General features: G+C 45.8%; 2 protein-coding genes across 3 annotated transcripts; both read right to left on the bottom strand.

Moving 5' to 3' along the window:
• Positions 1 to 9,040: 9,040 nt before the first annotated feature.
• LOC115458729 (CD209 antigen-like protein C) lies at positions 9,041 to 89,115 on the bottom strand. Its single transcript, XM_030188553.1, has 8 exons — positions 89,034 to 89,115; positions 71,408 to 71,533; positions 62,909 to 62,971; positions 55,103 to 55,165; positions 52,551 to 52,631; positions 43,008 to 43,159; positions 37,511 to 37,617; positions 9,041 to 9,371 (listed from the first exon to the last, which is right to left on the bottom strand). The coding sequence occupies exons 1-8, from the start codon at positions 89,074 to 89,076 to the stop codon at positions 9,224 to 9,226; spliced, it is 783 nt and encodes a 260-aa protein (XP_030044413.1). The 5' UTR covers positions 89,077 to 89,115; the 3' UTR covers positions 9,041 to 9,223.
• A 24,447-nt stretch (positions 89,116 to 113,562) lies between these two features.
• LOC115458730 (tyrosine-protein kinase Fyn) lies at positions 113,563 to 237,090 on the bottom strand. 2 transcript variants are annotated; one of them, XM_030188554.1, is made up of 12 exons: positions 237,023 to 237,090; positions 184,718 to 184,975; positions 182,304 to 182,400; positions 173,190 to 173,288; positions 171,226 to 171,329; positions 157,431 to 157,580; positions 146,377 to 146,541; positions 141,555 to 141,734; positions 132,287 to 132,363; positions 132,054 to 132,207; positions 120,492 to 120,623; positions 113,563 to 113,771 (listed from the first exon to the last, which is right to left on the bottom strand). In XM_030188554.1, exons 2-12 carry the CDS (start codon positions 184,962 to 184,964, stop codon positions 113,563 to 113,565), a joined length of 1,614 nt encoding a protein of 537 aa, XP_030044414.1. In that variant the 5' UTR covers positions 184,965 to 184,975; positions 237,023 to 237,090. The 2 variants fall into 2 exon arrangements, with proteins under 2 accessions (XP_030044414.1, XP_030044415.1); XM_030188555.1 differs by lacking the exon at positions 146,377 to 146,541 and adding an exon at positions 145,788 to 145,943.
• Positions 237,091 to 288,358: the final 51,268 nt, after the last annotated feature.

The raw sequence follows: 288,358 nt of genomic DNA, 5'->3' as shown, positions 1-288,358 counted from the left end.
GAACGGAAGAGTTGTGTTACGTCCATTATGTGCTTTAGTTTGGTTGTGTTGCAGAGATTAGGCATTTAAATTGGATCGGTAGGGTATGCCTTTTTAAACAGGTTGGTTTTTAGTGATTTCTAGAAGTTGTTTAGGTGGTCGTATATCGTTTTCAAGGCTTTTGGTAATGCGTTCCACAGTTGTGTGCTTATGTAGGGAAAACTAGATGCGTAAGTTGTTTTGTATTTAAGTCCTTTGCAGCTTGGGTAGTGCAGATTTAGATAAGATCGTGTTGATTCTGATGTATTTCTAATTGGTAAGTCGATCAAGTCTGTCATGTAACTCGGGGCTTCTCCGTAGATGATTTTGTGAACCAGGGTGCAGATTTTGAAGGTGCATTGGGCGTACGTAGGTGCCTACATGGCTTAGCAAAAAGGGTCCCTATGTTTACCAGTTCTTGTCATCCTGCTGTTCGCTGGTTGTGTGCACTGCATTGATGCCTAGCGAATGATGGTGTATCAAATGTGAACAGTAAATAAATATATCATTTCTGAAGCATCAGAACAAGCAAAATACCATTTGTGAAGCCATGTTTGCGCTTAAAACTTTGTAAAGTTAGACCTCGGACACTTTCTCCGGGATTCCTATATGTGGCGACTAAAGTTACGTGTGCAAATCAGCGTGCATAGCCAATTTGTACACGCAACTGAATTGACTAATGAGGCAATCGGCACTAATAATTAGCTGCTATCAACCAATTTTGGGAGTTAATTGGTCGCTCGTCCGATTCTATAACGATCTGTGTGTAACTCCTATAGCACGTCATTTCAAGGGGGCAAGGATAGAAACATTTCAGGGGGACATTGCCAGAATTTACATGCATCGTTACAGAATACACTTGATCTACGCCTTGCTCAGGTGCTGGCATTTATACCTGTGTAACGCCCCTTTCCCTGGGTGCTTCTGGGTTCGGGGTCCGAGCCCCCGTGAAGGGCAGAATCTGTCGGTCCCTCACTCACTCAATTGGCGCATGGTGCTTCCACCTGGGGAAAAAAAGTGTTAGGGGGTGGGATTACCCTCTTCTACCCCAGGAACACAAAGGTCAAGGTCCAAAACACCTGTGGGGTTAAAATAGGCTGTCTTGAGGGGACAGCAATACACTGACTAGTCCAAAATGAGCACTCTGCAGGCAGCGGCTTAAAACTCAAACAATTTATTCTTCAACTTGAAACCGCAGAAACATTCCAACTGCATAACTCTCCATCATTGCCCTTCCAGTATTCCCCGGGAAAACTCCTGAATTCTCCTCCCTCGGGGTGTATTTACTGTGACACGTTATACAGTTCCAGTCCCTGCCTATCCCAAAAAATGGTTTTCCAATGGCTGTACTCCTCTCTGTATCTCAGGTCCAGTCCCTCGTGGTCTGACCACCACCCAGGGTGACTTTTGCGTTGGTTCACCCTGGCTACAGTAAGGGCACCTCCTGGCCCTGATCCTGCGCTCCTGGGCTGAGGGTCTCCACTGCCCACCCAGAGCTTTTCTACACATAAGTACATAAGCATCACCATGCTGGGACAGACCAAGGGTCCATTGACCCCAGCACCCTGTCACCGACAGCGGCCAAAAGAACAACCAATTTGTCCCGCCTATCCTAGAAATACTGTATTTCCTCGCCCATTCAATAACATTATATGGCTTTTTCTTTCAGGAAGCCGTCCAACCCTTTTTTGAAGTCCGCCTTAACCACCTTTTCCGGCAGCGAATTCCAGAGTTTAACTACGCGTTGAGAGAATAAAACTTTCCTCTTGATTTGTTTTAAATTTACCACACTGCAGCTTCATCACTTGCCCTCTTGTCCTTGGAAAGCGTAAACAGACGTTCCACATCGACCCATTCCATTCCACTCATTATCTTATAGACCTCTATCATATCTCCCCTCAGCCGCCTTTTCTCCAAGCTGAAGAGCCCCAGCCTCTTCAGCCTATCCTGATAGGGAAGCCGTCCCATCCCCTCTATCATCTTTGTCGCCCTTCTCAGTTACTGTTTTTCTTATCAGCAACTCTCCTTGTTCTTAGCCAATAGATTCTTTTTTTTTTTACATGGGATCCCCCTTCTCCTTCTTCAGGTCACTTAGCAGGTGCTTGAAGGCAACCAATTTCCCAACAAAATCAAATCCAACATAACAACAACAACAACAACCATTTCTAAAGCGCTACTAGGGTTACGCAGCACTGTACAATTCAAACATAGAAGGACAGTCCCTGCTCAAAGAGCTTACAATCTAATAGACAAGAGAACAATCTAAAGACAAGTGAACAATCTAAAGACAAGAGAACAATCTAAAGACAAGTGAACAACCTAGAGGACGAGTGAACAGTTAATCTGATAGGGTGGATAGACTGGGGCATTTTATATTTCTCGAGCGGTTAGGCGCCGAAGGCAGCATTGAAGAGGTGAGTTTTAAGCAGAGATTTGAAGATGGGTAGGGAGGGGGCATGGCGTATGGGTAAAGGAAGATTGTTCCAGGCATAGGGTGAGGCAAGGCAGAATGAGCGGAGCCTGGAGTTGGCAGTAGTGGAGAAGGGTACTGAGAGAAGGGCTTTGTCCTGTGAGCGGAGGTTGCGGGCGGGAACATAGGGGGAGATGAGGGCAGAGAGGTAGTGAGGAGCCGCAGACTGAGTGCATTTGTAGGTAAGGAGGAGGAGCTTGAATTGTATGCGATATCTGATCTGAAGACAATGAAGTGATTTAAGGAGAGGGGTGATATGAGTATATCGGTTTTGGCGGAATATAAGACGTGCAGCAGCGTTCTGAACGGATTGAAGGGGGGATAGATCAACATCTCTTTGCCTCCCCCTCCTACAGGGCACAAACTCTGTTTATCTTGGCCGGTTAAATAACACTAAATATCGGGAAGGGGTGTTAGTGTTTTGATGTAATTATTGTGATTTTGATATCATGTTTGTCTCTTTCAGTGCTTCTGGATGTTCGCTGTAACTTGCCTTGAACCTTCAGCAGCTAGGTGAGTAATAAATTCTTGAAATAAATAAATGTCTCCGTTTCCTTTTTACGGTTTGGGGAATTCAGTCATTTGGAGTTTTTCAAGCACTGTTGTCAACCATATGCTCAAGTCAGCAGGGTTGGCTTTGTTTATCTTCAATGTCTTTAATACGTTGCAGATCTACTCGAGCGAGGGCGTTTGCAGTGATTCAGCCAAGCTACGAAATGAGCAGAACTTTCTTTCCTTTCAGTGGAAACGGAAGACATATTTATTTATTTACTTCTGTGTTTCCTCCTGTTGATTAAATCCATTCCTGTTCTTTGGACATTTCTTATACATGGTTTTACGTGTTAGGTAGGCGGTGTGCAAATCTCAACAATGTAAAGTTGCCAAGAAATCCAGGAAGTCAGCAGAGGGGTTTAATCAAGCAGCTGAGAGGCTGAACAGACAAACTCAGATCTCTCAAATGTGCTTTTCTGTCATTTCCTGTGCATCCACAGAGTGAATTTTGTGTTAAGAATCACCCATGGGTCGATGATCAGAAGCAAACGCAGCTGCTAGAGGCTGTTAGCGCTATACTAGTGCCTGCGTTTGCTACTGCCCCGTGATCAGAGCCCCCGAGCGCGTGAAACAACGCTCTTGTGGGCTCTGAACGCAATTAGCATGCAATTGCATGCAAAACAGGACTTTTAGCGCAAGTAGCATGCAAATGTATGCTAAACCTATTCTTCCCCAATGATCAGCAACCAGTGTGCCAAAGGTTGGCCTGCTAGCCGCAGGAAACCCTATAGCCAGCTCAGAGCTGGCGTTAGGGTTTGCAGACCATTGGGGAGGAATGCTGAGCCCTATCCAACATGCATTTGCATGCTAGCAGGCCCCCCCATTCCCCTGAATGCAGCAGCTCATGCCCCCCCACAGGAGCAGGAACCCCAACTTGACACCCCCCCCCCAGCGACATGGGGGCTGGAGGTCTGGCGGACATCCAGTGCCCCCGACCCCCCTGACACAGGTTCAAGGGGGGATCTGAGGGAAGTGAAGGAGGGAGGGGACCAAGAGGTTGCCTTAAGGGAGAAGGGGGACCCGAGGAGAGAAAAGGAGGGAGGGGGCCAAGAGGAGACAAGAGGCTGCCTTAAGGGGGAGGGGGACATGATGAAGAGAAGGAGGGAGGGAGGGGACCAATAGGAGACAAAAGGCTCCCTTAAGGCGGGAAGAGGACCTGAGGGAGATGAGAAAGGGGGACCAATGGACTGTGCTGAGGGGAGAGAGATCTGAGGGAGAGAAGGGACATGATGGGGCAGGAAGGATGGTTGATGTGGGGAAAGAGTGGCCTAGGGGAGGGGACTAAGAAGGGAGAGGAGCCTGATGGAGAGAGGCACTAAAGGAGAGAGAGAATCTATAGGGGAAAGGCAAGGACACCCTGGAGGTAATTCTATAAGGCTATGCCAACATTTGGGTGTCAAGAATGCACATAAATTAGCACAATACCAGCATATGTGTATAAACGCCAATATTCAAGCTATGTCTATATTATGAAATGCCATGTAAATGTGATGCTGTGTTGTTTGAAGGTGGGCGTGCCAAATGGGTGGAGCCTAGGTACAGCATGGGCGGGATACACACTTATGTGCATAAATTTGCATGTATGTTAGTAGTCTAGGAGTGAGTTCTATGGCTGGTTTAAGTGGTGGCCTGCTATGGTTGTATTCTATAAAGGAAAGTAGACCTTCCGTGTGGCTAGATGGCAATGATGGGGTGACGGTATCAAGGGCCAGAGGCAGAGGAATGGAGGACGTTAGGAGCAGTGAATGGGGTTGGGAACTGGCATCAGGGCCTGACCAATATTTTTGCCCAATACCAAATCAGAAACTAGAGAGGTTGGGGGATTGGTCTGCTTTCTGCTGCCTTTGAGGTCCGGAGGAGGGGGAGGGGGAGAAAGAGGGTGTGCAAATTTTATCATCATGTCATGTGGACTCCCCCCCCTTTGTTGAAGTTAGAACACTGGTTGTCTGTGAGGTTCCACATTTCTTTTAAGATCTCAATGCTGGTATTTAAAATTCCTTCATTTCTGGCCTGTCAGTTGGTTTCTTATGCCCCTTCATCACTCATTCGTCCCAGCTGCTGGTGCATTCCTTCCTTCAGGTCTCCTTGGTCTCAAGATGGATTTCAGTGTTCATTGTGGTGGGTCTCCAGCTTTGGAAGCAGCTGCCGACCTCTCAAGAGGCTGCTCAAATAGCACTTTTTTTCAGGAGGTCTTTCCCTAATATTCTGAGTGGAGTTTTTTCCCTCCATTTTCAGCCGGTGGAGGGTGTGGTGTGGTATCCCGGGGTCTGGGGCACTGATGACATAGCAGGCCTTTCTTTGTGTTCTGCTTGGGTGTTCAATGCTGCTATGCTTATTCATTTTTGATCTTGATCCTTTTCTTTCTATTTGGTTGGTGTTCTTTTTCTTGATTGCCTTAATTATGTTATTTTTTTTTTAATTTTGTAATCCACTTTAATGGTTGTCCTTAAGTGGCCTATCAAATATAACAACTTTGAGGGAGATAAAGGACAGCTCAGAAGTGGTACCTGGTAATATTCAGCTTCTCACGCATGCAGCAGCAACACACACACTGTGTGCCTCTCACTCCTGAAGCAACACACCAACACACACAGACTTTGAGGCCTTCATTCCTGAAACAACACACAAACACCGAGTGGCCTGGAGCAATACACCACAACACACACACACACACACACACACACACACACACACACACACACACTGTGTGCCTCTCACTCCTGAAGCAACACACCAACACACACAGACTTTGAGGCCTTCATTCCTGAAACAACACACAAACACCGAGTGGCCTGGAGCAATACACCACAACACACACACACACACACACACACACACACACACACACACACTGTGTGCCTCTCACTCCTGAAGCAACACACCAACACACACAGACTTTGAGGCCTTCACTCCTGAAACAACACACAAACACCGAGTGGCCTGGAGCAATACACCACAACACACACACTGTGTGCCTCTCACTCCTGAAGCAACACACCAACACACACAGACTTTGAGGCCTTCATTCCTGAAACAACACACAAACACCGAGTGGCCTGGAGCAATACACCACAACACACACACACACACACACACACACACACACTGTGTGCCTCTCACTCCTGAAGCAACACACCAACACACACAGACTTTGAGGCCTTCATTCCTGAAACAACACACAAACACCGAGTGGCCTGGAGCAATACACCACAACACACACACACACACACACACACACACACACACACACACACACTGTGTGCCTCTCACTCCTGAAGCAACACACCAACACACATAGACTTTGAGGCCTTCACTCCTGAAACAACACACAAACACCGAGTGGCCTGGAGCAATACACCACAACACACACACACACACACACACACACTGTGTGCCTCTCACTCCTGAAGCAACACACCAACACACACAGACTTTTAGGCCTTCACTCCTGAAACAACACACAAACACCGAGTGGCCTGGAGCAATACACCACAACACACACACACACACACACACACACACACACACACACACACACACACACACACACACACACACACACACACACTGTGTGCCTCTCACTCCTGAAGCAACACACCAAAAAAGACACAGTGGAATTGGAAAAGGTGCAGAGAAGGGTGACAAAGATGATACAAGGGATGGGACGGCTTCCCTATCAGGATAGGCTGAAGAGGCTGGGGCTCTTCAGCTTGGAGAAAAGGCGGCTGAGGGGAGATATGATAGAGGTCTATAAGATAATGAGTGGAATGGGTCGATGTGAAGCGTCTGTCTATGCTTTCCAAAAATACTAGGACAAGAGGGCATGTGATGAAGCTGAAGTGTGGTAAATTTAAAACGAATCGGAGGAAATTTTTCTTCACTCAACGCATAGTTAAACTCTGGAATTTGCTGCCGGAAAAGGTGGTTAAGGCGGTTAACTTAGCGGACTTCAAAAAAGGGTTGGACGGCTTCCTGGAGGAAAAAGCCATATAATGTTGTTGAATGGACGAGGGAATACAATATTTCTAGGATGGGTGGGACAAATTGCTTGTTCTTTTGGCTGCCGTCGGTGACAGGGTGCTGGGCTCGATGGACCCTTGGTCTGTCCCAGCATGGCGATGCTTATGTACTTATGAACACACCAACACACACACTGTGAAGCAACACACCAACACACACACACTGTGAGGCCCTCACCCCTAAAGCAACACACCAACACACACACATTGTGAGGCTCTCACTCCTGAAACAACACATCAACACACACACACACACATTGTGAGGCTCTCACTCCTGAAACAACACATCAACACACACACACACACACACATTGTGAGGCTCTCACTCCTGAAGCAATACAGACATACACTATTCTATTAATCTATTTGATATATTGTGTAAAATATTGTAGCAATGCGTTTGAATAATTTCATCATTTTTCATTTCAGCCCATAATTCCACAGGGTGTACAAATGATAACAAAATGGAAACAGAAAAGAAGCTGCTTGAAGCCCCCAGTCTCCCCAAATACCTAATACATGGAGAGCCTGGCTGTAGGTATAAGCTCAGTTTTCTAATGCCGGTACTAATACATCAGAGCTCAGCCTTCGCCTAACCTGCTTCTCTTCTCTAATCTCTTAAACACTGCTACTTCCTGTTTGCATATTAGAAGCTTAAGGTCTGTTTTATCAGGTCTTAAAGGTAATCAATAGAAATAAAACAAAATAAAACCTGGAAAAGAAAATAAGATGATACCTTTTTTATTGGACATAATACATTTCTTGATTAACTTTCGGAGGTTGCCCTTCTTCGTCAGATCGGAAATAAGCAAATGTTGGTAGGTGACAGTATATATAAGTGAAACATCAAAGCATTTCAGTGACAGTCTAACAGGATGGGGGTGGATAGGTGAGAGACAGGAAGAGTTGAGTGGATGAGGGACAGGGAGATATGCATGGAGACAGGGGGTGACAAAGCAGTACAATTTTATGGTTTATAATGGGCTAGAAAACCCAGATCTTTGTTAAGTCCTGTCTGGTGGGTGACAAATTATTTAATCATTCTGACTTCAAAGGTCTTACGTTCCTGTATTGTTTTAAAGTTCCCTTTTAAGTTCTTACCATGAAATCATTGGTACAGTGTTCTGGTTTTGTAAAGTGCTATCCCACAGGTGTGATATCTAATACCAATAAAGATGTCACACCTGTCGGCAGCACTTTACAAAACCAGGACACTGTACCAGTGATTTTATGGTAAGGATCCTGAAAGGTAACTTTAAAACAATACAGGAACGTAAGACCTTTGAAGTCAGAATGATTAAATATTTCGACACCCACCAGACAGGACTTAACAAAGATCTGGGTTTTCTAGCCCATTATAAACCATAAAATTGTACTGCTTTGTCACCCCCTGTCTCCATGCATATCTCCCTTTCCCTAATCCACCCGACTCTTCCTGTCTCTCATCTATCCACCCCAATCCTGTTAGACTGTCACTGAAATGCTTTGATGTTTCACTTATATATACTGTCATCTACCAACATTTGTCTATTTCCGATCTGACGAAGAAGGGCAACCTCCGAAAGTTAATCAAGAAATGTATTATGTCCAATAAAAAAGGTATCATCTTATTTTCTTTTCCAGGTTTTATTTTGTTTTATTTCTATTGATTACCTGTAAAAGTGGATTAACACGGCTACCACACTTCTCTAATCAGGTCTTAAGGAATGCCTGGGTTAGCTGTACTACATCTCCCAGAATGCAGCTCTTCCCACTGCTTCTATTATCTGTCAGCCCTTCACAGCTAAACCAACCACACCACAACGTAGAGAATCAAATCAAATCAATTCTTGTATACCGCTAATATCCCCTTTCCAGGGTTCAGTGCGGTTTACATTCTAGGTGAGACAAAAGCCAATAATGTTAGTGTGAGATATGAGAACAATTAGAGACCATTGATGTAATTGCATGAGACCAAAAACATTAAGGAAAGGATAATGGACTGTTATGGAGAGTCTTTGGCAAGAGAGAGGTTTTTAGCCTCTTCCTGAAGCTAAGGCAGCTGTTTTCTGTTCTGAGAACAAGTTGGGATGTCCATGTACTGTTTAAGTCCACTGAGTCCTGAGTTCAAATCAAGGCAGGGTTGGTTAAATGGTGCACAGGTGAGAGGGGTGGCTTGCAGAAGCTAGAAAAGTGTCAGCAGAGGCTTCTCACAGATGAAATTCTGCATAGCAGTGCAGGGCCCGTCGTTCCAGGTCCCGTAGCCGATCACCTCCACACAGTCTTCCCCTCGCAGGGTACCGGCATTATTTGGCTCACCTGCGCCCCAAGCTCTGAAGGAACAAAAACACCCCAAAAAATAATAAGAAAAACTGTTTCCAGCTACAGAATGCACACTCTGAATGACTCTACGGATGACAGAAAACCCGATTCTTCATTCTGGACTAGACGTGATAGAGTTTACCAGTCAATAGAAGAATTATCCCAAAGATAATGATATTCATGGGCTCCCTAAACACTCTCTAGCACCCTCCCCTGCCCCACCAGACCCCTTCTACAGACACCCCCAGTTGTAACAATTGTTTTACCTGCTCCCCATCAGCAGAAGTATCAACCCTGGACAACCCCCTTCCTCCTAATCTGTGAAACCACTGGGCAGTGAGATCCTCGGTAATCATACGGAAGCTGAAGCTGGTTGTAATTATGAGAGCAATAATAGGCTTAAGAGCCTTGAAAACACAGCCACACAAAGGTTGGAAGGTCAAACAAACAAAAAAAATCTATTTATTTATGTGTAGGGGAATAGGTGACCTGTCGCCTTCACAGGTTGGGACAAACAAACAGGAAAAACTAGTCTGTATACATATATAAAGTTCTCGTTTTCTCTCTCTCTCCTTCTCCCCCCCCCCCCCCCCCAGCAAGGCTACGATGTGCACTAGTCCCAGGGCAAGCAGCGGCTTCCCTATATTTTCCTCCAGGAACTTGTCCAAACCTTTTTAAAATCCAGATACCCTAACCCAATGGCGTTCCGAGGGGAGCTGACACCCGGGGCGGATCGCCGATGCGCCCCGTCCCCCCGGGTGCAGCGCCTCCCCGTGCAGCATGACCCCCCCCTCGGCGAAGGGACACCCCCCCACCCCGGCGAAAGACCCCCCCTGGGTGCATGCCACTGGGGGGGGGGGGGGGGTGCCGCGCGCCGTCAGCGTCGTTGGTTTCCATGCTCCCTCTGCCACGGAACAGGTTACTTCCTGTTCCAGGGCAGAGGGAGCATGGAAACCAACTACGCTGACCCGCGTGCGGCACCTCCCCCCCCAAGCGGCGTGCACCCGGGGCGGACCGCCCCCACTGCCCCCCCCCCTTGGTACGCCACTGCCCTAACCGCTGTTACCACATCCTCCTGCAAAGAGTTCCAGAGCTTAACTATTCGTTGAGTGACAAAATATTTCCTCTTATTTGTTTTAACCTTTAACATTTTCAAATGACTCCTGATGCAGGCGCTGTGCAGAGAAACACGGCCCGTGTCAGGTCCATGAAATAAAGTCCCTAAATCTTGGTGCTGTTTTTTGTTGATTGTGACATTTGTACTTTGACTGTCTCCATGTTGCTGTATATCAGTATTCAGCACATTTAGGCATAGACAGTCTTTAGTTCCAAGAATACATTCAGCAGGGTCCAGGATAAACTGAACCTACCTGAGTAGAGCCTCTGCAGCAGACACGGCATGGGGTGAAGGCTTCTCCTCTCTCCTCTGGGCCTCCCTGACTTATCTGTGTTGAGGGTTTTTATCCTGCCTTGACCACGCCCTCCCTGTCCTGTTCTTGCTGAGTCACCCTTTGCTTGCCCTAGGTCCCGCCTCTTAAGATGGCTCTGTATTTGTGAGGGAGTGGGTAGCACTAATTCCTATAGACTCCCTCACACTGGTATTTTTTTGGGGAGGGGGTGCTATCTTTTTAAGCTGGCGCTGGAGACAGCTATGGGTAAGATAGGCAGAATTGGGTGTTTTCTGTGTGGGAATAATAAGTGATGATTCTCATACAGTGACTTATACATTTCAGGGGATAGTCCTTGAGAAAGCCCATGGTGATGAAACATGCGTGTCTGACATAATGCCCCCTGTCCGACAACTCTTAAGAGATGAGTATTAAATAATTATCTTAAAATCTGCAGATTAACTTTGGACTAAACAAAAAATTGTCAGTTGGGTGTACCGAATATACTGCTAGTAAATTACATTAGTACGTGATACCGCTGAGGTCACCGAGAATTTCAATGTTTATGCTCAAGATTTACCATCAATATTACTGAATCATTTCAACTGAGTTAGTTTGTATACTAATCTAGACAGAGTGGGAATTAGAACATAAGAACATAAGCACCATCATACTGGGAAAAGACCAAGGGTCCATCTAGCCCAGCATCCTGTCTCCGACAGTGGCCAATCCAGGCCTCAAGAACCCGGCAAAACCCAAAAACAAAACAAAAATTTTAATTAATAATGTTCAATGGACTTTTCCTTCAGGAATCTGTCCAAACCCCCTTTAAACTCAGCAAGGCCAACTGCTGTCACTGCATTCTCTGGCAACGAGTTCCAGAGTCTACCTACACGCTGAGTAAAGAAAATTTTTTTCCTATCTGTTTTAAATCTACCACGTTCTAGCTTCATCTTGTGTCCCCTGGTTCTATTATTGTTAGAAAGTGTAAACAAACACTTCAAGTCTGTCCGCTCTACTCCACTCATTATCTTGTAGACTTCTATCATATCACCCCTCAGTTGCCTCTTCTCCAAGCTGAAGAGCCCTAACCGTCTTAGCCTTTCCTTATAGGGAAGTCCTCCCATCCCTTTTACCATTTTCGTCACCCTTCTCTGCACCTTCTCCAATTCCTTTATATCTTTTTTGAGGTGCGGCGACCAGAACTGAACACAATACTCGAGGTGCGGTCTCACCATGGAGCGATACAACGGCATTATAACATCCTCGTGTTTGTTTTCCATCCCTTTCATAATAATACTCAACATTCTGTGTGCTTTCTTAGCCGCCGCAGCACACTGAGCAGAAGTTTTCAATGTCTTATCCACGATGACACCTAGATCCCTTTCTTGGTCCGCGACTCCTAACACGGAACCTTGCATGGCATAGCTGTAATTCAGGTTCCTCTTTCCCACTTGCATCACTTTGCATTTGGTAATAAATAACGTCCAGAAAAAGGAGGGACAGATTGAGCTAGTCCGGGTTCTACTTCCATTGCTGTCAATGGAAGTAAAATCCGGAATGGGTCTTGGCTACCGTCATGAATAAGACCACATCCTTGTATCCCCATTGCCTTCTCACTACAGGATTATCCCCAGGAGAGCTGCAGGACAGGTCTGGAACTCCAGGGTCAGATGAGAAACCTGGACTGGCTGCAGGAAGGGGGAGGTTTATAACACTCAATAGGTTCAGATGACAGCAGTGAGTAAGAGGAAGAATAAAGGAGGAGGAATCATGGAAATCAGGACTAGATAATAGAGAAATAAACCCTTTTACCTGATCAAAGCGGCATCTGCCTGAGAATCCCCTGCAGCAGCCAGGACTGGGCGAGGGGCAGTTGCAGTGCAACTTCAGGTAGGAGATAGCTTGAACCTGGGAAGGAACAGAGTGCCCAAGAATCCTGGGAGTTGGAGTGCACAGCCTGTCCTCCAATCGAGGCGCAGAAAGGCTAAGCCAATCAGAATCAGGCTAGGGTGGAGCTCTTGAAGCCTAGGAGCCATGCCTAACTTATAAAAACCCTTCTTTCGAGAAGGAAGACAGCTGCGGAAGGATTGGTCAGCTAACATCCAGGGCTAGAAAAACCTGTTCTCTGCATGCCAGAAGCAGGTCTAGGGCTGAGATTCCCAGGGGAAGGTCCACAAAGGAAAAGGAAGCCAGTAAGAAGCTAAAAAGTGACACTAAGGGGGTGAGCCCCATGAAACCTTGCTGTGTTTTTTTTTGTTGTTACATTTGTACCCTGCACTTTCCCACTCATGGCAGGCTCAATGCGGCTTACATGGGGCAATGGAGGGTTAAGTGACTTGCCCAGAGCTGCCTGTGCCTGAAGTGGGAATTGAACTCAGTTCCTCAGGAGTCAGGACCAGAGTCCACCACCCTAACCACTAGGCCACTCCTCCACTGTTGCTACTATTTGAGATTCATGGAATGTTACTATTCCACTAGCAACATACATTCCATGTAGAAGTCGGCCCTTGCAGATCACCAATGTGGCCGCGCAGGCTTCTGCTTCTGTGAGTCTGACGTCCTGCACGTACATGCAGGATGTCAGACTCACAGAAACAGAAGCCTGCGCAGCCTTCTACATGGAATGTTGCTAGTGGAATAGCAACATTCCATGTAGAATCTCAAATAGTAGCAACATTCCATGTAGAATCTCCAATAGTATCTATTTTATTTTTCTTACATTTGTACCCTGCGCTTTCCCACTCATGGCAGGCTCAATGCGGCTTACATGGGGCAATGGAGGGTTAAGTGACTTGCCCAGAGTCACAAGGAGCTGCCTGTGCCTGAAGTGGGAATCGAACTCAGTTCCTCAGTTCCCCAGGACCAAAGTCCACCACCCTAACCACTAGGCCACTCCTCGGGACTGCTGGTCAAATGACGCAAAAGGGTAATGCCTTTGGCGTTAAGCTTGAACCCCAGTTGGAGAAAAGAAAGGACGGCTCTTCTTGACTAGAACTGTATTTAATTTTGCTGCTAAGAAGCTCAGGATTCGCTTGGCTTTGAGACTGGCTGTGTTATTTTTGCCTCCACACTGTGAGATTCTGACATTGAAGATGTTTGTGTGGAAATACAATAAAAAAAAAAAGTGCAGTTGTTTAGTTAATTGCAAAATCTGGAGTGGCTCATTTTACTTCCATGGACTGAACTCTGTAAAAGATTCCAGTGGTGATTAACAGGAACAGGAGCTTCAGTGCAGTATTCCTCACTATCACTATAATGTACGAATAACATTAGCATCATTTGACGTCTAGTGATCTCCGAATGCTGTGGTTCAATACTAAGACAGAGGAGAGGGCTTATTCGAGATTGAAGGCCCTCCTGGATTTCAAAAGAACTAACTTTGCAGAGATGGGGGAATTTCTCAAGGAAGAGTTTGCAGGGTGGGAACAGCCTGAAGGAAGCAGAACAGCAGTGGACAAGACTGAATGGAACTAATAAATTACATAAAGGAAAGAGGAAAAGAAGGCCACTCTGGTTCTCGAATGTAGTAGCTGAAAAGGTAAGGGAAAGGAGGTCAGCCTTCATACGTTATAAAACGACTCAGAAAGAAGAAGACGGGCCCCCCCTTCAATCCGTTCAGAACTCTGCTGCACATCTTATATTCCGCCTGGACCGATATACTCATATCACCCCTCTCCTCAGGTCACTTCACTGGCTTCCGATCAGATACCGCATTCAATTCAAGCTTCTCCTTCTTACCTACAAATGCACTCAGTCTGCAGCCCCTCATTACCTCTCTACCCTCATCTCCCCTAACGTTCCCGCCCGTAACCTCCGTTCACAGGACAGATCCCTCCTCTCAGTACCCTTCTCCACCCCTGCCAACTCCAGGCTCCGCTCATTCTGCCTCACCTCACCCTATGCTTGGAATAAACTTCCTGAGCCCTTACGCCAAGCCCCCTCCCTACCCATCTTCAAATCCTTGCTCAAAGCCCACCTCTTCAATGTTGCTTTCGGCACCTAACCTTTATACCTTTCAGGAAATCTAGACTGCCCCAATTTGACTGACTGTACATTTGTCCATTAGATTGTAAGCTCTTTGAGCAGGGACTGTCCTTCTATGTTTAAATTGTACAGCGCTGCATAACCCTAGTAGCGCTTTAGAAATGTCAAATAGTAGTAGTAGAAGAAGACGGGCCAGAATACCTAGATCAGCTAAGAGAAGCTGGAAAAGCGAAGAAGCAAATGGAAGAAAAGATAGCTAATATGGTACAATTGAGGGATAAGACGTTTTTCAGATATGTAAGTGACAGGAGCAAATGCCAAAATAGCATTGTGAGGCTCAAAGCAGAAGGGGAGGAATAAGTGGAAGATGATAAGGATAAAGCTGAACCACTTAACAATTATTTCTGTTCTGTGTTCATGGATGAAAGGCTGGGGGTAGGACCATAGGAGCCAACTTTTCATTATTATTGGGGGTGCTAAGCCTAATGGAAATAACCCCTTCCTGGACATATAGAAGGAATTTTTTCAATATTGGGGGTGCTCAAGCACCCACAGCACCCACAGAGTCAGCTCCTATGGGTAGGACCACAGAAAACAAATATAAAAGGAGATGGATGTATGATAGATTTTTGGAGGACAGTGTTCGTGAGGAGCTAGCTAAACTAAAAGTAGACAAAGCAATGGGGCCTGATGGGATACACCCGAGGGTGCTCAAGGAACTCGGAGAAGTTCTGGCAGCTCCACTGACTGACTTCTTCAATGCTTCCTTAGAGGCTGGAATGGTCCCAGAGGACTGGAAAGGGTGAATGTAGTTCCATTGCACAAGAGTGGAAGTAAGGAGGAGGTTGGGAATTACAGACCCGTCAGTCTAACCTCGGTGGCGAGTAAACTAATGGAAACGCTTCTAAAGCGGAGAATTGTGAGATTTCTCGAATTGAATGGGATGCAGGACACGAGGCACCATGGCTTCACTAGAGGCAGGTTGTGTCAGACGAATCTGATTGATTTTTTTGACTGGGTGACAGAAGCGTAGCCAGGTTCTAGCATTGGTGGGGGAGTGGAGAGGCGTCGGAGGAGCAAAGAGCGGACTGCCAATGGCGCCGGCACATATTTTTCATGTGACAGATCATTTGAAAAATTGCAGCTAATGCCGTCGGAAGTCTGTTTGGGGGAGCAGTCACTCCCCCGGCGACCCACCTAGCTACGCCTTTGCTGGGTGACCAAACAGTTGGACGTGGGAGGGCTCTGGATGTGGTGTATTTGAATTTCAACAAGACCTTTGACACGGTTCCGCACAGGCGACGCATAAATAAACTGAGTTCTCTCGGTATGGCACCTAGAGTAACTGACTGGGTTAAAAATTGGTTGAATGGAAGGAGACAAAGGGCAGTAGAGAAAGGAGCTTGCTCTGAAGAAAGGGATGTTGTTGGTGGACTACCGCAGGGACCGGTCCTTGGGCTGGCTCTTTTTAACGTCTTTGTGAGCAATATTGTGGAAGGGCTGTCTGATAAGGTTTGCCTCTTTGTGGATGATACCAAACTCTGCAACAGGGTGGACACCCTGGAGGGTGTGGATGACATAAGGAAGGACACAGCAAAGCTTGAGGAATGGTCCGATACTTGGCAACTAAGATTTAATGCTAAAAAATGCAGGGTCATGCCCTTGGGTCACTAGGATCTGAAGGAACGGTACAATATAGGGGGTGAAGTGCTTCAGTGTACAAAGGAAGTGTGGGACTTGGGAGATGAATGTGTCTGATGACTTTAAAGTTTCCAAACAGGTAGAAAAAGCAATGGTCAAAGCCAGAAAGATGTATGGGTGCATAAGAAGAGGGATGACCAGCAGGAAGAAAGAGGTGATGGTGCACTTGAGTAAGTCTCTGGTGAGGCACCGTTTAGACAACTGTGTGCAATTCTGGAGACCACACCTACGGAAAGATATAAACAGGATGGAGTTGGTCCGGAGGGTGGCTACAAAATTGGTAAGCGGTCTTGGACACAAGACATATAAGGACAGGCTTATGAACCTCAACATGTATATACTGGAAGAGAGGAGGGAAAGAGGAGGTATGATAGAGACGTTTAAATATCTCAGGGGCATTAATGTACAGGAAGTGAGTCTTTTTCAAATGAAGAAAAACTCTGGAATGAGGGGGCATAAGATGAAGTTAAGAGGCTTAGGAGGAATCTAAGAAAGTATTCATTTATGGAAAGGGTGGTGGAAGCATGGACTGGCCTCCCGATGGAGATTGTGGAGACTAGGACTGTATCAGAGTTTAAGAAAGCATGAGACAAGAAGTAGGATCCCTAAGGAAAAGGTTGTGGAGGATGGGCCATTTGGCCTTTATCTGCCGTTATATTTCTATGTTTCTATATCTGTTATTTGAATGTTCTAATGTTGCTTATTAGATGTTTTATTGGTATCATGCTGATATAGTATCATAGGTAAATAAATCCTTATAGATAAAGAAATATCTAAGTTAGGCGTGTGGCCTAGTGGTTAGGGTGGTGGACTTTGGTCCTGAGGAACTGAGTTTGATTCCCACTTCAGGCACAGGCAGCTCCTTGTGACTCTGGGCAAGTCACTTAACCCTCCATTGCCCCATGTAAGCTGCATTGAGCCTGCCATGAGTGGGAAAGCGCGGGGTACAAATGTAACAAAAATAAAATAGATACTATGGGAGATTCTATATGGAATGTTGCTACTATTGGAGATTCTACATGGAATGTTGCTGTTCAAAAATACCATCCTGAAAGCCCAGGCCAAATATATTCTGTGTATTAAAAAAGAAGGGAGGAAGACCAAACAATAGTCAGCATGGTTAAAAAGTGAGGTGAAGGAAGCTATTAGAGCTAAAATAAAATCCTTCAGAAAATGGAAGAAGGAACAGACTGAAATTAACAAGAAACAGCATAAGGAATGTCAAGTCAAATGCAAAGCGCTGATAAGGAAGGCGAAGAGGGACTTTGAAAAAAAGTTTGCGTTGGAGGCAAAAACACATAGTAAAAAATTGTTTTTAGGTATATTAAAAGCAAAAAGCCGGCAAAAGAATCGATTGGACCGCTAGATGACCGAGGGGTAAAAGGGACGATCATGGAAGACAAAACCATAGCAGAGAGATTAAATGAATTCTTTGCTTCGGTCTTCACCGAGGAAGATTTGGGAGAGATACCGATGTCAGAAATGGTATTCAATGCTGGTGAGTCGGAGAAACTGAATGAATTCTCTATAAACCTAGAGTAGTACTGATAGAACTGAAAAATGAGCTTGCAGAGCTATTGTTAGAAACATGTAATGTATCCTTAAAATCGAGCGTGGTACCGGAAGATTGGAGGGTTCCAGAGGAGATCTGGGAAATTATAGACCTGTCAGCCTGATGTCGGAGCCAGGCAAAATGGTAGAGACTATTATAAAGAACAAAATTACAGAGCATATTCAAAAGCATGGATTAATGAGACAAAGTCAATATGGATTTAGTAAAGGGAAATCTTGCCTCACCAATCTACTACATTTGTTTGAAGGGATGAACAAACATGTGGATAAAGGTGAGCCGGTTGATATTGTGTATCTGGATTTTCAAAAAGCGTTTGACAAAGTACCTCATGAAAGACTCCAGAAGAAATTGGAGAGTCATGGGATAGGAGGTAGTGATTAAAAACTGGTTAAAGGACAGAATACAGAGAGTAGGGTTAAATGGTCAGTATTCTCAATGGAGAAGGGTAGATAGTGGGGTTCCACAGGGGTCTGTGCTGGGACCGCTGCTTTTTAATATATTTATAAATGATCTAGAGATGGGAGTAACTAGTGAGGTAATTAAATTGGCTGACGACACAAAGTTCTTCAAAGTTGTTAAATCGCAAGAGGATTGTGAAAAATGACAAGAGGACCTCACGAGACTGGGAGACTGGGCGTCTAAATGGCAGATGACGTTTAATGTGAGCAAGTGCAAAGTGATGCATTTGGGAAAGAGGAACCTGAGCTATAGCTATGTAATGCAAGGTTCCACATTAGAAGTCACCGACCAAGAAAGGGATGTCGGCGTCATTGTTGATGATACGTTGAAAGCCTCTGCTCACTGTCTGGCGGTGCCTAAGAAAGCAAATAGAATGTTAGGTATTATTAGGAAAGGAATGGAAAACAAAAATGAGGATGTTATAATGCCTTTGTATTGCTCCATGGTGCGACCGCACCTTGAATATTGTGTTCAATTCTGGTCACCACATCTCAAAAAAGATATAGTGGTATTAGAAAAGGTGCAGAGAAGGGCGACAAAAATGATAAAGGTGATGGAATGATTTCCCTATGAGGAAAGGCTGAAGCAGCTGGGAGTCTTCAGCTTGGAGAAAAGACAGCTGAGGAGAGATATGATAGAGGTCTATAAAATAATGAGTGGAGTAGAACGGGTAGACGTGAATCGCTTGTTTACTGCTTCCAAAAATAGTAGAACTAGGGGGCACGCAATGAAGCTACAAAGTAGTAAATTTAAAATGAATTGGAAAAATTTTTTCTTCACTCAACATGTAATTAAACTTTGGAATTCATTGCCAGAGAATGTAGTAAAAGCAGTTAGTTTAACGGGGTTTAAAAAGGTTTGGATGGCTCCCTAAAGGAAAAGCCCATAGACCATTATTAAATTGGACTTGTGGAAAATCCACTATTTCTGGGATAAGCAGCATAAAATGTTTTGTACTTTTTGGGGGGATCTTGCCAGCTATTTGTACCTGGATTGGCCACTGTTGGAAACAGGCTGCTGGGCTTGATGGACCTTTGATCTGTCCCAGTATGGCAATACTTATGTATTTATGTACATATGTTTTACAGTGGTTGGCAAGATACTCTTAGTGCATATGGAATACTCATTGGGTTTCTTGAGAAGGTATGTCTTAGTTCTTTTCTTCAATTCAAAGATGCATTACAGTTAGAGGTTGTGTTATGTATTGTTGTTCGAGAATGATCTGTGTATATTTTACTCATACAATTTCCTGAAGATGTAGGTCTTTAGATCTTTTCTGAACTGGAGGTAGTTTGTGATGCTTCTTATGACTATGGGAATTGAGTTGCACCATTTTGAGGCTAGGCAACTAAATCTCGTCATGCAGGTGGACTTGTATGTTTTTGAAGTTGGGCAGGTGAAGTAGTAGGTAACCTCTGGTTCCTGGGTTTGCATTTCTTTGTGGTACTTTGATTATGTCTAGCATGTAGTCTGGTGACATGCCAAATAGCATTTTGAAGATGATTGTGCTGGTTTTGAAAATAGTCTGGCCTTGATTGGGAGCCAGTGTAGCATTATGAATATGGGATTGCTCTATCATATTTTGACTTTTTGAATATCAGTCTCGCTGCTGTGTTTTGGACAGTCTGCAACGATCGTAGTAGGTTTTCGTTGCAACCTACCTATGCTGCATTACAGTAGTTTAATTGAGACAATATCAGGGTCTGTACTATAAGACAGAATGATTGTCTGTGGAAATAGTCTCTGATTCTTCTCAGTTTCCATAGTGCTTTGAAGCTTTTGACGTGATTGCAGCAACTTGGTCTTCAAGGGTCAGATGTTTGTCGAGAATGATTTCTAGTACATAAGTAGAAAAGCATCACCATGCTGGGACAGACCAAGGGTCCATCAAGCCCAGCACCCTGTCACCGACAGCGGCCAAAAGAACAAGCAATTTGTCCCACCCATCCTAGAAATACTGTATTCCCTCATCCATTCTTTAGCTTTTTCCTCCAGGAAGCCGTACAACCCTTTTTTGAAGCCCGCTAAGTTAACCACCTTAACCACCTTTTCCGGCAGCGAATTCCAGAGTTTAACTACGTGTTGAGTGAAGAAAAATTTCCTCCGATTCGTTTTAAATTTACCACACTGGAGCTTCATTGCATGCCCCCTTGTCCTAGTATTTTTGGAAAGCGTAAACAGACGCTCCACATTGACCCGTTCCATTCCACTCATTATCTTATAGACCTCTATCATATCTCCCCTCAGCCGCCTTTTCTCCAATCTGAAGAGCCCCAGCCTCTTCAGCCTATCCTGATAGGGAAGCTGTCCCATCCCCTGTATCATCTTTGTCACCCTTCTCTGCACCTTTTCCAATTCCACTATATCTGTTTTTTGAGGTGCGGCGACCAGACTTGAACACAATACTCGAGGTGCAGTCGCACCATGGAGTGATATGATGGCAGAATAATATCCTTATTTTTGTTTTCCATCCCTTTCCTAATGATACCCAACATTCTATTTGCTTTCCTAGCCACAGCAGCACATTGAGCAGAAGTTTTCAACGTATCATCAACGACGACACCTAGATCCCTTTCTCGGTCCGTGACTCCCAACGCTGAACCTTGCATGACGTAGTTATAGTTTGGGTTCCTCTTTCCCACATGCAGCACTTTGCACTTGTGTGTCGATTGTGTAAGATTGTTGATCTGTTATGAGGTTTTTGGTAAGTAGTGGGATTGTTCTGGCTGGATAAAACCAGGAGTTTGGTTTTGTCCCAGTTCAGTTTAAGTTTGACAGATGTGGTCCAGTTTTCCATGAAACTGAGTCCTTTTTTGGTCTTATCCAGTATCTCTGTGATGCTGTTGTTGAAAGGTATGTAGATGGTGACATCGTCTGTGTATATGAATGGGTTTAAACCCATTTTTCCCAGTTGTTTTCCAAGTGGAAACATCAGGACATTGAATAATATTGGCGATATCGGGGAACTCTGAGGGACCCCGCATTCAGGGATCCAGGAGGCTGAAAACTCATTGGATATCTTGACAAGATAGGATTTAGTTCTTAGAAAACCATTGAACCAGGCTGCTACTGCTCCAGTTATTCCTATGTTGTCCAGTAGGGTCGTTCGTATTGTGTGATTTACAAGGTCGAAGGCGCTTGACGTATGGAATTGTAGTAGTAGGTATTGACTGGCCTTGGCTTATTCTTCTTCTTAATTTTGTGATCATGGTGGTTATGATTGCTTCAGTGATATAGCATGGTCTGAAGCCTGATTGAGAGCTGTGAAGGACTAAGTAGTGCGTTAGGTATTCCATTAATTGTTGTGCTACTAGTCCCTCCGTTATTTTGGTCATCAGTGGTATTGATGCAACTGGTCTGTAATTAATGAGTTCACTGATTTTTCTGGTGGTGTCTTTAGGGATTGGAGTGAGTACGATGTTGCACTTGTCAGAAGGGAAATGGCCTTTCAAGAACATGTGTATTCTATGTGTTCAGTTAAGCGTTTGATGAACCAATCTGGAGGGTTTTCCATCATGTCGTTTGGGCAGCTGTCTAGTAGGCAATCGGCCTGTGCATATTTTGTCAGTAGTGCAATTCTAGTGGGAAGCAGGGGACGGGGGAAGGAGTTCAATCAGAGTATTTCTAGAAATGTATATACTGCCTTGCTGACAAAAATCAGTCACAGCTGTTTGCAGTATCAAACCATATACAAGAGTTCAGTATCTGGGTCCTGTCTACATTTCTTGACGTTTTGATGCTGTTCCAAGCTGGTAGCGGATGGATGAGAAACTGGTTGATGAAGAGGACTGGGACAGGAGTGGTCAGTGCGGTCCATGCTGGTGCTTTAGAAGTGACACTGGGAGCAGGCTCTGAGGGAAGGGTTCCTGTTTAGTATAAAAATATGCAAGAAATGGAGGGGGGGGGGGGGTGCACTAGCATGCAGAATAGAGGAGTGGTCCAGTCATCAGTTCAGAAGGGGAGCCCAGTTCAAATCCCACTGCTGCCCTCAGAAACTCACTTAACCCTCCACTGTCTCAAATATAAATGGTCAGGTCTCCAGGGACAGGGAAATACACCTACCTTATCTGAATGTAACTGACCTTGAGCTACTCCTGGAAAAGGTAGGAGCTAAATTCAAGTAATGAATAACTAAGCCTGGGTTGTATAGATTATCACTGTTCCCCTCCTGAAATCAGTTAAAGCTTGTTCTGCTCTTCAAAGGTGCTGAAAAATAAAACTCCCCGGCTAGGGGGATGAGGGATGGACTTACTGGGATACGGTGGGATTTGTTTTTATAGAAGTGCATGCTAGAAAAGCTTCTACATAAATAAAAGCAATAAATGTGAATGTGAGTAGAGGCTAAAAGCCCTTTTTGTGAGCTGCTGTGAGAGAGATAGCAAGAGGAGGATTTTCTCTGAGCTGGCAGACAGCCCAGAGACTGCAGAGTAACAGCCAAGGACCGGCAGATGGGATCCAGTCAATGAATTGCTAGACTATATAATGAACCGGAAAGGGGAAAGAAAAGGTGATGTCATTTGATTCCTGGAAGAGAGAGAGACAAACAAACCAAATGCACTGTACAAGCTCACAGTGGTGCTCACAGAGAGAAATTCACTTTGTATGCAAGGGAACAACCTGCCTTTCTAACACCCTTCTACTCCGAAAGACAAATCTCAGAGCCTTACCCTGCTTTGTCCTGCTGGCACCTCACGAGGACCTCAGCAGTGATTCCGTACAGGAACTAAGAATGGAGCTGGGGGGTGTCAGTGGGGGGGGGGGGGGGGGGGGGGGGGGCAGGGACTTCACTTACCTCTTTTAACTGTATGCTAGCCTTATCTGGACTGTGGTTTCAATATCGCCACTGGAACTTGCTGCCGGAGGATGTGATAACAGAGGTTAGCATATCTGGGTTTAAAAAAAATGTTTGGCCAAGTTCCTGGAGGAAATATCCAGAGTCTGCTACTGAGATGGACATGGGGGAAGCCACTGCTTGCCCTTGGATTGGTAGCATGGAATGTTCCAACAATGCGGGTTTCTGCCAGGTACTGGTAACTTGGCTTGGCTACTGTTGGAAACAGGATACTGGGCTAGACGAACCACTGATCTGACCCAGTACGGCTATTCTTATGAATAATGCCGGGGGTTGTCTTCTCTGTCCAGATATTCAGTGCCACTCACTCTGCTAGGTACTTGTGACCTGGACTGGCCACTGTTGGAAACAGGATACTGAACTAGATGGACCTTTGATCTGATCCAGTAGGCCAACTCTTTGGTTCTTATTTGCAGAGTTTAAATATTGAGTTATAAAATTCTGGGCCTGTCACTTCAGGGAAAGCTTGCTCTAAAGCCACCCCTTAACCTTCTTCCTGAGCAAAAGCCAGGCACCTTCCTGTCCTAATTCCCCCATAACTGGGCACCAAATTCTGAAGGCCATGCATCTTGCTAATGTGGGTCTGATTTCTTGTAGCCCAGGGACTGGTAAAAGGAGTTCTCTGTCTGGGACATCTAGGGACAGTCCGTCTGTTAAATAACTGGGGGTTGGCTTGGTGGACAGAGCAGGCAAAAGTAGAGGTTGTCAAAGGACGAATCACCACCGGAGATATTAATCTAACAGTCTATATTATAATATTAAAAAAGAGGACTCAACACGGGCCCTGTTTCGACGCACGCAAGCGTCTACATCAAGGGGTCAAACAGAAAACTCTATAGATAGAGGATGACAATAGAAAAATCATAATTATGAAATATAAACAAACATAATTGTGTTGAGACATAAAAATATGATCATAAACTGAGACATATAAATCAATCAGATATCTTATATAATAAAATTCACCCTCAACGTTCTGAAGACACTGACATCACTTCTGTTACTTCCTTCAAGACGGGTTTGAAGGGTTCGTGGTGGTGAAGCCACCAAAATCGCCAAGTCTCGGGGCCCCGCCCTCGCGTCACACGTGATGACGTCGAGGGCAGAGCAATGGCGTCACACACCGAGGGCGGAGCAATGGCGTACGGTGCGTTCAGGAGGTGCGGAGCAATGGCGTCAGAACGACGAAGGGGTCGGTAGGTAGATAGGGAGGGAGGGGGGGGGCGTTGGAGAGGAAAACCTTGTTAGCGCCCGTTTCATTTGCTCCAGAAATGGGCCTCTTTTACTAGTTATTAATAAAGTGAAAAGTGTATTAAATTGAAACACAAATATAATCAATATTAAAAATACCAACAGCAATATTGCTATAATAAGAATGGATATATAAATGAAATGCAAAACAAAAATGACAATAAATTAAAGTAGTGACTGTAAAAAAGCATAAAAAACTACCTGAATGGCATTATTTTAATGTGGGACAAATGCACTTAATGATAAAACAAAAATATTGTATGAAAAAAAGTATTTGTAGATGAAAATCAAAATAAAAAATACAAATACAAATGAAAAATGAAATGAATAATGAATAATATGTTAAATTGGAAAATACAAAATACTAAATTAATTTTATATTGTAATAATGAGTTTGAGATATAAAATTTGAAACTGAATATCTAACTGTTGTTCATGAAAATGCGCCAACATTTTTTTTATATATATGTGTATATATAAATGCGAAGTCAAATTAAAAATTGGCTTGGTGGACGCATTTCTACATTAACAAAGAGTTTTGAACGTAATTCTGTAATCTGCCTGTAGAGTAGCCAGTGCAGTTTCCACTAGGCCTCATCTCAAATGTTATTCCTCATCGCTGTAAACAGTAACAGACAGATAAGCAGCAGTTTGAAATCTGATTTTCAGTCGACTTATGATAAGGATCTACATAAAGTTAACGGGATAGAACTAAATGTGTGTGAGGGAGTCTGTAAGACGCTACCACTTCCCCTTAATGATACTCACTTAATGGTACAGTATCAGAGCCACCTTAAAACTCACAGTCCCGCACATGGGGGAGGGACACAGGAGAGGCGGAGCCAAGAAGGAATGGTCCAGGAAGTATAAAAGCTCAGGGCCCAGCTAGGCTAAGTTGGCTCAGAGGAAAGCAGCAATGCCCGACCACATGTGCCGACAAGCACAGAAGAAGAACACAGAACCCTCGCACAGGTCAAAACAGGCAGGCAAACCATTTACAGTTGGTTGCCCATTTTCGAAGGACTTTACAATCTCCAGTGTCATGCTCATTCCATTATGTTACTTTTATGTTTTTTTGTTTGCATTTAAAATACATTTTATATGAATGTTTATGTATATATAGACTTTTACATATGGTTTTATTTGATTATGCATGATCCATTTTTTCATGTGCTGCTTGTGTTATTTTATGGTTTATATATGATCTTATGTATATATTTTTATATAAGTACATAAGTATTGCCATACTGGGAAAGACCAAAGGTCCATCGAGCCCAGCATCCTGTTTCCAACAATGGCCAATCCAGGTCACAAATACCCGGCAAAATCCCCAAAATGTACAAAACATTTTATACTGCTTATCCCAGGATTTTCCACAAGTCCATTTAATACCGGTCTATGGACTTTTCCTTTAGGAAGCCGTTCAAACCTTTTTAAAACTCTGCTAAGCTAACTGCCTTTACCACATTCTCTGGCAACGAATTCCAGAGTTTAATTACACGTTGAGTGAAGAAAACTTTTCTCCGATTCGTTTTAAATTTACTACTTTGTAGCTTCATCGCATGCCCCCTAGTCCTAGTATTTTTGGAAAGCGTAAACAGACGCTTCACATCTACTCATTCAACTTCACTCATTATTTTATAGACCTCTTATCATATCTCCCCTCAGCCGCCTTTTCACCAAGCTGAAGAGCCCTAGCCGCTTTAGCCTTTCCTCATAGGGAAGTCGTCCTATCCCCTTTATCATTTTCGTCACCCTTCTCTGCACCTTTTCTAATTCCAATATATCTTTTTTGAGATGCGGCGACCAGAATTGAACACAATATTCAAGGTGCGGTCGGACCATGGAGCGTATTTTATAACTGTGTCATCGTTCCTCTGGTCACCCATTATTTACTTTTTACTTTGTTCAGGTTGTTATGGCAGTAATTTATATATTTTGTATTGTTTAGGGACTCCTGAAACACACGATTTGTCTGGAGTCCAGTACTTTTTGTGAAGTGAACTCTGAGTCCGTTGGATGTTTTTTCATCACCTTCGCTTTGTTTGTGATCTGTGACCATCAGGAAGGCCAAGTTCACTTGGAACCTTGCAGACTTGTGCCCTTGGCCTGGCTGGACACAGCCCGGCCTATGTCAAGTGCTATAGATTGTACTGGTAACTCTGAGGAATCAGATCAGCGCCAATCAGAGTGACAGTTGTGCGCAGCGTGACCCTGCAGGAGCAGGCTACGAGAGGACATTCTTACAGCTAAGGACTAACTTTATGTTTACTTTCTCCCCTACCTGTGAACTGAAGAAGACTCCCTACATGACACCTTTAATAGACATTATTTTTGTTCACCTGAACCCGCTCCATTTTATCCGGGCTCCAGGCCCACCTTCATTCGTGTTATTTGTTTACTTTAACAAGGAGGAGTGGCCTAGTGGTTCGGGTGGTGGACTTTGGTCCTGGGGAACTGAGGAACTGAGTTGGATTCCCACTTCAGGCACAGGCAGCTCCTTGTGACTCTGGGCAAGTCACTTAACCCTCCATTGCCCCATGTAAGCCGCATTGAGCCTGCCATGAGTGGGAAAGCGCAGGGTACAAATGTAACAAAAATAAAAAAAAAATAAAAATGAATCCATACAGGATACCTCCAACTCCTCCTACGTTTATCCAGATTACCTCTGAGCAGACACTGAGTTATCTGCCCAGAAGTTAGATGGTGACCAGTCCCAAACTTCAAACTGAATGACTTATACAGTTAACTCCAAGCTAACTAGTATATAACACTTTGAATATTAACCCCTCAATTCCTTCCATTAAGCCTATTTGCTAATTCATCCACAGTAGCCCCTGCCCCCTTCTCTTACCTTCCCCCCTTTTCAGCCCCCTTACTTCCAGTCTTAGCCTCCTTCTCAGCTGGTGCTGCTGCTAGTTTCAGTTCCAGCTTCAGCTGCAGGCCCCAGTCCCAGCCAGTGGCGTAGCCAGACCTGACATTTTGGGTGGGCCCAGAGCTAATATGGGTGGGCACTATGTATATAAGTGAGAGTGCACTTGATGAAGGATTTCTAATAAACAGTCTGCCCAACAGCTGTCCAGCATCAATATAAACCACATACATACTCAAAGCCTATGTAGCAAACTTTAACACCACCAATTCTGAACACACAAATACTAAGGCAGAAGGAATATACACAACAGCAATACGCGTTTCATTGGAAAATTCAGACTACTCAGACTGATATAGATCCCAACACAAACCACATGCCAGAAGAATCACTTTGGTCACATGCAGAACACAGACCAACCTTCATCAATTGCCCAGCATCAGCTCTGTCCTTCCCTACCCCTCCATTCCTCCCTGTAGCCCGACATCAGTCCTACCCTTCCCTTCCCTACTCACCTCATCCATCCCTATAACCTGGCATTAGTCCTACCCTTCCTTTCCTACCCCCCATCCATCCATCCCCGTAGCCTGGCATCAGCCCTTCCTTTCTCTACACTACCCCCCATCTATCCCTATAACCTGGCATCAACCCTCCCCTTCCCCACATCCATCCTGTACCTAGGCATGTTTATATGGGACATTCGGGTTATGAACCATAAAATAACTTTGTGACAGTAACTGAGAATTATGAGCACAGCTATGCCTCTGTGAACAGGGTATGAACAGGTTAAGAATCACTGAGAAGCTAAATCATAAGAAATTATACAGAATGTGAGTCTCATGTCAGCTTGCTCCTTCTGTTGGAGACACAGGCAGATATGGAGTCATTACAAAGATACGTGAGGCAAGAGAATACTATAATGTAAAAAGGAAAATTTGCTGTTGACCATGAAAAGCAGATAATGGAAAAGACACAACTTTAGTTGCTGGGAAGATGGTTTTTGCAAAGTAGGATAACCTTACTGACCTCACTTATGATAAACAAATATGTTATGAAGAACTTTGCTTCTGGAAAGATTTTGCTAGAATGGGCTGGAATATGAAAGAAATTTTGTACTTCTAATACTAGTCTATGGGAGAAAACGGTATAAGAGGAGAATTATGGATGGAGGCATTCAGAGAGCTAATGTCAGAGGTCACGTTTGTGTCCTGGCTGCTGTCTCATACAGGGGCGTAGCTACGGGTGGGCCTGGATGGGCCCAGGCCCACCCAGTTTTGTCTCAGGCCCATCCTCACCGTCTCCCACCCCCGCCGTAGCACTGCCTCCTCTCCTGCACTTCACGGTCTCTGTCTCCCACCCTCACGGCAGCGCTTTCAATTTGCTATTAGCGCTGCCTGCCTGACAACTGACAGACGCGGTGTGACGTCCTCCTGCTCCGGGGCCTTCCCTCTGCCGCGTTGATTCAACTTCCTGTTTACGCAGGGCGGATTGCACGCGGCAGAGGGAAGGTCCCGGAGCAGGACGTTGTCGCGCCGCGTCTGTCAGCTGTCAGGCAGGCAGCGCTGATAGAGCGCTGCCGTGGGGGTGGGAGATGCAGACCATGAAGTGCAGGAGAGGAGGCAGCGCCACAGTGGGAGAAGGTGAGTGGAGGCAGCGCCGATAACTTTAAATGTGCTGGACCGTGTGTGTGTGTGTGGGGGGGGGGGGGGGGGGGGGGTTGTAGTGCCCACCCATCTAACCCGCTGGCCCACCCAAAAATTGTCTTCTGGCTACGCCACTGGTCTCATATAACATTTAATTAATTATATTATGTAGTCTAATTGTATTTCTGATTGGTAAGTGTAATAAACAATTATTGATTATTCTCATATTATTACTATAGCTTTCTGTGTCTTTCTGTCTTTCCACCTGGTGGTGTTAGCAGTGGCGTTCCTGGACTCGATGGCACCCGGGGCGGAGCGCCAATGCACCCCCCCCGGGTGCAGCGCGCCCCCCCTGCTAGATGACACCACCCCCCTCCGGCAAAATGACCCCCCCCGGGTGCACGCCGCTGGGGGGGGGGGGTGCCGCGGCGCACGCCTGCTCCTCCGAGTTCGCTAAACTTCGTTTGTTCGCTGCAGCTCCCTCTGCCCCGGAACAGGAAGTAACCTATTCCAGGGCAGAGGGAGCTGCAGCGAACGAACGAAGTTTAGCGAACTCGGAGGAGCAGGCGTGCGCCGCGGCACCCCCCAGCGGCATGCACCCGGGGCGGACCGCCCCCCCCCCCCTTGGTACGCCACTGGGTGTTAGGACCATATTTTCTGGAGTGCTGGACATTCCAGCTTGCAAGTAAATAGTGCACCTAACAGAAAAGGTGTCACACTCACCCGAGAGCCACATCGCAACCAGGGAAAGGCTGTCGGAGATACAACACATTCTGCTGTCATGGAGGTGGGTACGGCATTTGAGGCTGGCATACAGGCTGGCAAAAAAGGTTATTTTAATTTTTTTAGTATGGGAGGGGGTTGGTGACCACTGAGGGAGTATGGGGAGGTCATCCCCCATTCCCTCCAGTGGTCATCTGGTGAGTTGGGGCACCTTTTTGAGGCTTGGTCATGAAAATAAAAGGACCAAGTAAACCCGGTGAAATACTGCTTAACACAGTTTTTTTTCCCATTATCGGCGAAAGCCGGCTATCTGGTAGCCACGCCCATACCCGCCCATGTCCTGCCTTTGCTTTGCCGCCGACACGCCCCTTTGAACTTAAGCTGGCGAGGCGACGGGAAAGCGGCGATGCTGTCAAAAAAAGCAGCTTTCGATTATACCGATTTGGCCGCTTTTCCGAGATCGCCGGCCATCTCCCGATTTGTGTCGGGAAATGGCCGGCGTTCACTTTCGATTATGAGCTGGATAGTAACATCGTAGATGACGGCATAAAAACGGTCCATCCAGTCTGCCCAACAAGATAACTCATATGTGCTACTTTTTGTGTATACCTTACCTTGATTAGCATCTGCCATTTTCAGGGCACAGACTGTAGAAGTCTGCCCAGCACTAGCCCCGCCTCCCAACCACCAGCCCCGCCTCCCACCACTGGCTCTGGAGAAAAAAAGGGGGGTTCAGTAACACCACCCAGCCAGCCCAAGATGATCGGACTATAAGGCGTAGGCCCGGCGCAACATCATCTAGCCCCCCCCAAAAAAACTCCACACTATTAAATGTCCAAAATATCAAAAATGGACTTGAAATGTCCTGAGGGTTAATAATGGACAAATTCCTGTATCCAAAAAGTTGAGATCACAGAGTATAAGTCATCACAAACAAAACATAGGAAAACCAAAAGCATTAGGGGCTTAGAGCCCATTTAGTTATGTTAGATCTGCATGAAACAAAATATTTATTTTTTTTATTTTGACTTAAAACCTTCAGAGTCAGCACCTACTTCTCCTGAAATCCAACGTGCGCTGCGTGCCACAATTTCTGGGTCTGGGAAGGAACTGGGAACAACTCCAAAAACATCCCTGGTGGTGCATGTAGGCCACCTGGACCTCCCACCCTCCAACAGCACAAATTACCATGATGGCAGACCCCACCCCTTTTCCCACACACCTTTAAGTTAGAAGGGAGGAGTAATGCCCACTTGATCTTTCCCTGGGACATCATCTTGAAAAACACGGTGACCCGCCCAGAATCAGTCTACCAAATAAAGCAGTTGATTCAACCTTCCTGAGCCCTTACGCCAAGCCCCCTCCCTGCCCGTCTTCAAGTCTTTGCTTAAAGCCCACCTCTTCAATGCTGCGTTCGGCACCTAACCCTTACCGTTCAGTGAATCCAGATTGCCCCAATTTGACTGCCCCTATCGGACCGACCGTTCACTTGTCTATTAGATTGTAAGCTCTTTGAGCAGGGACTGTCTCTCTTTGTTAAATTGTACTGCGCTGCGTAACCCTAGTAGCGCTTTAGAAATGTTAAGTAGTAGTAGTACTAGGAGATAAGAGGAAGTTTGTGACAAGCCAACCCCGCTTCTGAATCAAAAGTGGAAATAAACCTAGCCCCAGCATTAAAGGAGTAGGTTACACGAAGACGCCTGAGGCAGTCGCCATAAAAGAATAATAGAGAATGATGACTAGGGAGTCTTTCACCTCCAGTCTGATGAATTCATCAATGAAATGCTGTTCCAAGCAAGAAGCAAGCAGTTTAATCTAGGAGTAGAGCAGTGTGCAGCAAAACCAGGTCACTTGAATCTTCCCTACACTGACGGCCCCTTCCGCGCGTTTCTGCCTATGCAGAACAGGAAGTTGCATCATGGCGGGACGGGAGCTCTCGTAGGGAAGGCTGACTCTGACTGGCTGAGCCTGAGGCAAAGAAGCACGATCGGTGACGTTGCAAGCCCGAACCGAAGCCGGTTTAAGGCGGATCGGCGGTGTGGAGGCAAAAGGAGGAGGAGGAGGGATGTGGCACGCCGGTGAGAGACCGAGTAGCCCCGGGCGGGCGGAACTGGGCATGGGCAGGGCACTCAGCGGTGATGGCGAGCCGGAGGCACTGTCTGCAAAGAAGAGTCAGGACTGGTCTACTCTCGGAGAGAAACAGCTGATCCATCCTGCTGCGGCTGGGCCCAAGCCTCTTATACCGGGCGCCTATGCCTGGGAGAGGGCAGAAAGATAAACAGCATCAGCCCCACCCCTCCCTGTAGCCTAGTGTCAGCCCTGTCCTACCCCCTACTCATCCCACCTTAGTCTGGCATGTCTGAAGCACACCACTGCAGAGCCCATCCCCACCCAGAAACCCTACCTACATTAAATATAAAACTTTTTTTTTTAATTTTAAGCTGGGCACAGCAGAGACCTTCCCCACCCAAAAACTCGCCAACGTAAAAAGATATACAACTTTTTTTTTTAAATTATTTTAACCTGGGCATTGAGCCCACTCCCACCCAGAAACCCACCAACATTAAAATTAATTGTTGATGGGTTTATGGGTGGGGATGGATTCTACACTGCCTAGGGGAAAAACTGCGTATTTAATGATTCAATATACCTTTCTTCCCCTAGGCTGTGAAGATCCCACCCCCACCCAGAAGAAGCCCACCACCAGGGAACACTCACTGTACATGTTAAAAAGCGTTTATTTTACCTGGGCAGCTGGGCGTCAGACCAAATTTATATGCATGTGGTGGCAGGTGCAGACTCCGAGAGCTTTGCAGACTGTGCTCCATATTCTGACTCCTGTTCCTGTTTGGGGCCATGGGTGAGTGCTGAGGCCTGACTCTGGGATGTCTCGCTCTCAACTGAAGGCTGACCCAGGCAGCAAGGGCCCAATAACGTCTTTTCCAGCAGTCCAGATACTGCTGACTCAGTGAAGGAAACCTGGCGGCACTGGTACGCACAAATGTTTCTGTGTGGCAACCGGCCTGCGCACTGCGGGGGCACTGGGGAGTAATGCAAGGCAGGAACTGGCGCTCTGAGGCTAAAAGAACGACAACAATGAGAGCAATAGAGCAGAGCACTGCGGTAGCAGCGGCACGGTGCAGCACTAGAGCGGCTAGCTTCCTGACCTTCGACCCGCACTAAGAAAAAATGGCTACTGCAAGTAGGCGGAGTAGACTCTGGAGAGCTGCTGCTTTTGCTGCCGGCTGCGAAAATGCATGTGGCTGAGGCTGAGCCAGGGCAGAACTGAAAGGCTGTGCAGCACTCTCATTGCAGCCTAACCGGCACCTAGAAGACCAGCACCGGATTGGAGGAGCAGGACAAATTGAGTGGGCCTGTGACCCATCCAGGCCCACCCGTAGCTACACCCCTGGTCCCCACCTACCCACTCTCAACTCCTGTGAGAGCCCCTTTTTGTTCCTGTCGCCTTGCATTTAAATCTCTTTTACCTCAAAGCGGTAGAATCAGTGAAAGAAGTGGCTGCCTCGGGCTTTCCCTGTGTCCCGCCCTCGCAGAAACAGGAAATTACATCAGAGGAGTGAGGGCGGGGCACAGTGAGGGAAGGTCCGAGGCATCCTTCTTCTTTCACTGATGCTACCGCTTTGAGATAAAAGAGATTTTTAAATGCAGGACTGCAGGAATAAAAAGGGGCCTGTCGCAGGAGCTGAGGGCGGGCAGATGGGGACTGGGGGCTGCGGCTGGAACCGTGAGCTGCCAGTAAGCATGGCCTGTGGCACCCTCTAGAGGACGAAACAAATGACTGCTTCTTGGAACAACTTGTCGAAGAACCAACAAGAGGGGAGCTATTTTAGATCTTGTCCTTAGTGGAATGCAGGGCATGGTACGAGAGGTAACGGTGTTGGATTTGTTAGGAAACAGTGATCATAACGATCAAATTTGAGCTGATATCTGGAGTGAAGTCACTATGGAAATCTATAGCAGCATTTTATTTTCAAAAGGGTGACTATTAGAGAGAAGCTAACAGGATCAGCTGCAAAGGTTACTACTTTAAAATCAGACATGGATGTTGTTTAACAAATACCATCTTGGAAGCCCAGATCAGATGTATTCCAGTATTTACAAAGCTGGGAAGACAAGCAAACAACTGCCAGCATGGTTAAAAGGTGAAGTAAAAGAGGCTATTAGAGCCAAAAGAACATCCTTCAAAGAATGGAAAAAGGACCCAAATGAAGAAAATAAGAAGCAACATAAGTACTGGCAAGTCAGATGCAAAGCATTAATAAAGAAGTCTAAAAGAGAATATGAAGAGAAACTTGCTGCAGAGGCTAAAACTCATAGTAACAACTTTTTCAGGTACATCAGAAGCAGAAAACCTGTGAAGGAATCCATGGGACCATTAGATAATGAAGGAGCAAAAAGGGTGTTCATGGAGGACAAGGCCATTTCGCAGGAACTGAATGAATTTTTTGCTTCTGTCTTTACGGAAGAAGATGTCAGAGATCTGCCTGTACCGGAAATGGTTTTCAAGGGTGACGATGTGGAGGAACGGAAAGGAATCTTGGTGAACCTAGAAGACATACTGAGTCGAATCAACAAATCGGTGGGACTGGATGGCTGAAAGACCTCAAACATAAAATTGCTGATCTGCTGTTAGTGATCTGTAACCTGTCATTAAAACTGTCCGTAGTACCTGAAGATTGGAGGGTGGCTAATGTAACACTGATTTTTACAAAGGGTTCCAGGGGTGATCCAGAAAATTATAGATCGGTAAACCTGAATTCAGGGCCGGGCAAAATAGTGGAAACTATTATAAAGAATAAAATTATGGAACTCATAGATCAACATGGTTTAATGGGACAGAGTCAGCACTGGTTCAGCCGAGGAAGTCGTGCCTCACCAATTTGCTTCATTTCTTTTTTTTTTTTTTTTTTTTAAATTTTATTAATATTTTCAATGATACACAGTACAATGTGACCATGCAATTCACATTTCAATCCATAAACGGAAAAACATTTCAATTAACACAAAAGGAAACAATGAGAACATTTTTTCTGTCCACATAAAAGAAAGAAATTGGTTCCAAGATAGGAAATTTTTTAACAAAAAGTGTTAAATTAGTAACGCAATTGCTACCTCTCTGTTCATACTCCAGCCTGTTGTATGGGAGGGCATATAACATTCACTTCACCTCTAGCATCTAGGAAATCTTTAAGCTGTTTAGGGTCCACAAATTGAAACTGTTTACCTTCAAACATTACATTGCAGATACAAGGAAAACGTAATACAAAGTTTGCTTTAATGGTCTCAACTCTGGGTCGCAGTTCCAAAAAGGCCCTGCGTCTCATTTGTGTTGGCCTAGATAGATCTGGAAAAATCCTAACCTTGGAACCCATAAACAAGCTATCTAAGTGTCTCAGGGAAAGCCTTAGTACTGCATTCCGGTCTGGTTCCAACACAAAAGTGACCAGCATAGTCGTCCTGTGGGTGATTACTTCCAAAGAGCTTTCCAGGAAGGAAGTGAGATTCATTCCTGCCTCCGTCCCTCGTATAGGGAGTTCTCCCATGGTTCCCTTAGTATTCCAGATATAATAAGCCCGAGTTATAGGAGGCAATGAGTCTTTATCCATTCCCAGTAAATCCGTCATATATTTTTTCACCATGTCCATTGGGGAAATTAAAGGGGATTTGGGGAAGTTAAGGAACCGAAGGTTAAGTCTACGAGCTTGATTTTCTAGGTATTCTAACCGTTTATGTAGGAAATTACTATCTTTAACCATAACGGATTCCACAGTCCCCATTTCTTGAATTTTAGTGTCCAAACTTTCAATCTTACAGGACTGCTGCGCAGTCACTTGTGCCTGTATCAGAACGGCTTCAGAAAGAATTCTAATATCATTAGTATTTTCTTGTAACATTTTTTGCATGGAGGAGTGAGTGTCATAGACCATATCCCAAAGTGACTCAAGCGTCACATTTAAGGGTTTAATTATTCCACCTGCTGGTACCGAGGTGTGGGACGGGGGCTCAGTACGTGATAACTTATTCACAATATATTGTGGTAGTACCTTTAGGGCCAAATCGGCCGAAAACGCCTGGTCCTGTGTCCCAGTCCGATTGACAACAGTCCTCCCCTCTAGCAGTTGCGGATTCAACACTCCGGTGTCCGTTTCTGCTCGGGCTGCTGAAAATAACTCACTCCCCGGTTGTGGTGGAGCCCTGCGTTCCACGGGGCTCAGAGAAGCCCCATCTCCGCTTCTCATCGACGTCAATACGTCGGCGTTCACAGAGGGAGTCGATGTGCAGAGAGGACCCGGTAGCGCCGTGGGAAATTGCAGAGTAGACTGTCTCAAACCCGATGATGGTCCAGGAGTCGAGGGGACCTCCTTTACCTTCCCCCTTCGCTTCCCCATTGAAAACGAGGAATCGTGGGTCTCGGAAGAAACAGCAGTCTGCAACAAACACTCGGAGCCACTACAGGTGCGTGCGTTCAGAGCGCCATCTTGGATCCGAGAATCGGGCCCAATTTGCTTCATTTCTTTGAAGGCGTGAATAAACATGTGGATAAAGGTGAGCTGATTGATGTAGTGTATCTAGATTTTCAGAAAGATTTTGATATCGTTCCTCATGAGAAATTAGAGAGTCATGGGATAGAAGGCAATGTTCTTTTATAGATTAGGAATTGGTTACTGGATAGAAAACAGAGGGTAGGGTTAAATGGCCATTTTCCTAGTGGGGAAGGGTGAATAATGGAGTGCCGTAGGGATCTGTACTGGGACTGGTGCTAGTTAACATATTTATAAATGATCTGGAAATTGAAACTACGAGTGAGATGATTACATTTGCAAATGACAGAAAACTATTCAAAGTTGTAAAAAAGCACGTGGATTGTGAAAAATTGCTGGAAGACTTTAGGAAACTGGAAGACTGGGCATCCAAATGGCAGATGAAATTTAGTGTGGGCAAATGCAAAGTGATGCGGATTGGGAAGAATAATCTGAATCATAGTTACCTGATTTTAGGGTCCACCTTGGGGGTCATCACCCAAGAAACAGATCTAGGTGTTGTTGTAGACCATACACTGAAATCTTCTGCCCAGTGTGTGGCGGTGGCCAAAAAAGCAAACAGGATGCTAGGAATTACTAAGAAAGGGATGGTAGAAGGTTTCTGCACTTAGCAGTGCTTTTGGGATTGAAATCGATATTGCTCTGCTGAATACAGAACGTGGGGCCAACGATACAGTGCTGGCGAATGATGCTTATTACGCAAATGAGATTGGAATGCCAAGAGGTTCATAATTTCGAAGCTTCTGCTGGCAGCCACTTTCAGGAAACTTGGGAGAGATTTTGGCACCTTTTCAACCTCTGAGTGAGACTTTAATAGCATCCAGTACATTAATAGAGTAGCTTATCAAGTGTGTGGGGTGGGAATGGGGGATGACTGGGGATTGAACGATGTTAATTCTAGATTATCATAGCATTTGTCTGGCTGGTTTTCCTTTTATAAGAGTTTGAGTATTGCGTTCAGTTCTGGTCGCCGTATCTCAAAAAAGATATAGCGGAATTTGAAAAGGCAGCGGGTGGGGGAACCTCACACGGGCTCAACTGATAGGCCACAGGCAATCATGATTTGGACCTGAAAGGCAGCCAGGCAGGGCAGGTTGGTTACTTTCTCAGTTTTAGAGTCCTGCTCTGTTCTACTTACGTAAATGTTAAAGAAGAGTTGTCAACCCATATCCATTCTCCTTCCTTCAGCGTGTCATGAAGACCAATCCAGCTTCGTGTTTGTCCAATTGCACGGTTGATATAATCCTAACAGAAGAGGGAGAAAAAAACATACACTAGAATCAGAGATAGCATGTTACACCTAGATTATTTATTACATTTGTACCCCATGCGTTCCCACACATGGCAGGCTCAATGCGACTTACATAGTAACAATAAAAAAAGAGAATTACAAAGTCGTAAAAAGAATATACAATTTGTAGTAAACGTAATATTAATGTGGCTAACGGATAAGTAAATTGAACATAGGAGGAGTTGGATGCAGAAGGAAATGAGCGTTAGGAGGTAGGCGTAGGAAGATGGAGAGGAATAGATATGGGATAGCAATAAGAATAATGGGAAACATGGTCAATGTATAACAATCGTCGGTAAGAATCATGTGGGCAGGCTTTAGTTAAGTTGAGTCGTTTCCAAAATGCGCCTCCCTAATTCCTCAGAGAGGAAGCAGAGCAGAACTTCTTCCACTCTCTGATTCCCACAAGTGTTGCTTCACCCAGAGCCAGCACTAAAGGAATATGTCGTGTCCTGGGAAAAAGTCATCAATGGGTTCCCCGTAACCCCCAGTCCTTGGTTTGGATTAGTTAGGCGATGATGCACGCAAGGTTTCGTCACCCATCTGTCCTAGATTGCTACGGGGGAGAGGCAGACCCAGGGAATCCAGGGCTCAAATCCTACTGACAATCCTAGTGACATTTGGCAAGTCACTTCACCCTCCAAATTCACAGCTAGAGTTGGTAACGTGCGTTATCGGAGGATGTAGTAACAGCGGTTAGAGTATCTGGGTTTGGACAAGTTCCTAGAGGAAAAGTCCATAGTCTGTTGTTGAGACGGACATGGGGAAGTCACTGCTTGCCCTGGGATTTGTAGCAAGAAATGGAGCTACTATTTGGGTTTCTGCCAGGTACTTGTGATCTGGCTTGGCCACTGTTGGAAATAGGATACTGGGCTAGATGGACCATTGTTCTGACCCAGTATGGCTATTCCTATGTTCTTAATGTTAAGGCTTTCACAAAGTTGGAACCATTGTCTGTTGTTATTCTAACAATTTTTCATTTTATGGCAAACTCTGAATATCTTTGAGAATTGATGCAAGAGCATAAAATATTTTATTTATTTATTTATTTATGCTTTCTGTATCCCACTATTATTCAACAACAAGTTGCATAAAAGTGGAATACGATATTCCATGTATTAAGAAAGGAGGGAGGAAGACCAAACGTCAGCTGGTGTGGTTTAAAAAGTGAGGTAAAGGAAGCTATTAGAGCTAAAAGAAAATCTTTCAGAAAACGGAAGAAGGAACCGACTGAAAATAATAAGAAACAGCATAAGGAATGCCAGAATTCTTATAGACAGGCCACACAGACATCCCTGCAAAGCAGTGGGGCTTCACATAAAAGGTCACTGTTACCCCCTTATATTGTATGGTGAGCCCTCAAAAACCCACCAAAAACGGGTACAGAAGGTTTCTGGTGGGTTTTTGTACACCACTACTACAACTACTTATCATTTCTATAGCACTACTAGACGTACGCAGCGCTGTACACTTGAACATGAAGAGACAGTCCCTGCTCCACAGAGCTTACAATCTAATTAGGACAGACAAACAGGACAAATAAGGGATAAGGACAAAGGGTAGCAAGATTCCGGAATCCCAAAGACTACTACTACTACTTATCATTTCTATAGCGCTACTAGACGTACGCAGCGCTGTACACTTGAACATGAAGAGACAGTCCCTGATCAACAGAGCTTACAATCTAATTAGGACAAACAAACAGGACAAATAAGAGATAAGGACAAAGGGTAGCAAGATTCCGGAATCCCAAAGACTACTACTACTACTTATCATTTCTATAGCGCTACTAGACGTACGCAGCGCTGTACACTTGAACATGAAGAGACAGTCCCTGCTCAACAGAGCTTATAATCTAATCAGGACAAACAGGACGTATAAGGGATAAGAGAATTATTTAAAGTGGGAATGATGAAACATGGGTACTGAACCAGTGAATAGGGGTTAGGAGTTAAAAGCAGCCATTGCAATAACCCTTATGCTTGCAAGTGTCATCTATTTGTGAGTAAAGTGGGTTTTTGGTGAGTTTTGGAGGGCTCACACTTTCCACCAGTTAGAATGGGCTATGGGCCTGGGTCCCCTTCTCCACAATGCACTGCACTGACCACTAGGCTACTCCAGGGACTTGCTTGCTGCTCTAATAGGAATGACCATAACAGTGGCATAGCTATGTGGGGCCACAGGGGCCTGGGCCCCCGTAGATTTGGCCCTGGACCCCCCTGCCGACAACCCTCTCGACCTCCCCTCCCGCCGACAACCCTCCCCCGCCATCGCCGTGGGCTACCTTTGCTGGCGGGGGACCCCACTCCCCGCACAAGGCTTTGTTCTGTTTCTGTGAGTCTGATGTCCTGCACATGTCAGAAACAGAACGAAGCCTTGCGCAGGAAGGAGAGAACCTCGGCTGGTGGGGATTGGGGTCTCCCGCCAGCAAAGGTAGGCGGTGGCAGGGGAGGGTTGGCGGCAGGAGGGGGGTCGAGAGGGTCGTTGGCAGGGGTCGTCAAAGTTGGTAGTGGTGGTAGTGGCGTTGACGTCGGGGGGGGGGGGGCTAAAATGTGCCCCCTCACCTCGGGCTATGGATCCCCCTCCCGCCAAAGTCTGGCTACGCCCGTGGGCCATAACATCTGAAGCTGTGACAGAACCTGGTATGTACTGTTTCTTTCACATCTTTGGGGGGAAGGTGGGGAGTCAGTCAGTGACCACTGGGGGAGTAAGGGGGGTCATGCCTTATCCTCTCCAGTTCTCAGTTGGGGCACCGTTTTATGACTTATTAAAACAGGTCTAGCCCAAAACATCTAAGTTACAGCCTTGGACGTTTTTGCTTTGTTCCATTATGGCAGAAAAATGTCCAAGTGTTAGGAACGCCCAAATCCCGCCTCCAAACACGCCTTGACATGCCCTCCTGTGATTTGGACGCACTGCAGATGGACTGCATAGAAAAATGTCTAAAAAAATGTGTTTTGAAAATAGCAGTTTAGACATTTTTGCAAGGAAAACATCCATCTGCCCTTTGTGCCATTTTCTGGATGTTTTTCGGTTTCGAAAATGAGCCCCGTAGTAGAAATACAGCATCTCAAAAATCCAATAAACATACCTCCTACTACTAGTGCTTATCATTTTTGTAGCGCTATTAGACGTACACAACGATGTACACTGAACACGTATAAGACAGCCCCTACTCGACAGAACTTATGAGCTATTCGAGACAAACAGGATAAATAAGGGATTAGGGAATTACTTATTGTGGGAATGATTAAAACAGACATGGCTCATGAACAGCTTACTAGGAGGTAGGAATTAAATTGGGTTTAATAAGAAATGACATATATTTCATATAAAACAGGAAAAAACAATGGAAGGGTATGTCAAATGTAATTGGAATGGAGAGTTTGAGACTGAGCCATGTCCTCAATACGATGCGTTGAAGAGTAAAATACTGGTTTACTTTTTCTAACAGAGCAATTGTTATCCCCCACCCCGGGATAACATAAAGGAGGGCGATAAACTCCAATAAATAAATAAATGCACTGTTATTCCCTGGTTAAGGAGCCGAGGAATGAAAGTGTGAGCTTGGAAGGGCTGGAGAGATGAAGAAATGTCTGAGCTTTGAGTAACGAGTCAACTGGATTCTGTTGGGAAGGGAGAATCCTTGTTGCACCGTCGGATAATTCTTTTAAAGAAGCCTAAAGAGTCAGATGTGGAATGTTGATGTTCAAGATTGGGAATAGTGAAGAAATTGGAAGGTCCTGCTTGAAACCTTGCTGAGAATAGAGTTTTTTGCCATACATTTTCTATAAATATTTAGTTTTCGTTTACGGGCTGAAACCGTGGAGCATTTGTGCTGCCTGGTGATTGATTTGGGGTAAATAGCAGGCAGCCTGGGAGGCCCAACAAGACAGCTGTGTCCCCTCAGGAAAAGACCTCTGTATAAAACGTGGGCTACAATTATTGTATTCTTTAAAGAGGGTATCAGCTCTTTAAATACTAAATGAGTCTGTACAAGCTTAAAGAAAAACCCTCAAGCACTGCCCCCATTTCATTGCCTCTAGATTTTGGCTGCAGATGACAGATCAGAGGCGGCTTCAGGACAGACAGCGGCAGCAGCTACAACCCAAACAGTACGGTCTTCTCCAGTGGTGTTTTCTGGGGGCACTTGTTTCACTTCTCGAGCCATAGGAAGCAGACTGGGGAGGGCCACTGCTTGGAAGTAAGGCTGGAGATTATGGGTTTGGTCCTCCTACATCAGCTGGTGGGGCTCAACCTCCCTTCCGCTCCTCATTGACCTGGGGGTCCCAGGCTCCCTACTTGTTCTGCATTTTTCACCTCTATTCTGGACCAGCCCAGTGGGTGATGCCTGGGGAGACATCCAGATCATCCCTCCCAAAGGCCGGCACTTGTTCTCAACCACCTATGCTATGCTATTTTCCCCCAACCATAATCAGTATAACCTGTACTTTTTATTTTTTTGTTACATTTGTACCCTGCGCTTTCCCACTCATGGCAGGCTCAATGCGGCTTACATGGGGCAATGGAGGGTTAAGTGACTTGCCCAGAGTCACAAGGAGCTGCCTGTGCCTGAAGTGGGAATCGAACTCAGTTCCTCAGGACCAAAGTCCACCACCCTAACCACTAGGCCACTCCTCCACTGTTGCTACTATTTGAGATTCTACATGGAATGTTGCAACATTCCATGTAGAAGTCGGCCCTTGCAGATCACCAATGTGGCCGCGCAGCCTTCTGCTTCTGTGAGTCTGACATCCTGCACTCACAGAAACAGAACAGTAGCAACATTCCATGTAGAATCTCCAATAGTATCTATTTTATTTTTGTTACATTTGTACCCTGCGCTTTCCCACTCATGGCAGGCTCAATGCGGCTTACATGGGGCAATGGAGGGTTAAATGACTTGCCCAGAGTCACAAGGAGATGCCTGTGCCTGAAGTGGGAATTGAACTCAGTTTTCTAGTGTGTCTCTCGTCTAAAGATCTGTCTGTGTCTAAGGCTGCCCCACTGTTCCCTAGAGAGAATGTGTTCGTGGAACAGGTTGGGGAGGGGAGCCTGGTCAGGATATTTAAGTGAGATTTGAAATTGCCCCTTCCTTACCTACACCGACAAGCACATGGGACTACGTGACTTTAAGAACGTGAGACCAACAGAAATCCCTCCTCTAATCAGCAGTACTCACGGCCGGGCTACATCAACCCTCGGAGTGTTCCGTGGCATCTGTAGTTTCAGCTCTCCTTACAAATGCAGTACCACGACACCCCCTAGGCAGAGAGCCAGACCGGGGCTGGCTGTACCTGGCCCTGATCGGCAGGAGCTCTCTGATGCCCATCACTGACCATACCTGTTCCGTCTGGTTGTTGACAACAACCAGGTCTGCTTCGTTTTTCAGACAGTAACTTCTGGAATCCTGCCAAGTCTTCGTGCCGGAGGAGAAGTAATAGCAGCTGTTCTGGAACTTATTCCACTTCTCCGAGTCAGGACACTTGGGAGGCTCTGTGAAAGAGACGAAATGTCAGAGTCATGCAGGCAGCAAGAAGAGCAGAGGCAAAGCAGGAAGGCCATGGTTCTCCAAGAACCAGTCATAGCACCAAGAGCAGATCCTCGTCAGGACTTCACGCTAAGCTGATACTGTGTGCATGAAAAGCCCCAGTTACAGATTTCAAATCACTGGGGGGGGGACCCGGACAGGAGACCCCTCACTCCTCCCATACTGAGAACCAGCATTCTGTTAGATTTGGTTTTCAGAGCAGGAGCTAAGTTGCGGGAGAAAGGTAGGATGCAGTTTTTTTTATCATCGCTGTCCTGCCGGTTTGGATTGCAACAGGACAAATGATAGAGAAAGAGAAAAATGAAGGCAGATAAGGACCATACGGCCTATCATAGTAAACATAGTAAATGACGGCAGATAAAGACCTGTACGGTCCATCCAGTCAGCCCAACAAGATAAACTCATTTTACATGGTCTGCGATACTTTATATGTAATGTGGAGGGGCATAATCAACCTGGGCGCCCTTCTTTAAGGGCGCCCCGGCAAAGGGGCGGGGCATCCCGTATTATCGAAACAAGATGGGCGTCCATCTTTTGTTTCGATAATACGGTCGGGGATGCCCAAATCTCAATATTTAGGTCGACCATCTTGACATTTAGGTCGACATTAGAGATGGCTGACCTCGGTTTTCGCCGATAATGGAAACCGAGGACGGCCATCTCAAAAACGTACAAATTCAAGCCTTTTGGTCATGGGAGGAGCCAGCGTTCGTAGTGCACTGGTCCCCTCTCACATGCCAGGACACCAACTGGGCACCCTAGGGGGCACTGCAGTGGACTTCACAAATTGATCCCAGGTGCAAAGCTCCCTTACCGTGGGTGCTGAGCCCCTCAAAACCCACTACCTACAACTGTACAACACTACCATAGCACTTAAAGGGTAACAGGGGGCACCTAGATATGGGTACAGTGGGTTTCGGGTGGGTTTTGGAGGGCTCCCATTTACCACCACAAGTGTAATAGGTAGGGGGGATGGGACTGGGTCCGCCTGCCTGAAGGGCACTGCAGTACCCACTAAAACTGCTCCAGAGACCTGCATACTGCTGTCATGGAACTGGGTATGATATTTGATGCTGGCATAGAGGCTGGAAAAAATATTTTAATTTTTTTTTTAGGGTGGGAGGGGGTTAGTGACCACTGGGGGAGTAAGGGGAGGTCATCCCTGATTCCCTCCAGTAGTCATCTGGTCAGTTCGGGCACCTTTTCGAGGCTTGGTTGTGAACAAAAAGGGATCAAGTAAAGTTGGCCAAATGCTTGTCAGGGACGCCCTTCTTTTTTCCATTATCAGCCGAGGATGCCCATCTCTTAACCACGCCCCGTCCCGCCTTCAGTACACTGCCAACACACCCCCATGAACTTTGGTTGTCCCTGTGATGGAAAGCAGTTGAGGACGGCGAAAATCGGCTTTCGATTATGCAGATTTGGGCGCCCTTAGGAGAAGGATGCCCATCTCCCGGTTTGTGTCGGAAGATGGGTGCCCTTCTCCTTCGAAAATAAGCTGGATAGTAACATAGTAAATGACGACAGATAAAGACCTGAATGGTCCATCCAGTCTGCCCAACAAGATCAACTCATTTTACATGGTATGTGATACTTTATATGTATACAAGAGTTTGATTTGTCCCTCCCTTTCTCAGGGCACAGACCATAGAAGTCTGCCCAGTACTGTTCTTGTAACTAAGTTCTGAAGCTAACATCGAAGCCCCTTAAAATTTACACTCAAGCCTATCCCTCTCTACTCAGTCACCATCAGGGCGTAGACCATAGAAGTCTGCCCAGCACTGACTGTTCTTGTACTAAAAGTTCTGAATATTCTGGAATCCCAATTAGTAGCAATATTCCATGTAGAACCCCAAAGATTAAAGTGGAGGGGCATAATCGAACGTCGCCGGCCAAATAGATCGCCGGCTATCTATGTTGGCGGCAGCGCTACAGCTGGCAGGAACCGTATTATCGAAAAAGATGTCCGGCCATCTTTTTTTTCGATAATACGGTTTAGCCCGGCCAAATGCCGTGGAGTTCGCCAGGTTTGAGATGGCCGGTTTGTTTTTCAGCGATAATGGAAAGTTATGTTGGCCATCTCAAACCCCAGCCAAATTCAAGGCATTTGGCCGTGGGAGGAGCCAACATTTTTAGTGCACTGGCCCCCCTGACATTCCAGGACACCAACCAGCTACTGTTCTGTCCCCTGACAGCCTTGCACTAGTTCATAATGTGATCCTAAAATGTGTGTAATGCCTTTACTGTTTCGCTGGGCAGTCTCTCATTGTAAAGATATATGAGCAAGGCACTGTGGTTAATGTAGTTCACGGGCAGTGCAACCACACTTGCTTGGTTGTGCAAGAGTGAGGCTGCCCAGATCTCCTTTCCCTCTCTGCCGAGCTTGGTTCTTTTGTCTTTCTGCTACCACTTCCTGTTCAGCCTTACTATCTCTGTCCCGAGAGGTCAGCCAGGTATGACCCTCCCCTCCTATCCCTAGGACCACCCCGTGCTACCCGATGGCAGGCTCTGTTCCCATTAGCCTCCATCTGCTCCTCCCTGAGCCTGTGTAAAACTCCAACCCTCCTTTGTCCTCTGAGCCACAAGGCATTCCAATACCATCTAACCAGAGACATGCCAAGATAGCTCAGTCTTGCTGAGAACTCCTTGTAAAGAACCTGGATTTTTACCCTGAGAATCTCTCTCTCCAAATGAGATATCGCACATTCCAGTCACCCAGATTTGGACTATTTCTATCTGCTCAACTACCCTCTCTGCCCCCTGAAATACAACTACCTCTCCTCAGATTCCTACCTCCTACAACCTCCAGATTAAGAAGTCTCTGTATTCTGAAGCAACATTTCTGAACATCTATCTGTGAGTAAATTATCTGTGATTCATTCAATAAAAGAGACTTCAAAAAATAATAGAGACTTCAGGTGATTTGATGTGCCAGGGTTATACTTCACGGCACTGAGCTTCATGTAAGGAAACCTCAGTGGCCGAAACAGCCACCCTAGGGGTCACTGCAGTGGACTTCAGAAAAGCTCCCACATGCATAGCTCCCTTACTTTGGGAGCTGAGCCCCCCAACCCCCCCCAAACCCACTACCCACAAATGTACTGCACCCACTAAAATTGCTCCAGGGACCTACATACAGCTTCTAGGACTTATTGCTGCTGTATAACTTTGGCACACCAGTTGACACCTGAAGACTAATCTCTCTGAAAAAGTCCTTTCTTGAAATATGCACGTTTACTCACAGTTAACTGCAGATCAGAGGTTGTGCCCCACTGGCAAAGAGTCCCCTGGTACTAAGATTAGCAGTAGGTCAGAGCTGGTACAATGGTGTACAATGTCCTCTTTCAGCACCATTCAAGGGAAGAACTATGTTCTCTAACGTGGGTAACACAGGAAAGGGAACTAAAACTGGCTTACAAAAATGGCCACTACCGCATGGACTACAACAGGAAACAAAACAGGGCACACTCTGACCTGGTTGGCAGGGGGGGAAAAGCACCATGGGAGTAGAGCCCAGTACCCTATACCCACCACAGTGCATTGCTAATGTGACTCTGCAGGGCACCTAACAGAAAAGGTGTCACACTCACCCGAGAGCCACATCGCAACCAGGGAAAGGCTGTCGGAGATACAACACATTCTGCTGTCATGGAGGTGGGTACGGCATTTGAGGCTGGCATACAGGCTGGCAAAAAAGGTTTTTAGTTTTATTTTTTTAGTATGGAAGGGGGTTGGTGACCACTGGGGGAGTATGGGGAGGTCATCCCCCATTCCCTGCAGTGGTCATCTGGTCAGTTGGGGCACCTTTTTGAGGCTTGTTCGTGAAAATAAAAGGACCAAGTAAAGCCGGCGAAATACTGCTTAACGCCTCTTTTTTTCCCATTATCGGCGAAAGCCGGCCATCTGGTAGCCGCGCCCATGCCCGCCCATGTCCTGCCTTCGCTAATCTACCGACACGCCCCCTTGAACTTTCGCCGGCGATGCTGCAGGAAAGTGGCGATGCTGTAAAAAATGCTGCTTTTGATTATACCGATTTCGCCGCTTTTAAGAAATCGCTGGCCATCTCCCGATTTGTGTCGGAAGATGGCCGGCGATCACTTTCGACGGCAGATAAAGACCTGTACATTCTGCCCAACAAGATAAACTCATTTTATATCCAGACTGCCCATCTGTGCCATCCACCACCTCTTCCTCTCCCTTAGTAAATTATATCATATAATAAGGGAAAGAAATGTAAAACAAAATGAGAGAGAAGTTTGTGCATTAGGATTGTAGATAAATAAAATAAAGTTTAAAAAGTGCTGGTGGGTAGGCTGTCTTAATAACTTCTTTCAGGTTATTAGCTACAGTGTGAGGATCAATATAATGGGATCTGATATACTGCCTATCTGTGGTTTCCATATATTATATGCAGGTACTTTCTCTGTCCCTAATGAGCTCACAGTCTAAGTTTTGTACCTGAGGCAATGGAGGGTTAAGTGACTTCCCAAGGTCACAAGGAGCTGCAGTTAGAATTCAACTCAATTCTCCAGGTTTCTCAGCCCACTGCACTAGCCATTAGGCTACTCCTCCACTCCAAGGGATTACCTCCCTCTTCCAGCCTCCTGTCAAACTCAGAAAGCCTATAATAAAGCCCCTGGAATAAGAACAAAAAAAATCAAGGGCTGGAACAGAGCTAAGGGGAGGGGATACCAATATCCAAACGGAGGCAGTTCTAGCTTGAAATTTCCCAGGCAGAGGTGTGCTTTCCCTGGCTCGCTAAACCAGGGCCGCCGAGAGGGGGGGACAGGGGGGACAAAATTCCCTGGGCCTCGGCCTCCGGGGGCGGGGGGGGGGGGGGGGGCGGTGCCGCCACCGCAGTCCTGCCCGCCCGCCCTCCATCACTCCCTGGCATTGAACTTAAGCGCCTCACCTTCGAAAGCGCAGCAAGCAGCGGCAGACCACTCCTTCCTTCCGTGTCCCACCCTCGCCTGACGTAACTTCCGTGAGGACGGGACACAGAAGGAAGGAGTGGTCTGCCACTGCTTGCTGCGCCTTCGAAGGTGAAGGGCTTAAGGTCAGTGCAGAGGGCCCAGAGGTGCAGAGAGAGAGCCTGTTGGTGGTGGAGGGGGGCCTGGCGACCTTAGGTGGTGGGGCCCCAGGGGCGGCCTTGTCCCGGGCCTGGCCCAGTCTCTTGGCGGCCCTGCGCTAAACCAGTGCTTCTCAACCCAGTCTTTGGGGCACAGCCAGCCAGTTGGATTTTCAGGATATCCACATTGCATATGCATGAGATAGATTTGCACGCACGGTCGTCTTGGTATCTCATGCATATGCAATGTGGATATCCTGAAAATCCAACTGGCTGGCTGTGCCCCAAAGACTGGGTATGGCAGTGGTTCCCAAATCTGGTCCTGGAGGCGCCCCAGCCAGTCAGGTGTCCAGGATATCTATGAATATTCATAGAGAGATTTGCATGCAGTTCTCTCTCATAAATATTCATTGTGGATATCCTGAAAGCCTGACTGGCTGGGATGCCTCCAGGATCAGGTTTGGGAACCACTGGATTACAGTGAACAAGGGGCTGAGAGCCTAAACAAAGAATTGGGATATTTCAGAATCATTGTACAATGAATGAACTGAAGCTGGTAAATCTCAGTTGTGGAATAAGCAGTGTGGGGGTTCAGTAGAAAAACTAAAACTACTGGTGCTGAGGTTCAGAGTTACCCCCGTTCCAGGAGGGAGACTTTAGGCCACTCCGGAATTTCTGCCAACCTCATCCTGGTACATTATCCAGCTTATTTTCGAAAGAGAAAGACGCCCATATTTCGACCCAAATCGGGACATGGGCGCCTTTCTCTCATGGTCGCCCAAATTGGTATAATCGAAAGCCGATTTTCAGCGCCTCCAACTGCAGTCTGTGGCGGGAACGAACAAAGTTGACGGGGGCATGTCGGAGGCGTGGTGAAGGCGGGACTGGGGTGTGTTTATCGGCCGAGGAGAGATGGGCGCGCTCGGCCGATAAAGGAAAAATGAAGGGCGGCAGAAGCGAGAATTTGGCCTGCTTTTTTTGGACCCTTTTTTTTTTTTACGAACAAGTCCACAAAAAGTGCCCCAACTGCCCAGATGACCACCGGAGGGAGTCGGGGATGACCTCTCCTGACTCCCCCAGTGGTCACTAACCCCCTCCCACCAAAAAAAAAGAACTTTAAAAACTTTTTTTCCAGCCTGTATGCCAGCCTCAAATGTCATACCCAGCTCCATCACAGCAGTATGCAGGTCCCTGGAGCAGTTGTTAGTGGGTGCAGTGGACTTCAGGCAGGTTGACCCAGGCCCACCCCCCACCCCCGCCTGTTACATGTGCTGGTAAATGGGAGCCCTCCAAACCGCCCCCAAAACCCACTGTACCCACATCTAGGTGCCCCCCTTCACCCATAAGTGCTATGGTAATGGTGTAGAGTTGTGGGGAGTGGGTTTGGGGGGGATTTGGGGGGGCTCAGCACCCAAGGTGAGGGAGCTATGGACTTGGGAGGTATTTTACTTTTTTTTTTACTTGTTACAAGTGCCCCCTAGGGTGCCCAGCTGGTGTCCTGGCATGTGAGGGGGACCAGTGCACTACGAATCCTGGCCCCTCCCACGACCAAATGCCTTGGGAGTTGTTCATTTTTGAGCTGGGCGCCTTCGGTTTCCATTATCGCTGAAAAACGATACCGCCCAGCTCAAATCCGCACAAATCCGATGAATTTGCCTGGCACCAACCGTATTATAGAAACAAAAGATGGACGCCCATCTTTTTCGAAAATATGGTCTGTCCCGCCCCTTCGCGTACCCATCCTTGGAGATAGGCGCCCATGGAGATGGGCGTTCGCATTTGATTATGCCCCTCTGTGGGACCTGCAGCCTTGATGTGAATGGGTAGAATCATGGACTACAAACACTACATTGCCTTGGAATTGTAAGTTTACAACCAGGACGGGCCCAAAAGTCTCCCTCCTGGAATGGGTAACTTGGCAGCTGTGTGGCTGGTGCCGCCTAAAGCCCAATGAATAATTACTCAAGTGTCTATAATACTGTTTGGGCTCCGTTTTTTGTTTGGACTGAGAAGCATTGAAAGACTTATGTTTGTTTTGGTAAAACTGCCTGAAGGGCTGGACTGAGAAGCCTGAGGAGGGGCTTTTGGCTGTATAGACTGGAGGAGACCTAGTTAATGGGGGGGGGGGGGGGGGGGGGGGAGGGGGCTTGAAATGTGAGAAGTGAATACATGAGGGGAGAGGATTCCTAATGTGCCCAACTTGAAAACTTGAAGGGTTGAAAAGCAGAACTTCTGTAACTTGGTTCAAATACTGAAGAATTTACGAGACTCTTGATTTTAAAAAAGTTGTATAAAAGACTTTAAATACAACTACAAACCGGTCTTTGGTTTTCCTGGAGCTGAGGAAAAACTTGGACTGAACTCAGTAGAATACAGGGACAGGAGGAAACCTCACCACTTCTGACTATCGTTCCTGTTACAGTAGTGAAAGGCACCAGGCCCACCAACAACTGCCAGATAGACCTGGTAGGTTTTTGGGGTGCTATTGCTACTGGTCCTGACGGGCCGGTCAGCACTAGCCTGGCTGTTCTTTGGCCTGTAGTGACTCTAAAATGAAAAAGCTTTTTTATCTTCTTCAGCTCTCACCCCTGAGTCACACAAGGTTCATCGACCATGGAAAGGTCCTTGCAGCACTCCTTATGCTCTTCAAACCAACCTACGGTGGCTAACGGTAGGTGGCATCTGCCTTGATGGGATGCACAAATAAAACAACATCAACACCTAAGCCACAAGCATGCTGGAAACTGGGCGTTGACAGGGCTTCATTTGTTATCTATCAGTTGATCCGTCATGTGTTGTGAGGAGAGTACGCTACTGTGTTCATCTTCTACTCTTCCCATGGTCATTGGATTCCTCAGAAACCCAGAAGGAGCTTGCTATCTCTGGCAGTCATGCTTATCGGTGTAGTCTTTTTGCCTGACTTCTTGGGGTTGGAACAGGTCCATTTCTGTCCTCAGGGTTAGGGTAACCCTTGGAGATGAGGTCCTTCTCCCACCCCCCTGGCTGGTGCTATGCACACTAGGAACACCCCTCCTTGATATCTTTGCATGTTCTGACACATAAGTAGCACCATTTCAAAAATAGCTATGCATAAGTGCACTCTGATGCATATATGAAAAATCCCCTATTTGCATATGTAAATGGCAAATATCTCTTCCAAAATCACCTCCAAAAACATTAACCTGTCAATGTCAGTGAATATCTTACTATGGAGATATTAGGGCTGCAATAATTGTGATTAAAAGAATTAATCACATTGCAGAGTTTCCTGTCTCCTCAAGGTTATCAATAGAAATCAAACAGATGTCCTCAAGACATCTGTTCTCTCTTCCACTCCCAAACCCTGACCTTGGTGTGATCCAGCATCTTCCCCCCCCCCCACCCATGATTCAATATCACCCCCCCCCCCCTCCTGTGCCAGTCTACCTTAAAGGTGGTCTTCTGTTGGACCATGTGGGTGGAAGGAGGCTGGAAAATTGGGGAGAGATACAGTATACATGGGGGAGAGAGAGGGAATCTGGCTTTCTTTGGGGGGTCAAAGTGACAGGGGTGGGGCGGGATGCAACATGGGGCGGGGCATGTGTCCTCTTTTTCCTTATGGCAAATATGGTAACCCTACCCATGTAGAAGCTGGAAGTGATGTCAGAGGAGGCGGTACAGGTCAGAGGGCAATGTGTGAGCAATGCTGCTAGGGACTAACAGAAGCCCACCTTTAAGGTAAGACTAGTGGTAGTGGTGGGGGGAGATTAAGGGGGGGGGTCTATGTCAAACCCCAGGTAAAGGAAGGGGAGTGAGCTGAAGACCTACAAACAGAACTGGAGGGGCCACCACCAAGTTGTGTTGCTGTTTATGGGGGTGGGAGGGAGGAAGGGAAAGAGAGATAATGGACCCCAGAAAAGAAAAAGAGATAATAGATCTGGGGGAAGAGGAGAGGGAGGGAAGAGAAAGGCAAAGATGGTGGATTTGAGGGTGGGAGGGAGAGAGATTATCAGTCTGTTTAGGGACGAGGATGGGATTTGCTATACCACCTTTCCGTGGTTACAATCAAAGTGATTTAGATGTTATATACAGGTACTGATTTTGTACCTGGGGCAACGGAGGTTTAAGTGACTTATCCAGAGTCAGAAGGAGCAGCAGTGAGAAATAAGTAAATAAAATACCTAAAATACTTTTTGTGTGATTAATCACGATTAAAAGTTGTTGTTTTTTTTAAATGCAGCCCTAATATATGTATTTTACTGTGAAAACTTTATATTCCGGGTACCTACCATAAGTATTTGCTAAGACTTGCTTCATCACATCTCGAAGCTTCTCCTGTTTCATCTTCACTTCCTTCACTTCCTGCAAAGCTGCAAACACAAGGCAGATATTACTGTATTTCCTGGGATGGTTTCAAAGCATCACATGTTCTGTTCCCCCGACAGCCTTACACTAAGTTTATAGCGTGGCCCTAAAATGTGTTTATTGCCTTTACTCTTATTCTCACTTCTATGGATTTTTACTGCTGCAGACTAGTCTTCACTGCAAAGATATATGTGCAATGCATCTTCATGTGAAATGTAGTCTCACATGTACTGCAGCCACCCCTGTTTGTTTATACAAAGTCTGTTACTTGTGGGCTATTCTCCCGCAAAGACCTCCTCTCTTTCTCAGCCAAGCTTGACTCTTGTCTACCTGCTTTCATTCCTTGGTCATTCTTACTATCTCTGTCCTGAGAGGTCAGCCGGGTACGACCTTTCCTTCCAATCGAGGGCTGCCCTCTGGGACCACCACCTGCTACCTGACAGCAGGCTCTGTCTGTATTGGTCCCTTTACCTCCCCTTCCCTGGGCTTGTGAGAGCCCTTTCTTGACCTCCCCTTCTCCATCAGACATTCTCCATCTTGCTTCAGACAGCACATGTCCTGCCCCCCCCCCCCCCCGAACTTGTGTTTTATCTCATTCATTCTTTCTCTCAAGATGTTGCACAAATCCAGCAACTCCACCTCTGAACTTCTTTCATCTACCTGACCACTATCCCACCTCTGCAATAAACTTCCTTTCTTCAGATTTCTATCTCCAGCCACTGATACAGCTCTCAGAATTACGAAGTCTCTTGCCTCGGGCAATACTTCTGAAGATATGTCAACTGTGAGTAAATTGGTTTACATTTATTAAATAAAAGTAAATTTCAGAAAATAAACAGGCTTCAGGTGTGCCGAGGTTATACTTCTTGGATATTAAAGCTTTAAAGGTATTACTCTTTAAAAGGCCTTGATACCTCTGCTGTCTCCTCCTGGCCTCATTATACAAACACAAAGAGGAAGTCAAGTCAATTTAACAAAAGAGAAAAAAAAAACCTCAATAGTAAAAGAGCAAAAATCATTCAAAAATAGGAAGGAAAAAGCCTCAGAATGCAAAAGCTACTTCTTATAGAAAAAAAAAAGCAGTTCCATTCCAATCATCAGCAAACCACCTTCCTCTATCAATGAAAAGTCAGCCAGTATGAATGTGAAAGCAAAACCGCGTGTAGCAGAGTGAGCCACAATGTTGCTTAAATGATATGAGCATGCAAATTCCCCTGAAGAAGCCTTACAGTGAAACGGGATCCCCGTTGGGGAAAACAAACTTGTCCTTTTTCTGCTAAAAGTGCTGAAAATACTTGTATAGGGCTGCCCACTGCCGTTATCCAGGTATCAGCGATATTCACGGTTGGTACCCAAGACTGACTATCACCTGATACCTAGACATGATCTGGCTCAGCCCAGCCATTATATGAAATGCCAGGAAAGTCGTATGCCTGTAACGTGGGCCCCACCTGTTGGAGTTCAAGAGTGACTCAGTTGGAGCAGCAGGTCTGAGACTTACAAATCCTGCTTCTCCCGCTGCTGCTCCTTGTGATTTGCTCAAGGCGTTTCACTTAATAATGCGTGATATCGCTATTTAAAGCACAGTATTAGTACAGATCCAGCGACAGTAATATTCACTGCCAGGTTGGTAGACCCAGCTCTTGCATTGCATGCGGTCTGTGGCAAGGGCTTAACCTATTGTACCTGAATCGTAACGTGCCTGAAGCTGCCAATGTCAAGACCTTGAGCTAAACATGAATAGATGTCTATAGAAGGTGACTCTCCCCACCGAGTGCCTTGTCCACCCCTGGTTAAACAGCAGGGCTGTATCCTCAGCCACAGGATAGGTGGCAGGCAACACTGTACTTGGTCCCTGGTAAAGATGCACACACTGTTGATGATCTCTGCCTCTGTCTAAGCACAGCAGTGCCTTATATACAGTGGATTGAGCATCAATCCCCCTCCCATCCAGTGTACAACTTGCAATTTCAGCTAATTTCTGTGTGACATCAGCTAATTTCCGTCTTATTTTATTGTTTACATAAAATGGAAAACACTATCTGAATGTTTATGGAACACAGCATCTTATAATAAGTCCAAGGTTCTTTTACCAAAGATTTTAGTCACCATCTCGTTACAGGAATTTCCCTAGCACCTAGGTCTTATGAATTGGTCTGTCTAAAAAAACTCACACGTCTTCTCTCCCAAACTGTAAATACATTCTTAAGAGTCCTTGTAGTGTAGAATCAGCGGCACCAGCTCTGCCAGGGGAGGGGATGAGCAATCCTTGCTGGTTCAGCATGACCTTGTATTCACAGCATTTACAGCTCTCAGCAATATTTATTTATTTATTGCATTTGTATCCCACATTTTCCCACCTCTTTGCAGAAAGATGAAGTTTTGAGCCTGTAGCTATGTAGGTCATGGGTCCTGCCTGTCAGTAGTCAGAAAAGTGCAAATCAATTCATCCCATTGCAAAAGAGACAGGACATACCGTTTCCAAGTTGCGCTGTATAATTCACCTGCAATCCACTTATCACCAGCGACATCTGGGAGTCTGAAATAGAAAGAAGGAAGTCACTCAATGTGTTGCTCCTTTATAACCCAAGTTCTCAGTAGTGGAGCAACTGGACTGGTGCTGGGCATCCTAGGGAAATCTTAGGCGTGTGTTTATCCCCAAATTCTGACATTCAACTTCAGCTAACTATACTCTCTGCTCTGAACAGGGTGGTGTTTATCATGCTGGGAGGGACCCAGGGCAGCGTAAGAGTCTCCCCCCCCCGCACACTATATGCTCTTCAGCTTCAGGTAGATTTGGGGGCCCCCTGCAACATGGAGATCCAAGGCAATTGCTTTGTTTGCACCCCTCTAACACTGGCCCTGGCTCCGAAAGAGATATGTACAATATTTCAGACTTACTCCTATTGGACCTGATCTTTAAAATAATTTAAGCAGACAGGAGAGATTCCAGCCCACCTGAATCAAAACCAGCTGGCTGTCCATAGCACTTAAACCAGGCAGTGCTGCTGAATATTGGCAGTGCCCACCGTGGCACAGTGTGGACGTGGAATCAGGAAAAAATCGGAAGTTTAGTGAGCAGTGCTGGTATTATGTGGGCACAAAGAAAAAAGCACAACTGGGCCATCAAGACCAGTGGCTTAGCTACGTGGGGCCAGGGGGCCTGGGCCCCCATAGATTTGGCCCTGGACCCCCTCCTGCCGCCAACCCTCCCCCACCGGCGCCGAGGGCTAACTTTGCTGGTGGGGGATCCCAATCCCTGCCAGCCGAGGAGGTACTCTTCTTCCCGCGAAGGCTTCATTCTGTTTCTGACGTCCCAGGACGTCAGAAACAGAACGAAGCCTTCGTGGGAAAAAGAGGACCTCCTTGGCTGGCGGGGATTGGAGTTCCCCGCCAGCAAAGGTAGGCAATGGCGGGGGAGGGTTGGCAGCGGGAGAGGGGGGTTGAGAGGGTCGTCAAAGTTGGCGGCGGCGGGAGGGGTCGCCGGTGGCAGGGAGGGTCAATAATGGTGGCGGGGGGGGGGGGGTCAGTGGCGGCGGGGGGGGGCTAAAATGTGCCCCCTCACCTCGGGCTCTGGACCCCCCTCCCGCTGAAGTCTGGCTACGCCCCTGTCAAGACTGAGACAACAAGAGTCCTTTATTAAAAAGAGACCAGACAAGGGCCATGTTTCGGCGTCAACGACGCCTGCCTCAGGGGTCCAATTTTAATTGCAAAGTGTACAAAGTTGGAAATTTAATTCCCCAATCAGAGGAAGTATGGTATTGCTGCAAAAGCGTTGTCTCAGCTACAGCAATCAAATACTTCGTTAAGCTCCTGTGAAAACGCCGTCGGTCAGATAAAAAACCGCCAAAGTGGGCACCGAATAACTCTCTGGGCAAGTAGGAACACTGAAATATCCGTCCTAAGTCTGTCCATTTAGCTGCTGTACGACTTTATGGCACTGAATATTGGCTACATCTGCACAACTTCAGGGTGTTGCCGATAACTGGATTCTATATAGCACAACTGAAATTGTGTGCGTAAATCTGGTTGTATTCTGGATTTGCATGGGCAATTTAATTACTTAACAAGCCAAACACTAGAGAGCCAAGTGGCATCCACAACAAAGAAAATGTTCCACTCAATGTGGAAACTCAAATGAGTGAAGCAATTCTTCCTGAGGGAAACATTTTGCAACCTGATACAATCAATGGTACTAAGCCACTTAGATTACTGCAATGGAATTTATGCGGGATGTAAAGAACAAACCTTAAAGAAACTTCAGACCCCTCAAAACACGGCAGCTAGGCTTAATTTTGGGAAAAAGCAATTTGAAAGCGCAAAACCCCTCCGTGAGAAACTACACTGGCTCCCATTCAAAGAACGCATCGCCTTCAAAATCTGCACCCTGGTTCACAAAATCATCTATGGAGAAGCCCCGAGTTACATGACAGACTTGATCGACTTACCAATTAGAAATACATCCTAATCAACACGATCTTATCTAAATCTGCACTACCCAAGCTGCAAAGGACTCAAATACAAAACGCATCCAGCTTTTCCTGCATAAGCACACAACTGTGGAACGCATTACCAAAAGCCTTGAAAACGACGTACGACTACCTAAACTTCCGGAAATCACTAAAAACCAACCTGTTTAAAAAGGCATACCCTACTGATCCAACTTAAATGCCTAATCTCTGCAACACAACCAAACTAAAGCACGTAATGGACATAACACAACTCTTCCGTTCTCCGATTCCCTAATGTGGCTGTGCCACATGAACTTGATCTTACCACAACATCACCCTGTATTTGTTCACACCGGAGCCTGCAAAGGCCTCTCCAGTACTATGTAAGCCAGACTGAGCCTACAAGTAGGTGGGAAAATGTGGGATACAAATGTAACAAATAAATAAATAAATTAGCGCTAATTGCCACTTAATTATTGACACCAATTGGCATTAATTAAAATTTACGTGCACAACTTGCTAGGCATATTCAGTGACATGGTACACGTGAATTCTAATGCGTGCTTCCAAAAGGGGACGTGGCCAAGGGCATGGAATGGGCGGACCATGGGCATTCCGAAAATCTACTTGTGCAGTTATAGAATACACCTGCTCTGCACCTGAGGCACCAGTATTTACACCAAGTTTTACTTGGTATAAATGGAAGTGTCTAGAGTTAGGCGTAGGCAGAGCTGCTAGGTGTATTCTATAAACTGCACCTAGATCTAGGCGCGGCTACCTAGGCAGGAATATTTTCGGTGCAGATTTTTCAGGTGCCCGGATATAGCCCGACACAGAATCTCCAAGTCTAAACTAGCCGGCAACGGTTAGCTTTTAAAGAAACGTTGACTACTGCCAACTGAGTATTGATCCAGTTGACGTTAAATGCTGACAACATCTTGGGTCTCACTTCATTTGCTAAGTCCGATTCCGTTAAATATGTTGTTTTTAAACTGAGCAGTCATCACTGATTACTTGGGGTGCTTGTATCTCCGAAATTTAGGTACTCGACCAAACTTATTCAAAGGGTCCAATTTTGGATCCTAACTCCCAAAGTTAGGCTCGTAAACTGTATGAAAATGAGCCTCGATGCACAAAATGAGACTTCTGATTGGAGGGGAATATTCTGAAATTTAATACCGTACATTTCAGGAAGGTCAGGATCTGAAGATGGGGGGAGGAATGATGGTGAAATACTCTTTTGCTGAGAGATGGTAGAGGGGGGGAAGGCCGACAGTCGCTCAAAAGCGCATGGTTCGGGAAAAGGTATCTTGCAAAGATACCTCACAAACAGGGAAGATAGGGTTTCTGGATAGTGAGGTTGCACAACAGACCGTGGTAGGCCAGGTGCCCTTAAATACAACTAAAGATCAGACAAAAGATGTCAAATCAATAGTGTCAGGTACTAAGCATCATGCAAATAAGAACAACAAACATACTCTGAAATGTCTATATGCAAATGCTAGGAGTCTAAGAAATAAGATGGGAGAGTTGGAATATATTGCACTAAATGAAAAATTGGATATAATAGGCATTACTGAGACCTGGTGGAAGGAGGATAACCAGTGGGACACTGTCATACCGGGGTATAAAGTATATCGTAATGATAGGGTAGACCGGACTGGTGGAGGGGTAGCATTGTATATTAAAGAGAGCCTTGACTCAGATAGATTACAAATTCAGCAGGACACAAATCACACCTTTGAATCACTGTGGGTTGAAATTCCATGTATAAAAGGGAAAAAAATGGTGATAGGAGTGTACTACCGTCCGCCTCGCCAGGATGAGCAGGTAGACACAGAAATGATAAAAGAAATCAGAGACGCGAACAAAATGGGCAATGTGATAATAATGAGTGACTTCAATTATCCAAATATAGACTGGGTAAATGTAACATCGGGACACGCTACAGAGATACAATTCCTTGATGAAATCAAGGACAGCTTTATGGAGCAACTGGTGCAAGAGCCGACGAGAGAAGGAAAAATTCTAGACTTGGTCCTTAGTGGAGCGCATGATCTGGTGAGGGACGTTATGGTACTGTGGCCGCTTGATAACAGTGACCATAATATGATCAGTTTTGACATCAACCTTGAAGTAACTGTACACAGAAAGTCAAATACGTTAGCGTTTAACTTTAAAAAAGGAGACTATGATAAAATGAGGAGAACGGTAAAAAAAAAACTTAGGGGGGCAACTGAGAGAGTAAAAACTGTACAACAGGCGTGGACGCTGTTCAAAAATACCATCCTGGAGGCCCAGACCATACATATTCCGCGAATTAGAAAAGAAAGACGGATGTCCAAAAGACACCCGGCCTGGTTGAAAAGTGAGGTGAAGGAAGCTATTAGGGCTAAAAGAAATGCCTTCAGAAAATGGAAGAAGGAACCGTCTGAAAATAACAAGAAACAGCATAAGGAGTGTCAAAGCAAATGCAAGGCGCAAATTAAGAAGGCCAAGAGGGAGTATGAAAAAAAGATAGCATTGGAGGCAAAAAAACATAGTAAAAAATTTTTTCGGTATATTAAAAGCAGGAAGCCGGCAAAAGAATCGGTTGGGCCGCTGGATGATCGAGGGGTAAAAGGGGCGATCAAGGAAGACAAAGACGTAGCGGAGAGACTGAATGAATTCTTTGCTTTGGTCTTCACCGAGGAAGATTTGGGTGGGATACCGGTGTCGGAAATGGTATTTCAAGCGGACGAGTCGGAGAAACTTACTGACTTCACAGTAAACCTGGAGGACGTAATGGGGCAGTTCGGCAAACTAAAGAGTAGCAAATCTCCTGGACCGGATGGTATTCATCCTAGAGTACTGATAGAACTGAAAAATGAGCTTGCGGAGCTACTGCTAGTGATATGCAACTTATCCTTAAAATCGAGCGTGGTACCGGAAGATTGGAGGGTGGCCAATGTAACGCCCATTTTTAAAAAAGGCTCCAGGGGAGATGCGGGAAATTATAGACCGGTGAGTCTGACGTCGGTGCCGGGGAAAATGGTAGAGGCTATTATCAAAAACAAAATTACAGAGCACATCCGAGGACATGGATTACTGAGACCAAGTCAGCATGGCTTTTGTGTGGGGAAATCTTGCCTGACCAATTTACTTCAATTCTTTGAAGGAGTGAACAAACATGTGGACAAAGGGGAGTCGGTTGATATTGTGTATCTGGATTTTCAAAAGGCGTTTGACAAGGTACCTCATGAAAGGCTACAGAGGAAATTGGAGGGTCATGGGATAGGAGGAAATGTCCTATTGTGGATTAAAAACTGGTTGAAGGATAGGAAACAGAGAGTGGGGTTAAATGGGCAGTATTCACAATGGAGAAGGGTAGTTAGTGGGGTTCCTCAGGGGTCCGTGCTAGGACCGCTGCTTTTTAATATATTTATAAATGATTTAGAGATGGGAGTAACTAGCGAGGTAATTAAATTTGCTGATGACACAAAGTTATTCAAAGTCGTTAACTCGCGACAGGATTGTGAAAAATTACAAGAGGACCTTACGAGACTGGGAGACTGGGCGGCTAATGGCAGATGATGTTTAATGTGAGCAAGTGCAAGGTGATGCATGTGGGAAAAAAGAACCCGAATTATAGCTACGTCATGCAAGGTTCCACATTAGGAGTTACGGACCAAGAAAGGGATCTGGGTGTCGTCGTCGATAACACACTGAAACCTTCTGCTCAGTGTGCTGCTGTGGCTAAGAAAGCAAATAGAATGTTGGGTATTATCAGGAAAGGTATGGAAAACAGGTGTGAGGATGTTTAATGCCGTTGTATCGCTCCATGGTGCGACCGCACCTTGAGTATTGTGTTCAATTCTGGTCTCCGCATCTCAAGAAAGATATAGTAGAATTGGAAAAGGTGCAGCGAAGGGCAACTAAAATGATAGCGGGGATGGGACGACTTCCCTATGAAGAAAGACTAAGGAGGCTAGGGCTATACAGCTTGGAGAAGAGACGGCTGAGGGGAGACATGATAGAGGTATATAAAATAATGAGTGGAGTGGAACAGGTGGATGTGAAGCGTCTGTTCACGCTTTCCAAAAATACTAGGACTAGGGGGCATGCGATGAAACTACAGTGTAGTAAATTTAAAACAAATCGGAGAAAGTTTTTCTTCACCCAACGTGTAATTAAACTCTGGAATTCGTTGCCGGAGAAAGTGGTGAAGGCGGTTAGCTTAGCAGAGTTTAAAAAGGGATTGGACGGTTTCCTAAAGGACAAGTCCATAAACCGCTACTAAACGGACTTGGAAAACTCCAAAATTCCAGGAATAACATGTATAGAATGTTTGTACGTTTGGGAAGCTTGCCAGGTGCCCTTGGCCTGGATTGGCCGCTGTCGTGGACAGGATGCTGGGCTCGATGGACCCTTGGTCTTTTCCCAGTATGGCATTACTTATGTACTTATGTATAGCTCTGCTTGGGTTAGGTATGAGGTCATGGTACTACAAAGAACCCACTGCTATCGAAGATGGCAAATCACAGACATGCCAAGGATGGCCCTCCCCAAAGCTGAGGATTTTGCACCGCTATACTGGTGCTTGAAGGCCAATCAGTGAGATTTTTCTCATGAGCCCTAGCCATGTCTAAAACCAGTCTTGGCAGATGCACATTCCAAAAAAACTGACATCTTCCAATCAATAAATAGAAAATAACATTTTTTTTCTACCTTTGCTGTGTGGTCATTTTATTTTTCTTATTGTGTTGGTCCCAGTCTCTGGTTTCTGTGTTCCTCTGTCTTCTCTTCCCTATATTGCCAGGGTCTCCTTGTCCATTAGGCACTTTTCTCTCCATATTCACTATCCATCTTCTCTCTGCATCTCTATCTATCTGACCCAGCATCACCCATGTCTTCCCGCCATGTTGAGCATCTTCCATCTCCATGTCCCTATTCCCCCCTACTCCACATGCACACATCTCTTTCTCTCTCCCTTCCCTCCCCCCCTCTCTCTCTCTCCTGGCCAGCATCTCTCCCCTCCCCTGCCCCCCTCCCCAGGGGTCTAGCAAGTGTTCCTCTCTCTTCCCTCCCTCCTGTTCTGTTTCCTTTGCAAGACCAGAACCTCTCCCTCTTCTTTCTTTGCCTGTAGATCTTGGGACCTCTCTTCTTTCTTGTCCTCCCACCCCAAAGACCAGCATCTCTTTCCCTTTCCGCATGCCCTCTCTTCCTCACCCCTCTCCATTGGATCTCTCTCTTCCTTACCTGACCTCCCTGTCCAGCACCTTTCTTCCTCCTTGCCCCCCCCCCCCAATACAGCACCACTCTCCCTCCTTACTCCCAAAGCAGCACTTCTCTCCCTTATTCCCCTCCATGATGCAGCACCTCTCTCCCTCTTTGTCCTCCACAACCCCCCCCCCCCCCCACCAATCTGGTACCTCAGTTTCCTTCTTTCCTTGCCGTGATTAATCTTTTTGTGCACTGCTGGCACCCTCAGCAATAGCAGGCTGCTCAACCGATTTGGGGGTCTTCCTTCAGTCTCATCCTGCCTGAAGCAACTTCTTTGAGGTGTTTCCTCAAGGGTGGGACACAGCTGAATGGAGACCTCTGGATTGGTTGAAGCAGCCAATTGCTGAGGGTTTTAGTAGTGCACAGAGAGATTCATTGTGGCAAGGAAAGAAGGATTGTGGAGGAAGGGGGAGAGAGGTGCTGCACTGGAAGGAGGTGGTGGGGAGAGATGCCTTAGGACAGGACAGGACGCCAATGCATGAGATTGGGCCCCTTTAGCATGTGAGCTGGGGAAGGGGCCCGAATGCCTGTGACTTGGCATGTCTGAATGAAGGGAGGAGAACACTTACATTTGGATTTTAATGCTGTGAGTTCAGATTGTCTTTTTTCCATCTCTGATGACATCTTGGAATCTAGAACAACAGAGAGAGAGAGAGAGTTAGTGATAAGCAGTTATACTGAACCCTGGAACACCCATTCTCAGTTCTTTCTAAAATACTCCTTGTGGAAAATAATGAGCCTTTATGTTTGGTTGATGATGCCCTGTGTGTCCTTGAACGAGTCTTGTTGATGGAAGCATTGCTTTCAATTCTCCCTCTGTCCCACCCCTGTTTACATTTGTAGACAATGTCTACCGAATCTCCATTTTTCTATAGACCCTTTCTGCCTTAGCCGAATGCGTCACTTCAGATCTTTGCTTTGAAATGTGGGTCTTTAAAGTTATAGGCCTCTATGGCTCCAACAAAATCCTACGGAATACTGTGACCCTTGGGCAGGGTAGGGGAATGATGTAGGATCTTGGACGTCGCTCAGACTGTCCCTCTGCTCTCTCTACAGTGCAGTGCTGGTGCAGGAGCCCTCGGAGCAGAGGCCATATTTAACAGGACCTCTCTTGCAGCAGAGGAGGGAGAATCTCAGTGACTGGAGATCCCAAAATGAAGCGTGTAGGCCTGGGAGAATTTGGGCCTTCTGAGTTGCAGGATTTGCAGGGAGGGACAACTGTCTTGCTAAACACAGAATAAGAAGCACCTGACAAGTGGATTCAGGGCCCTCGAGCGCTCAAGCCTCAGTTATTATCATCATGTGCAAAGAGCTCCGTATGTAGTCAGCCAGCCAATGGCCAGCTTCATCGTCTCTGTGAAGCACTGGCAAACCACCATCCAGCAGGGTCAGCGCATAGACGTCAATAGCATGAGACACTGTCTCAATGAATTGCTTAGATAAAATAGATAAGGTCAGTGCGTTTTTTCTAGCAAAAAAGGTGCTGGTACTCAAATGCTAGGCCACCCTTTAGGGGTGGGATGATCTCTGAGGGACCCACCCCACAATAGCCAGGCCCCCTGCAACCAGTCACAGAATCTATGACAAGGCAGAATTGGTGTGTAGAGCCTGAGCTCTTTCATTAGTACTTGGGGTCCATGGGTCAATTTTAGCAGACAATGGAAAAGGTGCTGGTACTCAGTACCCCCAAGTACCCCCTCAAAAAAAAAGCCCTGGTCAGAACCCACGGGGACAAACTTTATCCCCGTGTCATTCTCTAGCCTGGAGCTAATCTTCTGTGGCCTTTATGTGAACTCTGGTATTTCCTAGGTCTGTCAGAAAATCACCTGCCTGGCACCAGAAGCTTCCAGAAAGGAATAGAATTAGATAGAACAGTTTAGGGGTCTCTGGAAGCTGATAGAAAGGAGGTTCTTGAGATATTTCAGGGGGTAGAGCCTGGTGGCAGCTGTAGCCTCTCTCTGGGTATAAAAACTCACCCCATGCCAGCTAAATTGTCTTAAGTCATATCTCTCACCTTTGACCCTATATACTGAGGGAGCCGGACTATATCCTCAGGGATTAGTCCCATCTAGGCCAACTGCTAGAAACGCAGGGTCACACAAAAGCAAGGGGCCAAGCATCAGATCCTACAGAAGGCTGTTGACTTGTACAGTGTGTGGGAACGGGGAAGCTCTGCACCCTCTAATACTTAGAGAAAGGAAAAAGAGAGAGACGCAGGGATGATCTGTCTCTGTCATCCAGGCGCCTGGCTTCTATCTGGAAGCAGCTTCTACTAAAAGCAGAAGGGAAATGTGCTGATAACATCTAGTTTGCATATTGCAGTATAATAAGCTGGTAACATCTTTGGACAGGAGCCACTATCTCTAGCTGGTCTGCCGGTATATATGTAAGTGTTTACCATCTTTGAACACAGCACTGATAGTTGTTAATGCTTAACAACATTTAAAGAACGTTCTGGTTCAGATAAAATAACTGTGTGTGGTGTGGACTGTGTTATTGTGTGCAGAGAAATGTCTGGTGCATGCTTGCACAGCTTGCCAACGTAGGGTTACTATACGTCCTCTTTTAAGAGGACACGTCTTCCTTTTGGACTTCTTCAGATAGGTCCTCCTGGTTTTTTAATTTTTAGGAAAATGTCCTCTTTTTCCTTTATATGCCTGTGACCAACACACCTATCCACATAATGAGAGAAACAGGGTTGCCAGGTGGAAAATTTTTTTCCCACCCAATCCAGCCTAAAAACAGCCCAAAACCCGCCCAAACTCAAACCCCGCCCCTGACACCCCCACCCCCGCGTCATCACCCCCGCCCCCGCCATCATCAACCCCGCCCCCGCCGTCATCGGCCCCGCCTCCCCCGTCACCGGCCCCGCCCAGAACGTCACTAACCCCGCCCAAAACGTCACTAACCCCGCCCCCGCGGCCGAAAAAACCGCCTGAAAGCTGCGGAAAAGAAAAAAAAGAAGCCCAAAAAACCGCGACCCGCCACGGGCAAAAATTTCCTGTGGCGGGTCGCGGAAAACCGCCCAATTGGGCGGTAAAACCGCCCACCTGGCAACACTGGAGAGAAACCATCTTTGGTCTAGTAGTCAGTCTGGACACATGGGGGCGCTAAAGAGAAAGCAAGACATTGCTGATCTCCTCTCTGTTCCCTGCTGGTTGAATCTGGCAAAGGAATTTTGTTTGTGCAGCACAACGTTAAGCATGTTATTAATATTATTTATTTGGATTTTGCTCACACCTTTTTCAGTAGTAGCTCAAGGGGAGTTACATTCAGGTTCTCTGGATATTTCTCTGTCCCAGGAGGGCTCACAATCTAAGTTTGTACCTGAGGCAATGGAGGGTTAAGTGACTTAGATCACAAGGAGCAGCAGTGGGATTTGAACCGGCCACCTCTTGATTGCAAGACCGGTGCTCTAACCAGCCTTGGCCACTCCTCCACATATGTCATGCAAAGACTTTCACATGTATCTCAGAACAACCAATCCGGAGGTTTTTGAAAAGTAGATTATGATCTACTGGTGTACTGTAAGTCAGTCATTGTTTGATGCGTGTTCATTAAATAAAAGCCATTTACGCATTTGCTACGATTAAATATTTCTTTGGCAAAGGTAGTAATTGTTTTTACTTTTTGTGTGTCCATAAATATGGTAACCCTATGCCAAGGAAATCCCAGTCCTGTAACCAATAAGCAAGAACTTGTGTCCCTTCTCCCAGCTTCCCAGGCATACACTAGACAGCTGCCTAGGGTGTACAGGGGGGGGGGGGGGGGGTTTACGTATTCTGGTGTCCAAACAGAGACTTGAAGCAAGCAGAGAAAATGTAAAAATCTGAATTGTTTGAATCAGAATATTAAGCTTGCCGACTTGTTAAAACTTTGGAGCAACCGTTGAAGTTGGAGCAGAGGAAAATGAAATTACCTGGACTGTAAATTCTGGCAGAGGGCAGGTGAATCAGCAGCCAGTGTGCCTCTAAAATTAATTCCAGCTGCTGAAATGCAGTCTGAGGAGTAATCACTGTGTTTTGGAGCGTTGCTGGCATGTCTGAGTGCGATACTCATGACCTAGTCGAGGATTTATGCCATTCCGCCATCAGGTGGAGCATCAGCCGGGCATGGAGATGGCATATGGCAGAGCACTGGAACACAAGGAGAGGAGGGAGTATTTAAACCACGTACTCGAGGACTGTCGCCATTGTAAGAAGGAACCCTGAGCAAGCCAGGAGAGGGAATCTGGGCATTTCACCGAGCAAGACAGGCCTCAAAGTGCACCAAAGTCTGTTGAGTAAAGCCAAATCAGTGTCTGCTACTGTGCTAAGGAGAATTTGTTCGAGAAGTTTAGCCCCCACTGAGAACAGTGGATTCTATAATGAGCCACAGGGCCTTCATAGCAGCAGGCAGACCCACCCAGAGGAGACGGAGGACCCTGGCACTTAACCAACTGAGAAGAAAAGTCCTCATAAAGGGTGACCAGCTAATGGGGCGCATAAGGTGTCCCATTTTTCGCCACTGCCATGAACAAGTTCCCATCGTATTGGGGTGCAAAAAGTGCTCCAACACACTTTTTGTATCAGGCATTGCTGAGAGAGCAGGTGAGCCCCTTCAAAACACCAGCTTCAGCCAAGTTCCTGTGAGGTCACAGCTTCAGGAAGAGACTAGGGAAATGGGACTTGATACTTGATATACTGCCTTTCTGAGGTTTTTGCAACTACATTCGAAGCAGTTTACATGTATTCAGGTACTTATTTTCTACCAGGGGCAATGGAGGGTTAAGTGACTTGCCCAGAGTCACAAGGAGCTGTAGTGGGAATTGAACTCAGTTCCCCAGGATCAAAGTCCACTGCACTAACCACTAGGCTACTCCTCCACTTATAGGCTGGGAGACCTTAAAACTGCACCCACAGATCTGGCAGGGGCCATTTTGAAGACGGAGTACTCTGTCACTATGTAATTAGATACCTCCTGAGGAAGCCGATCTGGCGAAACTTGGATCCATGTTGGGGCACGATAAATGGAAAAGACGCTGCTTCTATTTAACGGACTGGTGATAACAATTTATTTGGATGTTTCATTTTTGAGGTCTGCTTGAAAGGGTGGGACTGTATAGCCTCTTCAGTTCAAGATTTGCATCGAGTAAATAGATAAGTTTTGTTTGTACATCTCTATATATGTTTTGATGTTGAAAAATATGATCACCGGACTATAACAACTTGTACAATGATAGATAGCAGTGACCACCGAGATTGAATGAGATCAAACCATGCCTCACCAATCTACTACATTTCTTTGAAGGGGTGAACAAACATGTGGATAAAGCTGAGACGGTCGATAATGTGTATCTGGATTTTCAGAAGGCGTTTGACAAAGTACCTCATGAAAGACTCCAGAGGAAATTGGAGAGTCATGGGATAGGAGGTAGTGTTCTATTGTGGATTAAAAACTGGTTAAAAGATAGAAAACAGAGAGTAGGGTTAAATGGTCAGTATTCTCAATGGAGAAGGGTAGTTAGTGGGGTTCCCCAGGGGTCTGTACTGGGACCGCTGCTTTTTAACATATTTATAAATGACCTAGAGATGGGAGTAACTAGTGAGGTAATTACATTTGCTGATGACACAAAGTTATTCAAAGTTGTTAAATCACGGGAGGATTGTGAAAAATTACGAGAGGACCTTGGGAGACTGGGAGACTGGGCATCTAAATGGCAGATGACGTTTAATGTGAGCAAGTGCAAAGTGATGCATGTGGGAAAGAGGAAGCCGAACTACAGCTATGTGAATCAAAGTTCCACATTAGGAGTCATCACCCAGGAAAAGGATCTAGATGTCATTGTTGATGATATGTTGAAACCCTCTTCCCAATGTGTAGTGGCAGCTAAAAAAAATCAAATATAATGTTAGGAATTATTAGGAAAGGAATAGAAAACAAAAATGAGGACGTTATAATGCCTTTGTATCGCTCCATGATTCGACCGCACCCAGTGGCGTACCAAGGGGGGGGGGCGGTGGGGGCGGTGGGGGCGGTCCGCCCCGGGTGCCAGTGGGTGGGGGGTGCTCCGCTCCCGCCGCCTCCCGTGGCCGTTCCCGTGGCGCCGCACATTAAAAAAACCGGCGAAGCAGCGTCGCAGGCAGCGCCTCGTGCCCTGCTTGTAAAAAAAAAATCAAATCTCCTTCCTCCTTCTCCTCCTCGTCTTGACGTCGACTCGGGCCTTCCAATCAATTTGATTGGAAGGCCTGAGTCAACGTCAAGACGAGGAGAAGGAAGGAGATTTGATTTTTTTTTTACAAGCAGGGCACGAGGCGCTGCCTGCGACGCTGCTTCGCCGGTTTTAATGGGACTGAGGTGGGGAAGGAGAGGGGCGAAAGGGACTCGGGTGGGGGTGTTCAGAGGGGAGAAGGGGACTGGGGTGGGGGTCTCAGACAGGGGAGGGGAGAAGGGGACTGGGGTGGGGATCTCAGAGGGGAGAAGGGAAGGGGAGGGGAGAAGGGGACTGGGGTGGGGGTGTTCAGAGGGGAAAAGGGGAGGGGAGAAGGGGACTGGGGTGGGGAGAAGGGGACTGGGGTGGGGGTGTTCAGAGGGGAGAAGGGGACTGGGGTGGGGATCTCAGATGGGAGGGGGAGGGGAGAAGGGGACTGGGGTGGGGATCTCAGACAGGGGAGAAGGGAAGGGGAGGGGAGAAGGGGACTGGGGTGGGGGTGTTCAGAGAAGAGAAGGGGACTGGGGTGGGGGTCTCAGACAGGGGAGGGGAGAAGGGGACTGTGGTGGGGGTCTCAGACAGGAGAAGGGGAGGGGAAAAGGGGACTGGGGTGGGGGTATTCAGAGGGGAGAAGGGGGCTGGAACTGGGGGCTGAAAAAAGGGGCAGAGAGAGAGAGGGGACAGATCCTAGATGGAAGGGGGAGCGAGAGGGAGGGCAGACCCTGGATGGATGGGAGAGGGAGGGCAAATGGTGGATTGAAGGGGCAGAGAGAAAGGGCAGGCAGTGGATGGAAGGGACGGCAGAGAGGGCAGACACTGGATGGCAGAGAGAGAGAGAGAGAGAGAGAGAGAGTGAAAACAGATGCTGGATGGAAGGAAGACGGTGAAAAGAAGATGAGGAAAGCAGAAACCAGAGACAACAAACTGTAAATAAAATATATAATTTTTATTTTTTTTGCTTTAGGGTAAAGTATTGTAGATGTGTTAAATGTTTATAATAGAACATGTAAATAAGGTCATCTTTTTATTGGACTAATTTTAATACATTTTGATTAACTTTCGGAGAACAAAACCCCCTTCCTCAGGTCAGGATAGGACACTGTAACAGTACTATACTGAATTGACCTGAGGAAGGAGGTTTTGGCCTCTGAAAGCTAAATGTGTTAGTCCAATAAAATGGTATTATTTGTTTTATTTCTATTTGTTAATTTGTAAAGTGGTGATTGGTACTTGTTAGTTTTTTTTCAAATTTACATCTGCTGTCTTTATATTTTGCACAGTACTAGGGGACATTTTCTGTTTCTGTGGTGGTGCATTGTATGCAGAGTCTGGCATTGGGGGTTCAGTTTAATTTTTGTCTAAATAGAAAGTTTATTACTACTTTTTCTATAGTGGATTAGGGTGTATCTGTGTTTGTGAAAAAGACATGGCTTTCAGTTGGCATTGACTGTGCAGGATCCACGATCTGTACTATTCTGTCTGGTTTTATTTTACAATAGGTGAATTGATGTTCTAGTGCTCACTGTAGTGTTTAAGATGCTTTCCTTTTCCTTGTGTGACTCGTAGAAATGACTGCTTATGGTATGGTAGAATTGCTCTATAGGTCCTGAGTGTTTTGTATTCTTGGCATGCCTAGTACTGGATTTGGGGGGGGGGGTGTTAAAAAATGACCGGCCCCGGGTGTCAACTACCCTAGGTACGCCACTGACTGCACCTCAAATATTGTGTTCAATTCTGGTCACCGCATGTCAAAAGAGATATAGTGGAATTAGAAAAGGTGCAGAGAAGGGCGTCAAAAATACTAGGACTAGGGGGCATGTAATGAAGCTACAAAGTAGTACATTTAAAACAAATCAGAGAAAATATTTCTTCACTCAGTGTGTAATTAAACTCTGGAATTCGTTGCCAGAAAATGTGGTAAAAGCAGTTAGCTTAGTGGGGTTTAAAAAAGATTTGGCTATTTTCCTAAAAGTCCATAAGACATTATTAAGCTGGGCTTGGGTAAATCCAAATCCACTGCATATTCTAGGATAAGCATCAGTAAATCTCTTTTACTATTTTGGGATCTTGCCAGATACTTGTGACCTGGGTTTGCCACTGTTCGAATCAGGATACCGAGCTTTATGGACCTTCGGTCTGTCCCGGTATGGCAATGCTTATATTCTTATGTACCATATACATTTTAATAACATGCTAAATGAAAGTATCAGTGGAAAACAGTGGAGGGAAACTTGGGTCATGGTGAAGAGTGAGATGGATATGATGTGTGTGTGGGGGGGGGATGGCTTAGGATAGCGTGGAGGGATGAGAAGGGGAGAAATTGGGAGAAATGAAGAAAGAGGTGATAGGAGCGTCTGTTCACGCTTTCCAAAAATACTAGGACTAGGGGGCATGCGATGAAGCTACAATGTAGTAAATTTAAAATGAATTGGAGAAAACGTTTCTTCACTCAACGCATAATTAAACTCTGGAATTCGTTGCCAGAGAATGTGGTAAAGGCGGTTAGCTTAGCGGAGTTTAAAAAAGGTTTGGGCGGCTTCTTAAAGTAAAAGTCCATAGATCGTTATTAAATGGAGTTGGGGAAAATCCACTATTTCTGGGATAAGCAGTTTAAAATGTTTTGTACATTTTTGGGATCTTGCCGGGTATCTGTGACCTGGATTGGCCACTGTTGGAAACAGGATGCTGGGCTCAATGGACCTTCGGTCTGTCCCAGTGTGGCAATACTTATGTACTTATGAGAGATGAGGGGAGATATTGGGTGAGAGAAGGATGTGTTCGATGGAGGAGAGATTGAGGGGATGGAGGAGATGGGGAGGGGGTGTCGGAAGATTACAGCAGCTTCCTCCCTGCCCTGAACAGCTTCAGCAGGACTTACAGTGCGACTGCATCACAGAGAGAAAAATGATCCACAGGATGAAGGAGAAGAACAGCAGAATGTAGAGGATGGGGATGGACTTCCTTCCGCAGGCATTCCTCTGAAGAGACCCCAGCGAATAGTAACCTGTGGAAAACAAAGAAACAGCTGAAGAGAGTACGAGAGAGATCACCCTGTACAAATAGCAAGTTACAGCTAGGGGCCCCCCCAATCCCCCCCAAAACCCACTCCCCACAACTCTACACCACTACCATAGCCCTTGGGGATGAACGGGGGCACCTACATGTGGGTACAGTGGGGTTTGGGGGGTTTTGGATGTGCTTAACATTTACCACCACAAGTGTAACAGGTAGGGGGGGATGGGCCTGGGTCCACCTGCCTGAAGTGCACAGCACCCACTAAAACTGCTCCAGGGACCTGCATACTGCTGTCAGGGAGCTGGGTATGACATTTCAGGCTGGCATAGAGGCTGGCAAAAAAATGATTTTTTTTTTTGGGTGGGAGGGGGTTAGTGACCACTGGGGGAGTAAGGGGAGGTCATCCCTGATTCCCTCTGGTGGTCATTTGGTCAGTTGAGGCACCTTTTTGAAGCTTGGTCCTGAAAAAAAAGGGACCAAGTGAAGCTGGCGAAATGCTCGTCAGGGCCGGCTTTCTTTTTTCCATTATTGTGCGAAGCCGGCCATCTCGTGACCATGCCCCGTCCCGCCTTCGCTACCCTACTGACACGCCCCCTTGAAGTTTGGCCGGCTCCGCGATGTAAAGCAGTTGGCGCCGGCCAAAATCGGCTTTCGATTATACTCATTTGGCCGGGTTCAGGAGATCGCCGGCCATCTCCCGATTTGTGTCGGAAGATGGCCGGTGATCTCCTTCGAAAATAAGCTGGATAGTGAGTCTCCGCCACGGGCACATGCTTAGAATGAGTCACAGCTGTGCAACACATCACACATGTACTCTGTCACAATTACATGCTTAAAATGAGTCATGCTATGTGGCCCATCACTCATATAGAGTGGAGGAGTGGCCTAGTGGTTAGTGTGGTGGACTTTGGTCCTGGGGAACTGGGTTCAATTCCCACTGCAGCTCCTTGTGACTCTGGGCAAGTCACTTAACCCTCCATTGCCCCTGGTACAAAATAAGTACCTGAATATATGTAAACCGCTTTGAATGTAGTTGCAAAAACCTCAGAAAGGCGGTATATCAAGTCCCATTTCCCTTTCCCCCTTTCCCTTATGACATCACAATATCAGAAGTGAGCCAAGTGTCGGGCAATCAAGCCATTGTGACATCACTGATGAGGTTGGCTCTTATTGGTGGAATGAGTGGAGGAGTAGCCTAGTGGTTAGTGCAATGGACTTTAAGCCATTGTGACATCACTGATGTGGTTGGCTCTTATTGGTGGAATGAGTGGATGAGTAGCCTAGTGGTTAGTGCAGTAGACTTTGATCCTGGGGAACTGTATTGGGCAATCAAGCCATTGTGACATCACTGATGAGGTTGGCTCTTATTGGTGGAATGAGTGGAGGAGTAGCCTAGTGGTTAGTGCAGTGGACTTTGATCCTGGGGAACTGGGTTCGATTCCCACTGCAGCTCCTTCTGACTCTGGGAAAGTCACTTAACCCTCCATTGCCCCAGGTACAAATAAGTACCTATATATAATATGTAAGCCACATTGAACCTGCTATGAGTGGGAAAGCACAGGGTACAAATGTAACAAAAAAATATATAGGGGCAGATTCTATATAGGGTGCTGAAATCAGTGCCAACTAAGTGTGTTCTAGAATCGGTGCTTAGGGCGCTGATTGTAGAATACAGCTTAGTTGATTTTTCCGCACCTAAATCTATGCGCATCCATTTAGACCAATGAAAATATGGCGTAAATCCCAGACGCACTGGGCCGTATTCTATAACTAGGTGCAAAAGTTTCAGAATGTCCACAAAATGACCATTCCCCCCCACCTTTTTGTCTGCGCACATTAGAAGTTCGGTGCATATCATTACAGAATACGCCTAGTGAGTTGTGCGCCTAAATTCTAATTGGTGCCAGTTAGTGCTCATTATTGCTGTTATCAGAACTTATTAGCTTGTTAAATTATGCGCATAGTTATAGAATCCACGCCAATCGCAGCGCCAATCTCTAGGCGCATTATATAGAATCCAGGGATAGTGTTTAACAAGTACATGCTTAGAATGAGTCAGTGCTGTGCATCCCACCATAGGTGCCGACTCCGTGGGTGCTCGAGCACCCCCAATATTTCACCTACCAGAAGTTCGTTCCCTCCCTCCTCCCATCGAGTTCCAGGCCCCCTCCCTCCAAATTTTAAAAGTCATCTATTTTATCTCGTCGGGGTTAGGGTGGCAGCAGTGGTAAAAAGCATGCAGGCTCGGCTCGGTGCTAACTGTTTTCCCTTCTCTCTCTCTCTCTCAGCTCTGGTCCCACCCTTGCGGAAACAGGAAGGGACAAGGGAGAGGGGACCCTGGAACTTGGAGGGAGGGAGGGACCCTGGAACTGGGAGGAGGGAGGGAGGACCCTGGAACTGGGAGGGAGGGACCCTGGAACTGGGAGGGAGACCCTGGAACTGGGTGGAAGGACGAGGGAGGGGGGACCCTGGAGGAGTGGCCGAATGGCCTAGTGGTTAGGGTGGTGGACTTTGGTCCTGGGGAACTGAGGAACTGAGTTCAATTCCCACTTCAGGCACAGGCAGCTCCTTGTGACTCTGGGCAAGTCACTTAACCCTCCATTGCCCCATGTAAGCCGCATTGAGCCTGCCATGAGTGGGAAAGCGCGGGGTACAAATGTAACAAACAAACAAACTGAGAGGGAGACCCTGGAACTGGGAGGGAGGAAGGACCCTGGAACTCAGAGGGAGACCCTGGAACTGGGAGGGAGGAGGGAGGGGGACCCTGGAACTCGGAGGAAGGACCTGGAACTGGGAGGGAGGAAGGACCCTGGAACTGGGAGGGAGGAGGGAGGGGGACCCTGGAACTCGGAGGGAGACCCTGGAATTGGGAGGGAAGAAGGACCCAGGAACTGGGAGGGAGGGAGGGAGAGAGGAAGGACCCTGGAACTGGAAGGGAGGGGGGATCCTGGAACTTGGAGGGAAGACCCTGGAACTGGGAGGGAGGAGGGAGGGGGACCCTGTAACTTGGAGGGAGGGAGGGACCCTGGAACTGGGAGGGAGGAAGGACCCGGGAACTGGGATGGAGAGAGGAAGGACCCTGGAACTGGGTGGGAGGGACCCTGTAACTGGGAGGGAGGGAGGCCATTGGAACTGGGAGGGAGGGGGACCCTGGAACTCGGAGGGAGGGAGGGAGGGAGGGAGGAAGGACGAGGGAGGGGGGACCCTGGAACTCAGAGGGAGACCCTGGAAGTGGGAGGGAGGAAGGACCCTGGAACTCAGAGGAAGGGAGGGAGGGACCCTGGAACTGGGAGGGAGGGAGGGAGGGGGGGAAGAAGGACCTTGGAACTGGGAGGGAGGGAGGGGAAGAAGGACCCTGGAACTCGGAGGGAGGGAGGGAGGGAGGAAGGGACCGTGGAACTGGGAGGGAGACCCTGGAACTGGGAGGGAGGAAGGACCTGGGAACTGGGAGGGAGGGAGGGAGGGAGGAAGGACCCTGGAACTGGGAGGGAGGGAGGGGGGGGAAGAAGGACCCTGGAACTGGGAGGGAGGGAGGGACCCTGGAACTTGAAGGGAGGGAGGGAGAGAGTGGGGCCTGGAACTGGGAGGGACTAGAGCTGAGAGGGAGGGAGGGAGGGGGGACTGGAACTCGAAGGGAGAGAGGAAGGGGGGATAGGGGAGAGGGAGGGGGGACAGGAGGGAGGGATACTTGAACGCGCCGTTCACAGCCGCTGCCTTGACTTTCTCTCCTCTCATTCCATCCTCGATCCACTTCAATCTGGCTTTCGCCCCCTACACTCAACAGAAACGGCACTATGGCACTATCTAAAGTCTGCAATGACCTGTTCCTTGCCAAATCCAAAGGCCTCTACTCCATCCTCATCCTCCTCAACCTATCCGCCGCTTTTGACACTGTCAATCATAATTTACTTCTTGCCACACTGTCCTCATTTGGGTTCCAGGGCTCTCCTGGTTCTCCTCCTATCTCTCCCACCGTACCTTCAGAGTACATTCTAATGGATCTTCCTCCACCCTCATCTCGCTCTTTGTTGGAGTTCCTCAGGGATCTGTCCTTGGACCCCTTCTTTTTTCAATCTACACCTCTTCCCTGGGCTCCCTGATCTCATCTCATGGTTTCCAATATCATCTCTATGCTGATGGCACCCAGCTTTATCTCTCCACACCAGACATCACTGCAGAGACCCAGGCCAAAGTATCGGCTTGCTTATCTGACATTGCTGCCTGGATGTCTAACCACCACCTGAAACTGAACATGGCCAAGACCGAGCTTATTGTCTTTCCACCCAAACCTACTTCTCCTCTCCCTCCACTTTCTATCTTGTTGATAACACCCTCATCCTCCCTGTCTCATCTGCCCGCAACCTCGGTGTCATCTTCGACTCCTCCATCTCCTTCTCTGCACATATCCAGCAGATAGCCAAGACCTGTCGCTTCTTCCTCTATAACATTAGCAAAATTTGCCCTTTCCTCTCTGAGCACACCACCAGAACTCTCATCCACTCTCTCATTACCTCTCATCTTGACTACTGCAATCTACTCCTCACTGGCCTCCCACTTAGCCATCTATCCCCCCTTCAGTCCATTCAGAACTCTGCTGCACGTCTTATCTTCCGTCTGGACCGATATACTCATATCACCCCTCTCCTCAAGTCACTTCACTGGCTTCCGATCAGATACCGCATACAGTTCAAGCTTCTCCTACTAACCTACAAATGCACTCGATCTGCAGCCCCTCCTTACCTCTCTAACCTCATCTCCCCTTACGTCCCTACCCATAACCTCTGCTCTCAGGACAAATCCCTCCTTTCAGTACCCTTCTCCACCACCGCCAACTCCAGGCTCCGCCCTTTCTGCCTCGCCTCACCCCATGCGTGGAATAAACTCCTTGAGCCCATACACCAGGCCCCCTCCCTGCCCATCTTCAAATCCTTGCTCAAAGCCCACCTCTTCAATGTCGCCTTCGGCACCTAACCACTATACCTCTACTCATGAAATCTAGACTACCACAACTTGACATTTCGTCCTTTAGATTGTAAGCTCTTTGAGCAGGGACTGTCCTTCTTTGTTGCTCTGTACAGCGCTGCGTAACCCTAGTAGCGCTCTAGAAATGTTAGGTAGTAGTAGTAGAGATGGGGGGAGGGGGGAATGCACCACCTGTACAAAAAAAAAAATTCAGCACCCCCAATTATTTTGAAAAGTTGGCTCCTATGCATCTCACTACACGTATACTCTGTTACAATTACGTGCTTAGAAAGAGGCATGCTATGTGTCTCTTCACATGTATACTCTGTCACAATTACATTCTTTAAATGAAGGTGCAGCTGCACGTCAGGCCCCTTGGAGCAGTAAGGAGCACCAAGAGTGGTTGTATTGGTTTCCACCTTGAAGACTCTTCCAGACATGACTTGAGAATATTTCCTTTCGGTATGAGGAAGAGGAAAGCTGCTACAAAGAATCTGAAGGCCTCTCAGACCTCTAGCACTCCTCAACAAGGCTCTATGGATAGACATTTGGTTCCTCCAACTCAGGTTGGGCTGGTTAATATAAGCTCCTCAGTAGAACAAGCTTCTCTCAGCACCCCTGAAAGGACCCCTCTTCCAATGCCAGGTACTTCCATTTTAGAAGGCATCTCCTCCAGAGGGGCTAGGTCTGTGGGTGTTGAAGAGACTGTTTCAGCTTTATTTAACTCATCTGAGGAACAATCTATTCAATTACCTGAACCTGTTATGTTGTCTCAGTCTAATACTGTGATTTTGGATTCCTTGTCACGAGATATCCCTCGTAGAGATATATGAACTTCGGTTATTAGAATTGAATCCAGATTGGGAGATACAGTTGGGCAGCTGTGTTGATTCTCTCAACAGTCAGCAAGAAATTTCTTTATAATGATCAAAGGTTCCAGAAATTGGAACCTGAAATTGTGACTTTGAAACAACTGGTTCTACTACAGTTAAAGATCGCCCCTCGATCTATGATGGGTTGGAGAGGCTGGAGACTCTTTACAGGGCCACAAATCTCAGTCTTGAGTTTTCCTTTAAGTAGATTGCTTTCAGTGGACATTTTATTTTCTAAATATCTAAAGTCCTGCTTATAAAGGGAACAACTTGCCCTCCATTTCAGAGAGAAAATCACCAAAATCAGAGCAGAATTCAAGAATAATATCAACAAGGATCATGAAATAGCCAAACACTCCGACATGGCAACACCCACGGATATGACATGGGATAAATTCCATGCCATCAAATGGTCCAAATTAGATTGAATAATTTGTAAATTCTCCAAATTCCACTTCCAACTAGACATATGGCCAATAAACCTCATGAGCTGTGTCTCTTCAAAGTTCAAATCGATTATCTACAACTGGCTGACCAACTCCATGTCTAGAGGTTCCTTTCCACCATCATTGGAAATATTATCTTCACTCCCATACCAAAAAACAAACAAGAATCAAGGGCCAATGTTAACAACTACTGACCTGTAGCATTCATACCATTCCCGATAAAGCTAACGGAAGGAATAATCACCATACAACTAACTGAATACCTGGAGAGATTCAATATACTACACAGCTCACAATCAGGTTTTCGAGCAAATTTCAGCACCGAGACCACTCTATACGCTCTGATACATGACAAGGGGAAGAAAGTACTCATCATGTAGTTTGACCTCTCAAGCACCTTCGATGTGGTAGATTCCAAATTATTCCTAATGTCCTAAACAACATTGGCATAACAAGTCATGTACTAAACTTGTTTTGTGGCTTCCTAAGAAACAGATCATTCTATTCAACGTCCTTATGGCCTCCCTGGGATACGGCTATGAAGCAGTGAGCTTCAGAGCATTTATATATGCAAATGACATCACCATACTAATTCCAACAAATGATGACATTCAATAAAACAACACATAGAGGACTGGATCACCCTAATCACAAACCAGATGGCAATGAACCAATTAAAATTACGCTGTGATAAAACAAAATTCCTACTGACAGGCCATAACGCAACCATAGAACAAAATGGTTCCTTCATAGTGAATGGTTTACCCTAAAAAACTAGAACTCTCCCTCAAAATCCTAGGCATAACAATAGACCAAAACTTATCCTGGGAAACACAGGTGAATAGGACAGTCAAGTCTTCCTTCTTCCAACTGCATAACCTCAGACGAATACAGAAATATTTTACACAAGGACACTTCAGACTCGTGGTACAGGCTCCAATTCTAAGCTAGACTACTGCAACATAATCTACTTAAACTGCCCTAAAAACTTAATACGCATACTACAGACAACACAAAACACGGCCATAAGACTAATCTATGGTCTGAAAAAATTTGACAGGGTCTCTCACCTATATGCCCAGCTACACTGGCTATCGGTAGAGGCCAGAATTATCCTCATTACATGTTTTCTCTAATCACAACTCTGCACACAAACTACAGGACAAAAAAAACTCTCTAAAATTATCCTTCCCGTCCTTTAAGAAATTTTGACTCAAGAGACTTTTCTCAAGCCTATTCACTTACCAAGCCGCCAAATTCTGGAACACCCTACCCAACACCAATGCTCAACATCAACTGCTACACTCAATTTCGTAAAGCCTTAAAAATCCGTTCTATTCAGAAATACATCTTACCAAACTTTTCATAAATCTGGTTACCCAACATGAGTTTCTCAATACATCTAATGTCAAACTGAAGGCCTGTTCACTGCATCTATGTATTAGACTGACTTATCTACCTGCTAACCCACTCTATAACCTGCTATGATACTTGTCTTCCCAATGCAATCTTGTTGAATTTTCTTTACTCTGTAATCTGCTCCGAACCTCTCGAGTTGTGAGCGGAATATAAGCACCTAGTAAAGTAAAGTAAAATTATAAAGAACAAAATTACACAGCATATTCAAAAGCATGGATTTATGAGACAAAGCCAACATGGATTTAGTCAAGGGAAATCTTGCCTCATCAATCTATTACATTTCTTTGAAGGGGTGAACAAACATGTGGATAAAGGCGAGCCGGTTGATATTGTGTATCTGGATTTTCAAAAGGCGTTTGACAAAGTACCTCATGAAAGGCTCCAGAAGAAATTGGAGAGTCATGGGATAGGAGGTAGTGTCCTAAATGCATTTCAACTAAAACTCAATAAAGAAAAAACTCACTGTCTTATCCTGTCATCCCAATACACCACGCACAATCCCGCAACTATCAACACACCAGACCACACCTTCCCTGTCTCAGACAGCCTGAAAATCCTTGGCGTTACACTAGACTGCAACCATACACTAGAAAGCCAAGTAAAATCCTCAACAAAGAAAATGTTCTACTCAATGTGGAAACTCAAACGCGTTGTAACCAGGCACCTCTCTTGTGCAGCCAAGGATAGAACAATCTCCTCCAGCCACAGGCTCCCGGTACAATGAAGAAATAGATGTCCACCAGTAACTTCAATTTTAAGGACTTTTATTCCATGCAGGTTTCTAGTACACAGTTCCAACAACAGCATAGCACATACCAGGATTCAATACAGGCTTACAGGCTCCAGCTTACAGGCTCCAGTCTGGGCTCTTTATCCAGTGTACAGTAAACAGTAATTCAATTACCAAGACAAGCAGTTCTTTCAGTTCATCATCACAGTTCAGTCACTAAGCAGCTTTTTCTACCTTCTATCCTCTTTACCTTCAGGAGAGTTCAATATTTTAGGGACCCCTTCTATCCAAGGGTTTCCCCTGCATCAGCTTCCCAATGAATTCAATACTTTTGGGACTTCCTCTCACCCAAGGAATCTCAGCCTGCTTCAGTACTTTAGGGACCTCCCTGCCCAAGGATTTTCAGCCTGCAAATACTTCTCTCTCTCCTGAACTGAACTGAACTCCTGGGACTCCTTCCCACCTGCCTAATCAATCCCTGGCTTCAGCTACCACAACCAATCATTCTCCTTCCATTAGCTTCCCCACACCCATACCAGCTGAGTTGAGCATTAAACTAATGAGACCAATGATGAGCTCCTGCACACAGGGTTTCCTAACTCTCTTTCCGCCTAGTGGCAGCCACTCTACACAACCTGCCAGCTTACACCCATGTCCTCCCTTATTGCAGCTAGGAGTCCAGTCCGGGTTTTCCATCTCACCCCCTTCCAGCCCAGTTTTCTCTACTACAATAAAATTAGCCAGATAATGTTCACAAACTTAACTTCATAGTTTTAGTACGATTGAGGTATCCTGCCCCTTCAGTCCCCGCGCAGTTTGTCTCTTCCACCTTCATCTCTCCTGAACTTTCATCAGGTTTGAAAGGTGTCTGTTCACAGTCCAAGGGCTCAAGATCCCCCCCTTCATACTTCCACCCCTCTTTTGGGCTGGGGCCCTTCTCTTCCCTGTTGCTCAGCTCGGCACACTTTCAGCTGGCTGGGAATGGCCACACCCCACCCTCTTCAGTAAGGAGGCCTCCCACATGGTTTTCCCCCTAGGGGAACTAGCATAGGTCCCTAGGATGCCCCCTGGCTACCAAGATGGGTATCTTTTCCCCCATCTACCTTCTTCTTGGTGTGGTCTTAATCCTAATGGCCATTACACTGGATCACTGCCCTCTAGAGGAAGTCTTTGGAAGGGCAGGCTCCTCTTCCATTAAGTCAGAACCACTCCGGGTTTTTGAGCTGGTGCCTTCTGTGACATGTAGTAGGCTTTTCCCCCACTCTTGTGACAAGCCCTGGCCACTACCTTGTCACTATATGTATATATCTATACGTGTGGGAAAACATACTCATCTGTCATAGGCAAATCAGTTATCTCAGCAGCGTAGCCCGACCTTGGTGGGAGGGGGGCCAGAGCCTAAAGTGTGTGTGTGGGGGGGGGCACATTTTAGCCCATCTCCCTCAGCCACCGCCCTCTCCCCTGCCACTTCCAACCCCCCCACTGCCGCCACTTCTGACCCCCGCCACCGCTAGGTACCTTTGCTGAAGCGTTTATCTGTCCCGCGCTGGTCTCCCACTGGCTTCCTCTCCTGTTTTCAACGTGCTGTGAAGTTGTTGTTTTATTTTATTTTTTATTATTCATATAACTCACAAAGAGAAGATACAGAAAATCGTAATAAGTTCAACCATAAAGATAAGATACAGGATATCTCTTACGAGACTATTTCTATTAGCTAATTCAACCATAATTCTCGATCTTAAGTTTTTTTACAGAAATCGATTCAAGAAAAGGAAATCATATCAGAAAAGTTCATATAAACTGAAATTTATACCGTAGATGGAAGCTGCTTGACCTATTTCTTCCTCTAATCTATTTTACAGTGTATATCTGTTACTTGACAATCACTTCCACTTTTTCCTCTTCCCTGGCGGTCACAAACTCTTCTAATTGTTTAGGGTCAAAGAATTGAAACTCCTTATTTTGAAAAAGAACACGACATATACAAGGAAATTTTAACAAAAAAAAACAGCTCCTAAAGCCAAAGTTCTCTGGCGCAATGACAAAAAGGCTTTGCGCCTCTTCTGAGTATCTCTAGATAGGTCGGGGTAAAGTCTTATTTTTGATCCAAAAAAGAGAGTGTCCAAGTGTCTAAAGGTTATCAATAGAAATCAAACAAAATAAAACATGGAAAAGAAAATAAGATGATACCTTTTTTATTGGACATAACTTAATACATTTCTTGATTAGCTTTCGAAGGTTGCCCTTCTTCGTCAGATCGGAAATAAGCAAATGTGCTAGCTGACAGTGTATATAAGTGAAAACATTCAAGCATTACTATGACAGTCTGACAGGGTGGGAGGATGGGGACATCAAAGCATATCATTGATATTCTAACAGGATGGGTGTGGGTAGGTGAGGGGAGGGTGATCAACAGAGACATACAGCTTTATGGTTTATAATGGGCTAGGAACCCCAGATCCTTGTTAAGTCCTTTCTGTTGGGTGTTAAAATATTCTGTATGTATGTCTGTATGTCTCTGTTGATCACCCTCCCCTCACCTATCCACACCCATCCTGTTAGAATATCAATGATATGCTTTGATGTCCCCATCCTCCCACCCTGTCAGACTGTCATAGTAATGCTTGAATGTTTTCACTTATATACACTGTCAGCTAGCACATTTGCTTATTTCCGATCTGAGGAAGAAGGGCAACCTTCGAAAGCTAATCAAGAAATGTATTAAGTTATGTCCAATACAAAAAGGTATCATCTTATTTTCTTTTCCATGTTTTATTTTGTTTGATTTCTATAGATTCTACATGGAACGTTGCTATTCCACTAGCAACATTCCATGTAGAAGTTGGCCCTTGTAGATCAGCAATGTGGCCGCGCAGGCTTCTGCTTCTGTGAGTCTGACGTCCTGCAGGACGTCAGACTCACAGAAACAGAAGCCTGCGCAGCCTTCTACATGGAATGTTGCTAGTGGAATAGCAACATTCTATGTAGAATCTCCAATAGTAGCAACATTCCATGTAGAATCTTAAATAGCAGCAACAGAATCTCAATAGTAGCAACATTCCATGTAGAACCTCCAATAGTAGCAACAGAATCTCAATAGTAGTAACATTCCATGTAGAATCTCCAATAGCAGCAACATTCCATGTAGAATCTCCAATAGTAGCAACAATCCATGTAGAATCTCCAATAGTATCTATTTTACTGTCATAGTAATGCTTGAATGTTTTCACTTATATACACTGTCAGCTAGCACATTTGCTTATTTCCGATCTGAGGAAGAAGGGCAACCTTCGAAAGCTAATCAAGAAATGTATTAAGTTATGTCCAATACAAAAAGGTATCATCTTATTTTCTTTTCCATGTTTTATTTTGTTTGATTTCTATAGATTCTACATGGAACGTTGCTATTCCACTAGCAACATTCCATGTAGAAGTTGGCCCTTGTAGATCAGCAATGTGGCCGCGCAGGCTTCTGCTTCTGTGAGTCTGACGTCCTGCAGGACGTCAGACTCACAGAAACAGAAGCCTGCGCAGCCTTCTACATGGAATGTTGCTAGTGGAATAGCAACATTCTATGTAGAATCTCCAATAGTAGCAACATTCCATGTAGAATCTTAAATAGCAGCAACAGAATCTCAATAGTAGCAACATTCCATGTAGAACCTCCAATAGTAGCAACAGAATCTCAATAGTAGTAACATTCCATGTAGAATCTCCAATAGCAGCAACATTCCATGTAGAATCTCCAATAGTAGCAACAATCCATGTAGAATCTCCAATAGTATCTATTTACTGTCATAGTAATGCTTGAATGTTTTCACTTATATACACTGTCAGCTAGCACATTTGCTTATTTCCGATCTGAGGAAGAAGGGCAACCTTCGAAAGCTAATCAAGAAATGTATTAAGTTATGTCCAATACAAAAAGGTATCATCTTATTTTCTTTTCCATGTTTTATTTTGTTTGATTTCTATAGATTCTACATGGAACGTTGCTATTCCACTAGCAACATTCCATGTAGAAGTCGGCCCTTGTAGATCAGCAATGTGGCCGCGCAGGCTTCTGCTTCTGTGAGTCTGACGTCCTGCAGGACGTCAGACTCACAGAAACAGAAGCCTGCGCAGCCTTCTACATGGAATGTTGCTAGTGGAATAGCAACATTCTATGTAGAATCTCCAATAGTAGCAACATTCCATGTAGAATCTTAAATAGCAGCAACAGAATCTCAATAGTAGCAACATTCCATGTAGAACCTCCAATAGTAGCAACAGAATCTCAATAGTAGTAACATTCCATGTAGAATCTCCAATAGCAGCAACATTCCATGTAGAATCTCCAATAGTAGCAACAATCCATGTAGAATCTCCAATAGTATCTATTTTACTGTCATAGTAATGCTTGAATGTTTTCACTTATATACACTGTCAGCTAGCACATTTGCTTATTTCCGATCTGAGGAAGAAGGGCAACCTTCGAAAGCTAATCAAGAAATGTATTAAGTTATGTCCAATACAAAAAGGTATCATCTTATTTTCTTTTCCATGTTTTATTTTGTTTGATTTCTATTGATAACCTTAAGAGTGGACTAACACGGCTACCACACTCCTCTACTCAAGTGTCTAAAAGAAAGCCTTAATACTGCATCTCTGTCCATTTCGTTAATCTTTGGGTTATTACTTCCAATGAAGAATCCATAAAGGACGTCAAATTCAAATCCTCTCCCACATTCGGCTCTGCTCCAACCATACTTGTAGAATTGGTTTTAGCTTTAATTTGTAAATATTGCACTCGCACCGTAGGAAGAAGCGATTCTTTTGACAACCCCAGGATCTCAATTAAATATTTCTTTACCGTATCAAGCGGAGATATCAATGGGGATTCGGGAAAATTTGTAAATCTTTGCCATGCAGTTGTTTTAATGAAACTGAGCATGCACGGTGTGACTGAAAACAGGAGAGGAAGCAAGTGCGAGACCAGCGCGGGATAGAAAAATGCTTCAGCTGGCATGGGTTGGGGTCGGGGACCTCCACCAGCCGGGGCTCCAGAGCCAATTTGGGGGGGGGATCCCAGGCCCCTGTGGCCCCCCCCATAGCTACGCCACTGAGTTATCTGCATGCTCTTTACATGCACATTTCTCTCACTGCAAATATGTGTGTGTTTACGTAACCGCATGTCAGTTATGTGCTCTCCGTGTTTCTGCACGTCTGTTTCTCTGCAAACGTAGATAAATGTGTGTTTGTGTAGCCAAGCGAGGAGCAGCCACGGAAACTGGAGGAACCCTGAATTCCTACGTGGAAGTAGAGTTCAAAAACAAAAAAAGGGGTAAGATGATCTGGCCCTTCCAATAAACCAGAGATGTTTTAACACTACAAAGTCTTTATTTAAGAGCATCAAGTGACTCGACACAGCAGCCGTGTGTAGCCAGACACATCAGTTATACATCTGTCTTTTCTCACATCTATATAAATAATTCCCACCTCCAACGTTCTGAAGCTCACTCTGTGCCACTGAAGCCCTGAAGCCTGCCCCTGAAGCCCCCCCCCGTAGTGTTCGTAGGGTCTCAGCACCACTCATAGCCCCGCCCTCAGCCCCGCCCACCCCTGACATAATTCGCAACTCCAACATTCTAAAGCTCACTGTGGCTTCACTGAAAGGTTCACATGGCATCTTTAAAGAGTCGGAGAAAAACAAAAACCCTTTCCAAAACGACCTCCGTTTCAAACTTCGTTGAAGGAGAAAAGGGAGCATTTGTGAGGTGGCCTTTGTTGCTAAAGCACGCTGGCTCTCAGCGCCTGACAGAGGGAGGGAGGGATGCCTTAGAACTGGGAGGGAGAGGAGAAGGGGGAGGGGGACCCTGGAACTGGGAGGGGCAACCCTGGAACTGGGAGGGGGCGACCCCAGAACTGGGGGGGGCGGAACTGAGAGGGAGAGAGGGAGGGGGCAGGGCCACCCTGGAACTGGGAGGTAGGCAGGGAGGGGGGCCGACTCTGGAACTGGGAGACAGGGAAGGAGGGGGGGCGACCCTGGAACTGGAAGGGGGGACGACACTGAAACTGGGGGACAGGGAGGGGGGGACAGCCAACCTAGAGCTGACAGGGATGGGGGGGGGGACAAAAACCCTGGAACTGGGAGGGAGGGGGGAGAGAGGGGGGCCCCCTAGAACTGGAAGGGAGGGGACACCTGGCACACACTCTCATTCTTACACACGCACTCTCTCTCACACAGACACACTCACACCCAGTCTCGCTCTCACTGTCACACACACACACTCACACATTCCCTCTCTCTCTATCACATACTCACTCTCACACACACTCTGTAAAACATACACACTCCGAGGAAAACCTTGCTAGCGCCCGTTTCATTTGTGTCTGAAACGGGTCTTTTTTCCTAGTATATATATATTTGTATATGTGTGAAACACCTTCATCTGTCACAAGCGCATCAGTTATCTGTACTCTGTGTGTGGTGCAGTGGCCTCAAATTCTCCCTCCTGGTACTGGGTAACTTGAGAGCTCTCCAGATAACTGTCTTTATTACCCAGATAAACTCCTTTCTATCTCAAAGGCGGAGAACAGAGAGCTGCGAAGGGATCGGTAAGCACTTCCTTGCGCTCTTTTGATATCGGGTCTGTAAAGTTTTAAAGCATCTCCTTCTGACTAAGTGACGTTACCATTGTTTCACAATCAATTTTGTTCCTGTATCCTGCCTTCAATATATCATCTTCCTTTTCTATAAATACCCAGCAGATGAATTGATTTTTTTTGCCTGTCCCCAATATCTCATCTAGTCCCTCTGTAGATTTTTCTCTTTCATAAGAAGCCATCCTGGGTCAGTATCCTTGTTTCCAAACAGTGGCCAAGCCACCCTCGTATCGAGAATAAGTGGCACTAAATTTGTTGTTCCCTTGTAATAATAACTGGTCCCAAATCAACTCACACTTTTTTGTTTTGTTTTTTAAAATTCTTTTCCATGTATAAAAGATCATAGCCAGGGATTTCCATTCCCGTCCGTGCAGGTTTCCTATCAGCACAGTCCCTTTTCAATCGTTTCTAATGAATAAATGAAGCACTGGAGACATTCCTGTTACACGGAGAGGGGAATGGTGTCCCGGGGACAGAGAGGGACAAAACCCAGCATTACACATCTTGGAAGGACATGGCCTGTCAAATCGCCTACAGAATTATGTTATACAGCATAGACAACATACAGTGAAGATGGTCATATTCATTGGAAGATCATTCCACCCTTTCGAACTAAAGTGTGATTTCGGACCTTCAGTCTTCACACAGCCACTACGACTTCTCCACAGAACATACAGGAGTCTCTCCCTAAAATAATCAACCCATTTTGCTATTTTTAACAATCCTTACACGTATCCTGAGTAAGCGTTCAATAGATCTTTCTATCACCAGTATCAGATCCCAGATATTCCTCACCCATCCTGACGCTGAGAAGGATCCGATTGTACCAGATTTAGACATTTCTGGACGATGACTATTACCATGTAAAATAGTTTGTCTTGTTGGGCAGACTGGATGGACCGCTCAGGTCTTTATCTGCCATCATTTACTATGTTGAGGTCTGCACAGTGCACCCCTCTCCTTCCATTGCCCCAGTTAATGTAACCTTCCCACTGTCAAAAGCCTTGAAAACGACATACGACCACCTAAACTTCCGGAAATCACTAAAAACCAACCTGTTTAAAAAGGCATACCCTACCGATCCAACTTAAATGCCTAATCTCTGCAACACAACCAAACTAAAGCACGTAATGGACATAACACAACTCTTCCGTTCTCCGATTCCCTAATGTGGCTGTGCCACATGAACTTGATCTTATCACATCATCACCCTGTATTTGTTCACACCGGAGCCTGCAAAGGCCTCTCTGGTACTATGTAAGCCACATTGAGCCTACAAATAGGTGGGAAAATGTAGGATACAAATGTAACAAATAAATAAGACAAATAGGAGAAAATAATTTTTCACTCAACGAACAGTTAAGCTCTGGAACTCTTTGCTGGAGGATGTGGTAACAACGGTTAGTGTATCTGGGTTTAAAAAATGTTTGAACAAGTTCCTGGAGGAAAAGTCCATAGTCTGCTATTGAGACAGACATGGGTAGGCAACTGCTTGTCCTGGGATTTATAGCATGGAAAGTTGCCACAATTTGGGTTTCTTGGACTAACCCAGTGTGGCTACTCTTATGTTCTTATGTAAGAACTAAAACCATGTACATCAATAAAAAGCAATCATCATTGCACCCTTCGTGTAAACCCATAAAAGCAAAGTATAATTAACAACATAAACTTTATTCTACTCCCCAAAACCTCGAGCAAATCAACTGATGCAGATCACCAGGGAGCAAATTGCCCGTTCAAGACTTTGCTATTAGCTAAGTGGTTATTTGATTTTTGAAGTTTGTTACACACAGCATTATTCTATAAAAAATCTTTTTGAAAAAATATTTCCACATATAGGGAGGAGGTGGGGGATAAGAGCAATGATTAAAGAAAGTACGGTGACTCCTTTGGGAATAATTTCAGCAGTCTTGCTGCCCGTCACCTTTCTGAGGTTTTTCCCCTCTTCTGCCACATTTTGTTACCCTGTACATTGTGCATGATTAGATTCACCCTTACAGCATTGTTACATTTCACAAATTAAGCCAATCTCCCCCTTTTGTGTTTGTTACCTGGATACAAATGTAACAAATAAATAAATAAAATGTTACTATGTTAGGTCTCTTTTAGACAACCTGTGATTTCAGACTGCAAAGGAGACAGTCTCTTATCTTCTTATTTAGTTAAAATCTTCTATAACCTGCTCATCCAAAGTTCTTAGCGGGTTCCAATAAAACACAGATAATTAATTCCATAAAATGCAATCAAATGCATAAGTGCTAAGTAAACTAAAAACAAATCAAGAAACAACAGAACATTTCTTAGAATAAGCCAGAGCAGCTGATTTCCGATTGCACAGAAGTCAGGTCTCCTTTACACGAGGTCTGATTTCAGACTGCAGAAAAGGTTGGTGTCCCTGTTAAGTAAGTCACATACCCAATTTTGTTGAGGTCTGCACAGTGTACCCCTCTCCTTCCATCGCCCCAGTTAATGTAACGTTCCCACTGTCAAAGTCTTTCTCCATGTTATCTTGAATCAACAAGAAAAGAAGTTTGTTTCCTAAAGAGAAGGAAACCAGAACGGAAGCTACAATCCCTCCCCAAAAATAAGGTTTCATAGAATCAGCAAAAGATTATGAAATGAAGGAAGGCATCCAGAGTACCTAGGAATAAACAAGTCATGTGCATGACAAGGATCTGTTAATTACTTTGCAAACAATAAAAGTGGAACCCAGTGTCCCAATGTGAATTTCTCTTTTTTCACTATTTACTATTATGGTTTTTTTTCTTTTTATTAGATTTGAAAAATACACCAAAAACAGAAAAATAGTACAACAGAAGAAAGTACCCAAAGCTGAGTCCAAGACCTAATGGCAGGTCGTAGTTGAAAGAAAAAGGTCTAAAGATTTCCATTTTTTAAGACCAGTTTTATGTCCTAGAATAGAATTTACGGCCGACTGCTCGTATTTTTTGTACAGTAGAATCCAGTTCCACCAAACCACCACGTTCACTGGAGAACTGTCCTTCCAGTGCGAGATGATCAGTTTCAATGCAACTGAGACCAAGAAGTCAAACAATAACTTATCATTTTCTGAAAAGAGAAATCACATGCAAATAGATTAAGAGAACGCTGCCAGAGTAAGAAGTTACATAAGTACATAAGTAATGCCACACTGGGAAAAGACCAAGGGTCCATCGAGCCCAGCATCCTGTCCACAACAGCGGCCAATCCAGGCCAAGGGCACCTGGCGAGCTTCCCAAACGTACAAACATTCTATACATGTTATTCCTGGAATTGTGGATTTTTCCCATTTAAGTAGTGGTTTATGGACTTGTTCTTTAGGAAACCGTCTAACCCCTTTTTAAACTCTGCCAAGCTAACCACCTTCACCACGTTCTCCGGCAACGAATTCCAGAATTTAATTATGCGTTGGGTGAAGAAACATTTTCTATGATTTGTTTTAAATTTACTACACTGTAGTTTCATCGCATGCCCCCTAGTCCTAGTATTTTTGGAAAGCGTGAACAGACGCTTCACATCCACCTGTTTCATGCCACTCATTATTTTATATACCTCTATCATGTCTCCCCTCAGCCGTCTCTTCTCCAAGCTGAAAAGCCCTAGCCTCCTTAGTCTTTCTTCATAGGGAAGTTGTCCCATCCCCGCTTGGGTATACAGCTGCCAGTTGTGAGCCCCTTGTGCTGATCCTAGAGCAGAAGTTCCAGGCCCGAAGCAGTCAGAAAGCCCAGTGCTTCACCTGCGATAGCTGCTGTTCCCCAGAGGTTGAGCCCCTGGGTGCAGGCTGCCGGCAGGACTTCTGGACTCAGGATCTGGACAAGAAGGACTACCAGCAAGGGAACCAGACTAGGCAGCAAGGGAGCGAGGCGGACAGCCACCACAGATAGGGTCAGGTCTCAGCAGAGAACCAGGTGGTCAGCAAGCAGGAAGCATGGTCAGGTCCAAGCAGAGGTGTTGACTGGTGGCAATCAGGAAGCAAGGTCAGGTTCGAGCAGAGGTCTGGCTAGGCAGCAAAGCAACAGGAGAGAACACACCAGCACAATCAACAAGGTAGTAGCCGATGCAAAGAAGCAGTGCAGTGTTCCTGGTTTTAAGCTGAAGGCATCTGACGTCACTGTAGACACGCCCAGACGTAGATGTGACCAGACTGTGGAAGTGCTCAGACTGTAGGCGCCCTGGAGGAAAGGGATCAACAACATCGTAGGCGCATGCGTTTGGCTCCGCACATAACACTCCGGGTTTGTGACATTAAGAGAACGCTGTCAGAGCAAGAACTTAGGTCCACATTTCCCCTGATGAAGCCTGGAGAAGTCATGGGTGAAGCGGGACCCCGTTGGGTTCAAAGATAAGCGTGCCTTCAGTTGATATTTTTTGATGAACATTGAACAAAGTATTTCAAATGTTTAAAGCGATGGATGTTTTCTGACCAATGATGACTTTTTGATCTGCACAGTCAGCGCCTTAATGACGAAAAGACAGAGCACAGCAGACTATTGAGGTCTTTTTCCTCCATTTTATTTTAAAAGTAATAGTGAATAGTGAAAAAAGAGAAATGCACTACTGGTGATTGGCATTGGGACATTGGGTTCCACTTTTATTGTTTGCAAAGTGCTCATTTTAGTTAAGTGGATTGTTCCAGTAATTAGTGAGAGTATTTCTGTCAATAGCATAACATTAGATTTTATGTTCTGCTTTTACCTTTTCAGTTCTAAGTGGATCACTTGTTCACTTGTTCAGAACCCTTATTTTATCATCCTCACTTTAATATTCCCTTATCTCTTGTTTGTCCTGTTTGTCTGTTCTAATTAGATTGTAAGCTCTGTCGAGCAGGGACTGTCTCTTCATGTTCAAGTGTGCAGCGCTGCGTACGTCTAGTAGCGTTATAGAAATGATAAGTAGTAGTAGCAGTCTTTAGGATTCCGGAATCTTGCTATTCTTTGGGTTCCAGAATCTTGCTATTCTTTGTCCTTATCTCTTATTTGTCCTGTTTGTCTGTCCTAATTAGAGCAGGGACTGTCTCTTCATGTTCAAGTGTACAGCGCTGCGTACGTCTAGTAGCACTTTAGAAACGATAAGTAGTAGTAGTAGTAATCACAGTAAGAGAACCAGAACATTTACTGGGCTATACATGATAATACAATCATGACAAAACAGTAATCCTCTAACAACATGCAAAAATCCATACCCATAAGCTAGGCCGTTAGGACATTTCTGCAAAATATAGCTTTAATTCTCCTTCTGAAATCAAGGTAGTTATGAAAAGCTTGGAGAACTCTACCTATTTCTTTCCCCGTTCTTGCCACTTGGAAGGCAAATAGACATTCAAAACATTTTTTGAAATTTTCTTGCCCGCGATAGAAGGGAAGCTGAGTGGATTAAACATATTTTCTCTGCATAGCCAAGAAGAATTGGTAAGTAGAAAGTGTTCATTCATGTATAATGGAGCTAAACCGAAAAAAAGTTTATAAAGAATACAGAAAATTTCGAACTGTATTCTGGCTTCAACGAGGAGCCAATCCAGCACTACATAAAATATCTTTAATGGGTACATTAAACAAACTGCAGTATTTTGAATTGTTTGCATCTTTTCCTTGATTGCTTGGGACAACCTAGACAAACAGTGTTACAGTGATCTAACTGGGAGAGCACTGTAGTTTGTGTTAATAATCTAAATTCTTTGAATGTAAAAAAAAATTACAAATTCTCCGAAGCTTTCTCACCAAACAGAATGTTTTCTTGCTTGAATTACTGATCTGGGAGTCAAAAACCAAGGTTTGATCAATAAATATTCCCAGAATCTTAATTGTTGGTGACAGTTCAAAGTTACGCTGATCAATTGTAAATGATGTAAGATTAGGATCTCAGTGTATTTATCTTCACTCATTATCCCTTATATACCCACACATGCTCTTCGGTTGGACTTGTTATTCTACACCCCTCGCAGTTCAGTTGGGCTTCTACCCAAAGTTCTGCTTTGTGGAATTCTTTGCCTAAGCATCTGTGTTTGGAACTGAATTAAAGAGTTATTTCTTTGATGGAGCTTTTGCAGGTCCTTAAGTTCGTTCTGGAATAGGAAGCATTGTGGAGTGGTGAGACTACAGTTCTTAAGAACATAAACATAGGGAACATAAGACTAGCCATACTGGTTCAGACCAATGGTCCATCTAGCCCAGTATCCTGCTTCCAACAGTGGCCAATCCAGGTCACAAGTATCTGGCAGAAACCCAGTTAGCACCATTGCATGCTACCAATCCCAAGTCAAGCAGTGGCGTCACCTATGTCCATCTTGATAATATACTATGGACTTTTCCTCCAGGAACTTGTCCAAACTTTTTTTTTTTTTTAATTTATAGAAGTCTTTATTCAGTTTTGTCAATCGAACACAAGCTTGACCGTCTTTACATAACAGCAGCTAAATATGATGATGCACAATCAAGCCAGGTGACGCTACTCAATATCACTTGCAACACTACTAACAGACTAACATTGTCAAATATGCAGCTTATAATACTTCAACCATTTTATAATTTTACATTTAAATCTACCCCAACTTTAAACCCCTACCCCCCTCCTTCACCCCCTAAACCACCCTCCTCCCTCCCACCCGTCTTCCCGCTTTTTGTGTCCCCCATTCAAAACTTCAGTTATTCTACACACTTAGTCAAAAAGGGTTCCCAGATTCTCTTCCATTTGGGCAACATTCTTTGTTTTACAGCAGTCAACCTTTCCATTTCACAAATATGGCGAACCTTGGTTATCCATCTTACCATTGAGGGAACCAAGGGGGACTTCCAGCTTTGAGCTAAGTTTACCCGTGCCACATTAAGGGAGGCACGTACCAAAAGCCACTGATGGGACTCAAGACCTTCAGGTCGCGCCCCCAGCAAAAAGATCGAGGGATGCCACTGCACAGACCTACCAATCCATCCTTGAAGTCGTGCCTGAACTCCTCTCCAATAAGCTTGTGCTTTCGGGCACTTCCACCAAATGTGTCCTGCAGTTCCCTCCTCCCCGCAATTTCGCCAACAACTACGTGGTATTTGGGCATTCATGTGGTGTAACCTAGCGGGTGTCAAATACCATCTGTAAAACACCTTAACCGCATTTTCTTGTAAGGCCACAGCCCCTGATGTCTTCCTGATATTTTTCTCCAAAGTCAACCAATTGGCCTCTGAGAGTGTAAATTGCAATTCTCGCTCCCACCTCTGTCTATGTAATACATATGGTTTTGAAAGCCTCATTAAGTAATCATACATAAAAGATATCAGCCCCCTCGTACGCTTCGTGTCCACACATACCTCCTCCATCGGATGCGTGTCACGCCTTAAACATGTACCGTACACGGGCCCCTTAAGAAAATGATGGAGCTGCAAATAGGCATAGTGATCGCTGGAGCTAAGCCCGTAATCATTCTTCAAATTCTCAAAAGGGGTCACCCTGTCACCCACATGTAGTTGCCCTAATAACTCCAGGCCTGTTACAGCCCAATCACTAAAAGGTCTACTGTACATACCTGGTATAAAAAGGGGATTATCCGCAATTGGGGCTAAACCCGACATTATCGGATAACGTTCCGGGAACATAGAGTCCCAATAATGAAACGTGGCCTGGACTGTGGGAGGAAATCTGTCCACTCTTCCCCTGTGTTTACTAGGTAGCCACATTAAATGGCCCAGAGGGCGTGAGCCCACCAAAGCTTGCTCAATAGCCACCCATCTTTTATGGTCCTCACCCCTAAACCAGTCAATAGCCCCCCTCGCCTGCGCCGCCCAATAGTACCACGTCAGATTGGGAACTCCCAGACCACCTTCCCTCTTGCTCTTGTATAACAAGGTTCGGGGCAATCGTGGTTTTTTATGATTCCAAATGAATCGTATCAAAGCGTCCTGAAGCCCTGACAGGAAGGACCTAGACACTCTCAATGGCAAGACCTGAAACATGTATAGCAGTCTGGGCAAGATATTCATTTTAATTGCTGCTATGCGCCCGAACCAGGACAAACCCATACCCAACCACCGGTCCAGATCCCTCTGTATCTCCCTCTTAAGTGCTAGATAGTTATTGTCAAACAGCGCGGATATATTACTAGTTATCTTCACCCCCAGATAACTTAATGCATTCTCCTCCCACTTAAAAGGAAAGGATGTCCTCAACGCCTCCATTACACTCGATGACACCCCCATCGCCATTCCTATGGATTTACCAGCATTGAGTTTATATCCTGAGATTTCAGCATATTCCCTTATCACTTTCATAAGGTTAGGTAAGGAGATCTGGGGATTTGTCAATGACAGGAGGACGTCATCCGCAAACAACGCTATTTTATATTCCTGTCCTCCTACCTTCACTCCGACTATGTCTGGGTGCTCTCTAATCGCCTCCGCCAGGGGCTCCATTGCCAGGGCGAAGAGTAAGGGAGAGAGCGGGCACCCTTGCCTCGTACCCCTACCCAGGTGGAACATTGCCGAGTGCCCCCCATTCACCCTCACACAAGCTTGTGGTCCTGTATACAATGCCCCAATCCAGGTTCTATATTGGGTACCTATCCCCGCTCTAGCTAGGACCTTGTCAAGATACCCCCAATGAACCCGGTCAAAGGCTTTCTCGGCGTCCAGTCCCAATAGGACCACCGGACTAGCTCTCGTCCGGGTTGCATATACAAGGTCCACAGTTCTCCGAATATTATCCATGGCTTGTCTATTGGCCACAAAGCCTACCTGATCTGGGTGGATTAGGCAAGGCAACACTCTCCCCAACCTATTAGCCAAAACCTTAGCTAAAATTTTTACATCTGTATTGAGTATCGATATTGGGCGATACGAGGCGCATTCAGTTTTATCTTTACCTGGCTTTGGTATTACTGCCACCCATGCATCCAACATAGTTGATGGCAGAGCAGCTCCCTCCCTCACCGAGTTAATGATCAAAGTCAAATAAGGTGCTAGTTGGTTTGCAAAAGTCTTATAAAATTCACTTGTAAAACCGTCTAGCCCCGGCACTTTCCCCGTTGGCAGAGTTTTAATAACCTTAATCACTTCATCTACTCCCACCGGACTGTCAAGGTCCAGTCGTTGTGTCTCAGTAAGAGCCTTCAAACCCCTCGCCTCCAAATATTCATCTATTTTGTCAGTCTGTACAGCAGCGTCCTCTCGATATAGCTTTTCATAATATTGTGCGAAACAGTCTCTGAGCTGTGTGGATTTGTGCAGAACCTCACCTCCTGCACCCCTTATCCTTAATATATGCCTATCTGATCTCATCTTTCGCAATTTTGTGGCCAATAGTCTGCCCGGTTTATTAGCACCTGCGTAATACACTTGGTTAACCCTTGCATGCACAAATTTCAAACTATCCTCATGCAGATTCGTTATTTCCAATCTCATAGCCTGCAATCTGCGGTAATCTGTTGTCGCCCCTGTCTCTCTATATTTAAGCTCCAATTCTCCCAATTTGTGCATACATTTAGACAGGCGTTCCTTATGAACTCGAGATCTTTGACCAGCCTGCTTAAGGAAATACCCTCTGGCTACTGCTTTAAAAGCATCCCAAACTATACCCAGAGGTGGACCAGAGTCGATATTAATGTCAAAGTATTCTTTTAATACTGGGAGAAATTTCCCTACTAGCTCCGGGTCTTGTAATAAAGAGTTGTTAATCGTCCATCTGCGGTCCCGCTGTTCCTCCCTCAGTGATGGGATATTAAGCCAAACTGGGGCATGGTCAGAGATCGTTATATGCCCTATATTGGCCCCCCCCACTCCAACCGACAATGTCCTATCCAAGAAAATATAATCAATTCTTGAGTAAGAGAGGTGTACTGTTGAGTAAAAGGTATATTCCCGCCCCCTGGTGTTCCCAATTCTCCAAACATCATACAAACCCATCTCATTAACCAAACAGTTTAAAGCACAAGAGATTTTACGATCAGTCAGAGCAGGAGGAGCTGATCTATCCATAACTGGCTGCATGGTGGCATTAAAATCGCCAGCCACAATCAATTTACCCTTAGCAAAAGCCTGTAGTTCTCTCCTCAAGCGATGGAAAAATTTTTCTTGCTTCTCGTTCGGGGCATATACACTAGCCAGTGTGCATTCCTCCTGCTCCAACATCACGTGCAGTAACAAAAATCTGCCCTCCTTATCCTTTCTTGAGTGCAAAACTTGCACTTGAGTTGCCTTATGAAACATTATTGCTACCCCTCGTTTTTTCGAACCTGCCACATCCGAGGCACAGTACACTTGCGGATATTGCTTATAATTCAAAAGCCCCTCATGTCTTGGTTGAAAATGTGTTTCCTGCAAGAAGACAACCTGCGGTCTCATCAAATTTAATTCCCGCATCAAGGCATGCCTCTTATAGGGAGAATTCAGCCCCTTTATATTGTACGTAGAAACCCTAAAATCGACCATTTTTACATCGGTAGTGAGAACAATAAAATATAAGCCAGGGAAGACTTGACCTTAACTTTACCTCCCTCCCTTCCTTACTATTCCCTACTCTAACTGTCCCCTCCCCCCTCCCTAGCCCCCCCATCCCCTTTTCTCCTCCCATCTCCCTCCCTTCTCCCCCTTCTTAATAACCCACCAACCAGCGCCAGATGGCGCTACTTGGGACCCTGAAGAAGAAACTCCACTAGCCGATTTTTAACTTATGTTAGAACTCGTTTTTAACCCAAACTAAACTAAACCCCTCAATCCCCCCTTCCCCCGTTCCCGCCTCCACATCTCTTTTTAGTTACATATGTAAATACACTATTTTGTTTCTTATGATATTGTTTAAGTCACTCTCACTCTCAGTGAATTACAAAGTCATCTCTTCCCCCATTGGGGCTTTACACTCCCAGACTAACTTTTCACCATATTGCCCAGTTGTCTCTTCTCAGGTCTGGGTTCTCGGTTTCTTTGCTCCTTTTTCCACTCTTTTCCATCTCTGCAGACGTGCTTTTGTCGAGGGAGCCAAGTCTATCGGCGGACTTTCTGTAGATGTTAATCCCACCTCGTAAAGGCTCTTCCATGCTGCCGCCACAGTGCGACAGCGAAGTTTCTCCCCTTGAAGCTCAAAGCAAATTGCAAACGGAAATGCCCATCTGTAGAGAATTTTTTCCTTGGTTAAGATGTCTATGACCGGTTTCATATTCCTTCTCAAAGTCAGGGTGTACAAGGAAAGGTCTTGATAAACCGCCACTCGAGCCCCCTTGAACTCGAGGTTTGTAGATTGTCGTGCTTTTTGCCAAATCTGATCTTTACAAGCATAAGTTGTAAAACGCACCACAATATCTCGCGGTCTGTTATCCCTCGCAGGCCCCAGCGCTCTATGTGCTCTGTCCATCGCTATCTCACTGGCATCAAACTCTGGGCCCATCAATTGTGCACATATGGCTCGCACCACTGTCTGAACGTCTTCCTGGTCGCCATTTTCCTGAACTCCTCGAAAACGAAGATTTTGTCTGCGTCCCCTATTTTCAAGGTCGTCTAATTTCAAACGCAAATCTTCTGCCTGATCCGCCAGTTTATGCAGGCGTTTGTCTGTCTCATCATGCTTCTCCCCCAGCTCGTCTGCGCGTTCTTCCAATGCTTCAACCCTCCCCCCCAGCTCTCTCAGATCGGCACTCAGAGCGTCCACGTGCTCCAGAATTTCGTCTTTTGATGCCACAATTTCGGCCCTGAGCGCTTCCAAGCATTTAGTCAGTTCCTGTGAGGGAGCTGGAGCGGGAACAGATTCGCGGCTCTCTTTGCGGGACGCAAGCTGGCTCGATTCCGGAGGTCTGCATACCTTGGGGGAGACGGGATGCGCTAGGCCTCGATCCGGCTGTTTAGTCGACAAACGCTCGCTCTCTCGATGCGGCACGCCGCTTCTTTTACTCATCTTTCTGCAGTCGGTGAGTTCAACAACAATTAGCCGTTCGCGCTACTGTAGTGAGAGGGTGTTTTATAGCAAATAGTGTCTTTTTAGTGGAGGCTAGAACGGAGCCCCGGGATTAAGCAGCCATTCAGCCTCGTGACGTCACTTCCTCCCCCCCAAACTTTTTTTTTAAACCCAGATACGCTAACCACCGATACCACATCCTGCTGGAACGAGTTACAGAGTTTAACTATTCTTGAATGAATGAATGAATGAATACGTATTCTATCCATTTCTCCTCTGAGTGGCTCTTTTCTATCATACTATGGAATTCTGCATTTATTTCAGTTTTAACTGTATCATTTTATTGTGAAACACTCTGACTTGTACTTCAAAAAGGGCGTGATATTAAGTTTTAATAAATGATAAACGATTGGGACAGATAGAGAGTGCAATGTTCTACTGAGCTTCTACCCTGCCCTAGAAACCCAACAGTTTAACCAAAGTGGCTAAGAATAGAATGAAAAATACATTTTCATAAAACGTCAGGTGATGACGATTCTAATCCTGTTCCTTGGTTACTGGGATGGTCGAGTACATGGTGTTGGGGACCAGGCTCAGGATATTCGGGTTTCTCCAGCACATGGATTAAGGACCAAACCTGAAATCCTGCAAAATGTCTTTGCAACCTAAAGTTTTGGTATGACGAAATATGACAGTGTTACATCTGCTAATGATTAAATTACTTTGGCTCCTAGTTTAGGCCAAAATTCTTTTCAAACTGGGCTGTATTAAAGTTAAGATTTTTGAAGGTAGCTACTCTTGAATACCTGGTAGAGCTCTTTTCCTTTCCAAGTTTAATTAGACCTATTAGGACTAAAGAATTCTAGTGGTTGAATTTTGGAACTCATTACCATTTGAATTAAAATCTTTAACGTCCTATACCTTATTTGGATGCTCTCTTAAGGCTTTCTTATTCAAAAAAGATGTCGTCAAAGCCTCACTCCAGCCCATCCAGATCGGTTCAGCCACATTCAGGGCACAGACTGTAGAAGTCTGCCCAGCACTGGCTTTGCTTCCCAATTACTGGTGTTGCCATCTAATTAACTGCTAAGCTTGTTTGGTTCCATTCCTTCTAAACAGGATTCGTCTCTGTTTATCCCACACATTTTTGAATTCCATTACCGTTTTCATCTCCCCCACCTCCCATGGGAGGGCATTCCAGCTATCTACCACCCTCTCTGTGAAGAAATGCTTCATAAGAACATAAAAATAGTCATACCGGATCAGACCAACGGTCCATCTAGCCCAGTATCCTCCTTGCAATAAAGGCCAATCCAGGTTACAAGTACCTGGCAGAAACCCAAATAGTAGCAATATTCCATGCTACCAATCCCAGGGCAAGCAGTGGCTTCCCCATGTCTGTCTCAATAGCAGACTATGGATTTTTCTTCCAGGAACTTGTTTAAACTTTTTTTAAAACTGAGATACTCTAGCTGCCGTTGCCACATCCTCCAGCAATGAGTTCCAGAGCTTAAGTATTCATTGAGTGATAAATATTTCCTCCTATTTGTTTTTAAAGTATTTCCATGTAACTTCATTTAGTGTCGCCTAGTCTTTGTACTTTTTGAAAAGGTAAAGCATCGATTCATGTCCACTCATTCTACACCACTCAGGATTTTGTAGACCTCAATTATAATTCCCCTCAACCTTCTCTTTTACACAAGAATAGCCATATTGGGTCAGACCAATGGTCCATCTAGCCCATTACCCTGCTTCCAACAGTGGCCAATCCACTGGCAAAAACCCAGTTAGTAACATTCCATGCTACCAATCCCAGGGCAAGCAGTGGCTTCCCCATGTCTGTCTCAATAACAGACTATGGACTTTTCCTCCAGGAACTTGTCCAAATCTTTTTAAACTCAGATACGCTAACTGCTGTTACCACATCCTCTGGCAATGAGTTGCAGAACTTAACTATTCTTTCAGTGAAAAAATATTCCTCCTATTTTTTTTTAAGTATTCCCACGTAATTTCATTGAGTATCCCCCGGTCTTTGTACTTTTTGAAAGAGTGAAAGATCGATTCACTTCTACTCCAGTCAAGATTTTGTGGACCTCAATCATATCCCCCCTCAGCTGTCTCTTTTCCAAGCTGTAGATCCCCTCTTTAGTCTTCCCTCTTATGAAAGTAGTCCCATCCCCTTTATAATTTTGGTTGCTCTTTCAACCTTTTCTGATTCTGCTATATCTTTTTTTGAGAGGTTGTACCATGGAGCGAAACAGAGGCATTATAATATTCTTGGTCTTGTTTTGCATCCCTTTCCTAATAAGTCCTAGCATCCTGTTTGCTTTTTTGGCCGCCACCTCACAATGGGCAGATGATTTCAGCATATTACTGTATGTTCAATGACACCTAGATCTTTTTCTGAAGTGCTGACTTCTAAGGTGAACCCCAGAATCAGATAGCTATGATTTGAATTATTCTTCCAATGTGCATCACTTTGCATTTGTCTACATTAAATTTCACCTGCCATTTGGATGCCCAGTCTTCCAGTTTCCTAAGGTCTTCTTGCAATTATTCACAATCCGCATGTGTTTTGACAACTTTGAATAGTTTTTTGTCATCTGCAAATGTAATCACCTCACTTGCCGTTCCGATTTCCAGATCATTTATAAATATGTTAAATAGCACCAATCCCAGTACAGATCCCTGCTGCACTCCACTTTTCACCCTCCTCCATTAAGAAAAATTGCCATTTAACCTTACCCTCTGTTTTCTGTCCAATAATCAAATCCTAATCCAAGGTAGAACATTGCCTCCTAGCCCATGACTCTTTAGTTTTCTTAGGAGTCTCTCATGAAGAACTTTGTCAAAAGCTTTCTGAAAATCTAGATACACTACATCAACCGGCTCACCTTAATTCCACAAAGTAATGAAGCAAATTGGTGAGGCAAGACTTCCCTTGGCTGAACCCATGTTGACTCTGTCCTATTAAACCATGTTTATCTATGTGTTCTGTAATTTTATTCTTTATAATAGTTTCTGGGATAAGCAGTATAGAATGTTTTATACTTTTTTGGGACCTTGCCAGGTATTTGTGTCCTGGATTGGCCACTGTTGGAAACAGGATGCTGGGCTCAATGGACCTTTGGTCTTTCCCAGTATGGCAATACTTAAGTACCTTATGCACTATTTTGCCTGGCACTAACGTCAGGATTACTGGTCTGTAATTTCTTGAATCACCCCTGGATTGTAATAAAAGATCCCGATCATTGAATAGGGCATGTTTGAATGATCCATTCACAATGTTGTTAGGATAACTTCTATTCAATAGTTTAGTCTTTAACTTTGTAGCCTTTGCTTTATAACACAGTTTAATCACAGACTTGACGGTATCTCAAAAATTGGGAAAAGGGTAGCTATTCTTCATATGAAAAGGGTGGATGCTATTAAAGTCCAACAAAGTGTTTCGATCTGTAGACTTTGAGAACACTGTGATCTAAAATGGACCCTGGTTGCATACCACCTTCACATCCAAAAAAGGAATGGTTTTCAAATGACTCGTACAATCAAATTTGATGGTGGGTGTGATGGATAGTCCAGTCACCGTAAACCCATTAGTTCTTCTCAGGGAGGAAGTGAGATGGGAGAGGTGCAGGAAGGAAGAAGTATAAAAGGTAGGGCCAGGTTGGGGTTAAGGAGGCCCAGGGAAGGAAGAGTTGAAGTCCCACCGTACAACTTATGTCTAGCGACTGTGACTTGGCTGAGGTGAGCCACTTTTGATTGTGACTTGTAAACCTTGCCCTGAGGTCAGGCTAGAACCAGACCTTGAATTCAGAGAGAAAGAGGAGCGCTTACAGGCTGTGTTTGGGGCGTGGCAGTCAACAGACTCCTTATTCCGCATTTTTCTGTTAGGATTCAATGTGGATTACAATAAAAAAAAAAAAGACCTCCAACAAACAGACTGAATTCCAGCTTACACCATAAAATATACATTAAACTATTCCATATCGTTTACAGAAAATAAATAGGTTTAAATTTTTTTTACAAAACAGCAGGTAAGAGCTAGGTTGTTTCATTTGGATGGACAAACTATTCCAAATGTTTGTACTTCAGTATCTAAGGGCGTCTTTTACTAAGACGTGGTCACATTTTTAGCGCACGCTAAACGTTAGAGACGCCCATAGAAATGCATTGGTGTCTGTAACGTTTAGCTCGCGCCAAAAACGTGAGCGTGCCTTAGTAAAAGACCCTCTAAAAGAATGTTCTATATCATAAGAATACAACTGTTGCTATACTGGGACAGACAAAGGTCCATCAAGCCCAGAATCCTGTTTTCTACAGTGACCAATCAGTACCTGGCAAGATCCCAGAACAGTAAAATGGATTTTATGTTGCTTATCGTAGATATATGCTCAAGATTTTATTTCCTCAAGCGCCACTCTTTCGGTGACCCTTTCTCTGAGCAGAAGAACATTAATGTGCTAAATTCTTATTTCTGAAAAAAAGAGTCTACAGTTTTGTGGTCAGCCCATCCAGCTGTTTCCGAATGTGGTAAGATCAACAGAGCTGTGTCATAAAGACTTTCTAAAATTAAAAGCTGGAGCATTGTCATGGGGAACTACTACTACTACTACTTATCATTTCTATAGTGCTACTAGACGTACGCAGCGCTGTACACTTGAACATGAAGAGACAGTTCCTGCTCAACAGAGCTTACAATCTAATCAGAACAGACAAACAGGACAAATGAGGGATAAGATCAAAGAGAAGCAAGATTCTGTGCAGAATCCCAAAGAGTAGCAAGATTCCGGAATCCCAAGGACTACTACTACTACTACTACTTATCATTTCTATAGCGCTACTAGATGTACACAGCGCTGTACACTTGAACATGAAGAGACAGTCCCTGCTCGACAGAGCTTACCATCTAATTAGGACAGACAAATGGGACAAATAAGGAATAAGGACAAAGGGTATCAAGATTCTAGAATCCCAAAGAGTAGCAAGATTCCGGAATCCCAAAGACTACTTACTACTACTTATCATTTCTAAAGCGCTACTAGACGTACGCAGCACTGTACACTTGAACATGAAGAGACAGTCCCTGCTCGACAGAGCTTACAATCTAATTAGGACAGACAAACAGGACAAACAAGAGATAAGAACAAAGAGATTCAAGATTCTTTGCAGAATCCCAAAGAGTAGCAAGATTCCGGAATCCCAAAGACTACTACTACTACTTATCATTTCTATAGTGCTACTAGACGTACGCAGCGCTGTACACTGAACATGAAGAGACAGTCCCTGCTCAACAGAGCTTACAATCTAATTAGGACAGACAAACAGGACAAATAAGGGATAAGGACAAAGGGTAGCAAGATTCCGGAATCCCAAAGAGTAGCAAGATTCCGGAATCCCAAAGACTACTACTACTACTTATCATTTCTATAGTTCTACTAGACGTACGCAGCGCTGTACACTTGAACATGAAGAGACAGTCCCTGCTCTACAGAGCTTACAATCTAATTAGGACAGACAAACAGGACAAATAAGAGATAAGGGAATATTAAAGTGAGGATGATAAAATATGGGTTATGAACAAGTGAGTAAGGGTTAGGAGTTAAAAGTAGCATAAAAAAGGTGGGCTTTTAGCTTAGATTTGAAGATGGAGCTTGATGTACCGGCTCAGGAATTCTATTCCAGGCATATGGTGCAGCAAGATAAAAGGAACGGAGTCTGGAGTTAGCAGTGGAGGAGAAGGGTGCAGATAAGAGAGATTTACCCAGTGAATGGAGTTCCCGGGGAGGAATGTAGGGAGAGATGAGAGTGGAGAGGTACTGAGGAGCTGCAAAGTGAATGCACTTGTAAGTCAATAAGAGGAGTTTGAACTGTATGCGGAAACAGATAGGGAGCCAGTGAAGTGATGAGGAGAGGGCTAATATGAGCATAGCGACACTGGCAGAATATAAGTCATGCAGCAGAATTTTGAACAGATTGAAGAGGAGAGAGATGGCTAAGTGGGAGACCTGTGAGAAGCAAGTTGCAATAGTCTAAGCGAGAGGTTTATGATAAGAGTGTGGAAAAGGGTTCTGGTAGTGTGCTCAGAAAGGAAAGGGCGAATTTTGCTGATATTATAGAGAAAGAAATTACAGGTTTTAGCAGTCTGCTGAATATGTGCAGAGAAGGAGAGAGAGGAGTCAAAGATGACCCCAAGGTTATGAGCTGAGACAGGGAGGATGAGAGTGTTATCCACAAAAATAGAGAATGTGGGAAGAGGAGAGGTTGGTTTAGGGGGAAAGATAAGAAGTTCAGTCTTGGTCATGTTTAGTTTCAGATGGTTCACTACAATCCAGCTTTCACTCTCTACAATCAGCAGAAACATCTTGCCAAAGTCTCCAGCGACCTACTTCTGGCCAGATCCGAGAACCTCTACTCAATCCTCATCCTCCTTGACCTATCTGCTGCGTTTGACACTGTTGATTACCACCTACTACTTGATATGTTGTCCTCACTTGGATTTTGGGCTCTATTCTTTCTTGGTTTTCTTCTTCTGTCTCCCATCGCACTTTCAGTTTATGCTTTGATGGATCCTCCTCCACTTCTATCCCACTATCAGTTGGTGTACCTCAAGGATCTGTTTTAGGACCTCTTCTTTTCTCTCTCTATGCTTATTCCCTTGGTGCTCTGATCTCCTCTTATGGTTTTCAGTACCATCTTTACACTGATGACTCTTAGATCTACCTCTCCACACCAGAGAATTCATTGGGAGTCCAGGCCCTAATTTCAGCCTGCCTGTCTGACATTGCTGCCTAGATGTCTCACTGCCATCTGAAACTGAACATCACTAAGACTAAGTTTCTTATCTTTCCTCTTAAACCCACCTCTTCACTTCCTCCATTCTCTATTTCTGTGGGTAAAACTCTCATCCTCCCTACCTCATCAGCTCATATGCTTGGGGACTCATTGACTCCTCTCTCTCTTTCTCTGCATAATAGATTCAGCTTCAAGTTTTGACTGGCCCATCTCTGCCATGCTCCCACTCTGTCCTGTTCTCGGGGTCATCCTGTGTGTCCACTTGTTGCTTGGAACTAATGCTACTGCCCACTAGCTGCTCTGTTCACATGGGCAGGGCTGCACCCCTCTTATGACTCCAAACCCCATCATTCCAAGCCATCAACACATTCCTCACTCCCTGTAGCTGTGATCTTGCACTCCATGCAACTTCTTCGTCTTTGGACCAATCGTTCGTGTCCTGCTTACTGGTGCTCACTGCCTTCATTGTGGCCCCTCCACCATGCACCACAGGTCATGTCTTCAATATGCCTCTGCCATTTTGTTTTTTCAGGGAGCTGATCAAAAAAATTCAGAACTTGACCTAGGAGGACTTTCCAGGCTTGACTTGGGCCTCAACTTTCTATGCGCCTGTTCTATTTCAAAAGCTGGGGAAATGGCTCTGCAGTCAGTCTCTTATGGACCTTCTGATATCCAGGAATTCAGACCCTTCAAGTACCCCAAAAATTCTGATATTAGAGTGTCTGCTCCTGTTTTTGTGGTTCACAAGTTGCTCCTGTAACTAACCTGCTTTTGCAAATCCAGCAACTCCAATCACTCCCTCTCCTGTCTTCAATATATCAGATTCTGACTAACAGGGCCCTGAATTTCTCCTTGGATTACTCCAGGACAGTCTCAATAAACTCTATACATGAATTATGAATCTCATTAAGCAGCAGTGACAGGCTTGTATTAGGCAGTCTGCCACCCCCCACTGGATACTGGCAGGGCACCGACATTGCTGAAGCCTTACTGCATATATCTCTTTAATCAGTTCATTGCCTTTTACTTTGGAAAGCTTAAGTATTCTCATCTCCCATATGCTGAGGTTGGCAGTTCCTCATGGCTATTTCTTCAGCTCTTTCAAGTGGGTTCTGAGAGTTCTTCTCATCCACATCTGCCTTCATGTTCTGCTAGACAGGAAGCTGCTGGAGACTCATTCACCAGACATGACAAGTCATACGCATTCAGACCCCTTCTCCATCTCACATGCTTAAGGGCCCCGATATCTCACATTGGCTCCCTTCTCAGAGTTGCCAACCAGCTGGGTTTTTGCTGCTCTAGGCTCCCTGCTCCCATGGGAATTCTCCCTCCCTTCCTTCCCATGAGTCTGGCGGCTCTCCCTCTTCTTCCCCTCTCCTTCAACTCCAGGTGTCTTCTTCCTCCCCTCTCACCATGGTCCTCGAAAACCAGTGAGTCATGGGCAGACCTAAAGACATGCTGCTGCTTCCGGCTACCCCGGTCTTACTCTCTGCTTGGTCCCACCTTTTTTGAAGCAACTTCCTGTGTGCGGGACCAAGCAGAGAGAAGGACCGGGGCAGCCAGAAGCAGCAGTGCATCTTTAGCACTGCCTGCAACTTGCTGTTTTTTTTGAGGATGGGGGAAGAGAGAGAGCTGCCAGTCCTACAGCATGTGGGGGGGGGGGGGGGGGAGAGAGAGGCAGAGATGCTAGATCCAGTGGGGGGAGAGAGAGGAAGTGAGAGATACCAGACCAGATGGTGAGGGGGAAAGAAATGAGGAAAATGCTGGACTGGGGGGGGGGGGGGGATGGAGGGAACAAAGTGAGAGAGTGAGAGACCCCAGGCCCATTGTGAGGAATGGAGGAAAAACACAGAGAGAGATAGACCAAGTGAGAGATGCTGGACCAACAGAGAGAGAGAGAGAGAGAGAGAGAGAGAGAGAGAGAGAGAGAGAGGAGAGAGAGAGAGAGAGAGAGAGAGATGCTGAATTGCATGGGTGGGTAGAGAAGAGAGAGGGAGAGATGTTGGCCCCAGGGTGAGGGTGCCATAGGAGGGGAGGAAAGAGGGGATACAGTGGACAAGGGATGGGACAGGAACACAGAGACAAGATGATGGGCATGGCGGGGGGGGGGGGGGGGGGGGGACAAGGACACTGAGAAGGCAGATGAGGAGCATGGGAGGAGGATAGAGAGAGGGACATAGAGGAGAGTTACTGGATAGGAGGATAAGAGATGCAGAGGGAATATGGGTGGTGGACATGGAGCGAAAAGAAGTGCCTGGGCAGAAACCGGAAGTTGTGGCAGAGGCGAAGCTTCCAGGTTAGCGCTTAGTATCTGCAAGGAGATTGTTGAGCGGCAGGCAGAATGTGGGAATCGCTGCGAGCCGAGCCTGCGACCGGAATTGCTGCAAGCTACAGGAACACTGCTGCTGAGCGGGCCTGCAAGGAGTAGGTGGTGAGGTGTGTGGAAATCGCTTGCGCTGCCAGCGACCGGGAGAAGAGAAGGGAAGGGGACGAAAGATCCTACACAGGGGTGAGGGAAGATGGGGTGAAAGTTGCTGCATGGGGGAAGGGATGATGGGGAAAAGATGTTGCACAGGGGAGGGAAGACGGGGGAACAGCAGCTGCACAGGGGGGAGGGAAGATGGAAGGAAAGATGCTGCACAGGGGGGAGAGAAGATGGAAAGATGAGGCATGGTGGATGGGGGAGATGCTGCACGGGGAAGAAGGAAGAGATGCAGTAAAGGGGTGGAGGGGTGAGGAAGAGAGAAGTCTTGGCTGCATATGAGGTGGAGAGGAGGGAGACATGCTGCACAGAGAGGGGATAGGTGATGAGAGGGGGAGAAATGTTGAACATAGGGGTGGAGAGGAGGGAGAAATGGTGGGCATAGGGGTGTAGGGAAGAGAGAAATGTTAGACATGATGGTAGAGGGGAGGAAGGGAGAGATGCTGCATGGGAAGGGGAGAGAGATGTTGGACCAGAACACAAGGGAGAGAGAAATGTTGGACATGATGGTAGAGGGGAGGAAGGTAGAAATGCTGTATGGGAAGGGGAGAGAGATGTTGGACCCAGAACACAAAGGAGAGGGAGAGAGAGATGGTGGACAGTGGGAATGAGAGGGGGAGATAGACATGGGGGTGGATAAGAGGGAGGGACAGGTACACAGTAGGTGGTGAGGGGGGAGATCAGATGCTGGTTAGAAGGGTGGAGAGAGGAAGATGATGGGAATGGCGGAACTCTATGGGAGAGGCCAAGACGGGGAGGAGGGGGTGGCAAGGAAATGAATGAGAGATAGTGATTACAGAGGGTAGAAAGATAAAAGAGAAAGTAGGGATGGGGAGGAGTAAGGTGGGGAATGGGAGAGCTAGTGGGTGAAAGAAGAAGATGGAAATTTGATAGGTAGTTGAAAAGTAAAAAGGAGACAAAGAAGGGTGAGAGAGAGGCAGAAAAGAGCTACAAAGGAATGACCAACATGTCAGAGGCAGGAATAGAGGGAACAGACAGGAGAGAGGAGAAAAGACAAATGGACTACAGCCGCTTGAAGAAGAATTAGCAGACGGCAGAGAGGAAAGCAGAAAAGAGAAATTGGAACCAGCAAGATGGAAAAATAAAATGTCCAGACAACAAAGGTAGAAACAAAGCATTTTATTTCAAATGTTTTAAATGGAATATGTTAGCTTTCGGTAGTGTGCATAGCAAATGTCTTTGTATTGTGTTCTGTAGAAAAGGAGATGCATCTCTGTTTTATGTCTCCAGTGTTGCAGTAATGCTATGTTTAACTTCTTGGGGTTCCCTTTCAATTTTTGTCTAAATATTTTTATTTCTAATTTGTGATCCCTTGTTCTGTGTTTGGTGAGGTTCTCTTGGTGTGATAGTAATGGCAGGTGGAAATTGGAAGGGAGGCAAAGAGGAGAGGGAATCGGGGAGGGGAGCCCTCCTTTATTTTCTGACCTGGGCCAAGTAGGTCTTACAACAGTCCTAACCCTTGCTGTATAGCTGGTGAGGATTCCCAGACATCCCCAGCTAAGGACCTCCTCCAAAGGCGGCCAGAACTCCCTTCTACCAAGCTCTGGCAACAGCATCCTTGAGCCATCGACAGCTAAGCATGTGTGGGGTGCTGGCATCAGTGGCTTAGGGTCATTGCTGCTGCCTGCCAAGCTTGGTAAAAGAGAGTTCTGGCCACCTTCAGAGAAAGTCTTCAGCTGACTGAGCTTGAGGATCCTCATTAGCTAAAGTATTTATATTTTGAGGTGGAGGTAGGGCGGAGCAGAGAAAATTCTGTGCCCACCCACATTGGGCTCAGGCCCACCCAAAACTGGCTGTCTGGCTACGTCACTGGGGAGGGGGAGTGATGATAAACCACATCCTTGGACTACCCTTTGCAAATTCCTCTTTCTGTTCATTTTCTACATTGTATGGCCAGATAACAAGCATTCATTAATATGTCTTAAGCTTTGCTGAAGCAGGACATAGAAACATTTCTTACAAAGCAGAAGGATAATGTCAACCCCACTGGGAGCAGATTCACCTGATTAATGCAGGCCAAAAGATTCCCAAATTCCTATGCTTGCCAGTGGTTACACCCCCCCTCCCCCATGATACCTGTAATGTGGTTTTGAAATTCAAGCCGCAGAAATAGAAATCCCATAATGCACTGGGTCTTGCAGCAACCCTTGATCAGGTGTCAGGGCTATTTAAAACAATACCAAAATGCATGTGTAAAACCTTCCATTTTATTTATTAACTTCTGAACGTTATCCTATCTTCAAATGGACATTTGCAAAGAAACAATACTGTAATTGCAGTTAGAACTCTGTAAGTCTGCATATATTAAAAACAAAGAAAAACAGGACAGGCTCAGTTGTTCTGTCTTATTTTCCTGGATAAAAACCTAATTAAGTCAAAACTGGTACAAAAAAAAATCCCCTAAATAACTTGAAAAAGGTGATTCTGCAGTGCTTGTGTCCCTCGTGGAACATGAAGAACTGAAATGATCCTTTGTGGAATGTGAACTAGTACCTGCATTCCCATGTGGAATATGAGATGATTCTCTGTGGAACATCAAGCAGAAAGATAGTCCCCCATAGAACATGAACTATTGAGATGATTCCCCATGGACCGTGAAGCAGAAAGACATTCCCCCGTGGAACATGAACCAATGAGATGACTCCTCGTGGAATGTGAAGCAGTAAGACACTCCCCCATGGAACATGAACCAATGAGATGATTCCACATGGAATGTGAAGCAGTAAGACACTCCCCCGTGGAACATGAACCAATGAGATGATTCCCCGTGGAACGTGAAGCAGTAAGATACTCCCCTGTGGAACATGAACCAATGAGATGATTCCTTGTGGAACGTGAAGCAGTAAGACACTCCCCTGTGGAACATGAACCAATGAGATGATTCCTTGTGGAACGTGAAGCAGTAAGACACTCCCCTGTGGAACATAAACCAATGAGATAGTCTGTTGTGTCCCCTTGGAGGAACCTGATGATCCCCTGGGGAACGTGAAGCAGTGCCTGTGTCCTTTAGGGAATTTAATATGGCGAGATGATTCCCTGTGGAATGTGAAGCAGTGAGATGATCCCCCTGTGGAACATGGAGCAGTGTCTGTGTTCCCTGGGTAATGTGAAGCAGTGCTGTGCCCATTGGTGGAAAATGAAGTGGTGAGACAATCCCCATGGATGTGAAGCAGCCCCTATATCTACTGGGGAAGATGAAGCAGTAGGATGATCTCCTGGAGAATGTGAGGCAGTCCCTAAGTCTCCTGGGGAATGTGAAGGAGTCAGATGGTTCCCCGGTGGAGCACGAAGCAGCGTTTGTGTCCCCTGGGTTATGTGACGGGGAATGTGAAGTAGCACAGTTGCCCTCCCCACCCCCCACAGAATAGGGAGAGGTGTCCCCTGTGGAATACGAAGGAGCGTGGAAAGCCCTCTGGAACAGGGATACAAGAGTCTCTCTGTGAACTAGAAAACAGTGGGAGAGTGTTCCGTGGTGTGTAATACAATGCAGAAATCCCCATGGAAAAAAGATACACTGTGGGAGTCCCTGTGGAGTGCAAGACAGCAAAGTCATCTCCTGGAGACCTTTCTTGGAAGCCCCTATGGAGCCGTGTCACTAGCAGTGAAAGATGTTTAACAGACTTGTTATACACAGGTAGCTATTGTAGGTCAGGATTTGAAGCTCTTGGCCGCTCTGTAGTTATTTTATACTAAACTGGAGACATAGATATCTGTAGAACGTGTTGGGCAGGAGGTAGTGAAAACTGTGGATGAGATTACAGCTGGGAAGTGCTTCCATTTCCTTTAGGGACCCCAGTCGCACTCTGCATGAAGTGGCTCAATCTCCCTCCAGACCACTGCACGGTGACCTCAAACAGAGAGGAAACACTTACCGCTCAGAGGAGGTGCAGCAGGATTACTCTGCTCCTGGCCTTCAACATGACCTTGGACAAGTCACCTTGGGCTGATGTACTAACCTGTGAGAACATGTGTTCAATGAAGGATCTTAAATGGCCATAACACAGATTAGAACATCTAACCCATCTTCTAAATTCTAATCCCAGCTCTGTCACTGACTTGCTCTGTGCCTCAGTTCTAATCCCAGCTCTGTCACTGATCCTCTGTACTTGTCCCAAGCTTTCAATTACAGTTTTTGACTCCACCATCTCCACTGGGAGGCTGTTCCACAAATTCACCACCCTCTCCGTGAAGAAGTATTTCCTCTGGTTACTCCCAAATCCGTCCCCTTCCACCTTCATCCTATGCCCCCTCATTCCAGAGCTTCCTTTCAACTGAAAGAGACTCACCTCCTGTGCATTGATGCCACGTAGGTATTTTAATCTCTATCATATCTCCCCTCTCCTGCCTTTCTTCCAAAGTATACAAATTGTGATTTTTACATGTGTCCCTCCCATATGTTTTATGATGAAGACCACTGACCATTTTAGTAGCTGCCCTCTGGTCTGACTCCATCCTCTTTATATCTTTTTGAAGGTGCAAAATTGTACCCCATACTCCAAATCTCTCTGTGCCTCAGCTCTAATCCCAGCTCTGACCCTCTACGTGATTCTGGGTGAGTCACTTTCTCTTCCTACACATCAGTTCAAATCCCAGCTCTGTCACTGACTCTCTGTGTGATCCTGGGTGAGTCACTTTCTCTTCCTACACATCAGTTCAAATCCCAGCTCTGTCACTGACTCTCTGTGTGATCCTGGGTGAGTCACTTTCTCTTCCTACACATCAGTTCTAATCCCAGCTCTGTCACTGACTCTCTGTGTGATCATGGATGAGTCACTTTCTCTTCCTACACATTAGTTCTAATCCCAGCTCTGTCACTGACTCTCTACATGATCCTGGATGAGTCACTTTCTCTTCCTACACATCAGTTCAAATCCCAGCTCTGTCACTGACTCTCTGTGTGATCCTGGGTGAGTCACTTTGTCTTCCTGTGTCTCAGTTCTAATCCCAGTTCTTTCAGGGACTCTGTGTGTGATCCTGGGTGAATCCTTTATTTCCCTGGGTCTGAGTTTACTTTAATAATAACAAAATGATAAGTAGTACTAGTACTGAAGTTTTGCTTATAGTCCAGGCACTAGAAATGTGCTGCTAGGTCCTCCACCTTTGAGGTGGCTGCACTCTTCTGAACTAGTTACAACGGGTAACGTACATTGAAGCCCTGTTTGGATGAAAAGTGCTGAATGTATTCTTTTTAATCATTATTAGTAACTTTGCAGTCACAGAAAAGGGAATCCTGGAAAGTCCCTCTGGGTCAGCGTCTCCTTGGATCATAAGAGGACCTTTAAGAACCCCTCCATCTGTGAATAGGAAGAAACATGCGTCCACAATGCACAGAGGATCCAAATGGCTCCTGTTGTTCCTTTAAGAGAGGAGATTTTTCCTTTTGCTTCAAGCAGAGATACCCACAGGGAAATAACACTTGGAGGGAAATGCCGCAGAGGTTTTCCGCAGGAGTGCGAGGTCTCAGCTGCATTCAAGGTATGTAAAGGGGATGCATCAGGTCCTGCCCATTAAGAGTCATGGTGAGGAGACGGGGGAGACGGACTCCGGCACTAACGTTGATGATATATACAATACTGAAGGAATAGGCCGCTGTTGATGGGAGTTTTGGAGTATGTCTTCATTACAGAGCATTTCCTAACTCCTGGGATAAGCTTGGCATTGAACTGGAAGCTAATGGGCAGAATGCACCAATCCTAGTCCTGCAGAACACAGGTAGGACAAGGTGCTGTGTTCAGAGGTACCTCTGGCAGAAGAGGGTTTGAGCTCTCTCCACAGGCCACACATTTATAAGTTATCCCCAGGCTGGTACTGGGGTTCTGTGGCAGTGAAGTAGTCTTCCAAAAAGCCCTGGAGATACTCAAAAGTGGGTCTCTCTTCAGGATCTTTCTTCCAGCAGTGAATCATGAGCTCATGCATGGAGCTGGGACAGTCCTGGGGACAGGGCATCCGATATCCCCGCTCCACCTGCTCCAGCACTTCCCGGTTGTTCATCCCTGAAAAAGAGGAAGGATGAGAAGAACAGAATTGGGATTGTCTGTTTTAAGCCTATTCTATAAAGAGGTTCAGACACCTATTTGTCTTACTGAAGTATTGGAGTTGCGGTTAGATGGAAACCACAGACATTTACAGCAGCTCATGAGCAGGGTATTTTAGAAAGGACATTTGCAAAGACTTGTAACCTGGCTTGGCCACTGTTGTAAACAGGACACTAGGCTTGATGGACCTTCAGCCTGTCCCAGTATGGCTAATCTTATGTGTGGAAGCTGGGGTTTGTGGGTAGGTGTAGGAGCTGGGGTTCTTGGGTAGGAAGAAGGAGAGGTAGAGGTGGAAACTGGGGTTGGAGGGTAGGGAGTAGGTGAGGTAGGTGTGGGAGCTGGGGTTGGTGGGTAGGGAATAGGTGGGTAGATATGGAAACTGGGGTTGGAGGGTAGGGAGTAGGTGAGGTAGTTGTGAGAGCTGTTGTTGGTGGGCAGATGTGTGAACTTGGGTTGGTGGGCAGAGAGTAGGTGGGGTAGGTGTTGGAGCTGGGGTTAGTGGATAGGGAGTAGGTATGGGAGCTGAGATTTGTGGGTAGGGATTAGGTGGGGTAGGTGTGAGAGCTGGGGTTTGTGGGTAGGTTTGAGAGCTGGGGTTGGAGGGTAGGGAGCAGGTGGTGGGTCAGTGTGGGAGCTGGGGTTTGCTGGTAGGGAGTAGGTGGGGTAGGTGTTGGAGCTGGGGTTAGTGGATAGGGAGTAGGTATGGAAGCTGAGATTTGTGGGTAGGGATTGGGTGGGGTAGGTGTAAGAGCTGGGGTTTGTGGGTAGGTTTGAGAGCTGGGGTTGGAGGGTAGGGAGCAGGTAGGGTAGGTGTGAGAACTGGGGTTGTTGTTGGTGGGGTAGGTATGGGAGGGTTGGTGGGTAGGGAGTAAGTGGGGTAGGTGCGATACGTGTGGGAGCTGGGGTTGGTGGGTAGGGTTTAGTTGGGGTAGGTGTGGGGGCTGGGTTTGGTCAGTAGGGAGTAGTTGGGGTAGGTGTGGGAACTGGGATTCGCAGGTAGAGGATAGGTGAGGTAGGGGTGAGAGCTGGGGTTGGTAGGGAGGGAGTAGGTGAGGCTAGTTATTAGGGGATAGGAGGTAGTTAGTTGAGACAGTCATCAGTGCTGGGGTAGTTTGGGGATAAGGATAGATGGAGGGGCTGGGTAGTCATGGGAAGGAATGGAGGTAGCTTTAGGGGTGCAGGTAGCTGTGAGGGGGTATTTGGAGGGTAGGTTTGAGAACTGCAGGTAGGGGATGGATTTTGGACATGGAGGGGGGGGGGGGGAATAGTTTCCCAATACGAAAACTGCTCATTCCAAGAAGCAGAAGGTGAAGACCCCTACGATATGTGGCTAAATAATGATTAGTGATCTTGATTTCTATAAATAAACGTTTCTCACACTGGGGGACTCTACTGCCCCCTCTGCCTTGGAGATGAACTGACTGATACCAAGTGCTGATTGGGGTTATCCCTGGAGTTTCAGTGGTGGTATCTGGATAATGCAGCTGGAAAACACTGCAGACTGCTCCAGCGCTGTGTCCAGATAGAGTTGGGTGGTCTGTGGGCAGAGCAGGGACGGTCCTGTCAGCTGCATTATTCAGGTCTCTAACTGGATAAATATCTACATATCAGAATGAATATCGCTGGTATCACCCAGCATCGTGTTTCCAACAGTGGCCAATTCAGGTTACAAGTACTTTCCCAAAACAGTACTATCTAGATTCTAGCATTGATTATTTATTAAAAAAAAAAAAAAAAATCCAACATCCCTGCTGAATATTGGCCAGACACTTTCTATTCAACCGAACAGAAGTTCTAAGGAGTTACTCACAAGCATCAAGAATGTTTGTCTTGGGAAGCCACTTCACCCTCCATTACCTCAGGTACAACCCCCCACTCCCCCCAGAATTCAGCCTGTGCTGGTCAGTGGTTTTAAAGTTGCCAACTGCCGCAGACTGAATCAAATCTGGATATTCAGCGCCAGGGACACATCCGGAAACCAGCACTGAATATCCAGGTCAGCCGCTGACCCAGAAGTTACGAAGGCATTGGTCGATATTCAGACCTGCCTGTGGGCAGAGACAGGACTGGCTTTTGTGTAGTCCATGGCTGCTGAGGGGGCGGCAAGATTCCCCTGGGCCTGACCTCCAAGGGGGGCATTGCATCAGCAGCCCAGGTGAGATTAGGTATCTCCCCCCCCCCCCCTTCGTCATCTACTTGCCTGGAGTCATTGATTGGCAGCCAGCAGCAATCGAGAGAGACCGCTCTGCCAGCCATGGGTCCTTCTTCCTGCCATGCCCCGCCTCCTGTGAAGTAACTTCCTGCTTCCACATAGGCGTGACATGATGACAGGAAGGACACATGGCCAGCAGAGCAGTCTCTCCCGATCGCTGCTGCCTTGCTACCTGCCATTCATTGACTCCAGGCAAGTAGTGTACTGGGAAGGGGGGGGGGCTCCTTAACATTGCTTGCCCCAGGCCCGGCTCTGTCTCTTCTCTGCCCGCTTACCTGTGTGGCTCTGGTGCTGAATATGGTCTGTAACTGCACAATGCCACAATGATCACAGGTAGGGTTACTATATGTCCGGTTTTACCCAGACATGTTGTCTTTTTGAGGACATGGCCGGGCAACCGGGCGGGTTTTGCCCGTTTGTCCGGATTTCCTACCCTGTTATGAATCGGCGCTGGGACCGTCAGCACTCAGCATTGCAAGGAGAACAGGATGGAGGGCAGCGCTCCGGGCAGGAAAGAAGGGCCTCTTTCCTGCCCCGGAGAGGTCACTAGACCACCAGGGCAGTAGAGTAAGGGGAGGGGAGGACACCCTTAGGTGTGTGTGGGGCGAGGGTATCGTGTCTTCTTTTTGGGGTGAGCAAATATGGTAATCCTAATCACAGGGAATACTGAGCAGCACTGCATGGTTAAATGCCACTGAAAACCCAGCAATGGCCACCTTAGCAGGGTTTAAGTGTGCAGGAGCCTGTCCTGCTCACTTAAACCACGCTGAATATCTACCCCTGAGAATGTAAAATTACTTAGTACTTCATGTAAATCACCTCAAACTACAACTGAAAAATCTCTTCCCTTCCCTTTTCTGGGGGAAAAATAATTCTCTGAAAATGTAATGTAATGGGAGCAAATTTGGTAAGAGGTAAACTGCTGAAAAGACACAGTGGGCCCGATATGTAGCGCTATTTAACTGGCCAGGAACAGCTTCTGGCTAGTTAATTAACGCTTAGCCAGCTAACAGCTAATGTTCTGCACGAGGCAGTCGGTTATCTCAGCTGAATATTAGCGCTTAGCAGCTATGTCACATGAATATTCAGCACCAACCGGCTAAGTTTAGCAGATAAGAAAGGCCACATATAAATAGCAGGCCTATCTTTAACCCCTAAGCACTTAACTGATATTGGCTTAACTGGTTAAGTTGCTACAGACAAAACAGAAACCTGGCATTGAATATCCAGGGTCAGTGCCAGCAGGGGAAGCTAACCACACTGCCTGATACGCCACGGGTGGGCCTGGGTGGGCCCAATTTGGACTCAGGCCCACCCAAAATTCTGGCACTCTTGCTGTGGCTGCCAGGGATCCCTAAATCCCACCAGCTGAAAATGTCCTCATTCGTCCTCCTCGGACAGAGCCGGCAGCACTTGTCTTGAACTGACGCCAACACTGGCCCCTCTGCACATGCTCAGTTTTCATGCATGGCACAGGTACACTGCGACACAGTGGTGTAGCTACGTGGGGCCAGGGGGGGCCTGGGCCCCCGTAGATTTGTCCTTGGACCCCCCTGCCGATGACCCTCTCGACCTCCCCCTCCCGCCGCCAACCCGCCATCGCCTGCCTTTGCTGGTGGGGGACCCCAACCCCCGCCAGCCGAGGCCCTCTTCGTCTCGCCAAAGGCTTCCTTCTGTTTCTGACGTCCTGCACGTACAACGTCAGAAATAGAAGGAAGCCTTTTGTGAGAAGAAGAGGACCTCGGCTGACGGGGGTTGGGGTCCCCCACCAGCAAAGGTAGGCGATGGCGGGTTGGTGGTGGAAGGGGGGGTCGAGAGGGTCGTCGGCGGGAGGGGGGCAAAGTTGGTGGTGGTGGCGGCGGGGTCGGCAATGGCAGGGGGGGGCGGTGGTGCCGGGGGGGGGCTAGAAAGTGCCCCCTCACCTCGGGCTCTGGACCCCCCTCCCGCCGGTCTGGCTACGCCCCTGCTGCGACAGACTACCACTTGGAAGAATGCTAGCTGCCCGAGGAGGAGGAGGAGGTCTTCAGCTGGCAGGGCTTGGGGATCCCTGCCAACTCAGCTATTTAATATTTTGGGTTGGGAGGGGAACGGAGAGCAGTGAGTGGGGTTGGGGATGAATTCCATGCCCACCCACCTTGGGCTCAGTCCCACCCAAAAATCAGCCATCTAGCTATGCTCTTGCCTGATTCTGGCTGAATATCGGGGGGATTGAATTAAAAATGTTAGATTGGACTGGGGTTCCAGAATAATAAGCCCCTCCCATTTCTCTTGGAAAAGAAGTTTCAGCTTCTGTAGCATATTCCCACCTTTCATAAATCCCCCTGACAAATACCCTAAATTGTCAACTACCTCATCCCCCAAAACATCCCTTCTACAACTAGTCCTTACTCCCCAACTAAATCCACCACCCAGAACTACTCCACCTTCCAATTACTCTCATCCACCCAATCTGTTTTACTGTTCTGGGATCTCGCCAGGGACTTGTGACCTGGATGGGCCACTGCTGGAAACAGGATACTGGGCTTGATGGACCTTCGGTCTGTCCCCGTATGGCGACAATTATGCTTATGTTCTCAATCTACCCTCCGCCCCCCACAACTACTCCCACCCATCAAACCTATCCTCCCATAACTACACCCACTCCCAAACACTGCTTGAAGCTGAGTCCACAAAGTATAATCCAAACTCAATTGAGAATAAACCACCAATGTACTAAAATACTACTCAATGAAAACTGAGGGAATAAGTGTCCGATAGACAAGATATTATATCAATATAAAAAGTAATGAATGAAAGTAGACCATCAGGAAAAGCCTTAACATCAATGCAAGTTGCAAAGGGTGGCCCCCTGATTCCTCTCTTTAAACCATCACTGGTCTACTTCATTATAATTCCACTACAGCATAACATCAATGCCTAAAACATTCTCCAGACGACTAAAGTTGACCTTATTCACACAGATATTCCCAACTCAAAACTGCTCAGTTATCAGAGAAAATACTTACCTTAGGATTCAGGCACAACCAATTTAATGCTTAGAGGCGTCTCAAGATGAGAAGGTATTTCAATTGGTTGTGTGTGTGTCTACCTTTGACTTACAAGGGTAGGGGATGGCTTTGTTCAAGGAGGGTGAAGGTAGGTGTGGGAGCTGGGTTGGGAGAAGGTGGGGCGAGTTACTTGGGGATAGCTGGAAGGTTGAGGGTAGTTATGGGGTCTGGAGAAGTGGGGTAGTTGGGTTAGTTTTGATGGTGGAGGTCAGGGCAGTTGAAGGTAATTTTGGAAGGTAGGGATAGTAGAGGATAGCTTTCGGGACAGAATAGCTTGGGGTGGGGGTTGCAGTGGGGAAGAGCTTTGGGAGGCAGGGTAAGTTTGCTGCAGAAGTTGGAACTTCTATTAAAATACATTGAGCCAAGCTCTCTGTTTTTTTAGGGATTTGGGGGGGGGGGGTGTTATTTCTCTGAATCCCCTTTTCTAACTTGCTGTGTCTTTATACCAGTTCTTCCCATAGGCATCGCTTTGGGAGAGTTACATTACATAAGTATTGCCATACTGGGAAAGACCAAAGGTCCATCGAGCCCAGCATCCTGTTTCCAACAGTGGCCAATCCAGGTCACAAATACCTGGCAAGATCCCAAAGAGTAGCAACATTCCATGTAGAACCCCAAAGAGTAGGAAGATTCTAGAATTCTAAAGAATAAAAAGATTCCATTCAGAATTTCAAAGTGTAGCAACATTCCATTTAGAACCCCAAAGAGTAGCAAGATTCCATTCAGAATCCCAAGTACATAAGTATTGCCAAACTGGGACAGACCAATGGTCCATCAAGCCCAGCATCCTGTTTCCAACAGTGGCCAATCCAGGTCACAAATACCTGGCAAGATCCCCAAAAAGTACAAAACATTTTATACTGCTTATCCCAGAAATAGTGGATTTTCCCCAAGTCCATTTAATAATGGTCTATGGACTTTTCCTTTAGGAAGCCGTCCAAACCTTTTTTAAACTCCACTAAGCTAACCGCCTTTACCACATTCTCTGGCAACGAATTCCAGAGTTTAATTAAACGTTGAGTGAAGCAACCTTTTCTCCGATTCGTTTTAAATTTACTACATTGTAGCTTCATCGCATGCCCCCTAGTCCTAGTATTTTTGGAAAGCGTGAACAGATGCTACACATCTACCCGTTCAACTCCACTCATTATTTTATAGACCTCTATCATATCTATTTTGCATCCAGAGAGACACACATTTCTTTCCAACTTCTCCTGGGTCAATGCATTTTGAAAAAGTGCTCAGAATCAGCACAGCAAGTACTGCAGTGATTGTGGCAATAGAGGTGCATCAGAATTTGTGGAGTCTTGGAATAGGCACAGAAGATTCCCGAGGGGCAGGAAGGATGTGTAGGGCAGAGAAGGAAATCTGTATTTTTCTATCAGACTGAGTGTTGCTGAGACGCGTTCCTGTTCTCACCTGGGTAAGGCACTCTCCCCTTGGTTACCAGCTCTGTCAGTAAAATACCAAAGGACCACACATCTGATTTAATGGTAAACCTCCCGTACAGTGCTGCCTCTGGTGCTGTCCATTTGATGGGAAACTTGGCACCTAGAATAGGAAGCAGAGACCGGTCACATTAATGCAAAATCATGCACACTGGAAACTGTAGTATTGAGTGCACATTAGTACGCAACAATAAATAAGAACATAGGAAATTGCTCTACTGGATCAGAACAAAGGCCCATCTATCCCAGTATCATGCTTCCAACAGAGACCAGTTCACAAGTACCTGGCAGAAACCCAAATAGTAGCAACATTCCATGTTACCAATCCCAGGGCAAGCAGTGGCTTTTCCCATGTTTCTCTTAACAACAGACTATGGACTTTTCCTCCAGGATCTTGTCCAAATCTTTTTTTAAAACCCAGATATGCTAACCACTGTTACCACATCCTCCAGCAATGAGTTCCTGAAGGACTTGGCGAACGCCTTTACGGTACTATGTAAGCCACATTGAGCCTGCAAATAGGTGGGAAAATGTGGGATACAAATGTAACAAATAAATAAATAAATAAATACCTTGTCTCTTACTTCAGGGAGAGGAAGGGGATAGGAGGTAGTGTGAGCAAGTGCAAAGTGATGCATGTGAGAAAGAGGAACCCGAATTATAGCTACGTCATGCAAGGTTCCACGTTAGGAGTCACAGACCAAGAAAGGGATCTAGGTGTCGCCGTTGATGATACGTTGAAACCTTCTGCTCAGTGTGCTGCTGCGGATAAGAAAGCAAATAGAATGTTAGGTATTATTAGGAAAGGAATGGAAAACAAAAATGAGGACGTTATAATACCTTTGTATCGCTCCATGGTGCGACCGCACCTTGAATATTGTGTTCAATTCTGGTTACCGCATCTCAAAAATGATATAGTGGAATTAGAGAAGGTGCAGAGATGGGCAACAAAAATGATAAAGTAGATGGGATGACTTCCCTATGAGGAAAGGCTAAAGCGGCAAGGGCTCCTCAGCTTGGAGAAAAGGCGGCTGAGGGGAGATTATGATAGAGGTCTATAAAATAATGAGTGGAGTGGAATGGGTAGATGTGAAGCGTCTGTTTACGCTTTCCAAAAATACTAGGAGTAGGGGGCATGCGATGAAGCTACAATGTAGTAAATTTAAAACGAATCGGAGAAAATGTTTCTTCACTCAACGTGTATTTAAACTCTGGAATTTGTTGCCAGAGAATGTGGTAAGGGCGGCTGCTTAGCGGAGTTTAAAAAAGGTTTGGACGGCTTCCTAAAGGAAAAGTCCATAGACCATTATTAAATGGACTTGGGGAAAATCCACTATTTCTGGGATAAGCAGTATAAAATGTTTTGTACTTTTTTGGGATGTTGCCAGGTACTTGTGACCTGGATTGGCCACTGTTGGAAACAGGATGCTGGGCTTGATGGACCTTTGGCAATACTTATGTACGTACTTATGTAAGGGGAGAGGGTCTTTGTTATATTATGTTATTTTCACTGTAAAAGACTGGTAAGGCGCCAAATTCAAAAGTGGATAAGGGATGGAGTCATGTTAAGTGCCAATATTCAGCCCCTCACTGCATAAGTAAACCAGTGAAGTCAGGCTGCATAAATAACAGTTATATCTTTAAGCAGCTTGGCATATGCGGGAAAGCGCTGAATATTTTATTTATTTATGTAACACATTTATACCCCACATTTTCCCACTAGTTGGAGGCTCAATGTGACTTACAAAGTACCAAAGGACATATTACAGTTCATTAATATACAATTAAACAATGTAATAATAGGACAGAATCATATAGATAACATATTAAACAACCAGGTAATAAAGGATAGTAGAAGATCGATAATGTCCAAGAGTTTTGGTGTGACCAGGAGAAGTGGATTAGGTTACGTCTGTGGAGTAAGCTTTCTTGAACAGGGAGGTCTTCAGAAGTTTTCTAAAGTTTAGATAGTTCTGATTTGACTTTAAAATTTTGGGCAGTGCATTCCAAATCTATGTGGCTATGAAGGAGAAGCTGGATGCGTAGATAGATTTGTATTTGAGGCCGTTGCAATCTGGATAATGTAAGTTAAGACAGGAACGGGAAAGACTGGAGCTATTTCTGGGAGGTAGATCTATTAGATTTAACATGTATCCGTAGATAATTTTACGAATCAAGGCACAGATCTTAAAAGCAATACGTTCTTTAATGGGAAGCCAGTATAATTTTTCGCAAAGGGGTATGGCAGATTCAAATTTTGCTTTGCCAAGGATCAATCTCGCTGCTGTGTTCTGGGCGGTCTGAAGTTTCTTAATTAGTTGTACTTTACATCCTACATAGATTGCGTTGCAGTAATCCAAATGGCTTAATACCAATGATTGAACCAAACTGCGAAAAACATCTCGGGGAAGAAAAGATTCCACATTGAGTAAAACATTTTCTTTGTGCTGCAATTCACTTGGGTTTCCAGTGTCAGGTTCCGATCAATTGTGACACCAAGTAATTGTAGGCTATTCGAGATAGGTAGTGAGTAATTAGGGATATTTAAAGTTTTGGGTTTGTACTTATTGTGTTGAGAAGATAGGATGGGGCAGTGAGTCTTCTCAGTATTCAATTTCAATTGAAATGAGTTAGCTCATGCATCCATTGTATTCAAGCCTAGCCTGATTAAATTGGTGATTTCAGTTAAGTCCTGTGTGAAAGGTATATATATTGTAACATCATCAGCGTAAATAAATGGATTTAAGCCTAGATTATACAGGGAATTAGCCAATGGTATCATCATTATGTTGAAGAGTGTTGGCGATAGCGGTGATCCTTGAGGGACTCCGCAGACAGCTTTCCAAGAAGATGAAATAATTGACTTCGATTTCACCTGATATGATCTGTGAGATAAAAAAAACCTTTAATCCATCTAAGTACATTTCCGCCAATCCCAAAATATTCAAGAAGATGCAGTAAGATGTCATGGTTAACCATATCAAATACGCTGGACATGTCAAATTGGAGGAGAAGTATACTTTGCCACCAGCAATCAGTTGTTTAAATTTAGCCACAACTGACTTAACTGGCTCAAACCCCCCCAGATATTCATTGATAGAGATCTGTAATCTGTCATTAAAGATGTCCATAGTTCTTGAGGATCGGAGGGTGGCCAATGTTACGCCAGTTTTAAAAAGGGCTCCAGGGGTGATCCGGGAAATTAGTCAGCGCCGGATAAAATAGTGGAAACTATTATAAAGAATAAAATAACGAACCCATAAATAAACATGGTTTAATAGGACAGACTCAGCCAAGGGAAGTCTTGCCTCACCAATTTGCTTCATTTTGTTGAAGGTGTGAATAAACATGTGGATAATGGAGAGCCGGTTGATGTAGTGTATCTAGATTTTCAGAAAGCTTTTGAGAAAATTCCTGAGAAACTGCTGAGAAAATTAAAAAGTCATGAGATAGGAGGCAGTGTCCTTCTGTGGATTAAGAATTGATTATTGGACAGAAAACAGAGGGTAAGGTAAAATGGTCATTTCTCTCAATGGAGGAGGGTGAACAGTGGAGTGCCGCAGGGATCTGTACTGGGACCAGTGCTATTTAACCTATTTATAAATGATCTGGAAATTGGAACAAACAAGTGAAATGATTAAATTTGCAGATGACACAAAACTTTTCAAAGCTGTTAAAACAAATGGATTGTGAAAAGTTGCAGCAAGACCTTAGCAAACTGGAAGACTGGGCATCCAAATGGCAGATGAAATTTAATATGGACAAATACAAAAGTGATGCACTAGGGTCCACCTTAGCAGTCAACACTCAAGAAAAAGATCTGGGTGTCATTGCAGACAATATGTGGAAATCTTCTGCCCAGTGTGTGACTGCGGCCAAAAAAGCAAACAAGATACTAAGAATTATTAGGAAATGGATGCAAAATAAGACCATCAATATTATAATGCTTCTGAATCTCTCCATGGTGTGTCCGCACCTTGAGTATTGTGTTCAATTCTGGTCGCCGTAGTTCAAAAAAGAGCGACTAAAATGATAAAAGGGATGGAACTCCTCTTGTCCGAGGAAAGGCTAAAGAAGTTAGGGCTCTTCAGCCTGGAAAAGAGATGGATGAGGGGCTTTTTTTGTACCAGCACCTTTTCTTTCTTGCCCGTTCTTCCCCCCATCTCCTGTCTGCTTGCATCACTCTCCCTGGGTCTAGCACCTCTCTTTCCCCCTCCATCCTTGTTCCAGTGTCTGTCCATCTCCCTCCCTCTCTGCAAGCCTTCTGACTTTTTCCCTTTGCTGCTGGTAGCAGCACTCCATCAATTAAATCAGCCTGCTTCACACTTCCCTATGACGCGTCCAGCCCTCATTGATGCAACGTTCTGCTTCTGCAAGGGTAGGACACATCTCAGGGAAGGCCCAAAGCCCCAAGGCAGTCTGAATATACACTAAAGGCAGTACCTTTAGTGTATACTCTAGTGGATCCTCCTCTACTTCTATCCCACTGTCAGTTGGTGTTCCTCAGGGATCTGTCCTGGGACCTCTTCTTTTCTCCATCTGTACTTCTTCCCTTGGTACTCTGATCTCATCCCATGGTTTTCAGTATCATCTTTACGCTGATGACTCCCAGATCTACCTCTCCACACCAGAAATCTCAGCAGGAAGCCAGGCCAAAGTATCTGCCTGCCTGTCTGACGTTCCTGCCTGGATGTCTCAGCGCCATCTGAAACTAAACATGACCAAGACTGCACTTCTTATCTTTCCCCCTAAACCAATCTCTCCTCTTTCCCCATTCTCTATTTCTGTGGATTACACTCTCATCCTTCCTGTCTCATCAGCTCGTAACCTTAGGGTCATCTTCGACTCCTCCCTCTCCTTCTCTGCACATATTCAGCAGTCTGCTAAAACCTGTCGTTTCTTTCGCTATAATATCACCAGAATTTGCCCTTTTCTTTCTGAGCACACTACCAGAACCCTCATCCACGCTCTTATCACCTCTCGCTTAGACTATTGCAACTTCCTTCTCACAGGTCTCCCACTTAGCCATCTCACTCCTCTTCAATCTGTTCAAAATTCCGCCAGTGTTGTTATGCTCATATTAGCCCTCTCCTCAGGTCACTTCACTGGCTTCCTATCCGTTTCCGCATACAGTTCAAACTCCTCTTATTGACCTATAAGTGCATTCACTCTGCAGCTCCTCAGTACCTCTCTCAGGGCATGATCGGTTTTGAAACCAAGCATGAACGCCTGAGAGGAAAAACAGCCGCTTTGCAAGCAATGGGCAGAACAGCAATGCTGGAGGAAGACCTGCAGTCCTCCGGGTCCTCCCCAGCCTCCAAGGGGGGCCCGGCGCTGGAGCTTTTCTCTCTCCTGCTCCTGTGGGGACTTGATCACTCGGGTCCCGTCAGGAGTAGGAGAGCGAGACCCCGGTGCTGGGCCCCTTTGGAGGCCTGGGCCCGGGGAAGTTTGCCCTCCTTGCCTCCCCTCTTGGCAGCCCTGGAAACAGGGATAGAGAGATGGAGGTGCTGGTCTAATGGATCGGGGCGGGGGGGGGGGGGGGGGGGGGGGGACAGACAGGAAGTGTTGCTGGGCCTAGAACATTTATCATTCCCACCTTAGTAATTCCCTTATCTCATATTTGTCCTGTTTGTCTTCCAGGCGTCCACCGCTCTCTCTGTGAAAAAGCATTTCCTGACGTTACTCCTAAGTCTCCCTCCCTGCAACCTCCATTCATGTCCTCTAGTTCTACTGCCCCTACGTCACTGGAAGAGGTTTGTTTGAATTTTAATATCTTTCAACTACTTAAATGTCTGTATCATACCACCTCTCTCCTTTTCTCTAGCGTAAACATATTGAAGTCCTCCAGTTTCTTCTCATATATGTCATGGCACAAATCCTGTACCATTTTTGTCGCCTTCCTCTGAACTACCTCAAGTCTTTTAATATCCTTGAAGAGATTCAGCCTGCAAAACTGGACGCAGTACTGCAAATGGGGCCTCACCAATGACTTGTACAGGGGCATTAACGCCTCCTTTCTTCTGCTGGTTTTGCCTTTCTCTATGCAACAGTCACCACCTTGACACATTGATTCTCCACCTTGAGATCCCCAGACACTATCACCCCCACTGTGTTTGGGGTTTTTTAGCCTCTTTTTGTTGGGACCCATCAATGAAATGAAATCCAATCTCTCTGGAAAAACAATGGAAGCAAACTGAGGATGTCATTGAAAGAAGGGGCAAAGCCGTTTTCATGGCCTTGGCCCACCTCCATCACAATAAGTAAAGTGGAATCCAACGGAAATGGAAGGACTTTGTTTTGATCAATAAATTTTGTTTCATTTTGATAATTAGCTTTGCCTGCAGGGATATCAATATAGAAATTGATAGGCAATAGTAATCATGTAGTGACTGGGAGCTGCATTTCAAGAAACAGATGAATAATATTGCATTATTTAAATTGCTAAACGGCCCGATACTGTTCATATCTTTGTAGGCCAGGCTTGGGTTGGGATAAGAGCAGATAAAAAACTATCCAGACAGCAGTAATATTCAGACTTCAGAATAGTCTGAAAATCTGGGACGCTCAACAATGAATTTGAGCTTACTATGTAAGCAGTGGGTACAAAAAAAATCAGATGAATCACTACTTCGCATCTGTTAGTTATAAGCACACATTTTTTGAGGGGGTACTTGGGGGTACTGAGTACCGGCACCTTTTACATCATCTGCTAAAACTGACCCATGGACCTGAAGTTTTAATGAAAGAGCTCAGGCGTTAGGGCTTGCAGATCTTTGGGGAGGAATGGTGAGCCCTGTCCAGCATGCAGTTGCATGCTGGCAGGCCCCTGTTCCCCCCCCAAAGCAAACCTGCCAACAGGGGGCTGGAGGTCCGGCGGACCTCTGGTCCCCCCGATGACCCCCCCCCCCCAGGTTCAGGGAGGGCTGGAGAAAATGGTCATAGGGCCAAACCCTCTCCCTCCCTCCCTCCAAGCGAGCGACAGGGGGGGGGGCTGGAGGTCTGGCGGACCTCCGGTCCCCCCCGATGACCCCCCCACAGGTTCAGGGAGGGCTGGAGAAAATGGTCAAAGGGCCAAACCCTCTCCCTCCCTCCCTCCAAGCGAGTGACGGGGGGGGGGGGGGCTGGAGGTCCGGCGGACCTCTGGTCCCCCCCGACGATCCCATCCCCCCAGGTTCAGGGAGGGCTGGAGATCCGGTGCCTCCACACTAACTGCAACCTGAGTACTGCTTGCTAATGCAAATATTAATGCATGACCTGAACTGGGAAATGCCAGGCATGTATGTTCCAAGAAGTGCTACGTTAGATTTGCAGCTACCATGTGTTAATTTTCTGCAGCAGTGGCCCAAGGCAATCTGCCGCCTGAGGCAAGGATGAGATGCCACCCCCGCCCGCCCTGGGTCTGGCATTTCTCCCCTTTCCCTCCTCAACCCTCTTCCTCGCATTTACCTTATTTTTTGTCGTTTCCAAAAGGCAGTAGATGCAAAGATTCCCATAGGCTGCCCTGCCACAGTGCCACCTGCATCAGCATCTTCCCGCCTCTGAGGAAACAGGAAGTTACGTCAAGAGGCGGGCCACAGTAGGGAGAAGAGGCCAGTGCCGGAAGCAGGGCAGCCTATGGGAATCACTGCCACTGCCGCCTTTTGGAAAAGAAAAAAATAAGGTAAATGTGGGGAAGGCAAGGGGTGAGTGCTTCTCTCTGGAGAGTGTCGCTTGAGGCCCCTGCCTCAGGTGGCCTAATGGTAGGGCTACCACTGTTTTTCTCCGTTAAGCCACAATAATCTAACACACCTTAATAAAAAGGCCCCTTTTCGTTCACATAATCAAGTACTTCACCATTCAAAGTTCGATAAATCAAGAGACGGATCTTAACTGTTGATCTCTGAGTTGAAAAACGATTGGTTTTGATGCCACTCTGGCATTTACCTGAATCACCTTCCCTGGATGTCAAACATACCTCAGTAAATAAAACTCTTCTGGTGAATGAATTTAGAGCACCATAGACGACTGAACCCATATCAACTACTGTATCTTCAAATAACAATTTTATTTTATTTATTTGTTACATTTGAATCCCACATTTTCCCACCTTTTGCAGGCTCAATGTGGCTTACATATAACCGTTAATGGCATTAGCCGATTCCGGTCTGAACAAATACATGGTATGAATGAATACAAAGTGATATTATGGTAGAATGAGGTACATGTACAATTGGGGGGAACTTAGGGAGGGAACGGGGGAAGAAGAGTCAGGTAATGTCCGTTATGGTCTTTGGTTATGTTGTGTCGCAAGTGACCGGTATTTTTATGTTGGGTCGGTGGGGTATGCTCTTCTGAACAAGTCTGCCTTTAGTGCTTTCCGGAAATTTAGGTGGTCGAGCGTAGTTTTTACTGCTTTTGGCAATGAGTTCCATAGTTGTGCGCTTAGGTAGGAAAAGCTGGTTGCATAGGTGGATTTGTATTTGAGTCCTTTGCTGCTTGGGTAGTGGAGGTTTAGATATGATCGTGCAGATTTTGTGGTGTTTCTGGTTGGCAGGTCGATAAGGTCTGTCATATATTCCGGTGCCTCGCTGTAAATAATTTTGTGAACAGTTGTGCAGATTTTGAAGGTGATGCGTTCTTTGATTGGTAGCCAGTGCAGATTTTCTCTGAGTGATTTGGCGCTGTCAAAACGTGTTTTTCCAAATGTAAGCCTGGCTGCTGTGTTTTGGGCGGTCTGAAGTTTCTTTATGATTTGATCCTTGCATCCCGCATAGATTCCATTACAGTATCCTGCTTGGCTTAATACCACGGACTGTACCAGGTTACGAAATAGTTCCCTCGGGAAGAATGGTTTTACGCGTTTGAGTTTCCACATTGAGAAAAACATTTTCTTTATGGTGGATTTCACTTGGCTCTCTAGTGATAGGTTACGGTCGATTGTTACTCCAAGAATTTTCAGGTGTATCCTGGGGTGTTAATGTTTGTGGGTTTGCATGTATTGTATTGGGATGAGACAGTGTGTTTTTTCTGTATTGAGTTTTAGTTGGAATACATAAATGGCTGCTCAGTCTCTTTGGAGAAATTGTGGACTTGTGTCATTTGAGTTGTTTTCTATTTTTCATGGGGTTGACGGACACACAAAAGTGAATAGGACCTCCTGATGTTTACTTGAGCCTGTTTGAAACATCTTCATGGAATGTGGCTCTCTGAACCACTGGTTTGGCTGAATAATTCTGAGGGTCCACTGGCGTAGCCACAGGTGGGCTTGGGTGGGCCAGGGCCCACCCATTTATGGCTCAGGCCCACCCAACAATAGCACATGTTTAGTGGTAACTGGTGGGAATCCCAAGCTCCGCCAGCTGAAAAACGCTCCACGACACCGGCACCTGCGCATGCTCAGTTTTCAGTGCATGCCTGCTTCCAAGGTAGAAAGAAGGGTTTTCCCACAAGCTGAGATAATTTGTTTTTTTTTTGGGGGGGGGGGCGGGGTGGGGAGAGAGAATACTTGGTGCCACCCAATTCTTGCCTAGGCCCACCCAAAATCTGTTGTCTGGCTACGCCCCTGCACTCCACTCACATCACTTTTATTTTGTATTATTATTCCTGGGACAGACACACCAGGGAGGTGTTTTTCATATTTTTAATACCTATATCGAAGGCATTGCAATAATCAAATTGCGGTGTAATAATAAGCAGGGGCGTAGCCAGACTTCGATGGGAGGGGGGTCCAGAGCCCGATGTGAGGGGGTACATTTTAGTCCCCCCCCGCCATTGCCAAATCCCCCCCTCCTGCCGCCGCTGCCACAACTAACTTTGACCCCCACGCCGCCGACCCTCTCGACCCCCCTCCCGCCGCCAACCCTTCCCCGCCGTTGCCTACCTTTGCTGATGTCAGACTCAGAAACAGAACGAAGGAAGAAGAGGACCTTGGCTGGCGGGGGTTGGGGTTCTCCAGCCAGCAAAGGTAGCAGACGGCGATGGCGGGTTGGCAGCGGGAGGGGGGTCGAGAGGGTCGTCGGCAGGGGGTCCAGGGCCAAATCTACGGGGGCTCAGGCCCCTTTGGCCCCACGTAGCTACACCCCTGTAATAAGTCTGTACTGCTTTACTGAAATTGTCATTAGTTAAAAATTAGTGTAAATGAAATGAATACGTTTTGTGTTGTCATTGTAAGGGTTATTACTATGCCCTACTTTGTATTGTTATTTGAATGTTTCTACTGCTACATTTGTCTATTGCTTTTGGAAAAGAGATAAAATTGAGGTCAATAAAATCCTGAGAGATGTAGAACAGTTAAAAGTGAATTGATTTTTTACTCTTTCAAGAAGTACAAAGACTAGGGGACACTCAATTAAGTTATATGGAAATACTTTTAAAACAAATAGGAGGGAATATTTTTTCACTCAACGAATAGTTAAAATGCTGGAACTCGTTGCCAGAGGATATGGTAACAGTGGTTAGCGTATCTGGGTTTTAAAGAGCCTTGGACTAGTTCCTGGAGGGAAAGTCCATAGTCTGCTATTGAGACAGACATGGGGAAGCCACTGCTTGCCCTGGGATTGGTAGCATGGAATGTTGCTACTGATTGACCTGTACGGTTCATCCAGTCTGCCCAACAAGATAAACTCATTTACATGGTATGTGATACTTTATTTGTATACCCGAGTTTGATTTGTCCTTTCTATTCCCAGGGCACAGACCATAGAAGTCTGTCCAGCACTGTTCTTGTACTAAGTTCTGAAGCTAACGTCAAAACCCCCTAAAATTTACACTCCAGCCCATCCCTATCTATTCAGTCACGATCAGGGCGTAGACCGTTCTGCTTCCCAATTACCAGCGTCACCACCTAATCTCCACTAAGATTCCGTGGATCCATTCCTTCTAAACAGGATTCCTTTGTGTTTATGCAATGCATGTTTGAATTCCATTACCGTTTTCATCTCCACCACCTCCCACGGGGGAGGGGGGGGTGGCAATCCACGTATCTACCACCCTTTCTATGAAAAAATACTTCCTGACATTACTCCTGAGTCTGCCCCCCTTCAACCTCAATTCATGTCCTCTAGTTCTACCACCTTCCCGTCTCCGGAAAAGGTTCGCTTGCGGATTAGTATCTTTTTAGTGTGTCATCATTTATAATCATTGATCCTATTTCTGATCTGCCAATCAAGTTTCACATTTATTTGATTTATTGCTCATCAAATTAAATCATCTAAGAAGTTTACATAATCAAAATTAAATTATAAAAGAAAAGAAAAAATCCAATAAAATTTCATACAGTCAGCGGAATATACAATAATAAACAGCATAAAAATTACAAGTTATTGAGCACTATTTGTAATACAGTCTGGGTGGCTATATTTACAATAGAAAATGCAGTCTATTCAACTACATTTCCCAAGGTACATTGAGAATGTCAGGAGAACATTGCATTCTGTGTCAGAGTTCAAATTAAACCCCCTGTAGACAGACATATGAAGTTAATTATCCTGCCAAGTTTATCACCCTAGATGCACTGATGATTTTCAGACTTTCCAATACACTTTGCATTCATTACCTTGCCGTGCGGTGTACTCATTATCCTCAATCAATCTTGCCAGTCCAAAGTCTGCAATCTTGCAAATGAGGCCGTTCCCTACAAGGATGTTTGCGGAGCGCAGGTCCCGGTGGATATAGTTCATGCGCTCGATGTAGGCCATGCCCCCTGCCACCTGCAGAGGGAGACAAAGCATGCTTAGGGTGAAGGAAGACTCTCAGGCCCTGTGTGGAGAGAAGGATGTCTGCACCTACCTGAGCTGCCATGTCCACCAAATTGGGTAACTTGAGGGCTCGCCCTTCTCCATCTTTCAGAAAATCTAGCAAACTTCCTGAACAGAAAGCAAACACAGGCAGCAGTTTAGAAAGCAGGTTCCAGGAGCCCTAGATGGACTTTTTCTGTAAATCTGTTACAAGTTTTGATGATGTTGGAAAAAAAATGGGTAGCCCTTGGGCTTCACAACTTATCACTGGGTAATTATCTTTGGGAAATGGGGGGAGGGGGGGAGCGAGGTTTCAGAGATTTGGAAAAGAACAAGGAGCAAATCCGCCTGTCTTCAAAGAGAGGAAAAGGAGGACTCAGGGACTTCCAGACCAGTCAACTTAACTTCAATACCCAGAAAAAGACTGCAAGAAATCAAAAATCAATTGCAAAGCAGTAAGAGCAGCTTACTGAAAGCGGCAGCCCACAAGTTTTGAACATGAGTTTTGTGGTGCCGGCACAGGGAGGGAAGAGGAATCAGCAGTGGTTGTGGAGACAATAAAAATGTGGGCTCTGCTGCTCAACCTCTGCTTCCTCCCCATCTCTGATATAATATTGAGCTATGCTGGGCCTCCACTCCAAGGAACTCCTTCTGCAGCTTTCCCCTGAGCTGCCCCAGGCCTACACTTTTAAAGGAGCAGCACATGTATAAGCAAGGGAGGCAGGGGAGGATGGTGTGGAGGATGGCAGGGGAGGGAGAGGGTGGTAAGGCAGGAGGCAGATGTGGGAGCAGGGGGGTAGGGAGCAAGCAGAGGGCATAAATCCTGGAAACAATGGGGATAAGGTAACTCTATATTCACTGGTGCCCTGAGTCCTCACATATGCCCAGTGCATGTTCCTGTCCTTGGCCTCCTCCTGTGGTGACAACCCATGGTTCTACTCCCCTGGTTTGGCAACTCCTCTCCTCTTCATAAAGACAGTTAATAAATCCCATTAAATAAATACAATTTAATCTGCACAGTTCAATGAACATTTAGAAAATGGACGCCGACTAGATAGCTACATCACGGTCAGCTCCTACGACCCCGCTGAATAAACCCGCCTTCGTGGCATCCAACGAACAGGCCTCCAATCGATCCTGTTCAGAATCATAAGACCTGCTCCTCCGCCCTAATGTGAGGTTTGGATTGGGCGGCAATGCGGAACAACCGCTACCTCCAGCCCATCAGGCCTGCACATACTGCCACCTCACATCGGCACCAACACCCATGAGGCACTCACAGCAAGAGTCTGAGCCCTGTCTATCCAAGCCTCCTCCCAGGGCCGTCAGCAAGTCATGAGAGTGTCTGGATCAGGACGAGAGCCTTGAACCCAACCGGGAGAGAGGTTTTGGACCAGCCGAGGATCCAAGAAGCTGCAGCCACCCCTCATCAGACCACTGGGAGCTGCGCCAAATGATCCGGCCTCATCCTGGCTTGTACAGCCGTAGCGCTAGTGAGACAAGGCACTTTAGCCACATGCACGTGGCAGTAAGGGGCTACATAGTTGAAGAACGGAGAACTTGAACCATTACCCTCATGACCCTAGACACCGTGATTAGGCCAACTGCTGTCGAATCCCGGCATGGTCTATTCAACCTCTGGGATCCCCTGAAAAGTACACACCCCATTTTCAGAAGTTCTTGCACGTGTGACTGAGTGAACCCAACACCACCAACCGAGCCGACATCTGTGCAGGCAGCCCTACCAGTGGTGGTACCCACGTGAATAGCTGCAGCAGTACACGCTGATGGCTGACTAACCCAAGAACGCCAGAGGGAAAGTGAACACTGAAGAAACAAGGCAAATGCATGAACCATGCTCGCTCGAATCACTCCTACCCCCAGCCGGATAATAGAATAGAAAAAAAACTCAACTCCCAAGAAAAGTAGACTGAGCCTGCTACAGATCCTAGAATCACGACCCAGCCCAGCCTGTGGCAGCAGTGATAAGGCCAATACCTACACAACACCAGAATCTTCACTCTGCCAGTGGACCCCAAACAAGGGAGATTAGTTGGACACTGCAAAATTCTTTAATTTCAATCTTTCTAACACAAATCCCATTACCCCTCACCATCTACAGGCCGCAAACCTCTAGAGCTCTCAGTCGCAAGTCCCTTCACCTCTTAACCCACCAACCACTCTTCACCCATTATCTAACCACACCTGCGCACAAACCAGCACACTGCCCCATCCCCAACAGTACACCACAGATATGTTTTAACCTAAACCTACAGGCCCATCAGGGAAAATAGGTGATCACTGTGGATAACTCCACGAACATCACAAACTACATAAGGAAGCCAAGGTAAACTCAACCCCCACAACAGCATAGAAGAACCACTAGCTACCAGAATATTAATGGCATCCCTACAAAGATATCTCCTATACCTTTTACTGATCTCATGATTATCCAATGCCCAAACCTGGTCTCATAGCCCTCAAGCCCAAATCCCTATCCTACTTCACCAGGGTTATCACCTATCTGTTGGGGTCTGAACCAACAACCATGAATACAGAGCAAGGAGTAAGAGATCACCTATATATCCGTTACCCTCACTCTTTCTACCAAACCACCAGAGTGAGAATCCTAAAACAGCACCAAAGAAGCCCACATACTGTCAAACACCAATTGATAACTACCACCCGCACGGACTACTATCTGCATTTCTACTTACCTATTCCAATGGCCTACATATACACACGCTTAGTGGCTAACAAATGGGAAATCATAAGATCATGGATGGAAAACCTAGGACTAGCTCTGATTGCAGAGACATGGATCCGTGACAGTGAGAATCCCATAATAAATGATTTATGTCCCCAGGGCTACAAAATCATCCACCTGACAGGGCCCTCAAAAAAAGGTATAGGTCTAGCTGTCATATACAAATCATCCCTTAATGTAACCAAGATCTCTAACCTCATTACATCATCTTTAGAAATACTCGCATTCATCATAAATGACCCTGCTCTAGCGGACAACCTGTGTTGCACATTTTTCTATAGACCACCGGGCAGCTGGGCCTAAACAAGAGATGACTTCACCAACTTCATTGCGAACATAAGTGCATCATACTCTAATGTTTTACTACTAGACGATATCAATCTCCATCTGGAAGACCCAAAGGATCCCTATACTCAAGAAGTTGTCATCTTGGGACCTCACCTTATCCTATAATAACCCAACCCACTGCTAAGGCCATCTCCTCGACCTATTCACCTACAAATACACAAACCAGGATGACCTACAGATGTCCCACACTTCATGGATACCTGTCCCATGATTGGATCACAGCAAACTCAACTTTACACTCAACTAGAGAAAGGAAGACACACACAGGAAAATAACAGCATGACCACCCAAGCTCCCCTCTAGAGGAAAGATACTACCCACCAACTTCTGGACCAAAATTTCGACATGCCACCATCAGATTCAATGGAATTCCTCAATTCTGGAGACCAATTAAGCAAAGGCACTCTATATGACACTGCAACTGCAAATGAAATCCAAACGCACAACCAAAAATTCTCCACGGTTCAACAGTGAGACACTCGCCGTCAAAAAGCACTGTAGGCAACTGAGAGAAAATGCATCAAAGAACCTACTCTAGAAAACAAGACCATCTGGAAGCAAGCAATCAGAACTTACAAAAGATCATCAACCAAGCAAAACTGAAATTTTATGACACCTACATAGGCTCAGGCCAACCCAACATCAAAAAACTATATGGACTAGTTGATAACCTCCTGAACACACGAAACGTGACAACCTCAAATGCCAACTCACCTAATGCAAATAACCTAGCCACATATTTAAAAAAAAAAAAACTGGCCAACATCAGAGCCAGTCTCCCTCCATACCCCTAGAAAACTACCTAGACTCCCTGGAAATCCAATATGAAACCACACACACCAACAAATCCTGGAACTCATTCACCATACCTACAACAACAGAAGTCCTCAACTCCCTAAGGAAATATGCCAAATCTCATTGTAAACTAGACGAATGCTCCTCCTACCTATTGCGAGACACCCCAGCTTGGTTCACAGACTTACTAACCGTATACATCTCCTTCTCCTTATGAACAGTGAGCTTCCCTGTGACGAAAGGCAATATAATGCTGACCCTCATCCCAAAAAACACCCTAATCAAGCTAAATGACGTCACCAACTTCAGACCGGTTGCCTCCATCCCATTGCTAGTCAAAGTCATAGAAGGACTGGTTACCCAACAGTTGATGGAATACCTATCGGCATACTCGATCCTGCATTACTCCCAATCAGGCTTCAGACCACACCACAGCACAGAATCAATACTCATCTCCTTAGTAAATGACATAAAACTGGAGATTGACAAAGGTAATAAAGTCCTAGAACTTCAGTTCAACTTACCCAGCGCCTTTGACGTAGTGGACCACAACACTCTCATCTGCCTCCTGGATCGCATAGGACTTGGCAAGCCAGAGTTGTGATGGTTCTCCAGTTTTCTCAAATCAAGATCATACTAAGTCAAAACAGCCAAGCCATGTATCTCCACCTTGGTCCCCAGGCTGTGGTATACCACAAGGATCTCCTCTATCTTCAACACTATTCAACATCATGATGGCTCCTCTTGGAAGCAACCTTTAATACAACGGCCTAAAAGCACATATTTATGCCAACAACGTCACAATCTATATCCCCTTCTCAGGAGACCTAACAGACATCATATATATGGTCCAAAGTAGCCTAGACATCATGGAGACATGGGCCTCAACATTCAAACTAAAACTAAACAAAGAAAAGATTAAATTCCTAGTTATGTCAAGCCCTTTCCAGTCATCAACCTGCAGACACTTCACAATCGGCCAAGTCACTTTCCCCCTAGAATGAAACCTGAAAATACTAGGCGTGACATTCGACCAAAACCTGACATTTGATGATCAGATTGCAGCAGTCACCATAAAAGCTTTCAGGTTGCTTTGGAAACTAAGAAGAATCAGGAACTTCTTCCCTATATCCACATTCCGGCTCTTGGTCCAAACTCTAATACTATCCCAACGAGATTACTGCAACAGGTTATACACAGGATGCAAGTAACTGAGCCTAAAAAAACTATAAACCATAGAAAATACAGCGGCTTGACTGATTTTCAGATGTTCACACTACCATAGGCCCTCCCCCCTACTACAAGCACTTCACTTAAAAGCCAGGACTATCTTCAAGATTACAATGCTTGTCTTCACGATTCTTCAAGGACTATCCCCAGAATATCTCAAAACACTGATTGACCTTCCACCGAGGAACACCACAGCAGGTACTCGCACCAGGAATACGATATAAATCTATATATTCCACTTGTTTCTCGTATCACTCAACAAGACCTGGAATGCACTACCACCTAACATTAGAAATATCACTGACTACCTAAAATTTCAGAAAATGTTAAAAGCCTATCTGACCCAATAATTTGTCACTGTCACAGGATAATCAATATGGAACCTGCAATTTCCTTCCTCCACAACCTCTTCCTCATCCAGTAAAAATTTACCACAAATAAATCCCCACACCACTCCATTAGCCAGGCTTCTCCCCTCTTTTGCAGACCCTTCCATCAAGATCACTCAAGCAGAATGTCAACCTAGTTGCTGAATGCTCTTTGCCTCCTCGGGACTACTAAACATTGCATTGTGCTTGAACAATCACTACAAGGTTACACAATGTTATAAGTTTTATATTCTCATGTTTAACAGATGGCACATTGCCAATATATATATACAAACAGATATAGAACTCCAAACAGCCCAAAACACAGCAGTCAGACTCATATTTGGAAAAACGAAATACGAAAGTGCCAAACCCCTAAGAGAAAAACTACACTGGCTCCCACTTAAAGAACGTATTACGTTCAAAATCTGCACTCTGGTTCATAAAATCATTTACAGAGAGGCCCCGGTCTACATGTCAGACCTCATAGACTTACCACCCAGGAACACTAAAAGATCAGCATGCACATTCCTGAATCTCCACTACCCCAGCTGCAAAGGACTAAAATACGAATTAACATATGCATCCAGCTTCTCCTACATAAGCACACAGCTATGGAATGCATTACCACTCGCCGTGAAAAAAATGCGTGACCTAACTAACTTTCGGAGATCACTGAAGACCAGCCTGTTCAACAAGGCATACCACAATGATCCATCCTAATTACCAGACAACGAAACCCAAGCCTGAACTGGAGAAAACCTCACTCTCTATACTCGACTACCAAGATATTGTAGGGTATTTCCCTGTGATCTTACATAAGCTGGTCTTGGCCTATACAAGCCTATGACATCTTGGTACAATAAGATGGCTGCTGCAACCCTCTGACCTGCACACCTCTGTGTCAGCAAGATCCAGCTTCAGCTTGTGGAAAATCACTGACAGGCTTGCTGAAGCCAAGGACATTCTGTGTTCCAACCATCCCCCTTCTATCTCTGAGAAGCTGGGAAGGGAGTCATACTCATGGCACCAGAAGTTACCATCTCCAAGGTCACAAAACAAAGAACTCTTCTTGCCCATATACTGGACTGTACGTGATCATAACTGGTCCGGGCTATCACCTGACTGGGAGGTCTGGAAGAACGCGTGAAGAGTGGGAGAAGTTAGTTAGTCGGAGACCCTCGGAGGAGGAGTACCTGGTAAGGACCTGAGAAATCCAACAAGGCTTGGGGTGAGCAAGAGACTGTATGATACCAACCTTGTGACCTGCATAACTGGTGCAAATACCTGTGGCAGAGATATTGGCTCTGAAAACCAACGGCGAGACGGAAACCTGCTTGCTTGCTGAGAAAGACCTGCACTACATCTAAGACACAGACAGCTGAGATAGCGTCTTTGGGGAAATCAGCTCCGGTCTCGTCTGCAGCCGTCATCAGGACAGCGTGGTGAGATCACAGTGATATATTTCCTAGTCTGGGGTTAGGCAGTGGTTTTATCTAAGTACGACTGGTTTATGTCAGCTCTTGGTCAGGGAAAGCTGCTAATGTGTATTTTGCATAAGATGTAATAAGTTTTCATAAGGATCATTAGGATATCATTTGTACTGTTCTAATCATTACTGTTCGTAGTCTCAGGATAATCAGAGTGTAGTTAGACAATATATTTTGTTAGTGTGCATATCAGTAAGAGATATTATATTGCATATAAGCTATTGCAGAGTGTTTCTATTTTTCTCACCTACAATAAATAATAATATATTATCTGTGACGTGGCTTCTGTTCTTTGGCGGGGAACAAACAGTGGCAGGGTGCCAGCACCAAGGTTCCCGAATAATATACCCCTAGGCTGAGCTAGGAACCTTGGAATAAGTAATCAGTGGGTAATTATTATCCTAAGTAATATCTATTTACACCCTACAGTATACTCTACCACGAATGAACATTAACGCAATACCACCCTACCTCTTACTCCGAATATGAACTCCTTATACTTGACTGCTTAATCTACTATGTCAATCATGATCTTTAATGTAATACCACTTGTATCTCTCACTCCGGAAATGGCGATCGCCATGACGGAACAATATAAGCCACATTGTGGGATACAAATGCAACAAACAAATATGCACTCTCACATATACACACGCTTACATAGAGAAACATACACAAGATACAGGAATATATACAGATATGCACACTCTCATACACACATGCAAACATAGAAAGACACCTGAATTACAGACATATAGATACAGATATGCATTCTTCCACACACACATGCATATATAGAGACACATACAAGACATAGACATATATGCAATTTCATATACAAACATACATGGATAGAGAAACACACGAAATACAGATATGCCCTTGTCACTTACAACCACACATGCATAGTTACACACATGAGATACAGGTGTATATACAAACAGATATGTACTCTCACTTACACACATGCTTACATAGAGTCACACACAAGATACATGCATATATACATACAGATAAGCACATTCTCATACACACATGCAAACATAGAAAGACACCTGAATTACAGACATATAGATACAGATATGCATTCTTCCACACACACATGCATATATAGAGACACATACAAGACATAGACATATATGCAATTTCATATACAAACATACATGGATAGAGAAACACACGAAATACAGATATGCCCTTGTCACATACAACCACACATGCATAGTTACACACATGAGATACAGGTGTATATACAAACAGATATGTACTCTCACTTACACACATGCTTACATAGAGTCACACACAAGATACATGCATATATACATACAGATAAGCACATTCTCATACACACATGCAAACATAGAAAGACACCTGAATTACAGACATATAGATACAGATATGCATTCTTCCACACACACATGCATATATAGAGACTCATACAAGACATAGACATATATGCAATTTCATATACAAACATACATGGATAGAGAAACACACGAAATACAGATATGCCCTTGTCACATACAACCACACATGCATAGTTACACACATGAGATACAGGTGTATATACAAACAGATATGTACTCTCACTTACACACATGCTTACATAGAGTCACACACAAGATACATGCATATATACATACAGATAAGCACATTCTCATACACACATGCATACACAGAAAGACACCTGAATTTTTTGAGACTTGGTGCTAAAATAAATGGACCAAATGAAGCCGGTGAAATGCTTGTCAGAGCCAGCCATCTTTTTTCCATTATCGGGTGAAGCCGGCCATCTTGTAACCATGCCCCGTCCAGCCCCCGTCCCGCCTTCTGTACCCTGCCTTGAAATTTGGCCGGCTCTGCGATGGAACGCAGTTGGCGCCGACCAAAATCGGCTTTCCATTATACCGATTTGGCCAGCTTCAGGAGGTGGCCGGCCATCTCCCGATTTGTGTCGGAAGATGGCCGGCGATCTCCTTCGAAAATAAGCTGGATAGAGACACACACAAGATACAGGTATATATACAAATGAATATGTATGTTTTTTCATACACACACAGAGATAATATGAGGTACAAACATGTACAGATATGTATTTTCTGACGGACACTCATACATAGACATATATACATAGAGATATCATTCTTATACACACACACACATGAGATAGACACATATACATACAGATATGCACTCTCTCAGACATGCATGCATAGAGACACACACGTGGTACAGACAAACATATGCACTCTCTCATACACAGTCGCATATACTGTATATGCCCCACAGATGCATGACGGAGTCTGTCCCTGTTCCTCTGACCTTTGCTCATGTACTCGGTGACTATGTAGATAGGCTCCTCTGATACCACAGCGTACAACTGCACCAGCTTCTCGTGTTTCAGCTTCTTCATGATCTGGGCCTCTTCCAGGAACGACTCGGGAGACATTGTGCCTGGTTTAAGGGTCTTAATGGCCACTTTCGTGTTCCCATTCCAGGTACCTGTATGTGGTGCAGAGAGATGAGGTCAGGGGGGTACACAGCACATATGAGCGTCATGAAAGAGAAAGCAAGGGTTCCCTTGCATCAGCATGCAGTGACGTTTGGGTGAATTGGACCATGCCTGAACATGCCATTACTGCAAATACAGTCCAGAACCTATGAAAGACAAGAGATGTGTTTCATCAAGGGACTTTTCTGATCGAGAAGGGTGCGGCAGTAGTAACCTCTTGGAGATAAACAGTGAGGTCCAGTTCACAGTGCATCAGTTCTTTACAGGCGAAGGACAGCCTTGAACCACATCTTTCGTGCACTTTGCAATCAGAATGTGGGATGTGGATTTTTGGGTTTCTCACTACAAGCCCAAAGGGATTGAAAGGCAAGCAGTGTATTCATTAATACAGCAAAACACCAGGACCTGGGGCAGACACTAAACTCTGGAGCCTGGAGTTCAGAGGGAAAGTGCTAGACTCCTTCTGAAGAAACACCAAGAGGTACATTTTCAGTCTGACAGCTGCTGCCTAACTTTCAGTGCATAAATGATCCATTTCAAGTCATCTGGATTCTCGGTGATACTGTGTCCGAGTGGCGCTGCTGAAATTCATTATCCATTTAAAAGTTGTACCTGCTGGTTTTGTAGTGCAGTGTTTCCCAAGTCCAGTCCTGGAGTACCCCTTGCCGGTCAGGTTTTCAGGCTATCCACAATGAATATGCATGAACTTGATTTATGTACACTACCTCCATAATATGCAAATCTCTTTCTTGCATATTGTGACAAAGCTAGCACTCGGGCCCCACAGAGAAGCAGCTAATCCCTGAACTACGGGTCCCAGAAGCCCTTGCAAGCAGGAGAGAGGAGGGTAGCCCCAAAAGGGTGGAGCGGATTTCCAACCCCAGCAGGGGGAGCAGTGACTCAGTGCTAGGGGAGCCAGTTACTCCCTTCACCACTAGAGGGAGTAGGGAAGGTGAAGCTCAGTCCCTTAGCTGCATCGCCAGTATATAATTCCCTCCAGCTGTGAGAGGGGGAGAGAAGCTGCCATGGAGTAGGTGGAGGACGGGAAGGGCCTGCCACTGGAGCTTCCCTGGGGGGGGGGGGGGGGGGGGGGAAGAGTGAGCTGCCATGGAGTGTGAGAATGTAAATGCAGCCCTGTCCAGCACATGAAGACAGTGTGAGAGGCCACAGGGATTGTGGTGCTGTGAGATAGGAGGAAAGCTGCCAGCCCTGTTTGGTACAGGGTCCTCCTGGGTGCTGTGAAGAGGACAGGGGCATTAAATAGTGATTTCCTTTGAAGAGACTGTTTCTGAAAAGGGTTGAATTATTGGGATGTATAGAACAGCAGGCTGAACTTTGACTGAGCCCTTCTGAGGGAGAGGGGAAGGTAGTGCAAAGGAAGTGGGCCTGAACTGTTAAGGAACTGAATATTGGCTGGAGTTCTCAACCCGGCCTGAACCGTGTTTCTGAGCTGCATTTCAATTTTGAGAGTGGAACTGAATTGAGAATAAAGCACTTTAGTCCTAAGTCCGTATGGCAGTCTGGTTCTTTGCTGGAAACCTGTGAGCCTAACCGGGCTGCCGGCCCCAACCCAGAGCGGAGGAAGCAGACTCCTTTACAATATTCATTGTGGATATCCTGACTGGCAAGGGGTACTCCAGGAATGGACTTGGGAAACACTGGTGTGGTGCCACTTGGATAGATAAATGATCTGTTCTGTGGCTGAATAATGCTGCTTAAATGAATAAGTTATCTCCAGCTTTGGCGAGCTCTTAGCTACAGCCCTGTCAAAAACACATAACTCTGTCCATTTAATGACTGAAATGGCAAACGTTTTATGCATAACTGCAGCCTGGCATCTCCCGTAATGAACTATTGTATCAGTTTACTTATTACTAGCACTGGGCTATAAGTAGCCAAATATTATTTGCCTGGCCTGTGCCAGGGGCATGGGATGCTGGCTCTAGGAGCCTTTTCAATGTCTACTGGGGTGGACTGCGACTGATTGGACTCCATTAATTCAGTCTGTTAAAAGTCCAGTACTCAGGCAGAATCCAAAGAGGTTAACACACATACACGTGTAACAGTATACCCTTTCCCCCCCCTCTTCTTCCTTTCAGGCATGTAAGTGCATGTCTATTTTTTGGGCCCAAATTCTTTCATGGAATATTAAGGGGTTTTTGCACCTCATTAAGGTGATCATGATGGATTTGACCGCCTTGTGCCTTTGTATACCGTAAGTAAAGTATTAAACCAGTGTGGGGCAGTCTCGAATACCAAGTACGTGAATATACAAGCAAGCTTTTGATCTGTGACTCTCTCTTAGCCATTCACTCAAATATATGAACATGAAAATGATTAAGGTGGCAGAATCATAGAAATGTAATGTCCTCAGCTATAACAACCCCACATTATAGGAAAATTAAGGTGAGGCAGTGCAGTGAGAAGGTAAGAACCAGTCCCAGGGCACATTGCTCTGGATAAGGATATCTCCCAGCTGTCTGCCTGCGCTGATCTAGCTCTGCACTAAGGGTCACCTCCAGCTATCAACCCTACAAGCTTTACCCCCTGTAGGAAATTAGCTGGAAGTATAGTCAAGTCAGCTTGCAGCCCACAATATGAAGGTTGGCGTCACCTGCTGGTTATATGGGAGAATTAACTCCTCTTTCAGGCGAAATGATCTTACTGCCTCTTTCAGGAGCTTGCTGCAACTTTATCACCCTCCACCGTTCCAGGTTTCAATAGCCAAGCCCCCCCCTCTCCCCCCCAGTTCTTTTATCTACTGCTCTCCCACTTGGCCTTTGTAGCATCTGTGCAACTCAGGATTATATTCTTCCAAAGTATTAATTTCCACCACCTCCAATAGGGGGCCTATTCCAAGCTTCTACCCCTCCTTTCAGTAAAAATGTGCCCCCTTCCCTGAATCTCCCTCTTCCAGTTTTACATCCTTGAATTGCTTTTTCACATGGAAAAGGCCTCCTCTTTGTATCTTTGGAAACCAGTTAAATATTGAAGGGGGCGGAAGGGAATGGGATTTGATATACTGCCTGTCTGTTGATACAATCAAAGTGGTTAACATATTATATACAGGTGCTAATTTGTGCCTGGGGCAATGGAGGGTTAAGAGACTTACCCAGAGTCACAAGGAGCTGCAGTGGGAATCAAACCCAGTACCCCAGGATCAAAGTCCACTACACTAACCACTAGGCCACTCCTCCACTAGCAACATTCCAGGTAGAATCTCAAATAGGAAAGGGGAAATGGGACTTGATATACTGCCTTTCTGTGGGTTCACATAGTATACACAGGTACTATTTGTACCAAGGCCAATGGAGGGTTAAGTGACTTGCCCAGAGTCACAAGGAGCTGCAGTGGGAATCGAACTCAGTTCCCCAGGATCAAAGTCTACTGCACTAACCACTAGGCTACTCCTCCACTCATTCCACCAATAAGAGCCAACCTCATCAGTGATGTCACAATGGCTTAAAGTCCATTGCACTAACCACTAGGCTACTCCTCCACTCATTCCACCAATAAGAGCCAACCTCATCAGTGATGTCACAATGGCTTAAAGTCCATTGCACTAACCACTAGGCTACTCCTCCACTCATTCCACCAATAAGAGCCAACCTCATCAGTGATGTCACAATGGCTTGATTGCCCGATACTTGGCTCACTTCTGATATTGTGATGTCATAAGGGAAAGGGGGAAAGGGAAATGGGACTTGATATACTGCCTTTCTGAGGTTTTTGCAACTACATTGAAAGCGGTTTACATAGTATATACAGGTCCTTATTTGTACCTGGGGCAATGGAGGGTTAAGTGACTTGCCCAGAGTCATAAGGAGCTGCAGTGGGAACTGAACCCAGTTCCCCTGGTTCTCAGGCCACTGCAGTACTGAAAAGTTTAGATAGGTCTATCTGTTATAAAAAGAAGCCTTAAACTCCATTCCTTTTTAATACCAATGTAACATTTTCGGAGTGCCCCCCCGTGTCTAGCAGGGGTACTCTTACTGGAGACTCCAAGAACATGCCCGCAGCGAGCAATGAGTTGTCTGCCTTACCATACCACACTTCCGCAAAACAGCCCTGCCCCAGCTTCAGTTCCAGTGACAGCGACTGGCGCCCGACCTCCCATGCGTCCTTAGCCAATCCCACTGTTTGTGGTGTGTAACTCGAGGCAACCACAGTTAAGTTAAAACACAAGCCATCGGCTTTCTCTACAGGAAAGGAAATTAATAAAGAGAAATAAAATAGAGAATCCTTGTAATTGGGTGATGTGCATGCAGAGAGATAGATGGAAGGTGATGCAGGTTGGAGCATCCATTCATACAGCTCCTTGTCTGGCATTTCTACCTGGGAATTTGTTGGTTTTAGATAAAGGGACCCATGTGGTCTCCACTGCTCATCCTTGGGTTATTTTTATTTTGCTGCGATGAAAGGTCGTCCGGTCCTGCAAGGAGCCTGGATTCTGCAGCACCAATGCGAGTCCCAGATCTCTAGGTTATATTACTGGAAAATCGTGTGAAGGCAGCTCTCATGGTTTGCAACATGGAACACAGCTTCCCTCTCTTGTCTCCCTAGTTTCACCTTCCATCTTTCTCATTCTCCCCAGACGGAGAGGTTACTTTGGGAGGATGCTTTGCTCCATACCCATCCACACTTCCCCAAACTGCCCGTTCCCCAGCCTCCTGATCAGCTGCAAGGACTCGCGAGGGATCTCCCAGACATCTCGGGTTTTGACAGACAGGTCAGCGAGCCGCGGCATCCCTTTGTGGCAGGGAACCACCAAGCGACAGCAGAGGCCGGCGGCTCTTTCTGATGGGAGGAAGGCAGGCAGGCGGCAGAATGAGAAGGAAGGAAAAAAAGAGCAGCACATGTGAAACAAGAAGGCGGTAAAAGCGGCAAAGCACAGAAACCCTGGCCATCACTTAGTGAAAACAGCAGCAATGGCCGTTCTGGCAAATTTCAGTACAAGGAATCAAAACGGGAAGCACTCACTGACTTTTCTCTTGGTGGGTTTTTTTTTTTACCCACAAATTTTTGCTACCTAACGCAGCAAAAAAATGGGCACCACAGCTTCACATGGTAGTTTCTGAATGTGTGCGAGCTAACCACACACTAAATAACTGTTTGTATATTTTTTTAAGGGGGCGTTCCTGCGCTAGCCAGTTAGTACATCTACATTAGCGCAGGAGTCTTATGCCCTGTAAAATAGGTTATTGGTAAGGAATTTTTAAAAAATAGCCACGTGCTAATGGCAGCGTTAGCGCACGACTAATTAATGGAAAAAATAAATAATCAGGGCTTTTATGGACATGGTAAAAATGGCCTTAGCGCACAGGAAAGACCCACGTAAGGGCACACTAAGGCCTAGCTTTACCACAACTTAGCAAAAGGACCCTTTAGACAGGGGGAAAAAAGCTCATAATTATCTCTTTGTTTTAAGTTAAGAAAATATTTGCTCTAGTGTTTTCATTCACTTACAGAGCAACATGCAGACAAAATCCAGGACGACATGGAAGGACGTATGCGCTACAGAAACTAAAGCCCCTTTAATGTTGACCTGGTAATTAACGGTGCCACCCTCTTAATTAGGCCGACTGGACCTAAAGCATTTGTCAAGGGCAAAGTAGGCTTTATGCATAGAAATGGGGTCATATCAAATTGTGTGAACCAGACGGTGCGTGCTTCCACGTTGCTGTGGGTGTACTTTGGGTGGAACAGGGTTGGAGAGGTGATGTACATTTGTATTTTATAAAACATGTGTACATGCATAAGAATAAGCGCTCACACTGACACGACGATTCCGTATGTAAAGCAGTTACTTACCTGTAGCAGATGTTTTCTAAGGATAGCAGGAGAGGAATCCTCACACATGGAGACCGTGCAAGAACCTTCCTCCAGCACTTTCCTAGAACGTTTGAAAATGTCTCACCACGCAATGTGCCTATTCTGACTTGCCACTGTTGTACGGGACCCTATCAGTCCATTGCAAACTGGCCAGCTGAATTCTCACGTACGGGACCTCTCCCAGCTAGAGGCTGTCTCCAACAAAAAAAAGTGGAAAAAGGCGGCTGAGGGGAGATATGATAGAGGTCTATAAAATAATGAGTAGATGTGAAGCGTCTGTTCACGCTTTCCAAAAATACTAGGACTAGGGGGCATGCGATGAAGCTACAATGTAGTAAATTTAAAACGAATCGGAGAAAATGTTTCTTCACTCAACATGTAAATAAAATCTGGAATTCGTTGCCAGAGAATGTGGTAAAGGCGGTTAGCTTAGCGGAGTTTAAAAAAGGTTTGGACGGCTTCCTAAAGGAAAAGTCCATAGATCATTATTAAATGGACTTGGGGAAAATCCACTACTTCTGGAATAAGCAGTATAAAATGTTTTGTACTTTTTGGGGATCTTGCCAGGTATATTGTGACCTGGATTGGCCACTGTTGGAAACAGGATGCTGGGCTCGATGGACCTTTGGTCTGTCCCAGTATGGCAGTACTTATGTACTTATGTAAGAAATAGAGATGCAAGATCCTACAACAAACAAACCCCAAAACCTGGTTTTCGTGGCAGCAAGTCTTAAATTATGATTTGTGTACTTTTTTTTTTTTTTTGAGGCAGCCTTGATCTGAAAGTAAAAGGAATAAGGGGGATGGAGTTGGATTCTAAACCTCAAATGGATTCTGGAGGACTGAGTGGCCAAACCTACTGTCATGTCAGGAGACCTTTTTCAGACAGTAGTGCGAGGTCAATGTATGGACAGAAGTCTAAGCTGCAGCACTGCAAATATCTTCTATGAAGACCGACCTCAAGTGGGCTACTGACATCACCACAGCGCTAACATTCTGATCTGTGACATGACTCCAGTCAAGGCCAATGAGACTGATGCTTCCAAGTAGCAATGGACTGGCCTTTTCTAGGCTGGAAATCTTCTCTTGCTTTTTCTCTCTATCTCAGATCTTCCTGTTTGACACAAGACATTGAGATGGATCATAGTCAGCTCCCAAGCAGTGTGGGGCCCCAGTTACGGGTAGCCATAATGGATACGGGCCTTTGTCTTCTTGGACATAAGTACATATAAGTACATAAGTAATGCCATACTGGGAAAAGACCAAGAGTCCATCGAGCCCAGCATCCTGTCCCTGATAGCGGCCAATCCAGGTCAAGGGCACCTGGCAAGCTTCCCAAACGTACAAGCATTTTATACATGTTATTCCCAAAATTGTGGATTTTTCCCAAGTCCATTTACTAGCAATCTATGGACTTGTCTTTTAGGAAACCGTCCAACCCCTTTTTAAACTCTGCCAAGCTAACCGCCTTCACTATGTTCTCCAGCAACGAATTCCAGAGTTTAATTATGCGTTGGGTGAAGAAAACTTTTCTCCTATTTGTTTTAAAAACAGCTGCCGCAAAATCAAACGACTCGATGTTGAAATCATATCCAGATTGAAGCCTAATAGAGCCGAATCAATAAAAATAAAATAAAGAAAAAATAAAGAAAACACAGAAACAGCAGGAAAAACTGAGGGAAGTCACAGGGGAAAAAGACCAACAGCAACAGGACTTGCATGCAGGAAAAGAATGGAGGTGAGCATAATGCTCAAACAAGGTCCTTCAGCTCTGTAGAAAGGTCCTGCATGACAGTGGCAGGTGGGAATGGGTGTGAATGCGGACTGAGATATTCCCAAAAAGTGCTGGAGAAAAATTTCTGCATGGGCTCTTTTGGATGGCATCACCCATGTGTGAAGACCAGCTGCCTTGCTTGTCCTCGGAGAAACACACGGACAAACTCCAGGAGCTTAAATATATCATAAGTGCAGTATTCTAGAAATAACACCCATCAAGTACAAGGACGTGGTTATGTAAGAACACTGGTATACTACCAGAGAGTCTGATTTTATAAAGGCACATAGACCCGTCTGTATAAAATAAGCACCTTGTTATAAGATTAACCTATTTTGTGTGGAACAGAGTTACTGCTGATACAGTTTTAAGAGTGAAAACGGACCATTCTATAGTGGAGCACACAGCAGGTATAGAGACACTAAGGATAAGTCAAATATGAACACAGAGAAGGTGAGAAGAGGATGGAAAAACAAAGGAGAGGGAGAGGCACACAAAGCAAGGTAGAGGAGAGAGGGAGGGAAGCATAAAGGAACAGAGGAGAGAAGAGGAGGAGGGCGGCACAAAGGAGGACAGGAGAGAAGAGGAGGAGAAAGCAAAAAGGAGGAGAGGAGGGAGGCACAAAAGAGGAGAGGAGAGAAGAGGAGGGAAGAACAAAGGAGGACAGGAGAGAAGAGGAGGGGGAGGCTCAAAGGAGGACAGGAGAGAAGAGGAGGGGGAGGCATAAAGGAAGAGAGGAGAGAAGAGGAGGAGGGAAGAACAAAGGAGGACAGGAGAGAAGAGGAAGGGGAGGCATAAAGGAGGAGAGAAGAGAAGAGGAGAGGAGAGGAGGGGGAGGTACAAATGAGGACAGGAGAGAAGAGGAGGGGAGGCACAAAAGAGGACAGGAGAGAAGAGGAGGGGAGGCACAAAGGAGGGGAGGGGAGAAGAGAAGAGGAGAGGGAGGTACAAAGGAGAGAGGAGAGAAGAGGAGGGGGAGGACAAAGGAGGACAGGAGAGGAGGAGAGGAGGGGAGGCACAAAAGAGGAGAGAAGAGAAGAGGAGGAGGGAAGAACAAATGAGGACAGAAGAGAAGAGGAGGAGGGAAGAACAAAGGAGGACAGGAGAGAAGAGGAGAGGAGGGTACACAGGAGGACAGGAGAGAAGAGGAAGGGGAGGCACAAAGGAAGAGAGGAGGAGAGAGAAGAGGAGAGGAGGAGGTACAAAGGAGGACAGGAGAGAAGAGGAGAGGGAGGCACAAAGGATGAGAAAAGAGGAGGAGGGAAGAACAAAGGAGGACAGGAGAAAAGAGGAGAGGGAGGCACAAAGGAGGAGAGGAGAGAAGAGGAGGAGGGAAGAACAAAGGAGGACAGGAGAGAAGAGGAGAGGGAGGTACAAAGGAGGACAGGAGAGAAGAGAAAGGGAGGCACAAAGGAAGAGAGGAGAGAAGAGGAGGAGGTACAAAGGAGGACAGGAGAGAAGAGGAGAGGGAGGCACAAAGGAGGAGAGAAGAGAAGAGGGAGGCACAAAGGAGGAGAGGAGAGAAGAGGAGGAGGGAAGAACTAATGAGGACAGGAGAGAAGAGGAGGAGGGAAGAACAAAGGAGGACAGGAGAGAAGAGGAGAGGGAGGTACAAAGGAGGACAGGAGAGAAGAGGAAGGAGAGGCACAAAGGAAGAGAGGAGAGAAGAGGAGGAGGTAAAAGGAGGGGAGAAGAGAAGAGGAGAGGGAGGTACAAAGGAGGACAGGAGAGAAGAGGAGAGGGAGGCACAAAGGAAGAGAGGAGAGGAAAAGGAGGAGGTACAAAGGAGGACAGGAGAGAAGAGGAGAGGGAGGCACAAAGGAGGAGAGAAGAGGAGGAGGAAGAACAAAGGAGGACAGGAGAGAAGAGGAGAGGAGGGGGAGGCACAAAGGAAGAGAGGAGAGAAGAGGAGGAGGGAGGTACAAAGGAGGACAGGAGAGAAGAGGAGAGGGAGGCACAAAGGAGGAGAGAAGAGGAGGAGGGAAGAACAAAGGAGGACAGGAGAGAAGAGGAGGAGGGAAGAACAAAGGAGGACAGGAGAGAAGAGGAGAGGAGGTACAAAGGAGGACAGGAGAGAAGAGGAAGGAGAGGCACAAAGGAAGAGAGGAGAGAAGAGGAGGAGGGAAGAACGAAGGAGGACAGGAAAGAGGAGGAGGAGGGAAGAACAAAAGGAGGACAGGAGAGAAGAGGAGAGGGAGGTACAAAGGAGGACAGGAGAGAAGAGGAAGGAGAGGCACAAAGGAGGACAGGAGAGAAGAGGAGGAGGGAAGAACAAAGGAGGACAGGAAAGAGGAGGAGGAGGAGGCTCAAGGAGGAGAGGAGAGAAGAGGAGGAGGGAAGAACAAAGGAGGACAGGAGAGAAGAGGAGAGGGAGGTACAAAGGAGGACAGGAGAGAAGAGGAAGGAGAGGCACAAAGGAAGAGAGAAGAGGAGGAGGTACTAAGGAGGGGAGAAGAGAAGAGGAGAGGGAGGTACAAAGGAGGACAGGAGAGAAGAGGAGAGGGAGGCACAAAGGAAGAGAGGAGAGAAAAGGAGGAGGTACAAAGGAGGACAGGAGAGAAGAGGAGAGGGAGGCACAAAGGAGGAGAGAAGAGAAGGAGGGAAGAACAAAGGAGGACAGGAGAGAAGAGGAGAGGAGAGGGAGGTACAAAGGAGGACAGGAGAAAAGAGGAGGGGGAGGCACAAAGGAAGAGAGGAGAGAAGAGGAGGGAGGTACAAAGGAGGACAGGAGAGAAGAGGAGAGGGAGGCACAAAGGAGGAGAGAAGAACAAAGGAGGACAGGAGAGAAGAGGAGGAGGGAAGAACAAAGGAGGACAGGAGAGAAGAGGAGGGGGAGGCACAAAGGAAGAGAGGAGAGAAGAAGAGGAGGGAAGAACAAAGGAGGACAGGAGAGAAGAGGAGGGGGAGGCTCAAAGGAAGAGAGGTGAGAAGAGGAGGAGGGAAGAACAAAGGAGAACAGGAGAGAAGAGGAGGGGGAGGCTCAAAGGAAGAGAGGAGAGAAGAGGAGGAGGGAAGAACAAAGGAGGACAGGAAAGAGGAGGAGGAGGAGGCTCAAAGGAGGAGAGGAGAGAAGAGGAGGAGGGAAGAACAAAGGAGGACAGGAGAGAAGAAGAGGGGGAGGCTCAAAGGAGGACAGGAGAGAAGAGGAGGAGGGAAATACAAAGGAGAGGAGAGAAGAGGAGGAGGGAAGGAGGAGAGGACAGAAGAGGAGAGGGAGGCACAAAGGGTGGGAGGAGAAGAGAAGGACACTGCATCCTCTCGTATTCCTAGAGAGTTTTAACATCTGTAGCAGCTGTCTGAAGCCTGTGTCTATCAGTAACACTGCTTTCTTACACCCAGCTCTACTCTTATATGGGATAAGTGCAGGGCCGTGCCAACACAGTAAGCGGGGTAAGCACCGCAGGGGGGCGCCGACCTCTGGAGGGCGCCGCCGCGGTGCTTACCCTCGCGGCTTACCCCAGCTCCGCGCCGCCCTGGGGGCTTTAAATCTGTTATCTAAATTTACCTCCGACGTCGCAGCAGCTGAGCAGCATCAGTGAAAGCACTGCTGACGTCTTCAGCCTTCCCTTCGTGCTCGTTCGTTTCCTCAGTGTCCCCTCCCTCGCAAGGAAATGATGTCAGAAGAAGGCAGGACACTGAGGGAACGAATGAGCGCGAAGGGAAGGCTGGAGGTAAATTTAAATGAAAGATGGACATGGATGGGAGGCCCCAGGGAGAGGATAAATTGCTGGAAATGTAGGGGAGGGGAGAGAGGAGAATTGCTGGATATGGATGGAGGGGAGGGAAGAGAGAGAGGAAGGAGATGAGATGAGGGAAAAGGAAGAGAGGAGAAAAACTGCACATGGATGGAGAAAATAGGCAGAAGCTGGATCCACTAGACAGTCAAGTCTGCAGAGGACCCAGCTTTTACTTATGGATATAGAGCAAGAAATGAAGAAGAAAGGAGGAAAGTAAAGAAATAAATAGAAAGGAAGCCCTGGAAACGGAGTTAAGAGGACAGATAGCAGCAGACTCAGATACTGGGCCAGCATGATCGGAAAAAGAAAGTCACCAGACAACAAAGGTAGAAAAAAATCATTTTATTTTCATTTTAGCATTTGGAATATGTCCAATTTGAGAATTTACATCTGCTATCTTATTTTGCAATGTATAGTAATTTGTTTCTAAGAATATTGCTGACAATTCCTGTCAGTGTGGCAAGTGGTGAGCGATCATTTTCACGGTTAAAAATCATAAAAAATTATTTGCGATCAAGTATTTCACAAGAAAGGCTTGTAAGTCTTGCCATGATTGCTATTGAGAATGATATATGTGCCCAGTCAGATATCAAAGATTTAATTACTAATTTCGTGAACATGAAAGCACGAAAAGCTAAGTGGTTGTAAACCCTCTATTTATTCAGCAATCCCACAAAGATGCACTCATCTTTCAGCTCCTATTTCCTTTGCATCTTGTGCCACATGTGGGGGGGGGGGGGGGGGCGCCAGCTGATAGTCTGCAGGGGGGCACCAGAGACCCTAGGCACGGCCCTGGATAAGTGTTCACATTTTAAGTTGCCCTGAATAATCTGCATCCAGAGCTCTCTCACACTCTCTCTGCAGATTTGGGGGTTAGATTTATCACCATGTGATCGTATGTCTTACTACCGTGTTTCCCCGAAAATAAGACACTGTCTTATATTAATTTTTGCCCCCAAAAATGTGCTAGGTCTTATTTTCAGGGGCTGTCTTATTTTTCGGGGAAACATCGGGGTTGGATCAGGGTTGGCCCGCCCGCCCTCCGTCGCTCCCGGAACTAACCTTAAACGCCTCCTTTCACCTTCGCAGCAGGGCAGGCCACTCCTTCCTTCCGTGTCCCGCCCTCGCCTGATGTAAAGTCCATGAGGGCGGGGCACGGAAGGAAGGAGAGGTCTGCCCTGCTGCTGCTTGCTGCGAAGGTGAAAGGAGGCGTTTAAGGTTAGTTCCGGGAGCGACGGAGGGTGGGTGGAGGGGGGTACCGGCGACCTCGGGTGGGGGGGTGGCCTTGTCCGGCTCTCGGCGGCCCTGCTTTCAAACAAAAATTTGCTAGGTCTTACTTTCGGGGGAGGCCTTATATCTACCAATTCAGGAAAACCTCTACTAGGTCTTACTTTCGGGGAAACACAGTATTTACCGCAGATCCGAGTTAATTGCATTATCATGCACTAATGTAATAAATCTAGCCCTAGGTTTTCAAAGCATTTTATCTATCCCGCAAGGAGGAAGTAACTAACTGTTCTGGAGCCTGGGCTCAACAGAAGGAAGTTGGAGAGAGTCATGAGTCAGCACAGAGTACAATGACTCCGTAGTAACGGTGTGTTCTGGCAGAATTTGCTAAAGATGATGGAGTTGGTGAAAAGGATGAGACTCCAGAAGCAAATGCACAGTCTTTCTGTCCAGAGCATTAGTAGTAAAGTCAGCTGGTCCTGTTTTTACTCTCAAAGCTCAGAATGATAAGAGGGCAAAAGCAGGATCACCTCAGCCTGTTCCTGACAACCTGGAGACTTTGGCCAACCCTACCTCTACACAGAAAGACAGACAAAATCTGTGCTACAGAAGTGCATCAATGCTTCGGATTGAATTACTCACTTTTCAAACCTAAACTCAAGACAGATTAAGTCACATTAACAGGTGAACACACAATACTAAGGGAGAGGCTTAGTTTATACATCTAGGTCAGAGGTTTTCAACCCAGTGCTCGGGGCACACTAAGGAGGCTTAATTGACAGGAGATGGTGTCACACGACAAGGCTGATGCCATAGCCGCCATCTTGATACACTCAAAGGAAAGCAAACTATTGGTCCACGTCAAGCCACACATAGGCAGTCTTTATTTGTAATAAACATTTTCTACTGTTTTGGGTGACTCAATATGGCGGCAAGCCCCGCCTACTGGCTTCAGGCCAGATGATGGGCCAAGCAAGTTCTGGCACTCTCCTGTCATTTAAACCTCCTTGGGGGACAACATGCCAGTCTGGTTTTCAAGGTACCCGTAATGAATATGTATGAGTTAAATTTGCATGCATGGCTCCCAAGGTATGCAAACCTATGTCATGCATATTCATTATGGGCAGGGTTACCATATGTCCGGATTTACCCGGACATGTCCTCCGGGCAACCGGGCAGGTTTTGCCAATCCTATAGGACGGCCCACCCGCCAGCCTGCCTGTTTGTCCAGAAATCCAGACAAATGGGCAGATTGCTAGCCTCCCCTCCCCTTACTTACTAGTGCCCTGGTGGTCTAGTGACCTCTTCCGCTTTCAGGACAGGAAAGAGCCCCCTCTTTCCTGCCTGGAGCGCTGCCCTGCATGCAGCCTTCCTGTTGCTGATCCTCGGAGCAGATTCAAAATGGCTGCCGAGAGTTGAAGTGATCTCGTGAGACTTCAACTCTCGGTGGCCATTTTGAATCGGCGCTAAGATCACCAACAGGAAGGATGCATGCAGGGCAGTGCTCCGGGCAGGAAAGAGGGGGCTCTTTCCTGCCCCGAAGAGGTCACTAGACCACCAGGGCAGTAGTAAGGTAAGGGGAGGGGGGGTGACGGGGGGCGGAGTGAGGGCGTGAAACGGGTGGGGTGTGAAAGGGGCGTTGCGGGTTGTGGTGGGGGCGGGGCATGTGTCCTCCTTTTTGGGGGACAAAATTATGGGCATCCTGAAAACCTGACTGGCTGGGTTTTTCCTGAGAACTGGGTTGAGAACTCCTGCAAAGCTAACAAGAAGAGTAAGTGGGAGAAGTGGGCTCTGAACTCTGGTGTCCCTGACTTGGAGCAGGTGTCAGTATCCACAGCTTTCATTTTTACATGTGCAAACTCCATCCATGCTCTGCCCAAAATCTGCTCCGTACATGTCTACTGGCACAATCTACACCACCTCTCCATGACACATTCTTTTACACTGGTTGGTATTTTCTCGGAAGGCACTTACACATATCTGCAAAACTCACAAAATGACCTGCTAAGCGCTTTCAAAGCAGATACAGGAAATGTGCCACAGAGATAGGGTTACCATATTTTGTCCCCCCAAAAGGAGGACACATGCCCCGCCCCCTTTCACGCCCCGCCCCATCCCCTTTCACGCCCCACCCCCTTTCACATCCCGCCCACCCCCTTTCACACCACGCCCCCTTTCACGCCCTCACTCCACCCCCTGTCACACACCCCATCACTCCCCCTCCCCGTCACCCCCCTCCCCTTACCTTACTACTGTCCTGGTGGTCTAGTGACCTCTTTGGGGCAGGGAAAAGCCCCTTTTTTCTTGCCCGGAGTGCTGCCCCGCATGCATCCTTCCTGTTCGTGATCTCGCAAGGTCACTTCAACTCTTGGCAGCCATTTTGAATCGGCGCCGAGATCACGAACAGGAAGGATGCATGCGGGGCAGCACTACGGGCAGGAAAGAGGGGTCTCTTTCCTGTCCCGAAGGCGGAAGAGGTCACTAGACCACCAGGGCAGTAGTAAGTAAGGGGAGGGGAGGCTAGCAATCTGCCCGTTTGACCAGAAATCCGGACAAACGGGCAGATTGGCAAAACCCGCCTGGTTGCCCGGACATGTCCTCACAAAAAGGACATGTCCGGGTAAATCCGGACATATGGTAACCCTACACAGAGATGAAATGCAGTCAGGAGGCTGGGACCCCTTTCACTGGAGCCTTGGAGCTGACATGATCTGATATCATATGACACAGAGTGCCTGTGTTATCCCAGGAATTTGTGACTCTTAGAAAAGGTATCACAGATTTGAGTTCTCCCCAGGCCTATTATGGGTGCACTGCAAACCACCTTATCACAAAACAACTTTAGCACATGGCTGTCAGTCACAGAGGCCCCTATCTGATTGCAGACCTGTATTCTAATATGACAGGGTAGAAAGGGAAACATGCGTTTCTCTACTCCGACTCCTGCTGTAATATCGTCTACACTTTTTAAAGACAAAATGCAAAGAGGCTCCCCCCCCCTCACCTCTCTGAACGGCTACGTTCACAGAGACACGTCTCCTTGTGAAATGAGTCATGGAAGCGATTATGTACCCCAAAAATGTCAGCCACAGACAAACCATCTTCAGAAAAGGTACCTGAGTAATGCCGAACCAGTTGCTGGAGGGTTTCAAACTGGGCTCTGGTGGTGATGTAATAGCCCCCGTTGTCCAGTTTCCGAATTTTGTAATGCTTGACATGGTCTCCCTTCGTGTCATCCCAGTCCCGGATAGACAAGGAATAAGCACCTGCAGGACATACAACGGTACACAATGTAACCACGATAGGAGGGACGTCTGACTAATCTATGTACTTCCTGTTCTCCACGGACCTGGAATGTCACTATTTCTTGTATTTGGGAAACACGACTTTAACTGTCCTAATGCTCTCATTTTTATTGTGGAGCGAGCCAAGGCTAAGGAGTTAATTAGAACACAAATCATTTGAAATTGAAGCTCAGAAGGCACTTGGTTTGATGAGAACCATGGATGATATAGTTCTGAAGGACACACAACACTCCAGGCTTGGCTCCTTTTCTCTCGCAGCACCTTATGCCTGGAATAGATTTCCTGGACCTATACGTCTAGCTCCATCTCTACCTGTTTTCAAACTATGCTGAAAACCCACCTTTTCACTGCTGCTTTTTAGCTCCCATTACTTCCCTCACCCTTAACTGTCTTGTCTGTCTGTATTATTTAGATTGTAAGCTCTTTTGAGCAGGGACTGTCTCTTTGTATCAGGTGTTCAGCGCTGCGTGCGTCTGGTAGCGCTATACAAATGCTAATAATAATAATAATAACAAGAAATTACTTTTACGTCACCCATTTCTATTCTTCTATCACCTTCTCCCACTACTCCAACCAGAGTTACACCTAATCACACTGACCACCCTTCAACATCTTCAGTCCTTCTGTGACTGTTCTCTTGTGCTTGACTGCTTAAATACTTTAAATTTAAATGCTTTACTTTTTGTCTTAATAGATTGTAAGCTCTTTGAGCAGGGACTGTCTTTCTTCTGTGTTTGTACAGCGCTGCATACACTTTGTAGCGCTCTAGAAATGTTAAATAGTAGTAGTAGTAGAAATAAGGCATCAAGAATATATATGGGTGAATGCCTGGGCAGGGGGCAGCGGAATGCCTTTATGATAGGGGGAACCTAAGCTTCGCCACCAACCCTAGCATCTCCCCTTCCCTTTCCTACCATCCCATTGCCTCCCCCCACCACCATCTCCCTGGCTTCCAGCATCTCTCTCCTTCTCTACCTCTCACCCCCGCCCCCATGGTGGCCAACATTTCTCTCCTTCCCACTTACTGTTCGTAGATAACTTTAAACTCTACAGTTCCAGTGATGAACAGTTAGCAGAACAGTTCCGGCAACTTTCCTTAAGAGGAAAACTGAGCAAAACTGAAAACATCCTTCTGACTGATAACTGTGAGATGAAGGAACTTGAACAGGAAGGTGTAAGTATCTAAGAACAGCAGAAGACGTGATAATCAAGCATAAAACACTGACAGAAAAGATCAGTAATGAATAGCACAGGAAACTAAAACCAATACAGAAGACTGCATTAACATCTATATATATAAAACTCACCCTCAAGCCAAGGTTCGTAAGTTCGAAGCTCTGAAGCCACAAAAATCAAAGTCTCGGGGCCCCGCCCTCGCGTCAAACGTTATGACGTTGAGGGCGGAGCAATTCACTCACATCGACGGCGGCCAGGGCGGCGCAATGGCGTCACTGACGACGAAGGTGCGTTGGGTGGGGGGGGCAGAGTCACATATCGACGGTGGCCACGGCGGCGCAATGGCGTCACTAACAACGAAGGTGCGTTGGGTGGGGGGGCCAGAGGAAAGCCTTGCTAGCGCCCGTTTCATCGGCTCCAGAAACGGGCCTTTTTTTTACTAGTCTTGGAATAATAAGATACAAGCCTTTAATAAACTAGCAATTCCCGTACTGTCATAAAGTTTTGGAATTGTAAACTGGCCTCTTAAAATCTTGAAAAATTGGATGAACAAACGAGAGAACTCATCCACGCCCATGAGGTCAATGTACATTCCTCATCCTGAAGAAGAAATGGGCCTAATAAAGACAGATTATACCTATCAAGCCTACTATTGTAGGCCTCAAGGCTTAGTTAACGGTGTCATTAGATCCAAATATGCACAACGTGATGAAATATGAAAGTAAACATCCGGAATTAGTCTCCATCATTAAACGTGGACAAGTAGAAGGAATGACTGAGAATCTAACCGGTCAAATCACAGCACAGAAACAGTATTAATTACCCTAATAACCAAATTTAAACAAATGATTGCAACCGGCAACAATATACTCCTCCTACAATTCGACATGTCAAGTGCCTTTGATATGGTTGACCATGGAATCCTATTACACATACTTGAATATTTTGGCATCGGAGGCAATGTCCTAAACTGGTTCAAGGGGTTCTTAACCTTACGCTCATATCAGGTCACATCAAATTCAACTACGTCTGCAGCATGGACACCTGAATGTGGAGTACCACAGGGATCCCCCCTCTCGCCAACTATTTTCAACCTAATGATGATCCCCTTGGCAAAACTTCTATCGAACCATAACCTTAACCCATACATATATGCCGACGATGTAACGATATACATTCCTTTCAAACAAGACATTAATGAAATCTCCAACGAAATCAACCAAAGTCTACACATCATGAACACCTGGGCAGATGCATTCCGATTGAAACTGAACGCAGAAAAAACTCAATGCCTCATATTTACCTTCCAATACAACATGAAAAAATTTACCGAAATTAACACACCTAAAATTAATCTACCAATCTCAGAAACCTTAAACATAGTAACATAGTAACATAGTAGATGACGGCAGAAAAAGACCTGCACGGTCCATCTAGTCTGCCCACGATAAACTCATATGTGTATACCTTACCTTGATTTGTACCTGTCTTTTTCAGGGCACAGACCGTATAAGTCTGTCCAGCAGTATTTCCCGCCTCCCAACCACCAGTCCCGCCTCCCATCACTGGCTCCGGCACAGACCCCGTATAAGTCTGCCCTCCCCCATCCTAGCCTCTCAACCACCAACCCCTCTTCCCCCCACCACCCAATTTCAGCTAAGCTTCTGTGGATCCATTCCTTGGAATGGCATTAAAAATCCTTGGAGTCACTATTGACCGCCACTTAACACTTGAGACTCATGCGAACAGCACAACCAAAAAGATGTTCTACTCCATGTGGAAACTGAAAAGAATTAAACCATTCTTTCCTAGATCTGTCTTCCGCAGCCTAGTGCAATCACTCGTACTCAGCCATCTGGACTACTGCAACTCACTATACGCAGGCTGCAAAGAGCAAATATTGAGGAAACTTCAAACAGCCCAGATTACTGCAGCCAGACTCATCTTCGGAAAACCAAAATACGAAAGTGCAAAACCCTTACGTGAGAAACTACACTGGCTCCCACTCAAGGAACGTATCACCTTCAAAGTATGCACCTTAGTTCACAAAATAATTCACGGTGAAGCCCCTGCAAACATGTCTGACTTAATAGACCTGCCTCCCAGAAACGCTAAAAGATCATCCCGAACTTTCCTCAATCTCCACTTCCCTAAGTGCAAAGGCATAAAATACAAAGTACTGCACGCATCAACCTTCTCTTATATGAGCACGCAATTCTGGAACACACTACCATGCAACCTGAAAACGATGTACGAATTAGCCGACTTCCGCAAATTATTGAAGACTCATCTCTTTGAGAAAATCTACTGTAAAGATCAAAACACATGAAGTCCATACACACTAATAGAAACGCATCAATACACTTCCTCTGAATTCTCCTTCCCATACCTTCACCACACCTAAAACTCTACCACAGATAAAACTGGTACACCCTAACGTTCTCAGGCTATTGTTCTATCATCTTATCATCCCCCTTTGTTACACTACATTGATATATCCCCAAATGATATTCTGAATTGACTTTCCAGCTTATAATTGAAATAGAAAAACGCCTATATTGCGACCCAAATCGGGAGATAGACGTTTATCTCACAAAAACAAATAAATCGGTATAAGCCAAAGCCGATTTTGGACGTTTTCAACTGCACTCCATCGCGGATGCGGACAAAGTTGATGGGGGCGTGTCAGAGGTGTGGCGAAGGGGGAACTGGGGCGTGGTTATCTGCCGAACAAAGATGGGCGCATTTCACCGATAATGGGAAAAAAGTATGCGTTTTTAGCTAGAATTTAGGACACTTTTCCTGGACCCTGTTTTTTCACGAATAAGGCCCCAAAAAGTGCCCTAAATGACCAGATTACCCCCAGAGGGAATTGGGGATGACCTCCCCTGACTCCCCCCAGTGGTGACTAACCCCCTCCCACCACAAAAAATGATGTTTCACAACTTTTTATGTTCACCCTCAAATGTCATACCCACCTCCCTGGCAGCAGTATGCAGGTCCCTGGAGCAGTTGTTAGGGGGTGCAGTGGACTTCAAGCAGGTGGACCCAGGCCCATCCCCCCCTACCTGTTACAATTGTGCTGCTTAATGCTTAGTCGTCCAACCCCCCCAAACCCACTGTACCCACATGTAGGTGCCCCCCTTCACCCCTTAGGGCTATAGTAATAGTGTAGACTTGTGGGCAGTGGGTTTTGAGGGGGATTTGGGGGGCTCAACACACAAGGGAAGGGTGCTATGCACCTGGGAGCTCTTTTACCTTTTTTTTTGTTTTTGTAAAAGTTCCCCCTAGGGTGCCCGGTTGGTGTCCTGGCATGTGAGGGGGACCAGTGCACTACGACTCCTGGCCCCTCCCACGAACAAATGCCTTGGATTTATTCGTTTTTGAGCTGGGCGCTTTCATTTTCCATTATCACTGAAAAACAAAAACGCCCAGCTCACACATTGTCGAATAAAACATGGACGTCTATATTTTTGCGAAAATACGGTTCGGTCCGCCCCTTCACGGACCCGTTCTCGGAGATAAACGCCCATGGAGATAGACGTTTTTGTTCGATTATGCCCCTCTTTGTCTTCTCTAAACTCTTCACAATGTAACCCAAAATCGTATTGTAACAAATTGTATTTCCATCATTCTCAATGTATTGTAAGCCACACTGAGCCCGCAAATAGGTGGGAAAATGTGGGATACAAAAGCAATAAAATAAAATAAAATAAATAAATAAAACACATAGGGAAGGAAGCAACAGAACTTGTAAAAATTGAGCAGAACTGAAAACATCCCTCTCTGACTGATGACTGAGATGAAGGAACTTGAACCCAAAGGTATAAATATCTAAGAGCAGAGGAAGAAATCATAATCAAACATAAAACACTGACAGAAAAGAGAAGTAAAGAAAAACTGATATTAAAAAATGCCTTACCACGGAATAAGATACAGGCCATTAATTAGCTGTCAATTCCTGCACTCTCACACAACTTTGACACTGTAAACTGGTCTCTTAAAGATCTTGGAAAACTGGATGTACAAACACGAAAACTCCTCCATGCCCACGGGGTCATTTATAAGAATCAGTGCATGCCAAGACTGTACATTCCCCATGCTGAAGGAGGAATAGGTCTCATAGAGATAGGTATAATTTACCAAGGTACTGTTGTAGAGAAAAACCTCGTCAAAAGCGTTAGGTCAATAAATGAGGGAAAACAAGTGGGAAATGCTAAAATACAGCAGGAAATACAGAGTGTTAATCTAGGAGCCATTCGTTAATCGAAAACAGGACACAAGATTAGTTGAGATGAACTGAAACCTAAGGATGAGCGATTGATAGCTGCAGCCCAGTACAGTGGATTATGGTTGTAATGGGTCACAGCGAGCAGAGAAAAAACCGGTACAACAGACATCTGTAGATTCTGTAAGAAAGAGCTGGATGCAGTGGCGTACCAAGGGGGGGGGGGGGGGCGGTGGGGGCGGTCCGCTCTGGGTGCACGCCGCTGGGGGGTGCCGCAGCGCGCGCCTGCTCCTCCGAGTTTGCTAAACTTTGTTCGTTCGCTGCAGCTCCCTCTGCCCCGGAACAGGTTACTTCCTGGTCCAGGGCAGAGGGAGCTGCAGCGAACGAACGAAGTTTAGCGAACTCTGAGGAGCAGGCACGCGCCGCGGCACCCCCCCCAGCAGCGTGCACCCGGGGGGGTGTCATTTCACCGGAGGGGGGGGGGGCGCATCGGCGCTCCGCCCCAGGTGCCATCCAGGCCAGGAACGCCACTGGCTGGATGTGGTTATTCATCTTGCAGCTGGATGGCAGAAAATTTCTATACAGAAAGGCACAATAAAGCAGCACATCTCATTCTTTGGAAATTTTATAAAAGAACTGGGATCATGACCCTAAAAGCAGTACGAGGAAAGAAGTCATCATCACCCTTGAAAACCATTTCCGGTACAGGCAGATCTCTGACATCTTCTTCCGAAAAGACAGAAGCAAAGAATTCATTCAGTTTCTCCGCTATGGCTTTGTTCTCCCTGAGTGCCCCTTTTGCTCCTTCGTGATCTAAAGAACATAAGCGTTGCCATACTGGGACAGACCGAAGGTCCATCAAGCCCAGTATCTTGTTTCAAACACTGGCCAATCCAGGTCACAAGTGCCTGGCAAGACCCCAAAACAATACAATACATTTTATGCTGCTTATCCTAGAAATAAAACAGTGGATTTTCCCAAGTCCATTTTAATAATGGCTTATGGACTTTTCTTTTAGGAAGATATCCAACCCTTTTTAAACCCTGCTAAGCTAACTGCTTTTACCACATTCTTTGGAAGCCCCGACCTACATGTCAGACCTTGTAGACCTGCCTACTAGAAACGCAAAAAGATCAGCACGCACATTCTTCAATCTCCACTACCCCAGCTGCAAAGGGCTAAATTATAAATCCACATATGCGACCAGTTTCTCATACATCTGTACCCAGCTATGGAACGCACTACCGAAGGCCATAAAAACAACGCAAGACCTAACTATCTTCCGAAGACTACTGAAAACAGATCTGTTCAAGAAGGCATACCACAAACATCCATCTTAAATACTAAAAAATAAGAACGTACACCACCTAGACACAACCGAAATCTTATCACTTGACTGATTAACTTCTTTGCTACTAGTGAACAAGCACTATCACTTTTATCCCTATGTTGAATATGGTCTCTCCATAGTCGATGACCTAATATATGTTATAATCCAATTATCACTCAGGAACCTGCATGCAATACCATAATGTATTCTTCTTTACCATGTATGTACGCACATGTTATATATATAGACCATGAACTGTTCCATGTATGTTATGTTCCATCTATGTTACTATGTATGAACGTACCTTAATGCAACACCATTTGTAATTCTGTTACCCAGAAATGGCAACCGCCATTATGGCAAATGTAAGCCACATTGAGCCTGCAAATTGGTGGGAAAATGTGGGATAGAAATGCTACAAATAAATAAATAAATAAAAAGAAATGAATTCCAAAGTTTAATTATATGTTGAGTGAAGAAGTATTTTCTTCAATTTGTTTTAAATTTAAAACTTTGTACCTTCCACAGGGCTCCCAGATATTAAAAAATACAACCAAGCGTGTTTGTTGAGGCATCTGGGAGACTGGTTATTAGATAAACAAGACTTCACCCCGTGGAAATTGGAACAGGTTTTTTTCTTGCCATTTCACCCACATTATTTACTTCATGGGGCAAGGAATAAACTGCCAAATAAATTTAAGGGAAGCTTGTTATTGGAACCAGTGCGGGCGATCTGGCGAGATCTCAATAGCTATTGGGGGCTGGAAGGGGATATATCGGATATATTGCCGCTACAAGGTAACCCAAACTTTTCACCTGGGTCAGAAAACAGGGTGTTTCGAAGGTGGGCCTCACAGGGGATTACGAGGTTGGAACACGTATTGGGGACCAGAGGAGGTCTGTTAAATTTGGGCGCTCTGGGGGTTGGTTTCACTATTAGCCACACATTCGCTCATCAGCAATTAGCTCATTATATTAGATCCCTAAATATTGAAAAGCTTACTAGTGGACATGGGAAGAAAATCAGGGAATTTTTCAAGACAGTACCTGGGGAGCGGCTCACAATATCGGGACTGCACAAGGCTATATGGGCGATGGGTCCACAGAAAAAGACTGAAACAATTACCGCACGTTGGGCACGAGATATGCAGAAGCCCAGCTTAGCGCTGGATTATATAAAGTTGGCATCTCGTATACCTGAGATCTCAATCAATGCGACACTACGGGAATGTCAATATCGAATCTTACATCGAGCATACATGACCAAACTACAGGTATTTAAGATGGGGGGAGTGCCGGACCCACTATGTTCTAAGTGCCGGCAACGAGAAAGTACACTTTATCATTGCCTGTGGGAATGCCCGGGGTGCAAAGGTTCTGGCACAACATAATACAATATCTGGAGGGCTTAGTGGGATCTCGGATTAACTATTCCTTTATGGGGATTATCCTTGATAAACACGAGCTCTTTGTCCTCCAACGAGGAAGTCAGAAGACACTGGTCCGCAAAGCCTGCCTGCTGGGGAAAAAATTGATTATGACTGGGTGGTTGAGTGTGGACCCACCAGAGTTCTGGCATTGGAGAAACAGAGTTCACGAGCTATTATTACATGAACGTAGGGCGGTGGGAATTTCCCCGAAGAAGAGAACACAGTTTCTGGAGATTTGGAGACCTTACATCCAGTCCCTGGCGCCGCATGCGCGAAGCTTAATAATGAATAGCTTATAAAAAAGTTTTTTTTTTTTCAAGTTCTACTATAAGGGGATTTAGTTCATTATATGAAGTATGGGGGGCCTATCGGGAGCAGAGGGACTCACTCATAGGGTGATGCAAATGAGCGGGGGGTGAGCAGAGAAAGCCGCTCCCCGTTCGGTTACAGATCCTTGTTCCATGGTACCCTATCAACAGTCCTAATGGGAAAGGGACCGTAGTTAACATAGAATATGATATCATGGACAGCGGGGTTACCCTGGAAAGTTTGAACGAACGATGGTAGAGTGATCACTTATTATGATTAAAAGGGTAGAGGGAGGTGGGAGGGCGGGGTACGGAGTCTAGATGTTAAGACATGGTGCATAAAGGTCAGTGGGTTGTCAGAAGGTGGGGGGAGGAGGGGGATGGGAGGATGATGGGGGGAGGGTGGGAGAAATTGATAAACTATTGATGATGGTAATTCAGATGTCTGTATATAATTACAATGTGATGTTTTGATGAAACATGTTAAATTCTATGATTCTGTCAAGCATCGTATCATCAATAAAAACCGTTAAAACGTAAAACTTTGTACCTTCATTGCATGCCCCCTAGTCCTAGTATTTTTGGAAAGCGTGAACAGACGCTTCACATCTACCCGTTCAACTCCACTCATTATTTTATAGACTTCTATCATATCTCCCCTCAGCCGCCTTTTCTCCAAGCTGAAGAGCCCTAGCCGCTTTAGCCTTTCCTCATAGGGAAGTCATCCCATCCCCTTTATCATTTTCTTCGCCCTTCTCTGCACCTTTTCTAATTCCACTATATATTTTTTTGAGATGCGGCGACCAGAATTGAACACAATATTCGAGGTGTGGTCGCACCATAGAGCGATACAAAAGCATTATAGCATCCTCATTTTTGTTTTCCATTCTTTTCCTAATAATACCTAACATTCTATTTGCTTTCTTTGCCGCCACTACAGAGGGTTTCAATGTATTGTCAACGATGACACCTAGATCTTCTCCTGGTTGGAGACTCCTAATGTGGAACTTTGCATCACATAGTTGTAGTTTGGGTTCCTCTTTCCCACATGCATCACTTTGCACTTGCTCACATTAAACGTCATCTGCCATTTAGACGTCCAGTCTCCCAGTCTCGTAAGGTCCACTTGTAATTTTTCACAATCCTTTCGCGATTTAACGACTTTGAATAACTTTGTGTCGTCAACAAATTTAATTACCTCACTAGTTACTCCCATCTCTAGGTCATTTATAAATATGTTAAAAAGCAGCGGTCCCAAGACAGACCCCTGCAGAACCCCACTATCTACCCTTCTCCATTGAGAATACTGACCATTTAACCCTACTCTCTGTTTTCCTTCTTTTAACCAGTTTTTAATCCACAATAGAACACTACCTCCTATCCCACTCTCCAATTTCCTCTGGAGTTCACTGCTTCCTCATTCAAGGATGTTGGGGTTCAGATGCCAATATGTAGTGCTGTCTGTGCATCCTGAATTCAGCGAGCATCCTAAAATAGCATACCGTCGCAAAGCTAATTTGGGTGAGTTACTAAAAAAATCTACTTTTGACACGTATACCGGGCAACACTCCCCCTGCGGAAGATGTGTTTATTGTAAATATTCAATCAATACCAAGTGGGTCACTATCCCAGGCTCTACACAAAGGTTTTATTTGCGTGCCAACACCACTTGCACTAGTGAGAGAGTGGTCTTCTGCATCATGTGCCCGTGTTCACTATATTATATCGGAAACACTAAAAGACAATTAAAACAAAGGCTGGTGGAACACACCAACTATCTTAGAAATCAAACAAGAGAAGCACCCTTGGTGACGCACACACATTAGAAGATTTAAAATGTCTTATGTTAGTACAGGTTGCCCCCCCCCCCCCCCCCCCCCCAAACAGAGGTGGTGATGTTAGTGCCCAATTATTTGCTATTAAACAGCGTTACATTTTTGCATGGAATATGGTGGCTCCTAGGGGTCTCAATCTCGAAGTTGAATGAGTATAGGCTTTGGGAATGAGCCTGGGGGTGGTCCCATTTGAGTATTTAAATCCTGCAATAACGTAGGAGAAGCAACACGTCAGAGGGCGGTCCCTGGAACAGCTCGCTTAGACATGAGTCTCGAAGGTAAGCAGCCGTTACTCATATTGAAAATAAGATATAAGATTATATGATTAAACAAGTTTGACATTCTGATACTTGGGGTTTTTAATCATCATTACAGATTTTGAGATAAAGTTCCTCCTGAGGAAGGACAACACGAAATGCGGTCTCGCATAGAGGAACGGAAAGAGTTTAAGTTATGCAGAAGAGCTGTCTTTGGTTTCTTCAGAAGCTTTCCCTCAACCACGCAGAGCCGCCAAGCACGCTAACAGGCTGGATCTATAGCTGGTCGATTGATTCATATTAATGCCCAATACTTTTTAGGAGCTTGTGAACTTTGAAGTAGCATTTCCTGCCATCATTGAATGGAGAGTGCGACGTTTTTTTGCTTCAGTTTTGAACTTTGGCCAGTCATTATACCTTGATGATTTGTCATAAATAGACTGAATCTAACTGTGATTGGTTCTTTAGTTCTCATAGCGTAACGACAGTTATGGGTTTTTTTCTTTAGGTTTGGGTAGTGAGATTGAGATGTATGAATAGGGGTGCTTGAAGGCAAGTAAGGTTGGAAGAAGTGAGTTCTGGAAAAACTATGTAAATTTTGTTGACAATGTATGCGCATTTATTAGCAACAATTAAAGCATGATGTATTAACCATTGGAGTACACCAGTGTTATGTGATTAACAATAATTAGTCAGGACTTGGGAAAGCCATTCCTTGGTGTTGGAAATAAGTTTGGGATTTGGATCTGTACCAGGCTTTTTCAGCAGTAGATCCAGGAGAGTTACATTCGGGTACAGTAGATATTTTTCTGTCCCTGGAGGGCTTCCAATCTAAGTTTATATTCCAGGCAATGGAGGGTTAAGTGACTTGCCTAAGACTACAAGGAGTGACAGTGGGTTCTCAACCTGGCTCCAACTATTAGGCTACTCCTCCATGCAACTTACAGAACGAGATCTAGTATTTGGGATATGCCAGGCACTTGTCAACTAGACTAGCCATTGTTAGAGACATGCTGCTGGGCTTGATGGACCTTGGACTGCTCAGAATAGGTTATCTTATGTTCTGATTATTAGCCAGAAAGAGGGAGGGCACTGCAAGATTCCTTAGGATCTGGTAGGATCTTTCTAGTGATCTGGATTGACCATTGGCGGACACAGGAGTACATAAGTACATAAGTACATAAGTAGTGCCATACTGGGAAAGACCAAAGGTCCATCTAGCCCAGCATCCTGTCACCGACAGTGGCCAATCCAGGTCAAGGGCACCTGGCACGCTCCCCAAACGTAAAAACATTCCAGACAAGTTATACCTAAAAATGCGGAATTTTTCCAAGTCCATTTAATAGCGGTCTATGGACTTGTCCTTTAGGAATCTATCTAACCCCTTTTTAAACTCCGTCAAGCTAACCGCCCGTACCACGTTCTCCGGCAATGAATTCCAGAGTCTAATTACACGTTGGGTGAAGAAAAATTTTCTCCGATTCGTTTTAAATTTACTACACTGTAGCTTCAACTCATGCCCTCTAGTCCTAGTATTTTTGGATAGCGTGAACAGTCGCTTCACATCCACCCGATCCATTCCACTCATTATTTTATACACTTCTATCATATCTCCCCTCAGCCGTCTCTTCTCCAAGCTGAAAAGCCCTAGCCTTCTCAGCCTCTCTTCATAGGAAAGTCGTCCCATCCCCACTATCATTTTCGTCGCCCTTCGCTGTACCTTTTCCAATTCTACTATATCTTTTTTGAGATACGGAGACCAGTACTGAACACAATACTCCAGGTGCGGTCGCACCATGGAGCGATACAACGGCATTATAACATCCGCACACCTGGACTCCATACCCTTCCTAATAACACCCAACATTCTATTCGCTTTCCTAGCCGCAGCAGCACACTGAGCAGAAGGTTTCAGCGTATCATCGACGACGACACCCAGATCCCTTTCTTGATCCGTAACTCCTAACGCGGAACCTTGCAAGACGTAGCTATAATTCGGGTTCCTCTTACCCACATGCATCACTTTGCACTTGTCAACATTGAACTTCATCTGCCACTTGCACGCCCATTCTCCCAGTCTCGCAAGGTCCTCCTGTAATCGTTCACATTCCTCCTGCGACTTGACGACCCTGAATAATTTTGTGTCATCGGCGAATTTAATTACCTCACTAGTTATTCCCATCTCTAGGTCATTTATAAATACATTAAAAAGCAACGGACCCAGCACAGACCCCTGCGGGTTTACTGCATCTTTGGTCTGACCCAGCATGGCAGATACTATCAGTGGTAGAACAGTAAAATCGTCGGCATAAAACAAATATTTCACCCCCAAAAGCCTGAATATCAAACTTCCCCAGAGGACTTAAGTATATATTGAAATGGAATAGCAAAATAATGGATCCTTGTAGAACATCGTAGAAAACTCGAGCTTTAGAAACACAGTCATTCAACAGCGCTAGTTGGCTTACGTTACTCAAGAATCTTTGAAACCAATGAATAATCTTTCCTTTCAACCCTAAAGGTGACAAACAGGATTTCTAAACCCAGTAATCAAGCATTTCAAATGCTGACTACAGATAAAAGGCCGTCATTAGCCCTCATCAAATTGCACAGGCAGGCAACGGCTTACAGTTTGAGGTTTCAGTACCACAACTACTGTTCCCTGTAAGCTGAGCGGTAGGTCCTCCCCCTACAGTCCTGCTAGTGGGGGGAGCTGTTTCACTAGCACATTTTCAATAGTGGGACACAGGCAAGCTTAGCAGGACTCCGGGGAACCTGCCTGTCCCTAGCCACTGAAAACACAACATTGAAGCAGCGCCACCCACTGGCAGACATGCAACTGTGCAGGACTCCTGCTCAGCTTAGAGAGAACAGTGAAACCTCTTCCATATCCTACAAAGGTCCATCAAGCCTAGCATCCTGCTTGCAACAGTGGCCAATCCAGGCCTGACGACCCGGTTGTACTGAGGTGCTGCACCCCAGAGGACTTTCTGAAGCCATTTGAAAGGAAGTGTGTGTGTGTATTGACAGCATATGACCTACCTTTGGTGGTTTCACTTTCACGGATCAGGTATGTACCTCTTGGATTGCCAAAGGACAATAACTGCCTCTCGGCATCTTTACGGCCCAGTTTGCCAAAGTACCACCTGTGGAAGGAGAGGATGGCATTAGATCTCTACCAAATCTCAATGGCGATTTTCTAGGATTACACCAGAAAGGTAGGCGATGATTTAAATGATAGTGTGCGACATGCACACAGATTACATACAAAAGGAAACAAGGCAGCAGCCTAGAACATCAAACATACACTGCAGGAAGGGGGATGGTTACAAAGTTATTTGGAACAGATTTTGGTGTACAATTGGTTAAGAATTCTGAAATAATCTGTGAGGTCAACCTCATGTCAGGGATGAGTCCTGATTTGGGGGGGGGGAGGGGGGTTTAAAAAACTGATGTTAAACATTCTTTTCATGATCTCCGTTTTGTTGCTCTGTAACGTGTGGCACCACTTTGGACAGAGGATTTTAGTCCAACAACAGCAAAAGTGGATATTTAAGTTACAGTCCCTGGAACCTAAGGGGCTGACGTGAGCTTTGAAATAAGGGGAGGCCATTTTGGAATGATTTTGCGAGCCGAAGGCAGCCGGGTGTAACGGAAGTGCTGTCTTTATCTGTGAGTAGGTGATGTTTGTGTTCGCAGCATTTTGAGCTACATCTGGTTGATTTATTTTCTCTCTTTAGAACGGACCGCTATTTTGGACCCTGAAGCAGCTAAGCGAAACGCTAGCCTTCGTTGGTCCGTGGGTTTGAGGAAAGATGGAAGAACCTGGGGGGGGGGGGATCATCGGAGGGACCGGAGGTCCACCGGACCTCCAGCCCCCTTTTTCCTTTCTCGGGGCAGGGGTAGTCAGGGCCTGGTGGTCCCATGGACTTCCAGCCCCTGTGTTTGACAGGTTTGGGCTTTTGACAGCCCAGACCTGTCAAACAAGTGCGGGAGGATTGTGCTGAGCGCATGCTCGGCACGATTCGCCCGCACTTCTACCCCATGATCAGAGATAATTGCGCTGCTTACATTTGCATGCATTACCTCTGATCATCCGTGCAGTAAAGCCCCGCGCTGTTCCAGCACTATTTTTAGAGCGCTGTTAGGAACAGCGCGGGGCTTTTGATCATCTGCCTGCAAGTGAATAAGGGTTAGGAGTTAAAAGCAGCATCAAAAAGGTGGCCTTTTAGCTTAGATTTGAAGACGGCCAGAGATGGAGCTTGATGTACCGGCTCAGGAAGTCTATCCTCAGTATATTGCATCCCCTGGTGGGCTGGTCCTGGCTACAGGAGTACTTCCTACATCACCAGGGTGAAGCTCTCCATTTAGGAGGCCTCTCTCTTCCAAGACAGCACAAGGGCTGCCAACTGGAGGTCGAACTTCTCTACAACATCTTTTTAAGCCTGCTCTATGTACTTCTCTGTCTCCCTCAGCTCCAAGCGTGCTGCTCTAGCCTCAAGAGAACGGGTATATGTGTAGCTGGGTCTGCCTGGCTGGTTAAGGAAGGGATCTATGAGGCTATTTAGGATGTGACAAATTAGCCACTGGGTCTGTTTCAGAGTCAAAGTACATGAACACATGCTGCTGTGAATTGGAGAGGGACATCGTGTCCTTAATATACAAGTGTGTCTTGATTTGCCACTGTTTTACTTGGGGTATTTCCTCTTTGTAATGGTTGTTTATTTTATAATGCATCTTTTGTTGCTGATGTACTTATATTACTGCCAACCTCACTGCACAACCGTCCTCAGAGTTTGTGGTATAAAAGCTTTTTAAATATATAAATATGTACACAATAATACATACTCAAACATTTCTGACATGCTCAGCCCAGTCTTCTCTAACCATTAACAAGGTGGGGGGGAGGGGGGAGGGGGAGAAGCAGTTTAAGAATGCCCACAGCACTGATACCCTCGTCTCATAACAGCATAGTTTTACCAAGGTTCACCGTGAAAACAACTCACTCTTCTGCCTGGATGGAGTCCACTGGAGCCACGTAGTTGCTGGGGATGTAACCAGTTCCTCCGGTCATTAGGGAACGAGCTTCCCACCAGTCGCCTTCCCTGCACGGAAAGAACATGTTAAAGAGGGCACCAGTGGGTCAACTGAACCCCCAAAATGTCACAGCTATCAACACACACAGGTTAGGCAATGATTATTGGTACTCAGTCATCTGGACTATTGTAACTCGCTCTACGCTGGCTGTAAAGAGCAAATACTCAAAAAAACTCCAGACAGCCCAGAACACGGCAGCCAGACTAATATTCGGCACATCAAAATACGAAAGCGCAAAACCCCTACGAGAAAAACTACACTGGCTCCCACTCAAAGAACGAATCACGTTCAAACTTTGTACCCTAGTCCATAAAATCATCCATGGTGACGCCCCAGCCTACATGTCAGACCTAATAGAACTACCACCCAGGAACGCAAAAAAATCTTCTCGCACATTCCTTAATCTTCATCCTCCCAAGTGTAAAGGTCTGAAATACAAATCAATGCACGCATCTACCTTTTCCTATATGAGCACGTAGCTCTGGAACGCACTGCCACGTAACCTGAAAACGATCTATGAATTGACCAATTTCCGTAAACTATTGAAAACCTCTCTCTTCAACAAGATACATCACAAAGATCAACACGTGTAACTGTATAATCTTTAAAATATCCAGAAATGTCTTATAATGTCTTTGCTTTAACACCATCATATATTTCACCACCAGGTAACACAAAACCCTCTGTAAACCAATTGTATATTCTCTTCTACCTCCAGTATCCATGATGAACTGTAAGCCACATTGAGCCTGCAAAGAGGTGGGATAATGTGGGATACAAATGCAATAAATAAATAAAATAAATCCCAGAAATATCATCATATAGTCTCCTTAACCTACAGGCTGCAGTAGTGTTCTTCCAGTCCAAACGTTACAAACCAGCTGCTAAAAAATCATGTTAGAAAGGGATTTACTACTACTACTACTACTATTTAGCATTTCTATAGCGCTACAAGGCATACGCAGCGCTGCACAAACATAGAAGAAAGACAGTCCCTGCTCAAAGAGCTTACAATCTAGTAGACAAAAAATAAATAAAGTAAGCAAATCAAATCAATTAATGTGAACGGGAAGGAAGAGAGGAGGGTAGGTGGAGGCGAGTGGTTACAAGTGGTTACGAGTCAAAAGCAATGTTAAAGAGGTGGGCTTTCAGTCTAGATTTAAAGGTGGCCAAGGATGGGGCAAGACGTAGGGGCTCAGGAAGTTTATTCCAGGCGTAGGGTGCAGCGAGACAGAAGGCGCGAAGTCTGGAGTTGGCAGTATTGGAGAAGGGAACAGATAAGAAGGATTTATCCATGGAGCGGAGTGCACGGGAAGGGGTGTAGGGAAGGACGAGTGTGGAGAGATATTGGGGAGCAGCAGAGTGAATACATTTATAGGTTAGTAGAAGAAGTTTGAACAGGATGCGAAAACGGATAGGGAGCCAGTGAAGGGTCTTGAGGAGAGGGGTAGTATGAGTAAAGCGACCCTGGCGGAAGATGAGACGGGCAGCAGAGTTTTGAACTGACTGGAGAGGGGAGAGGTGACTAAGTGGGAGGCCAGCAAGAAGCAGATTGCAGTAGTCTAAACGAGAGGTGACAAGAGTGTGGATGAGGGTTTTGGTAGAGTGCTCGGAAAGAAAGGGGCGGATTTTACGGATGTTGTAAAGAAAGAAACGACAGGTCTTGGCGATCTGCTGGATGTGAGCAGAGAAGGAGAGAGAAGAGTCAAAGATGACCCCAAGGTTTCGAGCTGAGGAGACAGGGAGAATGAGAGAGCCATCAACAGAAATAGAAAACGGGGGGAGCGGGGAGGTGGGTTTGGGGGGGAAAATGAGAAGCTCGGTTTTGGTCATATTTAATTTCAGGTGGCGTTGAGACATCCAGACAGCAATGTCAGACAAGCAGGCTGAAACTTTCTCATGGATTTCTCATGGATATGTCTCTAAATGCATGTAAAAGGCATCTCATAACATTACCCTATGCCAGAGGCGTAGCCAGACAACAGATTTTGGGTGGGTCTAGGCAATAAGTGGGTGGGCAACAAGTGTTCTCCTTCCCATCACCACCACCAAAAAATTATATATTTTAGCTGACAGGAAAATGCTTCTTTCTACCTTGGCAGTCTGAAGCAGGCATGCACTGAAAACTGAGCATGCACAGGTGCCGGTATCGTGGAGAGTAGCGTTTTTATTACCATCAGGGAGAAGTCTTCGGCTGGCAGAGCTTGGGATCCCCACCAGCTACCACTACACGTGTTACTGTTGGGTAGGTCCTGGCCCACCCAGGCGCACCTGTGGCTACACCACTGCCCTATGCACACTACTACACAATCTGACAAGCAGATGTATGTGTCCTGGGTGTAAATTTGGTCAGGGGAGGAGTTTGGGTAGAGCCATAGGCGGTCAGTGACTCTGCTGTTTGGGGAAGCTAATGGGGGTGGGGCTGGGGCAGAGCCTGAGTCCATAATTGTCTGACAACGTTAGAAAGAACGGTCAGCATACCAGTTGCAGGTAATATAGATTCAATATAAGGTATCAAATGCCAAATTACGTGTTAAGAAAATTAAAGAGTGCAAACTTCAGTAGGGTACAAATAGAGGTTTGTTAGGGAATTGAATTAAAACAAATTGAAAAAAAGTGTTCATAGCCAACGCCTCCGCCTCCATAGAAACCTGCAGTCAAAATACCTCATTCTCTCCCTCTCACTTTTCATCTGCCCCTTTCTCTCTCTCACCTCCCACTTGCCCACGTAGTTCAAATCTCTGATTCACACAGGAGAGAGGCAGAACCCAGGGGCAGGAGGTTTGGCTGAAAGTTACCACTCTTGTGTCAGCCAGAGATGAATCACAGAGAGGAGAAAGAAAAGTTGGGCGAGGCAGTTCCCCCAGACATAGGAAGCTTTTTCTTCAGATCTGGTCGCCTTATCTGCGAATTCTTAGTCCTAGTGGGCGCAGTTTGTTAATTAACTCATAAGGAAAGCGTTCTTGGTGGGTAATTGGAGCTGGTCTGGAACACTAGGGATGGGGAGAGCTTAGGTGGTGGACTGGGTGGGGGGGGAGAGGGGGGATTTGCTCGGTGGGTGGGAGAGTTCAATGGGGGATGGGTGGTTTGGGGGGGGAGAGTTGTGTTTCGTCAAGGAGAGGTTTTGGTTCTGTCTTTGATATTGTTTGTTATTAGTAAGGGATGATGAGGCGTAATGTGGGAAGACCCAACCTTGGAGGTTTTGGAGGTGAGGGATTTCCCTACATGAAAGAAGAGAGTTCATTAACCCTGGCTCCCTTGCTGATTGTAAGCTCTTTGAGCAGGGACTGTCTCTCTTTGTTAAATTGTACAGCGCTGCGTAACCCTGGTAGCGCTCTAGAAATGTTAAGTAGTAGTAGTAGTAGTGATTGGGAGGCTGGGCGGTACGCTAGGTGTTGTGCCCATAATCAAAGTAGTATTAATGGGGGAGGGAGGAGGAATGGGAGGGGGTGGGGTGGCGGGGAAAAGGCAGAGGGGATGTAAATATTGATGATGGCATTCTTACAGTCCTTTTACGATACTTGTTATGGGATAACTGGTTGTATATTGTTCTGTATGTTGACTTTATTACATCATCAATAAAAAATTGTTGGAACTTAAAGAAATGAGGAATTTGGGGTAGAACCTACAGCTTGTTTTTTTAGGGTGAACATTTGTGCCATTAGTGAAGGGACAGTGGGGGACCTTTTGAACTCAGCAGAAACTCAGAAAACAGAACACTCTGCACTGAAATTAGTACATAAGTACATAAGTAATGCCACACTGGGAAAAGACCAAGGGTCCATCGAGCCCAGTATCCTGTCCACGACAGCGGCCAATCCAGGCCAAGGGCACCTGGCAAGCTTCCCAAACGTACAAACATTCTATACATGTTATTCCTGGGATTTTGGATTTTTCCAAGTCCGTTTAGTAGCGGTTTATGGACTTGTCCTTTAGCGTACATGCTGGCAAAATACTGCACCTCGGCAGCGGTGTACCTAGCTCAGATGCCAGCCGGGGCGGAACACCCCTCCCCCTTCTCCAAGCAAGGGGGTGCATGGAGCAGGTGCGCGGCTGTCGACTCTTGACAGTCCCCTGCTCCGGAACATGAAGTTGACGTCAGAGAGGGCAGGGAACCGGCAGAGCTGAAAGTTGCTCGCCTGCTCTGCACCTGGGGTGGACTGCCCCCATAACCCCCTGCCCTTGGTACACTACAGCACCTTGGTCACATGCACAAAAACACAGACAAGGGGCCACAGATGACTAATAGAGATGGAAATGTCAAGAAGTCAGACTCTGTATGTACAGCCAGGGCCACCGAGAGACTTGGCCGGGCCCGGGGCAAGGCCGCCCCGCCTCCGCCCTCCCCCCGTCGCTCCCCCTGCCGCTGCAGTCCACAGTCTCACCTGCCTGCCTCCATGGCTCCAGGCCCCCTGCATTCAAGGCGGCAGTCGCAGATTGCCTCTTTTCTGGCCTTCCCTCCCTGTGTCCCCGCCCTCGTTTGATGTAACTTCCAGTTTCCCCGAGGGCGGGACACAGGGAGGGAAGGCTGTAAGGGAGGCGATCTGTGACTGCCGCTTTGAATGCAGGGGGCCTGGAGCCGAGGAGGCAGGCAGGTGAGACCGGAAACTGCAGCGCCGGTGGCCTGACCCCGGTGCGGGGGAATTTTGTCCCCCCTGCCCCCCCTCTCGGCGGCCCTGTGTATGGCAATACTAGAGAAACAGAAACTGAAATACAAGATATCAGAAATGCACACCTCCCACGGCTCAGATATTCCAAATTAATACATTCTGAATAAAATACTTTTCTACCTTTGCAGTCTGAGCATTTTATCATTCACTTTAAGCTTAGTGTCTCCCTTCTGCTTTTCTCTGTTTTTTCCACTCTTTCCTGTCAATTTGACATTCCTTCTCTCTTCTTGTCCACCATTCATCTTCCCTCTGCTTCCCTATCCATCCTGGTCAGCCTCTCCTCTCTGTGTCCCTGTCCCTATCCCCCCCCCCCCCCCACACCAATGTCTAGCATCGCTCCTCTGTGTTCCTGTCCCTAGCCATCCCCTATATTCAGCATCTTCCATTGTGTCCCTATCTTGCCCTGTCCAGCATCTGCCCCTATCTCTCCCACTGAGATCAGCATTGCCCCTCTGAGCAGGAGGAGGGGGAGTTGCAATAATATACAAATCCACTTTCACCATTGAGTCTATCGCTAAACATTTATCCTCAGTGATTGAAATCTTGGCATGCAAAACCACTGACACAACACTCGCTAGTCAACTATCAGACTTATTTTCGAAAGAGAAGGGCGCCCATCTTCTGACACAAATCGGGAGATGGGCGTCCTTCTCTCAGGGTCGCCCAGATCGGCATAATCGAAGGCCGATTTTGGGCGCCCTCAACTGCTTTCCGTCGCAGGGACAACCAAAGTTCATGGGGGAGTGTCTGCAGCGTACTGAAGGCGGGACTGGGGTGTGCTTAAGAGATGGGCATCCTCTGTCAATAATAGAAAAAAGAAGGGCGCCCCTGACGAGCACTTGGCCGACTTTACTTGGTCCATTTTTTCTTGCGACCAAGCCTCAAAAATGTGCCCTAAATGACCAGATGACCACCGGAGGGAATCAGGGATGACCTCCCCTTACTCCCCCAGTGGTCACCAACCCCATCCCACCCTAAAAAAAAACTTACATTGTTTTTTGCCAGCCTCTATGCCAACCTCAAATATCATACCCAGCTCTATGACAGCTCTATGCAGGTCCCTGGAGCAGTTTTAGTGGGTGCAGTGCACGTCAGGCAGGCGGACCCAGGCCCATCCCTACCTGTTAAACTTGTGGTGGTAAATGTGAGCCCTTCAAAACCCACCAGAAACCCACTGTACCCATATCTAGGTGCCCCCCTTCACCTATAAGGGCTATGACAGTGGTGTACAGTTGTGGGGAGTGGCTTTTGGGGAGCTCAGCACACAAGGTAAGGGAGCTATGCACCTTGGACCTTTTTCTGAAGTCCACTGCAGTGCCCCCTAGGGTGCCCAGTTGGTGTCCTGGCATGTGAGGGGGACCAGTGAACTATGAATGCTGGCTCCTCCCAAGACCAAATGGCTTGGATTTGGTCGTTTCTGAGATGGGCGTCCTCGGCTTCCATTATTGCCGAAAACCGGGGACAACCATCTCTAAGGACGACCATCTCTAAGGTCAACCTAAATGTTGATATTTGGGCGTCCCCGACCGTATTATTGAAACGAAAGATGGACACTCATCTTGTTTCGATAATACGGGTTTCTCCGCCCCTTCACGGAGCCGTCCTGCGAGGACAGCCCTAGGAAAACTTGGGCGCCCCGTTCGATTATGCCCCTCTATGTATCATACTGTTCTACTGACCCCCAAGTAGCTGGACAAATGCCCTTGACAACGTCATTGACTTTGTATCAAATACCTGCACAAACCAACAAAATGTCCTACTAACTGGCGATATCAATCTGCACCTAGACAAACAAAATGACCCCCAAACCCCAATGAACTTCCTCAACCAATGGAACTTCATTACAGCACAAGGCACCTTATCCCACACAAAAGGCCACCTATTGGACATAGAAAATCACAAATGGGAAGTGGTACCGTGGTCAGACCACAGCAAGCTCACTTTTACATTGCAATGGAAAGTGAACGGAAAGAACAGAAAACCAGGACCACCACACACATTCATGACCAGAGGAAAGGTGGACAACCACACCTTCTGGATAACAGTGATGAACGAACACAGTAATTTAGAACCAAATGACATCCATTTCGCGAGGAACTGGGATGAAGCATGCGAAAACAACACTGGACAAAATAGCACCACTTAAAACAAAAAACAAGAAATAAAAAACAACCAAGACCCTGGTTCAACAATGAGATACTGCAGATAAAAAAACGATGCAGGAGACTAGAAAAAACATGGGCCTAAAACAAAACAGATATATGGAGAAAAGCCATAAGAACATAAAAACACAATGTAAAGAAAGCCAAAGAGGAAAAATACAACACTTACAGGAACCCAGCACAGAGTAATACGAAAAAAATATTTGAACTCATGAACAATCTACTGAAAACACAGGACATACTGGTATCAACTGAAACACCACCTACAGCAGACAAGTTAGCACAATATTTTGAACAAAAAAACCCCCAAAGACAAGATCTAACCTCGCATTACTGCAAACATCCATCACTGACTGCGAACCACTCAAAAAGAGCACAGTACAGGTACCACTGACAAAATACACACATGCAATATGTCTACTAGACAAATGCCCCAACTACATAATAAGAAAACCCACCAGAATGGTTCATCGAATGCATACCAAACACATCACATACACTCCCCCCAGTCCAACTGCTCTCCATCTCCCTCACCATTCCTGCCCAACCGTTCCTCCTCCCCCACTGGATCCAGAAGCACCTCTCCCTGTTTGTCCTTTCCTCCTTCTCACTCCTTGGATCTAGCAACAGTTCTTGTCCATCACTTCCTCCTCCTCCTCCCCCCACCCATTACAGAAGTATCTCTCCTTGTCTGTCCCTTCTTCTCCACCCCAGATTCAGCAGCACTTCACCCTTTCCATCCCTTCCACCTCCCCCCCCCCGGGTCCAGCAGCACCTCTCCCTTTCCATCTCTTTCACCTCCCTCCCTGGATCCATTAGCACATCTCTCTTTCTAAGCCTTCCACCTTTCCCAACCCCAGGACCAGCAGTACCTCTCTCTGTTTGTTCCATCCACCCCGGGGTCCAGCAGCAAATCTCCCTGTCTGTTCCTTCCTCCCCCAGATCCAGTGATTGTCTACTCTATCCCCTTTCATTCCCTCTCCCCGTGGTCTGTTTTCCTAACAAGCTCAATAGCAATACTGGCAGCGATTAAAACAGGGGGCTTCGGGGGCCTTCCTTCTGACGTGCTTTGCCTGTGCGGAAACTGGAAGTGGCATTAGAGGGCATGTCAGAGGGAAGGCCCCAAAACCGCCTATTTTAATTACTGATGGTATTGCTTAGCTGTGGGGTAAGTGAGGGGTAAACCCTGGGATAAGCAGAGAGGATCCTTAGGTGTATGTGTGTGTGTGTGTGTGTGTATGTGGGGGGGGGGGTGAGGGGTAAAGCCTGGGATAAACACAGAGCATCCTTACTGTGGGGGGAGTGAATGAGGGGTAAAGTCTGGGATAAGAACACTACTACTACTACTAATCATTTCTATAGCGCTACTAGATGTACGCAGCGCTGTACACTTGAACATGAAGAGACAGTCCCTGCTCAACAGAACTTACAATCTAATTAGGACACACAAACAGGACAAACAATTGATAAGGGAATATTAAAGTGAGGATGATAAAATAAGGGTTCTGAACAAGTGAACAAGGGTTAGGAGTTAAAAGCAGCATCAAAAAGGTGGGCTTTTAGCTTAGATTTGAAGACGGTCAGAGATGGAGCTTGATGTACTGGCTCAGGAAGTCTATTCCAGGCATATGGTGTAGCAAGATAAAAGGAACGGAGTCTGGAGTTAGCGGTGGAGGAGAAGGGTGCAGATAAGAGAGATTTACCCAGTGAACGGAGTTCCCGGGGAGGAATGTAGGGAGAGATGAGAGTGGAGAGGTACTGAGGAGCTGCAGAGTGAATGCACTTATAGGTCAACAAGAGGAGTTTGAACTGTATGCGGAAATGGATAGGAAGCCAGTGAAGTGACTTGAGGAGAGGGCTAATATGAGCATAACGACACTGGCGGAATATTAGTCGTGCAGCAGAATTTTGAACAGATTGAAGAGGAGAGATATGGCTAAATGGAAGACCTGTGAGAAGCAAGTTGCAGTAGTCTAAGCGAGAGGTGATGAGTGTGGATGAGGGTTCTGGTAGTGTGCTCAGAAGATCTTTAGTTGTGTAGAACTAACAAAAAAGTCACAGGTCATCTGAGGTCTCTAGTATTGTAACAGGAAACAATTTGGGCAGACTGAATGATTTATTAATGCAGGATTTGCTGTTATTAAGTTTCTGGTTATCATCTGAAGTGTAGAGTGTTTGCGCTGGAACTTACGAGCTGTTAAGTATCTGAAATTTCTCTCCTTTCTGGAAGGTGAGGTCATCCTCCGTTCTGGCTTCATAGTCGTAGAGTGCAACAAACAGGGTGACACCTGTGGAAAAAGAGAGACAGGTCAGTCCCAGCAGAGACAAGTCCGCAGACACTGCTAGTGATCATTGCAACGTGATAATGTTATGCTCTCCTCTCTCCCAACACTGACTGTCTCTTCCCCTGAATTCCTGTCCCTCTTCCTATCTTTTAATCTAACTTTGCCCCTCTGGCTGTCTCTTACACTGACTGTCTCTTCCTCCGACTCCCTATCCCTGTGTTTCTCCTTTACTCTGACTTTGCCCCTCTGGCTGTCTCTTACACTGACTGTCTCTTCCTCCGACTCCCTATCCCTGTGTTTCTTGTTTACTCTGACTTTGCCCCTCTGGCTGTCTCTTACACTGACTGTCTCTTCCCCTGACTCCCTGATCTTTACTCTGACTTTGCCTCTCTGGCTGTTTCCTACATTGACTGTCTCTTTCCCTGTCCTTTAGCCTGCTTTTACCCTCTGGCTGTCTCCTACACTGCCTCTGGTTTCTCTCAGCAGGTCTTTCTTAGACTTTTGCTTTGATTGACAGTTCCTTGGCAGTCTCTATTCGTGACTCTCTATCTGTTCACTTTATTGGGTCTTTCTTACAGGGGGATGCACTAAAGTCGTCGTTAGAGCCTTTCCCTACTGAATTCCATAGCCCGCGCAGCCCCAACGAGAGGTACATACCTCTTGTTAGCTTTCCCGGCGTTTTCCAGCGTTAGGGCAAGCGGAAAAGCTTAGTGCATCTCATTTCAATAGGGTTTCTACACAATTTGCTCATCTGCATTCCGTTTGCGTTAGTTGCTACCATCGTCGGAAAAAAGTATTTAGTGCATGCCAGGGTTTACTACTTGCTCGTTATTGGCTCGTAAAGTTTAGTGCATCTGGCCCTTGGTCGTTTATTTAGCCTTGATGGCTGCTTTAAGGATTTCCTGGTAACTTTCTTTAACTTTTTGTCTGTCATACATTAAGGGGTAGATTGAAGAAAGAACGGCAAGATGTAAGCGAGGGATGAGGCGTTAAGTGTGAATTCTCTAACGGCAGAATTGCTGCTGTACAATTATTAGCGTAAAGTCCGCAGTTTCGCCTCTAACTTTAGCGCAAGCCCTTACGCCTTGTCAAACACTGGTTTAAGTGCTTGCGCCGAACTGCTGGCGGTTAGACATTTAACTCTTCTTATTCTACAACCTGCGCACCTAACTCCTTGACATGCCCCGACCCACCCACGCCCTCCCCCTGCGATGGGATCGATGCGCCCAACTTCTAGACTACAGGCAGGTGTGTCTGCAAATGTTAATCAGTTGCAACTCATTGTCTCTTTTTTGGTTTTGACCAAAACTGAATCTGTCATAACGTGTACTTTTCTGTGGATATTTTACTGTTAGAATTGTTTATTGCTTATGTCCAGGTTTATTCTCGTTGTTCACCACCTTGCGCAAATTTGTTCAAAAGGCCATAAAATATAGAAATAAAGATATACATTACTGCAGGAGAGGAACTGGGGGTATGATTAGGGCCTGGAAGTTAACTGACAAAATGAGCAAAGCATCAAGTTTGCCCGGGATGCATGTTGAAGGGTCATAAGCACATAAGCACTGCCACGCTGGGAAAAGACCAAAGGTCCATCAAGCCCAGCACTCTGTCTCCGAGAGCGGCCAATCCAGGCCCCAAGAACCTGGCAAAAACCCAGAATTTAATAACGATCAATGGACTTTTCCTTCAGGAATCTGTCCAGACCCCCTTTAAACTCAGCAAGGCCAGCTGCCGTCACTACCTTCTCCGGCAATGAGTTCCAGAGTCTAACCATGCGCTGAGTAAAGAAAAACTTTCTCCAATTTGTTTTAAACCTACCACATTCTAATTTCATCTTGTGTCCCCTGGTTCTATTATTGTTAGAAAGCGTAAACAAACGCTTCACATCTGTCCGCTCTATCCCGCTCATTATTTTGTAAACCTCGGCTTTCTTTTCCCCATCAGGGCTATAAAACCATGAGCACAGGAGCCCACGCAGGGACACAATCGAGGGGCCCTGTGCAGACCCCCACCCGGGACATAAGATTTCAAACGAAGAGTAAGGGTGGCGGTGTGGTGGAAGGAGTACGATTACCAAGAGGAGTTGGCAGAGAGTTGGAGAAGGAGAGGAAAGAGGAGCTTTAACTTTTGCTCAGCCGCCAGTTGCAAAGCTCACTCAAGTTAAGTGCAGGGTCCTGTGCAGCTGCCCCTGTTGCCCCTGAGCCCAGACCAGGGATCCAAAACCTTGGCGCAGAGAGTGAGACCTGGAATACGTGTTTTCCAGAACTTCCTCTGCGGAATCAACCTGTCACTACATTAGAAAGGAAGGCTGTCTTACCGGTTCCTCCTCTGGTGCGTAGTGTCCCAGTGTGAGTGGACGAGTCCACCCCACCAAAGACAGTGAGTGCTTGGCCTGTGGATCCCTGGAAATTGTTGTAGTTCGGTATTGCCGTCGCACTGAAGCTGGGGTAGTGCTGGGGACTGGGGTCCGTCCCGTAGCGGAAAGCAGCGCTTTGGCTCAGGCTTCCGTCCCTCTCGTCTGTCAGTTTGGCTGCTTCTTTATCCTTGCATTGCACACAGCCCATTGTTCACAGTCCTAGGAGAAACCGAAGGAGAGATGCAAAGAATTAGACAGTGACCTGATGGATGACGGCAGGTAGAGACCAGCTGGCCCCATCCAGCCTGCTCAGTTCTTCCAGTCCAGGCCGCTAAGGATCTATTCCAGCTGCTCGCTACAGAGGCCGGGTCGCTTGCTCATTTTGTCTTCCCACCCCACGGAGGTCAGCATACAAGTTCCCATCCTTAATGCAACACCCAGAACCTCTCTCCCATGTCTTGCCAGAGACCTTTGCAACAGCTATAATAAGTACTGAGGCAGCTGCTCAAAACTCTGAACAGGGGATTTTGCACCAAGGAATGGAAACAATGTAACTGACTTCATATTAGGGGACAATTTAGGGTCCAAAGATCAGTGTAGTGTGGGATTCATTACTAAACTCAACCTGAATAGACTCACCATTACTATCCTTTCCCCTCCCCCCCCCCATCAGACAGAGGTATCCTGCAGCATCAGCCACATTTGTACTGGATCCAGGGCGGTGGCGTAGCTACGTGGGGCCACGGGGGCCTGGGACCCCATAGATTTGGCCTTAGACCCCCATGACAATGACCCTTTCGACCCCCCCTCCCGCCGCCAACCCTCCCCTGCCGTCACCGTCGGCTACCTTTGCTGGTGAGGGACCCCAACCCCCGCCAGCCGAGGTCCTCTTCTTCCGGAGCAAGGCTTCGTTCTGTTTCTGTGAGTCTGACGTCCTGCACGTTGTACGTGAAGGACGTCAGCCTCACAGAAACAGAACAAAGTCTTGCAGATCAGCCAGCGAGGTCCTCTTCTTCCGGCGCAAGGCTTCGTTCTGGTTCTGTGAGTCTGACGTCCAGACTCACAGAAACAGAACAAAGCCTTGCGCCGGAAGAAGAGGACCTCGGCTGGCGGGGGTTGGGGTCCCCCACCAGCAAAGGTAGCCAACAGCGGCGGCAGGGGAGGGTTGGTGGTGGAAGGGGGGTTGAGAGGGTCATCGGCAGGGGGGGTCAAAGTTTTTGTTGGTGGCAACGGCAGGAGTGGGTCAAAAATGGCAGGGGGGGTTGACAGCGCCAGGGGGGGCTAAAATGTGCCCCCTCACCTCGGGCTGTAGACCCCCCTCCCACCAAAGTCTGGCTATGCCCCTGATCCAGGGTTTAGAGAATATTGACCCATAAGAAAACTATTGCAGACATTAATGTTGTTAGGTCACAGGGTCTGCCTGTTTATTCCTTTTTGTGAGCCGCACTGAACCCTTAGGGTTGTTGCGGTCAATAAGAACCCTACGTAAGGTCATGTAATGTAAAGTTAATTCTAAAAAGGGGAAACTGATAAAATGGGGACATTAGAAAAAACTAAAAGATGAACACCTTGTGCGAGGTAAACCTAGTGGTCAGAGCTGTGGGCAGAGAAAGAGAGAGGCCGCAGTTCACATCCCACTGACGCTCCCTGAGATCCTGGGCAGGTCACTTCATTCCCTTAACCTTACGTAACTTACCTTGAAAAGCTATGCGCAAAATCCAAAACAAATAAATATTTAACACAAAAAAATATATGCAACAGCACCCTGGAACAGAGACTAGAAAAGGTCAGTCAAAGAGAATATTAAAGCCAAAAGGCCATCCTTCAAAAGATGGACAGTGAAGAACAGAAGATGTAAAGCAGGCCAACAGGGAATCTTGAAAAACGACTCAGAATAAATCCTTCCCTTACTAAACTAGAAACAGGAAGACTATGAGGGAATCAGATAAACCATTAGATGACAGATGAAAAAGGGGACCCAGGGAGAATAAGACCATGACATAAAAACAAAAAAAACCCCAAACACTACCGAGCTGATATTCAGCCACCGTGGTCAGCATATCTTTTAAGCACAGCGCCACATTAACCGGATATTCAATACAGAAGCCCGAATATTTATCTCCCAGATCTGGATTGTAGCCAGCGCTGAACATCTGGATAGACTAGCACCTCTGTCCACACAGATGATCAAAAGCCCCGCGCTGTTCCAAACAGCGCTCTAAAATAGCACTGGAACAGCGCGGGGCGATATTAGACCTATGATCAGAGATAATGCATGCAAATTTAAGCAGCGCAATTATCTCTGATTATGGGGTAGAAGTGCGGGAGAATTGTGCCTGAGCATGCGCTCAGCACAATCCTCCCGCACTTGTTTGACAGGTCTGGGCTGGAGAGAAGGACGCCCATCTTTAAATCAGAAGATGGACGTCCTCAACTGCCCTGTTGCAGGGACGGCCAAATTTCAAGGGGGTGTCACAGGTATTGCGACAGGGCAGTTGAGGACGTCCAAAATTTGGACGTTTCTACAATGGGCAGTTAAGGTCATCCAAAATTGGATGTTTCTATGAGAAAGATGTCTTAACTGTCCATTGCCGAACCGTCCAAAATTTGGACGTCCTCAACTGCCCTCACTGGCAGGTTTGCTGTAGGGGAGAATGGGGACCTGCCAGCATGCAAATGCATGCTGGACAGGGCTCACCATTCTTCCCCAATGATCTGCAAACCCTAACGCCAGCTTGGAGCTGGCGTAGGGTTTGTCGCGGCCAGCGACCCAATCTTTGGCGTGCTGGATGCTGATCATTGGGGATGAATGCGTTAAGCACTGATTAGCATGCATTTGCATGCTACTTGCGCTAAGAGCCCTCGAGTGCGTTGTTTCACGCGCTCGAGGGCTCTGATCACAAGGCGGTAGCAAATGCCGGCGCTAGTATGGCGCTAACAGCCTCTAGCGCAGGTGTTTGCTTTTGATCATCTGCCTGTGAGCCCACTACCTGGATTGAACATCACTGCTGCAACTTTGCTCGGCCCCAGGACGACCCAAATAGTTGCCAGGGCGGTGTGTAATGATTTTCAGAGGCATCTGGCCCATAGACATACGAATTTACTTAGTAACTGATGTGCTTTGAAAATGAGCCTGGTTGTGTTTACATGGCGTCAGTGCGTTAACCCAGTGATTGCCTGAAGGAATTCAGGAGGAGGTGTTGCTCTGAGAGTCAGTGGGTCTCCCTGGAGCTGGTCCTCAGAAATACAGGTACAGCCTAGGAAGTACAGCCCAGGTTTTTCATTTTGTGTTTTTCTCCTGTTGTTTACTGGAACTTCCATTTTTTTCACATCTTTTTCTTTGATTTTCATTATGGGAATGATATTATTGGTAGTGTGATGTGCCTTCTTTTGAAAGATTTAGGATACACAAAAACCTAAATTTTCAGGTAAACTGTTTTGGACAGAAAATGACATGACTTTTCCCCACGGTATTTCTACGAAATGCACATCCCTAGTGTTAGTCCGGTAGGCATTTGTGTAAACTTGTGTGACTGAAAGTCAATAAACTAGAACAGAAAGTGCGTCTGACAAAGTTTTGGGAGTTACACTTGCTTCATGAGGTCAGAGCCAATTGGCCCTTTTGATACACGCAAACCTTAGACTAGGGATCCTTAAAAGATTTAAAAAAAAAAAAAACTCTCTGAGAAAGGAATGCTACTAATCCCAAACTCTTACATCTAAGCATTTAACTATCAAATATAATCTTAACCCGACTACTGTGCTGCATTTCTTTGAAAGCAAATTTTGAATAAGACATCAACCCATGATTGTCATGGGTCCTGCTTTTTTTTTTTTTTTCTTTTAATTAGGTGGCTGACACCTTCACTTGGTTTGGGAATGCATGCCACATGGGGTTCCTTCAGTAGGAAGCCAGGAAGCAATGTCAGTAGATGGCACAGCTTCCTTCCTCTTTACCCTGATCACTGTCTCCCTTGCACATCTACTTGCTTGTCTGGTGAAGGGTCTGCGTTAACTGGTAAAAGAGTGGGAAAACATTTGGGTAAAGAATAAACCAATAAAATGTTTGGTCCTTCAGATGGAACTGGTGTGCGTTTTTTTTTTTTTTAATTCAAAGCTTATTTACGAAGTTCTCTTAACTCAAGCTTCATGTTGGTTCAGTTATTAAAGATGATACAGGATACTATCAAGTCCTAGGGGCTCAGAGAGAAGAAGGCTAGTGAGTTTCTAATGCTGTTTGATATTATTTGTGGGTGGGGAAGGTTCAGAACAAGCCAGTGGAGTGCTGGACCCAATCTAAAAGGGAAATAAGGGAGATTGTAAGCTCTTTGAGCAGGGACTGTCTTTCTTCTATGTTTGTGCAGCGCTGCGTACGCCTTGTAGCGCTATAGAAATGCTAAATAGTAGTAGTAGTAGATCTACTGAAAATCAATGGATGACCCCAATCGGCAACTGTGAGTCTGACGTACGTGCAGGACATCAGACTCACAGAAACAGAAGCCTGCGTGGCCGCGTTGCTGATCTGCAAAGGCAGGCTTCTACATGGAATGTTCTAGTGGAATAGCAACATTAACATTCCATGTAGAATCTCAAATAGTAGCAACATTCCATCTAGAATCTCAAATAGGGAAAGGGAAATGGGACTTGATATACTGCCTTTCTGAGGTTTTTGCAACTACATTCAAAGCGGTTTACATATATTCAGGTACTTATTTTGTACCAGGAGCAATGGAGGGTTAAGTGACTTGCCCAGAGTCACAAGGAGCTGCAGTGGGAATCGAACCCAGTTCCCCAGGATCAAAGTCCACTGCACTAACCACTAGGCTACTCCTCCACTAGCAACATTCCACGTAGAATCTCAAATAGGAAAGGGACTTGATATACTGCCTTTCTGAGGTTTTTGCAACTACATTCAAAGCGGTTTACATATATTCAGGTACTTATTTTGTACCAGGGGCAATGGAGGGTTAAGTGACTTGCCCAGAGTCACAAGGAGCTTCAGTGGGAATCAAACTCAGTTCCCCAGGATCAGAGTCCGCTGCACTAACCACTAGGCTACTCCTCCACTCGTTCCACCAATAAGAGCCAACCTCATCAGTGAGGTCACAATGGCTTGATTGCCTGATACTTGGCTCACTTCTGATATTGTGATGTCATAAGGGAAAGGGACATTGGACTTGATATACCGCCTTTCTGAGGTTTTTGCAACTACATTCAAAGCAGTTTACATATATTCAGGTACTTATTTTGTACCAGGGGCAATGGAGGGTTAAGTGACTTGCCCAGAGTCACAAGGAGCTGCAGGATATCCAGGTGTCCCTATTGAGCTTCTGTGGTTAGGGGCTTTGGGCTCTCTTCTCACATGTAGGCCTGGGCCGGGGAGGCAAAGAGTCAAAGTCAGGGATTTGAATTCTGCACTGGGTTTTATACTCCTGGGCAGTCCCCTCCAAAATCAACCCCCTCCCCTCATATAATATAGGGGTGCCCTATTACTTTCTAGAAGCTGGAAGTGCTGTAAAGGTCGAGGTGTACTGCTGTATCTCTTCCCCAGCGACTACTGATGTCACGGTGAAACGTAAACTGTTTGGTGGGGGATTTAAGTGACTCCACTCGCACCCCATAGCAGGACATTTGAGTCTTTATATATGCACATAACACACGTGTACACGTTGCCTGTAAGTAGCTACCTGAACTTTACATTCTACAGGGAGGGTCCAAGAAAACAACAAGGCAATTGATCTGCAAACTCCAAGATGGAAAGACAAAAAAAGCAGATCAGTAGAAAAATGTTATTAAATGACAACCAAATATTCAAATCAGCCCGACACTGGCCGTGTTTCGCCCAACAGGGCTGCGTCAGGGGCTACACAATGTTCCTTTAAAGTCGAGGTTAATATTTGTACTGATGTAAAAAAATGTACGGAAGTCTGAAATCATAAGTCTTCAAAAATGTGGTAAAAAAACAGCAAAACCAAATAATCGTAAAAGGTAGTGACGTGAATACCGTCTTACACCCTCGCAACTCTGAAATTCTTTTGTTTGTTTGTTACATTTGTACCCTGCACTTTCCCACTCATGGCAGGTTCAATGCGGCTTACATATTGTATACAGGTACTTATTTGTACCTGAGGCAACGGAGGGTTAAGTGACTTGTCCAGAGTCACAAGGAGCTGCCTGTGCCTGCAGTGGGAGTTGAACCCAGTTCCCCAGGACCAAAGTCCACCACCCTAACCACTAGGCCACTCCTCCACTGTTGCTGCTATTTGAGATTCTACATGGAATGTTGCTATTCCACTAGCAACATTCCATGTAGAAGTCGGCCCTTGCAGATCACCAATGTGGCCGCGCAGGCTTCTACATGGAATGTTGCTAGTGGAATAGCCCAAACAAAAAAAAACAGCACCACGGGCCTTTAAAAATGGAACACAGTTCTTTAATGAATGAGCCTTGACAAAAAGACCCGACACGGGCCGTGTTTCGGTGACTAGCACCTGCGTCAGGGGTCACAGTGATGACGTGGAAAACTTGGGGAATAACTCGAATATATTCCTCTACAATATATTATTCCTTACCCCACGTCTCATATAGTGAAAGCTACAAAGCACCTTCACTTTCTGTGACCCCTGACGCAGGTGCTAGTCACCGAAACACGGCCCGTGTCTGGTCTTTTTGTCAAGGCTCATTCATTAAAGAACTGTGTTCCATTTTTAAAGGCCCGTGGTGCTGTTTTTTTTGTTTGGACTTCGTTCCCTCTCTTTTGTTATATGCTAGTGGAATAGCAACATTCCATGTACAATCTCCAATAGTAGCGACATTCCATGTAGAATCTCCAATAGTATCTATTTTATTTTTGTCCCACTCATGGCAGGCTCAATGCGGCTTACATGGGGCAATGGAGGGTTAAGTGACTTGCCCAGAGTCACAAGGAGCTGCCTGTGCCTGAAGTGGGAATCAAACTCAGTTCCTCAGGACCAAAGTCCACCACCCTAACCACTAGGCCACTCCTCCACTCCCCCATTTTTTACATCAATACAAATATTAACCTCGACTTTAAAGGAACATTGTGTAGCCCCTGACGCAGCCCTGTTGGGCGAAACATGGCCAGTGTCGGGCTGATTTGAATATTTGGTTGTCATATAATAAACTTTTTCTACTGATCTGCTTTTTTGTCTTTCCACTTTACATTCTACAGGTCAGACATTGTTAGGAGAGGACTCCACTTAGTAATGAGAAATTGTAGGTCCGTCTCTTGTAAAGGCCCGTCTGTCTGGAATTTGCTTCCTTTGGAATTAAGATTGGTAGAGGCAGCTTATTTCCAAAAAACATTGTAAGGCATCGTTTAATTGAGCTCTAACTGATCTAGGATTTGTATTTCTTTGGACTATTTCTGTATAAAATCTGTTATGATCAGGTCCTGATTTCTGGGAACTGCTCAGCAGAGAGCTGTAGTGACTCTCACAATGTCTGGAGCAAGGGATTCTGTAACTGACAGCCTTTGGAGGGAAACTGTGTTGGTATAAATGCAAAACCCAGTGGGAGAGGCCTTGTCTTTGGCTCCTGCTCCTGGGCCACTGTACCACTGTTGCAAAGGGAGAGGCTTGGCTCTAACTCCCTAACAGAAATACACATTCTGCGAAGGAAGAGCATCTCTGGCCGTCACAGCCGTTGCCCCTGGAGAGAGTAGGAGACCAGTGCATCTAACAGAGCCCACACAGCTGCTACATATGCACCAGCTCCACATCGTGCCCGCTGGGAAGTAAGGGGAGAAAAAGTCAGAAGGTCAAGCGTGAATAATCCAGAGGAGAGTCCCAGGAGGAAAACCATTAGGACGGGATCTGTGTTCCCATCAGGACTTTGTATTTAAAGAGATTTACAGAGCAACTGTTCTCTAGAAGAGTCGTCCAGAGAGCAAAGCTGCGAAGGACATTCACCAAGAACCGCTACGAAAGCAGAAACCTACTGAAGACCAAACGTGATTGAACTACTCAGTGTATATAGGTAATGGTGACTTGTTGCTGGCTGACATGCAAGGTTTCGTTCTGTTTCTGTGAGTCTGATGTCCTGCACATCAGACTCACATAAACAGAATGAAGCCTTGCGCCGGAAGAAGAGGAGCTCGGCTGGCGGGGGTTGGGGTCCCCTACCAGCAAAGGTAGCCGACGGCGGTGGCGGGGGAGGGTTGACGGCGGGAGGGGGGTCAAGAGAGTCGGCGGCGGGGGGGGGGGGGCAAAGTTGTTGTTGTTGGTGGTGGTGGCAGCGGGGGGTGAGGGGGGGAAATGGCAGGAGGGGGGTCAGCGGTGCCGGGGTTAAAATGTGCCCCCTCACCTCAGGCTCTGGACCCCTCTCCTGCCGAAGTCTGGCTACGCCCCTGTATTAAACAAATCTTTAAGAGGACCCACCAGAACCTCTCTGAGCTCCCTCAATATCCTGGGGTGGATCCCATCCGGTCCCACTGCTTTGTCCACCTTTAGATTTTCAAGTTGTTCATACACACTCTCTTCCGTAAACGGTGCTATATCCATTCCATTCTCAGGTGTACTTTTGCCAGTCCCTTGTGGTCCTTCTCCAGGATTTTCTTCTGTGAAAACAGAACAAAAGTATCTAGCAAATTTGCTTTTTCTTCATCATTATCTACATAGCAGTTTGCAGCATCTTCCAGTCTCACAATTCCCTTTTTAATCGTTCTCCTTTCACTAATATACCTGAAGAAAGTTTTGTCACCCCTCCTTACATTTCTAGCCATTTGGTCTTCTGCTTGTGCTTTCGCCAGACGTATCTCTCTCTCTTGACTTCTTTCAGTTTCATCTGGTATTCCTCTCCGTGTTCCTCTTCTTGAGTTGTTCTGTATTTCAGGAACGCCAACTCTTTAGCCTTTATTTCTCAACCACTTGCTTGTGGATCACCTTGCATGTGTCCACATTAAATTTCACCTGCCATTTGAATGCCCAGTCTTCCAATTTCCTAAGGTCTTCCTGCAATTTTTCACAGTCCGCACATGTATTATTCCAGTACAGACTCTAGGTGTCACTGTGAATCTCCACAAAGCAGGACACAGGTCTCTCTATAAAACATTTCTTTTAAGCACCTAAATTAAAATGAATTTTCAGCTGACTTAGCCCAATTTAGGAGCTGAGGTTTCCTTGTTTTTAGCTTTCACAATGGAGAAGGGTAGTTAGTGGGGTTCCTCAGGGGTCTGTGCTAGGACCGCTGCTTTTTAATATATTTATAAATGATTTAGAGATGGGAGTAACTAGCGAGGTAATTAAATTTGCTGATGACACAAAGTTATTCAAAGTCGTTAAATCACGACAGAGGTACTTACGAGACTGGGAGACTGGGCGGCTAAATGGCAGATGACGTTTAATGTGAGCAAGTGCAAGGTGATGCATGTGGGAAAAAAGAACCCGAATTATAGCTACGTCATGTAAGGTTCCACGTTAGGAGTTACGGACCAAGAAAGGGATCTGGGTGTCGTCGTCGATAATACACTGAAACCTTCTGCTCAGTGTGCTGCTGCGGCTAGGAAAGCGAATAGAATGTTGGGTATTATTAGGAAAGGTATGGAAAACAGGTGTGAGGATGTCATAATGCCATTATATCGCTCCATGGTGCGACTGCACCTTGAGTATTGTGTTCAATTCTGGTCACCGCATCTCAAGAAAGAATTGGAAAAGGTGCAGCGAAGGGCGACTAAAATGATAGCGGGGATGGGACGACTTCCCTATAAAGAAAGACAAAGGAGGCTAGGGCTATTCAGCTTGAAGAAGAAACGGCTGAGGGGAGACATGATAGAGGTATATAAAATAATGAGTGGAGTGGAACAGGTGGATGTGAAGCGTCTGTTTTTCCAAAAATACTAGGACGAGGGGGCATGCGATGAAACTACAGTGTAGTAAATTTAAAACAAATCGGAGAAAAAGTTTCTTCACCCAACGCGTAATTAAACTCTGGAATTTGTTGCTGGAGAACGTGGTGAAGGCAGTTAGCTTGGCAGAGTTTAAAAAGGGGTTAGACGGTTTCCTAAAGAACAAGTCCATAAACCCCTACTAAATGGACCTGGGAAAAATCCACAATTCCAGGAATAACATGTATAGAATGTTCGTACGTTTGGGAAGCTGCCAGGTGCCCTTGGCCTGGATTGGCCGCTGTCGTGGACAGGATGCTGGTCTTTTCCCAGTGTGGCATTACTTATGTACTTTCCTTTGAGTTCTGATATGTAAGGGGATGTAATGTTTCTCTTTTAATTTATGGTCTAGGGGGTAGCTTTTTGCCATGTCCAAAGTGTATATTGTTGTGTTACATGTTTGTTCTCTAACCCACTTTGGTCATAATTTGGGGAAAGCAGAATAGAAGGTTTATGGCATAAATAAAGTAAATACATGATTGCTAACCCCCCCCCCACCCCAATCTGTGAATTTAGGGTTCTTTAATTGGGACTAGACTAAAGGCATGACTTGCGCTGTTTTAGTGCATAAGTACATAAGTATTGCCATACTGGGAAAGACCAAAGTTCCATCGAGCCCAGCATCCTGTTTCCAAAAGTGGCCAATCCAGGTCACAAATACCCGGCAAGATCCCAAAAATGTACAAAACATTTTATAAGGCTTATCCCAGAAATAGTGGATTTTCCCCAAGTCCATTTAATAACGGTCTATGGACTTTTCCTTTAGGAAGCCGTCCAAACCTTTTTTAAACTCTGCTAAGCTAAACGCCTTTACCACATTCTCTGGCAACGAATTCCAGAGTTTAATTACACATTGAGTGAAGAAAACGTTTCTCCAATTCGTTTTAAATTTACTACATTGTAGCTTCATCGCATGCCCCCTAGTCCTAGTATTTTTGGAAAGCGTGAACAGACGCTTCACATCTACCCGTTCAATTCCACTCATTATTTTATAGAACTCTATCATATCTCCCCTCAGCCGTCTTTTCTCCAAGCTGAAGAGCCCTAGCCGCAACCAGTGCAGACTCTGGCCAGTGAATGACAGACATCCCTCACCTAATGGATAGAGGAGCAAGCTGAGAACCATGAGAGCCAGGGCTCAAATCCGCTTCCAGTGATCATGGGCCAATCAGTTAATAGTCCTTTCATTGCCTGAGTCAGGGGGTCTTTTACAAAGGCACGGTAGCGGTTTTAGTACACACTAAACGCTAGAGACGCCTATAGAAATATATGGGCGTCTCTAACATTTAGCGTGTGCTTATTTTTAATGCACGCATCAACCTTTTCCTATATGAGCACGCAATTCTGGAACGCACTGCCACGGAACCTAAAAGCGACCTATGAACTGACCAACTTCCGCAAACAACTGAAGACCCATCTCTTCGACAAGATATACCACAAAGACCAAAACTTGTGAAATCCCCACACATACCTAGGAATGTTAAGAATGCCTTATGTCATGTTATTATCTTGTTTTCCATTACCATGCTACCCAAATTACTTCTGTAACACTAAATGTCAACTCTCCTCTCATTTCCAGTATCCACGATGTATTGTAAGCCACATTGACCCTGCAAAAAGGTGGGATAATGTGGGATACAAATGCAATAAATAAAATAAATAAGGTGCACTAAAAACCCCTTAATGTTGTAAACCATCCAGGGACAGAAGAATACCTAATTTATCCGAATGTTAATGGTCCTGGAACTACAATTGAAAATAAAAGGTGTGAGTTAAATCACAGAGAGGGTGGTGGGTATCAGTGGCGTAGCCAGACTGCCAATTTTGGATGGGCCTGAACCCAAAGTGGGTGGGCACAAAATTTTCTCTCTACCCCCCTCCCCCAGCAAAATTTAGTCATGCTAATCAGATGCATTTGTCACACAGGGTAAAGTGCTGCTTTTCAGTGCATCAGATTTCAGAAAATTTATTTAATAGCCTAACACCCTTTTCAATGATTTCAGAGGCCAAAACCTCCTGCCTCAGGTCAGTATAATGCTGTTACGGTATCCTCGCCTGACCTAAGGAAGGAAGTATTGGTCTCTGAAACTTCATTAACACAGGTACCATATTACTTTATCCTAAATTAAAAATAAAATTATTTTCTTTACCTTTCTTGTATGGCCATTTACTTTTTCTCATTGTGTTGCTCCCAGTCTCTAGATTCTGCTTTCCTTCGTTTTCGCTTAACTCTTCTGCCAGGGTTTCCTGGCCATTTGTCATTTTTCTCTCCTTTTTCTTTGCTTTCTTCAATATTTTTCTGCCTCTCTCTCTCTTGATTTAATTCATTCTTACTATCCATTCTTTAATTTCCTTCATCTTCTTATGGCTTTTCATCTTTTTCTCACCCTTGTTCTCCCCATGCCCCTTCCTCTTATTCTCCAGTCTTTCACTACTCCCCTTTTCCATCCAGCAGCTCTCCTCTTTCTCTCCCCATCCTTCCAGTCTCCCCTCTCTTGCCCCATCCTTCCAGTAGTCTCCCCTCTTTCTTTCTGCATCCTTCCGTCCAGTGTCACCTCTTTCTCCCTACCCTTCCATCCAGCGTCTTCCCTCTTCCTCTCCCCATCCTTCCATCCATCTACCCTCTCTCCTGATCCTTCCATCTAATGTCTCTCTCTCCCTCTTTCTAACCAGTGTCTCTGTATCACTCTACCCTTTTCTGTTCAGTGTCCCTTCTCTCTCCACATCCTTCCAGTCTCTCCCCTTTCTCTCTGCATCCTTCCAGTCTCTCCCCTTTCTCTCCCCATCCTTCCATCCAGAGTCTCTCTCCCCATCCATCCGTTTTCCCTCTTTCTCCCCATCCTTCCATATTTTCCCTCTTTTCTTCGACGAGGCCCGCCCTGCATGCCAGCCCCAGCTCCCATTGCCGGCCACTGCTGCTTTTCCTGTTGAGCAGCAGGGCCGGCGCTACAAAAAGAAGAAGCGCTAACGGCGCTAAGGACGAAAAATGTTTTAAAAAAAAAGCGCGGCACCGGCAGGCACTGTCTAGGCAGCCTTGAGGCATTGGCTGCTGGCTCCTCCCGTTTCCTACGTGACGTAGGAGACGGGAGGAGCGAGCCAGGCCCACCCGTAGCTACGCCCCTGGTGGGTATGTGGAATGCCCTCCCGCGGGAGGTGGTGGAGATGAAAACGGTAATGGAATTCAAACCTGCGTGGGATAAACACAAAGGAATCCTGTTTAGAAGGAATGGTTCCGCGGAATCTTAGCGGAGATTGGGTTGTGACGCCGGTAATTGGGAAGCAAAATGGGAGCTGGGTAGACTTCTACGGTCTATGCCCTGATCGTGACTGAATAGATAGGGATGGGCTGGAGTGTAAATTTTAAGGGGCTTTGATGTTTTTTCCCACTCATGGCAGGCTCAGTGCGGCGGGCAATGGAGGGTTAAGTGACTTGCCCAGAGTCACAAGGAGCTGCCTGTGCTGGGAATTGAACTCAGTTCCAAAGTCCACCACCCTAACCACTAGGCCACTCCTCCACTCTAGAGCTTAGTATAAGAACAGTGCTGGGTAGACTTCTACGGTCTGTGCTCTGAGAGCGGCAGGGACAAATCAAACTAAGCTATACATATAAAGTATCACATACCATGTGAATGAGTTTATCTCGTTGGGCAGACTGGATGGACCGTACAGGTCTTTATCTGCCGTCATTTACTATGCTACTATATTTTTACTCCACTGTCTGTAGCACTGGAGAAGACAATCTGCTCTATTTTCAGGATAGCAGACAATATTCCTTATCAGTAGTTCATAACATATTGAATGTGAAAAAAAATCTCTCTGTAGCACTAATTACTGTGGAACAACTGAGTCTCCCAGTAACACCCAGGAGCAGCTGCTCAGGATCGCCTTACTCAGAGCTGCACCGCTCTTCCATTACAAAGACAACTGCAGAGGAGAGAAAGCAGAGGATGTTCAGGCTGTGGTTTCACTGCACCTAATTACCTGATGATCTGCGCACAGGGGACGGTCTAAAAATGGGATTTATTTTAGTGCCAAACTGAGCATATGTGAGCTGCAAGACCCACGCAGACAGCCTGAACTTGTTTTTACAAAGCAGCTGTTATCGCTGAGGAGACAGTACAAGACATTCCAACTCACAGTCAGATGACAGTCTCTGGCACGTTCCCCGGGCTTTATTATTATCAGCTGTTCCAAAGAATAGCAGGGGGACAGCCCGTGCTCTGCTTCGTTTTAAGATTAGTTATTCTACACAGCACAGTAGGTTTACAATTGATTTAGACTTTCTATACGGGGTGGTGTGCAAACCAATATTAAGAAACAGAAGTACAATTGTATGAAGGGCAGGAATAGGGTTCAGGTGTCATCTAGGCCATTACATACAGATTAAAAGCTCAACCCAATAGCAGTAAAACTCAAGGCGGAGGGCTCGGAGCTGCTCATAACATGGCACCATGCACCCGAGCACTCACGCCCCGGCTGAGAGGGAGGGTGAGCTGCAATAGCCAGGGAGCCCTGGCAGCCGGAAGACAGCTTGCCCCCGGAAGGGCTACTGGGAAGGAGGGGCCAGAGACGTGGGCGTTAAAACCCACAGGGGTAACTGGGCACGTCCTCTTCTTTCCCGAGGGCACAGGTGAAAGCAGCCTACCGTACCACCCACCCCTCGCTTTATTTATTCTGTAGGCGGTAGAACTAGAGGACATGAAATGAGATTGAAGGGGGGCAGACTCAAGAAAAATGTCAGGAAGTATTTTTTCACGGAGAGAGTGGTGGATGCTTGGAATGCCCTCCCGCGGGAGGTGGTGGAAATGAAAACGGTAACGGAATTCAAGCACGCGTGGGATAAACATAAAGGAATCCTGTTCAGAAGGAATGGATCCTAAGGAGCTTAGCCGAGATTGGGTGGCAGAGCCGGTGGCGGGAGGCAGGGCTGGTGGTTGGGAGGCGGGGCTAGTGCTGGGCAGACTTATACGGTCTGTGCCCTGAAAATGGTAGATACAAATCCGGTTGAGATGGATCAGCTTTGATGGTGGGTCGAACTGACTGATTCCGAGCAATGAATAACGGCTCCTGAGGACGCCGATTGAGCGAAACACAAGATTGGTGCGCCAATTGAGCGAAACATATTATTTGTGTCGAGCTGAAAATGAGTTGAGCTGAATTGAAGAAAAGTTGAAGCCATATGATATGTAAAAGGACTTTCAGTTGTAATCATTGGATGTGAAGAGTCCCGAGGATTTGGCCATTGGACTTAAGACTGAAAAGTCAGTTCCGTGGCAGAATTCATTGCCCTGCAGATGGACAGCTTTGGTTGATTAAACGCTGCTGATAAAATAAGGGCTGTTATATTGCAACATCTTCCCAAGGATGACATGACTGACTGACGTTCTCTGGCTTTGTTCCTTTGGCCTTGGTGATTTATATATATTTTTATGGGTAACGAATGTATGAATGATGGATGAATGAATGTATTTTTATGTTTTTAAGAAAGTCTGATGTGTATTTATAGAATAAGAAGTTGAATTAGTAGTGTGTTTATATTGTTTGATTATTAATAAAGATGATATGTTGATTATATAAAATATTTACATTTTCCTGATCTTTAATTATTTAAAATTTGGGGGGAAATTTTGTTTTGAGATCCTTATTTATTTGGTTTGTTGAAATACAAATCAAGGTCAGGTATACATATAAATTAGCACATATGAGTTTATCTTGTTGGGCAGACTGGATGGACCGTAAGGTCTTTATCTGTCGTCATTTATTATGTTACTATGTTACTCTTTGGGGTTCTACATGGAATGTTGCTACTAATTGGGATTCCGGAATCTTGTAACTCTTTAGGATTCCAGAATCTTCAGAATTTTTAGTACAAGAACAATGCTGGACAGACTTCTATGGTCTGTGCCGTGAGAAAGGCAAGGACAAATCAAACTCAGGTATAAAGTATCACATACCATGTAAAATGAGTTTATCTTGTTGGGCAGACTGGATGGACCGTACAGGTCTTTATCTGCTGTGATTGACTATGTTACTATGTTACTCTTTGGGGTTCTACATGGAATGTTGCTACTAATTGGGATTCCGGAATCTTGTAATTCTTTAGGGTTCCAGAATCTTCAGAACTTTTAGTACAAGAACAGTGCTGGGCAGACTTCTACGGTCTGTGCCCTGAGAAAGGCAAAGACCAATCAAACTCAGGTATAAAGTATCACATACCATGTAAAATGAGTTTATCTTGTTGGGCAGACTGGATGGACCGTACAGGTCTTTCTCTGCCGTCATCTACTATGTTTACTACTAAGTATGTATGTTAATTTATGCATGTTGCAGCTTGGAGGGAGGGAATACCTGAACCTGAATGATCGGAAGAGCGCTAATTCATCAAGTTGCAGTTTGGAGCAGATGGGTTCACTGCGTGGTGGGAGCGACCTGGCTACAGCCTATAGCGCATTTGTCAGTCTTGCCTATGGTGGAGGACTGGGTGCTTTAATGGTAGCTTTTAAGAGCTTACAGTTTGTTTCGGGGATCCTGTTTTTGATTGTAGTGTAATAAAGCTGTGGCCAAGTTGCTCCACTTAATTACAAAGTGAATTGTACCGTCATTTATTAATTTGGGTTCAGAGTTCCAAGGTATAAGTATTGCCACACTGGGATAGACCGAAGGTCCATCGAGCCCAGCACCCTGTTTCCAATAGTGGCCAATGCAAGATCCCAAAACAGTACAATACATTTTACGCTGCTTATCCCAGAAATAAGCAGTGGATTTTCCCCGAGGTGCTGGGACAGGGTGTCAGGGTTGCCTATGTTAGAGTCAACCATAAAGCACAATTATCTGCACATGAACAATCTGGTCTGCAAACAAATCCATCTCCCCACCGCCACACCGTCTGCTGGGTTCTTATCCCCCCCTTTAACATCCACCCCACGGAGATACACTCATTCTCACCCCCCCTTCCCCCGGGTTTGGGGACAGTCACTGGATTATCAGTCACAGTGTGGCAGAGCAGCTGCTCAGTCAGACACTGGACTGGACTTAGCTGATGGTGGGGGGTATTTGGGACTTAGGGGAACAGAGGAAATTACCACTGAGGGCGGTTAAGCCTTTCTGCACTAGTCTGGCTGCTATTGAAGGTTCTCATTAAACACAGTAACAGAGTAAATGACGGCAGATAAAGACCTGCACGGTCCATCCAGTCTGCCCGAGTCACATTTATTATCAAATCATTATTGAACTAACAATTCAACAGAATTATTACAATATTTTATGACGTCTTCCCCTCCCCCGCTGAGATATGCAGGACCTGTACTCATAGCACACAATATTAATAGGCTATATAAAATACGCATAAATTATTCTGATCCATCCTTGCCATTTTCACGGCTCAGACCATATAAAAAAAATCTGCCACCTTTAAATCTAGACTGAAAGCCCACCTCTTTAACATTGCTTTTGACTCGTAACCACTTGTAACCACTCGCCTCCACCTACCCTCCTCTCTTCCTTCCCGTTCACATTAATTGACTTGATTTGCTTACTTTAATTTTGTCTATTAGATTGTAAGCTCTTTGAGCAGGGACTGTCTTTCTTCTATGTTTGTGCAGCGCTGCGTACGCCTTGTAGCGCTATAGAAATGCTAAATAGTAGTAGTAGTAGCACTGGCCCTACTTCCCAACTTCTGGACTTGTCGTCAAAACCCTCCCCAGTCCATCCTACTGTGTCTTGCCATATACATTGTAAGTAGTATACCATGCCATACTTTGTATTGTTACTTGAATATTTTTACTGCTGTAATTTGCCTATTGCACGTTTAATTTATTCTTACTGTACACCGCCTCACGGATTGGTTGTTGTGTACTTGACACCTATGAGGACTTTTTCTCCTTTTCTGTTGGCTTGAGAGGAGGTGTATACCATTCTGCTACAGTCAGTGCATTTTTTCTAGCAAAAAAAGGTGCGGGAACTCAAATGCTAGGCCAGCCTTCAGGACCCCACCCCACAACAGCCAGGCCCCCTGCAACCAGTCACAGAATCTATGACGAGACAGAATCGGTGTGTAGAGCCTGAGCTCTGTCATTAAAACCTGGGGACCATAGGCCAATTTTAGCAGACAATGGAAAAGGTGCCAGTACTCAGTACCCCCGAGTACCCCCCTCAAAAAAAAAGCCCTGGCTACGGTATTCCCCTTCTTGAAGGATCCAGTGGTTCTGCCTGTTCTTACGTACCTAAAGCGGTGGGATTTTGTTGGTGGACTGTATGCTGGATTTGAGTTGAATTTTGTTGCCTCTTGAGCAAGAGACAGTGTGTATTTGAAGTTGCTGGGGTCTCCTTTAGGCCTATTTAATTTATTCCAATGTGAAGCCTCCCTTGAGTTTGGAGTGTGAAAAAGACTATGAAAAGACAGGTGATACGGTCACCCCGGGCCTGCTATCAAATTATGGAGCAGAGCAGCGTCTTGATGCTCGAATCCGAAGGGAAAAGGAGAGAGAAGCCCCACTCAGGAGCTGGACTACTGGACAAGATATTGTGGGGACAGATTCCCTTGTTATGAGAGTAACTGTGAACTCTGGTCTCATGGCCGCAGATAAAGACCTGCATGGTCCATCCAGTCTCACCGACAAGGTGGCCAGATTCACGCTCGCCACGCTGTGCAGGTTATATTCATTCATGCTTAAATGAATATGCGTGAGACAAAGTTACATACACTGGGTCTGTAGTGTATGCAAACATAGTAACATAGTAGATGACGGCAGAAAAAGACCTGCACTGTCCATCCAGTCTGCCCAACAAGATAAACTCATATGTGCTACTTTTTGTGTATACCCTACTTTGATTTGTACCTATGCTCTTCAGGGCACAGACCGTATAAGTCTGCCCAGCACTATCCCCGCCTCCCAACCACCAGCCCCGTCTCCCACCACCGGCTCTGGCACAGACCGTATAAGTCTGCCCCTCACTATCCCCGGCGCCCAACCTCCAGCCCCACCTCCCACTACCGGCTCTGCTATCCAATCTCGGTTAAGCTCCTGAGGATCCATTCCTTCTGAACAGGATTCCTTTATGTTTATCCCAAGCGTGCTTGAATTCTGTTACCGTTTTTATCTCCACCACCTCCCGCGGGAGGGCATTCCAAGCATCCACCACTCTCTCCGTGAAGAAATACTTCCTGACATTTTTCTTGAGTCTGCCCCCCTTCAATCTCATTTCATGTCCTCTCGTTCTATATGTCCACATATCTCATGTGTATTTCCTGAACACCAGGGATGGGTAGGTAGTGGCCTGACGTTGCTAGATCATTCAATTTAGGAAAACACGTCATTCCATATACATGCCAGAGAATGTGGTAAAGGCGGTTGGCTTAGCAGGGTTTAAAAAAGGTCTGGACGGCAAGTCCCATAGACCATTATAAAAATTGACTTGGGGAAAATCCACTGCTTATTTCTGGGATAAGCAGCATAAAATGTATTGAACTTTTTCGGGATCTTGCCAGGTATTTGTGACCTGGATTGGCCACTGTTGGAAACAGGATACTGGGCTTGATGGACCTTTGGTCTGTCCCAGTGTGGCAATACTTATGTACTTATATGGCAGGCCCATTGTCCATCCCCAAGAGAACACACCCTTCCCAAGGGGGGGGGGGGGAGGTAGGAGTTTTCTATGGAAGTGTCAGTCTTTGCATGATCTTTAGGGTTCTATGAATGCCAGGAAACATCTTTCATGAATACTGCAATAAACATCCTTGTACAATCCAGGGCAGTTGCTGTTAAGTCAGCTATTAACTTATCAAGGCTCAGGACCCTCCAGATCTTTCTCTGGTGGTCAGCAAAGCACAACACATAGAGGTGATGACTCATTGCTTCCTCCTGTCTCCTGTTCTTTAATCTGCTAAATTTTTCTTCTCATCAGCAGAAGTCTGTTACAGTGGCAGAATGATCGGTCACAACCCTGAGGGGATCATTCTGGTTCCAGTTAGGGCATCGGCCGTTCTGGAGCTTGCGGAAGAAAGCCACCGTGTTACTGTGATTTTCTTAAGAATCAGTGGTGAAGACCGTCTTAAAGAGACAGCAAAACGATGCTGCTGAACTGTTTGTCATCAACATGCACAGCAGTTGAAGAGTTCCTGTAAAATCCTTGGAGAAAGAATTCTCTCTTGTTTAGAAGAGAAATGCATCACAGTAAAGGAGGACTGTAAACGTTTTTTTTTTAAAATCTGTTTATTGGCATGGCATTTGACATGCAAGAATACAAAAAACCACAAACTTATTACAGAACTTGAGCAGACACATTTCTGTTATGGAAGAACTGCCAAACTTACATTTTAAATTTTTACTCCCCCCCCCCCCCCCCGTATCCCCTTTACTCCCAAACCGCCCCTCCCCCCTCCCTCAACAATTCAAGATGCTACTTTTTGCGGTGGGGGTGAGTGTATCCCAGAATGGCGACCAAATTTTACAAAACTGGTCTCCCCTGGAGGAAAGTCATCGATCTCCCCCTTTTCTAATGAACAACATTGCATCATCGCCCAACGCCAGTGTAGGGTGCAGGGGGCCTCCCGATTGAGCCATCTCTGCAGGATGTGGACTGTAAACGTTTTAACGGCTGTATAGGTGAGTTTCGGAAGCTTCAATCAACAAGAGACAAATTGTACAAAAACCGTCTATAAAAAGAATGTTGTAAAAGCCCAGAAAAACTGTTTGGTTTATGGTGTATGTCATTAGGATATTCTGATTTCCAGGATAGCTCCTGTGCCCTATCAACTGCCATATTTTATTTTACTTTTTTTTTTTGTTACATTTCTACCCTGCACTTTCCCACTCATGGCAGGCTCAATGCGGCTTACATGGGGCAATGGAGAGTTAAGTGACTTGCCCAGAGTCACAAGGAGCTGCCTGTGCCTGAAGTGGGAATCAAACTCAGTTCCTCAGGACCAAAGTCCACCACCCTAACCACTAGGCCACTCCTCCACTGTTGCTACTATTTGAGATTCTACATGGAATGTTGCTATTCCACTAGAAGTCGGCCCTTGCAGATCTCACCAATGTGGCCGTGCAGGCTTCTGCTTCTGTGAGTCTGACGTCCTGCGCGTACGTGCAGGACGTCAGACTCACAGAAACAGAAGCCTGCACAGCCTTCTACATGAATTGTTGCTAGTGGAATAGCAACATTCCATGTAGAATCTCCAATAGTAGCAACAGAATCTCCAATAGTAGCAACATTCCATGTAGAATCTCAAATAGTAGCAACAGAACCTCAAATAGTAGCAACATGGAAGTAGCAACATTCCATGTGGAATCTCCAATAGTAGCAACATTCCATGTAGAATCTCCAATAGTAGCAACAGAATCTCCAATAGTAGCAACATTCCATGTAGAATCTCCAATAGTAGCAACAGAACCTCAAATAGTAGCAACATGGAAGTAGCAACATTCCATGTAGAATCTCCAATAGTATCTATTTTTTTTTTGTTACATTTGTACCCTGCGCTTTCCCACTCATGGCAGGCTCAATGCAGCTTACATGGGGCAATGGAGAGTTAAGTGACTTGCCCAGAGTCACAAGGAGCTGCCTGTGCCTGAAGTGGGAATTGAACTCAGTTCCTCAAGACCAAAGTCCACCACCCTAACCACTAGGCCACTCCTCCACTCCTCTATTTCTTTTACAGTAAAGTGAAGTTTCTGGGCTTCTCCAGGGGGATCCTTTCTATTACATCTTTAGCCTTTCACAGGCCCTTGACTGCTCCTACCCCAGAAGAGTGAAGGAGAAGGAAGACTGTTACTGTAATAAAGGACACAGGGCTTCTGAAGGGCAATTTCGGCTGCTGTCAATGGATCATGGCGATTCTCAGGGCCTGGGTTCAGGAGGGAAACAGAGGCCTGCTAAGGACGTTCCCCACGCAGTGGATGCGCTTGAGAGGAAGAATGTCTGCATTGTTTTGTAAAGCTGGAATGGGATTCACATGAGGTAAGAGTTTGCAGTTTCCTGTTAGCGGCTGGAACAGAGAAATCTGTGAGAACTGAATGGCTTTCGTTTGTCTTTTACTATCTTGTTCAAAGAGACAAAGTATGAATGAAATGTTTTCTGTGAATGTATTAACTGTATTCTTTGTTCCAAGTTAAAAAATAAAAAAGAACTCCATTACCAAATTCTAACCTTCTGGAGTAGCCTAGTGGTTAGTGCAGTGGACTTTAATCCTGGGGAACTGAGTTCGATTCCCATTGCAGCTCCTTTAACCCTCCATTGCCCCTGGTACAAAATAAGTACCTGAATATATGTAAACCGCTTTGAATGTAGTTGCAAAAACCTCAGAAAGGCGGTGTATCAAGTTCCATTTCCCTTTCCCCCTTTCCCTTATGACATCACAATATCAGAAGTGAGCCAAGTATCGGGCAATCAAGCCATTGTGACATCACTGATGAGGTTGGCTCTTATTGGTGGAATGAGTGGAGGAGTAGCCTAGTGGACTTTGATCCTGGGGAACTGGGTTCGATTCCCACTGCAGCTCCTTGTGACTCTGGGTGAGTCACTTAACCCTCCATTGCCCCTGGTACAAAATAAGTACCTGAATATATGTAAATCGCTTTGAATGTAGTTGCAAAAACCTCAGAAAGGCAGTATGTCAAGTCCCAGTTCCCTTTCCCTATTTGAGATTCTACATAGAACATTGCTACTATTGAGATTCTGTTGCTACTATTTGAGATTCTACACGGAATGTTAATGTTGCTATTTCACTAGCAACATTCCATGTAGAAACCTGCCCTTGCAGATCAGCAATGTGGCCGCGCAGGCTTCTGTTTCTGTGAGTGTGGCGTACGTGCAGGACATCAGACTCACACAAACAGAAGCCTGCCTTTACAGATCAGCAACGCGGCCGCATTGCTGATCTGCAAGGGCAGGCTTCTACATGGAATGTTGCTAGTGGAGGAGTAGCCTAGTGGTTAGTGCAGCGGACTCTGATTCTGGGGAACTGGGTTCAATTCCCACTACAGCTCCTTGTGACTCTGGGCAAGTCACTTAACCCTCCATTGCTCCTGGTACAAAATAAGTACTTGAATATATGTAAACCGCTTTGAATGTAGTTGCAAAAACCTCAGAAAGGCGGTAAATCAAGTCCCATTTCCCTTTCTCTTTATTCCTACAGGACAAACGTGAAGAAAATATAATGGTGTCAATATCAAGGGGCCCAATATTCAATTTTTAATTGGTCAGGAACGGCTCCTGGCCGGTTAAATAGTGCTTAGCTGGCTAAGCGCTAATATTCAGCACAAGATAGCCGGTTATCTCCGCTGAATACTACTAGTACTACTTATCATTTCTATATCGCTATAAGACGTACGTAGCGCTGTACACTTGAACATGAACAGCTAGTCCCTGCTCTACTGAGCTTACAATCTAATCAGGACAGACAAACAGGGCAAATAAGAGATAAGGGAATTATTAAGGTGGGAATGATAAAACATGGGCACTGAACAAGTGAGCAAGGGTTGGGAATTAAAAGCAGCATCGAAAAGGTGGGCTTTTAGCCCAGATTTGAAGACAGCCAGAGATGGAGCTTGACATACCGGCTCAAGAAGTCTATTCCAGGCATATAGTAACATAGTAGATGACGGCAGAAAAAAGACCTGCGCAGTCCATCCAGTCTGCCCAACAAGATAAACTCACATATGCTACTTTTTGTGTATACCTTACCTTGATTTGTACCTGTCCTTTTCCGGGCACAGACCGTATAAGTCTGCCCAGCACTATCCCCGCCTCACAACCACCAGCCCCGCCTCCCACCACCGGTTCTGGCACAGACCGTATAAGTCTGCCCAGCACCATCTCCGTCTCCCGCCACCGGCTTTGCCACCCAATCTCGTCTAAGCTCCTTAGGATCCATTCCTTCTGAGCAGGATTCCTTTATGTTTATCCCACGCATGTTTGAATTCCGTTACCGTTTTCGTTTCCACCACCTCCCACGGGAGGGCATTCCAAGCATCCACTACTCTCTCCGTGAAAAAATACTTCCTGACATTTTTCTTGAGTTTGCCCCCCTTCAATCTTATTTCATGTCCAGGCATATGGTGCAGCAAGATAAAAGGAACGGAGTCTGGAGTTAGCAGTGGAGGAGAAGGGTGCAGATAAGAGAGATTTACCCAGTGAACGGAGTTCCCGGGGAGGAATGTAGGGAGAGATGAGAGTGGAGAGGTACTGAGGAGCTGCAGAGTGAATGCATTTATAGGTCAATAAGAGGAGTTTGAACTGTATGTGGAAATGGATAGGAAGCCAGTGAAGTGATTTCAGGAGAGGGCTAATATGAGCATAACGACACTGGCAGAATATTAGTCGTGCAGCAGAATTTTGAACAGATTGAAGAGGAGAGAGATGGCTAAGTGGGAGACCTGTGAGAAGCAAGTTGCAATAGTCTAAGTGAGAGGTGATAAGAGTGTGGATGAGGGTTCTGGTAGTGTGCTCAGAAAGAAAAGGGCGAATTTTGCTGATATAGAGAAAGAAATGACAGGTTTTAGCAGTCTGTTCAATATGTACAGAGAAAGAGAGGGAGGAGTTGAAGATGACCCCAAGGTTATGAGCTGATGAGACAGGAAGGATGAGAGTGTTATCCACAGAAATAGAGAATGGGGAAAGAGGAGAGGTGGGTTTAGGGGGAAAGATAAGAAGCTCAGTCTTGGTCATGTTTAGCTTCAGATGGTGGTGAGACATCCAGGCAGAAATTTCAGACAGACAGGCTGAGACTTGTGCCTGAATTCCTGCTGAAATTTGTGTTGTGGAGAGGTGGATCTGGGAGTCATCAGCATAAAGGTGATTTGAAAGCCATAAGATGAGATCAGAGCACCAAGGGTAGAAGTATAGATGGCTAAAAGAGGTCCCAAGACAGAGCCCTGAGGTACACCAACTGATAGTGGGATAGAAGTGGAGGAGGATCCATCAGAGTATACACTAAAAGTGCGATGGGAGAAATAAGAAGAAAACCAGGAAAGAACAGAGCCCTGAAATCCAAGTGAGGATAGTGTATCAATGAGTAGGCGGTGATCAACAGTGTCAAAAGCAGCAGATAGATCAAGAAGGATGAGGATAGAATAGAGACCTTTGGATCTGGTCAGGAATAGGTCACTGGCGACTTTAGCAAGCGCTGATTCAGTTGAATGAAGAGGGCGAAAGCCAGATTGAAGTGGATCAAGAATACCTTGAGATGAAAGAAAGTCAAGACAAAGGCGATGAACAGTGCGTTCAAGTATCTTGGATAGGAAAGGGAGGAGGGAGATGGGGCGATAGTTGGAAGGACAAGTAGGGTCCAATGAAGGTTTTTGAGGAGTGGTGTAACTATGGCATGTTTGAAGGCATCAGGAACAATCACAGTGGGAAGTGAAAGACTGAGGATATGACAGATAAAAGGGATGACAAAAGGAAAGATAGTGCTAAGTAGATGAGTGGGAATAGGATTAGAGGAACAAGTAGTTAGTTTTGAGGAGGAAAGACATTGTGCAGTTTTCTCTTCAGTGATTTCAGAAAAGGAAGAAAAGGAGGCAGGGGTTGAAGGAGGGTTAAGAGAATGGACTGAGGGAAGGAGAGGTGGAGGTGACTTGGTTGAGAATTCAAGTTTAGTCTTGTGAACCTTATCATGAAAGAAGTCAGCCAGAGTCTGGGGGGAAAGTGAAGTGGGGGTTGGAGGTGAAGGCACTTTGAGGAGAGAGTTCAGTGTGGCAAAGAGACGACGAGGGTTTGATCCAAGAGAATTAGTCAACTGGATGTAATAGTCCTGTTTGGCAAGTGAAAGAGCAGACTGGAAGGAAGTTAGCAAGAATTTGAAATGTTTGAAGTCAGCATGGGTAGGGGATTTCAGCCAAAGGCGATCAGCAGATCGGGCACAGGAACGTAGGTAGCAGATTTTAGAGGTTAGCCAAGGTTGGGGTTTGGTATGCCTTACAGAACAGGGAATGGGAGGAGTAAGAGTATTCAGAGCAGAGGAGAGAATAGTATTATAGGAAGAGACAGCCTTACTCACGTCTTCAGTACCCTTGTTTTAGCATTCCCACCTTAGTAATTCTCTTATCCCTTATTTGTCCTGTTTGCCTGTCCTAATTAGATTGTAAGCTCTGTCGAGCAGCGACGTTCTCTTCGTTTCCAGTGTATAGTGCTGCATACATCTAGTAGCACTACAGAAATGATAAGTAGTAGTAGTAGTATCGATGGATAACATTGTGGTTGAAAAGAGGTTTGAAACACTGGAGGACAGAGTAGAAGAGTCAATAGCTTGAAGATTCCTAAATATATTGGTGGAGATTGGACAGGACTGGGGGGGGGGGGGGGGGGGGGGAGGATGTTTAAGTTTGAAAGTTATCAGATGATGGTCAGAGAGGGGAAGAGCTGAGGTGCAGAAACTGGAGAGTGAGAAGTTGGAGAAGAAGATAAGGTCAGTAGCCATTCTGGTGAGTAGGGGTAGTGGAGCATAGTTGAAGATTGAAAGGAGATGTTAAAGCGAGATACTGGGAAGCGTAAGAGTCAGAGGGATCATTAGCACGAATGTTAAAATTCCCAAGAATCAGGGAAGGAGATGAAGGTTCAAGAAAGAAGGAAAGCCAGGAGCAAAGTCAGTGAGAAAGGAAGAAAGGGACTTATTGGGGGGGGGGGGGGGGGTCAATAAATGACTGCTACTCAGAGAAGTAGAGGAGTGAATAGATGGATGGAGTGGACTTCGAAGGAAGAAAAGCAGTGAGACTGAGATGGAAGAAAAGGTTGGAATCTACAAGAGAGCGAGAGTAGTAGCCCGACATCTCTGCGGACAACCGGGTGAGAAGTATGGGAGAAAAGGTAACCTCCATGACACAGAGCTGCAGCTAAAGCAGAGTCTTCAGGGTAAAGCCAAGACTCAGGGCAAGCAGAAGGAGAGTATGCTGGGCTTGATGGACCTTTGGTCTGTCCCAGTATGGCAATACTTATTTACTTATGAGGTCATGGATGTAGGAAAGTTTGTTGCAGACAGAGTGGGCATTCCACGGAGCACATGAAAAAGGCAGAGAAGAAGGGAAAAGGAGTGGAACAGAAATTAGATTGGAGAAATCACGGTGTGACCTGCATGAATAGGATGAGAGATGATGTGGAGTTCCAGGATTGGGACTGATATCCCCTGAGAAGGAGCAAGAGAGTACGAAGAAGAGTAGGAGAGGCATAACAACAGCGACAAACACGAGATGTACTCAGACAGAATGGAGATGGTTGAATGAAAGGGAGTAAATGTTGAAGGTTGAGAGCTAAGATCGGAGAAGACAAAAGAGATGGTGAGATGATGAAAGCAGAAGGTGGACAATGTTTTTTGATGATATATATTTACAGACGTCAGGAGTTGCTATGGGGGCTACTTTTGCCCAGACTATAGTCAACTGTTTATTTTTTGTTTATTTATTTCACCGGTTCTTCCCAACCCAGAGGAATGCTCCACGCACTCCAGCAGCTAAGGAGTAACAGAGTGGATGCCACAAAGATATGAGAAAATACTGAGCTTTATTCACTGACCAAGTTAGAAAAACAGACAGTCTATAGGTCTACAATGCTTTTCTCATGGGAGTGTACACAGGATGCAGACAGGTGCAGTCTCTAGGCACATCTCCACAGAAGTAGGAAATACATTCACTTATATATGGTAAACTTAACATTGAGTCTATAGGATACCTGTCATTAGTCCTGCCTTTTTTCATCTTCCTCTTTGCTTCTAAAGCTGATCAAGATTATTTGGGTGGTCCAGAGCAACATTATACTGATTACAATGTTTATTGCTTGCTTCACAGTCCATTTCACCAGCAACCTTTTATCTTGTGCCTGCAGGCCCAGCTAGCTCTAACCCCCTCCCTCAACCACATTCTGTCCAACGCCCCTGGCTGTAAACAGCTTTAGGCCTCAGGACTTTGGTTCAGAGAAGGCCCAGACAGGTTCATTATTATCACAACTTATACATGGAATCCTTTGAGGACAAATGGATTATTCGATCGATTTTTGAATCTCATATCCTATGGAGGAGGTTCATCGATGAAAAAATGTTCCTTAATTTTACCAGCTGGCTCAATTCCTGTCATAAGGATATTCAATTTACATCTACATACTCCAGAACACACATACATTTTTTAGATGTTGAGGCTGAACGAGTTGGCAACTGCTTCCACACAAATGTCTTTATAAAACCAACGGATAGGAACACTATTCTGGAATATAATAGCTGCCACCCCAGGTGATTGCGAGAGTTTGCTATTCTTACAATTCCTGCATTTTCGCAGAATTTACGCCACAGACCGGGACTTTAAAATGCAATCTAAGAAGTTTCATCAGAATTTAATCAGAAGGAATTATCCCGCAGGAGTACTACATCGCACAAACAAACGCGCCAAATACAACAATAGGGAGCTTCTATTGAATAAATCACAACAACATACATCAGACAGCTCTATATCGACATTTGTGATGCGTTACATGACAGGAGGGGAAGCGGCTGTTAACGTGGTCAAGAAAAATTATGAAAACTCATCCTCCTTTTGCAGATCATCATCTCAGAGTGGCATTTTCTCCATCCAGTAATCTGAAGGCGATATTAAGTCCAGCCCAATTACCTGCAGCCACATCACAGACGCCCAATGAAGAATCACCAGTCGGGCACTTTAGATGTGGTAAAATGGGATGCAAGACATGTCCAATTACCGTGCAGACAGCTAGCTTTCACAATCCCATAGACAACAAAACATACAATCTGAAAGATCGCACCACGTGCCTTACAACTCATGTAGTATATCTGATACGTTGTCCATGTAACAAAATCTACGTTGGTAAGACAAAGAGATCATTGCATATGCACATTACAGAGCACCGCTCAAGGATTATGAGGCAGACTACAGAAGCACCATTTCTACAGCATTGTGTCACACAATCCCACAATTTTAATGATCTAGAGTAGTTAGGGATAGACCATATAGCTCCCTCTTCCTATGAAGAAAGACTAAGGAGGCTAGGGCTTTTCAGTTTAGAGAAGAGACGGCTGAGGGGAGACATGATAGAGGTATATAAAATAATGAGTGGAGTGGAACAGGTGGATGTGAAGCGTCTGTTCACGCTTTCCAAAAATACTAGGACTAGGGGGCATGCGATGAAACTACAGTGTAGTAAATTTAAAACAAATCGGAGAAAATCTTTCTTCACCCAACGCATAATTAAACTCTGGAATTCGTTGCCGGAGAACGTGGTGAAGGTGGTTAGCTTGGCAGAGTTTAAAAAGGGGTTAGATGGTTTCCTAAAGGACGGGTCCATAAACCGCTACTAAATGGGAAAAATCCACAATTCCAGGAATAACATGTATAAAATGTTTGTACGTTTGGGAAGCTCGCCAGGTGCCCTTGGCCTGGATTGGCTGCTGTCGTGGACAGGATGCTGGGCTTGATGGACCCTTGGTCTTTTCCCAGTGTGGCATTACTTATGTACTATGCACTTATCCTGGGGCAGTGATGTAGACAGGAAGCTGTTGCAGAGAGAATTGTTTTGGATCTACCATCTACAAACACTGGAGCCCCAGGGTCTTAATACCACTATGCATTGGGGATGTTTCATGTGAACTGTGAAGTAATTTGTATTTGCAGCTCCGGCAGCTTCCACCATGCGATTTCTACTTCCGGTGACAAGGTAATAAACAGCACTGCCGACATCATCGTTCAGTCTTGGCGACAACAGTGAAGGATGCACAAGCAGGTAATTAGCCCCAGCCAAAACCTTCTATGAAGAATTCGGTTCTCTAAACAAAAGGTAGCATGACTTTTTCTGGGTTTTTTTTGTAGGTACACACTGGCGCAGGTCCCTTGAAAATGCAGTAGAAAAACTGGCGCCTGTTGGGATCAGCCATACTTTCAGTTAGGTGTGACCATCATTGATATGTGCGTGCCTAGTCGCTGAACTCCATAGACCACTACTAAATGGACTTGGGAAAAATCCACAATTTCAGGAATAACTTGTATAAAATGTTTGCACGTTTGGGAAGCTTGCCAGGTGCCCTTGACCTGGATTGGCCACTGTCAGGGACAGGATGCTGGGCTCGATGGACTTTGGTCTTTTCCCAGTATGGCATTACTTATGTACCTTTCATAAAGTAAAGGACAGATATCCTTACTAATGATTTAGGATTAAGAAACAACGGAACAAAAAACAAAAAAAAGAAGAAAAATTACTGTTTATTTGTTTGTTACATTTGTAGCACACATTTTCCCACCTATTTGCAGGCTCAATGTGGCTTACATAGTGCCGGAGAGATGTTTGAAGACTCCAGAGTAAACAAATACAAGGTTATGATATGGTAAGATAATGTTTATGTGGCAGGACAACATAGAGGTTCATAGAGGTTCAAGTGGTAGGACCAGATAAAGAATCAAAAAGACGGAATAGTTGTTTAATGATCATTACAAACTGTGATGTTGTAGTGTCGCAGAGTTCAGGTCTTTATGTTGGGTCGGAAGGGTATGCCTTTTTAAACAGGTGAGTTTTTAGTGTTTTTCTGAAGCGTAGGTGGTCGTATGTATTTTTCAAGACTTTTGGTAATGCATTCCAGAGTTGAGTGCTGATGTAGGAGAAACTGGATGCGTAAGTTGATTTGTATTTTAGTCCTTTGCAGTTTGGGTAGTGCAGATTTAGGTATGTTCGTGTTGATTCGGATGTGTTCCTAGTTGGTAGGTCTATCAAGTCTGTCATGTAACCCGGTGCTTTGCCGTATATGATTTTGTGAACCATAGTACAGATTTTGAAGGCGATGTATTCTTTGATTGGGAGCCAGTGTAGTTTTTCGCGGAGGGGTATTGCGCTTTCAAATCGTGTTTTTCCGAAGATGAGTCTTGCTGCCGTGTTTTGTGCTGTCTGAAGTTTCCTTAAGGTTTGTTCTTTGCATCCCGCATAAATTCCATTGCAGTAGTCTGCATGGCTTAGAACCATTGATCGTATCAGGTTGCAAAATGTTTCCCTTGGGAAGAATTGTTTCACACGTTTGAGTTTCCACATTGAGAAGAACATTTTCTTTGTTGTGGATTTTACTTGGCTCTCTAGTGTTAAGTTGTGGACTACTGTGACACTGAGGATTTTAAGGCTGTCTGAGACTGAGAGGGTGTGATCTGGGGTGTTGATAGTTGTGGGGTTATCTGTGCTGTGTTGGGATGAAAGGATGAGACAGTGTGTTTTTTCTTTGTTGAGTTTTAGTTGAAATGCGTTTGCCCAAGAGTCCATGGTGTTCAAGCTGATTTTGATTTTGTTAGTGATTTCTGTCAGGGTGGATCTGTAAGGAATGTATATGGTAACATCGTCTGCATAGATGAAAGGGTTAAGGGAAGGGAAAGGAAATGGGACTTGATATACCGCCTTTCTGAGGTTTTTGCAACTACATTCAAAGTGTTCAGGTACTTATTTTGTACCAGGGGCAACGGAGGGTTAAGTGATTTGCACAGAGTCACAAGGAGCAGCAGTGGGAATCAAACTCAGTTCCCCAGGATCAAAGTCTACTGCACTAACCAGTAGGCTACTCCTCCACTCATTCCACCAATAAGAGCCAACCTCATCAGTGATGTCACAATGGCTTGATTGCGATACTTGGCTCACTTCTGATATTGTGATGTCATAAGGGAAAGGGGGAAAGGGAAATGGGACTTGACATACCGCCTTTCTGAGGTTTTTGCAACTACATTCAAAGGGGTTTACATATATTCAGGTACTTATTTTGTACCAGGGGCAATGGAGGGTTAAGTGACTTGCCCAGAGTCACAAGGAGCTGCAGTGGGAATTGAACCCAGTTCCCCAGGATCAAAGTCCACTGCACTAACCACTAGGCTACTCCTCCACTAAGGTCTTGGCTAGTGGGGTCATCATTAGGTTGAATAGGATTGGTGATAGTGGTGATTCTTGTGGTACTCTGCAGTCCGCTTTCCATGGTGGTGATATGTTTGATTTTGATTTTACTTGATATGTTCTTGTGGTTAGGAAACCCTTGATCCAGCTGAGTGTTTTGCCACCAATCACAAATTTGTTGAGTAATCTCATTAATATGTTGTGGTTGACCATGTCGAATGCACTAGACATGTCGAATTGGAGGAGGAGAATTTTGTTACCTATTGCTATTTCCTGCTTGAATTTGGCTAGGAGAGTGAGTAAAACTGTTTCTGTGCTGTGTAAAGGGCGAAAGTCTGACTGTGATTCATGTAATATTGAGAATTTTTTTATGTAGTCTGTAAGTTGTTTGGCAACCATGCTTTCCATCATTTTGATTGACAACGGGATGGATGCTACTGGTCGGTAGTTGATGATTTCATTTGCTTTTTTCATGGTGTCTTTTGGTATCGGGGTGAGTAGGATATTGCCATTTTTCTTTGGGAAGAGGCCGTGCTGGAGCATGTAGTTTAGGTGGGATGTGAGATCTGCTATGAAGCGGTCAGGAGCGGATTTCAATAGGTAGTTGGGGCAGGCATCTAGTTTGCAGTGAGTGTTGGCGAACCTACTGAGCGCCTGTGCAACAGTGTCGACGGTAATGAGGGCGAAGTTTAGCTAATTGCGGTCAGCCGGGTATTCTCCAATGGTTGGGTCCAGTTCGTTGAGGAAGTTTTCGATGTCAGAGTTGTCCTGAGGTAGTGTGTTGCGTAGGTTTACAATTTTTTCATTGAAGTACTTAGCAAGTTTGTCTGCAGATGGGATGTCTGTATTCGATGCAGTAACCGGGTTGGTGTCTAGTAGTTTGTTCACGAATGTCACGATGGTGACTGTTTCCTTGTCTGTGCTCACCTTGCCCTCTGGTGGCCAGAACCGGTGGCTGCTATGGACTGTCACCCGTTCCAGATTTTAGCCCAGTCCGGTCCGGATCTTTCGGGCTGCCAGACTTGCTTCTCTTGTTTGTGCCTGAACAGCACCCGTAGCTGCCTTGTGATTCCTGCAGCTGAACTTCAGCAGCTGACGGGCTTTATTAATCATCTGGAAACTTCTGTGTTTGCCTTTGCATCGTCTAAGGTCCCTGGTTTGTTGGTGCTTTGTTGCACTTCTGCCTAGTCTGGTTTCTTGTTTGAGTTTCTTGTCCGGTTCTAGTCTGTGTGTAGTTCAGCTTAGGTTTATTGCTTATTTCTTAGTCTTGTTTCTGGTTTGTATTCCTGGTCTAGTTTCTGTTTGTCTGTGTCTCTTGCTTAGTGGCTGCTCCGCAGCTTTCAGTCCTGACTCTTGTCTGTCAGTATTTGTACCCTGTTTCAGTGGCTGCTTGGCAGCTTTCAGTTCCTGTCCTTTAGCTTGTCCATTTTCTGCCTTGTGTAGTATTGTCTGTCTGTGAGTCCTAGCCCAGTTTCCTGCCTTGCTGCCCATGTATATTCCTTTCCCCTCTGACCCTTAGTCCCTGTTCAGCCTATCCAGTTCCTGCCCTGTCCGGTAAGTCCTGCCGGCCGCCTGCACCCAGGGGCTCAACTCCTGAGGAACGGCGGTCAAGTGCAGGTGAAGTCTAGCTGTTTCTGTCAGAGTTCTGCCTTGTCTCTGGTGTGGGGTGGTTTTGCCTGCCACTGCTGCTCCTCGGCAGTGGTCCAAGGGCTCACGAACCTAGTTTCTGCCTTGAAAACCTAACAACGAGTTGATATAATTTCTTCGCGTCTTTGTAGTCAGTCCCTATTTTAGTTTTATAGTATGATCTTTTGGTTTGTCTTATTGCATATTTGTATTTCCTTTGTGATTGCTTCCATGTGTTGAGTGTGTGTTCATCTTTTGCATTTTTCCATGCTCGTTCGTGTTTCCTGGCTTGTGTTTTTAGCTTTTTCAGTTCATCGCTGAACCATGGTATCGTGCTATGCTTGCATAAGTAGGCAAGGAGGGGGTTTTTTGGTCAGTGATGATTTGAGTCACAGATGGCATTTCCAAATGTTTGAAGTTGCTAATAAGCAGCATGTCCCAGTGACTATTAAGACCATTTCCCCGTTACAACAAAATACACTGTATACTTACTTACGTGAACACAGTGTCTACTTTGTAGTTGAGTTTATCCTAGATATAAGCAGTGGATTTTCCCAAGTCCATCTTAATAATGGCTTATGGACTTTTCTTTTAGGAAATTAACCAAACTTTTAAAAAATCTTGAATAGGTGATTGCTTTTACCACATTCTCTGGCACCAAATTCTAGAGTTTAATTACACCTTGAGTGAAGAAATGTTTTCTCCAATTTGTTTTAAATTTACTACTTTGTAGCTTCATTGCGTGTCCCCTAGTCCTAGAATTTTTGGACAGAGTAATCAAGCGATTCAGATCTGCCCATTCAGTATTTTATAGACCTCTATCCTACCTCCCCTCAGCCGTCTTTTCTCCAAGCTGAAGAGCCCTAGCTGATTTAGCCTTTCCTCTTAGGGAAGTCATCCCATCCCCTTTATCAGTTTTGTCACCCATCTGTCCTCCTGTGGGTTCAGTGTTTGATCCCCTCATCCTTCATCCCCTTGATCTGGCATCTCTCTTTCCCTTCCTTCTATATCCCCTCCCCCTCCTGCAGGCCCAACACCTCTCTCCCTTCCCTCCAGCTCTCCTCCTCCTTCTCCCACATCTAGCACCTCTCTCCCTTCCCTCCAGTCCCCATTCCTCCCATGGGTCCAGCACTTCCCTCCCTTTCTTCTAGCCCATATTCTCCTCCTTCTCCCACAAGTCCAGCACACCTCTCTCTTCCCTGCAGCCCCCTCCTCCCACATGTCCAGCGCACCTCTCCCTTCCCCCCTGCAGGTCTGGGATCACTGCCGCTTCCTTCTCTTTACCCTGCCGCCACTGCAGTGATTCACACAGGCACTCCAGGGTCTTCTCTCTGCCGCATCCGGCCCTCTCTGATGGAACATCCTGTTTATGTTAGGGCCAGACATGGCAGAAGAAAGGCCCTGGAATGCCTGGGTGAATTGTGGATGGCCTGAAAATGTAAGCTACAAGCACAGCAGCAGCGGTGGTGGGGAAGAAGAAGGACTGTGATTTTGGACCTGCGGGAGCAAAGGCAGGGAGTGATGCTGGATTGTGGGTGGCTGGGGTGTAACATCTCTGGGTGGGTCTTGGGCAAAGGTGGATGGGCCTGGGCCCACCCATGGCTTTACCCCTGATTTGGATAGGCTGGAGTGGGCTTCAACGGCAACTTTAGTAATTAGAACATAACACATTCATTGTTGGTATAATTATGGTTTGATAATGTGTGACTATTGGGTAGACTAGATGGACTGTTCAGGTCTTTATCTGCCGTCAATTACTAGATTACTATGGGTTGTTTTTTTTTTTTTTACTAAAGATTAGCTCAAGTTATCTGTAGCAGGTCCCATTTTATTCTTATGGGCCCTGCTGCAGATAACTCGAGGTAATCTTTAGTAAAAGACCCCCTTTGTGTTTCTTGGTCTGGTTTCCCTCAAGGTTTAGCTACTAAGCCCTGGCTTTCGATTCTTACTACTGTGCTACAGGCTAACTTTTGGGTTGTGTGACCTCTGTGGCCATGCAGGGCACCATGAATAAGGGGATATGACTATATTGGTGTGGCACCCCATCGGGCTTATTTTCGAGAGAGAAGGACACCCATCTTTCGACACAAATCAGAAGATGGACATCCTTCTCACAGGGTCGTCCAAATCGGTATAATTGAAAGCCAATTTTGTACGTCCCCAACTGCTTTCTGTTGCAGGGATGGCCAAAGTTCAAGGAGGCGTGTCAGAGGAGTAGCGAAGGCGGGACTTGGGCGTGCCTAACACTTAGGACGTCCTCGACCCATAATCAAAAGAAACAAGGATGTCCCTGACGAACACTTGGACGACTTTACCTGCTCGTATTTTTCTTACAACCAAGGCACAAAAAGGAGCCCGAACTGACCAGATGACCACCGGAGAGAATCGAGGATGACCTCCCCTTACTCCCCCAGTGGTCACTAACCCCCTCCCACCCTCAAAAAACATCTTTAAAAATATTGATTGCCAGCCTCTATGCCAGCCTTGGATGTCATACTCAGGTCCACGACAGCAGTATGCAGGTCCCTGGAGCAGTTTTAGTGGGTGCAGTGCACTTCAGGCAGGCAGACCCAGCCCCAGCCCCATCCCCCTCTACCTGTTCCGTTTGTGGAGGAAACAGCGAGCCCTTCAAAACCCACCACAAACCCACTGTACACATATCTAGGTGCCCCCCTTCACCCGTAAGGGCTATGGTAGTGGTGTACAGTTGTGGGTAGTGGGTTTTGGGGGGGGTTGGGGGGCTCAGCACACACGGTAAGGGAGCTATGTTCCTGGGATCAATTTATGAAGTCCACTGCAGTGCCCCCTAGGGTGCCCGGTTGGTGTCCTGGCATGTCAGGGGGGGGGGCCAGTGCACTACAAATGCTGGCTCCTCCCACAACTAAATGGCTTGCATTTGGTCGTTTCTGAGATGGACGTCCTTGGTTTCGATTATTGCCGAAAATCAGAAACGACCAAGTCTAGGGACGACCAAATCTAGGGACAACCAAATTTAAGGATATCAGGGGTAGAAAGGTAGATTTGGGAGTCATCAGCATAGAGATGGTAGGAAAAGCCATGGGATGAGATTAATGAACCAAGGGAAGAAGTGTAGATAGAAAAGAGGAGGGGACCAAGAACAGAACCCTGAGGTACGCCGACAGGCAGAGGGATAGAAGTAGAAGAGGATCCACCAGAGTGAACACTAAAGGTACGGAGGGAGAGGTAGGAAGAGAACCAGGAAAGGACAGAGCCCTGGAATCCAAGTGAGGACAGGGTATCGAGAAGTATGCTGTGATCGACAGTGTCAAAAGCAGCGGAAAGATCAAGAAGAATGAGGATGGAATATTGACCTCTGGATTTAGCCAGTAATAGGTCATTGGAGACTTTAGTAAGCGCAGTTTCGGTTGAGTGGAGAGGGCGAAAACCAGATTGTAGTGGGTCAAGAATAGCATGTGAGGAGAGAAAATCAAGGCAGTGGCGGTGAACAGCACGCTCAAGTAATTTGGAGAGAAAAGGAAGGAGGGAGATGGATCGGTAATTAGAGGGACAAGTAGGGTCGAGTGAAGGCTTCTTAAGGAGAGGTGTGACCACAGCATGTTTAAAGGCAGTAGGGACAGTCGCAGTGGAAAGTGAGAGGTTGAGAATGTGACAGATAAAAGGAATAAGAGCAGGAGAGATGGCATTAAGAAGGTGGGTGGGAATGGGATCAGAGGAACAGGTGGTACATTTTGAGGAAGAAAGGAGAAGTGTAGTTTCCTCAATAGTAACTTCAGGAAAGGAGGAAAGGGAATGAGGGGAAGGAGAGAGAGGGGAACGGACTAGTGGAGGGAGAGGTGGTGAGGTAGAGAAAGCAAGGTTTATCTTTTGAACCTTGTTGTGAAAGAATTCAACAAGGGTCTGAGGAGATAATGAAGGGGGAGTTGGGGGAGGGGGCACCTTGAGGAGAGAGTTCAATGTGGTGAAGACAAGTCGAGGATTAGAGCCAAGAGAGTTGGTCAGTTGGATATAATAATCCTGTTTGGCACGTAAAAGAGCAGATTGGAAGGAGGTCAGCATGAACTTAAAGTGTAAGAAATCAGCAAGGGCCCGAGATTTCCGCCAGAGGCGTTCGGCGGAGGGGGTACAGGAACATAGGTAGCGGATATTAGAAGTCAGCCAAGGTTGGGGTTTTGTACGCCTTATAGGGCGGGTCATCAAAGGTGCAAGAGTGTGTAAGGCAGAGGATAGAGTATTGTTGTAGGAAGAAACAGCCTCGTTGACAGACGTGGATGGTGCCACAGTAGAGAGGAGGTTTGAAACATGGGAGGATAGAGATGAAGGGTCAATATCGTGAAGATTCCTAGATAAATTAGATAAGATAGGACGGGACTGGGAGGGAGGAGATTTAAGTGTGAAAGTTATAAGATGGTGATCAGAGGAGAGAAGATCAGAGGCAAGGAAACTAGAGGGTGAACAGTTGGAGGAGAAGATGAGATCAAGACAGTGACCATTTTGATGAGTGGGGAAGGTGGAGCATAGTTGGAGATTAAAGGAGGACGTTAAAGCAAGTAACTTGGAAATATAAGAGTTGGAAGGATCATTAGCAGGAATATTAATGTCACCAAGGATGAGAGAGGGGGAGGAAGGATCATGGAAGAAGGCAAGCCAGGCATCAAAGTCACTGAGAAAGGATGAAAGGGACTTATTAGGGGGACGATAAATGACCGCTATTCGAAGAGGCAGAGGAGAGAAAAGGCGGATAGAGTGGACTTCAAAGGAGGAAAAACAGTGAGATTGAGGTGGAAGAAGGGGTTGAACTCTGGAGGAGGGAGAGAGAAGTAGTCCAACACCGCCCCCACGGCCGGCAGGGCGAGGAGTATGTGAAAATAGATAACCGCCATGGCACAGGGCTGCGACTGAAGCAGAGTCATCAGGGCAGAACCAGGTTTCTGTTATGGCGAGCAGATGGAGGTGACGCGAGATAAAGAGGTCCTGGATATAGGCGAGTTTGTTACAGATAGAGCGGGCATTCCATAGGGCGCAAGAGAAGGGCAGAGAAGAGGAGGGGAGTAGAGAAATAGAGATGAGGTTAGAGAGGTCGCAGTGAGATCTGTAGAGTTGGGATAATAGTTGGTGAGGGGGGCCAGGATTAGGATTGATGTCACCGGCTGAGAGTAAGAGAAGGAGTAAAAGAGAGTGGAGGAGAGTAGGAGAGGTGTGGCCACGAAGGCGAGAGGTATTTAGGTGGAATGGGGAAGGCAAAATGGACGGAAGAAAGAGGCGGAGATTAAAGCCAAGAGGGAGGAAGAGGGTAGGAGAGAAGGTGAGGTGATGAAGTCGATGGATGGGCAGTGAGTTCCTGAAGCGGAGAGAGGTAGGGGGTGAGGGAAAAGATTAGGAAGGGACAGGGCTAGGAAGAGAATGTGAATAGGGGACATAAATGACTGAGGTACTTTAGCAACTGGGAAGAAGATTAGATGTAAAGAGAAAAATGCCCTGCATGCCGTTAGGCACGCGGCACCTAGAGCAGAGGCCCTGAGTGGATTGGAGTGGGCCTGGGTGTCACCCCAGAGAAGGTTGTAAGGATATGCAGATGAGCTGCAAGTCCTCCACAGCACCTGAAAGGCAGCCGGTGGTAGAGCTGGGCACCTCTCAGCTGAGGAAAGGCTTACCAGGGGTTAGGCCGAAGCCAGCATTCCTCCCCCTGAGGGTCACCTGATCCTAGCCAAAAAGCACCTGGAAACTCTGTGCACTTGGAGCGAGGGCCCTGGGAAGATCGGGGTGGAACTGGAGTCACCCCGGATATAGCTGTGAGGAAATGCAGAAGGGCTGCAAGTCCTCCACAGCACCTGGTGGGAGCGCTGGGCACCTAGAGCGGAGGCCCTGAGTGGATCGGAGTGGACCTGGGTGTCACCCCGGAGAAGGCTGTAAGGATATGCAGATGAGCTGCAAGTCCTCCACAGCACCTGAAAGGCAGCCGGTGGTAGAGCTGGGCACCTCTCAGCTAAGGAAAGGCTTACCAGGGGTTAGGCCGAAGCCAGCATTCCTCCCCCTGAGGGTCGCCTGTATGTGTACAACTTGCTGTTCTGTACATTTAAAGACAGCCTGACCAGTTGTGTTCACAATCCACCATGCCTTAGGTTTCCTTTTTATGGACTTGGCAATTTCCGCCAAGTTGAGCACCCCCAATCATTTTGAAAAGTTGGCTCCTATGCGGTCCCCCTTCCAGTTCTGCAGACCACTAGAGGAAGAAAGGTGTCTCCCCCCTCGCAGGAACCAGGGCCTATAGAGGAGTAAGAAAACCCCTCTCTCCTCCTCCTGCCAGAAGATTCTGGACAGGTTTGGAAAACGAGAGATGAGTGACCAGCCCCTGAAGTTCAGTGCCTGAAAAAGTACCAGGAGCCATGTGCTAGCAAGAAAGCAGGTGCCAGAGAACAGATTAACTGGCTGTGCTGCAGCTCTGTCTGTACATTTTAGACTTAGCAGCTCTGTCTCTGAATCTCCCCCACAAATTCAAACTTAGTGGGTGTGACCTGATTCTCTGTTAGAGGGGCAGCCTTCTATACCAGTTTTTCTTGAGAAATCCATCTTTTTTACAGATTAACTGGCTGTGCTGCAGCTCTGTCTGTACATTTTAGACTTAGCAGCTCTGTCTCTGAATCTCCCCCACAAATTCAAACTTAGTGGGTGTGACCTGATTCTCTGTTAGAGGGGCAGCCTTCTATACCAGTTTTTCTTGAGAAATCCATCTTTTTTACAGATTAACTGGCTGTGCTGCAGCTCTGTCTGTACATTTTAGACTTAGATCCCTCCCACCCACCCCTCTACCCACCCACCCCTAGGGTGATAGTTCTTATATACCCTCCCAAGCAACCTAATCTGCCTGCAGATAACTGCTCTGTCTCTGTGTTCAGGCTCTTCACCTCCTTTCCTCCCACATTTTTCAAACATAGTGGGTGTGACTTGTTCTTACTGGGCAGTGCCTACCTGCCTGCTGCCTACCATTCCAGTTTTAAGCCTCTAATCCAGCTCTGCCGTTCTATCTATCGCTTAACACCTCAGTCACTACATATATACCCATAACACCTCAGTTACTACTTATGGCCCCTTTACACATTCTCTTCCTTGCCCTGTCCCTTCCTAATCTTTTTCCCCTCCCCCTACCGCTGTCTACCACTGGAACTCACTGCCCACCCATGTCCTCTCCCATCTTGCTCACTACTGCAATACCCTACTCACCCCCGTCCCTCACCACCTCACCATCTCTCCTGTCCCCCTCCTCCTTCCTAGCTCTCAACCTTCAACACTTCCTTCCTGCCATTAACCCATCCCCATTCCTCCTAAGCGCATCCCGTCTTCGTCGCCTTCGTCGCCCTACCTCCCCCACCCTCCTCCGCACTCTCTTGCTCCTCCTCCTGCTATCCGCAGGAGACATCAATCCCAATCCAGGTCCCCCACACCTGTCTTCGTCCTATCCATGCAAACGTTTCCGGGATGTCTCCAATCTCATATCTATTCCCCTCCTCCCCCCCTCTTCCCTCCCCTTCTCATGTGCACTGTGGAATGCCCACTCGGTCTGCAACAAACTTCCCTTCACCCACGATCTCTTCATCTCTCATTCCCTTCACCTGCTTGCCCTAACTGAAACCTGGCTCTCCCCTGACGACTCTGCCTCAGTTGCGGCTCTATGCCATGGAGGCTATCTCTTCTCCCATACTCCCCGCCTAGTTGGCCGTGGAGGAGGCGTCGGGTTGCTACTCTCGCCCTCCTGTAGCTTCCAACCCCTCCTCCTACCACAGTCTCACTGCTTCTCATCCTTTGAAGTCCACTCCATCCGTCTATTCTACCCGTTGCCACTCAGAGTGGCAGTCATTTACCGCCCCCCTGATAAATCCCTCCCTTCCTTCCTCACCGACTTCGATGCCTGGCTTTCTGTTTTTCTTGAACCCTCATCTCCATCCCTCATTCTCGGAGACTTCAACATACACGTTGATGACCTGTCCAACTCTCACGCTTCTCAGTTCCTCACTCTAACATCATCCTTCAACCTCCAGCTTTGTTCCACCACCCCTACTCACCGTGATGGCCATTGCCTTGACCTCGTCCTCTCCTCTTCCGGCTCACCCTCCAATTTCCACACCTCAGCTCTTCCTGTCTCTGATCATCACCTGATCACCTTCACACTTCTTCACCCTCCCCCTCAGCCCCGCCCAACATTAACCACTACTTCCAGGAATCTCCAGATTATTGACCCTCCCACCTTATCATCTAGTATTTCTAATCTCCTCCCCTCCATCATGTCCTCCGAGTCTGTTGACGAGGCTGTCTCCGCTTACAATGCCACTCTCTCCTCTGCTCTGGACACCCTTGCACCATCCACCTCCCGTCCCACAAGGCGTACTAATCCCCAGCCCTGGCTGACCCCTTGCATCCGTTACCTTCGCTCCTGCGCCCGATCTGCTGAACGCCTCTGGAGGAAATCTCGCACCCATTCAGATTTCCTTCACTACAATTCATGCTATCCTCCTTCCAGTCCTCACTATTCCTTGCCAAACAGGACTATTACACCCAATTGACTAATTCTCTCAGCTCTAACCCTCGTCGTCTCTTCGCCACCCTTAACTCCCTCCTCAAAGTGCCCTCCGCTCCCACCCCCCCGTCACTCTCTCCTCAATCACTGGCTGACTACTTCCGCGACAAGGTGCAAAAGATCAACCTTGAGTTCACTACCAAGCCACCTCCTCCTCTTCACCCTTCAACCCTCTCCCTCAACCAACCAACCCAGACCTCTTTCTCCTCCTTTCCTGATATCTCCGAGGAGGAAACCGCCCGCCTTCTTTCCTCCTCAAAATGCACCACTTGTTCCTCTGATCCCATCCCCCACCAACTTACTTAACACCATCTCTCCTACTATCACCCCCTCCATCTGTCATATCCTCAACCTCTCTCTCTCCACTGCAACTGTCCCCGACACCTTCAAGCATGCTGTAGTCACGCCACTCCTCAAAAAACCATCACTAGACCCTACCTGTCCCTCCAACTACCGCCCCATCTCCCTCCTACCCTTCCTCTCCAAGACACTTGAGCGCGCAGTCCACAGCCGCTGCCTTGATTTTCTCTCCTCTCATGCCATCCTTGATCCGCTTCAATCCGGTTTTTCGCCCTCTTCACTCGACAGAAACAGCACTTTCTAAAGTCTGTAATGACCTGTTCCTTGCCAAATCCAGAGGCCACTACTCCATCCTCATCCTCCTGGATCTATCCGCTGCTTTTGACACTGTCAATCATGACTTACTTCTTGCCACACTGTCCTCATTTGGGTTCCAGGGCTCTGTCCTCTCCTGGTTCTCCTCCTATCTCTCCCACCGCACCTTCAAAGTTCACTCTCATGGATCTTCCTCCACCCCCATCCCCTTATCTGTTGGTGTTCCCCAGGGATCGGTCCTTGGACCCCTTCTCTTCTCAATCTACACCTCTTCCCTGGGCTCCCTGATCTCATCTCATGGTTTCCAGTACCATCTCTATGCTGATGACACCCAACTGTATCTCTCCACACCAGACATCACCGCGGAGACCCAGGCAAAGGTATCGGCCTGCTTATCCGACATTGCTGCCTGGATGTCCAACCGCCACCTGAAACTGAACATGTCCAAGACCGAGCTTATCGTCTTTCCACCAAAACCCACTTCTCCTCTTCCTCCACTTTCTATCTCAGTTGATAACACCCTCATCCTCCCCGTCTCATCTGCCCGCAACCTCGGAGTCATCTTTGACTCCTCTCTTTCCTTCTCTGCGCATATCCAGCAGATAGCCAAGACCTGTCGCTTCTTCCTCTTTAACATCAGCAAAATTCGCCCTTTCCTCTCTGAACACACCACCCGAACTCTCGTCCACGCTCTCATTACCTCTCGCCTGGACTACTGCAACTTACTCCTCACCGGCCTCCCACTTAGCCATCTATCCCCCCTTCAGTCTGTTCAGAACTCTGCTGCACGTCTCATATTCCGCCAGAACCGATATACTCATATCACCCCTCTCCTCAGGTCACTTCACTGGCTTCCGATCAGATACCGCATTCAATTCAAGCTTCTCCTTCTTACCTACAAATGCACTCAGTCTGCTGCCCCTCACTACCTCTCTACCCTCATCTCCCCTTACGTTCCCGCCCGTAACCTCCGTTCACAGGATAAATCCCTCCTCTCAGTACCCTTCTCCACCACCGCCAACTCCAGGCTCCGCTCATTCTGCCTCGCCTCACCCTATGCTTGGAACAACCTTCCTGAACCCTTACGCCAAGCCCCCTCCCTGCCCATCTTCAAGTCTTTGCTTAAAGCCCACCTCTTCAATGCTGCGTTCGGCACCTAACCCTTACCGTTCAGTGAATCCAGACTGCCCCAATTTGACTGCCCCGATCGGACCGACCGTTCACTTGTCTATTAGATTGTAAGCTCTTTGAGCAGGGACTGTCTCTCTTTGTTAAATTGTACAGCGCTGCGTAACCCTAGTAGCGCTCTAGAAATGTTAAGTAGTAGTAGTAGTAGTAGTAAAGAGCCCTCCTGCTAAAAAGAAAAAAAAAAGCCCCTGGAGAGAAGAGGAACTGCACTGAATGGATTTAAGGAGCCCCAGACTCACCATCCCTCCTGAGAAAACAGAAGAAAGCAGAGCAGAAATTCAGTGCTGTAGAGTGTGTAAATCTGTAATAGAAAAATAACTAAATAAAGATTTCAATTCTATTCATAGATACAGTACTGTGATAGAGTATATTTCACCATAGAGAGATAGAGATCCACAACCAAATCCTACCAGAACTAGGCTTCATAAAATGACAACCTGGGTTTGAGGTTAGTCCCATGGCCCACAAGTACAGTTAGGGCGAACACACCCGGATCCTGTGTGGGAGGTTGTAGCTTAGCAGGAAAAGCTAAATGCGAGGTTGGGTGGGGGGGAGGAAACTAACCCCTCTGGATTATATTTATACAATTTCCTGAGCTCTGGAAGCGAGAGAAGAATACCCAGTAGCTGAATTAAGAGACACATTAGCATACAGTTTGCATAAGCAGGTGAACAGTGGACACAGTTTGTTAATAAAGACTCAAGAAGGGAGAAAAGGACCCTGTTAGGTCCTGAAAAGTGCAGGGAACAGGAATATCTGTTCACCACAGGACTTTACAGGACTAAAGGATGCTTGATTGCTGGTGGTTATGGACTCATCCTAATTGTAAAGGGAAACTCAAATAAAGACCCTACAGCTGGTGAGCCTAAAGAGGTTGGTTGGTACAACAGTCAACAAGTGCTCTTACCCAGGTTAGGGCCTAAATGGGTTTTGATTAATTTTGTAGCTGATCTGGTGACATTGTGGGACCAGAGGGCCTTGCAGCCTACACCATGGGTTTTTTTTAATTTGAATTTTGCTCAACGTAAGTTACATTCATGTAAACTAGGTATTTTCCTTTCCCCAGAGAGCAATGCAGGGTTAAGTGACTTGCCCATGATCACAAGGAGCAACACTGGGCTTGAACTGGATACCTGTGGATGGACAGAGCTGGATGGACTTCTAAGGTCTATGTCCCAGAAACGCCAAAGAAAGACTTGTGATAAAGTATATAATATCACATTCATTGTTGATTTAATCATGAATTGATAATGAGTGTGACTGTTGAGCAGTCTGGATAAGAACATAAGAGTAACCATACAGGGTCAGAACAATGGTCCATCTAGCCCAGTATCCTGTTTTCCAAACAGTGGCCAAGCCAGGTCACAAGTACCTGGCAGAAACCCAAACTGTGGCAACATTCCATGTGAATAGCAAGATTCTGGGCACCTAAAGAGTCAAAAGATTCCATGAACAATCTCAGAATAGCAACATTCCATGCAGAATCCCAAAAAAATTGCAAGATTCTGGAATCCTAAAGACTGACAAGATTCCATGCAGAATCTCAGAGTAGCAACATTCCATGTAGAATCCCAAAAAATTGCAAGATTCTGGAATCCTAAAGAGTGACAAGATTCCATGCAGAATCTCAGCGTAGCAACATTTGTCCAAACCTTTTTAAAACCCGGATATGCTAACTACTGTTACCACATCCTCTGGCAAAGAGTTCCAGAGCTTAACTATTCGTTGAGTGGATGACCCATTCAAGTCTTTATCTGCCATCATTTACTAAGAGCTGTGTAATCGAGTCCATAACAACTGTCCAGCTGCTAAATGGGGAGTCTCCAGTAATAATGTGAAGGACAAGGACACGTTAAGTGATGCTTCTTAGAGAGGTGACAGGCCCGTAAAGAGACAGATTCCTAGCATGCAGTACTGTGGGTCCTGCCTCTCCCTGTCCTCTGCTGTGTGGAAATCATGCATAATTCTTTCCAGTTGCAGGCTGCTGCTGTGGAGGTCTGACTTGCACACTCTCGTCAGCGTGGCACGTACTTTCTCAGCATCGTGTGGGGATGCAGGAAGGATGTGGTTCTGTGTCTACATTAACACAGAACTGCTGACTGATCCAGTACCACTCAAGAGAGAGGCAGGAGCCCTCGAAGAAAACCAGAGAGCAGCATGTCGCACTGTCACTCAAGAGAGCTGAGAGCACACACGCATACCACAGTGCAGGAAGTGAACCGGAACCAGTGCAACAGAATCACAAACTACAGTGCATGTCGAAGGCTACCTGACTGCTGCTTCTTCTGTGTCTGGGTGTGATGTTATGATGTAGCTTGTGAACTTTGCAGAGAGGAATGAAGGGAGATGCAGGAGAGTCACTGAAAAGAGAGCAGTGTGCTCACTTGAAATGATGATGTCCTGGGTGTCATTTTTTACAATCCCCAAATATTTTTTCCCTGTGCACACTCATCTGAAACAGTGTGAAAGGGGATTTCTGTGCTTACAATCAAAGTGGTTTAAATATATATAGGTAATCATTTTGTACCTGGGGCAATGGAGGGTTAAGTGACTTGCCCAGAGTCACAAGAAGCTGCAGTGGGAATCAAGCCCAGTTCCTCAGGATCAACGTCCTCTGCACTAATCACTAGGCTACTCCTCCACAAGCAACATTCCATGTAGAATCTCAAACAATAGCAACAGAATCTCAAATAGTGGCAACAGAATGTTATTTAGTAGCAACATTCCATATAGAATCTCAAATAGTAGCAACAGAATCTCAAATAGTAGCAATGTTCCATGTAGAATCTCAGATAGTAGCAAAATTTCATGTAGAATCTCAAATAATAGCAACAGAATCTCAAACAGTAGCAACAGAATCTCAAAGAGCAGTAACATTCCATGTAGAATCTCAAACAGTAGCAACATTCCATGTAGAATCTGAAATAATAGCAACAGAACCTCAAATAGTAGCAACATTCCATGTAGAATCTGAAATAATAGCAACAGAATCTCAAATAGTGGCAACAGAATGTTATTTAGTAGCAACATTCCATATAGAATCTCAAATAGTAGCAACATTTCATGTAGAATCTCAAATAATAGCAACAGAATCTCAAAGAGTAGCAACAGAATCTCAAAGAGCAGCAACATTCCATGTAGAATCTCAAACAGTAGCAACATTCCATGTAGAATCTGAAATAATAGCAACAGAACCTCAAATAGTAGCAACATTCCATGTAGAATCTCAAACAGAAGCAACAGAATCTCAAATAGTGGCAACAGAATGTTATTTAGTAGCAACATTCCATATAGAATCTCAAATAGTAGCAACATAATCTTAAATAGTAGAAACATTCCATGTAGAATCTCAAATAATAGCAACAGAATCTCAAAGAGTAGCAACAGAATCTCAAAGAGCAGCAACATTCCATGTAGAATCTCAAACAGTAGCAACATTCCATGTAGAATCTGAAATAATAGCAACAGAATCTCAAACAGTAGCAATAGAAACTGAAATAGTAGGAACATTCCATGTAGAATCTCAAATAGTAGCAACAGAATCTCAAATAGTAGCAACGTTCCATGTAGAATCTCAAACAGTAGCAACAGAATCTCAAATAGTTGCAGTCACTTCAAATTGTGTTTTTTTCTTTGATCTACAAGCTGCTTAGAAATTGAAGGGGATAATGTGCATCCTTTATCCTGCTCTCTCATTAAGCACACCTGGCTTACTTTCAGCATTGTTGAAACCTCTCTACTCGGATTCCCTAAATGTCCTCTTTCAATAGTATCCTTCAAGGATACTCTACACCGAACCATGCGCTGGGTGGCTGTCGGCTTTTCACCCCCATTCTAGTTTAAAAGGTGCTCTATCTCTTTTTTTAAATTTAGCGCCAGCAGCCTGGTTCCTTCCGGAACAGTCTTCCCCTTTCCCAGAATGATGACCAATTCCTAACAAATCTGAATCCCTCATCCCTGCACCAACATCACACTGAGACTTTGGAGCTCTGCCTGTCTTTGGGTCCTGCACGTGGAATGCGGAGCATTTCTGAAAATGCTATCCTGGAGGATCTGGACTTCAGCTTTCTACCTAAGAGCCTAAATTTGGCTTCCAGATCCTACCTCCCACATTTTCCTATGTCATTGGTACCCACATGTACCAAGCCAGCCGGCTCCCCCCCAGCACTATCTAAGATCCTGTAGATCCTGTCTAGGTGATGCGTGAGGTCTGCTCCCTTCGCACCAGGCAGGCAAGTGACCAGGTGATCCTCATGTCTGCCAACCACCCAGCTATCCACATGCCTAATGATTGAATCACCAACTACAACAGCTGTCCTAACCCTTCTCGCCTGGGCAGAAGTTCTCAGAGGCATATCCTCGATGCGAGAGGACAGTGCATCCTCTGGTGGGCAGGTTCTGGCTACAGGAGTACTTCCTACTTCACCAGGGTGATGCTTTCCTTCTAGGAGACCTCCCTCCTCCAAGGTATCACAAGGGCTACCAGACTGGAGGTGGGACTTCTCTACAACATCCCTGCAGGTCTCCTCTATGTACCTCTCTGTCTCCCTCAGCTCCACCAAGTCTGCTACTCTAGCCTCAAGAGAACAGTTGCATTGGTTGCCGGTCGAATATAGGAGCTCCTTCAAAGTTCTTTGTCAAACTCTTAAAAGCTCTTTATACTGGTTTACCTGATTACCTTGCCCAGCTTATTATTCTTCATGCCCCTGTACATCTAACGATGACCATAGGTTTATACTCCCTAATCCATCCAAGGCCTATGGGAGTCTACTTGTAAAGTGCTTTTTATTTTCTGGCTCCATTTCTATGGAACAATTTACCCACCTGATATTATTTATTTAAAAGACTTATAGGCCGCCTAGAAGTAGGTGGTTTCCAAGAAATGTTCAGAATAAAACAAACATCACAAAATAAATACAATTCTTTTCATCTTAAAATCACAGGGCTTCCACAGTCAGTTGAAGAATTACAGCCACAAATAACCGAGTCTTCAATCATTTCTTAAACTGTGCAAAAGTACCACAGTGGTGGAGCTGATCAGAAAGTGCATTCCATAATGAAATCGCTGCCGGAACGAAGGCCGAAGCCCGCGTATCAGCATAATGTAGCCATGCTACATCATCTGTAGAAATGCGCATAGCGGCTTCTGACCTCAATACCTGTCTCGGCTGATAGACAGTGTCAGCACCCCTCCTCCAATGTGCCGGGGTAGCTCCTCCTCGGGCTCCCTAGGGTTGGGACAACCCCCCTTGAGACATACAGTTTAAGCTTCTCCTACTCACCTACAAATGCACTCGATCTGCAGCCCCTCCTTACCTCTCTACCCTCATCTCCCCTTACGTTCCTACCCGTAACCTCCGCTCTCAAGACAAATCCCTCCTCTCAGTACCCTTCTCCACCACCGCCAACTCTAGGCTCCACCCTTTCTGCCTCGCCTCACCCCATGCTTGGAACAAACTCCCTGAGCACATACGCCAGGCCCCCTCCCTACCCATCTTCAAATCATTGCTCAAAGCCCACCTCTTCAATGTCGCCTTCGGCACCTAACCACCACACCTCTACTCAAGAAATCTAGACTGCACCAACTTGACATTTCGTCCTTTAGATTGTAAGCTCTTCTGAGCAGGGACCATCCTTATTTGTTAATTTGTACAGCGCTGCTTAACCCTAGTAGCGCTCTAGAAATGTTAAGTAGTAGTAGTAGTAAAAACATCCAAAAACACAGTCCATGACTCTTCAGTTCACACACACACAGTTAGAGTGCAGTTTCCCTCTCTCTTACACCCCAGAAGAATGCAATTCCTCTCCCACAGTCCAAATTCAAAACACAAAAAGAAAAAGAAATGCAGTTTCTCCCCCACAGTCCAAGTTCAAAACACAGGGAAAATGCAGTTCTCTCACACCCCTGCTCCTCCTCCAGAAACTGCTCCCTTTAAATCAGAGACAATGATCTTAGATTTATTCCATGTCCGTCTTAGCTGGGAGAACAGAGCGGATATATTAGTCCTTTATCTTCTTCCCCGATACCTGAGCCCAAGCAGAAATCTCCACAGGCTCTGTTTCCTCCGTGGCCTCTCTTTCCCCGCCCCCTCCTCTCTCCTCACCTCCAACCTCCCATTCCATTAATTCATCTCCATCTGGGCTTTTCAGCTGTTGCCCTTCTGCCTCATTAGTGTCCGTCAGCCAATCCCCATTCTCTCCCTCAGCATTCTCCTCCTGGTAGCTCCCAGCCTCCTCCCTTTCCGTTTCTCCCTCATACTGCAGGGGATGCTGGGCCTCGGAGTCCTCCTCCCTTCCTTTGAGTCTGGTCTGCCTATAGCCTCTAGGGGGCCTGCCCTCCCCGCCTGCAGGATTCTGGACTTTGTAGTCCCACTCTCCAGGTACCAGACTGCCTGTTCTGCCTCTGTCCTTAGCTTCCTCTCCTTTTTCTCCCTTAGGTGCCTCACAACAGGCAGAACTTGCTTCAAGTAACATGGAGCATCCTATATAATAAAACGCACTCCAACATTCTGAAGCTGACTGCATGGCTGAGGCATTCCTGCTCTCTGTATCCATCTCCTGAATTGACATCACTTACTTCCGGGTTCGTCACAAGCAGAACTGACCAACCACACGAGGTTTTTCGGCTTCAGAATGTTGGCGGTGCATTCTATTAAATAGGATTGGTCAGTTCCTTGAAGCACAGCCAGAGCTCAGCGTCCTGCACAGTAACGCTCAGACACCAGAGAGAGGGGGGGGGGGGAGGTATCTCTGTCACACACACACTCTCTCTCTTTCACAGTCAATGTCTGTCTTTCTCTCTCTCACTCTCACACACTCTATGTCTCACACAGTATCACATTCACTCTCTATGTGTCACACAGTCACTCACACACTCTCTTGGTCCCATACACTCAGTCTCACAGAGAGTCTGTGTCTCACACACACTCTCTCTCTCACACTGTCTCACATACGCACTTGCACACACTCTCATTCTCACACACACACTCTCTCTCACAGACACACTCGCACCCAGACACACACTCTCTCTCACACACACTCTCTCAAACATACACACTCCAAGGAAAACCTTGCTAGCGTCCGTTTCATTTGTGTCAGAAACGGGCCTTTTTTACTAGTCTGTATATAAAGTCTGATGTACAATCATCAATACCTTAAATCGTATTCTCTGTAGCACAGGTAACCAGAGCAGTTGTTCAAGCACTGAAGATACATGGGAAAATTTTGACATTCCTACTAGGACTTGAGCAGCTGCATTCTGGACCACTTGCAATGCCCTCGCACCCAAAGATGGCATTCCAATAAATAGAGCATCGCAGTAGTCTAGCCGTACCAAAACCATACTTTGCAGTAAACAGATATCCAACTGGAAGTGGACAGTTAACCTGCAGTCAGTGTTGAATATTTTTTTATTTTTTATACATATACAATTAATTTCAAGGAATTACACTTGATACAGGAAAAAGTGTTATTTGCAAAGTTAGAAAAAAACAGAGGAAAAATATATAATATAAATTTAACATAATACAACACTCAAGTCCTCATTAATGGGGGACATCCTTACACTGGAGGATTAAAAAGAAAAATAATAGGAAATCTTATACCTAGGAGATATTTAAACAAGGTTAATTCACATAACTCTTTCATTTCTTTTAGATGTTACAAACGATGTTAAATGTGACGGGTCCATGAAAACATATTTTTTAGACTTATAACGTATTATACATTTACAAGGAAAGCGAAGGTAGAAAGAAGCACCTAGTCGCAATACTTCTGGTTTCAATATCAAAAATTGTTTTCGTTTTTTTTTGCGTTTCTCTCGATACATCTGGAAACAATAATATTTTTAAATCCAAAAACTCTTTATCCTTATGTTTAAAGGACATTTTAAACAGCCACTGTTTATCTGGAAGTAGAGCTACAGTGGCTACCAAAGTTGCCGGAGTTGTTTGTTCAACATCGGATGTTTCTAGGAAATTTGTTACATTTAAAGAATCTTTTTGTTGCTGTGGTTGTTCTTGAGGTTTTGGGGGCACATAATAAACCTGAGTCAATGGTGGAAAATTCGTCTCCGGTATCTCCAAGACCTCTTTAAAATATCGTTGTAGCATCTCCAATGGATTAATCATTTTAATTCTTGGAAAGTTTATAAATCTCAAATTGTATCTGCGCATGTGATTTTCATAGTTTTCCATTTTAATCCTAACATTTGTCATATCTTTTATCTTGGCAGCTTGAGTACTTTCCGACTTTGAAATTTTCTCATCTGTCTTATCCATTCTTTCAAAAAAGTTTTTAATTTCACTTTTCTCCAAGTGTTGAAATTTATGATTGTATTTGGTGTGTGTAGTCTTGATAATGGTTGTGATTTTGTGAAAGTTTGGTTGTTTGCCTATTTTTCTTTTCTCTATTCTAGGCTGTTCTTTTTATTGTCCATCGCTTTGATTTATATCGTTAAGGTGATTTTAACAAATGCAATAAACCATAAACCACTGTGTTCTGAAACGCACATTAGTTAGGAACACGTACCACTCACCAGAGTATCAGCCCACCTCAACTACTGCAAGTCGTCGCACATCTCATCAGTTTCAGAGCTGGTGAAAGACCCTGGAGCAAAAGAAACAGAAGAATTAAGACCCTGGCTCACATCTCCAAGTTTCAAGCACAACATTACTTTAGGCTAGTTCTTATCTCAGCCCAATCACTGGGTATTATAATTGTGTAGCTTCATGTCCTCCCTGTTGGGCCTGTCATATAATGTCCTAATTACGAAGAGTAGAGTTTGGAGGTCCCACAGGACATCGATTTTGATGAGGGAAACACTTTCTGAACTGGGTGTGGATCCATCTCCACGTAATTGGCGCCCTTTTTTCACGCTGAAAAAGTTTACGGATAAGTACTCATACATAGCGATTTGCCTACGAGGATACGTCAACTGTTAGAAATGAAGAGTACTAAACCAGTGAGTTAATCATCCAATTTATGTCATTATTATGACACTGTAACATCTGTTTAGTATCTAGTTCTAATATGTACAGTATGAGAGACGTATCTAAACATATTCAACATAGGTACTCTTAATTAGCTTCAATAACGATTGATGCAACGATTAATACACGTAGCTCGATTTAGCGTTAACTAAGGTTTTTTGCTACTAGAGGCCTGATAGAGACAGCACGTTTATCCTCATACAATTGAGAACGCCAAGGGTGCAATGATGGTTCTCTACTCAGCCAGTCACGATTCATTATGACTGACGTGTGAACTGAGCACTTTTCACAATATATTTATATTCATTTTTGTGATTTAAATGCATTATATTTATCTAAACTTACATCTTCCCAACTGTAAAGGAATCAAGTACAAAACATATTATGCATCCACTTTCTCCGTTATAGGCAGTAAGGTCTGGAACACCTTTCCAAGATCGATTCGAATAGTCAATAACCATTTACGCTTCCGGAAGCTGCTGAAAACTCACCTTTTCAAGCAAGCCTACACATATGACTTGACTTAAATTAGAAATCCATCTGCGATACCTAGATCTGACTACTTGACAGAACTTAAAATATGCTTTTATCCTTTTTGAATTCATCCCTCTTCGATCCATTATTATACATTCTTCCTTACTCACAACACATGACCCCAACTTACACCCTCTTCCCGCTCCCTACCTCTACCACCTTCCTCCCTTATCCTTTTTATTGTCCACCTAAATATAGTATATAAAGAGATAAATATAATGTTTTACCCATTTTGTGTTATCTTGTAAATTTGTTATATTATGTAAGCCGCGTTGAGCCTGCTAACAAGTGGGAAAGCGCGGGTTATAAATGTTACAATACAATACAATTATATATAACTAGTAAAAAAGGCCCGTTTCTGACACAAATGAAACAGGCGCTAGCAAGGTTTTCCTCGGCTCCCTTGCAGCCACCCATGTCCAGTGACCCTCCTCTCCCCCTGCAGCAACCCATGTCCAGCAAACCTCCTCTCTCCCCTGCCCCCTCCTGCCACCCATGTCCAGCGACCCTCCTCTCTCCCCTGCCCCCCCAGCCACCCATGTCCAGCGACCCCCTGCCCCCCCTGCAGCCACCCATGTCCAGCGAACCTCCTCTCTCCCCTGCCCCCCCTCCTGCCACCCATGTCCAGCGACCCTCCTCTGGACATGGATCAGCTGTGAGGCATGATTTTTTTTCCCCCGGGTTCTGAAGTTGACATCATAAAGGCTACGGTGATGTCAGCCTGATCTACGGAGCCTAGCAGACCAACTCGGAATGAGCCACGGTCCCAGGCAGCAAGTCAGAACGTTGGAGGTGAGAATTATTATATAGGATTGGGCAATATTAGTTTTGGAAAATACCTTAAATATATGTAATAGGATTGGGAGGTATAAGTTTATTTGTTTAATTTCCAATTGATTTTGAGATATAATGTTCTAATGTCTAACCATTTTTTTTCTTAATTGTCTGTTATTGTACACTGTTTTGATACTTTTGTCTGAAAGGCAGTTATAAGAAATTAATCTAAATGAATAAATAACTCGATGAAAGGAGTCATAGCCCCTGAATATCGCAAAAAACGATCAACAGAAATGTACACACCTAACTTGTTGTATTTGGCATCTTTGCTTGACCTTTAAGGCAAATTCCTGAAGTTGGATCCCTGTCTGATCCAAAAGGAGGAGTACCGTATGCCAAAACACGCAAAGACCCCACAGAAAACAATCTGCATTTGGACATCTCACTACTTACGTCACCTTTGCGGACAGGAGTGCAATGCATTGACTTATTTAGATTCCACTTTCTGTAAGCGTACCCCAAAGCGGTCACAGTCACATTAAAAACATTAAAAAATCCGGAAAACACTGCATTAACAATATAACGCATAAATCATACATCTCCCACCCTTGCACTGCAGCCTCCTCGTATAATGACAAGACCTCCCGACTCTCCCTCTTCCCATCTGTTTTCACCAATATCTGAAACGTCAATTAAAGCGGATCATTCTTTAAACTCTGAGGAAAAGAATTCCAAAGGTAAGTCGCACAACATCTAAACGTTGCTTATGCACCTACCAGTGAAGGCAACATTTGTAACCGCAAATGGTAACGCTTCAGTTTGGTCTCAGTATCAATTATATTAATCCATCTTTGTTATCAGCACTTCCTGCACTATCACCAGAGATTCTTGTGCTACAAATATACCTGTAACCAGAAGGGAAAGGGAAAGGAAAATGGGACTTGACATACTGCCTTTCTGAGGTTTTTGCAACTACATTCAAAGTGGTTTACATATATTCAGGTACTTATTTTGTACCAGGGGCCATGGAGGGTTAAATGACTTGCCCAGAGTCACAAGGAGCTGCAGTGGGAATTGAACTCAGTTCCCCAGGATCAAAGTCCACTGCACTAACCACTAGGCTACTCCTCCACTCAGAAGTGTAGCCAGACCTCTTATTTTGGGTGTGCCCCTAGTTAACCTAGGTGGGCCCTTCCCACCCCCAACCCTGTCCATACATACAGTTTTTTTTGGTAAACTTCCCCTCTCCCCCCCCCCCTGCTCAGCATCCGCTCCTCTTTCCACCCCCCCCAAGGCCGGCATCTGTTCCTATCTCCCCCCCCCCCAGCATCCATTCTTCTCTTTCCTTCTCCCCTCCCTCTGCCTGAATCTGCTCCTCCCTCCCTCCCTGGTCTACCTGCAATCCATCGCCAGCAGCAAAGCCAGTAAGCAGCCTGTGCCAGCCCTGCAGGCTTCTCTCTACCGCGTTCCCGCAATGAAGAAACAGGAAATGATCTCCATCAAGGGCGAGGTGCGGTACAGGGAAGCCTGCAAGGCTGGCGCAGGTTGATTACAAGAATTGCTGCTGGTGATAACTCAAAGGTAGACGGGGGCAGCAGGGGTGAGGAATTTAGAGAGAGACGGGCAGCTGCCATGAGGGCGAGAGAGGGAGGCATGAAGCACTGCCAATAAGGTGCTTTGGGGGTCCCACCCGTAGCTACGTCACTGCCTGTAACTAATGAACTTGTTTCGGGTGTGCTATCATTGACATCCAACGAGCACTGTACGCTTACTACCCCACATAACCCCCACATTTGAGTGGAGGAGTGGCCTAGTGGTTAGGGTGGTGGACTTTGGTCCTGAGAAACTGAGTTCAATTTCCGGCACAGGCAGCTCCTTGTGACTCTGGGCAAGTCACTTAACCCTCTATTGCCTGCCGCGTTGAGCGAGCCTGCCATGAGTGGGAAAGTGCGGGATACAAATGTAACAAAAATAAAAATTTCACACCAGCAAGTTGGAAGTATTTAAAGCATAGCTCACTTGCTGTGATTTTGAGTATCTGATGTGTTTTCTCTGTAACAAGGAGCCAGATACAGCACTTAAGTTATTAAGTGTTCATAACGCTGACTCCATTAATTTGGGTCCTGGGATTCAGTGAGGTATTACCACAAGTAGAATAGTGGTTTGGAAAATTGATGGCGTTATGACTGCAATCAGTTCCAGTCACAGTCGGTCTTACCACTGCTTCTTCGCCTGCTCCAAAATCTTCCCACTTCAATCTGTAAATCAACAGTAATTTTGTCATTTTTGTCCAGCTGCTGCTTTTCATCAATTCTGCCATCGACGGTACTGCTGTGACTGTGACATTAGGAATATTCACCCCCAATATTCAAAACTATTTAACTGGCTAGGAATGGCTCCTGGCCGGTTAAGTAGCATTTAAGCGCTTAACCACAGATATTCAGTGGGAGTTAACCGGTTATCTCACACTTAGCAGCCAGCCACTAACCAGCTATATCACATTACATAACCAGTTAGGGAGAGATATTCAGCGCCAAACTGGCTATGTTGAACAGTCAAAACAGCAGATCTATCTTTGACCACTAAAAAGTTAACTGGTTAACCCTGAATATTGGCAAAGCCGGTTAACTTTTTAGCAGCCAATAAACCCAGAAACTCAATGGCAGTCACTGGAAACAGTTTGGCATTGTCTATCCGGGGTTTAGCGCCAATCGTAGCACTTATGCGGCCTCCAAATTCCTGACGGTCCTACAAGATCTTGACCTGATCATTTTCTTTTTTCAGTTCAATATTTGTGAGGGATAAAAGCAATTAACAAGTGAACAGACGTAACAGAACAAAACAAAAAAGCACATGGGAATGTTAGGTGTAACCAAGGCTTTTTTTGAGGGGGTACTTGGGGGTACTCAGGCAGTACCTTTTCCATTGTCTGCTAAAATTGACCCATGGATCCCAAGTTTTAATGAAAGAGCTCAGGCTCTACACACCAATTCTGCCTTGTCATAGATTCTGTGGCTGGTTGCAGGGCTCTGAGTATTGTGGGGTGGGTCCCTCAGTGATCACCCCACCCCTGAAGGGTGGCCTGGCATTTCAGTACTGGCACCTTTTCCGTTGTCTGCTAAAATTGACCTATGGTCCCCAAGTTTTAATGAAAGAGCTCAGGCTCTACACACCAATTCTGCCTTGTCATAGATTCTGTGGCTGGTTGCAGGGCTCTGACTATTGTGGGGTGGGTCCCTCAGTGATCACCCCACCCCTGAAGGATGGCCTGGTATTCGAGTACCGGCACCTTTTTTGCTAGAAAAAATGCACTGGGTGTAACCAAACTCGCAATGCGCAGGCAATATAAATAAGCGTCAAGAAACTAATACAGTCTAGAAAATATGAACTAGAAAAAAAGTCAAGTAATGTGAGGACTCAGCTAAAGGAGCCCAGACCTTTTCATATGATTGTAACGCTCTTGAGTGGTCCGAAGCCACCAGTCATTCATGTTTAGCTGTTGAGCATAAGGAGTTTCACCGCATAAGATAAAATCGATCTTGGACAAATCTCTCCAACCCATGGCACACTGTCTTAATATTTTACATACATAGGCACTCAATGATGGAATGCTCTACCCAAACAAGTAAAATTTACCCAGAGTAACATAGAGGGGCATAATTGAACGAAAACGTCTATCTCCATGGGCGTTTATCTTCGAGAACGGGTCCGTGAAGGGGCGGACCGAACCATATTTTCGAAAAAAATAGACGTCCATGTTTTATTCGACAATTTGTGAGCTGGGCGTTTTTGTTTTTCAGCGATAATGGAAAATGAAAGCGCCCAGCTCAAAAACGAATAAATCCAAGGCATTTGTTCGTGGGAGGGGCCAGGAGTCGTAGTGCACTGGTCCCCCTCACATGCCAGGACACCAACCGGGCACCCTAGGGGGCACTTTTACAAAAACCAAAAAAAAAGGTAAAAGAGCTCCCAGGTGCATAGCACCCTTCCCTTGTGTGTTGAGCCCCCCAAATGCCCCTCAAAACCCACCGCCCACAAGTCTACACCATTACTATAGCCCTAAGGGGTGAAGGGGGGGCACCTACATGTGGGTACAGTGGGTTTGGGGGGGTTGGACGACTAAGCATTAAGCAGCACAATTGTAACAGGTGGGGGGGGGGGATGGGCCTGGGTCTACCTGCCTGAAGTCCACTGCACCCCCTAACAACTGCTCCAGGGACCTGCATACTGCTGCCAGGGAGGTGGGTATGACATTTGAGGGTGAAAATAAAAAGTTGTGAAACATCATTTTTTGTGGTGGGAGGGGGTTAGTGACCACTGGGGGAGTCAGGGGAGGTCATCCCCGATTCCCTCTGGTGGTAATCAGGTCATTTAGGGCACTTTTTGAGGCCTTATTCGTGAAAAAACAGGGTCCAGGAAAAGTGCCCTAAATTCTAGCTACAAACGCATACTTTTTTTCCATTATCGGCGAAAGGCACCCATCTCTCCTTGGCCGATAACCACGCCCCAGTTCCACCTTCGCCACGCCTCCGACACGCCCCCGTCAACTTTGTACGCTTCCGCGATGGAGTGCAGTTGAAAACGTCCAAAATCGGCTTTCCATTATACCGATTTATTCGTTTTTGTGAGATAAACGTCTATCTCCCGATTTGGGTCGAAATCTAGGCGTTTTTCTCTTTCAATTATAAGGTGGATAGTAACATAGTAGATGACGGCAGAAAAAGACCTGCACGGTCCATCCAGTCTGCCCAAGAAGATAAATTCATATGTGCTACTTTTTATTTGTACTGTCCTCTTCAGGGCACAGACAGTATAAGTCTGGCCAGCCCTATCCCCGCCTCCCAACCACCAACCCCGCCTCCCACCACCAGCTCTAGCACAGACCCTATAAGTCTGCCCAGCACTATCCCCACCTCCCAACTACCAGTCCCGCCTCCCACCACCAGCTCTGGCACAGACCATATAAGTCTGCCCAGCACTATCCCCAGAGCTACCTAAATTTCCGAAAATTGTTTAAGAAAGCTTATTCCCCAGGTTTAACTTAACTTGAATTAACTATTACTATAAATTCAGATCTAAGGACAATAATTACCTGTTATTATTTCTTGCCTTTTGATGTTTAATTGTTATTTTATATTTTATTCGCAATTTGTATAATTGTTCTTCTTGTATTGTAACTTGCACTGCAGACTTATGTAAGCCACATTGAGCCTGCGATTGGAAAAATGTGGGATACAAATGTAATAATAAATAAATAAAATAATAGCAATGTTTAAAAGGATCCTAAGCAGTTTGGCTTTGTATCTGCCGATAGGCCGAGACAAGCCATCAGGGCCTAGAATTAAAGGATCATGACAATCCAGAAGTTGGGATATTTATTTATTAGTTGCATTTATACCCCACATTTTCCCACCTATTTGCAGGCTCAATGTGGCTTATAAAGTATCGTAAAGGCGGTTGCCATTACGGTTGATAACAAACACAAGGTTGTGTTATGGTCATAGGTAGAAGTGTTTCAGGCATCATGGGGTCGAGGATAATAAATTGTCCAGTACGATCATGTCTGGATACTTTGTATGGTGTCCATGAGGCCCGAATATGTCTGAGACAGAGCAGCAGAGCGGGTAGCTTTAGTTAATGCAATTCAAAAGTCCTGCCATCGTGTGATACAGAGCTTAGTATTCAGATCTTTTTCCCATATGGATTCAGAACCAGTGGAGCTGAGGAATTTCCCATTGCTGTATAAGTTTATACTGTTGGCGAGCAGTGAGCATAGCTGCCGGTAACCAGCTGTCTCCGAAGTAAGCATTATTCATGAGTTGGTTCAAAGACCAAATCCCAGAAGCTTGCCATGCAAACCAATTAATATACACATTATTAATTTTAAAGAGAGAATTATTCCACAAGGGGATGTTAGTAGTATTTAAGGGTGGATGCTCAACAATTGCCTGAGTGGTCAAAATTATAGGGTTGGATTTAGTTTTTTCTATATATGCCTAAAGAAAGAATCTTAATAAAGCACTAGTAAAAAAGGCCCGTTTCTGTGAGAAATGAAATGGGCGCTAGCAAGATTTTCCTCGGAGTGTGTATGTTTCAGAGAGTGTGTGTGAGAGTGACTGTGTGTGAGAGAGAGAGTGAATGTGCGAGTGTGTGTGTGTGACAGAGAGGGAGTGAGGCTTGTTGCAAGTGTGTCTGTGAGAGAGTGTGTGTATGAGAATGAGAGTGTGTGCGACTGCGTATCTGAGACACAGTGATTGTGAGAGAGAAAGTGTGTTTCACACAGATACAGTGTGTGTGAGACAGAGTGTGAGAGTATGTGTGCGATACAGACTCTCTGTGAGCAGCCACCCATGTCAAGCGACCCTCCTCTCTCCCCTGCCCCCCCTCCAGCCACCCATGTCCAGCGACTCTCCTCTCTCCCCTGCCCCCCCTCCAGCCACCCATGTCCAGTGACTCCCCTCTCTCCCCTGCCCCCCTCAAGCCACCCAGGTTGTACAGTGAATGCTTCGGGACAGGCAGGAAAGATCTCCAGTCTTGCCTGCCTGCTGACGGCATTGACCCTCCCCCGTTGCCGGATCGCTCTTCAAAATGGCTGCCGAGACTTCTAGAGAGAGGTGACCTCGGGGGTGGGGTGGGGTGGGGGGTGGAGGGTGGGGAGCAGTGGCTGCAGCGACCTCAGGAGGGGGGGTGGAGGGGGGAATGCTGGCGACCCTTGGGGGGGGAGCGGTGGCGACCTTGGGGGGGAGCGATGGTGACCTTGGGGGGGTGGTGGAGGGGTGAGCGGCAGCGGCGGCAACCTTGGGGAGGGGTGTGGTGGTGAGGGTGGCAGGGGCGGGGCCTCGTGCTCCTGTCGTGCGGTTGGTCAGTGCTGCGTGTGACGTCAGCCTGGGCTTTGGAGCCTAGCAGACCAACTCTGAAGAAAGCCACAGACACAGGCAGCCAGACGCATAGAACATTGGAGGTGAGAATTATTATATAGGATGAGAGAATCTATCTAGTCTAGTGGTCAGTGCGGTGGACTTTGATCCTGGATAACTGAGTTCCATTCCCAATGCAGCTTCTTGTGACTCTGGGCAAGTCACTTAACCCTCCCTTGCCCCAGGTACAAAATAAGTACCTGTATATAATATGCAAACCACGTTGATTATAAAACATGGAAAGGCAGTATATCAAGTCCCATCCCCTTTCCCCTATGACATCACACTATCAGAAGTGAGCCAAGTATCGGGCAATCAAGCCATTGTGACATCACTGATGAGGTTGGCTCTTATTGGTGGAATGAGTGGAGGAGTAGCCTAGTGGTTAGTGCAATGGACTTTAAGCCATTGTGACATCACTGATGAGGTTGGCTCTTATTGGTGGAATGAGTGGAGGAGTAGCCTAGTGGTTAGTGCAATGGACTTTAAGCCATTGTGACATCACTGATGAGGTTGGCTCTTATTGGTGGAATGAGTGGAGGAGTAGCCTAGTGGTTAGTGCAGTGGACTTTGATCCTGGATAACTGAGTTCCATTCCCAATGCAGCTTCTTGTGACTCTGGGCAAGTCACTTAACCCTCCATTGCCCCTGGTACAAAATAAGTACCTGTATATAATATGCAAACCACGTTGATTATAAAACATAGAAAGGCAGTATATCAAGTCCCCATCCCCTTTCGCTTTCCTTCCCTATCTGATTTGCATCCATATAGGAGATCTAGGTAAATCAATAGCAGTTATCCAGGATGTCTGTTGGCCACATGATAATCATAACAATGGGGGAAATTTACCCCGACTCTATTTTTAGTGGCTGTCAATCCTTTTAAGGCAATGTGAGGAGGATTGTTTGCCCATAAGAATTTAGACAAACTAACCTCAATGGCTCTGTATTTCCTTCTATACTGTAGAAGGAAAGGCAAAATCACAGAAGAACAGGAGATCCAATGCAAATAAGAAAGCAGAGGATAATACACAATGGCGGTTTTCTGCAGTAACTTTTGTTGTCCTGGTTTGCTTCAGGCATCATAGAGCCCAGTGTGTCCTCTTTCATCAAGTGTGTGTCCTATTTCTTCCCCCCTCCCTCTTTCATCAAGCGTGTGCTCTCTTTCTCTGCCCCCTTCCGTCCAGCGGTGAGTGTAGCTTGTTTTGCTGCTGGTGGTCTAGACAGGTAGCAGTGGTGGGGGTGACAGCCGGAGAGAGATGGAGTTCTTCCCATGCCAGGCCAGGTATGTGGGGTTGCAGCAGGGATGGAAAGAAGTGAGGAGGCAGGGCAAAATGTGCTCCCCCCTCCCCCACTTTGGGCTGAGGCCGTCCCCTTCAAAGAAAATCAAGGTCTGGCTATGCCTCTAGTGGGGAATAAGACCAGGACTAGGTGGACCTCTGCAGTCTGTGCCCTGAAAACTGCAAGGACAGACCAAGATCAAGTATGCACGTCCAGTATCACATCATACCCTATGCCATGAATTTATCTCATTAGGCAGACTGATGGACCATGCAGGTCATTATCTGCCGTCATCTACTAGGTTACTATGATATAACAGCCCTTGAGGCCACTGAGGTCTTCAGAAGAGTTTTTACTTTGGGTGCCTGGTAGGGTTAGGTTGCAGTGCACTTGGCCGTGTATGTGGTGCTGGTGGTGTTAGGGGGAGGGGGCTCATTAAAAAGAGGTCCCTGTCCCTTTCGGCTTGCAAAAACTGAATATTAAGCTTACTGGATTTCTGGAGTTTTCCTGCTTGCCTTAGGACAAGCTGTACAGCTGAGGGATATGATATCAACATACAAGAGTCAGGAAATATTTTTCTTGGAAAACGTGGTGGATATGTGGAATGCCCTCCCAAAAGAGGTGGTGGAAGCGAAAACGGAGCTGGAATCTCAAGGATTCCTAAAAGGCAAAAGGAGGGAAAGTGAGGACTGACTGCAACTTCTAAGATCACATGAGGGGGATGTGTGTGTGTTTATGAGGTCCACAAACTAGCATTAAACAGAAAACCAGTAAAATCCTTTTAAAATTATAATATTTTCATTTCAATTTAGCAGAGAAGTCAAAGAACTCAAACATCAAAAAAGACCAGGAACACAAGGTCACTCAAGAGGCAGAAAACCAACCCACCATCAGCTGACAAAATGGCCACTAAAGAGAAAAATATTGATCAAGTTCCACACCAGAGGTGCCAGGAGGGTGAGATTTTTCAGAGGGAGTTTTAGGGCAAACCCCCCCCGTCCCACCCATGGCACATCCTAAAGTCACGGCCCACAACACCAGCAGTCATCTCCCTTCCAGAAGCAGGAGGCGGCTTCTCTCCTACAGATTAGTTTTAAACAAAGACAATAGCTTGCTGGTTCACTGGTGGCCTCCCCCCCCCCCCTGCCTTCTCTACCCTTAACACTTTTGGGTCACGCTCTGTCCCTGGTAAACTCTTTCCGTTATCTTGGTGTCATTTTGGACTCTCAATTAAATTTCTCTGAACAGGTTTCTTTATTCTTCGCCAACTTCGCTCAGTTCAGAGATAGTTTGACTATGACACTTTTCATGGCTTGATTCTATCCCTCCTTATTACGAGACTAGAGCTGTTCTCGCTCACTCGTTTAGAAACTTCAGACACTTCAGAACACTGCTATCAAATTCCTTCATCACGCTCAGAAACATGAACATGTTTTTCCACTCTTTAAAAAATGTCATTGGCTTCCTGTTGAGCAAAGAATTGTTTTCAGGACACTCACTCTTCCTTTCAAAGCTTATCTCATAGGTCATCCCTCTTATTTAGCCAACCTTAGCGTCTCTTACTCTCCACCACTCTCCTTCACTTGATAAATGACCACCAGTTATGTCTCCCTTGTCCCCATTTCGCTGAACTGGAATCCACTAGACATAAGGCCATCTTCTTTTGCAGCCCCGTTCTTATAGAATTCTATGACACTCTCTTTCCGTGCAGAACCGTCATTTAAGAAATTCAAAACAGCTCTCAAAACCTGGTTGTTCCACCAAGCATGTAGTCCAACGAGGCTTTATTATCTCCCACCCCGTTTCCTGCAATATCCTCCTCCTTCTCCCTGTCCCATGACTTCATGTTGGATGCCTGTATGAGCGATTCTGTATTGCCACACTGGGACAGACCAAAGGTCCATCAAGCCCAGCATCCTGTTTCCAACAGTGGCCAATCCAGGTCACAAATACCTGGGAAGATCCCAAAAAAGTACAAAACATTTTACACTGCTTATCCTAGAAATAGTGGATTTTCCCCAAGTCCATTTAATAATGGTCTATGGACTTTTCCTTTAGGAAGCCATCCAGACCTTTTTTAAAACCCACTAAGCTAACCACCTTTACCACATTCTCTGGCAATGAATTCCAGAGTTTAATTACACATTGAGTACATAAGTACATAAGCACTGCCACGCTGGGAAAAGACCAAAGGTCCATCAAGCCCAGCATCCTGTTTCCAACAGTGGCCAATCCAGGTCACAAATACCTGGGAAGATCCCAAAAAAGTACAAAACATTTTACACTGCTTATCCTAGAAATAGTGGATTTTCCCCAAGTCCATTTAATAATGGTCTATGGACTTTTCCTTTAGGAAGCCATCCAGACCTTTTTTAAACCCCACTAAGCTAACCACCTTTACCACATTCTCTGGCAATGAATTCCAGAGTTTAATTACACATTGAGTACATAAGTACATAAGCACTGCCACGCTGGGAAAAGACCAAAGGTCCATCAAGCCCAGCATCCTGTTTCCAACAGTGGCCAATCCAGGTCACAAATACCTGGGAAGATCCCAAAAAAGTACAAAACATTTTACACTGCTTATCCTAGAAATAGTGGATTTTCCCCAAGTCCATTTAATAATGGTCTATGGACTTTTCCTTTAGGAAGCCATCCAGACCTTTTTTAAACCCCACTAAGCTAACCACCTTTACCACATTCTCTGGCAATGAATTCCAGAGTTTAATTACACATTGAGTACATAAGTACATAAGCACTGCCACGCTGGGAAAAGACCAAAGGTCCATCAAGCCCAGCATCCTGTTTCCAACAGTGGCCAATCCAGGTCACAAATACCTGGGAAGATCCCAAAAAAGTACAAAACATTTTACACTGCTTATCCTAGAAATAGTGGATTTTCCCCAAGTCCATTTAATAATGGTCTATGGACTTTTCCTTTAGGAAGCCATCCAGACCCTTTTTAAACCCCACTAAGCTAACCACCTTTACCACATTCTCTGGCAATGAATTCCAGAGTTTAATTACACATTGAGTACATAAGTACATAAGCACTGCCACGCTGGGAAAAGACCAAAGGTCCATCAAGTACAGCACTCTATCTCCGACAGCGGCCAATCCAGGCCCCAAGAACCTTGCAAAACCCAGAATTTAATAACGATCAATGGACTTTTCCTTCAGGAATCTGTCCAGACCCCTTTTAAACTCAGCAAGGCCAGCTGCCGTCACTACCTTCTCCGGCAATGAGTTCCAGAGTCTAACCACATGCTGAGTAAAGAAAAACTTTCTCCAATTTGTTTTAAACCTACCACATTCTAATTTCATCTTGTGTCCCCTGGTTCTATTATTGTTAGAAAGCGTAAACAAACGCTTCACATCTGTCTGCTCTACCCCACTCATTATTTTGTAGACCTCTATCATATCACCCCTCAGCCGCCTTTTCTCCAGGCTAAAAAGTCCTAGCCTTCTTAACCTCTCCTCATAAGGTAGTCGTCCCATCCCTTTTATCATTTTCGTCGCCCTTCTCTGCACCTTCTCCAATTCCTTTATATCTTTTTTGAGATGAGGCGACCAGAACTGAACACAATACTCCAGGTGTGGTCGCACCATGGAGCGATATAACAGCATTATAACATCCTCATGCTTGTTTTCCATCCCTTTTCTAATAATACTCAACATTCTGTTCGCCTTCTTAGCCGCTGCAGCACATTGAGCGGAAGATTTCAACGTTCTATCCACGATGACTCCCAGATCCCTTTCTCGGTCCGTAACTCCTAAAGCGGAACCTTGCATGACATAGCCATAATTCGGGTTCCTCCTTCCCACGTGCATCACTTTGCACTTGTCAACGTTGAACTTCATCTGCCATTTGGACGCCCAATCCCCCAGTCTCACGAGGACCTCTTGTAATCTTTCACACTCCTCCCGCGATGAGACGACCCTGGATAACTTTGTATCATCTGCGAATTTAATTACCTCACTAGTTACTCCCATCTCAAGGTCATTTATAAATATGTTAAAAACCAGCGGTCCCAGCACAGACCCCTGAGGGACCCCACTAACTACCCTTCTCCATCGAGAATACTGACCATTCAACCCTATTCTCTGCTTCCTGTCTTTTAACCAGCTCTTAATCCATAATAATACACTGCCTCCGATCCCATGACTCTCTAGTTTCCTTTGGAGTCTTTCATGAGGCACTTTGTCAAACACCTTCTGAAAATCTAGATATACAATATCCACCGGCTCCCCTTTGTCCACATGCTTGTTCACCCCCTCGAAAAAATGCAGTAGATTTGTGAGGCAAGACTTCCCTTCACTAAATCCGTGCTGACTTTGTCTCAGCAGCCCATGCTTTTGTACGTGCTCCGTAATTTTATTCTTAATAATAGCCTCCACCATTTTTCCCGGCACCGACGTCAGACTCGCCGGTCTATAATTTCCTGGATCTCCTCTGGAACCCTTTTTAAAAATCGGCGTTACATTGGCCACCCTCCAATCTTCCGGTACCACACCTGATTTTAGGGATAAATTGCATATTACTAACAGCAGCTCCACAAGTTCATTTTTCAGCTCTATTAATACTCTGGGATAAATACCATCTGGACCTGGCGATTTACTACTTTTTAGTTTGCAGAACTGCCCCATTACATCCTCCAAGTTTACAGAGAAATCATTTAGTCTTTCCGACTCGTCCGCTTTAAATACCTTTTCCGGCACTGGTATCCCTCCCAAATCCTCCTTGGTGAAGACCGAAGCAAAGAATTCATTTAATTTCTCCGCTACAGCTTTGTCTTCCCTGATCGCCCCTTTAACACCACCGTCGTCCAGCGGCCCTACCAATTCTTTACCCGGCTTTCTGCTTTTAATATACCTAAAAAAAATTTTTGATATGTGTTTTCGCTTCTATCGCTAACTTTTTTTTTTTCAAAGTCCTCCTTATCTCTTTTTTGCATTTGGCTTGACATTCCTTATGCTTTATCTTATTGTCTTCCGTTGGTTCCCTTCTCAATTTTCTGAAGGATTGTTTTTTGGCTCTAATAGCTTCCTTTACCTTACCGTTTAGCCACGCCGGCTGACGTTTGGTCTTTTTTCCTCTTTTTCTAATACGCGGAATATATTTGTCCTGTACTTCTAGGATGGTGTTTTTGAACAGCATCCATGCCTGATTCAAGTTTTTTACCCTTTCAGCCGCTCCCCTCAGTCTTTTTTTCACCGTTCTCCTCATTTTATCGTAGTCTCCTTTTTTAAAGTTAAATGCTAGTGTATTTGATTTCCTGAGTTCACTTACTTCGTAGCCAATATCAAAACCGATCATATTATGATCACTGTTATCATGCGGCTCTCGCACCGTTACCGCCCCCCCCCCGAACCAGATCATGAGCCCCACTAATGATTAAGTCTAGTATTTTCCCTTCTCTCGTCGGCTCCTGAACCAGCTGTTCCATGAAGCCGTCCTTGATTTCATCAAGAAATTTCACCTCCCTTGCATGTACTGATGTTTCATTCATCCAGTCTATATCCGGATAATTGAAGTCACACATTAATATTACATTGCCCTTTTTATTTGCTTCCCTAATTTCCCTTGTCATTGCCGCGTCCGTCTGCTCGTCTTGGCCAGGTGGACGGTAGTACACTCCTATCACCATCCCTTTTCCCTTTTCCCGTGGAATTTTAATCCACAAGGATTCCAGTCGGGGTTTTGTCTCCTGCAATATTCGCAGCCTATCTGAGTCAAGGTTCTCATTTACATACAGCGCTACCCCTCCTCCAATCCTATCCACCCTATCGCTGCAATATAATTTGTAGCCCTGTATGACTGTGTCCCATTGGTTATCTTCCTTCCACCAGGTCTCAGAGATGCCTATAATATCCAGTTTTTCATTGTGCGCAATGTACTCCAGCTCTCCCATCTTATGCCTCAGGCTCCTGGCATTTGCGTATAGACATTTCAATGTATGCTTGTTGTTCTGATTATTATTACGTTTAATATGTGGCATTATTAATATGTTGTCTTCCGTCTGGTCATTGTGAAGAAACATTTTCTCAGATTCGTTTTAAATTTACTACATTGTAGCTTCATCGCATGTCCCCTAGTCCTAGTATTTTTGGAAAGCGTAAACAGACGCTTCACATCTACCCGTTCAACTCCACTCATTATTTTATAGACCTCTATCATATCTCCCCTCAGCCGCCTTTTCTCCAAGCTGAAGAGCCCTAGCCGCTTTAGCCTTTCCTCATAGGGAAGTCGTCCCATCCCCTTTATCATTTTCGTCGCCCTTCTCTGCACCTTTTCTAATTCCACTATATATTTTTTTGAGATGCGGCGACCAGAATTGAACACAATATTCGAGGTGCGGTCGCACCATGGAGCGATACAAAGGCATTATAACATCCTCATTTTTGTTTTCCATTCCTTTCCTAATAATACCTAACATTCTATTTGCTTTCTTAGCCGCAGCAGTCTGACGTTCTGCATATACTCACAGAAACAGAAGCCTGCGCGGCCGTGTTGCTGATCTGCAAGGGCAGGCTTCTACATGGAATGTTGCTAGTGGAGGAGTAGCCTAGTGGTTACTGCAGTAGACTTTGATCCTGGGGAACTGAGTTCAATTCCCATTACAGCTCCTTGTGACTCTGGGCAAGTCACTTAACCCTCTATTGCCCCAGGTGCAAAAACTTAGATTGTGAGCCCTCTAGGGACAGAGAAAGCACCTGCATATAATGTGTACAGCACTGTGTACATCTACTAGCACTAATGTTTGCTTCCTGCAGGTAAAAATGTACTACCATGGGGCATCCTCAGGTGTTGTAAGGTAGCTTTGCATGTGGTACCCACACACTAGGAGTGTTTTGGTGGGGAGTGGGCATTGTTGCTAGCAGGTGTTTAGCCCTTATTGCTTATAAAATAGTGTTCACACAGTAACGGAAAATGCAGTGTCTGAAATTATTGCATAAATAGGAAAATCGGCCATTTACCGGCAGCACTAAAAGTGGCCTTAGCGCGTGAGAAAGACGTGCGCTGGGAATGGCGTACACCAAAAGGGCTTCTTTGTTTCAGAAGATACTTTTCACATGACCTTTCCTCTATCATTTTCAAGATCTGATGATGTTTGGAGCTTTGATTTTCATTTGAAAGGTGGTACATTAAGCTGTAATAAACATCCCTGAGCTGATGCCCTAAAGCCACTACTCTGAATCACTGTTGGATCTTTTCCACCGAACGGAAAACGTGACTCTATTTCACAGGATCACAGCTTTTACATTTCTCCTCGCTGTGCTATGTCAAGCTTACAAATGCTCTCGCTGCTATCTTTTTCAATTTATAGGTACCTAGATGAGTTCCTCTCAAACCTGCACTGTTATCTGCCCTTACAGGTCAACTCTATTGCAATTATATCTTAATCTGCTAAAACAATAACCTTCCAGCCACGTCCTCCTGTAGGTCTTATGTTCAAAATTAAGATACCACCACTGAATCCAAGCTACTACTACTACTATAAATCACTTCTATAGCGCTACCAGTCGTACGCAGCGCTTTACAATTGAACATGAAGAAGACAGTCCCTGCTCAAAAGAGCTTACAATCTAAATCAGGACAAACAGACAGGACCAAAAAGGATAAGGGAAGGACAGACAATGATTCTCTTCTATTTATATATATGCTCTATTCTGTTAATCAGAGAGTATCATTTAGGCACGGAAGAATCTTGTTTGCTTTCTTCTGGAAATCTGTCGTCTCTTGGTCTGTATCATTTCTCCAGGGGACTTGCTAGGTCCCTACATCTACTCCTGAAACCTGCATCTACTCAGCACTGATAATAATGTTTAATATTAAATGGTTAGCTTATTAATCTTACTTTATTTCAGTAATAACCTTATTTTATCATCCTCACTTTAATATTCCCTTATCTCTTATTTGTCCTGTTTGTCTGTCCTAATTAGATTGTAAGCTCTGTCGAGCAGGGACTGTCTCTTCATGTTCAAGTGTACAGTGCTGCATACATCTAGTAGCGCTATAGAAATGATAAGTAGTAGTAGTAGTCTTTGGGATTCCGGAATCTTGCTACTCTTTGAGATTCTGCAAAGAATCTTGAATATCTTTGTTCTTATCTCTTATTTGTCCTGTTTGTCTGTCCTAATTAGATTGTAAGCTCTGTCGAGCAGGGACTGTCTCTTCATGTTCAAGTGTACAGCGCTGCGTACTTGTAGTAGTGTTTTAGAAATGATAAGTAGTAGTAGTAGTAATATCCGGGATTGTGGAATCTCCCATGCTTTGCTCTTCCACCCGTTGTGAGTTTCCACTACAGCGGTGTACAAAAAAACTTCCCCCTCCCCTCCAATATACCTATGTTATCTGTTATCATACTGTAACCTGGGTCTTGCCACTACTAGCTCAGGTCCAACCTCCAACCCAGGCCACTCTCTCTCTCTCTCCAGTCACAGTGCCTCAGGGGATTACACACACCTGCACTCAATTCCCAATTTGTCTGCATTAGAGCTTGGGAGTGGGTCACTGGTCTGGAATAGAGATCTGGGCTACTGGGAGTTTAAAACAGACTTACTAGTGCTATTCCCTTCAGGAAGCATCCTTCTCTCACGCCAAAGACCACTCTGCACTCCAAGCGTTGTGTTTAAATGCAAAGTAACTTTACTGGAACTTCTGCGGCCAGCGGGTAACTCTTCAGAACTTTTTGTGTACATTGTCCACCCAAGACTATTCGTGATAATCTTAGCCACTCCACTTCACGCCCAGTATCCCAAACTGTACATGTTTACACAGGTTCCTCTCCTTTACCCATCCTGCAATAAACACAGAGCTGCTTCTGTTACTCCTGATACCAATCCAGCTCCTTCAGACCCTTTAGGCTGTCCTTCTTCCAGCGATGCACCTCGCAGGGCTGCACCCCGGCCTTGAACACGCTTCCCCTGCTCTGGATTCCCCTTATCCACCTGAAGCTCTGTTTCCTTCTCAGAGGGGCAGTAACTACTTCTTTACTCAGCCTGTCGTTATTTCTATCACTCCAGGCTCCCCAAGGACCCCGGCAGTGGGAAAAAGGCAAACTAAACGCTGCTCTGGCCCCCAGTCAAGGCCAGACTGTTTTTCAAAACTATTATTCATATTCAAAATACTATTCGGAATGTCCCCTGACTACATACTAGACTTGATTTAATTAGCATCGAGAAATGCAAGTCCAGAAACTAGAGACTGCTTATTACCCCGTCTACCAAACTGTAGAAACATAACCTACAAATCAAGATCTACTGCAGGATTCAGTTATCTGGGCTCTAAATGGTAGAACGCAATTCCCAAGGCCAAAGGAAGGTGCTACCAAACATCTTCAGTTCAGGAAAGATCTAAAAATCTCTCTCTTCAAGAAACTTTATGGCTAACCATTTGTAAAACAAATGGTTCATACTTGTAACTGTAAAGAAATTCTATAACTTCTCCCAATTGATTACTGTAAGCCACATTGAACCGAAACTTGTTTTTGCATAATTGCGGGATAAGTCACTTAACCCTCTGTTGCCTGAGGCACAAAATTAGATTATGAGCATCTCCAGGGACAGAGAAATATCCAGAGTACCTGAATGTAACTCACCTTGAGCTACTACTGAAAAAGGTATGAGCAAAGATTCTAGAATTCTAAAGAATAACAAGATTCCATGCAGAATTTCAAAGTGTAGCAACATTCCATGTAGAACCCCAAAGAGTAACAAGATTCTTTGGGGTGGAGGAGTGGCCTAGTGGTTAGAGCACCGGTCTTGCAATCCAGAGGTGGCCGGTTTAAATCCCACTGCTGCTCCTTGTGATCTTGGGCAAGTCACTTAACCCTCCATTGCCTCAGGTACAAACTTAGATTGTGAGCCCTCCTGGGACAGAGAAATATCCAGAGTACCTGAATGTAACTCACCTTGAGCTACTACTGAAAAAGGTGGGAGCAAAATCTAAATAAATTTGAGATTCTGTTGCTACTATTTGAGATTCTACATGGAATGTTGCTATTCCTATTCCACTAGCAACATTCCATGTAGAAGCCTGCCCTTGCTAGTGGAGGAGTAGCCTAGTGGTTAGTGCAGTGGAACATCGAACGTTGCTACTATTTGAGATTCTACATGGAACATTACTATAGTGGAGGAGTGGCCTAGTGGTTAGAGCACTGGTCTTGCAATCTACAGGTGGTCGGTTCAAATCCCACTGCTGCTCCTTGTGATCTTGGTAAGTCACTTAACCCTCCATTGCCTCAGCTACAAACTTAGATTGTGAACCCTCCTGGGACAGAGAAATATCCAGAGTACCTGAATGTGACTCACCTTGAGCTACTACTGAAAAAGGTGTGAGCAAAGTCCAAATAAATAAATATAAGAACAAATAAAGACCTCACTCCCATCCCCTTTATTATTTTCCACTCATCACAGGGAACCACTTTATCTCTGCAACTTCTCTGCTAACCTCCCCCCCCCCCCCCCCCCCCAGGCAGGGACCTCCCTCCCCCCAAGGCTTCTGGAAAAATCTATCACTGCTGTCTTAGTAATACCCATATCATAGGGTACAGTACTGAGTGGGAAAAACCATTGTTGTTCACTTTCTGTATTACTGATAATCCTGAAGGGGCCTTTTCACTAACCAAATTAGCATGTGCTAAACGCCAAGAAGTCCATTCTATGCCTATGTAAACAATCACAATCCTCTTTTCAAGATGTACTTTATTGCCATTTCACTGATGATTTTCCCGCACTCAGACTCATAATTACTAATTCTTTTATTTATTTTTTTTCTTGATCACTATTATTCAAAACATTTTATTAAAAAAAAGGGGGGGGGGAGGGGGTGACCTGAATAGAGCAGCAGCTGTAACCCTAACTGCTTAACTGAGCAGTTAACTGTGGGGTTTTTTTATCTGCCCTTAGGACAGTGATTTCCAAACCGGGTTCCCCTGGGAAATCTAGGGTTGCTCAAGAAATTAGATATATGTTTACATAAATTTCAGGGGTTTCACAATAGCAAAACGTTTGAGAATCACTGCCTTAAGGTATTACAATGTAGCTGTTATATAAGAACAAAAGTGTTGCCATACTGGGATAGACCATCAAGCCCAGTATCCTGTTTCTAACAGTGGCCAATCCGGGTCACAAGTACCTGGCAAACTCCCAAGAACAACAAAACAGATTTTATGCTGCTAATGCTAGAAATAAGCAGTGGATTTTCCTTGAGTCCATCTTAATAATGGCTTATGGATTTTTCTTTTAGGAAATTATCCAAACCTTTTTATAAACCCCGCTAAGCTAATTTCTTTTACCACATTCTTTGGCTATGAATTCCAGAGTTTAATTACACGTTGAGTGAAGAAATATTTTCTACGATTCGTTTTAAATTTACTACTTTGTAGTTTCAATGCGAGCCCCCTAGTCCTAGCATTTTTGGAAAGAGTAAACAAGCGATTCATGTCTACCCGTTCCACTACACTCATTTTATAGACCTCTATCATATCTCTCCTCAGCAGTCTCTTCTCCAAGCCGCACAGTCTAGCCCCTTAAGCCTTTCCTCATAGGAAACTCGTCCCACCCCCCTTTATGATTTTCATGTTCCCCATTTCAGAATCTGTGGAGGTTCCAGTATTCAGCAGGCCCTGAAGGTATGTCTACTGGTTACATTACAGTTGTTTCTATACTTTTGTTACCACTGAAGTTAGACTTAAGGGGTCTGTATTTGCCACCTTCTCCTTGTTCCCACTTTTGCATGGTGGAACGATGAGGCTAATGAACTAACCCAGAAAAACATTTGCAAGTTAGAAGTAATTTTATGCTCTGGGCACATTTGCAATCTGTAGCTACATTTCATGACAGCTTTTTAACACATTCCCAGTTGTGGCATGGTTTTCTCCCCCCCCCCCCCCCCCTCAAGCTGCTTGCAAGGCTGCAAGCCTTCATGTCCTTGTCTAGAATCCCCGATGTCAGCAGTTTCTTTTGGGGGAAGGGTGGACTGGGGGATCTTCTAGTCTAGTCCTGGGTTCAAAATCTTCAAAATGAGATGGCCACCATTGGAAGTCCTGCTCTCATCTATGAAAACTTGCTGGCTGCTTTGGCAACATCTCGGGCCACCCCTCCCCAAAAGTCCTGTCCAGCCCATAGTGAATACCTATTGGGCGGCACCCCTACCTCACAACAGCCATCTTGGAAACTAATACTCCTGACCCCTAGCAGTAAGAGGAGCAACAGCCAGTCCGGTTTTCATACACTGCCTTCATCGTATGCAAATTTTTCTCAGGCATATTCATTGCAGATATCCTGAAAAGCTGATGCTCCCCCATGACAGGTTTGACAACCATTAGGGAAGGGAAATGGGACTTGATATACCGCCTTTCTGAGGTTTTTGCAACTATATTCAAAGTGGTTTACATATATTCAGGTACTTATTTTGTACCAGGGGCAATGGAGGGTTAAGTGACTTGCCCAGAGTCACAAGGAGCTGCAGTGGGAATCGAGCTCAGTTCCCCAGGATCAAAGTCCACTGCACTAACCACTAGGCTACTCCTCCACTCATTCCACCAATAAGAGCCAACCTCATCAGTGATGTCACAATGGCTGCCCGATACTTGGCTCACTTCTGATATTGTGATGTCATAGGGGAAAGGGAAATGGGACTTGACATACTGCCTTTCTGTGGTTTTTGCAACTACATTCAAAGTGGTTTACATATATTCAGGTACTTATTTGGTACCAGGGGCAATGGAGGGTTAAGTGACTTGCCCAGAGTCACAAGGAGCTGCAGTGGGAATCGAACCCAGTTCCCCAGAATCAGAGTCCGCTGCACTAACCACTAGGCTACTCCTCCACTGCAACATTCCATGTAGAAGCCTGCCCTTGCAGATCAGCAATGCGGCCGCACAGGCTTCTGTTTCTGTGAGTCTGATGTCCTGCATGTCAGACTCACAGAAACAGAAGCCTGCGTGGCCGCGTTGCTGATCTGCAAAGGCAGGCTTCTACATGGAATGTTGCTAGTGGAATAGCAACATTCCATGTAGAATCTCAAATAGTAGCAACAGAATCTCCAATAGTAGCAACATTCCATGTAGAATCTCCAATAGTAGCAACATTCCCTGTAGAATCTCAAATAGTAGCAACAGAATCTCAAATAGCAGCAACATTCCATGTAAAATCTCCAATAGTAGCAACATTCCATGTAAAATCTCCAATAGTAGCAACATTCCATGCAGAATCTCAAATAGGGAAAGGGAAATGGGACGTGACATACTGCCTTTCTGAGGTTTTTGCAACTACATTCAAAGCAGTTTACATATATTCAGGTACTTATTTTGTACCAGGGGCAATGGAGGGTTAAGTGACTCTCCCAGAGTCACAAGGAGCTGCAGTGAGAATCGAACCCAATTCCCCAAGATCAAAGTCTGTTGCACTAACCACTAGGCTAGTGAATCAGTCCATTCTCATACTCAGGGCACACAGTGGCCCTTTTACTCCTGTTTGGAGCTGAGGTGTGATTGTTTTGCATTAAGATTGAACTACTCACTTTTTCAAATTCTGGGCTCAAGGCAAGTCACAAATTCAGGTACAGATCACAGGGCCTTGCCCCAGCGCGTTTATAATCTTCCTGGCCCATCTACTAAAGATGTTCTCTGATTTTGCACGTATGGAAATATGTTTAGTTAATTGGGCCCTAAATCTGTGTCTGAAGCAATGGAGGGTAAGAAACACTTGCCTTGCAGGCTGCCTGCTCCAGATCCTTCTTTGCTCTTTCAGCCTCCCCCATTCTTCAAATTAGATAAGGTCCAGCTGGCTCAAAGTGGGTTGGCACAAAATGTTCTCTCTGCCCCGGCAACTCCCAACTCAAAATACACTTTAGCTCATACAGATCCCCAAGCTGTGTCAGCTGAAAACTTCCTCCGAAAACAGCCAGAAATCCATTTAACCATATTTAGCAGGTAGCAGCAGCATCGCTGCTGGCACCCCACTCGTTTTTAGTTGTCAGTGGCTCAAGGATGTTGCTGCCATCTGAGGGAGTTTTGGCTGCCTTCAGAGGAAGAGTCAGGACTAGTGTTAGACATGCTGGGTCCCAGGGCGGAAAATAAAGAAGCTCCCCCAATTCCCTCTTTTCACTGCCTCCTACCATTATAATCTCACCAAATACAGAACAATGGATCAAAAATTAGAAATAAAAATTGAACTGGGAACCTCGGCATGTACTGCAGCAGTGGAGAAAGAAAAACAGAAATGTATTTCTTTTTCTACTAAACACAATAAAATGACATCCGCTATGCACATTTGTCAAGCTAACACATTTCAGTTAATACATTCAAACTTTTCTACCTTTGTTGTCTGGCCATTTTATTTTTCCATCCTGTTGGTTCCAGTTTCTCTTTTCCACTTTCTCATAATTCTCCTTCAAGCAGCTGCTTTTCTTTTGTCTTTTCTCCACTCTCGTTCCGTTCCCTGACTACACCTGCCTCTGACATATTGATCTTTCATTTTAGCTCTTTCCTATCTTATTTCTTTCCTGCTCTTTGTCCACTAAGATTTCACCCTCTTTCTAACCCCTTTCCTTCTTTTTACCATATACCTATCAGAATTCCATCTCCTTCTTTCACCCTCTAGCTCTGCTATTCCTCATCTCACTCCTTCCCCAGCCTTCCATCTTCAGTCTATTCCCCATTATCATATTTCTACCCCCTGTAATCACTATCCTCCTCTCGTTCATTTCCTTACCCCATCCCCTTGGCCCCTCCCACATGGTTCCATCATCCCTGTGTCTTCCTCCTTCCAACCCTTGTAGCCCAGCATCTGCTCCCTCTTTCTCCTCTCCCCACCCTCTACCCCCTCCTAGCATCTTCCTGTCCCTTCTCTCTTTCCTCTTTCCCCCAGGGGCCAACATTTCTCTCTCTCTTCCCTCCTACCCAAAGTCCAGCATTTCTCCCTCACTCCCTTCTACCCCTGGATCCAACAACGCCCTCCTTCTTCCCCCCTCCTGTGCAGCAATCTCTCCTTCCCTCTTCTCCACCCTCATGTTCAACATCATTCCATCTCTTTTTCCTCTTCCCTCTCTCCCATTGTCAACCATCTCTCTTGCTCTTGCATCCCAAGTCTAATATCTCTTTCCTACTACTACTACTACTATTTAACATTTCTAAAGCGCTACCAGGGTTGCGCAGCGCTGTACAATTAGCAAAGAAGGACAGTCCCTGCTCAAAGGAGCTTACAATCTAAAGGACAAAAAGTGCAGTCAATCAAGATTGAGGCAGTCTAGATTTCCTGGATAGAGGTACAATGGTTAGGTGCCGAAAGCGACATTGAAGAGGTGGGCATCTCTCCATCTCTCCCTTCCCTCCACCACCATGTCCAACATTTCTCCCTCATCTCTCTCTCCCCTGTGCAGCATCTTTCCCCTCCCTCCCAGGTCCAATATTTCTTTTTCTCTTGTCCTTCACTCCTACTTCCCTCCCCACCCTACCCTACATCCAACAATTATCCCTCTCTCTCCCCCTTCCTTGCAGCATCACTCCCTCCCCCCCCCATGTCCCAACAATGATTCCTCTCTTCTACCCACCTATGCATCTATCCCTCCCCTCCCCTCCCATGCTCAACAATTTTCCTTCTCTCCGCCTCCACTCCATGCCCAAGCAGCCCAATATTTTTCCCTCTCTCCAATCTCACCCCCCCCCCCCCCCCGTGCAGCATTGGGAGCATCACAGCATCGCAACAGCTTTCAAAGAGTAGCCAGCAGCATGTAAGAAAGAATCACTGTGCTGCTTTCGGCTGACCCCGAAGCATTCTCTCTGTTGCGTTCCTCCCAGGAAATTATGTCATAGTTGGGGGGGGGGGGGGGGGGGGAGAGACGCGACAGAGGGAATGTTTCCAGGTAAGCCGGCAGCAGCGATTCTTACATGCTGCCGGTGACCCTTTGAACAGGCGCAGCGGGAAAGCTTCTGGGTCAGCCAGGATCTGTGGGGAAAGAAGAAAGGAGAGGTGTTGGACCTGCAAAGTGGAGACAGAACAGGAGCAAGGAAACAGAGAGGAGCACTCAATGGACCCCTGGGGGGGGGGGGGGGTAGAGGGAAGAAAGAGAGAGGGAAAGATGCTGTCTTGGCAGGGGGAAGACAGGAGGGAAGGAAAAGAGAGGGAGAGATGCCGGCACATGGGGGAGGGGCATAGGGGCACAGAAGAGTTACGTTGGATACAGTAAAAATTGGGACACAGAGATGGGAGATGCTCAACATGGTGGGGAGACAGGGGAAATGACACAGGATAGATAGGGACGCAGTGAGAAGATGGATGGTGGACATGGAGAGAAAAGAAGGGCCAAATGGACAAGGAGACTCTGGCAAGATAATTACGAGAAGACAGAGGTAGAAAAATAATTGTATTTTCTATTTATTGATTAGAATATGCCAGTTCTTGGAATGTGCCTCTGCCTGACCTGGTTTTAGACATGGCTGGGGCCCACGAGAAAAACATCACTCACTGGCCTTCAATCTCCAGAACAGTGGTGGTAAATCTCCAGCTTTGGGATGGGCCACCCTTGGTATCTCTGTACTTGTTCTGTGTGCTTTGGAGAGGAAGTTGGAAGAGACTGAGTTTATAGCTAAACACACGATAAAATCTCATGTGTACTGCCTAAGGGGATGCCCTTGGCCTCAACACATCTAGCAGACCAGTTACATGTACATATGAACATAAGAATAGTCATACTGGTTCAGACCAATAGACCATCTAGCCAAGTATCCTACTTCCAATCCAGGACACAAAATAGTAAGAAGACTCCATTCTACCAATCCCAGGGCAAGCAGTGGCTTACTCATGCCTATCTTAATAGCAAACTATGAACTTTTCCTCCAGGAACTTGTCCAAACCTTTTTTAAACCCAGATACACCAACCGCTATTACCACATCCTCCAGCAACGAGTTCCAGAACTTAACTATTCTTTGAGTGAAGAAATATTTCCTCCTATTTGTTTTAAAAGTATTTCTGTGTAACTTCATTGAGTGTCCCCTGGTCTTTGTACTTTTTGAAAGATTTTATAGACCTCAATCATATCTCCCCTCAGCCATCTCTTTTCCAAGCTGAAGAGGCCTATCCTCTTTAGCCTTTCCTCATATGAAAGGAGTTCCATCCCCTTCACAATTTTGTTAACTCTTCTTTGAACCTTTTCTAATTCCGCTATAATGTTTTGGAGAAAGGGATCCAGAACTGAATGCAACACTCGAGCTGAGGTCGCACCTCATGCTTTGCTCCCTTTTCTATATCATTGATGGAATGCAAGGTTCCGTGCTAGGAGTCACCGGCCAGGAAAAGGATCTAGGAGTCATCGTTAATGATACTTTGAAACCCTCTACTCAGTGTGCTGCAGCGGCAAAGAAAGGAAATAGAATGTTAGGTATTATTAGAAAAGAAAGGCAAAATAAAAGTGAGGATGTTATAATGTCTTTGTATCGCTCCACTGTGTGACTGCACCTCGAATACTGTGTTCAATTCTGGTCACCGCATCTCAAAAAAGATATAGTGGAATTAGAAAAGGTATAGAGAAGGGCGATGAAAATGATAAAGGGGATGGGACGACTTCCCTATGAAGAAAAGCTAAAGCGGGTAGGGCTCTTCAGCTTGGAGAAAAGGCGGCTGAGGGGGGATATGATAAAGGTCTATAAAATAATGAGTGGAGTGGAATGGGTAGAAGTGACTCGCTTGTTTACTCTTTCCAAAAATACTAGGACTAGGGGGCATGCGATGAAGCTACAAAGTAGTAAATTTAAAACGAATCAGAGAAAATATTTCTTCACTCAACGTGTAATTAAACTCTGGAATTCGTTGCCAGAGAATGTGGTAAAAGCAGTTAGCTTAGCAGGGTTTAAAAAAAGGTTTGGATGGCTTCCTAAAAGAGAAGTCCATAAGCCATTATTTAAATGGACTTGGAAAAATTCACTGCTTATTTCTAGGATAAGCAGCATAAAATGTATTGTACTGTTTTGGGATCTTGCCAGGTATTTGTGACTTGGATTGGCCACTGTTGGAAACAGGATACTGGGCTTGATGGACCTTCGCTCTGTCCCAGTATAGCAACACTTCTGTAGTTATGTAGAGTTGCATAAACACAATTTGCAAATGATATTAAATAGGGATAAGCTACCAGGTACTTCTTAGCCAGGATCAGGTGACCCTCAGGGGGAGGAATGCTGGCTTCGGCCTAACCCCTGGTAAGCCTTTTCTTGGTTGAGAGGTGCCCAGTTCTCCCACCGGTTGCCTTCTCAGGTGCCGTGGAGGACTTGCAGCTCATCTGCATATCCTCGGAGCCTTCGCCGGAGTGACTCCCAGGTCCGTTCCGATCCACTCGGGGCCTCTGCTGAAGGTGCGGCGCGCGAAAGCTTTCCTTCTAATAAGTTCTGGGAGAAGAGGATATTTCTCTGGTAAGTGAACAAATTTTGCTTGTGCTTTCGGAACTTGAAGATTGGGTTTAAAGGAGGAACTGTAAGTTAGTGATAGGCTGATATCCTTAATACTTTAGCAAGTTTTAAATTACGGAAAAACTCAAAAAACACTAAGATGGAGTCAGCAGTCCAGCAGCGAGAGGGGTGCTATCCAGTCTTTTGCATTGAGTGTCATATGTATGATTATCTCCCAATTGGTGAGGTGTCATATGTGTGTGCCCGATGCAAAGAGCTCCTAGCTCTCAGAGAACGTGTCCGTTCTCTTGAGGCTAGAGTAGCAGACTTGATGGAGCTGAGGGAGACAGAGAGGTACTAGAGGAGACCTACAGGGATGTTGTAGAGAAGTCCCACCTCCAGTCAGGTAGCCCCTGTGCTACCTTGGAGGAGGGAGGTCTCCTAGAAGGAGAGCATCACCCTGGTGAAGTAGGAAGTACTCCTGTAGCCAGGACCTGCCCACCAGGGGATGTATTATCCTTTCGCACCGAGGATCTATCTCCAAATGTTGCCCGGGAGGGAAAGGTTAGGACAGCTGTTGTACTTGGTGATGCCAGGATCAAGAAAGGGATCTGGGTGTCGTCGTCGATGATACGCTGAAACCTTCTGCTCAGTGTGCTGCTGCGGCTAGGAAAGCGATAGAATGTTGGGTGTTATTAGGAAGGGTATGGAGTCCAGGTGTGCGGATGTTATAATGCCGTTGTATCGCTCCATGGTGCGACCGCACCTGGAGTATTGTGTTCAGTACTGGTCTCCGTATCTCAAAAAAGATATAGTAGAATTGGAAAAGGTACAGCGAAGGGCGACGAAAATGATAGTGGGGATGGGACGACTTTCCTATGAAGAGAGGCTGAGAAGGCTAGGGATTTTCAGCTTGGAGAAGAGACGGCTGAGGGGAGATATGATAGAAGTGTATAAAATAATGAGTGGAATGGATCGGGTGGATGTGAAGCGACTGTTCACGCTATCCAAAAATACTAGGACTAGAGGGCATGAGTTGAAGCTACAGTGTGGTAAATTTAAAACGAATCGGACAAAATTTTTCTTCACCCAACGTGTAATTAGACTCTGGAATTCGTTGCCGGAGAACGTGGTACGGGCGGTTAGCTTGACGGAGTTTAAAAAGGGGTTAGATAGATTCCTAAAGGACAAGTCCATAGACCGCTATTAAATGGACTTGGAAAAATTCCGCATTTTTAGGTATAACTTGTCTGGAATGTTTTTACGTTTGGGGAGCGTGCCAGGTGCCCTTGACCTGGATTGGCCACTGTCGGTGACAGGATGCTGGGCTAGATGGACCTTTGGTCTTTCCCAGTATGGCACTACTTATGTACTTATGTAAAGGCACCTGACAGGATACTATTAAAATTCCAGAGACGCTTTACATCTTAAAAGCAGTGGCTGGTAATGAATAGATTTAAAAGCAAAGAATAAATGACAGGAAAAATCTAGCAGAAAAAGCTGAGTGGTGTGAGAGGACTCGTGAGTTACTGTGGAAGGAATCAGTAATGTGACGTTAGTTTATTGAAAGCTTACACTGTACTGGGGCTTCTTGGAAGGAGTAGGACAAGGGCAGTCATTCTGCCTGTTTCCCTCCACATGGCCATGTTTCACCTCCAAACCTTGATGCCTTCCCCGGTTACTAGGAGGAGCCCTGTGTTATCACACTAACGCAGGCTCATGAATGCAGTTCTTCTAATCGGGACACAAAGCCCAAAGTGTATGCCTGCCTTCCTCTGGATCACTGCCAGAAGAACAGCTGGAGAAGCCTTGGGCTCCCTTATGGGTGAATCTGCATGGAAAGAACTCTAAGACTTAGATTATCTACAGTGGCTTCAAACATGGCTTCTCCTAATACGTCGTCATGAAACAGCAGCGTGTTCTGCATACGACTGCATATAACAGCTCCTTGTGAATACAGTTATTCCTTCCCTGGAGAGAAAATACATTTCTGTGCCGTATCTGATTTGAAGGAACACCACTAAAGCAGCCTACATCTCGCTAAAGATGGTGAAAAGCCACATCAGAGCTCTTGCAGTGCAGCCCGTCCTCTGAGGATGGAAACAGAAAGACACTCTTTCATTTCACTTTTCTATTTCTGTAGTGAAAGAGGCTCTGCAGCTGGCCAGGGTTCAGCTGGCTCTTCATTGGGCACAGCATTATCCCAGTGCATCTGAAATGGCTTTACATCTATAGAATCCCATTGCTAAATACATCCACTTTTGGGTTCACAGATTTCCAGTCATCCTCTGCGTTACCAACACTACACGGTACAAGGGTGAACCTGATGAACCCATGGTTTCCTTCCCAGCTGTCACCCCTACTGCAGACATTAGAACATAAAAACATAAGAACAGCCATACCGGGTCAGGTTCATCCAGCCCATTATCCTGCTTCCAGGGGTGGCCAATCCAGGTCACAAATACCTGGCAGAAACCCAAATCGTGGCAACAATCCATGCTACCAATCCCAGGGCAAGCAGTCTCAATAGCAGACTATGGACTTTTCCTCCAGGAATTTGTCCAAACCTTTTTTAAACCCAGATACGCTAACTACCGATCGCCATAAAAACAACACACGACCTGACAACCTTCCGAAAATTATTAAGACTTACTTTATTCATAAAGGCGTACAACAAGATTCCCCATAACGATTTGACTCCTAATTATTACAATTACAACTATTCAGGAACCCTCCTATCTGCTCATCTTAATTACATCCTCATGTCTGAATATTATATCTTGACCTGATCTTTCAATTCACTTCCAATCCAATAGGATTTACTTATGCACTCTTATTTGTAACAATTGTAAAATTATTATTCCGTTAATATGTTTGCTATGATATTTTATGTACCCATCTGTATCCATATTCTGAAATTCTTATCCTATAATGTGTACATGTTGTTGTAACATTTTGTAAGCCACATTGAGTCTGCACATAGGTGGGAAAATGTGGGATACAAGTTCGGCAAATAAATGCTGTTACCACATCCTCCGGCAAAGAGTTTCAGAGCTTAACTATTCGTTGAGTGAAAAAATATTTCCTCCTATTTATTTTAAAAGTATTTCCATGTAACTTCCTTGAGTCTTCCTAGTCTTTGTACTTTTGGAATGAGTAAAAAATCGATTTACTTCTACTCGTTCTACACCACTCAGGATTTTGAAGACCTCTATCGTATCTCCCCTCATCCGTCTCTTTTCCAAGCTGAAGAGCCGTAATCTACTACTACTACTACTACTTAACATTTCTAGAGCGCTACTAGGGTTACGCAGCGCTGTACAAATTAATAACTAAGGACGGTCCCTGCTCAGAAGAGCTTACAATCGAAAGGACGAAATGTCAAGTTGGGGCAGTCTAGATTTCCTGAGTAGAGGTGTAGTTGTTAGGTGCCGAAGGCGACATTGAAGAGGTGGGCTTTGAGCAAGGATTTGAAGATGGGTAGGGAGGGGGCCTGGCGTATGGGCTCAGGGAGTTTGTTCCAAGCATGGGGTGAGGCGAGGCAGAAAGGGCGAAGCCTAGAGTTGGCGGTGGTGGAGAAGGGTACTGAGAGGAGGGATTTGTCTTGAGAGCGGAGGTTATGGGTAGGGACATAAGGGGAGATGAGGGTAGAGAGGTAGGGAGGAGCTGCAGATCGAGTGCATTTGTAGGTTAGAAGGAGAAGCTTGAACTCTATGCGGTATCTGATCGGAAGCCAGTGATCAATTATAAATATCTAATAATTTATAAATAATTTATAATAATTATATAATAAATAATATTATATAATAAATATTTATTTATAATCTCTCCAGCCTTTCCTCATACAAAAGGAGTTTGATCCACTTTATAATTTTGGTTGCTCTTCTTAGAATCTTTTCCAATTACGTTATATATTTTTTGAGATATGGCGACCAGAACTGAACGTAATACTCAAAGTGCGGACGCACCATGGAGCGATACAGAGGCATTATAGTATTTTCAGTCTTATTCAACATCCCTTTCCTAATAATTCCTAGCATCCTGTTTGCTTTTTTGGCCGCCGCCACACACTGAGCAGATTTCAGCATATTATCTACAATGACACCCAGATCTTTTTCTTGGTTGCTGACCCCCAAGGTGGACCCTAGAATCAGATAACTATAGCCATTCTTACAGCATCTGAAATGGACTGATCAGTTTAAACTTTCCATCTTGCAAAATGATGTCTCCCATGGTTGTGATTCCCTGGCACTTTCTGGTCTTTTCGCACCTAGGCTCCGACACATGGAACATATTCCTGGCTTCTTTTTTCTTATTGTGCTAATATCTTACAGTCCCTCAAACTCCCTTCTCTCCTCTACCATTAACATCAACTAATCACTATCCCCATCTCACAGAGCTCGTTATAGTAAATTTGCTCCCTAAAGACAGGTCCTACAAAGCTCAAAAGCTACTGTACTTGTGAGAGACAATTTTATACAACTCAGGTAGGGGTGTGTGTGTGTTGGGAAAAAAAGGGAACCTAGAGAGGCTTTTTGCCGATGATCGTGTTATGCATAAGCAGTGTGGAATACATCTGAGCACTCTTGAGGCTTTTTCCTCAATGTTGTTATTAGTATTTGTTTGTAAATTTTTCCTAGAATTGACTTAAGTGATAACCAGATTCCTTAGAGAAGAGTATTATGCTCGACAAGGTTGAAGGAAAAGGAGGCACTGGAAAACCAACAGCAAGATGATTTAATCACATCAACTATGAATATTACATTGAGTAGCCTTCAGAGACAAAGAGAAGATTGGCTTTCTCCACTGCGCTCTCTCTCTCTATAGTCACCAGGAGTCATCCTCAACTCGATGACACTTGATCATCATCACGGACACAGGGTTGGCATGTTTTACACTTTTTGTACTCAGGCACTTAAAGAATCGCAGAACTGGTATCTTATGAACTGAAGTACTGCTGTTATTCTGTAATACACACGAAGAACTCTTTTCATAGATTCACAAGAACAAAGAAGAAGAGGGGATCAGGTGATGGTAGCGTGCACAGAATATGGTGCAGATTAATTCAGTTCCCTTCTCTCCTCTTGTTCTCCCTTAGATTCATCTGCAGGGACCAGGTGTGGAAATGGCGAGGTTAGTCTACACACTGCATGATGCCAATGGAAGAAGAGCCCATCTGCTTCCAAATTCAGCCCCCTGTGGAGGAGTAACTGTAGTTACTTACTGGTAACATAGGTTCTCTGTGGACAGCAGGATAATTCAGCCACATATAGGTGACATCGTCCAATGGCTCCCCTTGGCCGGAAATGCTCTCCACTAGTTCAGAGAGATTTAAAAAAAAATCTCTCTGAGCATGCTTGGCAGTGTTCCCCTCCCCACCTTCCAGGTGGGAAAGCCCCAGTACCTCCCCTTCCTTCCTCAGTGTGTCTTGTAGCTAGCGCCGGGTCAGCCATAAGGGGAGGAGGGCAGGTTGTATTGCTGATGTATCCTGTTGTCCATGGAGAATCTATGTTACAGGTAAGTAACTACACTTTCTCCTAGGACAAGCAGGATGCATCAGCCACATATAGGTGACTCCCTAGCCGAGGGTGTGCCTGGTGGACCCTGTTCTTGTGCGTATGTCGCTGCGCAGCCCTCGCGTGGCTGTGGTTGGCTGAGCCAGTGTTAGAAAAAGGATAATTAGAGACTGTCTGTGTGTGCATCCCATAAATCGGTTTATTATAACTCCCAGGAGTAACTTGCAATGGTTAATCAGACTGTGGAGTGGTTGATCGGAAGAGCACAAACAAACAAAGTCACTTTGGAACAGAGTGAATGAGAACAGCCACCAACGTAATAAGCTAGAATAGTCCCCAGCCCAAGTAACACAGCCAAGGGGCCAGTTGGAGTCATGGGGTAGCTCTAGACAGTGGGTTCCTGGATTCCTTGCCCCACTGGCGGGGTTTCCAGTGTCCGGTTAGTGTCGTTCCCACGGTGCGGTGGGAGGTGGCCCAGTGTTACGGCGGCTTGTAGCACTGTCCTTCCGAAGGAGTTCTGTGTGAAGAGGACTGTACCATGGCAATAATGTTTTGCAAAGGTATGTATGGAGAACCATGTGGCTGCATTGTAGATGTCCTCCAGAAGTGTTGAATGAAGTTGGTGGGCGTGCGCCCCTGTCAGGAGCAGTAGACCCATGCTTCAATAGGTGAAAAATATGCATTGTGCTATCCATGAGGAGACAGTGTGTTTGGTGACAGGTAGGACGGATCTGTTGGGGTTGTAGGACAGTTGGGAGGCAGTCCTGTTCTGTTTCATCCTGTCAATGCAGGTACGGAGGGTCCTCACACAGTCCAGGGGGTGTCACTGATGAGGCCCTGAGGTGTTAAGTGGTTCTGTGAAGAGGGCGGGGAGGACAATGGACTGGTTGAGAAGGAAGGCTAAGACCACTTTAGGGATGAACTTGGGGTGGGTTCTGATCACTTCCCAGTCGTCAAGTAGTAGCGTGTACGGTGGGTGGTCAACCAGCGCTTGGAGTTCACTGATGTGCCTGGCTGAGACGATAGCAGTCAGGAACAGGGTTTTCCAAGTGAGGAACTTGGGGACTGTGTCCTCCAGCAGTTTGAATGGTGGTAGGGTGAGCTGATGTAGTACTGTGTTCAGATCCCAGGCTGGTGGTGGTGGTCTTATCAGAGGGTGTAGGTTTCATGATGTGGGATGGAAGTGGACTGAGAGTGGTTTGCCATCTACATGGTTGTAATAGCCCACGATGGCACTCAGGTGTACCTTGATGGTAGCAGGTTTGAGGCTTCCCTCGGATAGTGCAAGCACTGAAGGATTGTTGGGATGGAGCAGGAGTAGGGTACCCAGTGAGTAGAAGCGCCAACTGCAGAAACACTTCCCTTTGAAAGCATATGCTTGTCTTACCAATGGTCTCTGGGCTGCCAGCAGTACTTGTGTAATGTCAGGTGCGAGACTCAGCCTTTCAACATCCATTTGGTCAGCGCCAGTGAACGGAAGTCATGGTGAAGTATGGACCCGTCATCCTGGGTGATGAGGTCTGCCGTGTCTTGGAGTGGTATACAGGTTGCTAGGTGCTGGAGGTACGGAAGACAGAGTTGTCAAGGTAAGAAGGGGGTGATCACAATCACTATTTCTCTGTCTTGGAGTACCCTCAGTAGGGTTTTGATGATCAATAATTTTTGAGGATATGCGTAGTCACCGACTCAATTCAATTGTGAGAACATCTGATCTGAGGCGGTGCTGTGAGGGTTGTTTTGAGTAGAAGTTGGGGCACTTTGTATTCTGCTCTGTGGCAAAGAGATCTATGATGAGGATTCCCCAGAGGTGAAATTGTTCCCTTGTGACCTTGGGGTTCAGGGACCATTCGTATGGGTCGAGTTGTCAGTTCAGAATGTCAGCTAGACCATTCTGTTCTCCTGGTAGATAAGAGGCTTGGATGGGATAGCTGATGGAGTTGGCAAACCTCCATATTCAGATGACTTCCATGCAGAGTGAGAGTGATCCTATGCCCCTCTCCTTGTTGATGCAAAACATGGTGACTTGGTTGTCTGTCTGGAGAATGATTGCCTTGCCCACATTCCATGGTTTGAAGGCTTTGAGAGTGAAGCCCATGGCCCTGAGTTCTAGGATGTTGATGTGGAGGCATGCCGATTGGGCAGACCACGTGCCCCCTGTGTGGAGGTGGAGGTGTGCCCCAGCCATGCCTGGAGCCATCTGTGTGATGACCAGCTGATGCAGTGGTGGTATGAGGGGTTTCCCCCCGGGTGAGACTGTCGCAAGTTGCCTACCATGAGAGAGCTGTGAATGTGGACTGGAGAACTGGGATTTGGGTTGATAGCGATTGGGTAAGCTGATTCCAGTGGTGGCGTCAATGCTACTGTAGCTGCTTCTTACGGAGTCTGGTATGCTGTACTATGGATCCCGCCACTGTCATGTGGCCCAGGAGGCATAGGAAGGATTGTGCCAATGTTGACTTGCATGATGATATGCGTTGCGCCATGGTACTAATGGAGTCTGTGCAGCTGGGTGGGAGAAACGCCTTGGCTTGGGTGGTATGAATGTCCGCTCCAATGAATGTCAGTATGTGATGGTGTCAGATGTGACTTGATGTTGATGATAAAGCCGAAGCTCTGGAGGAGAGAGAAGTTTGTGTAGAGAAGGAACGAGTCTCCTGGGAAGAGTGGTCTGCTATAAGCCAATCATCCAGATATGGGAATATGCAGATCTCTTGTCGGCGGAGATGTGCCACAGTTACCACAAGGAACTTGATGAAAACCCGTGGTGCTATGGAAAGTCCAAATGGCAGGACCTTGTACTGGTAGTGCTCCCAAGGTTGATCTCCTGTTGGGACTAGTTCCACTGCTTTTGCCTGGAGGAGGACCTCCACCTCTTGGGTGAGGTGTGGGGCGTCCGTGTCTGGGTCCATGGATGGGTGTGGTGGTTTGTTCGGTGGGGGGGGGGGGGGGGGGGGGGGTGGCAGAACTGGATGCAGTAACCCCGCTTGAAAATGTTTATAACCCACCGATCGGTGGTGATCTGGTACCAAGCATTCGCAAATATCTGGAATATGTGCCAGTGGCAGGCAGTCAAAGGCTCTGGTTTTGCTTTGGAGTGGCAGACTGACTCTGTTGTCCCCTGTCCTTAGGCTGCCTCTTGTGCAAGTAAGGGTTGTTGTACTGCAGTGGTCAGTGGCGGTTGATCTATTGCCATTATGGCGCTGCAGGATATCTCTATGAGGTAGAGGGTGGTTTGCATGGGTATCCCCTCTGTTTTTGTCAGTGGCCAAAGTTGAAGCGTGTGCAGTTTTCTTTAATATAGTTTACCTTTTCTTTCACTTTATCTCCAAAGAGGTTTTCACCGGTGCAGGGGGCATCCACCGGGGGATCATGTAGGTCCTCATGGAGAGATGAGGCGCAGAGCCATGCAAGGCGATAGGCAGTGATAGATGTACCAGATGTGCAGGAGGATGTTTCAAAGGCGTTGAAGGCGGATCTGAAGAGGTGTTTGCTGCACTCTTCCAAGTCTTGGCTGAGAGGGGAGAGGAGATCTTGAGCCGTCTTGGGAGGTTATTCTTGACCTTGTTTAATAAGGCCTTGTGATACAGGAGCATCTGGAACTGGTGTGCGGTGATGCAGCAGTTGACCATGGTGCTCTGAAAGGTCCTTTTCCCCACAGGGTTTTGGTGTCCTTCCCCGGGGGTGCTTTGGAGGTGGTACCGGATGACTTGTACCTTTTGAGTTGACCACGATGGATTTGTGAGGTAGTTAGTCCTTGTCAAAACCAGGTGTGGGGTGCACTTGATACTTCACTTCTAGTCTCTTGGACGCTGGTAGGCTAGTGAGAAGGGTGCGCCCCATCCTGTCTTTGCAGTCCAGAAGGGTCGTGCACTGGGATTGCTATGGAGTGCTTGGGGGTGTCCAGGCATTCGAGTAACCCCTGTTGGCTTCTGGATGGTTCTGAGCTTCCATTCATTGGAAGATTAAGGAGGGCTGCAACTTTTTGGAGGAATTTTGGGTAGGCCTGGTCCTCCGGTTGCAGGATGGGAAGGGGTTTGGGTTTGGCCTCTGCTATGGAGTTGGGTCAGGCCCTTGGTGAGGCTGGGAGTGACGAGAGGCATGACTCATCTGAGTTGTAGTCATCGAGGAAACTAGACTCAGCATCGCTGTGGATCTCTTCCGGGGGTATCCTAGCAGCAGTCCCCTCTTTTTGGCTTTACCTGGACTGTCCCGGGGTGGTGGTGGTGGGGGGGATTGTGTCAAAGTGTATTGTTGAGCGAGGAATGGGTTTCCTCTGTTAGTTGTGGGTCACTTCGGTGGAACTGTTAGGAAATGTTGCATTTCGTCGAGTAAGTAGCGGGTGTGGGAGGAGAGGCTTGCCTGATGAGAGGGGCTGTGTCTGCTGGGCCACTTCTTCAGTGTCAGGGAGGCAGAGGATGAGTTAGAAGAGGGGTTCCTGGTTCTGTGGTGACACGAGGACCTCAAGGAGTGTGCAGGTCCTTTCAATGTCCATGGTGCCTCTGTCTGGACCTATGGTGCCTGTATTTTGAGGTGGAGCAGGAAGAACAGGTCCTTTGATCTCCGTTGTGTGGGTTGCTGCATCTGAGCTGCCACAGTTGACTCCCTGGGAAATCCTGGTATCCAGGGTCAGGCCCATCTGTGCTCCTGCTGCTGTCCATGCAGCGTGTGAGCAGTCTCACGGTAGTCTCCCCCTGCTCTGCCTGAGGAATGTGTATGTACTGCTTCCCTGTAGTTTCCCCATCTGTCTTGCTTGAGAAGTGTGCAGCAAGACCTCTGCCTGCACAGGGATTCCCTCCTGTGCTTGTGGGTCCAAAATCAGGAGCGTGGCTAAAGGTGGAATGTCAGCGGTGAGATCAAGTGGGAGGCCTGATGGGAAGGCACCGCAGCAGTGATGTCAACACTTTGCTGCTGTCTGATAGGCTGGACCCTGTGCCCATCATGGTCGACTTCCGAGACCTGTTTGGGCGGGACTAGGAGCTGCAGGGCTGCCGTGGACGTGGCCGGGCAGAGAGCGAGGTCTGGAACACTTGCCTATACTGCTCGAGACTCTGGTAGTGCGGTGGAGGGCTCTTGGCCGGTTCCGGGTGCTGTGGGAAGGCGGCTTGGTAGCGGAGCGTTCACCCAGTCGTTGCTCCTCTGTGGTGGTCTTGCATTGGAGGACTCCAGCCCAGGTCCCTGTGTACCAGGGAAACTTGCCGATGATGGACATGTGGCAGAGTGCTCCAGACCACCACTTTGTTTCAAATGCTCCCAGAGAGTGCAGTGGCGATGCTTGCATGCAGAGACACGCAGGCACAATGCAAGCAGGGCTGGTCTTCATGCTTCGGTCCTAGGCATCGGACACACAGATCATGTGGGTCCTGTATACTGATCTTCTTCCCGCAGCCAGGGCACTTTTTGAAGGGCGGGCATGTTGGGGTCTTCGATCCGGTGAACGGAGAAATTGTTATATCCTTGTTTTCTTTTCTTTCTTTCTTTTATTTATTTATTTTTTTGTGGAGAGCTGTGGAAAATCCAATGGTTGGGATTCGGTGGAAACTGTAGACTGAGGAAGGAAGGGGAGTTACCGGGGCTTGCCCACCTGGAAGGTGGGGAGGGGGAAACACTACCAAGCATGCTCAGAGAGATTTTAAAGAATTCTCTCTGAGGGGAACCATCGGATGACGCCACCTACATGTGGCTGATGCATCCTGTTTGTCCTCGGAGAATTCTGTTTATATAGAAGTTCTGTGCAGGGGTGGGGGAGAACAAGAGGATAGAAAAGTTCTTGATTAAGGAACAGACTAGTTCAGTGGTTCCCAAACCTGATCCTGGAGGAAACCCAGCCAGTCAGAATTTTGGGATATCCACAATGAATATTCATGAGAGAGATTTACATGTAGTGGAGGCAGTGCATGCAGATATTTCTCATGAATATTCATTGTGGATATCCTGAAGACCTGAGTGGCTGAGGTGCCTCCAGGACCAGGTTTGGGAACCACTGGACTAGTTGTTGTTTTGATCTCTACCATACTCTGTCTACTCTAGCCTCACCTTTTCCCCTCCTGTTCTCCGTAGACAAGGGTGGGGAGGAACAAGAGGAGAGAAGGGTACTGGATTAGGGAACAGGGGGGGGCTCTTCTTTGATCTGCACTGTACTCTGTCCACTCTAGAAAGCTGTACGGGAATGGAGATTTCCGCGAGGATGGAAGAAGTTGCCACAGGATTCCCATAGGAGTGTAGTCAAAATCTCTGGTGACTTTAGAATGAGGCTTGGAATACACTGAGAAAGGTAGTTGGAGTGCCAGAATGAGGCTTGGAAGGTCCAGACTGAGGCTTGGAACACTCATTGGTTGAATAGTGAATACGCGAGGCTGTTGGGGTTGGGAGGAAACACAGGCTGTGAGCCAGTGGCGTAGCAAGGGGGGGCCGGGTGCAGTACGATGACACCCCCCCTTGGCGCATCGACACCCCCCCTCCCAACCCAGTGCCTACCCTCCTCCGTGCAACCAGCTCCCTACCTTTAAAAAAAATATCGGAATCCAAGGTGAGGCGCAGCGCCTCGCGCCCGCACGTAAAAGAAATGTGGACCGTCTCATCGGACCTTCTCTCGCTCTGTCTGTCCCGCCCTTGCGGAAATAGGAAGTTGCGTCAGCGGAGGGCGGGACAGATAGAGCGAGGGAAGGCCCGATGAGACGGTCCACATTTCTTTTACGTGCAGGCGAGAGGCGCTGCGCCTCGCCTCGGATTCCGATATTTTTTAAAGGTAGGGAGCTGGTTGGATGGAGGAGGGTAGGCACTGGGTCGAGGGGGGGGTGTCATCGTGCTGCACCCGGGGGGGGGGAGCTGGCAGGGAGCACCCCCTGAGCTGACACCCGGGGCGGACCGCCCCTCCCGCCCCCTTGCTACGCCACTGCTGTGAGCAAGTAAATAATAGTATTAATTCCTGCTGGAGCAGGTGGGAATGGAGGAGATTAATTGTGGAGATGGAATGGATCTTAGCAGGTAAGGGTTAGATTCTATTGGGGTGGGTGAAATTTCTGTCCCCGTGCAACTGTCTCCACTCTAGCCTTACCTCTTCCACTCCTGTTCTGCATAGGGATGGGGAGGAACAAGAGGAGAGAAGGGAACAGGGGATCTTCTTTCATCTGCTCTGTGCTGTATTCCTGCTAGGCTCACCTCTTCTATTCCTGTGACCTGTCTTGAGAGGGAAAGGACTAAAGCAGGAAGGAGAGGGCTGTTCTCTGCTCCTTGAGATTCTGGACTAACCAATAAAGTCATGAGGAGAGAGCACAGTGCACTTACCCAGTGGGTCCCATTGAGCTGTAAATGTAATGCTTGCTTAATAACAGAGATAAGCTGTGAGTTGGGCAATGCTGAGCTGAGTGATTACAGGATGTAGGTGGATTGAGGCTCTATTTTATCAGATTTTGCACAGGAAGGCAACCTTCCAGCTTGGTGCTAAACACACTCAGGGACTTTCGCAGCTGCAGTGGTGATGTCATGGTGCCTGGGGACCCTAGAGATACTCACAGACACACACACACATACACACCCAGAAACATCTGCACAGAAGGCAGACAATCACTTCAGCAATTCCACGAACCATCGGCATCCTTCCGCCTTGCACAAGGCTCCCCCAGCCCAGGCCAAATTGAAGCATGGAAAGTGTCAGTACAGCAGGGAAATTCCTGCCTGAACATAAAAACACAGGTGACCAGATCAAATAAAGAAGACAAAGATCACATCTGGTGTCCAATCATCAGTTGGAAAAAGTTATTTTTTTTCAAAGCACATCAAAACATTGCTACAACCATAAAATGAAGAAGTGGGGAGGGGCACAGAAAAACTGTGAAATTTAGACTCTCTCTGGCAGGGGCGCACTGACCATTCGGGCAACTAGGCACTGCCCGAGGACCCAGTCATAAGCTCCCACGTGACGCGCCTCACTCACGCCCACCAACCGCGACTCAGCCTCGGCTTCCTCCCGCTTTCTCTCTCCCTCACGCTCTGCGACCTGATTGAAGCCCTCCCTCTCTGTTGTTTCCTCCTCCATGCAAAGGAAAGGCAGCTACATGCTTTGCGCTATTGGCCAATGCTACGCTGATGTCAGAACTTCTCTCTCCTGTAGTCCCGCCCCCTTCTGAGGTAACTTCCTTTCCTTTTTCCTCAAGGGCGGGTCACAGCAGAGGGAAGTACCGTTCTGACGTCAGTGAGTGAACCAGTGGACACCATTAGTGGTTTTGAAGGTGGGAACGGGAACCGGGGACAGAGGGAAGATTTTAGAACAACTAGTTTTGGTAAGTTTAAGACCATTTTGCCTTTAGTAATGCATACATGTAACACAAAGATTTACATCTCTAAAAGTATAAAGATTGTGCAAACATATTAGCGCAACACGTGCTTTATTTGTATGTACTGGCAGGGCGCGTGTCATTTTGCACAGTAATAGGTTCACTGAAATTTTCATACCAAAGTCTGTATTAATAGAAAAGATCTGTTAATGTTTATTATGTGTCGATCCTGCTGTAAGGTTCATTCAGTGCTTACACTGAACATTGTTTAATCCCATAACGTTCTGGGATGGGATTGGAAGTTGATAAATCTCAGAATCACAGCCCTCTGGGACGAAGGAAAAGCATAAAACTGCCTGTGACTAATTCTTGTTGCAGCTAAAGATGTGAAGGCTCTGTGCAAGATGCTGCTCAGAAAATTATAATTAAGTTTGCAATCTCTACAAGCAGGGACCCAAAAAAAAAAAAAAAGTCGGAGCAGGTTTTATCTGGTGATTTAAGGGTGGCTAATCCTATCCAATAGGAACTGTCCTTTTGTAATTTATTGGGTCAGAACCCGGGTTACTTTTGCAGCTTTATTAGTTACAGGTGGAGATTCATTTTCGATCAGTTTATTGTATCACTAATTCATCTGTTTTGGACTACATCGGGGGTGTGGGGAGATCTACTGGCTACCTTTAGGTCTATGGTCTCGCTGCACCCTACGCCTGGAATAAACTTCCTGAGCCCCTACGTCTTGCCCCATCCTTGGCCACCTTTAAATCTAGACTGAAAGCCCACCTCTTTAACATTGCTTTTGACTCGTAACCACTTGCCTCCACCTACCCTCCTCTCTTCCTTCCTGTTCACATTAATTGATTTGATTTGCTTACTTTATTTATTTTTTGTCTATTAGATTGTAAGCTCTTTGAGCAGGGACTGTCTTTCTTCTATGTTTGTGCAGCGCTGCGTACGCCTTGTAGCGCTATAGAAATGCTAAATAGTAGTAGTAGTAGTCTCTTGTAACCAGAGCTAATATTGTGATGTCATAATGCCTCAGTCCACCAATAAGAGCCAACCTCATCAGTGATGTCACAATGGCTTGATTGTCCTATACTTGGCTCACTTTTCTTACATAGCTCTTTGAGCAGGGACTGTCTTTCTTCTATGTTTGTGCAGCGCTGCGTACGCCTTGTAGCGCTATAGAAATGCTAAATAGTAGTAGTAGTAGTCTCTTGTAACCAGAGCTAATATTGTGATGTCATAATGCCTCAGTCCACCAATAAGAGCCAACCTCATCAGTGATGTCACAATGGCTTGATTGTCCTATACTTGGCTCACTTTTATTACATAGCTCTTTGAGCAGGGACTGTCTTTCTTCTATGTTTGTGCAGCGCTGCGTACGCCTTGTAGCGCTATAGAAATGCTAAATAGTAGTAGTAGTAGTACTATGGTTACTATGCTATAATAATGCGTTAATGTGCATTAATTAAAAGGTGTGTCAGTTGACCTGACCAGCGTCCACTGTAGCGGTGCTACTTTATCAAACTGCTTGAATGGTTGTTCCGAGGGAACAAATTATCAATGCTTCTACTGGACCTGGCCTGCTCTGTTGTGATGAGTCAATCTCCAGTTCAGCGTCATAGTATACCCTGCCCAAGGGTGGAGGGACCATGTCAGAGCTGATTCATCATGTTTACTGCATCCTCCCTTCTAATTCATGATGTTTCCATCAGAAAAGAGAGTTTGAATAACCTGATGCTGCTTGCAGCAGAGATATTAGATTTGATAATGCCAACGATGTAACATGCTACCACAGAATACTGTAACTCATTTTATTCTTCCCTGTTTTGGAGCATGGTGGTGTCGCCGACCGTTAAGTAGATAAGTATTGCCACACTGGGACAGACCAAAGGTCCATCAAGCCCAGTATCTTGTTTCCAACCATGGCCAATCCAGGTCACAAATACCTGGCAAGATCCCCAAAAAGGGGATCTCGGATTTCACTACAAGAACTGTTCCAGCAGTTGGAAATGGGACCCACACGGATGAAGCTATTCAGTTTTCTGGTCTCTAGAGGGTCAAGGGCAGCAATTCATACGGCCTGCTTGTGCCAACCACTGAGCTTGTCTCTGATGCTTCCTGCCTATGTGGAAGCAGGAAGTTACATTAGAGAGAAGGCTCCAGGGTTGGCACGAACAGGCTGTATGAATCGCTGCCCTCGACCCTCTACAGACAAGAAAACGTTTTCAAGGTACACTCTGTTCTGGCATAAATTAAGCTGGCTGTACAAATACATGACCCTCAACTCTCACGGCACACCTGCGGTAGGGGGCTTGCACCAAAAGATGTACAAGAAGTTACTGGGAAAACTGAATATGTATACCCTAGAGGAAAGAAGGGACAGGGGAGATGGGATACAGACAATTAAATACTTAAAAGGTATTAATATAGACACAACTCTTTTCCAGAGATGAGGAAACCTGAGCTGAGGTTGTGGGGTGGCAGACGTAGGAGTAATGTCAGGAAATACCGGAGAGGGTGGTCAACACTTGCAATGCCCTCCCATCAAAAATGGTTTGGACAAGTTCCTGGAGGAAAAGTCCATAGCCTGTTATTCAGATGGACACAGGGGAAGCCACTGCTTGCCCTGGGACTGGTAGCGCTGAATGGTGCTACTAATTGGGTTTCTGCCAGGTACCTGTGACCTGGATTGGCCATTGCTGGAATCAGGATACTGGGCTGGATGGACCATTGGTCTGACCCAGAATGGCTGTTCTTATGAGGAAAAGGCCAATAAGAGTGAAATTGTGCCCTAAGCTGAACTAGAATGTACATGATGCACTGATCACACTATGTATAGCTCAAATCTGTCTTTGGACCCTGCCTCCCATGCGAGGAGAGAACCCAGCCCAACCCTAAAGCACTAGCCAACCAGCTACAGCAAGAGTTCTTAGTACCCTAGTCAGAATAGGAGAACCTTGGAACCTTTAGCAGTAACCGTAGTCACTTAAGCTCTGTACTGTGTTTTGGCCACTGCATTCGCTCCGAGGGTAAAGAAGAGAGAAGCTGGGCATCTTTTCATCTGTACAGGACCCTGAAGCAGCTTCAGAGACTGACAAAACATAGCCACAGGTCTCCTGAGGACCAACACACATCCTACCAGGATCAAGCCACCCGAATTGCCACTTTGGAGCCTCAGAATCCCTGAGTCTCTCAACTTTGAGAAACGAATACTGTCCATATCCAGGAGATAATAATTAAAGATAGAAGAAAGGTGAAGAGGAACATAAAAAGACTTTGTAAATATTACTTGTACCAGTTATTTGTCTAAAGTAAAGTCTTTGGTTCTGAACCCCCAACCTGTGGAAAAAACTGCCTACAGCTTCCCAGTTCTACTGGCCCTGACCCCCAAAGTAACAAATTCTTCATGCGAGTGGTCCCACCTTACAGTATCAGGCACTTCGCCTCACCCAACTTTTTGGCTAGAGCCGAGAGCTTTCTTAAGGCCAGAATCAGCTTCCAGGGGAACATTACGTGGGGCAAAGAGGGTCACCAAGCCACTGAACTGTTATGGCTTTATCATCTAATTCCTTGGGAGTGGGGGGAATTGGGGTGCTGGAGACACTGCCTGGACACTTGACCCTGCTGGAGTTCTGCAGTGCAGACTTGAGGTAACGTAGCTGGAGTTTTAGTTTTTGGGATGGGTGCTTTAGATGATATAAAAGAAGCAGACATCTGGTCTGTAGCACAGCAGGTGCAGTGGGCGACATTCCCCGTGCTCTCTGCTCTCCCTCCTCTGCACTTGTATGACTCAATCCCTGCAGTGCTGGTGTTGTTTGTATTTCACGCTATGCCTATGTATACATATTGCTGTCGAAACAAGTCATAACTGCTGACAGTTTGTTTTGAAAGTGAATAAAAGCTTCCCAGGGTAATCCTGTAGGCAAATGCAGTTACTGGAAAGCCAACGGTTCCTGAATATGGAAAAAGTTGATGACTGGTAACATTCAGGAGTCCTTTTACTAAGGTGCGCCGAAAAATGGCACGTGTATTGGGAACGGTCCCATTTTTCAGCGCGCCTGCAAAATGGAAATGCGACAAAATAAAAATTATTGATGCGTGTCCATTTTGGGCCTGAGACCTTACCGCTATCCACTGACAGCGGTAAGGTCTCACGCGTTAACCGGGTGGTAATCGTCAGCACGCGTACACTGCCGCCGGTTAGCACCACGCAACAGAAGATAAAAAATATTTTCTGCCACACGTATCAGACGCACGTAAAAATTAGAATTACCGTTCGGGGCACCGGGTGGTAACTCTAATTTGACGTGTGTTGTACATGCCTAAGTACCTTTGTAAAAGACCCCTCAGTGAAATGAGGTTGCTTCCTAGTGAGGTAATGGAGTGCGAGGCATTATTATTATTACTATTTATAAATTTATACATAGGTACCTCAGGCAGACCACTGTGTGAGGATGATAAGCAATAACATAATGGGTCCCTGTTGGGCAAGAATGATCTCCTTCACTCTTCACAGATATCCTGGTCTTTGATTACCATGTTTCACACCTTGGGGTGGCAGAAGGAACAATCTTATCAAAAAAACAGTATGAGCTGTTCTCCTTACTTCTGTAATCTAATACCTCAATACTCGAGAACAGCAAAAAAACCCAAAGGGGAAAATGATTTGCAATTCTTAATAAATATAGGTAAAGCCCTCAGAGACCATGGATGTGACAACCAAGGTCTGACCTGCAAGACTTAAATATCTGCAAGAGATTAAATAGTCTGCGGTCCTATCTCGTTCATAGGGCTATATTCTACCCATATTAGTTTGCTTATGAACAAAAAATCATTTTAGAAATGATGTCAAAACAGTCAGTCTTTTTGCTGAATGTTTGCTGAATACAATCTAGATAAACAACAGAGAAGACTTTGAAACTTAGCTTTCACTGAAGTAGTGCAATAGCCCTCTGGTTGAGTAAATCTTAAATTGAATGAACAACGGGGCCCATATCGTTTCGCCTTGTTACAGGCTTCTTCAGGTTTTGCCTAGTAGGGTTATCAAACAGGGGTTTGTTAAGAACCGGTCCAAAGATTAACGTTTCAGCACGGTAAAGTGATACCCCTGTTTGATAACCCTACTGGGCAAAACCTGAAGAAGCCTGTAACAAGGCGAAACGATATGGTCTCTGAGGGCTTTACCTATATTTATTAAGAATTGCAAATCATTTTCCCCTTTGGGTTTTTTTGCTGTTCTCGAGTATTGTGGTGGCAGAAGGAACACCTGAGGTATTTCTAGTTTCTTCAATGGATGAACAGTAGTATTTCTAACAGCTGCTTTACTCTCCTCACTCCATGGACACGAAAACGTGGTTCTTCCTTTGTAGACCCAGCAGGTGGCTTCCTGGGAATTTTGGGGGATCCCCTTCCTTTAGAGGAGGCAGGAGTCTTTCCTGGAGATTCAGGTTCACTCTATTTGTTCGGATATACAGAGTCCTCCAGTCCCCGCCCCCTTTGTCTTTTTCTTTCGTCTCCCTTTCTCGAGAGCTCAGAGACTCCATTAGTAAGGGCTTGGCCAACATCCAAGACACCTTGGTAGAAAAGGATCCCTTCAACATGGCTACTTCCACACTGTTTGAGCCGAGTCACAGCGTCCAGGACAGCTTACTGAAGTGCGTAACCGCCTTTCTCTTCCTTGTGCCACTGGAACAGAGTCTCCCTATTCCAGGCTCTGATGCTTCAGTGAAGTAGACAAGGCGATTGAGTTGAGTTTCCAGGGCAAACCGCTCAGGGTTCAGGAAAAGGATACTTTCCCTCCAAAAGTATATTCAATCTCAGCTCCTCTCCTGGGGTTGGACTTAGTAGATGTCCTATGGAAAATTACCATGATGGTCTCATGCTGATTCCAGGACACAGGCCTCTCTGCATCACCCAGCTTGCCCAGAACTAGGGGCTAACACCAGGCTTAGTGACACAAGCAAAGCTTGATCTCTGTGGGATACATGAGAAATAATGCTAGTACCCGAGCTATGACACAGTGCGTGAAGCCACTGTGTGAAATACAACCGCAGGAGACATTTTTCATGGTTCACCACATTGTAGGGTCCGGTCCTTACATTCGAGCCTTAAAATGTATTTGTTAACCAGCCAGCATGTCACCCCATGTCATGAGATCAACTCTAAGCAAGTTGAAGAATTTCTCTCACTAATTCCAGCCCTTTTACAACCACAAGCAAGAAATGTCTGGCCATGTGACCGTAGGAAACCAGAACCAAATACTGACCGAGGGTGCTTCAACCAGGAATAATGACAAAGAGAAAACAGTGAGCCTCTTATTTCAAGGGAAATTATACAGCCAGCACCAGTACTGCTCCATAAGTCTTTTAAAATAATACTTGCCCCCTGCCCCTGATTATATGCAATTCCTGAATGCTCGGGCACTGAAGATGTTATTACATGTACTTGTCATCAATTGCCTGGATTACTGTAACTTGCTGCTGGTGGGAGTCCAAAACCATTATATCAAACCAAGCGACTGCAGCTCAAAGTACAGCTGTTTGGATGTTATATAATGCAAGGAAATATGATCCTGTAACTCCTCTATCTACAGGAATAACACTGGATTCCGATTTCAAGTTTTATTGGGTTTATTGTACCGGAAGCCCAACTTGATTCCAGCCCGAAATCTTAGATCTTTGCAGGGAAACCTCTTAACCATCCCAACACTATCCAGATTGAAGCTGCCTGGCCCCCATATTTTTGGAATACTCTTTTCCGCTCCACATTCAGCATGCAAGCTCATGTTAGAAATTCAAGACGGGACGAAAACATGGCTTTTTAATCAGGCTTTTACAAATTTTTACATTTAAGGAACTCAGCTATATTGGTTTCAATTGTCGTACTGTACATCTCCTCTCCCATCTATGGTCTATCTTGTGATTCTGTCAACTGTTAAAATTAATATATGTAATATTTTCCTTATTGTACTCAATTTGTAAACCACTCTGATATTAACTTACAGAATGATATACCAAAACCTAATAAATAAATAAATGCAATCGTAGGATACAAGTGGAGGTTCCCGGTGTTGCGTGGGAAATATGATATTGCATTCAATCAGATTTCCAGGTAAATAGGTCGTTGAGCACCATCGACAACACCTAGGTATATATTTTGCGCATGCTCAGTAGTTAACATATATAGTAAATGACGGCAGATAAAGACCTGAACGGTCCATCCAGTCTGCCCAACAAGATAAACTCATTTACATGATATGTGATACTTTGTACCCGAGTTTGATTTGTCCTTGTCATGCTCAGGGCACAGACTGTACAAGTCTGCCCAGCACTGTTCTTGTACTAAGTTCTGAAGCTAACGTCAAAGAGTCTTAAAATTTACACTCCAGCCCATCCCTATCAGGCGTAGATCATTGAAGTCTGCCCAGCACTCTTCTTGTACTGAAGATTCTGGAATCCTAAAGAGTTACAAGATTCTGGAATCCCAATTAGTAGCAACATTCCATGTAGAACCCCAAAGAGTAACATAGTAACATAGTCAATGACAGCAGATAAAGACCTGTACGGCCCATCCAATCTGCCCAACAAGATAAACTCATTTACATGGTATGTGATATTTTATACCTGAGTTTGATTTGTCCTTGCCTTTCTCAGGGCACAGACCGTAGAAGTCTGCCCAGCACTGTTCTTGTACTAAAAGTTCTGAAGATTCTGGAATCCTAAAGAGTTACAAGATTCTGGAATCCCAATTAGTAGCAACATTCCATGTAGAACCCCAAAGAGTAACATAGTAACATAGTCAATGACAGCAGATAAAGACCTGTACGGCCCATCCAGTCTGCCCAACAAGATAAACTCATTTACATGGTATGTGATACTTTATACCTGAGTTTGATTTGTCCTTGCCTTTCTCATGGCACAGACCGTAGAAGTCTGCCCAGCACTGTTCCTGTACTAAAAGTTCTGAAGCTAATGTCAAAGCTCCTTAAAATTTACACTCCAGCCCCTCCATATCTATTCAGTCACGATCAGGGCACAGACCGTAGAAGTCCGCCCTGCACCAGTTTTATTCTCCAAATATCGGTGTCGCCACCCAATCTCCACTAAGATTCCACGGAACCATTCCTTCTAAACAGGATTCCTTTGTGTTTATCCCATGCATGTTTAAATTCCATTACCATTTTCATCTCCACCACCTCCCGTGGGAGGGCATTCCACGTACCTAACACACTTTCCATGAAAAAATACTTCCTGACATTAGTCCTGAGTCTGCCCCCCTTCAATCTCAATTCATGTCCTCTAGTTCTACCACCTTCCCGTCTCTGGAAAAGATTCGTTTGCAGATTAATACCTTTCAAATATTTGAACGTCTGTAACATGTCACCCCTGTTTCTCCAAGGTATACATGTTCAGGTCGGCAAGTCTCTCCTCGTACGGTTTGCAACGCAAATCCCATACCATTCTCGTAGCTTTTCTTTGCACCGCTTCCAGTCTTTTTACGTCTTTAGCAACATACGGCCTCCAAAACTGAACACGATACTCCAAGTGGGGCCTCACCAACGACTTGTTGTTCTATGATACTATCTCAATGGTCAGATAGATAAGTGGGCTGTTGCAGGTGGAGGACCTATGGTTCTTCAATATAAAGTAGCTGTTGACCTCGTAGGGGATGAGAAGACGATCCTGCAAAGTTTTGCTGCATTTGCTTGTACCACGTCCAAATGAATGAAGAACAAAAAACGTTCTACTTATTTGTCTGTCTGTTTATTTAAACATTTCTATATCGCATAATCCAAAAGTTCTCAGCAGTTAACAAAATACACATACATAAAATCAAAAACATTTATTCTTACAAACATAAAACTTCAAACAAACTAAAACAGAATAAAAAACCAAAACATTAAAAGAGGTTTTCAAGCTTCAATCTGATCACCCAGTTCTGCCAGCTCAATTTTGACCTCCTGCAACTCCATACGCTTGTATAAATAGATAAGTCTTTAACTCTTTAAACTGGTTTACTTCCTGGGAGACGGGACTGGGGTAGGCTGAGGAATGGCACAAAATACATATGCAGAGGTAGAATGACACAGGGACAAAGTATGTCCCCATCCCTGTGAACTCAAACTCCACCCCCAACCCCGTCACCGCAATCTCTGACTCCGCCCTTGCATGTTTTGTGGGGTTTTTTAATACTAT

The sequence above is a fragment of the Microcaecilia unicolor genome, unplaced genomic scaffold (assembly GCF_901765095.1).
Source record: "Microcaecilia unicolor unplaced genomic scaffold, aMicUni1.1, whole genome shotgun sequence".
In the NCBI taxonomy this organism is placed as follows: domain Eukaryota; kingdom Metazoa; phylum Chordata; class Amphibia; order Gymnophiona; family Siphonopidae; genus Microcaecilia; species Microcaecilia unicolor.
This window is presented reverse-complemented; position numbering and strand designations above follow the sequence as displayed.

What these genes read in the sequence shown, in the direction of transcription:
- LOC115458730 (XM_030188554.1), bottom strand. Translation starts at nt 184,964, where the DNA reads ATGGGCTGTGTGCAATGCAAGGATAAAGAAGCAGCCAAACTGACAGAC. An exon ending in TTTCAGATACTTAACAGCTC is followed by an intron (nt 173,289 to 182,303) that starts GTAAGTTCCAGC and finishes CTTTCCGTGCAG; the next exon opens with GGAAGGCGACTGGTGGGAAG. An exon ending in GTTTGGGGAAGTGTGGATGG is followed by an intron (nt 141,735 to 146,376) that starts GTATGGAGCAAA and finishes CACCACATACAG; the next exon opens with GTACCTGGAATGGGAACACG.
- LOC115458729 (XM_030188553.1), bottom strand. Translation starts at nt 89,076, where the DNA reads ATGGAAGGAGAGGGGTACACTGTGCAGACCTCAACAAAATTGG. An exon ending in GCAGACCTCAACAAAATTGG is followed by an intron (nt 71,534 to 89,033) that starts GTATGTGACTTA and finishes TGTTTTCCACAG; the next exon opens with GTTACTATTCGCTGGGGTCT. An exon ending in AACTCTTCTTTAACATTTAC is followed by an intron (nt 9,372 to 37,510) that starts GTAAGTAGAACA and finishes TTGTTCCTTCAG; the next exon opens with AGCTTGGGGCGCAGGTGAGC.